The sequence below is a fragment of the Rhinolophus hipposideros genome, assembly GCF_964194185.1.
Source record: "Rhinolophus hipposideros genome assembly, chromosome: 13".
In the NCBI taxonomy this organism is placed as follows: Eukaryota; Metazoa; Chordata; class Mammalia; order Chiroptera; family Rhinolophidae; genus Rhinolophus; species Rhinolophus hipposideros.
Genome location: NC_138059.1, coordinates 3,347,695 through 3,636,052, shown reverse-complemented (window position 1 = coordinate 3,636,052; position 288,358 = coordinate 3,347,695). Strand labels below are relative to the sequence as shown.

The following is a 288,358-nucleotide window of genomic DNA, read 5'->3' as shown; positions in this document are numbered from 1 at the left end:
CACATTCAGGCAGGGCTTAGGTTCAGCATAGTTCACAATCTGTTAAGCACGAGCCCAAATCAAACCACAGAGACTCTAGCCTTAGACCAAGAGAAAGCCCTCAGGTGGGCCGGGTTAATCCTTAGTTGATGGATCCTGGGAAGAGTCAGGCAGCCAGGGCTTAGGGGGCTCAAATAGGGGTCTTTTGAGAGTCGGAGGCAGTGATTATTTACAAAGCAACACAGATGTATTTCCGTACTTTAACAAGTGGTACACCAGTGAAGACTATCTTTATAACTGCCCTACATGTCAGGCTACAGTCCAAATATTTATTTCCTCAAAAAACAAAAAAAATGTGTTCTAAAGTTTCTCTTTTTCCCTGTCTCTGGATGAGTTATGACATTTAACATATGGATTGATTATTCTGGGCTTCCATTCTGAGAATAGCAAGCTTTCATTTGGCATACTCTGGGGACAGAGGTAGTAACATGGATTTACGCCAAAGAAATGTTTGCTCATGCCTCCTCTTTACTCACCCAAGAGGGAAAACAGGTTGATAAGAGAGCCCTACCTTCCATGAGTTCACAGTATGATGTGTTAGAGGGAACATACATGTGAAAATCCACAGTACAGTGTGGTCAGATATGAGAAACAGGGAGTTGGGGAAAATACCTAATCCCATCTATGAGAAGAGTCTTAGTCCAGGAAGAGCATTCTGGAATCAGCGTGTAGCATCATACTAAGCCTAAAAGGATGGCTGCAGACACAGAGAGAAGAGGGTATTCCAGGACCACAGAAAAGGAGCCTGAACAAGCATCCTAGGACTGTATTGTCGCTGGAGTTTGCAGTATATGGGAATAGGGCAAAAATGGCAAGAACTAGCTCGTGTTAATAACAATAATTATAATCATACTTTGTATTGGTTCCCTAGGGCTGCCAAAACCAGTACCACAGGCTGGGTGAGGTAGAACAACAGACACGATTATTTCACAGCTCCGGAGTCTAGAAGTCTAAACCCAAGGTATCAGAATCTCATTAAGCTGCCTATGTATTTAATCTTATTACCCAATGGCAGTTGGTTACATCACTGTCATCGAGTCAGTGGATTCTGACGTCATCAGGCAGGCAGTGAGAACTCATAAAGCAATCGTTGGCTCAAAAGTGGTTATCCTGATGCTCCAGAAGGTCTTTATGTTAAGATGACCAATTAGAATGAAAACTAAAACTCTTTATGTAGGACTTAGGGATCAGGGAGGACACTTCTAAAACCGACAATGATGACCTAAGGTTGAGGAACATTGCTGTACACTTCATCTATGGCAAAGCCATCAGCAAATGTATTCCATTGCATTTGCTGTCCTCACTGCTATGAAAACACCCAACAAATCGGATCCTTTGCCCAAGGACAATGCCAGCTAAGAGAACCAACGACAATCTCTGTATTGGTGAGTCATGTTCAGGTGCGAGTTTCTAACACTGAAACCCCCACAGAAAAATGTAGCAGCCTGATTCATGAGCCTTGTTAAACTCGAGTGGCCATTCAAAAAGACCCCCAATCCTCAAAAAGTTAAACACAGAGCTATCATATGACCCAGAATTTCCACTTCTAACTGTATGCCCAAGAGAATTTCAAGGATATGTCTATACAAACATGTATTCCTGAATGTTCATAGCAGCATTACTCATAAGAGCTCCACACTAGAACTAACCCCAATATCCATCAATGAATAAAATGATAAGCCAGATCTACTATATCCATGCAATGGAATGCCACTTAGCCATAAATATGAAAGAATGAAGTGCTGATGCTACAGCATGAACGAACCTTCAGAACATTTTGTTAAATGAAACCAGACTGGTATGATTCCATTTCTACAAAATGTACAGAATAGGAAAATCCAGAGATAGAAAGCAGATTAGTAACGACCAAAGGATAGAAGAAGGGAGAATGGGAAGTGACTGTTAATGAATAAGGGGTTACTTTCGGGGGGATGATAAAAATGGTTTGAAATTAGATAGTGAAAGGTGCACAATTCTGAAACTACACTAAAAATGAATGAACTATTCACTTTAAAATGGTGAATTGTACCATGTGTGGTTTGTGTCTTAATAAACAAAATATATATTTTCTATAATCGCTCATGGGGTCTTTATTCATATTCCAAAGAATGAACAGGAATTTCCCAGACAAAATATTTATGGACCATCCAGACATACCATGGAAGAATCAGCATGTCTGGGCGTGGTAGGTTGTTTGTAGGGAAGAGCTCCATATGAAGACATGCCAACGGGAAGCAGGTTATGAAGCTCCATTTATACCATTCAAAGGAGTTGGGTCTGGTGGTCTCAAATTCCTGGTAAAAAGGAGGCCAGTCAAACAGGAACAATGACTAATTATCATAATAGCACTTCCAAGAGCAAGAATCAGCTATTTGTGTATGACGTTTTCTCTTGATTTGTTTTCCCTGAGACTTCTTTACCACGTCAAGTGTGCTTCCTTTTTCTGATACGCCAAAATGAAAAACACAGCGAAGGACATATGCAAAGACTCAGGGTAAGTGTGTGAGACTTAAAAGCTTAATGAGGTTGAAAGGGAAAAGGAAGTCTCTCAGCCAACAAATCACGGAAAAATACTTCAACAGATATAGCAGATGAAGCATTTGTCATTCCGTTTAACAATTACCCAATGAGGATGTTTTACTCTTTGTTGTCCGTGTGGTTCAAATTGCTTTGACAGACTGACCGTTTCAATCAAACAAGTGATTCAAGTTGTCTTGGGAAAGAATCTTGGTTGACCGTGTTGTTTGACTAACTTGACCCAAACTGATGGGCTCGTGGGCAGTTGTGTAGACTCTGAACTTTCTGTGATAATTCCATTGCAGATGTCTCCCTAAATCTTCCTGTCTGGATGGATGGAGCTGAGAGAGGGTATCGCTGTCCCGTACAGACCCAGAAATGGCATGTAACTTAGATGAAACAGTTATCCTTCCTAGGTCTTAGTTAAGGGGACAGAAACAAGATCAATTCCCCCCTCCTTTTTTTAGTTCTATGTTTTCTTTCTACTATCAAGTAGCCTTTTGGATAAAGAGTTATTTTTCAGCATCAACTGAGGCCAGTAAGTGACTCTGTGCTGGCACTGACTGCAGGATTCCTCCATTGTCAGCCAGTGGAATGGAAAGTGGAATGTCCCCAAGTCAGCCTGAGATAGGTCCATTACCTATCAGCTTTTTAAGGAAACTCAGCATCATGGATTAACTATTGGGGAAATAAATGATGTTAAAAATTCATTGAGAGGAATAAGCATTGAACTGCTACCTGTGAACATCTGTGACCATGTCAACTTCCTTCCTGTGAGGGAATCCCTCTCTCCTTTTCTTTTTGGAAGAAGTATGGTTTATTGAAATTACGCAAATGGATAGAAAAAACTCTGTTTATGTGTCTCTACAGCCCAGCATTGAGCAGAGTACCTAACACATAGTAGCTGGTCAATAACCATGGGTTCCTGAACCAGCGTTGACACTATAAACACACAGAGATAGAGTCTGGGAAATAAATAATATATACAGTGATATCTGAGGGAAAGGTTATCAAAGAGAATCTGGGAAAGGGATAAAACCAAAACCTGAGTCACGCAAGAGAGTTGCTCACTCCCAGGGTCAAGGAATGGTAATTATCTCTAATTTGCAGAGTACCTGAGAACATCAACAACAAAACACCCACCTGTTTTGGAAATGGACTCTGTTGAAAATTTCGTAGGCATTGGGAAGGGCTGGAACTACTAATTGGTGCCTGGCTAGATGCCAGCTGTTATGCATTTGAATGGAAACACACAAAAAGATAGACATTTGCAGCTGGCTGTTGGAGAAAACTGCTATAAGACAGTGAAAGTCAGTGGACAGGTGCCTGATCTCCTTTCTAACATGCTTCTCTTTTGTGGCTTCGGCCCATCCTGATGGGTGGATGCTCCACCTCCAGGGTTTGGCAGTCCATTTTGTTTCTAATTCCGCCCTATTTTTGTCTATTTGCAGAGGATTCTCCTGAAGATTCTTGACCTTTATAGCCAACCACCAATGACCCAGCGGTCATGGGTCATCCAAAGATCAGTACCACGAGGTCCAAAGGCCTTCTCGAGTTTTGTGAGAATAAGGGCTACCTCCCTAACCTCCTTCTTTTCCCTCCATCCTCTCCTCCCTCTCTCTCTCTTCCTCTCTCTCTCTCTCATAAGCACCATAATGATAGTCCACTTACTCAATAAAAACCATTTTCCTAGGATTCCCAAATGCTCAAAAGCCCCCCACCCCACCCCCCAGCCCCAGGCTCTAGAAACACCATTTGGTTTTGGCCTCTCTCTGACCCTTGGCCGTACTTCCTTCTCCATAGGAACAGATAGCTCCAAACTCCATCTGGGCAGAAATCTGCCAGTCTCTAACACTGCCCACAGCCATCATGTTATTTGTATTTCTTTGTTCTCAAAAGCACAGACTCACTGTAAGAACAATAACCAGCCAGCATTAGCGAGGTGCTTTGCAGTTTACGGTCTGTGAAAATCAGTGTTTCCACCAACCATATTATGTTCGCCTCAAAAGAATTCCATTTCACAACTGGGAAATCATATATGCGATTTATACGATATCATATGGTCAGTAAGTAACAAAAGACACACTCAGGCAAAACTCATCTGCCTTCCAAATTATCATATTCTATATTATCCCAAGCCATCCCATCTGTTGGTCACAACCTCAGCAGAAAGCAATTGGTGAAACCTCCAAATATATAGTTAGAATACAAGCATTCATTTCTGCATTTAGTAATAAAGAGCTGTGAAGTTAAGGGTGGGTATCTCTGTATGGACCACATGGGACAGAAACCCACCAAAGAGCCCAGACCAGACCATCGCTATTTCCTTGGACACAAGATTCTTGGTCAGGTGGACGTATGATTGACACCGAGTGAAACGTGTATTCTTTGAAAAGTTTATAAAGAAGTTTGTGGAGTAGACACAATAAACTTGTCAACATCCTTTCCCTTTATGGCTGGCAGGCAAACGCTTACATTTCTGCTAAAATGAAATGTTCATTTCTCTATGAATCCTCGGCCTCCCCACCAACCCTTCCATCTAAATGCAGAAAAGGTTATCAAAGAGAACCTTTTACTATTTCTTTTACTATTTTTGCCTCCTCACCTCCCACCATTCCCCTTTACACAGATCTTCCTTTAATTAGCACTTGTCCTGTGACACGGAAGGCATTTATTGATTTTCTGACTTCACTTGACATTAAACTTCTTGAAGGTAGGGACCATTCTGACTCATCTTTGTTTTTCTTACTGTAGATCATCAATAACTTTGCAGATGTCTGCTATTGATAATCAGGAGTTTGAATGACTCAGACAAGCAAAACTTTACAATCAGTTCCTCAACCACCATCTCAGTAGATCCCCCACTATCCAAGGTGGAGAAATCAGGCATGGGTGTACATGTGCCTAATCACCTTTCCTTTTATTCTGCCTCCGCGGGTTATTTGAGAGAAACACAGGTACCTCAGCACCTCCTTTGAAATCAGTCCCACTGATGAATACTATTTAAATAGCTTCCTGTGGTTGGCTGAGTAAAGATGCCCCGAGAGGTTCAAGTCTTAACCCCTACAAACAGTGGCTGTGTTGGTTTATGTGGTAAAAGGTACTTGGTAGATGTGATTGACTTAAGAATCTTGGATTGGAGACTCTCCTGGATTATCCTTGTGACCACAATGCCCTGATACAAAAGGAGCAGGAGGGTCAGCGTCAGAGAGAAGATGTGATGATGGAAGCAGATCAGGGTGAGTCACAGAAGAGGCCACAAAGGAGGCGCTTCTAGACGGAGAACAAGTCAAGAGATTCTTCTAGAAACGCCAATAAATAAATAAACAGCCCTGTCCACACTCAGACTGATTTTGGATGGATGGCCTCTGGAATTGTAAGATAACATTTTTATTGTTTTCAGCCACTACGTTTGTAGTAATTTGTTACAAGAGCAATAAGGGTCGAATACACTCACCTTTCAAAGCATGCTGTTGTCTCTAGTGATAGCACTGCAAACCATGGGCTTCCAAAGAAAACGCAACACGTCCTAAATAACACAGAACCCAACCCGGCTCCCTTCCGTATGTGGGCCCCGCCATGGTACTGAGGAAGGAGCAGAGAGTGGGGGACGACCGCTGTGTTAGGATTGGGGACGTTCATTACCTGTCGTGAACTTTCTCTCTAACTCACGTTTGGACAAACACAGCGCTCACTTCCAGTGATGGAGGGTATCACCAGGGGTCAACAAAAATTCCCAGCGTGTGGCTGGCTCCTGTTCTCTTCTAGTTTTAAATTATTTTAGTTCCTCCAAAGGAATAATTAAAATTTAAAAAAAAATGGACGCCATGTCCTGATACCTTAACAGTATTCTCACCAGCTCCTCCAATAGTATCCTTTTACTTTAATTTTTTCTACCTTGATTTCCACCTGCAGCAGGGGTTGTTGCCAGGGCTCTGTCTGCACACACCACTCTTCCAGAGTGGAGAACAAAAGGGCATGGACCAATTCCATGGACTATAAGGGAATCCCTTTCCTTCTCTCCCTCCCGCCCCTGTCCCAGGGGGTGGGAGTTACTCCCTGACAAGCAATTAACATTTCAGACTCATTTTCTGAACTCCATAAAACCTTCCATTTCTGATCTTTTGTCTGGACCATGTTTTACTTTTCATAATACATTTTTCATAATGTAGCATTCATTTACATTTCAATTAAGGACACTGGCTGTTTGTAAAAGCTATCCTGGTGGGGGCGTGTGAAATAAATTATTAAAGTTGCTATAATCTGGACTCCCATTACCACCTCATTTACCCTAATGACACTAAAAAGATTGTCGCCCTCAATATAGCTCATCCCAGTAATAGAGATTCCCCTTGGAGGCCAACACACAGAGGCTGTAGATATTTGCATGTGGCGCTGGATATGTTAATGAGGCCCCTGCTGGCTGGACTTCACCCTGGGAATCTTCATCCAGGAGAGTCTCAAATAGGAATTAAACTGTATCCAAAGCCCCCCAAGAAGATGCCCACGGGCTTGAATAATGAACATTTAACAAGAAAGTCATCTGATTCCCATCACCACAGTTAAAATGCCCTTGTCTTCTTTGGCACCCATTTTGCATATAATATTTGGCTTTCAGCAGGGAGAGAGGGTGGAAGGAAAGATACAAGGCATATTGGGCACCTGCTACATGATAGATATGTTCTGAGGACTTCTGCATATTATCCACCCTGAATTCTTAAGGCATTGGGGTAAAACTGGCATATACCAAATAATTATAATGTAAATTGTAAAGGAGAACAAAGGAAGGAACAAAGTAAGCATTCACTGAGTTCCTGCCACGTTTCATGCAATTGGCAAATGTATTTTCTTCCTAATATTTTCTGCCTAACCTTATCCCTTGTACTTTATTAACAACAGATACAAACAACAACTATTCATTATTGCAAATGTTTCACGGACCAGTAGGCTACGGGTGGCCCTCTCGTCCCCGCCACTTCAGTGCACAAGGACCCAACTTCCAACTGTCAGCATCTGCATGTATTTGCTTAAGGGATATCTTTAGCTGTCAAGGCCTGGTTTGCCTCCCTGATAAGTCAATGGTACCACAGAATGAACGCAGCAATTTCTCAATTGACAGCTCTTAACCCACGGCTGATGGGAGATGGTGCAGAAATACTCCCGCCCTCCTACCTCTCAGCAGGGCTCAGCCTGAGGCATGCTCTGTACATTGGTTTCTCACTCACCTGCAGGTGTTTTGTAGTGTAACCTGTCCAATAAACTATTTTCACTTGAATCTCTTTACACTAGACACTATTAGGTCAGTGCAAAATGTGGTTTAAAAGGTTAAAAATGCAAAAACCACAATTACTTCTGTACCAACCTAATATTTGCACTAGGACTGTGGCTCAGACATGCTTCTCTGAAATTCTTTATAAAGAATTCAGTCCTGCCCCTGAACTCCAACTGGGACCCTGGGTTCATGGTCCCTGGACGTATTCAAACAGACCACCCAGCTACTGCCTGGTTGGATTTCTGGTTGCTTTTGTTTTTAAACTCGGTTTATCCTTTATACTTGTGGAATGTTATGGAGAGTTGAATTGTGGTCCCCAAAAGATATATCCACCCAGAATCTCAGAATGTGATCTTATTCAGAAAAACGATCTTTGCTGATATTCAGGTACAGATCTCAAGATGTATTAGGGTAAGGCCTAAATCCGGTAATGAGTGTCTTTATGTGGAAAAGGAGAAGACACACACACTCAGGCAGGTCCTGTGAAGACAGACACCACCATCAGAGTTATGCCGCCATAACATGGGACTACTAGGACCCAAGATCATAATACATTTTGAGATAAGAATAACAAGTGCTTTGTGTTTGTTGGAATATTTTAGTAGCTACATAGTTAACAAAAACATGTATATTGCTTATTAGGGGCGAGTCACTATTCTGAGCAATGATCTAAAGGTTACCTCATTCATCTCCATAGCGACAGTACTACATATAGGGACTAGTCTCTTCTCAGCTTTACAGATGAGCAGATTGAGGCCAAGCTTTGTTAAGTAAGCTTTCCAGAGCCACAGGTCTCACTGGTAGAGTTCGCTTCACATCCCGGATCTTACCTTCCACAGCCCAGGCATTTCTGTGCTAGACCAGCAGGTCCTCATGGGGTGGCCACAAGACACTATCAGTGTCTCTTGAGGAATTATTACAAAAGCAAAGCCTCAAGCCCAACCCCAGACTGACTGACTCAGAGACTCTGAAGGTGGGAACCAGATACCTGAGTGACACCAAGCTGTCCAGGTGAGTCTGGTGCACACACTAGGCTGCACATAAGAACCATTGGTCTATACACGGTTGTCTTTCCAAACAGAAATAATATTCGGGAAAGCTCTGTTGAAGTCCTGTACAGCCATCAAAGCATGGTACGACCTCCGCTGCCTGTTCGGAAAATGAATTTAATAAACTCTGTCCCACTTAACTGGAATATAGTATGAAGGGACTTACCAGAAAGAGGACCGTTCTAAAAACACAGAGTATAGAAATGAGATAAATCAGTAGGTGCTTTCTATTTTCAAGGAACGAGACATTGAGGTTTTGTGAAACACTATATGACCTTCCCGTCACCAGATACCTAACCCTTTTCAAGGAAGAGAATATCTCAGTTGAATACCCAAGTCAGGCAGGAGAGATTCAATGGGACAAAGCGCAGGAAGGGCATGGCAGGTAGACAGGGCATAACAGAGGAGGTGTGACGGATAAGGCATGGCACCTGAGGGTGAGGTCTGGCGACGAGGTCGGAGGCTTCTGCAAAGCCGGGGTGTCACCCTGTGAGCCTGGGTCTACCTGCACATTTTCTAATAATATCCGATAGTTCTCTTACAATCGAATCTCTCCTTCCTGCCAAGGCACGTGTTTACCTGCCATGACTAAAATCACAGAGTGAGACGCCTCTTTGATCTCCAGATGGCAATTTTCATCCACCCAAAACAAAAACTATTAAAAAAGTAACTTAAATATATGTTCTTATTGCTTTTGCTAAGGAACTTACCCAGACTCATCATAGTAGTTGAATGACAAATTTCCCACATGGTTGGCTCCTGACCGATCTTTGAAATGACGATTCGGAAATCCATCCTCCGTCCTCAGAGCTAGGATTCACCATTGAGAGCAGGCATAATGGCACACCCGCACCTTCAGAGGCTTAGCCCATTGCCCCCATGCTACTGGTTCCCAACACTTGGATGCCCTTGCCTCTTTACACCCTTTCTGCCTCCATTGTGTTTATTACACAAGACTCTCTAACTAGACGTTGGTCCGCGGGGTACCACTTGTCCTGCCTCACCAAACCCCGGCACTCCCCATCCCAACTCTGAGATCACATCCCTGATGGGTCTCTTCACTCTGTTCCCTGCTCTGAGCATTACTGTAGGACAGTAACTCCTTCCTGCATCAGGCACTGCTTCCACAAACCTTGTACAATGTGCCCATTCATTCATTCATTCATTCAAAAATAATTTGGATCCTGTTTACAGATGCTACCAAACCTCAGCTAATCCTTACAGGCCATTCCGTCTCTAACGCTCTAGAGTTATATCAATCTGGGAGACAGAACCCCTGTTCTATTCCTGACTCTGACAAGGATGAGTTGTAGAACTGATTCTGGAAGTTCTACTCAATGAAGAGCATGCATTCAGGAAGAATTGCCATGGACACTAAGAATCCCGCCTCTCAACTTCACAACCACTGGCCCCTAACTACCTGCCTTTGACCTCAAAGTAGGACATGCCACTCTTTACCTGTGATTTGTTTACCTGGCATTTCCAGTGGTGTTCGCTCACCCTCCATCCACATGGCAGCACAGCCTCTTTCACATTAAATAAATCAGAGGAAAAAGAAGAAGACCAGAGACCGTGGGGGCAGATGGCTAAGACTCCTCAGCTGTGTCATTGCTGATCTAGGAGACTAACATTTTTGCACCACAAAATAAGTATCAAATTATATGCAAATGAGGCTTCAGGGCACATAAACCACATCGGAGTCTCAGACATAAAGTGAATTGCTTCCTTTTGGTTGTTCTCCCTTGCTGTGTATGGCTTTGACAGTCAACATGTGACATGTTTTACAAATGATAATCTGCTTAATCAGAGCAGTGACCAAACACAGCTCGGTCAGACCTAACTCTGGAACAAAACGTCAAGGGTTAATGTCTGAAGGTGCCAGACGGCAGAAACAAATAAACAAAAAAAATACCAGATTACAGGTGCTAAAAATTGGGTTCTAGTCCACACTGCAATTATTAATTTTGTACAAAAAGTTTTAGAACGTACAATGGTGCTTCTCCCATGGGTAATACATCTGGGAAATGGAGCTGGCCAGCCTTTTCTATACACAAGATGCCAGTGAGGATAAAATAAATTGATAAATGGAAATATGCAAGAGCCCTTGTTTTTACTAAAGATTCAAAGTGAATTCAGAGAAAATGGCCAGTCCGGCTCATCCCAGGACCCAACGACGGCATTGCTCTAGTTCAGAATTTCTCACCCTTGGCTTTTCAGACCAGATGATTCTTTGTTGGGGTGGGGGTGGGGGAGCTGTCCTGTGCATTGCAGGATGTTTATAGTTTAGCATTATCCCTGGCCTCTATCCACTAGAGGCCAATAGCACCTCCCCAGCGGTGACAACCCCAAATGTCCACAGACATGGCTAGATGTCTCCTGGGAAGGCTCTCTTTCAAAACCACTTCAGCTAGATCCTCCTGATTCTACACTTTTCCCTTTGGCTTTTTGGCTACTTAACCTCAATTTTACAAAACATGCAAAGGTGATCAGTCTCAAAGGAAGTGACTGACAGCGACCAAACTTGTGTGGGGCAGCTGGAGAAATCAGATGTTGATGTCATGGTTACACTGAAAAATAAAAATGGCCGCTGGCCCTCTGGAATGCTCATGCGGGAGGATTAGTACATTTTCTCCTGCCAAGTAGCCGACATGAGAAACATTCTTATCTCAAGGTTGCTTGACGAAGAGTCTGGGTTCAGGGAAAGAGGAGTGAGCTGGATCATCCCAACAGTTATCTTCATGGAGCCAGGGGACGGCTCAGGTAACGTGGACAGAGTAGCAAGCCCCTGTATGGTGCTGAAGCCACACCAACAGATTCTTTTTATGTGGCCTTTCCCTATTTTTCATGAGTCTATGTGGTCCTCACTCCGTCTCATATATTTATGAATATAGATAGATGATAGATAGATAGGATAGATAGATAGAGATAGAAATATATAGATATAGATATATTTATATATTCAGTAAAATACTATTGATTAAGCAGCAGCTTTCTTGATTATAATTACCTTCGGATTGTGGGTTTTCTCTAGTTTATTCTAATTTTGAAAGACATTCTTTGATGTGAGGATTTCTGCTCTTCCAACAGCTCAAAACGGGCATCATAACAAACTTGCCCTAATGTCCTCTCACTTTATATCTGAACTATAGGATGACCAGGTGCCTTTTTAATGAGTGGCCTAACGAAAACGGTGAGGGTGCTGGTGGAGCTGCTAAGGAAGATAAATTTAAAGCACACTGCTATTGTTTCCAGTGAGGACAGAGAAACCATAGGCTCACTGCGCTCCATTTAACACAGCTTCTTACCTTCACCTGAGCAGGGTTGAGTGTGACTGCGTGAGCCCCATGTACCTGGTAACACTCTCCCTTCCTCACCGCCACCCAACATCTGAAGCCTCGTCACCATCGTGTGTCATGAAACCAGCAAGGTTAACTTCAGATGCCCTTTACCACACTTACCTAGGTCTCCACAAGAATCCTGGCCTCCGGGGTCGACCTTTATTCCTTAGCCTCTCATCTCTGTGAGAGGCAGCACCACCCTGGCCCCTGCATTCCCTCCTCTCCTGGTCTGGCTGTATTATTCTCCTCAGCAACCATCAACACCCGCACACTCTGCCTTGTGTGTATTTGATCCCACCCTATCCCATTGTAATCACATCTCCAAGAGGACAGACAGTTTCTACGTTGTTCATCTCTACCTTCCTAGCACCCAGAAGTGCCTGGAGTACAGTGGATATTCACTAAATCTAACAGAATCAAGGAGTGAATGAGCTGAGTTGGTGAATGAAGATGAGTAAGGCAGAAGATTTGGCGAAAGGAGAGGTAAGAGGAATGTGTGTTGGAGAACATCAGAGGAGGCTTCCTGAAGATGGTGGGATGGGGACAGGAGGACCCCAGTGCCATCTCGGAACATTTATACTGCTGACCTCTTCCTCCAACAACCTCACACGGTCCACTCCAGAAAGCATGAAAAAGGAAGAGAAGAAGAAACTTCCTCTCATTCTGTGTATGGACCACGCCCACTCTGTACCCTACCCACTCTCTCCCATGAAGCACCCAGCTTGTCTACTCAGATCCCAAGATGTTGCTCATGGCGTGGTGATGGGATTGGATGACTTGCTGCGCCTTACACATCTTGTTTATCCTGCTCCTGATGTGACTCGAGTCCAGCGACACCCACCACCCCATGGGAAAGCCTTATCACCCCCATCAACTTGGCTGTACAACACCAAGCTTGCCTTACCTGTATCTCACCCCGGACGTCTTGCTGGGAGAGAGAGCTCATGCACATGGCCTCCTCACCACCTAGCTCTCCCTAAACTGGCATCAGGAAGCAGAGCTAGGAGTCAGTCTCCTCGTGCAGCCAGAAACACACCTTGCCCATTTTATTTCATTACTCCTGAAACTAGGTACTTTCCTTCAACTCCCTACCCTGAGCCTGATTCACACAAATATCATCTTTCTGGATTACCATAACTGCCTTCTCACACTGATCTAGTTTCCCAAATAAAGCAAAACAAAAATTTTGTCTACAACCGTTCCATGCTTGAAATCCACAGACTATCCCCAACCTTCTCAGGGGCGTCCTCTCTTCTCCACCCCCATGCTCTGTTACCTCAGTCAGGTGCCCACCCTTCCTCCTGGAGGACTGGTTTTGCATTATAACTAGTTTACCTGCCTCGAGGTTGACTCCCTAATCCAACTGAGACAACCTAAAGCCAATCAATCCTCTTTCTTCTTTAAAATATTTCCACGACTGTCTAATGTTTTCAGGACAGGTCCCAAATCCTTTGCATGACATCTAAGCCTTTGGGTTCTGGCCGTGACACACTTTCTGGGCTCATCTCCCACCACCACCCCTTTCTAGCACTCTCTATATAACTGCTACCGTCTACTTGAAGCTCCCTGGATGGGTCCAGGGAACCCATCCTTTCCTTTCCCACACTCCTTTCCTCCTACCCCAGGGTCTCGTCTGTCTGCAATACCCACCTAGGATTTGTTTTAATGATTTCTAGTCATCCTTCATGACTAGATATTTGCTAACTCCAAAAAAACCACTTTCCCTAAGTTCTCCAGTCTGCCTTATGTTTCTGGCTTTCATAGCATTCTGTTATTACAGGGGATAAGAACAGACTTCAAGCGAGACCATATGGGTGTTAATGCTAGATCTGCCATTTTCTGGCTGTGTGGCCATGGGCCAGTTATTTCACCTCTCTATGCCTCAGATTTCCCATCTGTAAAATGGGAGTAATACTTCATAGGGTAATTGCAAGACTATTGGTTTATATGTGTGCAGTGCGCATATTAGTGTTGCCACTAGTATGTCTAGCTAACAGGAATGCATCATATTCTTGAAGACTTGTATAACTAAACCCAACATATGGTAGGTGTGCTATAAATGATTTTTGAACTTCATGTCTGAACTTCAATAGCGAGAAGGCACTTAGTAAAATAAAGCAGCAGAGATAGTAATATGCATGACCCATTGGAAATAGTAAGGGATGATTAAAAGTTCTCAGTCTTGAAGATATATCCTCATAAGTTCCATCAAGAATGAAACATTCCACCTTATGGTCATTTAGGAAAGAAAACTTAAATGTTAAAAAACAATAATCTTTAAAATAAAAATGTGACTTGTTTAATTCTAATTTTTTTCTCTCAATAATAACTAAATCAATGACTCAAACATATGTAATTTCTGTTGGCTGTGCATTTCAAAAGGCCACGTGATGTAGGGAAAGGAGCAAGGGGAGGGTTTGGGGAAAGAGTCACTGTCCAGATGGCAGTCTCTCAACTTCCTCATGTGTTAGCTTTGGAAATCGTTCTTATCCTACCAATTCCACGGAGTTCTTTAAAGAATAAGGTGAGATCATAGATGTAGAACCACCATGAGAAATAAAAAGGATTATGCAAATGTGAGGGGCTATTATCAGAGAAAAAAACGGAGGGAGGTCAAAGGAATTCTCCCTCAGCTGTGAAAGTCTCTGGTCAAGAAAGCACGAGTCAGGGTTTTGAGCTGATGTAGGAGCAATCCACAGACATGCACCTTCCCCATTGCCTACACTTCTTCCTTTCCTTTCCTCTTCCCACTGAGCCTAAATAAGACAGTGTCCTGCTGACAGGAAAACAATGCTTACCTCATCCCTTCCTCTGGAAACACAGATAGAGGGTTAGAACCTCAGAATGACTTCAGCCCCTGGCAAGATCATTTCACACTGTTCAGAATCCACTCTATCCCTTGCAGGGGAGAGGCAAAATGTAGCTCTTTCTGTTTTTCCCTCAAAGCGAGAAATCATACAGTGAAAATACAGACAGAATAAAACAACTGGAAAAATACAGCCAAGAGCTCAGAGAGTCTCAGGCTGTCAATCTGGCTTTAGAGATGAAGTAGGGAAAGGCTGCTAGGTGTATGGACTATGCTGAGAAGATGGGGAGATGGAGGAGGAGATGAAGGGGTGGCTGTTGACAAAGTGGGGTGCAAGAGGAGCCCTCAAATGTGCAAGTGCCCTTTAGTCTGATTCAGCAAACACACACTGCAGTTTCCACACCTCTGTGACCGAGCATAGGACTTCTGACTATGGAATTAATCATGGTGGGTGGAGCCTGGCAGAAAGTAAGAGCACATTTAGAGATGGCGGTGCAAGTAAAAGCACAATGACCTGGAAGACACAAGCAATGGACTGTTGTATTTTTATGCATTGAGCTGTTATGGGCCAGGCACTGTGGCAGGTTTTGGGGATGCATGAATGAAAATGACTAGATCCATGACCTGACAAAAAGAAAAATCAGAGTCTCTTTGAAAACATATTGTAAAACACACTGTGGGAGCATATCACGGGAGGTATGGTAACAGTTTGGGCAGGTCAGATGATGCACTGGCATAAGAAAGGGCACGCAGGGTAGCCTGGGGGTCGGAGGGTTTGGCAAGGATCGAGGAGTCTTCAGTCAGTATTGTTCAGCATGGACAGACATACCATAGTCCCCTAAAACTTTTTACGCCAATGTCATTCTCCACTGTGTTCCCCACTCTGAGAATAACACTATCATCCACTCAGATCCCCAAGCTGAGTCAGAAACCTGAGTGTCAACCTGGATACCTTCCTTCTCCTTCATCTGACACATCTGGTCACACAGGAGAACCCACACGTGGGGCAGAGTGCAGAGGTGGGGGGTGACCATGCTGAGGATGGTGGCCGACCCGGACAGTTGGAAGGATCAGGCTGGATCAGGAGTGTGAGTCAACACGACCCAAGGGTTTGAGTTTTCTCTTCTGTGTACACAAGGAGACCTCCACTCTTCTATCAGCCTGACCAGACACAGTCTTCATAATGAGGACTCACATTTACACGCAAAGGATGTTTCATGTTTTAACGTCTACTTCTCCGCAGCCTGGGAATGGGAGGTAGGTGATGTTCACATTTCCCCATCACCACTCCCTGTGCTTGGGGGTAGAGGTCACTGACTGTCAAAAGAAGAAACTGAACCTGAAAGTCAGGTTTACGTGATCCCATCACATCTTACAAAATGTCACAGAGTTCTCTGATTGGCACCATTGCCTGCGGGGACATCATGTCATCTGCCATTTGTAAAGACGACACCATGGGAAGAGTTGATTTTTGCCATACAAAAATGCCAGGGCCCCAATACGAGGCTCTTTTGCAAACGAAGCATGGCTGGGACTACAGAGAGGGGAGCAGGATGTGTGATGGCTCCTGAGAAACATGCAGCTGCTTTGGCCCTATGTGCCACTCAGGAATATAATGAATTCTAGGGTTTAGAACGATGAGAGATTAAAGGAGGGCACCATGTATAGAACGATAATCAGACCGTCCCATGTCAATGGTTATGTTACAGTGAATGTGTATCTCCCATGGTTACCATGCCAGCGGAATTCTGACCCCCCAGTACCTCGGGCTGAACGCTGCGAAGAAACAGAGATTAGTGTCAATGTTTGTATTCTTCACCTGCCTTGTCCTTTTTGCCTCCAGTTTTATTCAAATTCACTTTGTAGAATGTTGTCGTTCACTTACTTGTTTTTATTTTTGAGAGACCCTTGAGTGCTTTGAATTTAATTCACATATTTTGAAAATTGTTTTGGGTCAGGTTGATGGAAGATGGAAGGTCATCACTGTGTACCCAGGAGAGAAAACTCAAACCCTTGAGTAGTGTTTACCTACCTTCCCGATCCCGCGTGGTCCTCCCAACTCTCCTAAACAAGCTCTTAGACAAGTCTCTTCATCTTCCAGGACCTCAGTTGTCTGCTATTTGGGAAGCTTGATGACAACCTCACTCCGAAAGTGCTTGTCAGGATTAGTTCAGATGATAATTGTGGTACAAGTGCTCCACCTCAGAAGGGCAGTGTGATCGGACCCTGACTTCAAACCTTAACCGTCACCAACTTCCTGCAGAATGTGTGCCCAGCATCAGACCTTTTTAACCCTCAGCCTCTTTGTGTGTTAGAGCAGACATGCAGTGAACGTTTCCTAGAGTAAGTGTGAAAACATGAGAGTCTGTATATGAACAGCCCAGCACAGTGCATGGACCTCGTAAGTGGTAGCTGTTTTCATAATGAATTCAGCGGCTCTTTATCCACTGACCAGACACTCACAAATGGTAGCCCTCATTAGCATTACTAACAAGGCACAAGCAGGATTAATTACAATTTAGAAGTATTATCCTATTGGCCAATTAAACAACATTAAGTTTTCAACTCATAAAATGTAGTAGGAGTATCAACTATGTACCTCGACTTTTCTGGCACAATATTTAAGATGATTGAAAGAAAAGACTTTGGATCAACTTGGAATGGCTACTTCTTCACCCTGCCTGATGCCGGCGACAAAATTATATCACGAAAATTACAGTTCATACCTGAAAAATAACTTTACAGCATGGGTAGCTCTTTCAAATCTGTTTTCTCACTTGATCCTCACAAGAATCCAACAAAGTGGATGCTGAGATGTGATCTAATAACACAGAACTAAGATCAGTCATATCCCAGCCCAGAGAATCATGCCGAAGGCCCACAGAACTGGACCTTAGTTTTCTGACTTGAAATCATATGCACTCTTTATGAGCACACCCTACCTCCCAGGCCTGCCAGGCACAAGGAGAGAGAGCAAACCATGACAAAGGGGCATAGGGGTGGCCTGCTTCTGCTGAAGGCACATCCTCCATCAGTGAGGTTTCTGTGAGAGGCTGGAGAGTGATGACCAGGGATGTTATCCAAGGAGTCCAGGCATAGGGTTCTGAAGGAAAAGGGGTTATTCAAACTCATTCTCTCAGAGCACCTTTGCTGAATGGGTTCTATATCCCAGGTGCTGGGGATACAGACAAGAATAAGGCGAAATGCTTGCCTCCAAGGAGGCCTGGTCTTCTTGGAGGGGAGACAGAGGCATTAGCAGACAATTGTAAGGCACTGTGAAAACTCAAAGGCTAGGGTCAGAAAGGGCACGCCAATAGTGAGGAGGGCGACCCGACCCTGTCTGCCTCTGAAAGGGTGATTAGGTTTGATGAGATGAACATGGCCCCAAAGACGTTCCAGAAGGAGGGCATTGCATGAGCAGAGCCAGGGCCGTAAGAAACAACATGGTGCCTGAGGAGAAACACAGCTGACTCACAGCGCCGAAAAGCAACATGCACAGCCGAGTCGAGCAAGAAGGCTGACCCAAGGGCAAAAGAAGCCTAAGTGATGTATTCAATTCCAGATTTTTGCTTAGTTTCTTTTCAAGGAGCTCACAATCTTCAGAAAGAAATGAGGAGGGAAAGAGGAAAGGATATCAATTTTTCCTTCTGGTCTACTCCAATAAATCAACTGCCCAGTGCACACAGCAACGTAAACTAACAATAAATGTAGACATGAATTTTATTCTAGCCCTGTCATCACACTCAACCTTCACAACTTCCCCAGAGCCCACACCCTGTGAATTAACGAAAACGGCATCTTTTGCACAGTTATTTCCTCTCTAAAGACAGGTCGCGTTTATTATCTACATTCGGCTCTTACGCATGTCTTCTAACTTATTTTCTAACAAACTCAGAAATTATAAGATATGTTAAAGGAAGGCAGGGCAATCCCTCTCCATTTTTAGTCTCTGAGCTTCAGTTTCCTTATTTTAAATGAATATTATTAAATGAGGAAAACTGCCCTGATATACTAGACATGTACATACAAACATATGTAGAGTAGACACTCAAAAGAGTGGCGATTATTATGAAGCTTAAATTCTAAAATACTGCAAAGTTCCCATCCCAGAAATTTGTGGACTGCAATGAAAATCTGAGGAAGAAGCAACCCCAACTTCCTTACCACTGTCCTCTTCCTGCAGCAAAACTCAGCTGCACAGCCAACTCTATTTTGAAAGAAAGGTGCTTTGATTTTACTCTTCATTTCAGCCATTTTTTTTCTCAGAATCGGTGCCCACATTCATAACTGCCATGTGCATTTCTCACCTCGACATTTGAAAAATAACAGGGAATATTTACTCCCTGTTTCACACATGAAGTTGTTTATGGCAACGAGCACTGCTGTTTCTTGGAACTTGGTTATGATTCACTCTTCTGAAACTTAACCAGAAGTACTGGAAATACAAAAAAAATGTGGTTCAGGGTCTTTTAAAAACATAGGCTCATGGTGGCACCATTTTGTTTTCTCATGATGACAATGGTCAACCAGTCTCTGAGCCCCTTGGTTAGAGAGAGACTTGTGTCTTATTCAGCTCTGTATTTCCTGTATCTAGCTTGGGTTTCAATTGTTATGCATAAAATAAATACCTCTCGAGTGAAATACTTACATATTATGAACCAGATACTCAAAGCAATCCACGAGACAGGTGAAAACCCTGAATATCAAAGAGGTTACATGATTACCTAAATGGTAGAGGTTACATGATCATCTAAGCATTAGACGTGGCTGTTAGCGAGGGAAGCTGAGCCTGGATGAGTTAGGTTTGGCTCAGCTGGGGCTAGTTTCAGGAGCCGGGAAGAGCAACCATGTTTCCCCAAAAATAAGACCTAGCCAGACAATCAGCTCTAATGTGTCTTTTGGGGAAAAAATTAATACAAGACCCGGTCTGATATTATAGTATATTATATAAGACCAAATATATTCTATTCTATTCTATTCTATTCCATTCTATTCTATTCTATTATATCATATGACCCGGTCTTAGAGAAAAATAAGTCTGGATCTTATATTAATTTTTGCTCCAAAAGACACATTAGAGCTGATGGCCTGGCTAGGTCTATTTTCAGGTAAACTAGGTAGAAGTGAAGGCTGAAGCTGTGTAGCAAACAGAATGGAATGGGGAAGGTAGGACAAATGTAGAAGAGAAGGAAGAGGATTCCAACATTCAGAAAGTCCATAAACAAGAGTTGAACACCTTCTGTATTCCAGACAGGGCTGAGGCACTGGGAATTCAGTGTTCAACAAAACAGAGAGGCCCTTGATCTCATCGAGCTCATACCCTCTTTGTTTTCATGGGCCCATGATGAAAGTGTGTGGGCATCATTTCTGAAGATAAAAAGAACACTCCTATTTGTCTAATAAAGATGCACTATTCTCTTTCATCTAAGGGGGCTCCTGGACAAATGCAGACACTGGGCCAGAGTGGCCATGTGTCATTGCTTGGGGTTTCTAACTTCTTGGGTGGGTTTAATTGATGACAATAAGTAAAAATAGTACAAAAAAGGAACTCATGGCTTTTTTCCATTGGGTTGGATTTCTTCCTTTTCCCAAAAACGAGGCCTACAATATTTAAAGGTAAGACAGCTGAGGGAGTTAAAGACAGGAAAATGCTGGGATTGTAAATGTGATTTCTCATTCATTAGGAATCAAAGTCCCCATGAACATGTAATAGCCGCATCATTTCTCCACGTGGAAGAAACATTAAGAAAATTCAAGGAATCCTCACGTTTAACTTTGGACATGTATCACGTGGCCTGACCACCCACTGTGGCTCTTGCTGTCTGATGTCCGTTGGCCCAGCTCTCGCCCCATGCTTTGCTAGTGTCTGATAATGCACAGAGTCAGACCTCAGCCTCCTGAGAACAAGAGTTAAGAGATAGAATGTCTCATACAGAATCCAATAAACACTGTATGGAACAATAAGGGAAAGAATGAATTAGCAGATAAAGGGTCTCAAAAATATCAGCAACCAACAGAGATTTTTCTCCATGAAGAATCTGAAAAAAAGAAACATGTTCAGAAAGTACAGGAGCTGTCAAAAGCATTTTATGTCTGAAAAGAATTACTCAAAATTATATTGATTTATTAGGATCTCTACAACCTAATCTTGCTATAGATGGTTTGATGGGCAATTGATGCTGTAAGGATAACACCAGCTATTTGGAGTTTCATGAATAAGCTCTGAATTCTCCAAGGGCATTAAAAGTGAGTCCAAGAGCCATTAAATGTAGGGGTTAGTTGTTCACCACACTTTCCCATCATCATTTTCTGGCGAGGACTCTTTCTCTCTAAAGAAGGTGGAGGCAGAAAGCCATGCCTCACAAATGGTCTGAGAAACAGGCCACGGCCCGAGCAGAGAGAACAACCTCTGTCCTACCAGGTCCGTGTCATTCATTCTCACACCCTCTTTGCTTTAATGGGTCCATGAAGAAAGTGCTTGGGTATAATTTCTGAAGAAGAAAAAGAAAATTCTAATTGCTGAGTGAGGATGTGTTATTATGTGCTGCCAGGCTGCTGAGGAGCCAGTGGGAGCTCAAAGAAGGCAGGAGTGGAAGAATCTCCAGAGGCAACCAGTCTGCGTAATGGAATTGGTTCCATCACATCCATTTATAAGTAACTCTATTTCCCTTCCTTGGAATGGAGAACCATTGGCAGGGTTGGCCATTTTGGATCATAGATCCTTTTAAAAAATGACAAAAAGCATAAATCCTTTCATTCCCATTGAAAAATCCACACATCCCATTGGGAAAAGAAAAAAACAGCTTTACCGAGGAGATATAATTAATATACGAAACTGCACATATTTCATGTGTACAATTTGGTGAGCTTGGACATATGCACACACCTGAGAAACCATCACCACAAGCAAGGGAGACATATCCATCACCTCCCAAAGTCTCCTCGTGTCCCTTGGTCTTTTGATTTTGTGGTCAGAATTTTGAATATAATTTACTAAATTTTGCATACCGCATGCAGTCCATGTATATCCGAAGATTGGTGGTCTAAAATCTTCAAAGTATGAAATAGAGTGAGAAACATAGTTTCTGGTGTGTGTGTGTGTGTGTGTGTGTGTGTGTGTGTGTGTGTGTGTGTGTTTAATAGGTTTAGAAAATCAGGTCTTGAGCAAATCACAAGACCTGTATGAGTGACAAAATATGTGGGGAAGTGAGAGATACTTGGGAAACAGTTTGGAATTTGTCTTCATTATGACACTAACCACTCTGAGCCAAACTTGGTGCACAAGGAACAGTAATGCCATTCCCAACACAAAGATAACACCTCTCAAGAGCCCAGCAGAGGGCCTGCCAAATAGTTGGCTCTCTATGCACTGTTCAATGGAAATGAAAATTGAACAATTATTGACTGAGCACAGTTTCTTTGCCTACATATATGGCGGTCACAAAAAGAGACACACACCAAGTGCTTGACTTACAAACAACTTGAGATAGAATAAAAGCATGGCAATGCTTGAAGAGGCTGTACGTAGATGTTATTTACAGATGAAAATAATCCTAAACAATCAAAAGTGAATTGAGAATCAGGCCCTGTGTTCAGCAAACAGCAAGTGCAGAGTGACAAAGTGTCTGGAGTTTCAGAAGCAAAGCTGGGTGACAACCAGCTGTGCAGGCAGGCCTCTGTATTCTTCCTACTCCGGCATCAGGGAAAGAAGCCGAGACTTTGGTTTCCATCGGATGAGAAGAAAACGAAAGTTTCACGGAACACACCTCTGACCTTGGACCAGAAGAGGTCCTGCAAGATACTGATGTAAGAGCGAGCTGGAGACAAGAGGTGCCATCAGCAGCCCAAGTCTAAACCCTCTCCTCTGAGAGAATGATTAAACACCAACGAATGGGATGGACAGAAAAGGGTCCACAGCGGTTCACCGCGGATCAGACACTTGCTAGTTCTCAGGTTCATCATGAAACTTGACTAGTGTTACCTTTTGTAACCTTTCAAGAATGCATCCAATCATCATTGGTTAAAGACACAACGGTAGCTCTCTCCCCTACTCAAGGTCATAGTGAGGAGTCAGTGAGATGCCTCGAGAGAATGTGTTGCCCAGTGACGGGCATGGGATAGGGACTTGGAACGTGGTGGTCCATCCATGGCCCAGGCACTCACACCTTTTCCCAGTTCACGGCGTGGTGTTCTCTAGCCCACACTCCGGACGGTGGCACATGCTAGATGATCCCAATGTGCACGGCCCCCAAGAACTGGCAAAGGAACTGTCGTCAACCCAGTGGCTCTCCCTGTGCTGGTTACCTGAGCACAATGGGTCTGACAGCGGGATGGATTATTTATGGGGAGGCAGCAGATGTGAAAAGAGAGAGATGGCACTTCTTTCTCAAGAAGCGGAGGCATAAAGTTTCCTTACTTACTCTAAGGAAATGAACGGGAGGCAACCAGCTTCGAGCTACAGATATGGGCCCTTGTGTAAACAAACATGGAATTAGACCGTAATGTCTACAATTTAAGATGCATACAGGTTAAATCACCGGGAAGGTCTTTGACATTTGTTAATTATATAGGTTGGTGCAAAAGTAATTGAGGTTTAAAAGGTTGATAATTGTAAAAACCTTAATTACTTTTGCACCAACCGAATACTAGTTTTCATTCTGCACCAGTAAGTCTCATAGTTCTAAAGGATATGGTTTTCCCATTTTTCAAAAGCTTTAAAGACTTGAGTACCCTTAATTAATGAGATACAATGTTGTGCACCTCTGGTAGCTTTTTTAAAATGGCATATTTGTTGTTTATACTTTAAAGATTATTTTTATTGAGTTCTTTGAAGAGTTTGGCCAACCCACAAGAGGGAAAAACTCATTTAGGTATATCACCAACACTAGCACCTACTTCCTTTACTAATTCCTCAGTGGGAAGAACGTTGTCTCATTGATCTTTGTACATCGAGCAGCATTCAATTAGTATTTCATAAATACATGAATGACTGAGTGAATAGATCAATGAGCCACTTCCCATGTGTGACTGTCATTATTCTGGTAAGTGGTAATAATAATGCTTCCCTTTACTTCACAGGGTGGTTATAAGGAATAAATAATAATTAATTTTTGGGGGGTGGGGTGGGGTGGGAGAACAACTAGAAAGAGAGAGGGAAATTAACATGTATTGAGCATGTATCCTATAAATGACCCTAAGCTTGTCATCGACACACACTATCTAATGGAATTGTCACAATAAAATTAAGATGCTATTTCCTTCTTTGTTCTACAGACAAGAAAAGGAGGGCCCCAAGAAGATCTATATTTTTCGGAGTCACATATGAGTGATGAGCACCACCCAACTTTGAAAGAAGGCATATTGTCGGTGTTGAAATATGTCGATAATTAATCCTTCCTCCATTCCTCCCTGGAGAAAGGCCAAAAGGACAATTCAACGAGGTGAGCGTTGTCATGGAGGTGTACATATAAAGTTCTCTTTGAACTTGTTGCATAATTTTCCTTCTGGAAAAGTAACTTTTGAACCGGGTCTTGCAGAATGACTTGCAAAGAATCAGGGAAAGGACTTAGAGGCCAAAGGGATGATAGCCCGGTGAAGAGAATGAAGATGGAAGTATATGGATCCTTCAGAGCGCAGAGCCCAGCACAAGGGTTGAGATGATGGAGAGATGAACCGGCTGGGGATCGCAGTGACAGCGAAACATACTGTGTGTCTGCCCCCGTTCCACACACTAGCAGGGATAGACTGATTTCACTCCACTACAACCATCCCCCATTGTTTGCATGTGAGGAAACTGGGGGACAGAAAGGCTCAGAAAATTGACCACAGTGCAGAGGCAGGAAGTGGTGGAGTCAGAATCCAGCACAAGTGAGTGACGAGAAACTACTTACTTCTGATCAGAAAGTGTCTGAGAGAAAAATAATGCGCCTCCCGGAAAGGTCTACACTCTATCTACCTATTATTCCCCCATGGACAGTACAGGATCTGAGAGAGGGCTCAAGAGTAGAAAACACCTCTGCACACCCCCTGGGAAACGCCTAACCCCCTGGCCTTTTGGCAAGTGTGTTCTCTTTCAGCTGGACTTCACTCAAAATTCCACAAGAAGCCACCAGAGCTGGCAGCAGGTGGGTGTCTGCAGTACCAAGAGCTCATTACAGGACCCATGTCTTTACGTGGTGTCCCTGTACTCTCTCTGCCCATGGCACCATCTCTGCTGGCACACTCTGGCTGTAATAAGCCAGCTCCATCGGAAGGGTCTCACATCTTTGCACATCCCACCATAATGAGACATGGAGGGAAGGATGACTCAGGGTCAGAACACAACCTAGTCTGAAATGAACACAGGTACACACAGCACAAAAATGTGACTGTCGTCATCCTCCCCCCAACACACCCCCCTTTGTGATCTTACATCTGTTTCCTTGGAAATGGAAGATTTTTTGCAAATGCCATATAACAATATCTCATTCTAGAGCATTTCACCATGTATATTTATAACCATCTTATTAATCGTCATTATTTTCCATGAGCCCATTTCCCCCCTTTTATCCTTAATATCTTGCTTAATTTAAAGTGTGGCATTAGAGGGGAAATTTAGTAGGAAAAACTATCAGTTCTATCACGACATGGGTACACAGGATGAACAAGTGACCAGGTAATCCAGAAAATGTTCTGTCTTGAATAATTGGTTCAGCCATCTTATTCTTTGGGGGAAACAAAAAATGAACCCCTCCTGTTCGTTCTGGGGGGCTGTTCCCTCTCTGAAACACCGACCCCCTTTTGCCTGCCTTGCCTGTTGCTTCCCATGGAAGTTTCCTCCTTTACCTTCTGTTCCACGGGACCCTGAGTGCCTGAACGTCAGAAACCAGGTCTTGTGTGCTTAAATATGCCTGCACCCAACAGAGGCAGGCACGCGGTAAAAATAAGAGCTACAATTTACAGCACCCTGAGTCACTCCAGAGTCTGGGCGTGGATCATTGAACTCATCCCCACATCTCCCTCCAAAGTGGGTGCTCTTACTCTCCCCACTTTACAGATGGGGAAACAGCGACCGACTACTCAGAAGGACCAGAGCCAGCCAGGGTTAGAGACCAGGCAATCTGGCTCCAGAGGTCACTCTCTTAACCACTGACTTCTATTGGGCTCAAGAAACATTTATTTGATGAATGAAAGCAGATTCATGGCTTTAGCCTAAAGGAAACATATTTTGCTGGTGGGGGCGTGGCTAGAGAGAGCCGCATTTGAAGGGTGATTTTGTAGAGAATGGATGAGTTTTGTAATAAGCTCCACAGGAATAACACAGAGCCAATCAGTCCTTGGGATATAGCTTTTGGCTCAAACTAAAGAAAATCTTCTGAAAATCAGAACTGTCTATCAAAGAAAGGAGTGTCTATGAAATTAACTGAGGAGTGTCAGATTCCACTCTATGGGGCTGTCACCCCATTCTGGAGGACAGCTCTGTCAGGGTTCCTGCAGAGGGCATCTGTGCACCTTGCAGCGGTTGCACGGAGGACCTCTAAGGTGTCCTGTAACTCACTCGGGCATTCCCGGACCCTGCAGTGCCCTGGCAATGACTGTGCAGCTAGCCCCGGGGTAGCGAACCCCAGTGCTACAGGCAGACCAAACCTCCCCATCACTGGGCTCCCAGGGTCCGCATGTCTCCCAGGGAAAGCTTGTCAGTTTCGTGTTGGCCTCCACTGCTAGCGCATGAGTTCTTTAAGGGCAGCAATCATGTAACACACGTACTATGCTCTCCTCATACCCAGTTCACTACCTGTTACATAGTGGACGCTCAGAAATGTTTGCCGAGTCAAAACAAACTTTGCCATTGGTGAAAGGGAGTCCCCAGCAACCAATTTCGGAGATTCAGACCCTGTTACTAAGGTGGGACATGTGTGTTTGCAATGATGTAATGCTAGAGTTAACCCAGTTCCACGGTCCAAGCTCCGAAGTTTGAGCCAAACTCTGCCCAGAGAATAGTTCTCTAAGTGAGCTGTCGCCTTATGTCAGCTCACTGAGCACCTGCAGCCTGCTTCTCATACATGCATCTCCTCTTTTACCATAGAATGGCCCACATATCAACAAAATGCACAGACAAGTAACCTTCCGTGTCTCAGCTTCAAAAATCAGTGAGTAGTACCTGCCCATGTGGAATGGAGAAAACTCCCGGGCACAGGCAGGTGTTAATGTTTATTTCCACTATCACTGAGACCCCCTTGAACTGCTCAGACACTATGGATTCACTCTGGGCAATTTATCCCAAGGGGCACGTGGTCCTACCTCATTTCACTCACCTCCACTTCAAATTTATCTAAAATATTCTACAAAATGGACACTCTGCGAGATGTTCCCGGTCTTTGCAAGAATTATTAATTCATCAATTCATACACTTATTATAAAAATAGCTAACATTTATGGGATATTTACCACCTGTCAGGCATCGTGCTAAATGCCTTACATATGGTAAATTATTTAATCCTCACAAGAGTGCTATTAGTTAGGTACTATTATTATGTTCAGTCATTTCTTTATTTTTTAATTTCCTTCTTTCATATTCTTTTTCTATGTCCTGTTTTTCTCTTACAACTTTTTCTCTTATTCTTACTACTCTTCTTTCTTGTATCTCATCCTTCCTGAACACATGACTCAATATTGGAAATGTGTCCATGTAGGTACATTGCTGGTTACTAAGGTACCACTCTGGTGTGGGGGGTTTTAATAAACATGACTATGTGCATTTGGGATCAGAGGATAAATGAGAAATCTCTGCACCTTCTATTCAATTTTGCTATGAACGCAAAACTGCTCTAGAAAAATTAAGTCTATTTACAAAAAGAATGGGGGTGGGCCGCTGATGCACTGAAAGAATGAGAATTTGTCCAGGTCACATGGCAAATAATAAACTATTGGCCTTGACTTGACTCCAGCCAGTCTGGCCACCGAGACCATGCTCTTGATCACTTTGCAGGAGGCCGCGTCTCTAGCCAACTCTGGTGTCGGCAGGGGTGAACCTGAGCGATCATTCATATGAAGCTCTTGCTAGAGGTAATTGCAGAGAGTTCATTTTAGGAAACAGACCGGGGTACCCTTTTCAACCTGGGTGAATGGCAAGAACAGAGGTGAGCAGACGAGGAAAGCCATCCTTCCCAGGTACGGCCAGGCTAAAGCCAAGTGAAGCTGAGGTTTGGTGAGACAAATGACAAGGGGAAGGGCTCTATAATCAGGAGCTCTGCATGATCATTAGCGCCTTGATGGAAGTTACTCCTGTATCAGTCTCCTAGGGCTGCTGTGACGAATCACCACACACTTTGTGGCTGGATACAACAGAAATGTATTCTTTCACAGATGTAGAGACTGGAAGTCCAATATCAGTGTTTGAGCAGAGCCTGGCTAATGGTCCTAGAAGAGAAACCGCTCATACCTCTTCCTGGCTTCTGGTGACTCTAAGAAATCCCTGGTATCCCTTGGCTTTTAGACACATACCTCTAGTCTTTACCTCCATCTTAAAATGGGCTTCTTCCCTGCATGTGGGTCTCTGTGTGTCCCTCCTCTATTTATCAGAACATGTCATTGGATTTGAGGTACACTCTAATCCAGTATGACTTTACCTTAACTAATCACACTTACAAAGATCCTATTTCCAAATAAGGTCACATTCTCAGGTCCTGATGAAAGGAAAATGCTCAAGGACACTAAACAACCTACTATAGTTCACCATCTCGCCCCCTAAAACCCTTGTCCACTCCACATGCAAAATGCATTCACCTCACGCCAACATCACCAAAACTCTTAACACATTACAGGACTAATGCTAAATCTAAAATCATATCTAAGTATCCCCAAACTCAAAAGGTGTCAAATCTCACCATCTGAATCCCCTAAATAAGATACAGATGAGTCTCTGGCACCCTATTGTACCTCTAGCAAGACATTTATCATGATGTTCTCATTAACGGATCCCTCAAGTTCATCCCTGCCCACACCAGAGTTGCCTAGAGACATGGTATCCTGCAGAGTGATCCATCCATGGGTAAAGTCACCCGCCATCTGTAGACCTGGGAAAATAGGAAACAAGTCATCTGCTTCCAAAACACAATGGTGGAACAGGCAATTCCAAAAAAAGAGAAAATGGAAGGAATAGAGGAGTCACTGCTCCCAAACAAATTTGAAACCCAGCAGGGTGATAATAATGTTATATGTTCCGTAGGAAATCCACAAAGTTGCTAAAGAGAGTCTAGGTACAAACATTGGCAGCTTGCATTAAAGGGACAGATATAGTTCAACATGAAAGGAGGCCCCTAAGTCGACAACTATTTATGGAAAAGAAGCAGGCTGAGGAAGTTCCTAAGCTGTGAAATGGGATATTTCTTATGAAAAAGAAAGAAGATCACAGAGGGAAAAGCCAATTGTCCAGAAGGTAGAACTCAGAGCCCAGAGACTGGAGCCAAGAGTCAAGAATAACAAAGGACTAAAAAGTCACTGCACAATTCCCCAGGGGCAGAACAGGGCCCTAAGCAGGACGATTTCCTGGCCTCAGAGTATGGAGATTCGACAACACGGGCCCATCTGGTCTTCAGAATTGCTATGGACTCGCAATTTCTCGTCCCATCTGTTCCTCCCTTTTTTCGTAAGAGTGTTTCTATTTCATCCTTTGTTGCCATTACATGCAGGGGGTGGGCAGATGCCTTGTATTTTACTTAACAGGTGTCCGGATCACAAAAAGGCTCACCTGAGGAAGAATCGTTGGCGAAGGGGAGGGGACGTGTACACGTTCAGGTGGAGAGTGTCATCCAACCCTGTTCAAAATAAGAGAAGCCCCGTCCTCATCCAGGTCTGATGCACATCGTCAGATACTGGACTTCACGCCTGGAGCTGACCTAACTGGGACGAGAGTTTGGAGGGTCCTGAGACTGAGATAAACTTACATCGACTGTGAGGAAAATATTAATATCTTGTAACCTTAGGGCGGACTCTGGTAGATTGCAAAAAGTGACCACAGATTCCTCTTACTTCAATATATGTCTTCCCCTTTGAAGTGTGACCTGGTGGCTCCTCGATCAAGAGACGGGTTCTATTTCTTCGTCCACGTGAACCTGTTCTGGCTGTGTGATTTGCTTTAATAGAATTACAGCAGAAATGCCATGGTGGGAGTGCTAAGCCTCGGCCTCAATAGGCTGCCAGCCTCGCTGCTTGCTCCTTTGCTGCCCTGAGACTGTCACATAAATAAGTCTGAACCAACCTGCTGGAGGGGCCATGTGGGAGAGAACAGAGGTGCCCAGCCAGCATCCTGCATTGACCCCCAGACATGGACGTGAGGCCATCTTGGATGGCACTGCCTGTTTCGTCACCAGGCAAATGAGCCATCCCAGGTAAGCCAGTAAACATCTGCCCAGGTGCACCTAGCCCAAGTTGCTAAACCGATTTGGGCAAATTAAATGGCAATTATTGTAAGGCAATACACTTTGGGATGGTTTGTTATATGGCATTAAAAAACCAAGACACTAAAGCACATTTTCTTACACAACCGGGATAATTCAAAAAACACTTAGTATCTTTGTTATTTATAGAAATTTAAGTAATTTCTTATATGATGTGTGTATTGATAAGGTTAATAGCAATCACCAGAAATTTTCTGACTCATTTCATATATGGATCTTGTATAAAAGCAATATGTACCTGGATATTAAAACTTCTAAAAATCTTATTTTTACACAATCATTGAGTGTTTCTGTGTTCATTCAATTCAAGAGCACAACTACAAGGTTTAGTTAGGGCCATTTAGAGTCCATTATACATGTGTTGGAGCCACAGCTGCTTGCACAAGGGTAAAAGGTTGCCCATGTATATGAACTATATGTATATGAACTATACATATTCAGTATACATAGTGATGGAAAAAGAGTGGCCATATAATACACATTAGTCACTGCCTATAAGTCCATTAAGACCCCCTGCCATCCTGTCTGTCTGCATTTCCTATCTACCTAGAATTTTAATTTATAATTTTTAAATTAAATTTATTGGGGTGACATTAGTAAAGTTACATATATTTCAGGTGTACAATTCTGTAACACATCATCTATATGTCACATTGTGTGTTCACCACCCAGAGTCAGTTCTCCTTCCATCACCATATATTTGACCCTCTTTTTACCCTCTTTTACCACCCTCCTCCCCCCTTACCCTCTGGTAATCACTAACCTGTTGTCTGTGTCTATGAGCTTTTGTTTCTTTGTTTGTTTGTCTTGTTCCTTTGTTGCTTTCAGTTTTATATCCCACATGTGAATGAAGTCATATGGTTCTCAACATTTTCCGACTAATTTCTTGTTTGACTTTGAATTGAGGCCACGTAGATTTTTCTGCCACCAGTTTTCCTACCTCAGTCTGATTCATTAGTATTAATAGCAGTGATCCCTGCAATGCCCAAGAGTGAACATTAATGGCAATGGGTTTTAATTATAGAAGCCAGGGTTACACTTGTTACTTCTACTGGTAATTTCCATTCTTAAGTTCATTAAACTCTTAAAAGCAAGAAGGTCAATAGTGATTTATCCGGGTGACAGCAAACTCGATAGCATCCCTGTACCAACCATCTTTCTGTCTTGACATATGGCGGGACTAACAGCTAACGCAGCTAACTTCATAAGGCAGTGAGTTGCCTACTTGGGTTCGTGTTTAAAAGCCTGATGTTCCGTAAAAAAAGGACGTGCCCAAGGCCTTCCTCCTGGGTGAGGAAGATGAAAGTGGGAGCAACATGAGGTTAGAGATCTTGCTGCCTTGACCAGGTTCCTGCATCGCAAACACTGCTGGGTTTACGCTCAATGCATGAACACGGGCAGCCTGGGTCTCCTCATGGTGCTATATCACGTTGGCTAAAAATGTAGAACAAAAAAGTAGGCACTTACGTAACCCATGTGGGCAAAGGTGGATGGCAGAACAGACGCAGGCCATCTTATAGGTACAATCTTAGGGGAGCAGGGATTCTGAGATCAAACACATCCAGATTTTGGCACTGGCCTCACACACCGATGGTGGGAGAAAGATGGATGCCATGAGAAAGCTACACTTTGGAGCTAGACTTGACTTCTCCCACCTTGTGTTGTGTGCTATGGCCTCAAATGACCATAGGTAAGGGGAGGGGTCTGTGTAAATAGCCTCGTTTCAAACATAGATGCCCCCTCCTCCTATATGAGCTAAGTAGACAGAATGTAAATCATCTGGAACTCCCTGTCTCACACAGCCAAGCGTCTCCATCTGAAACATCACTGGAGCAAAAACCATTCATCTATTATCTGGCCTGGAAACAAGTCATTCTATCTCTCCTTCCCCATGTGTTTTGACCTATAGGATAGAGGCTCTCTTCCTCCTTTTCTTCCCCCTTTTCTTCTTCACTCTAGTTTCTCCTCCTCTCCCCCCTCCTTCCCTTCCTTCCTTTTCCTCTCTCTATAGAGACAGATAGATATCAAGATCGAGATTCTTTGGTGCCTTGTTCTTACCCTGTTTCCCCGAAATAATACCTAGCAGACAATCAGCTCTAATGCGTCTTTTGGAGCAAAAATTACTATAAGACCCAGTATTTATATTGTATTATATTGTATTGTATTGTATTGTATTATATTATATTATATGACCCAGTCTTATAGTAAAATAAGACCGAGTCTTATATTAATTTTTGCTCCTAAAGACACATTAGAGCTGATTGTCCGCTAGGTCTTATTTTCAGGGAAACACAGTATCAGGGGCTCCAAAAGCCATTGCTAAAGTGACTTACATTTAGGTCTCTCTAAGATGCACATATTTGTTTTTCTCTGAGTACTTCTCTACTTCTCATAGGCCACTATAACCAGAGTATTTTGAGGCCATTTTAAAAGGTTTTGAAAATACCACATAGAATCTAACGGAACACAAATATTATTGCCCATTGCTTACCAACCTGAACTGCAGTAATATGTTCAAGTATTATTTCCTCACCTCATTACCACTTAATTGAATTAAAGCTACATTTGTATTTATACTGTATAATTAGGAATTACAGGTAAGGGACAGGAACATTCTCATTATTGACCATCTGTTTGTAAAGAAGTAGCAACAGCAAAATTCCCAGGAATGCTTGTGGTGAATGGACGCACACATAGAATTTTAGTGCCGAAGAACAGCCCTCATTGTTTGGATGAAGAGATGGGGCTCAGGGATTAGGAAGTCATAGAGCTAATTAGCAAACCAGGACTAGAACCCAACTTCATCAGCCACTTTACTTGAAATTTCTTTTCTGCTTTCTAGAACCATCTTTCCCCAGTGCCCCGGCAGATCTCTGTTCACTGGGCACGTTCAGTGAATGACTGAGGGGTAAGTCAGCATTCAGCTTCCCCAGTAAGTCAACCTAGGATCACAGAAAGCAGGCAGACTGCCAAGTCTTTCTAGAAGCAGCGCCATTGTGACTGAGAATAAAAAACGTTGGAACATCAAGAACGTTTTTCTCTCCCTCTCTTATTTTCCTCTCTTGACATATTTCTAGCACTTTCCATGTCACTGGCATGACATTATCATCAGCATCAACGTTCCCCGGTCAACAGGTAACCATACAGGTGATGCCATATTTTACTGACTAGCAAAATAGAAACCCAAAGGAGTCGTGTGACTTGCCACAAGTAATAAAAGAGCCAGAATCCAACCAAGGGGTATGGTCAACTGGGTCACTCACTCGTCAACAAGAACAGGAAGTCTAGGCAGTGATGAAAACACTGAATGCCAGAAAAATTAATGGTGAGCTGCATCACTGCAGAGGTGAGGAAATCAAGTTTTCATGTGAGACTCCTTCCGTGTCTGCAGGACACTCCATTCATTCCCTAACTGTTTTGTTTTTAACCCTCACGGTGTGAAAGGTTCTGTTCTGGGTCTGAGAAGGTCCTAAGGTCTGGTGAGGATGGAGTTGTGCCTCGGACTCACGTCCCTGCTCTGCTCTTCACTGGCTCTGACCTTGTTCAAGTTTCAGTCTCCTTAACTGGACAACAAAACAAATAGCGCTGATCCCTTAGAGTTGTAGTGATGATACTATCATACGTGACCTGTGAATTCATTGGTATGGCAAATATTCAAATGGACTCCAGGGCAGTCACTGGACTAGGAAAATGTGTACATGGCCACATGGCCGCTCTCACCTCTCAAGAAATATAATTGTGTAGGGGAGTTAGGTAACGATACCCATGCATACAAGGAACTAGCATGACAAGTGCCTTGCATATGACTCAGACTAAACAACATGAGGGCACAGAGAGATTGTTTTTGGCTGGTAAGACTTTAGAGGGCTTCAAGCAGCATGAGGTCTCGGTAAGATCTTGAAGTATTAGGCGATGTTAATTGGCAGAGTGGAGGGCAGGCACAGCAGGCAGCAGGAATGAAATAAATCAAGGCGCAGGGATGAGAAAAGGCAGCTGGCAAGGTACTGACAGATTGGCAAGGCTGATTTCAACAGAATTTGCATCTAAGAAGGTTGTTGCTGAGTGCGGGGAAGAAGGTCAGGGACCAAACCGAGATTCTGAAAGGTAATTGGAGGGAAAAGTCATATCTACTAGGGTTTCGGGGAGTAAAACAGAGCACTGTTCACATACTTCATTCCCACCTCCAGCCCTTCCTTCCAGCGATGGAAGCTGGCTAGAGGTAAATTGTGGGGGGGGGGGCCCTATGTCTCGTTTTTATGATTTATGAGTTCAGTCTTCAGCAGGGCGAGGCTATGCCGTGTGCTGGATGACACATATTCAGGGAATTTATGTGGCATAGCTAACCATCATGTCTGTCTATCTCATCCCCGTAATCTCTGATAATACCCAAATGGGCTTTTTATTTTAAACATCTGGACAGCCTTATGGTGGTTGAGAATTAAGGTGCTGAGTGAAGGAAACAGTACAGTCATAAAGTCTGTTGGATAAACAAAGCTTTCTTTGGAACATTAATTCCTTTGCTGAGAAATCTTCTCTGTTCCTCTAAATGCATTTAGTAACTTTACATCTTCATCTCCAGGTACCACTTTTCTCTTGCAAATACTCTCATGGCATTTAATGGGGCCATTAAGGTAGGAAACTATGAGATATTAGCATAAAAAGCACATTGCCAGAAAGGATATGCACAGGCCTCCCCCCACACAGGTTCCTTCTCCCAACCTTTGGCGTCTGCTTTGTTTTATAACAGCGGAAATTCCCATTGAGGGTGGTGGTAATTTTAGCTAGATAATAACTCTGTCTACACTGTCATAAATTCAAAAAAGGTGTGTAACTCAGGGGAGGGGAGAGACAAGAATGAAGAATAATCAAATCGTTTTTAAAATTCACACATAGCCATTCAATAAATAGAGGCTCCGTCTTTTCTCTTTCTTCTCAGAGGTGTCTAGGGTTTCTTATTGCCCTAACGTGGTAGAGCAGTTGTGATGGTACGTAAGGCCTCTGACAACTCAGAGCCTTATCTGCTGGATGCCCTCCCCATCCTGGACTTTCTGACAAATGACATCTTCTCCATCTCCAAAATGCAGCTCTCGCATTTTCTACAGCCTGAGCCTCCCGAAACCCCACAAAGCCCAGTTGGCAGCTCCCTTCTCTCAGCTACCATAAAACCAGACACTTCTCCATTGCTTTTGCCATTGCATGTACAGGCATAAGGAGCCTGCAGGCTGTGAGCAAACAGTGGAGCTGGGGGTGGTGGGTGGAAATCCTTGAATTCTTTATCCCTAGTTCCTGGCCCCTGGTGCAGCCCTAGCACAGAGGTAGACAGGCACCATATACTTGTGTATCTATTTTCTATTGCTGCCTAACAGGTTACCACACATTTTGCAGATTAAAATAACACACATTATCACCCAGTTTCTGTGGATCAAGGTCCAGGCAGGGCTAGCTGGGTGCTCTACTTTGGGTTTCCCAAAGTATCGTCTAGGGCTGAGTACTAATCAGAGGCTCAACTGGGGAAGGACCTGATTCTAAGGTCCCCTGGGTTGTTGGCAAATTTATTTCCTTGTAGCTGCAGGATCATGGCAGCTTTCTTCCTCAATGCTGGCAAGGAGGACGAGACTCCAGCAAGAGTCTGCTAACAAGTCAGAGTCTTATATGACAACATAATCACAAGAGTGGTGTCTCATCACCTTTGCATGTTGCTTTAGTTAGAAGCAAGTCATGAGTCTCACTTCTCAGAAGGGGATTGCACAAAGGCATGAAGACCAGAAAGCAGGGTCCTGGGGGCCGCTCTAATGTCTTTCCATCATACAATTTGTTTAATAAATCTTTAACCCGAACAAATTGCTTTGTGGTCCCAATCATCTCATCATGAAGCCTGGTGCTGCATCATGCCATGTCTATTAGGTATTTAATGTCCTCTGCTCAGTACCCACCTAGTAATCCATAGGTCCTCACAGGGCAGAGCTCATGGTCATCCTGTTTAACAGTATATCCACAGTACCTAGCCAGAGCTTACCTTATGGTAGGTGCTCAGCATTATGTCTCAAACAAATGGATTAATTAACAGAGAGAGAATGTGAGTGTGCTCAATTCTGGTACATGCCGTGCGTGGACTCACCCTTCTTTATGAAATATTTTCTTTGCATGTTCTGTAAATGCTGGCTTGGGGATGAATAAACACAAGCAGCTATATCCCATGCCTATAATTAACTTCTGTATTTCTCCAGACCTCTCTCATGAAGCACCTCTGCATGAACAAGTCCCCAAAACAGAGGATTTTGCCTCAAACCAGAAAGCTGGGAGTTATTCAAACCATGAAATAGGGGAAAATCAAAGAGAGCAGAAGGAGCATTTAACTGTCCTGCAGGTTTTCCCGTGGGTCCTTGTATTTGCACGCCCCCATGCTTTCATCTCCGCTCCACCCTGCACTCGCCCCATTTGCCACCTGGTGCATGCTTCTGGATTTTTCCTGAGCCTCGGGTCCTTTTTCCCTCCTGGTTCCTTTTGACCCTGTGTAGCCCTGAAACCCTGTCTCTCTAATCCAAGTCAATTTTACATCATTTTTACTTCCAGAAATGCCCACCTGTGAGTCGTTATCTGCCCCAGGTCCGAATGTCATTTCTACGGCTACACGTAACAATGCCTGTCACAACATGCAGGTCCAGAAGCACCAAATTTGGAGGTGCCTCAAAATCCCATTACCTTTTTCAAAGGTTAAGACACGGATATGTTCTCAGTAAATGGATGGAAAATATACACCATGCACAGAGAAAGTATAAGTCTAAAGTAGCATATGGATATTAGATAAATATACTTTAGAATCCTGAGTATTAAGAGATTAAGAAGAAACAGCTCTTTGAGACAGGGAAGGGATGGCATTCTCACCAGACCTTTGTGACAGTTAAAAAAACTCAGACTTATAAAGATGAGTCTTGTTTAGGAGTGTCAGGCTAGAACAGTCTCCCCACAAAATTATAAGCCTCTTAAGGTTAAAGCTTCCACATTATAAGTCTTCGTATCCTCTGTAGCCAGTAACGTTCAGCATGGTTAAGGTATTCCATAAGTGTTTGTTGAATGAATTATCGACTACCAATTATCAGGGCACGAGAACCCACTGACACTCATGCATAATGTATACACGGGCTCTGATATGTCACTTCAGGGGAAAGCTATCGTTTTATCTTCCTAGAACTTTCCTTTTTCTTGGATGACCACACACCACCAGCCATATAGTTCCCGCAGAAGCTACTGTCTGTGAAATGTGACCCAACCCTGGTCACCCTTGATTTACCCGGGGGTGTGCACATGATACAAGGAGGTCCTCTATTTTTCTTTTCTCCATAATTTTGAAACTAAAACTGAGGAGGACCCATTCATTGGGTACCTGAAGCTGTAATGTATGAAACTTAGGTACTGTTTATGATCATGACGATCCAAAATAGATTTGACACTTGGAGAAAACTGCTCAGGGGAAAGACAACAAAGAATGTGCCAAAGAGAAAAAGAAGAAAGAGGAAGAAAGAAGAAGAAAGAGAAAACGTTTGGACAAGTTCAGGTCCGCAATTCCAGCTGATTCCTGAAACCCGTCTGCAGTTCCCTCCTTGGGTCTGATGCAAACAAACCCTGAACACTTTTCCGATGATTCTCTTTTTGGCTTAAGTTGATTCATCCTGTGTCTATCTAAAAATCGAGAGTGTTAACTAATATGCTCACTTACCCCTTACAGTTATTTCCAATCAGCACAATCCCACCCACTTATAATCTTTCTAAAAAAGCAACATAGGACGATCACAAGAGCAGTACGACGGTAGCAGATACATTTTGGGAGAAGGGAAAGGCTTCGTCAGTGTCCCTATCTTCTCATCACTGTGCCCGCTGCCTGCCCTCCACATGTGGCAGACGCATTCGGCTCAGTGTGTATTGAGCCTGCAGCCAGAGTCCCAGCAGGCAAGGATGGCACACAATCCATCCACGGGCTCTCTGGTTTCACTGCACCATGTTGGCCACGTCTGCCCCAGCCCTGCTCTCTCCTACTACTCGCAAGCTTGCCCTCCCTGTGCACTCACCACAATCAGACCCTGTTCTCAGTCGCCCCGGTATCCCATTAGCCTCCATAAACAATGTGCTCCATTTCGACTACACATTTAGAAACAGTGTTCTCAAGTCCAACTGCCCGTTCCAGCCATGATTTTACTGGGAACCTGGAGTGGAATGAGTGAGAGAAGTCGGACCGACACTCATGTATCATGACTGGTGTCTGTCCTCTGCTCTTTGAGGCCCACTGCACACACGCCTGCACCCACGCAACACACACACGCGCCTGCACACACGCGCCTGCACACGCAGCAGGAGAGCCTGGCGCTCAGTCAGAGACTTGGCTAACGTGATACGTTTTCTTGAGCCACGTCACTTTTTCTTTTTGTTGAGTCCATCAAACACTGTCTGAACAATGCTATGAGACATAGACGAGAAACGTACACTTGATGTCTACCTTCAGGAAAACTGACTGTGGCAGGTGAAGAAAAATACACACTATTTCCCGACCGTTAGTGAGAAAGTACAGAACGGGCGAGGCAAACAAAAAGAAATTACATTAGCAAGTTTCATAGAAATACTTTCACATAAGGAGTGTGTTAATTAAGTGTTAAAAGATAGAGACGCAGAGGGAAACACTGAGGTAACAGAGTGGCCGTAACTCTAAAAATTAGCTGCCGTGTCTAGGACGGGGGGAGGGGGGAATGGAGCTCACTCAGGCTCCTAGTGTGAACCTTTTAAACTACACCCCATGCAGGACGTCTCTGAGTCTCTGGCTCCCAAGAGGGTGACGTCCTTGGCCTCTGCTCCACAGGCGTCACTCTGAAACAGCCCCCTCGTGATGGCCACTCCGATTGCAAAATGAGGAGGGCAAAGAAAAGAGTCATGTTGTCCCAAGTGTGAGCAAAACCCATGCAACCTGCGTTAAAGGAAGTCTTCCCAGGATGGACGCACCCGCTACCTGGTTGCTTATCACACTAGGTCACCCCAAGGGGAATGGAGTAGCCATTCAGTTACATGAGGACACGGGAGGGGCAGGTGTGGAAGGGAATCCCAGGAGATTAGTTGGACATGTCAAGAGTGATTTGTACATGTCGAAGAAAGTAATGGGCTATGTGAGTCTGGAATCCAGGGGCGAGATCCTTACTGAGATCCTTACTGTTATTTTTGAGTCATCAGCCACTAGTGTTGGTATTTAAAGCCATGGCATCAGATGAAATCCCCAGTGAAGTGAATGTAGACAACAGGAGAAATAAATGGAGATGTGAATTCTAAGACACGCTGAGGGTTAGTGGTTAAATGAATAAAGATGGTCCAGCAAAAAATATTAAGGTGCAGTGGCTGAGGGAGTAGACCTCTGATGGCCTGGCCGCCAAGCCGGCAAGCTCACTGAGACAGCAGGACTGGTCACATTGTCCAACACTCATATTAGCCAGGATTCGGTGAGGAGACCGAAACCCTCTAAATATTTAAACAGAGCAAATTTAATATAAAGAGTCACTAACTAGCCATTTAAGAACTGAAAAGGAAAAGGGGAAAGAACTACAGTCTAATGGGGGTCAAACCTTCAGGAAGCTTCTATCATCCCGAGGCTGGAGGAACAGAGAGAGATTGGAATTCATCAATTTAGATGCTTAGAGGAGGGGACCCAGGGAGCTGAAACTCGGGTATTCTTGACGGGGGTACTGCTGAACCGATGCCGGCATCTCTAAACTCAGAGAAGGGGTTCTGTGGAGCGGGGTCTGTGACTTCCAAAGAGGTGACAGAGGCCAGCTGCTGCTGGTGTCTCTCGGGAGACGTGATGATGCTGGCAGCTGGACCTGCATGTGCGATTTGGAATGACATGCTGCCTGGATGAACGAGCACTGCTAGGGTCCTGCTGCTAGGAACGGGGTGCAAAAGCAGGAAGAGAGCAAAGAGGCAGGAGAGTGTCCCTGTTCCTTCCTTAGATAGCCTTCCTTCCAGGTTCTGTCAAGCTGGGTGACGGGAGGGGTGGCTCGGGTAAGGTGGAGAGCCAGAGTGCCGAGTGACCGGGGTAGCAGAGGGGCCTTCGCTGGGGATAAGAAGCCACTAAGAATTAGGGAGAGTGAGCCAGGAGCTCTTCTGTAAGGAGTAAGGGGGAGTTCTACTGGGGGTTGCGAGTGGAGGTGGAGCTTCTATGTCTCCAACAAAGAAAGCTTCAACCAAACTACCGAGCACCTCACCTCTGTGCACAGGCAAAATAGTCATTAGACCAAGGGATGACTTTTTCCCGGTAAAGCATCGGGTGGTATATATTTCAGGTACTGGGAGCTGTGTGGTCTCTGCCAGTTATTCAACTCCAACACTGCAGCCATAGACTATAACTTAAATGAACGTACGAGGTCGCATGCCAATAAAACTTTATGCGCTGATGCTGAAATGTGACTGTTATATAATCTCTACCTGCCCTAAAATAGCATGCTTCCTTTGTTTCATTTTTCAACCATGTGCAAGTGTGAAAAGCATTCTTACCTCATGGGCTTTGCCAAACAAACACGCAGCCGGTAGGATTTGGTCTGTGAGGTACAGTTGGCCAGCTCTGGGATTCAGGTCAGGGTCTGCGTTCACAGAACAGGAAAATCTGCAGCAGAAAAGACAAGGACACAATGATTCTGAATTAGAGGTAAAAAATATGAACGTGATTTTGGAAAGATATGCAGTAACAGTTCTGTGCTAGCCCAAGAGGCTAGGAAAACTGGAAGACATAGAATCTAGGAAACCGTGATGACTCGGAAGCTGCTGACCTAGACACGGGGAAAGCCACATGCCCCGCACAGCACTCGGCCTGCGGAGCAGGTGTCTCGTGCAGGTAGAGCGTGCAGTGCCCTTTGCAGTCCCTGCCCGGCCTCCCCGTCTGGGTCTCGCCAACAATGAACCAAACAGGAGGTTGGAAATCATCCTTTTCCTAGAGTTAACACTTTCAAATCGGATGTTCTTTTATGGATCAAGGTGGACATGACACAAAGTTGGGATGACAGAAGGGAAATACCTGAATCCTCACAGAGGAACTACTATTTACCAATGCATGAATGAGTTCCAAAAACAAGCAAACACCAGGGCGACTCAGAAACGATGGGGAAGGAAACTGAGCTGTCCAGAAGAAACGAGCTTTTGGCCACCTGCACCCCTCCAGGGTTGGCTGACGGACAGACGTGCATTACAACCTGAGCCTACAGAGACCACTTTCTCCGTCACTACAATTCACATCAACCTAGGGCCTCAGTGGTGGCTGCAACGTCACACATCATCTCCCCCCTCCCATGTCCTGCTCCCAAAACCAGGTAAAGTAAATGGGATGTTGGCACCAGCAAGAAAAAAGGATACAATGAATGAATGAATACATAAATAAATAAAGATACAGTCATTAAGGGCATATGGGCTCTGGAGTCAGACTCTCAGGGTCCAAATCCTGTTTCTGCCACCTGATACTGTGACATTTTGAATGTGGTGGATTGCTGGATTCTTCTGTACATGAGTGTCTTCAGTTGTAAAGGAGTAGCGATAATAATAGCATCTATTCCATAGGATTGATAGAATGAAATGGGTTATGTTGAGGTACATTGCTTAAATAGTACCTTCTGCGAAGGGAACATTTAAGGACAGTCAATAGGAAAGCATGATATAAAGCCATTGTTAATTTCCTGCAACTCAGAAGATCCACCCTGGGGTCCTTGGCTCGAGCCCCCGCGTCGTCAGCTGCGACCACACATTGGATTTCTATACAGTCTATAAACACTCCAGATCCGTTCCCATTTTATGCTTTTGTACTCACTCTTTTTCTACTTCAAAAATCGATCCCATTCCTGTTTTAAACTCCTAACTCACCCGTTGAGGTCCAGCATGAAAGTTGCTTGATTTTGGACACTTTCCCTGCCCTCAGGAAACATTGAATTCCTCTTCCCATGAGCTTTCCTCAGCATGATTTGGCTCAACTTGCAGAGCATGTGAGGAGTTAAAATGGGCCTTTGGGAACCCCGGCTTTCCGGCACTTCTATTATTATAAAAGACATGGAAATCGTTTTATCTCTGGCAGAGCACAAGTTTTCCTACACATTGTCCCTAACATGAGTTAGCCTTTGTTTTGTACCCAAATCAGAGGCACAGGAGTATTTGCTAGAGAATGCCTTCAGTGCTTTGGCAAAACAAAGGGACGAAGAAGAAAAATGGAAAAGGAGAAAAAAGAAAAGGGAAGGGGAGGTTCAGGAGAGTGAGCAAGTCAGCCAGCCAATTAGGAAGTTTCTCCAGAAACTTGGGTTTGAACAAACAGCCCAGAGACAACACCAGATGAAAGAAAGCAGATCAGTGTTACCGAGGGCCAGTGAGGGATGGGAACTGAGTGCAAATGTTCTAAGAACATTGGGGGTGATGATAGACATGTTCTAAAATTTGATTGTGGTGGTGGTTGGTTAATTTTACTGAAACTCACGTAAGCGTACACTTGAATGGGTGAATTTCATTGTAGGTAAATTATCCCTCAATAAAGTGGCTTTAAAAATCCCAGCACAGCCATTTGGGATTCCACCAAGAGGCAGGGCCAGGTGGGTGGGGCTTGTGCCATCAACCAGGTGGGAAGTGTGGAGAAGCTGCACAAGCGAGCCGCCTTGGGATTCCTCCTGGCTGGAGGGTTAGGAGCAGTACGCTCTTAGGGGAGCCCGCTGAAGCTCCCAAGCCTCTCCCTGGACGAGGCCTTGAGTCTGGAGAAGATGGCAGCACGTCTGGTTTGGGGACTCAGACCCCAGGAAGCCACTTGGGGTGGCTGCGTGGGTAGGTAGGATGCTGAGTTCACATAGTTCCTCAGGATATCAGGGCCGGGACATCAGGGGAGGGCAGTCCTGAGCTCCAGCATCACCTGGGGCGGCGATCAGGTGACTAAGAATCCTGGGTAATCCTCTAGCGTGGATAGAAGAGCCTGGCAGTGATTCCCTGAAGGAAGGTCCTGGTTTCCCAACCATAAATACAGTACGGTGTTATTAAAATAAAAAAACAAAAGGAGACCAGCCTGGAAAATTCCCTGAGCCGACGAAGTCAGTTTAGTCATACAAACAAAGCTCACTTTTGCTTATTTTGCAAGACTAACTTGACCTGGATCATTTCTTGCTTATGTGTCTGGAAATCATAAGCAAAACTTGAACTGTTTCCCAAGGCTGATATGAGGTGGCCACTGACCAATTCTCATATTGTAACCAGTCACTGTGAAGAATAAACTGTCCCTGCTTTCTCACTGCATCGGCTGCTTACTATTATATAACAACGCCCGTCAGCCTCACTCCGTGCTTTGCTTTGAGCGCTCCTGCCTCACACATTAAGTTTTTGGTGTGTGCATAATAAACTTTTACTAATTACTACCTCAGTGACTCATTGGCTTGACCTCCGTTCTTTCTGAATTTTTGACAATGCACAAAGGAACACATGTTTGAACCTTGGTTCTGATATGGAAGTCCCCAGAGTGCTCCAGTGTCCCATCTTTGAAAAGTATGTGCCAGGAGCTGCCTCAAAGGAGCTTGTGTGGATGAAAGGAAAAGAACCCTTGTGCTAGTGTGACCAGCTGTTCCACGTCATCTGGGATGTGGGGACGTTACCTAGACAGGGGACTGTTAAGTGTAGAACAAGAAAAGTAGGGACAGGTCCAGGTGAATTGGTTACATTGTAGTAGAACCCTCTCCCCACCCGTTCCCTAAAGCTCTGGGCGCTCAGATTTTATCTTTCTTCAAAAGGTAACTAAGGCTACTGTGTGGAAAAAGGGCAGGGTGGGTGGGGAGAAGGTAACTTAAGAATATTTGGTTTCTGAGAAAAGGGCAATAATCACCTAAACGTGAGTAGTGAAATGTGCACAAACAGAAACTAAAAGAAAATGCAGCAGAGATGACCCTAGAAAGGCAGGGGCTGAGAGATCTAAGTCATTAGCGAACATGTAAATGTCCACCAAAGGTTTCATACCTACTCTCTGGTGCACCAGAATCACCTATATTTCTAAACAGTGTTTGAGAATACTTGAGAGTTTTCCATTTTGACTGAATTGTTGTCTTAAACCATCTCCTTCTGACCCATTTGCGTTCAGCCAATTTGATTTCCTGGAGCTATGATATTTGGTTTGATTTTAAAACTTGACAATTAAATTTGAGCTTGACTGTTGCTTTCTCAGAGAGGTCTGAGTTTTTGCATGTTTTAATTTATTCATTTATTTAACCCTTCACCCAATCTGGGGAGATAGCTACTTTTATTATACTCGTTCTACAGATGAGGGAAATTGAAGCAGAGGGAGGTTAAAGTAACGGGCCAAAGACCCACAGGAATAAGTAAAGGATTTGAGATTCAAATCCAGGCGACAAGTCTGGTTCAGTCCACACCTATCTTTACGCATCTTGAAACACTAACATTTCTCCTTGATGGTGCAATTGCTACTATGCTTATAGAGGGATCGAGTAATCAGTGTTTAAAGCTTACTAATTATCACCTGATTAGACATTTTATAAGAGCGCATTTTATACACAGTTAACTGTGGAGGGTTTCCGTGGAAATTGATTAGTTAGGCACTGAGTGGTGAGTTCTGAGATCTGTCCAAAAATGAAATTGTAAGAGAAGGTGATCCCTTTAAATAAGAGACAGAATTATGAAATAAAACAGATAATGACTGCCGTCGTGAAGAATGTAGTAAGACAAAGCAAATGACAGATAATTCCAAGGAAGGTATTGGAAAAAAATAATTGGCTACTTAGAGGAAATATATTAATAATTACTCTGGGTCCTCACTTCCCCACATGCACCAAAGTAAATACCCCAACTATCACAGGTAAAAATTTAAACAGTACCCAAAGAAAAACATAAAGAAAATAGAATTAAAAAGTTACCACAGCTTTGGGGAAAGGTTTGGCTTTTGAAATTCTAGAAGATAGGAAAACAAATCGCAATGGAAAAATGGACAGATTTGAATATTTAACAGTTAAAATGATTTCTACAAAAAAAAAAAACAAAACCTGAAATTAAACAGGCCAACACGTTCGTTCGCTATTTTCAGTAATTTCCCAAGGGTCATGAGCTTTATTATACAAGAAGCTCAAGCATTAATAAACAAAATAATATCAAAGTCTTCAGTGGAAAAATGGACAAGAACATGACTAGTTTACAAAAGTGAAATGATATGTATTTAGCAAACGTTTTGAAATCCCCAACTTTAATAATAACACACCAATACATCTAATATAATGAGGAATGGTTTGCATGCCTTAAAATTGAAAAACTTAAAACTATATTTATAGGAATGTCTACTGCATAAATAAAAGCATCTGTCTATCTGCTCCCCATTTGGTCTACCCACAGAGAAAAGGAGCCTTTGTGTCATGCACTGCTATAGCAATGAGATTGAATTAATTCCTACGGAGACCTTCATTATATCCAGCTTTTTGCAATTGAAATGAATATTCATAGTAGCTTTATTTGTAATAGTCAAAACTGGAAACATCCCAAATGTCTATCACCAGCTGAATGGTTAAACAAACCACAGCATATCCGTACAATAGAATTCCAAGAGAGAGAGAGAGAGAGAGAGAGAGAGAGAGAGAGAGAGAGAGAGAGAGAGAGAAATAAATTATTGGTACATGTTACAATAAATATGAATCTCAAAATACTGAGAGTCTCAAAATATGCTGAGTCAAAGAAGCCAGGCTCTCCCCCTAAAAGAGTGCATTCTGTATGATTCCATATATATATATATATATATATATATATATATATATATATATATATATATATATATTCCATATATAAATATGTATACATATATAAAAAATTAAAAAAGAAAACTAACATTTAGTCACAGAAAGAAGATCAGTCATTATCTTCTGACAGAATCTGGGGGTAAGAAGTAGAGATATGAATTAGAAAGAAGCACACAGAAACTTCTGGAAGTGATGGATATATTCACTTTCTTGATAATGGTATTGGTGTTATAGGTATATACACATAACAGAACACATCAAATCCCACGCTTTAAATATATATGATTTATCATATGCTGATTATACCACAAATGATCTATGTAATACAGAATATTTTGAAAACATATGTAGGAATGGGGAGCATAGGTTTAGCAATGTGTACCGAGCAGATTTCTTTCTTTTTCTGTTTTTTTTCTCCTTTTTTACAAACTTGGAGGTAAGATTATTTGCCCAAAGTGTAGATAAAAGTGGAGGGAGTTCAGAAGTTTGACATGAGTTAAGAAGTTTTGAAACAGCAGGGGAGTTAATTGACCGAAAAAACATGGAAATGCTTGCTGACGGGTGGGATCCTAATTATTCAACAAAATTGGGCTCTTACAATGATGAAAATACTTAAAATAAATAAATTAATAAACTACAATTCTAAATGCTTAGCAACCATATGACATAATTAGGTAGATGACATGTAACTCATCAGGACTCATGGCATACAGACCTAGTGCTATCTTGTGTTCAGAAGACAGAACAGTTTGGTAGAGGCTTTTATAGAGCACTGATTCATTTTCAAAGAGATGGGCATCAAAGTGCTGTACATGAGCGAAGCAATATGCATGCTGCTTTTTGTTTCACACTGTATGTGAGCATTTTGCCAGGTTGTGAAGCACTCCTGTAATCCGGGCAATTATTTGGGAAGGATTATCACTCACTGCCCACAGATGGGACGGAGAGCTCGTCCATCAAGAGGGAAGGGTTGCTCTGTGCTTGGTGTCCTCTCAACATTGAAAGGGATGGTCTCAGGGAGCTGGGAACACCTGGTCCATTTGGAACAGCACATCAGCCCCAGGTGCACAGGTGGAGGGACCCCTGCTGTCCATCTGGATGCTCCCACGGGTTCCCCTCAACATAGTCACATCCCATCCACCCTGTCTTCCAACACAGCAGTGTCCTGCTGGACACACCCATCCTACTGCCAGGGCCACCTGAGATCCTGCTAGACAGATGGATCGAGAGAGTGGCCTGAAGGTTAAATGATACCAAATCACGAACATGATACCAAATCACGGGGCCTCAGAAACAAGAAATCACATCCCTGTGTTGGAAGGCCTGTCATATCCCTACACTCACCTCTTACTCAATTCTAAACAACCCACAAGAGTGCTGACCCCAAGATGACTTAAGTACTCCAATGTTATTAGGACACCCATGGTAACGGTCCTATTGAAGAAACTCAACTGTGTGACCTCTCTTCTTAGGACTTCACTTTCCTGGAAACCATAGGGACATTGTCTTGGGTATCTGTCCAGTCTTCTTCCAATATCTCTCTCTCCTCTCTCTCTCTCTCTCTCTCTCTCTCTCTGGAATCCATTCCCCTGCCCCAGGCCTTAGTGTTGTCATTGGTTCCAGAATCTCATCATAACACCTAATATTTTACTCTCCCTTCTTAACCCATCTGCATGTTTTGAAATTAAGTCTGATGGGAAAGTACTGTGATGTCTCCATGTACTAAAGAAAAACTGTCTCCTTTCTTCTAGACAGCAAAGCAGGCTCTTACCTCGACTCGAAATCGCCCCTTCATTCTCCTTGAACTACAAGGTCCCTCCAAACTCCTTGGCCTGGCACTCAGTCTCCCACTGCCTGACCTCAAACAGCCTCATCAATCTGCTCTCCTGAAGATCCACCCATACACCCGTGGATACCTGTCCCTAAAAGGCAACTTCAAAGTATTTTTTATATAAAAAAGGGATTATGTCCCCGCATGTGAACGGTTTGTAATATCATACCTAATTTTAGTGCCTGTGAGCTAGCCATCCAATGTTAATTAACTGAGGTTCCCTTTACAATGGGTCATGTTCATTATGTACTAATAATTTTAGGCCTTGGTGCCCTGTATTTCAATACCAGTAGGGAAAAAAAATCTGCCTTTTGTTTTCAGTGAGATTTTTATTTCTTCCTATTTAAGTTTAATCACATAACCTGTTTTAAGAAGAGCAATAAGAACCATCCCTTGCAGTATACATGATGCACACGTCTGTTTTCAGTCTCTTAAAATATTTGCGGCTCTCACCATTCCCATTTTACAGATTAAAACCAAATTCTAAACAGACAATATTCATTATGAACTGGATGTCAGGAACGATGTTAGACACAGAGATATAAATAAAAATTGATAAATTTATGTAAATATAGTAATTTAGTAGAAGAATCAGGACTAAACCCTGAATAGTCTGAGCATAATTATTTTTAACAAACATCATACCATGTATATATGTATATCTCTATATATGTATATATAGAGATGTATATATAGAGATACACACACACACACACACACACACACCTATTCATGTATTATTAACGAAGCATCAGGAACCATTGTGCCAGGTTTGAGCCATACGACATGCTTTGTGTATGTTATTCTTATGCTAGAATGGAGTCAAGTTATCCTTAATAAAGCCATATCTATGCACTATTGGGTTTACAATGAGGACATTTTAAAGAAATGTTTCAGAAGTTCTGAACTTAATGTTACCTGAAAGAGTAAGGATATTTTCCATAAACAGAATATTAATTTTTGGAGAACAAAAGTGAAAAAGGGAGTGGTAGAAAAAAAGATCAGTGGTGCCATCAGCGAATAACCCATAGCTGAACTGTTTTAAAAGATTTAGAGCTTTGGCAGCAGGAAGCCATCGAACCATTTAGGAAATCGATCCCCCTTGACTCATCCTCACTACGGATGTGAAAGAGAAACGTTGAGTGTGGATGTCCCCAGCTCCCATGAGAACGCACAGGAAGCCAGGGGGTGGAACAATGTCTGGACTTGAAATCAGGGACCACGGGACAAGTCATTTCACTTCTCTAAAGCTCAATCACCACACTTGCAAAACGGAGATACTTTCAGCTAACTTTCAGGGCTATGGTGAGAATCAAATGACAAATGTAATAACTATTTCATAATTTTGTTGTCAAAATTAAATGATATCACATGCATAAATTATTTGCCAAACAGCACTGTGTTTCCCCAAAAATAAGACCTAGCCAGACCATCAGCTCTAATGCGTCTTTAGGAGCAAAAATTAATACAAGACCTGGTCTTATTTTACTATAAGACCCAGTCTTATATAAGACCAGGTATAATATAATATAATATAATATAATATAATATAATATAATATAATATAATATAACATAACATAACATAACATAATATAATATAATAAATATAATATAATAAATATAATATAATACCAGTTATAATATAATATAATATAATATAATATAATATAATATAATATATACCAGTTCTAATATATATAATATAATATAATATAACATAACATAATATAATAATATAATATAATATAATATAATATAATATAATACAATACAATACAATACAATACAATACAATGCTGGGTCTTACATTAATGTTTGCTCCAGAAGACGCACTAGAGCTGATGGCCCGGCTGGGTCTCATTTTCGGAGAAACAGGGTAGATGTGCAGTCACTATCTGTTCTCTTCTGAAGCACCTCTCTGAGGAGCACAGCCACCCTTTTAAAATCACCATTTCTATGTCACATGCATTCGGCTCGACACACCACTTTCACATCACATCAACTGATTTGATTCTTAAACCAGAATAAAGAAGAGTTGAAGTGGCAAATCAAAATCAAGAAGCCTGAGCACATGTTCTGGGAGTTAAAATCTTGTTTGAAACATTAAGCCTTAGAAACACAGCGGGGGACGTTTACTCTTTGGAAATGTACAGGGACAGTTCGATTCATTACAACCTGAGATCTTAGTTGTGTTATCCATAGCATGTCACCCCAATATTTTGGGGCAATAGGTAACGAAGAGCAGATACATTGATTTAGATGGAGAGTAGACTTCATCATGGTTCCCAGGAGCTACAACTCAAGTTAGCTTTGGATAACATTTTTTCCCAGCGTTTTTGAATTGGTAGTTAGTAATTCTTGGCCAGCACAAGCTTAATTAGTAAGGTAAGCAACAATTATCTTTACAATCGTGACTGTAAGTATTTACTAGAAAGAGAAGGAACAAAAAGAAACCCAAAGCCAACTGGTCAAATGGATTGTTTAATTTATCGATTACGATATCCTTCTGAGTTATTTCCATTCTAAAGGGGTTCCCTTAGGGACCTAATGATTCAGGTTCTTTGACAAGTGTTCACAACTGGCAGGTGGGAAAGGACTTGGAGATTGCTACTCCTGATTCTCAGGAGGGACCTGGAGTGTCTTTGTAGTATGCAGCTTTTTGTCTTTACAACTGTCCCTCTGGGTCTGCTGTCTTTAGGGAAAAGGAAGTCTGGGTAACCCAAGATGATTTGGGCTATAATTAATTTGCTTCTGGAAACTTCTAAGATGCTGATGTGTCCCATATATTTTTCACGGAATGGGCCAGGCCACGGCATGTGTATTTCAAATGCTTTACCTTCCTCTATCCTCAGCAAATCTACCACTGCTTAGATATCCATGGTGTCAAGTCTGAACCAAACTCAGACATAACCTTCCCGCTGCCCAGGAAGCAGGAAGGATGCCTAGGCCGAGGCCAGGGGAAGGGAGAAATCACCAGTGACGGTCAGCGGATGTGGACCCTCTGCCCCGTTTTTGCACCCCTTCTCACTCTGCATGAGATGGATGTTCTTGGGGATACGTTTTGTGATTCTTTCTGGTGTATCACTTTGCTGTTGAGAAACACCAGAAACGCAGGTGAAATCCTGGCTTCGCTGAGGTGCAGGAGCTGGTGGACAGACACAGAGAGGCATTAGCTGCCCTGTGTCAGCTGCCCTGTGTGATGTCACACGGATAAACTTTCGAGGCTCTTGGAGGATCCATGGTCACCCAAGCATGATCCCGCAACATGTGCCAGGCACAGAGCAGAGACTGACCCTTCATGCATTTCCGGTGAATCAGTGTATTCAAGGAGAGAACAAAATCACCATTCACAAACCACCTGCATTTTCCCTCCCTTCTCGCCTCTTCTGTTAGTATGAAGCCCTTTGCTTTATTCCATGAGGACAGTTTGACTGTCTCTCTTGTATGAGAGAGTGAACTTGCATGGCTAATGATCTCTGAGCTACTCTAAGGTGCTCTTTGGGGCCCTACTCCCTCTCATACCTGCTTCCACCATCCCCTCACCAGGTGGTTCCTCCTCCTTCAGCTCTCAGTGCTGACCTACAGTTTCCCTGAAGACATCCAGACTCCACCACAGCATCGAAAGTTGGAATTGAAGAGGTCTTTTCATGTCTTATAATCCATTTCCATAATTTACACAACACCCATCAGCTCTAGGGTCAGGAACCTTGTTGAAGCTCTTGGATCAAGGTCAAGGGCTGTCCCTATTCATCACACAGGTCCGCCCCTGAGACAGATGTCTCCTTCCTTGACCGAATAATCTTCTGTGCTGACTTCAGAAGTGGTGAGTGGCATCAAGCTCAATATGTTCCTCCCTCCAGGAGATTTGTACTTAAGAGGGTTCTTGCAGACCTGAGAATGTGTCTCCTGTAAAACTGTAATCAGTTGTGTACGAAGCTGGTGGAAATAGCTGGGGATAGAGGGATAGGTGCTGTCAGGTACTTGTAATAATTTAGGTCTTGTTAATAACTCCCTTCTTTATGTATACATGCATGAATATGAAGACTCAGGACATGAAATGTTCATAATACTGTCAAACCCATCACCGATCCCCATAAGAATCACACAGAAAGCAACTACCACCGACCTAGCACTTTCTGTGGATTCCCAAGTTACTTGATCTCCCCACTTTAACTGTCAGAACAACTGAAATGCATACTATCCCCCAGTTTACAGATGAGGAGATGTGTAAAGATGTTAAATAACTTATTGAAAGTCTCAGTTATAAATGGTGGTGATGAAATGTGAACCCAGAGTTTGAATCCAGATTCTAAAAGAATAGCCATGTCTCTAAAGGAGGGACTTTCAAACCAAAGGGATCCTAGAAGCAATGAGGCTAAGTTTAAAGTTGTGAAATGATATTTTGTCACCCCAGGGTCTCCGAGACAAACCGTGGCAAGGCCAGGATGAGCCCCCAGTGTCCTCTAAGACGTCCTTCAGGGCTGCCACCTCTGCCCCTGTGCCTCCCTCACTGGAGGACCCGTCCCTCATTTAAGTCACTTGCACTCTCCCGCAAGCTGGTCCCACATCAGGCTGCAGGCTCTTCTCTTTGATGTCTGGAGTGCAAAGGCCGCCAAAGCAACTGCTCTGAATCCAGTCCCCACCTCCTTCTGAAAGGGCCCATGTAAGTGCAGCAACTTGAAGCAAGGAGGTCAGGAGACAAACTGTGAGGACATGCTTTAGTGACACTTCAAAAGAGGAGGGACGGCCAGGCAGCCACAGCAGCAGCAGCTGAGAACGCCTCTCCTCGGGATGCGGGTGGGATGGGGGCCAGCCCCCGCCAGAGAATACCGCTGCACTGAAAACAGCGTGGTGTGCCTGTAGAGGGGGGGTGCGGCATCTGTATCCTCCCTCCCCTCCACGGGAGATGCGGTACCGGGTCAAGGCTTCTAACCCTGACTCTGCCATCATCTCAGGTCCTTTCAGCACCCAGGTGGAGCCCTGCCTCTCAGGTCTTCCTCTCCACTGCCCTTTACTCTGCTTAAACCACCTGATCTCATGATCACACCCTGACCTTGACTCCAAAATCATCAAGGAGGACAAATACATTCCATTCTCAAACTTTTCATCATATCCTTCACCCCAGCCCCCACCAATATACACGCTCTTGACTATAATCTTACCTTTATCTCCATAAGATTAATAAAAGGCCTCGTATGGACACTACAGTACCTTCGTGCTATAAATCCAACAAACCAACTGGAATCTGAGGTGGAAAAGTTTTCCCCCTGCCATCCATGGGGTTGGGGGAGGTCCCAGTGCCACCCCTTGTATCTGCTCCTCAGGCAAGGTGGTCCTCAGGCCAGTTGCCTCAGCCGAGGGCAGCCAAGCTCAGAGCACAGCCAGCCAACCTTGCACATGTAGGTAAGCCCCCCAACACCAACAGAGCCTCCCAGACAAGCCCAACTGACCCCAGACATACGAACAAAACACGCCTACTATTGTGTTAGACAACATCATTATGGCAACAGATGACGGGGCAGAGGGTAGATAACCAGCCACCCAGAGCGTAGGGTAGATAACCAGCCACCCAGAACAAAGATTCGCATCAACATGACCTCAGTCGTCTGTAAAATCCACATTAACAAAACCCAGCGTGAGGCTCCTCGGTTAAGTCTAGAGCTTAGCACGTAGGCAGACCGTGCACGTGGGGATTCCAGGGCCCCCCTGGAAAAAGGCTGCTAACATATTTCAAGCATTTACCACGTGCCAAGCACGTGGCCACTTTCCTGTACATTCGCCAGTTTTTCTCAAAGCAACTATATGAATTTAATATTTCTATAACTTTATTATATTATTCCTTTATAATAGATATTGATGCATAGGGAAGGAAACTGAATTCAATAGTGAAAAAAAGATACAGTGAAGAAAAATAAATCGTTCTCACCTAGCATACAAGGTTTTCTTTTTTTCCTTCTGAGACATTAATTTCTATGGGTCACGCCAGAGAGCAGCGAACAAAGCAATTAGCTTCTACTGTAAACTCTCTTCTGCAGTCATGCCTGTGAGTATGTGAAATGACGGACGCCAGCCCGCAACGGTAGTCACCATGTGCGACTACCATCTTGACATCCAAAGCCCAGGCAAGAGTGGTTAAGTGACTTTCACAAGCGTTGCCCAACAAGTCGGCCTCTAAGCCCCACAGCTAAAACACAGCCCCTGGGGACACACAGTCATTTGTACACTATGTTCCTTCTTTCCCTTTTGTCATAGGCACGATATTATCTCACATTAAAAAAAAAAAAAAAAAAAAAACAGCCACACTACTGAGAGTTCAGAGGGCCAGCCTGTAGTGCCTCTGGGAAGAAAGTGTGCCACCCATGTAAGTCGGAAAGAATTTCTGTCACTGTTGGAGCAAACGCATCCTTGCACATGGCAGGGTCATAACTAGATGGCCCCCCCCCCAGGAGAGCCTGGCTTCTTTCACATGTATGATATGTGTGTGCAGTCATGTATTCACTACCCCCCCACACACGCATGCTTCTTGTCAAATTGTTTGATCCATGTTTTTAAAAAACCAATAAATGTCACAGGCCCAGAATGGTGGGACGTAGTCTAGGGAGCACAGGCTTTGTATTCAGGTATCAAACGGCTTGTCTCCTGGCTGTCCATTACCGGCTGCACCATTGAGATCATAGGCTCAAGTTCTCTAGCCCCCAGTGTCTTCATCGACAAAACAGAGCATGATATCCGCTTATCAACTATGTGTTGAGCACTGAAGAGTCCAGGACGCCTGCCTGGGGAAAAAGAGTGAGGGCTGCTCATTCATTCCACCTCTCCCAAGTGACTGACAACAGCAGTGGGAAGTGTAAAAGGACTAGATGGCCCCTGGATGCAGTGAGTTTGCAATCGAGTTAGTTCCATCTCCTTCCATGGCCCCATCTTGACCATCTAGGATGTAGATTTCAAGGCAAGGAGCCAGTCTCTGCAACTAAGAAACCTGTGAGTAAATCCTTCACGAAACCAATACTTCTCGAGCGTGTGTCTGGTCTACCTGGACCAGAGGCTGTGCCTGGAGTCAGAGGGCCTGACACACCGCTGGCCCTTCTCTTCCCAACTCCCCTCAAGAGCCCACCAACTCACAGAGCTTTGAGTGCTGCACAGGAAAAATGAGAATCAAGAACCAAATGTTCAAAATGACAACCAGCTGCAATTGACAGACTGTTTCCTATCCTACAATGACACCCCGGCTCCCTTCATAATCCCCACCTCCACCCCACCATGGTTTTATTTTCTGAACTACCCACCTCCTGGCTGTCCAAATCAATCCCAATTTGGGGGCTTAAAATAGGAACGAGAACTGAGAACTTTTTAAAAATGACTTTTTAATATATAGGTGTCCTCGGAGGTTCCCAAGCATATATTGCAAAACAGAAACTGATAAATGGTGATGAGAACTGGCAGAGACTTTGCATTCGGTGGTGGAATTGAATTTCCCTTGGTCTTTGCACTGGTCCCCAGCCAAGTGTGGAAGAAATGAGGACAATCCCTGTCTTCGAAATGAGAGTCTATTGGACTTTGTAGATAATGTATTTGTCTCTCAGAAGAGAGGTAAACAATTGGAGTCATTACATGGCAATCTTCATTTTAAAACAACCCCCTTATTATGATGAGCACTTTTGGAAAGTCCCCAGATGCAAATGGATACAGCCAAATCATGACATTTTTCATTTTTCATAGAAATAGATGGGACTGAAAAGCTGGACCCACTGCGCCTCAGTTCGGTGGCCACAGCCCCTGTGTCCCTTGTGTAAAGCGCATATTGTCTCTAAATGTTCTGCTAAAGCTATCAACTCCCTTCTCCCAATAATCATGTGCCATTTTTATTTTTAATAATGAAATTCTGTTAGCATTTTGGGGTGTATATGTCCCATGGATACAGGAGAGACAGATAGGTCACTGATACCACACAGAATTCAAAGTGGAAATCAGCACAGTTCACGATTCCTGGCCCGTTAAAGGAATTGAGAGTCAAAACCACCCTCTGCTTGCTGAAATATGCAGCTTCTGGAACCTGTGGGGGCCTGGCATTACACTTGGGGTCCAACTCTCTCTCATCCACCCACCAGTCGCTGAGGAAGCGGCTGTGTCTGGAACTCACGTGTGCATGGCTGAAGAGTCCCAGTTGGGCACAGAGCTGTCACTCGGGGTGGGTGTTGGCGAGGTGGGAGAGGGGAGCAGGCAGCTATCCTCTCTGATGGACACTGCATTTTCCAGGGAATAAACACTTTGACCAGATTCTATCCCCGGAAGTCAATTTCCATCTCATTCGAAGCCAAAGAATCAGAGTATGATTTATCACCCAGGAAAAGTGACATTCTTAAGTTGGGAGAGCTTAAAACAACTCTCTTGCTTTATTTTTTTTTTCTTCTGGGGGATGGTTCGAGTTGGGGATTCATTTGTGTTTTTTCTTTCTTTTGGGAAGTCCCTGATGCAGAAAGATTCTTCATAACTCCAGCTCCTATGTCTTCCTCTGCTCTCTGTTCTAAAAGGGAAACTCCATTTGTCACTTTTCTTCCTTGACACAGCCATGCAAACAGTCCGTTACTGGGGGCACAATGCATCTTTCAACAATGGAGTAAACTGTGAGCACCAAACATGAAAGAGCGGAAGCAGTGAAAAACCAGAGAATTTCCTGCGAGTGACAGACTTTGGGACGTGTCATCTTGGGAGCAGGTTGTGTTTTAATGTCTAATTTTGAAGCTGAGGTCTGACGTTGATGTTGAAATGCAAAGGGTGGGGGTGGAGAGGAAGGAGTTCCGAAAATGTCATCTGTGGGAAGACCACCTTGCTTGCTCATCTCCCAGCCATTTTACAAAATTACTGTCGGCTCTTCTGGGAGACATTTAAAACTGCTTCAATAATCCTTCTGAAATTTCCAAAATTTAGCGCAATTAAATTGTCAGAAGAGGAGACCTATCTGACAAATGTCTAGTGGTGGATGATTGTCTGACAACCTGGCATTTGGCATCTCCACGTGTTCATGGCCTTGAGATGCAGAAGGGAAGGTGGGAGACACCCTCAGTGTTGCCACCAGAGCCCATTGTCTGAAGAGGAGCTAAAAACTTCATTCTTCACCTCATCCCAGGCCATGGCCTGTGAAAACCTGCTGAGTTCTCAGCAGGCTCCTTATTTAACAGGTTGCAGTATGGAAGGGCTCCAATCCGCCCTTACTTCAGCCACTAAATTCATGTGTGACCAGTGAAATGGAAATGGAGGATGAGGATGGTCGTTTCCTTGAGAGCTCTCTGAGGTCATTACATCAGCACTTTGAGTGGACCCTGCCCCTCAGGCCCCCTGCTTTGGAAGGACTGTACAGCCCTGAATGTGGCTGCTCCTGCTCTCTGTTCTTCTGGTGGCCAAGGTGGGAAGCAGGTGGCAGTCTGCCCTGCAGTGGCCGAGGGTCTGACCCTGGACCCATGTGTCTCCACAGGTATGTCCCAAAGTCTAAGCTCACTGAAGGTCGCAAGCGATCTCGTTTCAAACTCCAATAGAAACTCGTCTTTACTAAATTTAACTCTCTTTCTATTTTGAGCGGACTCCTTCTGAGTTAGTCCACATCTGGGATGGAGGGAGACATGACAGAACATGACAGAACATCACCAAACCTCCGACGTACGTATAAGAAGGATGGGGTAGGTGAGCCATCTAACCAGGCCAAAGGGACCCACTCAGATCTCACAGGCCCCTTACAATCACCAGCCCATCGTTCAGTAAGTCAGTCTGCCTTCTCTCCTCCTAAAAAGCCTTTGGTTTCCATTCTACTCCAACAAAACGTCATTTCTTTTCAGCAGACATTTATTTTGCCCCAATCGGGAAGCTACTATGCTACATATACAAAGAGGATTGTGATATGGTCTCTGTCACCAGGAAACATGCTACGAGTAAAGGAGACACGGTGCAAACGGTTGGGACACTACAGTCCATATCAGCAATTACAAGTATGAAGTGAAACCTCCTGGATCCAATACTCACCAGCGACGTGGCCATGTTCAATTCATTAACCTCTTTGGGATTCCACGTTATCAGCGGACACATGGATATAATACCCCTTGGAGGACAGCGTTAGAGACAAGCGGTGTTGTTAATAACATTGATGGCTATGCCACTGGCCTGTGGGATTTGAGAGGTTTTTAAAGGAGGGAATGGAGGGGCCAGTCCACATGCAGTTTAAGCAGCATGTGCTTACACAGCAGGGCTAGGCTTGTGAGATGAGCTGCTGATCCTTAAAAGTATGTCATGAACGCTACTGAAGTGAGGGACCTGTAGGAAATAACTGAGCTCAGGCATAGATACCAAGAAACGGGCTTTGAATGGTTTCAAAATGTAGCTGCCATTTGTCAAGGGAGAGAAATGTCAACAGTAGAGAGGGCGTGGACATCGCAAATCTCTACTACCGTGTTTCCCCGAAAATAAACGCTAGCCGGACCATCAGCTCTAATGCATCTTTTGGAGAAAAAAATTAATATAAGACCCAGTCTTATTTTACTATAAGACCCGATATAATATTATAATCTAATCTAATCTAATCTAATATAATATAATATGATACCAGGTCTTATATAACATAATATAATATGATACAATATAATACCCGGTATAATATAATAATATAATATAATATACTACCAGGTCTTATATTAATTTTTGCTCTAAAAGACGCATTAGAGCTGATTGTCTGGCTAGGTCTTATTTTCGAGGAAACAGGGTATTGCTGTGTAAGAGCTAAAATTAAGGCTCAACAATATGTAATTTAGGCACGTAGTGAAACCAGGAGAGCCTCAAATTGCAAATTCCGCTCTCCACTCTGCTCCACAGGATGGGGTCTCCCACCAAATCACCCTGAAATCAAAGGGACCAGGCACAGCTCCTGCTCACAGCTGAGTAGCAGGTTTCAGTTCCCTGCTGGCCTGCAAAATTATTCAAACAAGCCAAGCACATCCTTCCATGGAAAGAAGGGGACGCCGCACCTCTTCCTACTACAAAGCTGCCTCCCACAGCTCTTGTCATTTCCTTCGTTCTCTGGTGTATAATAACTTTCATGGCGTGTGGTATGTCCCGCACGATATGTGATGCTCTCTGGATTGTGAGCCCGTGTGATAAACTGCTGTTGTTCTCATCTGTCGGGTGTCAGGTGTCACGTGTTCCGCCATCCCCAAAACCCCGGGATGAAAATCCTCCCTCACCAGTGGAACACACAGGAGGCACCTAAAACAAGTGTCCCGGTTTTATTTGCATGCATTTCATATCGTTCCCTGCCTCCAAAAAGAAACTGGAATACAAACTCGATCAAAAACGAAAAACCAAACAAACATAATTTGGAGTCAGCCGGACAAATCGGGAAATAGAAAGGTGGACTGCAAAAATGGAAGTATGGCGACCCCTCATTGCAATTGAAGCTGTTTGCCCAAGTGCATCCAAACAAACGTGTTTGCAAGTGTTTTAGTGTATTGTCAATAAAAGCTCTTTTTCCTACTTAAAAAGCACTCTCCAGGAGTCTCAAATGCTTGGGATTTAATAGAATTTTTATAAAAACATATTTTATACATTAGTTCACGTAGCATGATGCTGACTTCTGGCTCTGATCCTACTCCTGACTACTCTCCGAAGAAAAAAGTCTCTGTATAGATCTGAAGATTTTCTTCCCCAAACATAAGGTGGTGGCGGGCACATCCTTCTCAGTGTAACGTAATGGACACCGACATCTCAATCCTGCCAATGACAAGAAGGCCCATTTTTGCTGCAGGTCTCCTCCAGCCCAAAGACCAATGGATGCTTTTTCAATTGAAAGAAGTCATTTCTACTTCCAATGGCTCCCAAAACAAAACAAAGCAAAACAGGAAACAGGCATCCTGGTCAATCACAGAACTACCCCACGTGTGGGCTCTCTACACCATCAGACACACACAGTTCTGACGTGGCATGGGGAGGCACTCTACCTTCTGCTATGAAGCTGTCCTCCCGAGAGTGCACCATGTTTATCTGGATGTAGGCGCACAACGGCCTCCCCCGCCATCTGTGCTCCAGTGGGGAATGACTCATCATAGAAATAAGCAGAATCACCCCATGTTCTGCTTTTTGGGGAAGATTACCCCTCAGCAGCAGAAGGAGGAGAAAATCCCACCTTTTGGGACATAGGGCCTTCCTTGCTGATGCCCCTGAAATCAGCTTTGTCCACCCCTCACCCACTTGGTGCAATAGTCACCCCTTGGCTTTCCGTGTTCTAGATGAGAACACACATTCCCTTCCACTTGGAAAACATAAACCAACAAATCATCCTAGGAATCTGGACAAGAATAACGGTTGGCCTTGACCTGAAAGCCTTCTGTCTATTATCAGGGACCCTTAGTTTGGCTCTATGGCCATGAAAAAACCCTCCTTCTTCAGATCTCACTCTTGGTGACTATATCTGGAACGTCTGCAGCCCACACAAGAGCACACACATGGACCATGACATCCCTGGGAAGAGAAGATGGCCGCCTTCACAAGGACAAAGCACACGACCTCTCTATGTCCATCCTCCTAACAGTTTCGGACTCAGTCCAACAAGAGCACCTCTCCAGGTGGCATCTGCCTGGCATTTCACAATGGAAACCTGTACTAAAATCTGATCTAATTCACAGAAATTTGCAAGGACCTTTTAAATCCGTAAAATAAAACATGGTATTCTTTTAAATGTATTTCATAGACATTCGATGTGTTCCACTGTGAGATACAGTCTCTGCATTGTCTCTATGTTTTGGCTCCACTTAGATTATAAACTACCGAAAGCCAGAAAGCTCACCGTTTCATTTTCAGCGTTCTTCTCTGTAGAACCTACTATATTAACTGCATTAACCTGGCTGACGTTTGGTAAATATTGATTGGATCAAATTAAATTGAAAGACAGCCTCTTTCTGAGTGTGACTTCAGAATTAAAAACACGGTGTCTAATGGTGAACTTGAAGGCATATAGCCAGCCATATGGGTTGACAATGGTGAATGTTCTCCCTTATGAGTTCAGTAATTGAATATCTTTACTCATTCAGTGCAAATGACGGGATGTAACACACAGGAATGCTGTCGACCAAACGCTGAGCTCTGGAGCAGAGTAAACTGGGGTTCTGAGCTGATGTCATCGTTACCTTTATTCCAGTAAAGCTTGGATGTGCTTGAGATCTGGACATCTCCACATGGAAAGACTATGGCCACATCTACCCCAGTATGTTCAAGACTTAACCTGTCATCTGCCCCCCTCTCATTCTACTCCCTCACTCCATACTCAAATCCCAATGACTGGAAACAGGTCAGTGGCTTCCCATTGTCAACAAGATGGTCAGTATCATGACTTGTAGATGCCCCGTAACCACGGGTCAGTGACCTTCTCAGCCTCAGCTCTGTCCCCTTGCTTACAGGGAAGTCACACGCAACTACAGGACAGTCCTGCAGGGCAGGGGGCCCCTTGAACTCCCCCACAGTTGTGTGTGCTGATTCCTTCAGTGCGGCACATGTGCAGTGATTGCCCATCTGCCAAACCTCGGCTCACCGTTTACAACAACTCAAGCATTACCCTGGGGAAGATGCCTGCCTTCCACTTCCCAGGAGAAGAGGGCTCTGCTCACAAAGCCCCATCTAGATTCCTCTGCCATGTTTTTTTAATGTTTATGCACCGTTCAATGCTCATGCGTGGCTTGGCACTTCCACTGGACATAGCAATTGTTGCCCTCAGTAAACTGTGAGATTTCTGAGGACACCTTCGGTTCCTGTCTATCTTGTGTATTCCCTCCTCAGCTTTCATTCTATCTGAGACTATGTTTTGATCACATTTGCCTCCCCAGCCACTGTGGTCCTCGTCTTGGTCTCTGTCATCTAGTGATAGGGAGGGAAAGTCATTTACCTTTTCTGAATGCCAGTTTCCTCATCTCTGAAAGGAACTTAAAAAAAAAAATCTCAAAATACTACAGTGAAAATACAAAATAAATGACTTTAATAAAGTGTCTTTCTTGTGATTGTAAATGCTTAATAGCTCATTAAATTATTCAACAAATAGTTAAGTGTGTACTCTGAGCCAAGTCACATGAAATATTAAAGAAAATCAAACAGGTCATGACCTCATTGGGTTTACAACTCACTGAAAGAGATATACAATAATTAAATCATATAACTACACACACACACACACACACACACACACACACACACACACCTCATGCTTCATGACTGTTGAGCCCTTGACGTGCAACTGGTGAGACTGAGAAATGGAATTTTTTATTGTTTACCTAATTGAAATGTAAGCTTAAATAGCCACATGTAGCTAGAGGCTACCATCTTGGCCACCACAGCTCTGGACCATATTTCCATATTTAATCTCAGAGTTGGCTTGATTCATGATGGCTATTAATGCACACAAACCCAGGTCTGTTTTGGGTAAACACAATTTTAGAAAGGCATCTCGGCACCTTTTATTCAGAGTGACAGTGACATATACTGACTCAAATCAATCCTAGCTCATTCACTCGTATGGAAGAAGTTGCCACGCCCAAGCGTGGGTTTGTTCTCAGGACAGCTCACCAAGAATCTCTGATATATCACATGGTTTCCCTTAGATTAGCATTAAGGAGGAACCAGTCCATTCCTTTCCTCCTAAGTCACTATGCACAGGAACTCCCTCAGTTAACATTTGATGACTCTTTTTTTATCGGGTTCTAGGATAAATGCTGAGCATGAAAAACGAAGAAGAAGAAGGTGATGTCTCATTCTTCATAGAGCTTGCATATTCTTAGGAGGAACAAAGATGAGCGCTTATACACAGCCTGGGTGGGTGTGCTGAAGAGGACCTCCTGGGGTGACTACAGGAAATGAGCTATGCAGGAGTGGGGTACAACTCCCTCTCCTTCCTGGCCGCTCCCGTGATGACTCTGTACCAGTCATCCCCGCTTCCAGGAGCATTTCTCCCTCTGATCCTAGTGTTTCCAGCTTCTACTTATTAACCAGAACTAAGCTGAAAAGCTGTCTTCTCCATGAGGCCTCCAGGACTTCTTAACTAAAATCATCACCAATTACTTTTTATCTCATCACCCTTGTTTTAATTTTCTTTCCAATGTTCATTGTTCTGTATCTATTATTTTTCATATTGTTTATTTATTTAACTTATTCAATACCTTTATTTCTCCCTGGAACGTAAGCTCCAGCTCAGCAGAGACCCTGACTCCCATTTGCTCTTGGATTCCAAGGAACAGGGCGCCACACAAACAGCTTTGGAATGAAGTAATGAGAATAAGCCTCGATTGCTTCAGCCTGTCTCTCACTTGCCTCACTCCGCCTCTCTGTATCAACAGTTACATGGGTTGGTCTCTTAAGTCCCATCTCCCCAGCTAGTATCCAAGCTTCCTCAGGACAGTGATAACCCTGTGTGCTTACTTGTACCCTGAGGGCATCAGAGTTCCCAAACCCCATCCAGTCCTACAGTCTAGCTACGCACAGCTGGTCACTGGCCAAACCCAGAGATACCTGACTTTCTCATCCTTCTCTGATCTTGGCATGCTTTTCTCCAGCCTTAGGTCCCCAGTCTCCTTCTATTCCACAGGTGGTCCTCCTCCATGTCCTTCAAAACTCATTCCAAACACTAGCAAAACCTCCCTGTGGGCCTGCTGCAAGACAGTGCCGGACAGCTTTGCTTCCAGTGGTACTTTCCACGTCTCCTTATTACTGCCCATCACAGTATCATGTAGTGATGCTCAAAGGCCTATTTCTCTGGCCAGACTGTAAGCGCCGTGAGGGCAGAGACCACGCCTCTCCCACTTCTATAACCCTATCTTCTGAAACTGTTTCTATCCTGTGGTCTCAATTCCTCCTTGTGAAATGTTGTCGTATACTGATGTCCGGGCTTACGGTCTTTTTACAGGTTTTCATAGAAAGAATGACATGTCTTTTTCCTAGAAAAATATATTATTACTGTTTCTCTTAAGAGTCCCTCACCTTTCGAAGTCTATTTTTCAGTGGTTTTCATTTCCTAGATAACTTAATTTTGGCTCATTGCTGAGAGGCTCTATTTCTAGGTTAAAGATAGTGAGCGAGGAGGAAGGAACATAGGTACTTTTCCTTCCTTCCCTTCGTCCTTTCTTCCTCCCTTACTCCCTCCCTCACTCCTTTCCTTCTTTCCATCCTTCCTTCCTTCTTTCCTTCCTTCCTTCCTCTTTCTTTTTCTCCCTTCCTTTTTTCTTTAGCCCTAAAACTCAGAATGAACATTGGTGTGATTTCCTAAGGTACAGAAGAGAAAATGAATCACATATTTTTCACAGAAAAATCATTCCCGACAGGTAGACGTGGAAGTAGAGCCGGGAGCCATCGCTGGCTGAAAAGATACCTGCCGCAAAGAGAGAGCTGCACTCCTGAGGCCGCTCAGCCTCTGCAGGAGTCCTCTTTCCTCCATTCATGAGCAGCACCATTTTTCGGGCTAGAAGGAGATCCCAAAGTCACACTGTCTAGCTCCTGATGAACAGAGGAGGGGCCCCGGAAGCGGGAGAGGACTCCAGCACAGTTGTTTCATGCATTTCATTGGCTCAGCAGATTCATGGTAGATTCTGAACCAGGTCTCAGTCCACTGACCCCTCCACACCCTTCCCATGACAGCATGCGGCTGACCCTACCTCTGACCGCCACGTCTCTCCGTGGCTTCCTGCACGTCCCCTATCGGCAACCTAACTGAACCCCCTTTAGGAGTGGATCACTCCTTCTGTTTCCCTGCTCCCGCTAGACAGTAAGATCTTAAAGAATAGAAAGTTTGTGTATTCTCCTCTATGTCCTACCCTCATGGCCCACTGTCCTATGAAGACGCTCAACCAGGATTTCTTGAACAAATGCAGGAATAATAACTAAGACTTTGTTCTTTCTCTTTCTCTCTTTTGTTTAAATAGAGGACTCAAATGTCCTACCTAAACCCCCACATAGAATGTGCGAGAGCCGTGCTTCCCAGGGACTGTCCAAATCTCTCCAGTGAAACTCTCTCTAGATATGGTCCTGTCACTAGGACCTTTATTTTCATTACTACCTACAGTTTGCCTGAGGACCTAGAAGCAGAGACATACTAGTGGGAAACCAGAAGCCACCTGAGAAAATATCTAACCATTTGATAATTTCTCTCCAAATGTGCCCAGAGGCCTTGGCTCCTGCCATGTGCGGCTTTCTTCTTATGGGAAGAGAGGATGTTAATAGATGAAGGTCACACTTCTTCAGCAAGGCAGACTAATTCATAGTGACATTTCCCATGAAATACCTGCGTATCTGAACGAAGGGAACATGAGCATTGCTCTAATTCTTTAGCTAGTTCAAGTGTTTGAAGGACATATTTTTATACAGTTTAGGAAGAAATCTGTCCCTTTGATTCCAAACAAGGTAAAGGCTATAGAATGGACTTCTCCATGATCCCACAATTCCCATCATGGTACGGGGTGGCATGGGAGGTAGAGAAGTACGGCACCTCAGAGATGGTCCTAATCCCCGGAACCTATGAATATGGCATCTTACATGACAGAGGGACTTCGCAGATGTGATCAAAACAGGACCCTGTGATGGAAAGAGTCTCCAGGATTCCCACGGTGGGCCTGATGTAGTCACAACACCTCTTAAAAGTGAGAACCTTTCTTCGATGTGGTCAGAGGGAGATGCGACCACAAAATAATGGTCAGAGAGATGCAGTATTGCTCGCTTTGAAGATGGAGAAAGGGGACATGAACAAAGGAATGCAGGTGGCCTCGAGAGCCCCCAAAAGGCCAAGAAATGATCCTGCCCAGAGCCTCCAGCAAGGAATACAGTGCTGCTGATAGTATGTCACAGTGAGAACCATGTCAGACTTCTAGATGGCTGTGGGATAATACCTTTGTGTCATTTAAAAATACTAAGCTCACGGCAATGTGTTATAGCAGAAAACAGAAAACTAATACAGGAGAGTAATGAAAAGAGTCTAGGAAAGCCTCTTGAGTGCTGGAGGAACAGGGAAGCCTAAAGGAGGGTGCGGTTCCCGGGCCGCTAGGCTGAGGACCAGCCCTGGTTGTCACCTGCCTCTGGGCACCAAGCTTGGGCTAAGAGCCATTGCACTGTGTCCAGATCCTAATATCTCCACGTATGGGCGGGATGCAAGGAGGGCTGTCTGATTATGCAGCTTGGAGCAGGACCCCATTCATCTCTCCATCCCCACTGCCTGGTTTACTGCCAGCAGGAAAAACACAGAGAAATGTTTTTCAATGACTGAAAGCTATTTGGACACCACAGTTGACCTGTAATAAGAGGAGCATAAAACTCGTAGACTAATCTTTGTCCCATGGTGTTCTAAAATTTTGGTCTACTCTGATTTTAAGAAAAACTAAAGCACAGTCACGTCCAGACAAAGAGAGGTTTCTCTCACTAGCCTAACTTGTCTCAGAAGTCAATAAACTGAAATTCTGGGACAGTTAAGTGACTTGCCTGGGTGGAGTCATATAATAAATTTGGGAAGAAGAGACACGAGAGACATAATCCCTTGACCCTTTACCATCGCATTTACCATCCGGCAGTAAACACTGGAAAATCCAGAAAAGAGGCAGAAGGCAGACCCACTTCCAGGCACAGCACAGGAGATTACTTAGAGCATATGCGAATAATCACCACCACAAGCTACATCATGCAAGTCGTGCGCTGACCGTTTGCGGAACCTTTGGGCAAATTCATGCAGGGCCAGCCCACCAGGTGCCTTTCCATCCCTAACGCCCCACAGGAGCAAGGGGCCCCTTGTGTGGAGGGGGCAGCTACCCTGACATCTGAATGAATGACCCTCCCAAGGTCATGCCATCGGTCTCCAGGAGGTGGGACACTGGGAATGAAAAAGAACACAGGTTTGAAATTTGGAAGGAGCAACATTTGCATCTGGACTTGGCAGCTTATACGAGTACCGTGGGCCAGCCTGGGCCAGGAACTCAACCTCGAATCCTCGGTGGGCTCGTTATCCAGCAGGGATCGGAGTGCACGCTTCACAAAGTGATTGTAAGCACTTGTTCGGTCAGTAAACCATGAAATAAAATTACATACATGCACGGAATGTCACACAGCCGGTGTTCCATAAAAAAACGTTTCTCACCCGGCCTTGTATAAATTTTCCCCTATCGTCTGAAAAGAGAGCTTGGTGAGACACGTGTTGTAGGAGCAGGGGCTTGAATGTGCGCTGCGAATTCCACCGCTCACCCTGAAGAGATGGGCTCGGCCCGTTTGCAGGGGTCAGGGTCTGGCCTTCCTCTCCTGGGAATCCCTGCTCTTTGGGATTGTGGGCCCGCAGCGCCATCTCGTGGGCATCTGTGGACTTTCTTTTTCTTCTTCTAGAAAGCCCAGCAAACTACACCCCTGATCTCCGCTAGACTCGAGGATGCAAAGACCAAAATCACCCTCCCCGACATTAAGAAGCAAATTGCTTATTTGGAGAGTGTCATGCCCACACTAACGGAAAGAAAATGAGAAGCCCACTTAGCTAGGTTATCTGGCTGAAGGTGGTGAGAAGTTGTCAAATTCATTCTGTACTCCCTAGAGCAATTTAGATAGATAGATAGATAGATAGATAGATAGATAGATAGATAGATAGATAGATAGATAAGATGCTCAAAAACACTTTAGATAAAGTAAAACAGAATACTAAAAAAAAAGTGAAGTACCAGAGAATGGCAGGAAAGAGGAAATATTTAAAAAAGGGAAAAAAACAGAAAACCATAAAGTGGCAAATTTAAATCCTAATGCATCCTAATTTATAGGAAAGATTGGTAATATGAATAATAAAAAAAGTGTGGCTCATTTGTATGATCTTTAAAAATTCACTGATATATAATAATGGTTAAGCTAAAATTCGAAATATGAAAAAAATATGCCATGTAAACACTGATCCAAAGAAATCTGGAATGGCTACATTAATATCAGATAAAGTAGACTTCAGAGAAAAACATCTTACAAGCGATAAGAGACAATTACATAATGATTAAATGGCCAACATATGATGAAGGCGTACCAATCCTAAATGTGTATATACCTAAGGTCAGAGCTTCAAACACGCGAAACCAAACGGAACTGAAAAGAGAAACAGAAGAATCTAAATAACATTTAAACCCTCTTATTTTAGTAACTAAAACTTGAGTACACACAAAAATAGCAAGGATATAGAAAAACTCAACAAAACCAACAACCAACTGGATTGAACTAAAATGATTAAAATATCCCAACCAAGAAGAGTGAAACACATTATGTCTTAACAGTTATTAAGTATAATTCAAAAACCGTGCCACTCACCAATGTTAAGTGTATAATAATCACTGTTGTTTAGAATAGTCACAGCATTACAGAACCATCACCATATTTTAATTGTAGAGTATTGTTTTCATTCCAAACAACAATGAGACAATGGGTAGTTACTCCCACCTATCCTCACTCACACCAACCCCAGCTCTAGCCAACTGTAGTTTTGCCAAATCTCTAGTTTTGCCAATTCTAAACATTTCACATAAATGGACTAAACAATACAAAAATTTTTGTTCTGGATTCTTTCACTTAAGATAAAGTTGTCAAGCTCATCCATGTTGCAGCATGTATTTGAATTTTATTCATTTTTATTGCTAAATAATATTCTATTGAATGGATATGGCACATTTTATTTATCTGTTCATCAGCCAACGGACATTCGATTCACTGCCAGTTTTGCCTATTGTGAATAATGATTTTACAAACATGCATGAACAAGTTTTTGTGTGGACCTATGTTGGCATTTCTGTTGCGCATGCACCTAGGGGTAGAATTGATGGGTCACATAGTTTTCATATTTTTAGAAACTTCCAACCTGCTTTTCTAAGTGACTACACCATTTTAATTGATACCACCAATGTACGAAGACTCCAATTTCTCAATGTCCTTGTCAATACTTGGTTTTGATTATAGAGACCCTAATGGGCATGAAATGGTACCTCCTCCTCCAGTGGGCCTGAGAGTCACCTAGCCCATCACTGAGAGACCAGGGGGCAGGAGAGGGGTCCAGCCATAGGTAACGGCCTGGACGAGGGAGCCTCTTTGCACCTGAAGGCCAGGGACTACCTTCCCGGTCCAGCGTCTGCAGGTAGCCTGGGCAGGAGAAGGGACCCAGTGGAAGGGTCCCTCACATTAGTGGCCAGGGTGCCAGGAGCCATCTACATCCTCACAAACAGGTGAATCCCACCTGGACAAGTGCTTGGCCAGGAAACCTCAGCATTCCTGGCATCTCCTCCCCCACCAGGAGACACTGTGGAGAGAGGACAGAACCACCAAAAGGGACCCAGTCCCAGTAAGTGGCCCAGCTGGTCATCATGAGCCTGAAAAATGTCCTCATTCTCTAAGAGGCATCCAGTGTCCAGTAGATAGAACTTCCAAATCCTCCACCACCACCAGAAAGGACCACTGGCAGACCCAGGCGACCAGGTAAATCAAGAAGACCAAAAGATCATGAAAATCTCTGAAAATTAAACTGTCTTTGGAACCACAGATCACCAACGTAGGCCAGAACCTGCTAGCTAAACCTAAACACCATCTCTGCCCATGAATATTTATTTATGGTAATAAATGGCTAACTGTTCAAAAGCCAATCCAAGAATTCCAGTTTAAGACAATATAGAGTAGACCCATTTCTTCTAGGTCTTCCTTTTCACAGGTAAGTCTGGTCATAACACAACAAGCATAGGAAAACTGAGAAGTGGAAAGCGGACTGATTGCCTGGGCACTTGAGACTTTAGAAACACACGGTGGTAAGCTGCCATGTTTCCCCACAGACTCCCTATGTCCAATGTCTGGCACAGAAAAAGCATGGAAACCAGAACCCCCAACAGGCACAGACAATGAAAAGCATTCTCCTCACTAGCCAAAGGGTTGAACAAAAAACAAACAAAAAAAAAACGAAAAACATTTCAGGCAATACCCTCCTTTATCCATCCGAACACATATGGAACAATCAAATACTACACCTGCCCCACCTCCATCTCCACAAAGAGGGTCAGCAAGGCTGGGGAGGTGATAGCAGGTGGGGGCACCCCTATTCCCCCACAAGTAGCCTCAGCAGGTGGAGCAGAGAGCTCACCTCCCATGCCCCACCTTGCAGAAGCAGGCAATGTTCTGATTCCCCCGTGGGACATGTCAGTGAGACTGGGCATGGGGCTTAGCCCCTAACAGCCACCTAGCAAAATCGGGGGGAATCTGACTCCCCTGCATGGTAGGATTGGTGAGGGTGAGGAAGAAAACGTGGAGAGTGATGGTAATAGAACAGTTAAGGGAGATGAGAAAGGACAAGGAAAGCGTAAGCTCTATGGGGAGAAGCTATGAGAAGACAGAAGATGCAGAAAATGGAGGATCGCTTGTTATTCTGCGAGAACCAGCTTCCCCCTAAACCATTACCATGGTTATAAGAGACCTCAACGTCTTTGCAAAAGAAAATGAGGAGGAAGGAGGATATGTTCATCACTCCCATTTCACAGAGGAGAAATTAGGCTCAGAGGTGTTGTTCCTCACAGTTTATCACAGCAGGAAGTCGTAGAGCCGGGATTTGAAGTCGGGTTTCTCCACCTGCAAAGCTTCTACTTTCAGTGCTGTCTAACTATCTTCCTTCCTGTGTCACTCGCAACAATATATTCACCTGAATTTGCAGAAGCCCAGTCTGTTATATAATGAACAGGAAAAACCAACACACAAACACAACCACGTTCCCGTGGAGGAAACAGAAAGCGGTGTGAAGGCTGATAGGTAGAAGGAGACAAAGGAGCCCATGATTCCAGAACCACAGGAGGACGGCCGCAGAATAAGGGCATGGAACCCTGGAGACCCAGCAAGCAGAGGGGTTCATGAAACCACCTTTGCAGTCTATGAAAAGGGTGCTAATGACGGCAGAATTTTCACTCCAAATGAAGGTAATGAGTTGCATACTAAGAGGTCTCCCCCTGTGAGGTTTTAGAAAAGGCAATTTCTAGACACCACGGGAGCTGTCAGTGCCCACCTGTGGGAAATCACGGTCTTATGTGACGTGGTCTACACCTGAGTCTTGGCTGGAATGCCTGCTGTCTGCAGCTGGCCTACTGCCTTCCCGGGAAGCTTTGCAAACGCTGGCTGTGAATACTGGATGTGTGTGGTCACAGCAGGGATACTTGTAATGATGGGAAGTACCAAACAACTGGACACGTTATTTAACATACCAAACTCAGTGCACTTCTCATTAAAATGAGAACTACTTTTTTTTTTTTCTTCCCTAGCCCAAACAAGATGGCTCAGACCCGATTTTCCCTGCTTCTCCCTGGTAATCACAACTACAAACTCTGGAAGTAAAGCACAAAGGAACCATAGTAGAACTGGAAAAGGTGGTAAGAAAAATATGAACAAGTTTGGGAAACAAAAGGGTGGTTCCTCCAAAAATAAATCAAACTGATAGATCTCTATGGAGACTGACAAAAAGAAAAAAAAGGCCCAAATCACCAATGACACAGGCTATTCACTTCAGATCCTCAGCTATTAAAAAAAATAATGGAATGTTAGAGGAGGGCGTTGAATAGTGCCCCCCACCCAAAGATATGTCCAAGTCCTTAGCCCTTGTTCCTGTAAATACAACCTTATTTTGAAATAGGGTAGAAGGAGATGAAATTGGCAGATGTCATTAAGTTAAGGATCTCCAAATGGGATGACCCTGGATTTAGAGAGGGCCTAGTGAGACAAAAGGGAGTGATATTTGAGACACGGAGAAACAGAGGAGGTAAGCTACGTGAAGAGAGAGGCAACCCCTGGGGTTTGTGCTATGGCGCATTGGATGCTAGTGTTACCTGCAGTCACCAGAATATGACAGACAGGCATGGACCAAACATTCCCAGAGGCTCCAGAAGGAACCAGCCCTGCTGGCATCCAGAGTTTGGACTTCTGTCCTTCAGAAGTATCAGAGAATCAATCGCTCCTGTTAAAAGTCAACACATCTATGGTCATTTGTTATGTCAGATCCAGGACACTGATACAGTTATAAGCACACTTATGTTCATAAATCTGACACTTAGAAGAAATGGAATAATTCCTCACAAACCACCAACAACCCAAACTCAACCAAGATGAGATATGCGCCCTTAATAGTCTCATAACCATTAACTTCATTGAATTTTAATTAATGTATCAGTATATAAAAATCATTATAGAGTATCCTTGACTGAAATTTATTCCAGATAAGCAAAGATGGTTTAATATTAAAAAAAAAAAATCAATGTAATCCTCTACATCAGCAAGCTAAAAAAAAAACAAAAACAAAAACAAATCTTATGATGATTTAAATTGACACAAAAAGGCATTTGACAAATCCAACACCCATATAAGATAAAAACCATCAGCAAGTTAAGAAGTGCATCACCTCAACTTAATAAAGAGAATATACAAAAATCTACATTTACTGTAATGCTTAATAGTAAAAAATACTGAATGCTTTCTGCTGATATTAGGAACAGAGCAAGTATATCCACTCTCACAATTTTTATTCAACATACCACTAGGTGTCCTAACGTCTGAAATAAGAAAAAAGAATAGATAGGAAAAGAAGATATAAAATTTTCCCTATTTACAGATGAGTGCAACAAAGTTGCAGGATATAAGACCAACACACCAAAATCCATTTTAACATAGGTACTAACACTGCAAATATAGAAACTGAAACAAAACACAGTAAAATTTACAATTTTTCAGAAAATACTTAGGTATACATTAGCAAACAACGTATACTAGCTATATGGTGAAAATTACACAACGTTGACGAAAAAAAAAAAGACCCAAGTAGACACTGTGCTCATAGATTGGAAGAGTCAAAAAAAAATTTTTCTGCAAACTAATCTACAAATTCAATATAATTCCTACCAAAATCCCAGACAGGTTTTGTTGTAAATACCGAACATTTATTCTAAAATTCATATGCAACTTCCAGTTTCCAGAACCACACGTAAGAAGCCCAGAAGTCAGCACTCTGTTCTCACATCAAGTAAAAAGCTGAACAGAGTGAAAAATCAACAAGTCTTGTATCCTTAAAAGAGGAGAGGACACAGCATAGAGAGCTACCTCTAAAGATGGAGAGACCGGCAAACAAACAGAGGGAGTCACAGCTTACCAGAGTGGAGATTCAAGCAGAAATCGCTGTGGGAATCAGCACCCGGGTAGGTAGGGAAACCTTAACTGTAAATGCCAAACAGCTGGAGGCTCAGCGGGGTCAACACTGAGAGTTAAAAACTCCAAGGGGACCCATCGTGGGGTGGGAAAGGGGGGTAATTATTGTGAGATTTAACCTTCGGGAGGTTGACCAGGTCCCCACAGTAAACATCAGAGGTAAATACCCTAGTTCTTCTCACAGTGGGTAGGGAGAACAACCATCCGAAACAGCAGAGCACTAACGTCTTCTTAAAAAGTTTGCCCTCAGGAGAAACGAATTAGCAGAACCTAACTGGCTGGGGCAAGGGAAACAACCAACCCCAGGCAGCTCTAGCCTTTCATGTGGGAAAGGGACATACCCAATTTCAGGCCTCACTAGACATTCTGTCCCACCTAAGTGGGGAGGAAAAAATAACAAGAAACACTGGTGAAGTTCTCAGTCTAGAGGCACGGGCTCACTGAAAAATGGAGACCTAATCACAGGGCGATAGAATGCATCCCCCCAACACACCACCCCACCATATTATTAAAGGTGTATTTACAGCAGATCCTTTTCAGCCAGTACATCATATCCAGCTATCAAGAAAAAAAAAATTACAAGAGACACTAACAGGCAAAAACACAATTAGAAGAGACGGAGCAAACAGAAGAACCAGACATGGCAAGAATGTTAGAATTATCAGAGCAGAAATTGAGAACAATTATGATTAATCTGCTAAAAGCTCTAATGAATAAAGTAGACAGCAGGCAAGAACAGATGGGCAATGTAAGCAGAAAGATGAAAATCCTAAAACGGAAATAAAAAGAAACGCTAACGATTAAAAAGTCAAACAAACAAAAAATACACTGTAACAGAAACAAAGAATGTCATTGGTGGGCTTATTAGTGGACTGGATGCAGCTGAGGAAAGAATCTCTGAGCTCTAAGATATATCGACATAAACCGCCAAAACTGAACCGCAAAAATAATAATAATGACTGAAAATAACAGAACGCAGTATCCAAGAACTGTGGGACAACCACAAAAGTATAACATGTATAATGGGAATATCAGAAGAAGAAAAAGAAAAGAGAATAAATATTTAAAACAATAATGATTGAGAATTGTCCAAAATTAACATCTGACACAAAACCACAGATCCAGGAAGCTCAGAGAACCCAGAGTATAAATACCAAAAAACAACACGTAGGTACATCGTGTACACTCTACAAAAACAACCAAAACTAAAAAAAGAATCCTGAAAGAAGCTAGAGGGAAGGAAACAAAAACCCCTTATCTTTAGAGAGACAAAGAGAAAAATTACATCCAGCTTCTCCTCAGATATCATGGAAGCAAGAAGACAGTGAAGTGAAATATTTAAAGTGCTGAGAGAAAGAAAACCCATGAACTTAGAGTACTGTATGCTGCAAAATCATCCTCTGAAAGTGAAGGAAAGAATAAAGACTTTCTCATAGGAACAAAAATGAGGGACTCTATTTCTAGTAGATGTGTCTTGCAAGAAATAGCAAAAGAAGTTCTGGGAGAGGGGTGGTAGATGAGGGGAAAGGGGATCAAATATACGGTGATGGAAAGAGAACTGACTCTGGGTGGTGAACACACAATGGGATTTATAGATGATGTCATACAGAATTGTACACCTGAAATCTATGTAACTTCACTAACAACGATCACCCAAAAAAACTTTAATTAAAAAAAAAAGTCTGCTCAGAAAAGAAAAAATAATATAGATCAAAAACTCGGGCCTACATAAAGAAAAAAAAAACATCAAAGAAGAAAGAGTGAAGATACAATAATTTTTATTTTTGTCATTCTCAGTTGTTTTAGCAGCTAAGGTTTTTTTTTTATTTTTCAAAATAATAATAGCAACAGTGTATTTGATTGCACATATATGTAAATATATGTTTATGGATGCTTGTACATACATGAAACGAATGACAGCAACAATACCAGGAATGGGAGGGAGAAACTAAGATTATTATCAGGTATTGACACTACTAATGAAGTGCTCCCATGTTATTTGAAAACGGATTTGGATTAGTTGTAAATGCAATCTCTGAGGCAAAAGCTAAAAAATGTTTTAAAAATGTCTAAGTGATATGCTAAGGAAGGAGAGAAAACAGAATCGTAAGAAATGCTCAGTTAAAACCACAAAAGGAAGGAAATGTGTGGAAGACAAAAATAGGAATGAAGAGCAAGGTCAACAAATAGAAAACTGTAACAAATAGGGTCGGTATAAGTCCAAAAATATCAGTGATCACTTCTAAATGCACCAACTAAATGTACCAACTAAAAGTCAGATATTGTCAGAGTGAATCAAAAAATAAGATCAACTACATGTCATCTATGGGGAACCCACTTTAAATATAAGGGTGTGTAGAGTAAAAGTCAATGGAGAAAATATGCCATGCTAACACTAATAAAAATGGCAATAACTATATTAATTTGAGACACGGCAGACTTCAAAGCAAGGAAACTTATCAGGGATAATGAAGGGCATAATACAATGATAAAGGTGTCTATTCTCCAAGAAGACACAAAAATAGGAATGAAGAGCAAGGTCAACAAATAGAAAATTGTAACAAATAGGTTACGTCCAAAAATATCAATAATCACTTCTAAGTGCACCAACTAAATGTACCAACTTAACGTGTACGCACCTAATAACAGAGCCTCCAATTACAAGCATCAAAAACTAACAGAATGCAAGGAGAAATAAATGAATACACCATCGTAGTTGGAGACGTCAATGTCCCTCTGTCAAACTTGGACAGATCCAGCAGGAAGAAAACCAGTAAGGACACAGCTGAATTCAGCATTACCTTTAACCAAATGGGTATAATTGGCATCTATAGAGGACTTCATCCAACAACAGAATGTATGTTCTTGTCAAGTTCACAGGGAACGTTCACTGAGAGACTACATTCTGAGCCATAATCATCCCTCAACAAATCCAAAACAATGTGTGCTCTTAGACCACTGTGGAATTAAAACTAGAAATTAATAACAGAAAGATAACTGGAAAATCCCAAATACCTGGATATTAAATAGTACACTTCTAAGTAACACATGGGTCAAAGAAGAAATCTCAAGAGAAATTTTAAAATATTAAAATTTAATTATTAATATGACTATATAAATAAATTATATTAATATATTAATAACATTATATTAATATATTATAATTATTAATATATAAATGTTAATTTTAAACTGAAAGAAAATGAAAGCTCTACTTACCAAAATTTGCTGGATACAGTGAAAGCAATGCTGACAGGGAAAATTATAGCATTGAATGCATCTATCAGAAAAGAAGAAAACTCTAATATTAACTATCTATGTTTCCACCTTAGAAAACTAGAAAAAGAAGAGCAAATCAGATCCAAAGTAATAAAATAATAACAAATAAAAATTAGAGCAGAAATCAATGAAATTGAACATAGGAAATCAATAGAGAAAGACCACAAATGGAAAAGGTGGTTCTTTGAAAGGATTAATCAAATTGATAAGTCTCCAGCCAAGCTAATTTAAAGGGGGTTAGGGGATATAAATTACTAATATCAGAAGCAAAATAGGGAACATCACTACATAGCCCCTAGACATTAAAAGATTTATAAAGGAATACTGTGAGCAACTTTATATCCAAAAATTTGGTGAGTTATATAAAATGAACCAATTCCGTGAAAGACAAAGCTGCCAAAACTCACACAAGTAGAGATAATCTGAGTAGGCCTGTATTTATTAAAGAAATTGAATCAATAATAAACTCCCCAAATAGAAAGTACCAGGCACCAATGGATTCACTGGTAAATTCTACCAAACATTTAAGGAAGAAATTATACCAAATCCCACCTTAACCAATGTTTAATGCTATTTTGTCCAAAAGTTTTAAATTCTCCTTGCTGTGGTTGCTTCATTAGTAAAAGGGCCCAATGACGCTTCAGAAACCAGGAAGACAGAATGAGATACAGTGTGCAAGCCACTTAGTAGAGTGCCTGAGGCATGGACAGCAGTCACAAACACACGCCCATGTGTGCTATTTTCACCACACTCACCAGGGCTGAGTCTGGAGTGCTCAGCAAATAATAATAAATGCCAATCAAATTTGAGTGCCTGAATGAAGAAATCTAGAGTCAGAAGAACTGAGTTCACTTCAGCAGCTTACCAAGTACCAGTTAAGCAGCTTCGACAAAATTATCTCGCTGGACCAGGTCCTTCCTTGTAAAGACATAACCATTTCTTCCTCAGAGCTACTGTGCTAGTAAATAAATGCATATGGTTGAAAATTCTTTGTAACTCTATATAAGTGGCCACTGTAAATGTCAGTTACGGATTGCCCCCTGGCGACTGCCAACAGTCTTGGCTGCTATCTCTCAGATCTAGAAGCATTTCCACAGGACCCTGCATTCATTGCCCTCAGTGCATTTCCGATGTAACGTTCTCACTGTGTCATTACCAGCTCATTTCTAGAGATGGCATTCTGCATTTTAAGGAAAAGAGTGCAGCAGAATGGCCATGTATAAGCACTTAATGAGTATGTCAAGCATTTTGCTAAGCACTCTACTTTCATGATGTCATCCAATTCCCACGAAACCCCTGAAACTAGAATTCTGATTCATGTTTTAAATATAAGAACACTGGGGTTCCAAGAGTCCAATATATTTTCCAAAAGTCTTAGACTGATAAATGGCAGGTGGTAGGTCAAAACACAGGTCAGTATAAAGCCAGCCACCTGCCACTTGATTACACAGTCCCTCTGACACAGCCAATAAAAAAAATAATAATAAAATAAAATAAAATAAAATAAAATAAAATAAAATAAAATAAAATAAAGCTGAGTTAGGAATAAGAATCCAGGCAATTTGTTTTGGACCAACTCCATCTTCCAATGCTCTTATTTACATTCTAGGAGGGAAAGGAATAGATCCAAATAAAGAATTAGGCTCCTTTTAAAAATTTTAATTAGCAAATTCTGAGTCTCATCGAGCCAATTCATTTGGGTGTTTATACTAAGAATTATGCTTTCTCTATGCATTTAATTATTCATTATCACAATGCTACAATATGCTTGGTGGCCCCAAGCAACATTTCCCTCCTTGGTATGCATACTTCACACAAAATATGGGCAGGCTTCTTTTTATATATCAGAACAGCAGAGAGCAACAGAACAAAGGTCGTTTAGAAAGGAAGAACCAGATTTGTCTTTTTGCACATTGAAATTCACTCTTATGTCTTTTTCTTCCCAACACACAATAGCATTCCAGGTACTTTTAATCAATAGAACACCCAACACTTTTTTGGAGAGCAGTGATGCCTGCCTTACGACCGCCCCATCCAGCTACAAAACCAAATAGCTTTGATGGGGAAAGCATTTGCTTCTCTCCCCAGCCTCATTACAATTCACAAACCTAAGCAATGACAGTCGTCTGTAAACGTTCCCGGCACGTGGTAGGAACCGGATGAAGGCTACACTGCTTCCTTCCTATTCACACACATAAGGAACAAAGGAGTTTCCATTTGGTGGAAAATATGTTTTGGTCTCACAATCTCAAATGTCTGTATTAAGTACGGTATTTTGCAGGTATCTGTTGCTAACACAATGTGTATATGTAAATAGATAGTATGTCGGTATCCAGGCTTGGAAGAAGACAGATATTGCAAACACTCATGAAAAGCAAGCGGCTGCAGCAACACTAATGAAATACATACGGTAGACTCACAGGACACCCAGCAATGACTCTAGTGTACAGGAATCATTCACCAAAACAGACCATGTTCTGGGGAGATTGGGGGGTGGTGTGGAGAGGGATTAACTGTATATTCTTTGGCTACTTGGGTTTAAACAAGAAACGGATAACAGAAAGTTATCTAGGAGAAAATCCTTCAAATATTTGGATATTAAACAACATACTTATGAATAATTCAAGGATCCAGTACAGAGTCAGAAGGATTTTAAATTGAATGGAAATGAAAATATGACATAGTAAACCAGGTAGATATAACTACAGCAGGGCTTAAAGAGATACTGATAGCATTAAACGTTTATATTACAAAGGAAGAAAGTCCTCATATCCGTGATCTAAGCTTACACCTTAAGAAACTAGAAAAAAAAGCAAATGAAACCAAAACAAGCAAAAGAATGAAAAAAATGAAAAGCAAAAAATCAGTGAAATTGCAAAGAGGAAAAAAAATAGAAAATCAATGGGGGAAAAATGGCTCTTTGAAAAGATCAATAAAAATGATAGATTACTAGCCAGATTGAATAAGGATAAAGGATAGAAGACCCAAATTGCCAATATCGGGAATAAAAGAAGGGACTTTCCCATAGATTCTTTAGACATTGACAGGATAAGAAGAAATATGAACAAAATTCTACCTATACATTAAACAATCTCAGTGAAATCGACAAATTACTTAAAAGACATAAACTACCAAAACTCAATCAAAAAGAAATAGATTAATAAATAGCCCTTTAGGTACTAAAATAATTGAATTCATAGTTAAATGTGTCTATACAAAATGAAAGGAGAACTATTAAAAACCAATAATCTAAATATCTGTTGGCAGAATCTAGGAAAAGAGCAGCAGTTGAAACCCAAAGAAATGGGCAAAAGGAAAGATCAACATAAGACTACAATTTATTGAAACAGAAAACAATGAAAGGTTTGCATATGAATATACACGAGAACGACACTAAAATTTGAAAGACAAACAGGTTTATTGTTGGTCCTGAGGGAGTTATGGCTCCACATCTCCTAGCTTTCTAAAATGCCTGGAGATTGTAGGAGAAACGTAAAAACAGCTTCCTTGCAGTTACCCCTGAAGTGTAGGGCCATATTGATAATAACTAAAAATTGCAATTAGAGGAATTTCCTCACAGTGCTTCTGGGTACCATCACCCCATTTCACTACAAGAGTCTTTAGCCATTTTCCATCTGTGCCTCATTAAATATAGTTAGCAGCATATGCACCCTAGGGAGACATTTGGAAATTAAGCTAGGTGAAAAGGGGTCCTCCTTTTCCCTCCTAACCTTTCCCACTCTGCAAGTGTCTGTTCTACAGATGCTGAGGGTCACCAAAGAGTGCTTTGGGACAGACATGCCACCTCTGAGCCATCCCACAAAATTTCTTTCTCTCAATTTATGCGTGAGCGAAAAAACATGGTAGGCGTTTGCCATTTTATCACATCCTAAATTACTTAGCTCTTATGGAATCCCCTGGATTTCTTGTACCCTGACCAGGAAGTCAGGGGATTCAAGACCTCACTTGCTCCAGTCAAATACAGTCTGTTTACTCCTGGATGGAAGAGACATAAGGGAACCCCACAACTACCCACATTGCCTGAGACAGCCACGTAACCGCTACGTACCTCAGTTGACTTTTCTGGAAAATGGGAAAATAAAAATTATCTGGCTAGTTCTGAGGATTGAGTGAAAGCTAGAGTCACCATCAGCTTTGCATTTCTACTTGTTCATGTTCAGACCCAAGACATTTCCTCAACTAAAACCCTGCCCCCATCCAGCCCCAGCAGGCACTGGGATAATGCCCAATATGAACCCTGCAGGTCTTTGCTCAACAAATGAGCCCTTTAAGATGTGCCCACTGGACCACCTTCAAGTCCAGTGATTCTCAGCTGGGGTCACCCCCTGCCTCTGCTCCAGTGGACGCTTAGCAATACCTGGAGACATGTGGTCGTCACGGCGGGGGGGCATATTATTATGCAGGTAGAGGACAGTCTTTCACTAACATCCTATAATGTGCAGGGCAGTCCCACTCAACAAAGAATGGTCTAGCCCAAAAAGCCAGTGGTGCTGAGGGTGAGAAACCCTGCTGGAACCTGTCAGCCGAGGCTTCGAGCCCTCCCTGTGGCCTCCCCTTTCCAGAGTGGCTTCCTCGTGCACTTTTGTCAGCCATGAGCCGCGAGTCCCCAGAGTTCCCAGAGAAGGGAAGGAGTTCTAAGCTGGAATAACTCAAGTTTTGGTGGTGATGGAAGGCTGGTTGAGTTTGAGTTGCCTACTTTCCAACTGGATTCACCTGCCCAGGTTATTAAGGGAATGAATACTGTGAGGGCCACCAACAGAAAGTTATGGGACGATAAATGGAACAATGAAGCTGATTGGCGTTCACTGACATCAGAGAGAAAACAAGGCCCTACAGAAGGTCCCATCAGTCAGTAATCATACCAGTAAGGGGACCTGAAAGCCATGAGTAATTGTGCACCATTTTAAACACCCACCCTTCAGCCCTTCCGATTGATGTTGTATTTTGTGCTTTTGTGAAGAGAAAGCCCTCATGATGAGTGATTGCTGTGGCTTTCATAGGCCTTGGAAAGCACCGTGATGGAGGTTACGCTTTGAAAGTCCCACGAATGCACCTGCAAAGTGTTTCTGCTTTGCATTTTCCTTCTATTTTCTGTTTCACCTGGGAAACACCATCCAGAGGCAATAAGGGACAATGTCCCCTGACCCAAGCACCAGAATTTGCTGCTTCCACCCTTCCTTTGGGCAGAGGACCGGGGGTTTAGCCAAGGCTCCCACATCCTCTGGCCCAGAACCCCGGGCATATCAACAAAGGAAAAGCAAATACCAGGGAATTCTCCTAAAAAATTGTATTTGTTACTTTTTAAAAATGTATTCCTTAAGAAAAATCTGAAGATCTGGTTACATTGGACTTTCTCTCCCTCAAAGCAACAGTTGCCTGGGTGACTCCCCTCCCAGCCCCCTTCTTGCCCTCCATTATGAATCTTGTGGGGGAGTCTTGAAAACTCTGGCTGCCCCCTCACAGCCTGATCCCTGTTGTGCCCAATTCTCTAATCGATCATTTGGGAGGGCTCTATGCTTGCCTGGAGTCCAGCTTCCCCAAGTCACACTCTTTCAATCATCCCTTGGTCCAATTAAACCCCACCATGGCCCCCACTCACGATCATGCCTAATATAATAGCTCCTGCCCATCAGAAGGGCTCTCCAGACACCAGCAGCTTTGATTATTATCTTAGCCCATAATTAATAGGATCATCAAAAGGTTTGAATGGATCACTCTTCCTCTGTTGTACTCTATGATATTTCTTTTGGGGGGGGCATGATATGCTGTCTTGACATTTGCGAATTTGGGGATTCCAAAAACAGTGGCACATATTCCCTGTGAATGACGGGTCTACTGTAAGCGCAGAACCTAGCACAGAGCCTGACGGCATATATCTTATAGAATCAATAAATAATCGAATACCTACCGTTTACGGAACACATTATTTACCAACTGGGTTTCATACATTATTTCATTTAAGTCTGGCAACAATCTAGCAATATGGTTTTTTTGTTGTTGTTCTCAAAGTATACAAGAGACAACTGAAGCTCAAAGAGGTTAAATCCCCTGTGTGAGTTCTCACAGCTGGATTTTCAAAACTTCCTGTCTGAGTCCAAAGCACTTGAGATGAATAACAGAGTGAACGAATGAATGAATGAATCAGTGATTGAGTGAATGATTATATGAAAAGCCCCGTTATCAGGCTTGCATATCTCCTCAGGATCAAACACAGTAATTCTCCACCTAGGCTGCACATTAGAAAAACATGTTCCATGGTCTCTACTCCAGAGATTTTGGTTGAATGGGGGTGAGAAGTGGCATGAGGATTTTTTTCAAACTCCTAGATAATATTAATGTACATTCAAGCTTGATAACCACTTGATTAGGGAAAAGGAATTTTTTTTTAATTGGGCTCCCTTACTTGATGAAGGAGATAAAGCAATGGGCTGTGTTGGAGACCAAGATGGGGTATTTTTAACAATCATGTTAGGTGGTTCTTACTTTCCAGCGAGTTTCGGCACCAATGTACTACCGGAGAGGAAGCTGGTCAAGGACGTGAGCATGGAGAGGACAACAGGCCTGATTGTGCAAGAGGGGCAGGGGAAAGCAGAGCCTCATGGCCCCACTTAGTGGGGGGCAGGAGAGAGCCAGTTGGCTGAAGTCAAGAAGATACCCCTTTACTCTTTATGTAGACGCCAATAACTTGGTGCTTTTCAAACGGACAGTCTTTAAATATTTGCTTAACATTTATTTAATGGGGTCTTGGAGGGAGTGATTTGCTATTAGGGTGAAATGTGGGTAGAGCAATGTGTTTATTCAGCTTGAACATTTTATTGCTGTGACAGCGTTTTGGAAGAAGAAAAATCGTTAAAACAAGTACACTAGGTTTTATTTTTTATATTTTGCTTTTGTTTTGAATCATTTTCATTTCCAATTTTGGCAGGCATGATGTCAAGTTATATCAAACAATTTATTCAGTGGCTATTGAGAGCCCCTATGTATGATCCCTTATAGGCCCAAAAGCTGCCCTTCTTTTGTTGGGTACTGGGCCAGGCCCTTTGAAAGGCAAATAAAAATAAGCAGTAAACTCTGCCCTCTAGTGGAGCACATTCTAGTTGCTAGAAACTCACAAAAATATTAGAAACCACAGATTCGCGGTGTTCAGGGCCACTTCCTTCAATGAGAAAATGAGCAGGGCGCCTGGTCTCACCTCAGGGCACCTGCAAGGGCTTACTGTGAGTGTGTGGTGCCCGTGTGCTGTATGTCCTGTCCTAAATGCCTTGGATAGAGACGAACAACACAGGCACAATCCTGGCCTTCAGGAAATGTATACTTTCGTTGGACCAGAAACAGTGAACAAATTAAAAAATAAATAAATAAGAAAAAGAAAAATCCATGTTAAAAAAAAGAGCAAAGGACCAGAATAGACATTTTCCCAGAGAAGACATATAAATGACCGAATACAGGAAAAGGTGCTGGGCATCACTGATGACCAGGGGAACGCAAATGAAAACCAAAAGGAGATACCACCTCACACTTGTTAGAATGGCTCTGGGGACCCCAGGAAGACAGACCCCCGGGGAAAACCTTACCTGCGGAGAGGCACTTCCCAGGGACATCCGAAGGCCCAGACTTTACAGCGCAGCCTGAGCTCTCGGCTTCCCGCGCTCCGCCCCGCAGCTCCTGATTTCTCCTTTCAGCCAATAGAGTGAGACCTGCTGCGTCCAATCAGAGCTGCCGCATAGCAACCAATTAATACTGGCCAATCAGAATTGTGGGAATTTGGTTATTCATTTACATAAAACATGCCTCATTAGGCACCTGAGCGGCAATTTTCTGTATAAGAAAAGGTCCTCCCCTTTGTTTCAGAGGCGCACGTTTTTGGGGGATTTTTGCAGGAGGATGCCTCTCCCTGGTGTGCAAACTGTTTTCCTGAATAAAGTCTCTCCTTTTCTGCTACAATGCCTTTTGGCTTTGTTTCCAGCTATGATCAAAAAGACGAGATAACAAGTGTCAGCGAGGATGTGGAGAAAAGGGAACCCTGGTACACTGTTGGCGGGACAGGAAACGGGTGCAGGCGCTATGGAGAAAACAGTATGGCGGTTCCTCAAAAAATTAAAAATACAACTTATGAAATTAAAAGTACAGCTACCATATGATCCAGTAAGTTCACTTCTAGATATATATCCAAAGGAAACAAAATTATTATCTCGAAGAGAGATCTGCACTCCCACATTCATTGCAGCATTGTTCACAATAGCTAAGGTATGGAAGCAACCTGAGTGTCCCTCGGGGATGAATGAATAAAGAAAATGTGATTTTGTAAATAGATGATAGATAGATAGATAGATAGATAGATGATAAGATTGATGAAGAAATATTGTTCAACTTTTAAAAAGAAGAAAATCCTGTTATTTGCAACAACACGAGTGAACCTGGGGGGCATTATGCTATTATGCTAAATTCTAAATGAAATAAGCCAGACAGAGAGACAAATATTGCATGGTATCACTTATATGAGGAATCTAAAAAAAAAAAAGAAAAAAGTTTTTTACTCACAAGTCCTGGAAAGCACATTGCACACCTTGGGCCACACAGCCAGGCCGTGGGTAGGAAGAGAACAAGAGCTTCGGCTGGCTTCTACTTTTACTGGGGTTGTGGGTGGGGGGGTGAGGCTTTCTAGGTCTCACTCTTCATTGGTGAATTTAAACATAAGAGCCGGAATTTAAAGCTCAGAGAGAGGAACAAAAACAAATTGTCCAAATGGTCAGTGATGGAAATCAACCAAGATCTCTAAAACAAAGCAGCCTGGGAGTTGGGGGATGGGAAGCTGGCTGGCAACTGTGTTTATTCCGGATAGCCATCTTGGAAGTGGACACCTTAACAATCAAAGCTTCAATTGATTGGCACTTGCATTACACAAAAGAGAAAACCAACTGTCAGGATGGCCATCGCAGCATGCCAGGATGTAACTGACTTTGCTTTGGGAAAATAGCTGATAGGAGCTCCAAAGAATTGTGGCAGGGGAGAGCGCGCTGGGCGATGATTTGAACCTAGCTATGTTGCTTTGGACAAGTGCCTAGCCTCTCCCGGCCTGATTGCCTCCCACTATTAATTGGCAGTGGCCCCCCAGACTCCACAACTCTTACAGACTCCACTGTAAGACAAGTCCACAAGTAGCAGAAGAAGGCACCAGACTGTGAGACAGCTTGGTAAAGCAGGAAGTCCCTACACTGAAGGAAAAGAAACACTCAGCCCCACCATCCTGGTGGCCCTTCTGTGAGCTGCAGGACTTCCCAGCTTTCCTCTGTGAGTCACAGCAGAGCCCTGTAAAATAAAAGAATGGTCACTCCCACCTCCAAGGATCCCTTTTCCCTGCAGGCTGTAAGAGAGTTCCTTTGAAAGGAAACTAGCCAATACCATCCTCCAGAGAGGGATCTGGGCAGCCTTTCTGAAAACACAACTTTCCAGCTGATGACTGAATAATAAGTTGGCCTCAGGTGAGGGCAGCAGCGCTTCCTTGCATGAATTCCTTTTCTTAGCCCTGTGGCCTGCACACAGCACGCCTGGCTCAGGGCTTGTGAATAGAACAGGCACAAATTCGTTCAACTTAATCCTAGCTAAAAATCCTACAAAGTCATGCTGCCCCTCCCTAATTCCACCCTTTTGACTTCTGTGCTCCCCTCTTGTTTCCAAAAACCAATTCCATCTTTCAGCTTCTCTGCTCAGACTCCAAGCAAACTTTTGGAGCCAGGGACTGAATGAATGAAGCTCTGGGGATCAGTGAGAGCTCTGCTGTTTGCCCGGCTTTGGGTGCCCTCTGCAGGCCTCGGGAAGCTCCTTCTCTGCCACTGGAATGGCCCCAGGTGTGCGTCCCAGGGAGGGGTTTCCCCACAGCGCATTCCCTCATCCACAAGCGGGGGCCTTTTACCCACAGAGAGGACCCCTGTCCTTGGGCAGAGCTAGTTAAAGACGCCCCAGGGAGACAGCCTGCTGTCTCAGAAAAGACTCCAGCTTAGGCGTTTCTTAGCCAATATCCATTTGGCACCTGCTGTGAGTCAAATACCCATTCAGTTATTCAATTCATTCACTGGCTCCTCACATTCTTATCAAAGGCCTACGTGCGCCAGGGCACAGAAGTTCAGGAGTAGAACAAGTCAAAACACGTGCCTTCACGAAGCTGGCATTCTAGTGAGGAAAGACAGTGACCAAGGAAAACAAGGAAAACAGGTACTAAGTTAGAGAATGGTTAGGGATGGTTACCTGCTGCGGAGAAAATACACAGCAGGAGAGGGGCGAGGAAATTTGTTTTCCGGGGTCAGGGTGGGGAGCAGAGAGATTTCAGATTAGGTGTCCCCGCTGAGGAGGCGACTTTGCAATAAAGACCAGAAGGAAGGGAAGAAGGGAGCCTTGCATCTACTGAAGGGGGCGGGGACCCGGAAGAGGGGACAGCCAGTGCAAAGACCTCAGGCAGCAGTGTGCAGTGTGTTTAAGGAACAGCAGAAGCCCGTGTGTGGGGGCAGGTGAGAACCAGCAGGCAAGTGGAGGGTGTTTGGGGCGAGAAGCCAATTAAGTGGGAGGTGTTACAAGGGGCCAGATAATGAGAAGTCTTGTAGGTGTTTTTTAGGAGAAGGAGAAGTCTTGTAGGTGTTTTTTAGGAGGAGAAGAGGAGCCCCAAAGACCAATCCAAGATCCAGTGTGACTCCAGCACGTTGCTTAACCATTCTCCTCAACCCTAAGATGTGGATAATAACGCTGGCTTGTAGGGTGGAGACAGTGCCTGGCCCGCCGTCTGACAAGGTCGGGTGCCACTAAAAGCTGCTGACCCTAGTGATCGCCCACAGCCCTGACATGTCGCATTTGTTCAGTGACTTAGGCTAGGTGAAATGCAAGCCTCAGGCAAGTGGCGTGATGGGCTCACATTGCCCCCCACCTCAGCCCTCCATCCCTCCGGAGCCTGGGCGTGCTCTGGCTTCCACATCCAGGCCTGCTGGCCCTCCCTGGGGCCCTGCTCCTGGACGCCAGCCTCCATAATACCTTCAGCTGCATCTCCACTACCGTTTTCACGGAGGGGGTTGGCTGGGGATGGAGGGCTGCTTTTTGCCGGTTATTAGAGACGTCACTTTGTTCAAACATGTAAACACTCTGTGCCTTAGATTCCTCACCCATCAGACAGCCCTGCCTTACAGAGCGTGGTAATGGGCTGGGGCGCCGTGACACACCGAGAACTGCCACGGCCCTTTCCCCACTTTGAACATCAATGGCAGGATCCAGAGACCCAAAACGTGTAAAAGTCGAGCGGGGCTGAAGTTTTAGGTTGCCCACCAATCATCTTGGAAATAGGGTGCTCATTTCTTAAGCCTCCCAGACTCTCAATTTCTTTCTGTCTGGATTGGGGGAAATACTGTCTGCTTCCCCTATTTCACAGACTTGATAGGAACAATGAAGACCTTTAAAAAAAAAAACAGGCTACAAAACCAGGAAGAAAATGTGTCCGAGCTGACAGTTTAAGCTAACACTTTGTACTCTATGCCACGTAATTTGCACTCCCCATTTTCTAGGGCCCTGAACATCACTCAGATACAGAATCCTCGATGACACGTGACAGGCCCAGGGCTGTGGTTTCTGATGACCCCACAGAGACTGCACTTAGGAATCCCAGGCAGCTCCAGGGGCTGGCCACCTCATTGTCAGCAATATGATCAAAGCCACCTCTCCTTCGTGCCCCCCTTTACGATGATTCAGCCACATGCTTTGGCTGTCCCTGTCTTTCCGCTTCTCCCATTGCATTCTCCAGTTTAGATTCCAGAGCTAGCTTTGTCGGTTTGACTAATTTCCCCCACCCCTATTCTGTCTGCCTGTCTATCTGTCTATCACAGGTCACTGGCCCAACAGCAGCTCTGTCCTTGGCTCAGGTGTCCATCCCTGGTCCTGGGAGAAGAGTCACGTGGTGTAGACAGCACCCCACACCAGCTGCAGAACTCCCTGGGGGCTCCTTTCCCAGCAGGCATACGGTCATGGGCAGTTTCTACTGGAAATGGGCCGAGGTCATCACCCTTGTGACCAGCCTTTCCCTGTAGCAGGAAACCACGGGCCCACCCTCCCACACTGCCGTTTCTGCTCCTCTGGACCTGCTCAGCCAAGCCACCGTCCGGGCACTAAGAACACATCCCTCCATTCATCTGAAGGAGCAGCTCCGATTGTTAAAAAGGCCCAGTGATCAGGCTGCATTGAACATGGGGATGAAGACCTGGGTCTCCTGTTCACGGAATGACCCGTCCCGTTCCCTGACCTGACCGGTCCAGTTTGGAGTTCCCGCACTTCTCTGCTCAGTCACCTAGGACACCCTTGGGCCCTTCCCACCGTGTGTGTCCCAGAAATATCCACACATTCCAGATGTCCTCTGAGCAAATGCAGAAGGAATTCCTTCAGCCCTGTGTGCCTCCCTCAAGAGTGTGTACTGTGCATTCCATAAACACAAAGTCCTGGAAAAAGAAAGTCAAAGGATTTTATTGTTGTTGTTTATCATTTGTACATACCACGAGCTACACAAAATGCCAACCAAAGAGCCAATGTAGAAAAATAGTAGAATTATATCAGCACTCATAACTTCGTTATGACTGTTGTTTTACAGACAGTTTGCAAGGGTGTGCGGGAGACGGTAATTATTGTATACAGATATTGTCACCACAATAAAGACATGTTAGGAATTCACAGTGGCGTCAAGCTCTACATTCAGGTTCTTTTTCAGAGAACGGGGCCATGCAAAAGACCCTGCCTCTCTTCCATGATGCAGCTAGCTGCTCACACTTGAAAACAACTAAACGAACATAAAGTAATAAAATAAAATAAACGAACATAAAACAAGACAAAATAAAATACATCCCAGAGCCCTGCCCTGTATGCTGAACAACATAAGCCACGGGCCAGGTGTCCTGGTACGTCTGAGTGTGGTGATACTTATGGGCAATATCAGTGCGTCTTATTTGATAACCTACTTGTGTCTGTGAATTGGAAAAGAAGTAGAAAGATGAGTCACAGCGCATCAGAGACATGTCCTACCAACAGGGGATATGCATCTCAGAGGGATGGGCTTCTTGACAGACAGGCTGCATGACGCACTCTTCAGCTTCTCGTTTTGCCAATTTCCTAACTTGACACTGGCCTGGGGATGGCAGCCCCAGAGAAGCTTTGCACCTACCTGAGTGACATGGTTGATTTCACTGTGACATCTGATCTGGGCAGGTTTTCTGCTTTCAAACCATCATGGGACCCCAAAACCTTGATACCAGGAGTATGACTTGTTTGAAAGAGTGCTGAGATGATGATTCTCCATGTTCCCCGTCTTTTTCTCTTGCCTCATTAGTCTCCGTATGTGGACATTCTTCTATTTATGTGGGCCTCCGTTCCCCTCACTAGATAATAAATTCTGGAAGGATGGGCAGCGTCCTAGTTAATTTCTGTAGCCACTGATCCTGAGCACAGAACCAGGCAGAGCCTAAATAATCACTGTTTAAAAAGAGATACCAGGAAGTGTAAGTCATGAGGGCATTGTCAAGGTAAAATTCATACCTTTCGTATTAACTTACATACAGACAAGACAGTATGTGGGACAGAAGGAGGTGTTCTCTTTAAAGGAAAAATAAAATACAAGCTAAGACGTATGCATAGGTTATCAGACCTACTTGAATTATACTCAATTTCCCCAGAGCAAGAAGGATAAAGCAGGGTTTCTGCCATATGCAATGGTTTAACCTTGGGCTACATGTCTTTTTTCTAGCGTGCAGCAATAAAAAGATGCTGAGTGACACTTACAGAATTCAAACTTCCAAACACCTTCAATTAGAGGTAATATCGTCTGGCTCCAGTCTGTCCCCAAGTCTCAACAATGGCTTACACTGCACCCTGAGCAGGGAAATAGTTTTACTTTGTACATCACCCAGTCAAGCACTGAAGTGAGCTAGAAAACACCAGTTTGGAGGCTCCTGGAATCACAATAAAATGGTGTGAGTGCTGGAAGCTTAAGCCTAAAGTTTCAGAAAGGTGACCTCTCTCCAGCCATCAAGTATGAATCACTTTGAGGCCATGTAAAATTTTCTTATTTTATCATCAGGAAAATTCCCTAGAGCTAACCTTTGGTTATAAAATATTCCTATGGTACCTCCCCAAACTTTAAAACACCTAATCTCCGCAGGCACTGTCCCAGACACTTGGCTCTTCCCTACTCACTTATACCCCCAACTACCTTTCAAAGTAGATATTTTCAAATCTGTTATATAGACGAGGAAACTTGATCCACTCCCCTGACCCCCCCTTGGAAGCATGCCCCAGAGATATAGCTGGCTTTTCCCATTACAGAAAACTACCACTATGAGGTCTTATCTCTTGAAAGTACTTTCCTCTTGCAAGTTCAGAAGCTTAGTGGGTCAACAAGAGTCAAAACCAAACTCTTTCTGCAACAGAGTCTGTGGCTGTCGGTTGGCTGGGGGCCGGAGAAGACAACACGAGCTTTCAAGGACAAACCAGCCCTCCTCAGCAATACGTACTGAACCCCAACTCTATGTCAGGCAATGGGTGGAACAAGGGTACAGTGATAACTTAGATGTGGTTCCTGCTCTCAAGGACACAGAAGAAGACACTGTGATAAGGAAGGAGAAAGGAGCGACACCCTCTACCTTCTCCCAGGGTTCCAGCACTCCAGCTGCTTTCCACCTGTCTTTGAGGTATTTAGTCTGCCTCAAGGTAACTTAAGGTTCACATCTGCTTCTCTGCACGACAAATTCCAATTAATCTCAGTATTGGTAACTTTTACTTCTAACTAGTGCTGAGGAACTTAGCAAATCATAAAAACAAAAAACAAAAATGATGCTGAGAATGAAGACATACTAGGTCATTATCTTGGCAGGCATTTTGTTTATAATTTGCATCATCAATAATAGAATGTCTCTGTTTCGTAATATAGATATATATATTAGATATCTATATGTCAATAAAAAGAGACATAAAAAGCTTTTTCAAATGAGGCATGATAATACAACACCTGACACTCTTATTTACAATACAGAGATGTCCTTTCTACACAATTATAATAGAAGCTCAGAGCCAGAGAGGGTTACAAAGACAGCAGCACACCCCTATAAAAACAAGAGTGGCCCCATGCAGCTGGACGTTTATTGCCATGAGTTCTCACTATGTCCAGACAGCATATTGAAGTTAAAAATGGCATCTGGCTTTTGGAAAAGACAATGGTCATCAGACTCACCCTGGCTCCATAACCGCTGGCTACATGGTTTCTCCAATGACCAGGGAATGACAAACTTTGCTGATGGGAAGTAGAAACACAAAACAAAACACACTCATCAGAGGGGCAGGGCTCCTCACTGGACCAGGAAGGAGAAGTCGCTACAAACTCCAGCATGGGCACTGAGCCTGGCCACTTGCCAGGAAACACACATCGCAGGTTGCACCGCAGGGACCAAATTCCTCCTGGGTTCCACAGCGGATTGGCGCTGTTCATGAGTGACATAGTCTATGCCCACTGGGGACTGGGAAAAATACCCAGTGGGAACATGGCCAGAGGGCTTCCTGATTCCCCACATGCTAAGAGTAGGGTGCAATGAAAGTGCAAGGAAGACTCACAGAGAAATCCTAAACCGTTGTGTGGAAGTATGCCGTTGCAGAATGTCCAGCCCCCCTGCCCCCTTTTTCTGTCTTAAGAAATCCACAGGTGTGTTCTTCTGCAAAGGTGCCGATCTGGACATGTTTCTCATGACCTGATTTGTTTTCCAAAGCCACATCGTTCATAGGCAAAGAACTGAACTTCTCAGATAAGCCAGGATTTACTTGGTTTTGTTACCATGGTGTCGGCGGCCTAGGGTCCTGGTCCAGGTGCCGGGACCAGGATTCTGGTCCCAGAGGAGTTTCCACACTTTGGAAGGGATTTTTGCAGAAGCAGGAGCTTTCACATCCCCATATTATCACCCCTACCGTCCTGGTTGATGGGTCCCTTCAACACAACTAAGAGAATCTCTAGGCTTCTTTTAACTCATAGAGCGCGCTCGTCTCTGGAACCACATTCAAAATCCTGGTAAGTTTCCAAACTTCCCCTGAAGCCGCAAACCAACAACATTTGAGTCTTCCATTTGGCTGTTGTTCTCCTCTCTGACCTCACCCTTCATTTTTATCAATGGTGGCCTTTCCTAGCCCTTTATTTTCCTAAGGCAAGAAGACATTTCTATTGAAAGATAACCAGCACCCTTCTTAGAGCTCCCCTGAGGTTTTTAATCCAGCACGCCTCCACTGAGATGTTTTTCTCCTTCCACAGAGAGGAGCAGCAGCTGGCCACGCTAATGGTTTTAATTTTTTGCAATTGCGTCAAATGCTAACACAGCATTTCTTTGGAAGTATACCAGCAGGAGCTTCACACACGTGTGCATTAATCTCAGGGCCACCTTCTGCTAGCTTTAGTCTAACTCAGCTTTCCCTACCACAGACAGAGATGTAAGCAATCCCCAAAATAAATGATGGACCAAGGTTATGCATAGGAAGAGTCTGGAGAAGTAGGTGGCCCAACTGATTCTCCATGTTCTTCTTCTAGTTATTTGTTTTTCGTAACAAACATGCACCAACAGCATCACCTCTAGGCCCCGATATCCCTTACATCACCCCACCCCCTGCTGTTATGAAATAAAAGTGGAGTTTACAAAGTATCCCTTTGCCCCTTGTCCAGAAAACAGGAGGAGAGAGTGAGAGCAAGGGCATCATATTTTCTTGAACAAGTGGCACATTGAATCTATTAAGGGTTATATTTACACAAATGTGTTCACTCTGCACAGAGGTTAACCTGAGTTCTGAAATGCTTATGTGCACTTAATTTAATTGAAACTGATAAAGCTATGAGCTAGTAGCGTTCCATTTCTTTATTTTCGCCTAGTTTCCCTACAAAGCATCTTGAATGAGACTCCAGGTGGCTAGACAGGTTCGTGCAAAGGCTGTTGTGTGTAACACGATGGGTTCAGCTTTCCCAAGTCTCCGAAATGGAAGCACCTCGAATGTCTGGTCCCACCCCACCCTCCATCCCTCTGGGCTCCAGCCGGGCGTGGCAGACGTCTACCAAAGGATGGCTCAGCTCGAAGGCTCCTGGGTCGCCAGTGTTCCGCGCGAGCGTCCCATCGCCGGCTCCCTCCAGGCCATTACTTGAAGTAGTTGAGTCCCGCCACCAGGAAGAACTTCTCCAGGAAGAGTTCCGAGTCCAGCACGGCGATGTGAGCGGCCCGGCCAATGAGGGTGTTGGCGGTGTTGGGCAGCGCGTGGAACACGTTGTGTCGGATCAGAGAGCAGCCCTTGGCTTCCACCAGGGGGCTGAGAAGGTTGTTGATCATCTCGGCGTAGACGGGCCCTGTGAGGAGGGAAGGATGGGAGGGTGGTCGGGCCGCACGCGGCGGAGCAATCGAGAGACAGCCACTGGGCGTGTGTGGGGTTCCCATTCCTGGGAAGAACCCCTGAGGTGCCCTGCTGGGCCGCAGCCCGACTTCGTGAATGGACTTTGCTGGTTAAATCATACAAATGCAATGCGGCTTACCCGTGTGTCTGTCTTTGAGGGCAGTTCTGCACATTTCGATCCTGGCTGAATGAAATGGTACATAGCGGTCTTGGGGAGAAGCCACCAGCACGACGTTTTTAAAATACTGCAGACCTGCAATGAGCCAGGCGGGGGTCTTTCACTCGGGGAGGTTCACCGCACACCCTCCGATGGCACACGCTGTGCAAACCTGCCCCAGGCAGCCAAAGCGAGCAGATTCCTGACACCCTGCTTGTGCGGTTGCGGAAGGACCTTCTGGTGGGTGAGATGGAGAGAATTTGCTACACGGTAGCTTTGTACCTTAGGAGGAAGGGGAGGGCTTTGTTCCCATCACGCATGGGAACTAAGCTCCTCTGAACAGTGAGACAAGCAACGTGTCAGTGACAAGAAAGCCCTCCTGCGCTAGCAACACTCAGGAACCCGTAAGGAAACCCAACTAGTATTTTGCCCCCCACTCGCAGTCCCGACAGCCCCCCTTAATGCCAGCCCTTGTCATGTCACCTGCTTTAGGAAGACAGACTCTGAACCCACCTCTGCCTGCAGCGATGGAGGGATCGTCCAAACTGAAGAACAGAGCATATTCCTTCTGTTCTCAGAGCCCATCACGATCACCAGGGGCTACGCGTGCCACCCAGGACCCACCTGGGAACACCCCCCCGGACTGCAATCAGCCCAGGGTCCCTTCAGGGGACTCCTCCACTGAAGTGGGCCCTCTCATCCAAAATCACATCCCAAACACTGGCTGGGTGTCAGGCCGCCTCCATGACAGGCTGGTCCAGGGCAGCGGTGTAAAGACCAGCCCTTGCCCTGCACTAAGATCCGCCTCAGCTCCACCCTCCGGTGAGTGGGGCTCACTGAGACCTCTGTGGGGGTCGCACTGCCACCCCACGTCCCCTCTGCCTGATCCTGCATCCCGTACTTCTTCTCCAGGGGGCATCACCCTGGCAGGTCACCTAACACACAGGTGGCTAAAGAACTTGCCGGAGCTCACACAGCAGCGTGTGGTGATGCCAGGGATGTGACCAGAATCAGTGTTCAGACACTGAAGGATGACTGTGGACCAGAGGACAGCCCCGGGCCAGGCCCAGTGCTCCCTCGGGGGGACACTGGTGTCCTCTGGAGTGATCCCAGTGCTGGGAGTGATCCCAGCACAGCTGGGGGCTTCCACACCTATGTGTGCGGTCGCGCCTGGCTGGGATAAACAGCATTTATCCTCCCGTTTTGTGGTGGATCTGTACCTGGGTGAGGGAGCTGTGAGTTGGCCCACAGACCTTGAACCTGTGTGACTAGAAAGTTAAAAGGTTAGAAGGAATGTGAGGCTGTGCTGTACTGTAGAGGTGACCCCCGCATACGCCTGGGCCCATACCTGTGAAACATCTCACGTCATGGGGCAGACGGGCCAGGAGTGGCTGACTTCTCGGGGTCTCCTGATGAGCTAAGAGCCTGTGCATGCCGGGCGTCATGAGGGAATCAACGGAGTGTGGAAGCCACTTGGGGCCACAGGGGTGGCTCCCCAGATCACACTTGGGGTCACACTGGGGTGCTGCCCAGAGAGCCACTCACCTGTCTTTTGGCTGAGCTGGTAGAGGAAACACTTGCGCAGATCGGCGTTATCCCTGAAGGTCAGCTGCAGGAGGGACCCTGACTTCTTCAGTTTTTGCATGAGCCACAAGCCTAGGAAAACAAAACAAAAATCAAACACAGAAACAGAGACAGCAGAAAATAACTAGGGACAGGTCAACATTCAACGGGGATTTTTAGCTAACTTAAACATTAGAGCGTAGCAGGCATTCTAGCAAATGCCTGGAAGTTAGAGGGACACCTGTATTCTTATGCTCTGGGGGGCGGGGCTATGAAATCATCCTGACAAACGACATGGTGACAGGCTTCAGGAGTCACAAAACTGTCTGCACCCTGCGATCTACTCATCCCCCTCCATAACTCGAGACTAAGGAAACAATCCTAAATACAAAAAAAAAAAAAAAGAAAAGAAAAGAAAAAAGAAAGGATGTAAAGGACGTAAGAACGTTCCTCACAGATCCATTTAGGAAATAGAAAAATTAACATTGACTTTTCTCCCATTCCCCTATGGTGATGCTGACAGTAAGACTGCTGCTGAATGTGACTCTTGTGTCACAGTCACACACACAAAAATAAATCTGACAAAAATGCAAGGAAATAGACAAGACACAATGTGTGCAGATATTGTTATTATTTCTGCCGTAAATGTGGATACAGATAGTGATAAGCACAGTGAGCTGTACAAAATTACTCTGCATATGCTAGATTGGAAGAATTTTTGGTAATCTCTCCTTTTAAAACTTTTCATAATGTTTCATGATTACTTTATAATTGTAGTAATAATAATAATAATAATAATAATGGTTTAAATCATTTGTTTCTGTCAAAAGAGGGCTTCCCTGATTTGTGAGGAAAGACATAGTGATAGAGGAAAGACCTTCCAAATAACTCACAATAACTGTCCTTAAAATAGCATAAGAGCAAACACACAACCCCAACCCCAGCTTTCTCTGAGTGAGGGTGCCGTGGCAGAGGGCTGGGAGATGGGCACAAAGCGGGGACGTCGTGAGAGGTAACCCGAGACGCCACATAAGGAATGGGGGCACTCGGGACTACGAAAGTCTTCACCAGGAATATGATTGAATACACTGTTTATTATTATACAAAGCCAACGATCTAGGTGGGCGGCCATACACCAAATCACTTCCACCGTCCCCACGTGTTAGTAGCACCCATGTGGTCTGCGGGTTAGTCTAACACCCCATCATGTCACATGAGGCCCTTTATCCCCAGGCTCCTCCCGAGGGCCTTGCTGCCATCTCCTGGCCCTCAGGTCACCCTGCAGGATCCCTGTCACAAAGAACCACTTGCACGTGGCTGATAACACCAGGCTTCTGTGTTCTTACATGCACGATTCCTTCTGCACGGAAAACGTGTCCTACCATGTGCTGTTCTGGAAGGTTCTGCTCACCTTCGAAGATTCATTGAGCCTTCCTTCCTTATCCACTATGATCTGGCCCCCTCAGAGCACAGAGGGAATGGTGAGAGCCTCGGAGCCGAGCGGGGGCTGTGTTGTTACATTCCAGCCAGAAGCACAGAATTTGGCTACGGTTGACCTTCCAGACATGTCAGTCCCCTTTTCCCCCCTTCTCCTGTTTAATTCTTAACAATTCTATCATCCACACAAACACATGTGCAAACACACACTGTGTGTGTATGTGTGTGTGTATATACGCATGTGTGTTTATAGAGATACATATATGCACACATACATACATCTATATATCATAAATGTATCTATTCATATACATAAGCGTACACACACACACACACACATTAACTCCACTTGAAACATAAGGAAACTAAGTAGCCCAGAGGCGAAACTTCTTGGCCAGAGGGTCTGGGTTGCCCTCAACCACAGTCTCGTGGGAAGTGACACGACACTCTAGACCCTGACCCCACACAGCCGTCCAGCTGAGTGCTAAAGACTGAATGTTTATTCCCCCAAATTCGTATGTTGATAACTAACCTCCAGTGCCATGGGAGGTGCTTAGGTCATGAGGGTGGAGCCCCCAGGAGTGGCATTAGTGCCCTTATCAGAGGAGACCCCGCAGAGCCCCCTCACCCCTTCCGCCACCCAAGGATACAACAGAAACCCGCGACCCAGAAGAGGACCCTCACAGGACCAGACTGGCACCCTGATCTCAGACTGCCAGCCTCAGAACTGGCAGAAATCAATATCTGAGGTTTATAAGCCCCCTGTCTGTGTAATTTCTTACAGCAGCGCAGCTGGGCTGACACAACCAAGCTCTCTCCTCCACGCCTTTTACAGCCAAGACCCCAGGGACCTCACCGGTCCGTTCACAGACAGCTAAAAACAGAAGAGACCTTGGGAAACACCCAGTCTAACCTCGCGTAGCGCCCAAACGAAAGGGCGTCTTTCTCAGCCCAGGTCCCTTTCCATCGTCCCACACTTTGAAGAAGCTCTGACGTCACAAGGTTCCATCCAGGAGGACGTCTGCCTCTGGCTTCTTTGCCCCTCGGCTCTGAATGAATCCTGAGACATGACGAGGCTTGGGAAAGCCTTACCTGTGCTAACCAGGGTGCTGTTGTTGTACAGGGTCCCCAGGTGAGGCCCCGACAGCGACAGGAACGTGTGCAGTTTGTTGAGGTAATACCGGAACCGGGGCCGCGTCAGGACCGAGCGGATGATGATGTTGCCGAGGGAATGGCCAATAAAGCTGTTTGGAGAGAAACGGTGCAAGTGGGTGTGACATCAGTCAGCCGCATGCCGGGCTGTGATGGGCTGGGCGTGCCAGCGGGTACTGGCCAGGGGGGTGGGGGCCACGACTTCCTGCCCGTTAGGCTTCCAAACTCTGGCCACGTGAAGCCTGAGACAGCATCTTTGTGAGTGGACGTTGCGATGCCCAGTGTGGTCAGAAGAGAGTGTGGGCATCGTGCCCACCTTTACACCGTTAGAGCAGCCCCACCCCATCTGGTGTCCATGTCCCCTCTCAGGCCACCCGGGGTCCTTTCTGAAACACACACCTGAGCATTGAACCTTGTTAGTCATTCACAGGATACAACCCCAACTTCTCCGCCTGGCTTCTGCGGCCATTCAGGACCTGGCTTCTGATCACCTGTCTGGTTTCCTTCATCACTCTTTCCACCATGAATCTGTCGAGTTGCCCGCTCTCAGCCCACACCGGTGGACACCCTCCTGCATGCTCTGTGCAGTCCTGTGAGTTCTCTACTCACAGATGTAAGGATCCAACACATCAGTGTTTCCAAACTAAGTAACTGCGTGTGGAAACACTGTGATAGGAAAGGAATGCCGCCCTACCTCTTCCCACGGCGCCCTCTGAGTTTTCCCTAACCTCTGTAAGCCTCTGAACACTCATTTGTGAAATAAGGAGGTGACAGTTTATCTCTGAGGCCTAAATGGGGGAATGCCCTTTTGGACTCACTACTGTACCCACCCATTGCAAGTGCAAGCTATTTACTATCACCTTAATCCTCTCAACGTTTAATCCGCATTATCTGTTACAGTGGAAGGATGCACTTAGCACCGACCGAAACCCTCTTCTCGGGCAGGAATCCATTCCGCCACACAGCATGTCAGCTCAGGGCTGGCCCCACTCCGTAGAAACACAGACCCCCGGATTTAGGAAGCTTGCAAAACGCTGCATGGCAGGTTGGGATTCAGACTTGTGAGTGTTAGGGGAACAACAATTCAAACCTAGGAATATTGGATTGGGTCCAAGTCTCTTTCTATGAGTTAGAAAAGGTGTATTCCCCTGTGCACACACTATGACAGATATGGGGGTGCCAAGCAGCCCCGCTAGTCACTGCTGCTCTGAGAAGAATCTACCCCATGAAACGTCACACATCACCGTACCAGGAAGTACGCAGAGGGCACCATGTTGACCTGTACACAGCAGACACTCAAACACATCAGCCCCTCCAGCCCCTCCAGCATGAATTCCTGTGCCCTCCTGTTACCTGATTCGGGATATAGACAGGTTGTACAGCTGGATGTGCTGAATGATTTCATCCAATAACCGATCCGTCATAGTGTCAAAGTCTGCGAACGTGTCCATCTGGAAGAGGACAGAGGAAACAGGGGGTCAGGGGGATCAGAGCAAGGCCAGGCCCCCCCATTAAACACCACAACACATTCTGGGAGTGTGCTGAAGCCTGACGTTGGGGTTACAGATTGGGGGTCAGCGTCAGGAAACGGCCCACACATCGGGCTCTCGTGAAGAAACTTGGGGACACTGAAGAATCCTCAGATAGGAGGGCGAGTGACAACAGACGGGAGAAATGGAATTGATGGAGAGCAGCCCACATGGTCCAGAGCCATGTGGCCATGGTGCTGCTGTGCCCACGTCACAGAGGCCCTGACAGGTGACACAGGGCACGAACCGGGACTCACAGCCATGCCCGCCTGACGCCAAACCCCCACCCTTTCGCCAGCACAGCCTTTAGACCACGTTGCCAGGCCATGTCCCAGGGCAGACGTCGGCTTTGAGAAGGACCCCAAAGCCATCTGTCTGAGGAAATGTCACCCATGTCTGAATACGTAAAAGGGCAGACATGGAGAGACAGGCTAGATTGGCTTATCTAACTTCAAGGACTAACTTTTGCAAATACAGATGGAAACCGCAGGGGGGACATTTGGGGTCAACATAAAAAAAAATAGTAATTTCTCATTAAGTGGAGCTGTCCTACAATGCCGTGGGCTGTTTGGAGCTGAGCTGAGCTCCAAGCTACGGAAGGGGAACAAGAGGTTTCATGAGAATTCATCAGGGTTGAAGACAAGGGGCAGTGAAGTGAAGGCCGTTAGGGTTCATTGTCACCTGCCATCAATGAACCTTGCGGCAGTAGAAGGATAAAGCACACGGGTCAATTTCTTAGTGTCCGTGGACTAAGAAAGAACCGTGTCCGCAGGCTTGCTCCCCTGCTTGGGGGATCTGTGCCTTGGATCTGCTCCCCAATCTGAACCTCAGTCTCCTAAGTCTGGAAGGGGGGTCCATATAGTGTCAGTTTAAAAATTAGGTAAAATACTGGCAACACACCTAAGACAGATGCCACTCTGTTCATTCCCCTCTAGCCTTTCACACCGTTTCCTCATCTGTATATTATTAATTTAACATGAATTATGAAATAAACGGTAGCAATTATGACGCCTGAGTTAACCATATTGCTCTGGGAATCACAGTAGGCTTAGAAAACAGTATTTCAGGAGCTTCCCCACCAGGATGTTTTTAAAGGGATGTGCTGCAAACCTATGTGCTTAAAAGAACAAGAAGCCGTAACACGCTGTGGGACGTGACCCTTCCTGAGTGACCACTCCGCCCCCCCACCCAGTTAACTGACTTCTCATGGACCCAACTCTAGGGTCCCTGCAGTGCCCAGCTCCGATCCCTCTGCCACGGGGTACATTAGAGAGGCTGTATCCCCGAGGCTGCTCTCCTGAGATGTCTCTTGCTAACAGCACCCATGTTCCCTGCAAAGGAAACGTCACGAGCACAAATCACAGACAATCGTACAGGTGCTGCGCCTGCCCCTCAGGATAACCAGGCGTCCCGTGTCTCCACCTCCTTTAGGACACGGACCACACCGGGCACGTATTCCAGTTGGGTTTGCCCAGGCTTATCTCCCTGGGCAGCACGGATGGCGTCTTCCTGTGCAGGTCACACTGACTGTGGAACCCTGGGTAACTCTTGGAGCCCCCGTGCTCTCGTCAGTAAGGAGGAGCTGACGGTATCAAGGCTTCATAGAACGGTTGTGAAGATTACATGGAGAAAGGGGTGGAGGGTGCTGAGCACACAGAAGGAGCTTGCAATGGCTCTCTTCCCTCTCGTCACACCTGTCTCTTTGCCCTGCATGTCCATGGCCTTGTGCACAGCAGGGGTCACAGAAAGGCCGCAGACCTGAGCCCTAGCGATGGGGGGAGGAGACTCTGGCTTGTTGGCTGTGCTGCACAATTCCCATTGCCAGGGGTCGTGGGACCCTTTCCTGATAGGCAGTTCTGTGCCTCCCAAGAATACTTGGCATTGATCCGTCTCAAGTCGCTTGGGGTGAGAATCGACAGCCACCCCCTCCCCAGCCTCACCTCTGTATCAGGGAATCTCTAAATCCTCATCTACGCTGACTCCTTATGAGAGCTCCAAACCCCACTTACCTGGACATGGCAAAGGCCACACAGGTGACCTCTGACTCTAACAGGATCGTAACCCAGCTCCACGGGGGGCATGGATACCAGTGACAGCCCCCCAGTGCAGGCCCCCAGGTACCCAAATCACAGATGCTCTGAGCTGTCCCCCAGCCCAATGCCCTGTGCAAGGGCCCAGTCACCTGACTCATCTGTTCCCACTTTTTACTCTGTCCTCATCTCCCCTAAGGAAAACAATGAGTCCTTTGTCTCCAGGCCATCTGAGTGCCTGGCCAGTGTTCCCTGGGAAGTCCTCTCCATTGTGCGTGCCCACAAACTACCCTAGTGACTTTAGGAGGCTCCTGTAAGACATGACTCAGGAACTCTCAGTTCTGACGTTCCGGCCGTCATACCTGGTTCTTTTCCGACATCAGGAAGTCCAGTTTGCCTCCAGGAAGCCCCAGTTCTATGAAAGTCTTTACCAGCCGGAGGTCTGCACTGTTCCCTGTAAATGACAAACAGCCCAGCGCAGACCCCAGTTAACCATGTAAAAGCTGACACCCCAGGATTTCTTTCTCCTTCTTCTCCCATCCCCCATTTCCCATTTTTTCCTTAAGCGGATGATAAAAACAAGTAAAACAAGTCCAATCCTCTGGTCCCAGGCAGCTCCCCGCCCCCACCCCTGTTTCAAGGCCTTTCGAGGAAGTCCTACCTCAGTGGAATTATTCCGGGATCTACAAACACGTGGCTAGTGAGCACAGGCACACCACCCCACCCCCTTCTACCACAGCCAATTCTGTTTACTCGGGACATTAGTGGTGGTGCCACTTCACGGCAGACACGGAACAATATGACACCCACAGTCCCCTCTCACATTTCTTGTTTAATACAGAGGCTATCTAGCTGGGCCACTTCCAGGTAGTCAGTGAGTCCCCCAGACAGGCCAGCCTGGGCGCAGTTGTCTACAACAGAATCAGAGTTACCCTCGGGGACAGGAGCCATGGACGTGTGAGCCCCATAGGTGCCACCTGCCCCACAGTGACCGTCAGGGACAGAGGGCTGCTGCTAATAGCAGAGGCACAAAGAACACATCCCAAGTCTTCCTTCCTTCATTCCATCTACCTATTGCTTTATTCCATCCATTCTTTCTTTCCATTAATTCATTCATCTATGCCTTTCATCGATGTCTTTCATTTTCTCAACAGATTCTTGTGCCAGAGAGATCTTTTCTTTGGGAGCAAGGCCATGCCAGTTCCCCAGACCCGGCACATGTGTGTCATTCCACAGTTGCTAACGGGATGTTTGCTGAAGGAATCCTGATCCAGATTCCTTCCTAAATGCAACACATTGTTCACAGCACAGGAGTTTGAGGAGGAGACCTTCTGGGGACTCACCATCCAGGCCATGAACACAGACTACCAGGTGAATCCCATCTTCCAAATTTTCCTCCTCTTCCTCTGGTGGGAAATATGGGATATCAGAAGCTAGTACGGACAAGTCACTGTACAGAAATCCATCAATCTTCAGGTCTTTTTTAAATTTTTCTTTGGCCTGATGAAAACTGGAGAATACACTAATTAATCACAAGCCACGCTGTGCATGCCATGCTGAACAGGAGATGAGTTGAACGATGGACATGAGACCTCAGGGGAGATGCTAGGGAGGGAAGCTTTGTTCTAAATAAGGAGATGGGAAGACACCCCAGGAAAACCCAAGGCTGTATTGGTTTGGGTCCTGTAGATTTCCATGAGGTGCCCGCATTGAACGAGACTTCCAAGATTCTATCCAGCTGCAAAGATCCACAGTGTTTAAAAAGACCTTCCCAGAGTGAAAGCTTCTCCACCTAGCCTACCAGGCCACCACGGCTTGGCTTCTACCTGCTTCCCCAACATCCTCTCCAAGCCTCCAGAAAGAACACATTTCGCATCCTTCCTGGCGTGAATCATGTTGTTTGGCTTCCGTGCCTTTGTGCATTTGGGTCTATTCTGCCAGAAATGCCTTTCCCACCTGGTTACCATGTTCTTTGTCTGGTTATCTGACAAGATGGTGCTTAAGAGCCTGGGCTCAGGAGTCAGACTGCCAAGGTCAGAATCTCAGCGTTGACTCGTACTAGCTGGGGGCCAACAACTTCACCTCTCTTCATTCCATGTCTTCATTTATCAAAGGGGAATGGCATTATCTAATTAATAAAGTCGTTTTGTGTATTAAGCGATATAATCTATGCAAAATGCTTAGAACAGTACTTGAAATAGATTAAGTAGTAAAAAACAATGTTATCTGTCACGAGCCAAATCATCACTATCATGTCTCCTATCTTTTCTTTTCAGTTGAGGTGTCATCTTCACAAATCTTCTGGCCACCATCTCTATTCATACTCACTGTCCCCAGCCAGATGAGGTCTCTCTCCTCCTGGCTCAGCTATGCACACAGGAACCATCCCTTTAAGCCCACTGCCCTCATTTACTCCTCTCATCCTCTGTCTCCCTGATAGACTGTGAGCACAATAAGTGAAAGGACACTGATTGGCCAGGCACCGGAAAATGCCTGCTAAGTATGTTACATTGATAACACGGGCTCATCCGAGGTATTTCATAGTCTGTAAAACAGTGAGCCACAGCGGGCCTGCCTGTGCGATTTCTTTTGCCAGTATCATTAATTCTTTAGCATTTTGCCGAAGAGTAAGTAAGACGGGATTCTTCAATAAAGTGATTCTACACCACACTTAATCAGATATGCAGTTTACAGGTGAGGGAGCCATATGAATACAAACCCAACAAAAGGCTGAGGGGTGATTTCTGCCATTGCAAAAGGAATGATAAACTTAAGGGGCACACCAAGAGAGGCTCAGGAAGCCGTCCTATTCCCCAAAGACCCTCCCAAAGGGGCAAACGTAGAGGTACAGTGATACTCAGGAAAGAGGTGTTTATCATAGTAAAAACTGAAAACAAACTTCAGTGTGCATCTCTAAAGGACCCTCAGTACATCATGGTACAGCTGTACAACGGAATATTGTTTACACATCAACAAGATAACGCCAAATCAGAGTTTTGAACATAGGTGTTTCCAATATAGTAAGTTGAAAACACTTAGTTTGCACAGAATTATCCTGTTTGCCGTAAAAGAATACACAGATAGAAATGCAGGTAGAAAGAAGTGTGGAAGAACTTACACAGTGGCTGCATTTGAGAGATGGGCTTACTGATAACGTGTACGTCTTTGTACTAGTCTACGTTTCTGACCTGTACGATGTGAATGCGTTATTTAGATGAGAAAAGAGCTGATTATCTCCATTTTGAAACAGTCTGCCTGACATGGAGAAATAGGTGCGAACATCTCGCAGAACATCCCGCCAGCAAGCTTACCTAAACATCCTCTCGCCGACGCCGTCCTGCGAGTTCCTGGAATGAGTAGACACAACCCCAAAGGAACCCAAAGGCTGATGAGTGATGGGAAAAGAGGTCTGTTTGGAAGAGAACGCGGCCCTGGCAGGGGTCTCCTTGGGCACAGACGAGAAAGGGAGACAGGTGGCAGTGCAAGACACAGATAAGTTGACGACCTCCACGGCCTTCAGGCTGTCCAGAGTGAAGGTCTCTGCGGGGCTCAGGTGGGACACCAGGATGGAAGCGCCTGCCCTTGGCTCTGGGTCTCCCTGAACTTGGGAGTGAGTGGCGTGAGTCACAGCGCCCGCCTCGTGCCCAGCCTGCAGGGAGGGGCTTGCTCTTCCACTCAACACTCTGTCATCACTGGTGCAAGGTGAGCTGCTTTGCTCGCCTGCTGAAGCCAGGTCCGTGGCATCAATAGTGGATGGACAACTCAGTCCAGACACCGTATGACAAGGGGGACTCTCACCATCTGAGTCACTGCTGTTGGGAAGCGCTCCTTTCCCCACCTTCAGGTCTGCAGACGTGTCCTTTGGGGGCTCCATGCGTGCTCTAGGAAAAGATCTGTCCTTCGGGTTTCCAAGGGCTGTGATACATGGCATTTTTAAATTAAGACCTTTGGTTTCAACCCCGGGGGGGTTCTCGGTCCTGCCATCAAGACAGCAGGGTCCGTGGGGGTCAAATGGGCTCTCGTTCCCTTTGGGGATGTCCATGTAACCAGGGCCCTGCTCGGTGTCAGCATCTGACGCCCTCTCCACGAGAGGATGAGCCACCCCAGCATCCTGGGTGCTGGGGCCCCCGCGTCCCGAGGGCTCTACACTCTGCACGTGCACAGTGGGAGCTTCCGCCAGACGCCCCCCTTGCCGTCCGGCATCCGTGTCTGCTGCAGACTCCTCTGGGCTGCTGATCTGGGGTGCAGATACGGACTTGGTCAGTTTGGTGAGTGCCAGCTCCCGCTCCTCCTCCTCGTAAGGCAAAGAACTAATGGAGGTCAGGGACGCCTGGATCCCGCTTGGCCAACTCGTGTTGCTCTCCGTGTGTCCGCCCTCCAAGGAGTTCCGGTGCAGAGTTTGTCTTCGCACCAGCTGGTGCAAGGCTTCCCGGTCACTGGGTAATTCCAGGGCCCTGCTTCGGGCCTCGGACCAGGCCACGGAGCTGGGCTCACTCTCGATGCCGGAATCAGAGACGAGGGAAGAGGACCGCTTGATTTCTGCAGAGACCACCGACACTGCCTCCTGCTCCTCTGTGGGGGGGTCCTTGGAGGAAGCCCTGCCGTCCAGGGGGTCTTTCCATGCAGAGTTTAGTGCATCGCTGGGCTCACGGGGGAGGAGCTTGAGACTCAGGAGCAGTACCTTGCCCTCCTGATCGGCTCCCTTTCCTCCAGTCCTTAACTCATGGGGCGCTGTTTTCTCTGAAGAGATGGCATTTGGACGACTTCCGCCTGCCACCCCTTCACTTAGCAGAGTTCTGTCTAAATCACAGTTGTCCCGAAAGTGCCGACTCCCGTGCTGAGCTCGACGGTTCACTGTGGGTTCAGCTCTGCAGGGGCTCTCATTGCTGGACTTCACATCCATGTAGGTGAGTGCTGGGCCCTGGCCATCCCCTGGGTCCGGACTCCTGGGAAGCTCCTCAGCTGCTAGGGAATGCGTGCTGACATCAGACCTTTGGCCAGGCCAACATTCCTCTTCAGGCAAACCTTCTTTGTTCTGGAATTCGCCAATTGTCAGATACACCTGAGATTCAGAACACACGTCCGCGTAATTTGGTGTGGTTACGTTCTCATCTGGCTCCGCACACCTCATCACCTCTTCGTCAGAGTCCACTTGTGGTGGTTTCATGGTGGGCAAGACAAGGTGTTCCCGTAAAGGTGATTTTCTATTTACAATACGGTTCTCTTCTCTGGTTTTTAGACTCATTTTTGTGGGACTTGTTGCTGGGACATCAAAATTAGAGTAAACTCTCAAATTAGGTCCTACAAAAAGAAAGCAAAAAGTGCATTAGAATTTAAGCATCTATATTCACAAACTATTAAAATGCCTGATGGTAGCATGAAGAATTTGGCAGGACTTTGTTCTTGAGAAATAACCTCTGAATTCTTGGAATTGCCCAAGTGCTAGGAATGCGTTTGTATTCACGATAGCCTGACAGCTTATGCTAACTAGGTGACTCAGGATGAGTCCTCTGACAGTTTCTGCTCAGGAGATGACTCAGGATGGGGGCTGGCCATGCCAGAAAGACCCACCCTACAATCAGTTGGTCAGGTGACACCAGTACAACCTCTGATGAGGGGCAGTGGGCTGGGGATTGAGTTCAGTCATGTGGTCAGTGATTCAATCAACAATCCCTACATAATGGAACCCCAATAAAAACTCTGGACACCAAGGCATCAATTTCCATATTCACCAAACAAAAGAAGGTGGACTGGTGTTTTATTTTCTTTAAATCCTCCATATGGTTTAATAGAAGTAAAATAATTATAATTACTATTGAATGTTATCATGAAGTAAACCATTTAGACACTTACAAACTGCACGGGACTTTAAGACATCATCATCTCATTCCTTTGAGTGACTTTTATGATTGGATCAAGGATTAGAACAAAGAATGTAAAAGAATGGATCTCTTCATCACCTGGACACATTCTTTGCATCTTGAAAGACTAAGCAAATGTCCCTCCCTGTGGTGGAATGTCCCCATACTCTACAGTGAGTTAGACATTCTCTGTTGCAAATTCCCAGGGTCACCCCTGCACACAGTTAATGGGACACATCTACCACCATACTAAGACCCATTGTGCATTTCTTGTTCCCCCTGGAGAGGAGGGTTTGTTTTATGAGTACCTATATCCCCAAGGTTAGCATCATGGCTGGTACGTAGTCAACGAATTGTGTTCGTAAAATGAATTGAGACGAGAGCAGCAATGCAGCAAAACAAAGCCTATTACCCTCGTTAACTATTGTGTTGGCTTGGAAAAAAACACAAGTTCAGTGTCATTTAGTGTCCCCAGGTTAAGAAGAGGAGAGCTGAGAATGAGTTATAATCATCTACCCATTTCTGCCTCTAAGGAATTAAAAATATTGAGAAACATATGCAGATACAGTAGAGTTGGCTCACCTACCAAAAGAATGTGACTGTGCCCTGGAGAATAGGAATTAATCTTCTTCCAAGAAGGAGGTCACGAGTCCAACGAGGAGTGGGAGCAAGGTGGACAAAGGCTGCAGAGTCTGGGGTGCACGGCCTGCTCCAGCCTTGGTTAGCTCCCATGTGGATGGGGCAAGAGTAGGCAGAGGAAGGGGGCGCGGTTAGACAGGTAGAGAGAAGCCACAATGTGGATGAACTTGAATGGCCCTGTATGAATGAGGAGTCTGGTGTTTATATTATGGTAACAGGTGGATTGGTGGATTCTTGGAACAGAAATAAAAGATGCATCAGATTTATCGTCGACAGTTAAGACAGGACTCAGAGAGTCCAGTGAAGAAGTGGATGGTCAAAATAGCAAGTTTACTTCCACTACTACAACTAAGGAAAAATGAGCGGAGCAAAGGATCTCATTCAAAGAGAATAGATTTGGAGTCAGATACGAACTAATGGTATTAGTTGCCAAGCATTCATAACTTCCTTTGTGCTAGTCACTCTTAAGTGTTCTATGGATGGACCTATCCACTGCTCGCAGTAGCCCTACAGAATGGAAATTGCAACTCTTTGGCCCAATTTCACACAGTTACTAATTGTTGGAAAAAGAGATTCAAATGCAGGCAGTCTGGCCAACTGCTGAAACCTTAGGTGAAACCCTGTTCAATCCCTTTGGAACAGGGGAGTGAGGGGTGGGTGGAGAAGGGATTACAGGTAACATACACAGAATTTGCGAGTGCCTGGCACACAGTAAGTACTCTAGCCAAGGTACTATAGTACACCATGGATAAATGTTATTATTTTAACATGGAAAGGCATCTCTTTGATTTCCCTTTTCCGCTACACTAAAAGAATGGAAGGCAAATCTGAGAACCTCCTTGTAAGTTATAAGTGTGAAGGTCACCAAGCCCTTCAGGAAAAAGGAAATGGTTCTTTCTTTGCTAATGCTTTTGCCCTGGGATTAAAGAATCATCAAAGTACATTGCAAAAGAACAAGGGGGCCAAGGGAAGCTTTGGGTGTTGAGTGGGGACACAGATAACTCTGCAAAAGTAGTTTTGGGGGTAGCGATGGGTCAGGTGAAAGGTCTGTGGAGAGAAGACTTGGGGAGATAGCCAGGCCTCCAAGAGCCACTGCCGTGGGGTCTTCTGGGAAGATGGGATCAGAAGTGCTTAGGCCTCCGCCTCAGCTGGGGTCCACAGCCCAAGCACAACACAGAGGCCGCAGAGAGAGGCTGATCCTAAAATTCCATGCAGATTTGGACAGCGCATGGCTTTGAGGAACCTGCATGGACAGATGTGTAGGACTCTCGGGCACCGAATGACAGACAGTGGGAAGAGCTGGGCAGGAAAGCCCCACAAAGACTGGGGCTGACTGCAGCCAATGCTGCGTGAGTGCCGTTCAGCTGATGTGAAACTGATTTACAAAAAGTAAAGACAGGCAATGTAAGTGCACTCAGAGTTGAGCAACTGAGATTTCTAATTTGGCTGTCATACACAGTGCTGACACTAGGTGTCAGGGTACAACTGAGAACCAAATAACATCATTTGTTTGCAAGGTTGCTTTGTCCTTGGAAGTCATCTAGACTTTGAAAACACCCTACAAATCTCACATTGCAGATACTCTGATTTATAAGTGGCCCATCATTTAAATGATGGGTACCCAAGCATACTGTTTTAAAACACCTCACAAAGATGATGGCAAGGCAGGACCATGGGCTTTGCAGGTGGAGTGACTTGGCTTTGAATGTTAGCTTTTATAAGCGGCATGAGCTTTAATACGTACTTCTACTCCTGCCTCTTTCTCTGTGAAATAGTGTTTGTAAGGTTTTGGTGATAGGATTAAAAAGATAAAACATAGACTTCCAGCAAAGGGGCTGGCGTTTTCTGGTCCTTTAAGGGATCAAGGGTGTATTTCAACTTTGTCATCTGTAATAGTTTGTTGGTTTCCAACAAGCTGTGGGAGGGGACAGAGAACTGACATTCAGTGCATGTCCAGTTTGCATGCTCTCTCCAGGTGACCTATTAACAAACAATGCGACACCAGCCAAACACATACATACACACACACAAATACTGGGTTTCCCCGAAAATAAGACCTAAGTGGAAAATAAGCCCTAGCATGATTTTTCAGGATGACACCCCCTGAACATAAGCCCTCATGCATCTTTTGGAGCAAAAAATTAATATAAAACTGGTCTTATTTTCGGGTTAACACGATATACACAAATGTTATCTTCTCTTTCTAAAAGGAATCGTCCATCCACTAATGCGTATAGTCCACTTTCTCGAACACCTTGCTTGGCTCCTGGCACGAAGCAAGCATTCCACAGTCATCTGACTGGACGCTATTCCAGTTTAACTAAGAATGACTTCATCATATATTTGAATTGCACATTCGAGGTAAGAAAGGATCTCCCTCCACTGCTCATGGCACTCTGAGGAGGGAGGGGGAGAACGTGGCTCCCGTTTCGTAGGTGGAGACACTGAGGCACTGGGTACAATTCTGCCCCCCTGAAGCAGTCGGCAAGTTGCTATTTACTATAATAGTCCTTTGCCAATTTCACTGAAGCAAAGTCATTTCAGACAACTAGCTCAACCTTAGTTTTTGCATCTCCTCCAGGAACTAACGAAGTCCTTTAGTAATTTGGTCCCCCGGCTGTTGGCACATGAACAGGACGACTGACCCCTGTTCTTGAGTCTGCCCAGAACAGAGAAGGCTCACCTGTCGCTGGGCAGTCCACGTATCTGTCCTCAAAGATAACGGGCAGCGTGCTCCAGTTGCCGTCGATGTCCAGGCACTCTGCGGGCAGCGGGGGCATGGTGGTGAGGTACTCCGAGCCCCGGACGTCCAGAGAAAGCTGGCTGTGGGTCTCTATCCTGGGGAACGCACAGGTGAGTGTCCGAGGAAGATTTCAATGCTTTAAATGGCCACCCTACCCCTCCCCAGCCTGACCCCAAGAAAACATTCAGAAAACGGTCGGCAAACCTTGTAGAGGCAACAGAGTCGACTGTGGAGTATGTGTTTTTGCTCTTCTGAGAGCTAGTTATTCAGCATCGATGTGGAATCTGGCCGTACCCCTTCTCATTTTCTAGGTCCTTGCTTTGATTTGTTTATCTTTACTTGTCACTACGTAAAATGATATAACTTACATCCTGCCTGTTTCTCCACTAAAATGAGTGACCCATGAGGACAAAATCATTACTTTGTTCCCTGCCGTATCCTCTATGCCTGCGTGTGCAACAAAAATTTGTGTAACTCTCTGGGCATCACCTAATGTTTTCTGAGCAATCTGTGGCTTACACTGTGTGTTCATGGGTGTGGGTGTTCTCATTTGGTTCCCCTATTTTAAGGAAAATAAGACCATGTAACGTGCAGGAACAAAATAATAAAGACAATAAAAAACACAAGAGTGACATAAAAATAACTTTCTCAAGCACCCACGGAAAGTAAATGGAGGAATAGGATTTTGAACTTCAGTTGGCTGAGATGAAGGGGAGAAGGGACTGTGAACAAGACTGCTTTGGCTGCCTACTTTTAGGGTGTGACATGGGTAAGCCGTGGGTCACTTACAGATTTTCCTGAAAGCTCAGGACTGCAAGTTTTTGGTGCTCCATGTAAAAGAAGGCCTCGGAAAACCTTCGGACCTGAGGAATAAAATCATGTAGACAGTTGAATTCATTCGGTAGATATTACCTTGATTTTTCTGTTTTTGTAAGGAAATTGAGTCCAAGGAGGTAAGTGGCAGATACTAATAGGAGGAGAGCTGAGCCCACCACCCACAAGTGTTGAAGCATCAGGTTTTCTCCTCTCCCACAGCAGCCGGCCCGCTCTCACTCACAGCTCTAGCCCAAGCCTGGTTTACGGGCACAGTTTAATGCCTGTTTGAATGGTCTTGCATTGTTTTCTGTCATTTTTATATTTAGGTCTTATTTCTTCTACTTCTGAAAACAGGGAGCATAAACAAATGCAGATGAAACAGAATTTGCCCAGCCAGCCATGCACGTGTGTCCCCTAAGCTTTTGGTCCTCTTGCTGTAAATGAGGAGACCATCATCTTTTATCATGCATTGGTACCTGCCCTTATACATCCCAGCTGCAGGCAAAGAAACACACCTGGAGAGATGTCCTCCATCAGAAAACACTTTTCCAAAACACTTTCAGAGCCCCTGTAATATCCCTTGAGATGGGATCTGCTGTCATCTGATCGCCAAGGGAGGTATTTTACGAATGGGAGAGCCAGGGTTTGAGAGGCGAAGGAAGCTCATAAAGTCTCAGTTGCACATTCATGGCGGAGTCAGGTCTATAGCCGCCAACCCCAGTTTGTATTCTGCCCAGGGAACTAACAACCGCTGAGAAGCTTCCTCGAGAGCCCACTGGCTTGTGATTAGAGCATTCACACCCCGGGACGCCTTACCCGCAAAGTGTGGTGCTCGTGTGTGAGGTAAGAGGTCACTTGGGAGTGCAGAGTCACCGTGTCCAGGAACTGGGTCCACAGAGCCATGAGGTGGGAGGCGAGCCAGGCGAGGTCCTTACTTATCTGCTCGGCTATCTTCTCTGGATGGTTCAGCATCTGGGGAGGCAGAACGGTGGCAGTCAAGGCCCCCCACTCCATGAAGCTACTGCGGCCATCTTCCTGACTTCTTAACTGACTCCTCTGTTTTGAATGATGGTCTCTGTCCTTTGTCTGGACTCGACTGTCTATGCCATTACTTCCTGAAGTTGGTACTCGGTAACCATTATAGCTTCCACCATTCCTATTTACTATCAGGTATGTTATAGATGCTCCCTATCGAATCCCTATAATTACCAACTGTGGTAGAGTTATTGTAATCATTTCACAGACCAATTCCATGAGAGTCGAGGGATTCAATAGCAGGGCCCCGCTGACACAGAGCTAGGACTCAACCACAGGACGGTCTAACCACAAAGCCACAGCACCACACAGCCTCCTCATAATAGACATTGTCAGAACATCTCCTGGGAAAAGAATCTTTAAAGCTCACAGAACCGAAGTGCTTAGTGATTTCCACAGGGTAGTGCTGACAGCACCACCACCCTCTTCCCCCATCATTCCAAATTTCTTACGGAGGATCCCAGGTTGCCTTAACTAATACTTGAAGGAGCCAGCGTAGCGAGAGCCAGAAGCCTTAGCGAGAACCTTGGGGTAGCTTCAGTTGAACTAGGAGAGCCATCTGCTTGGCGGTAACGTTACTTCTGGAGAAATGAGAAAAGAAATCACGTCTTTGAGGAGAGGCAGGGAGCCAGCTGCCGAGGCCTGACACGGACTCCTTCACTATTTATTATGGGAACAAAAGCTTCACTATTTATCCAACAAGTGTTTGGTGTGTGTTTTCCACGACCCAGGCACATGTTTAGAATAAATGGGAACAGAGAGATGAAGAGGGGAGGGTTTCTGCCTTCAGGGAGCCTCCTTCAGTGGAGGAGACAGGATGGTGGGTTAACAAGTCTGAGCGGTGGGACCTCTCTGCCATGGGTGCTACAGCAGGACCACACACCCATAGTCATTTCAAACCCTGTCTCTGCCCCCTTCTCTGTACCGTGCCTCAATTTCTTCATAAGCAAAATGAGTATGCAAAGCAAATAAACGCTTAAGGGGTATAATCACATATAGGGAGATTAAGTCCAATGCCCATTGAAACATTACAAGTCTATGTGGCTATTCTTGGACTAAAGGCTGATGCTGGATGAAGACATACTAGGTGGAGTGAGGCCTCTAAAAGCAAGACAAGGAAGGAAGGAGGAAGTTAGCACACAGTAGGGCTCTTTAATTGCTGGGTATTGTCACTTTAGAGTTAATGACTAGCTTCCAGACACATCATTCAGCTCTAGCGTCTCTGAGCTGCTTCTCCCAAGAAGGAAGATCAGTGTCTGATGGCTATACAAGCTACAAGACCCCAAAACGAGAGGACCGCCCTTACTTCCTTCTGATAGAAATGTTACTTCTAGCACTGGCTCTGCCGGGAGGCAGCGATCAAACAGGGACTGTCCTCTCTCGGTGCAGTCCTATAATCCATAGCTAAGGGTGTTTAGATGTAGAAAAGATGTGACTGACGGTGGGGGCGGGGGTCACGGTCAGTCACTGGACAACCTCCAGGCTTGAGTGAGGCGTTCAGATGGACGAGCAGTAGCCTGCCTTTAAGATTCACCCACCAGTTATCCACACTAATGAGCGTCAAGTTCTGTCATCAACACTCGGCACCACTGTGCCCCTGACGCTGTTCCCTGCCTGCCCTCTGGCTACCTTCTCTCTGGCCGGTGCACACCCATTGCCCAGCCTCACTAACCTGCCTCCCGTGCTGGAACACCCAGCTGGTTCCATGCAGCAGGCCCCTGATTGGGCTACACGTGCTCCTTGGCACGCCTTCTCCTCTCATCTTCCCATCTCCTTTCTCCCTGTCTTCACCACTTTGGACTTGTCTCTTCTCCACCAGGTAACTATTTCAGGGGACAATACAGTCCCCCTTGTTTCTGATGATCCCTTTGAAACTTCTACTGTGCCCCCTGCTACGTGTTTACACACATCTAAGACTAACCTCGCTGACCTTGTACAGTCTGCTTGACCTTGTGCAGACCACACTCATGGCACCACTAACCATACGTAGCTTGCTTCACTTCCAACATCCCTCCTTTGCTTGCATTTTGAGCTTTAGCCTTCTCCGTAGTCCTACCACCTGCACAGTAGTTGATGGATAGTGGAATTCGATAACTCCAGTGAATAAATTGGTGACTGTGCATCAATGAGAGGAACCCCGTGTTTCTATAACTGGACTTTTCCTTACTAGGCTTCTTCTTCTGTCACCCACAGCAGTCCCCCTCCCACATCACATGACTTCTGAGCTCAGCCACCAGAGTGAAAAGGAGGAAAAGAAAAAGCAACGCATTACATGTGTCTCTGTGAGAACTATTCTCCCCCCGAACCCCACCGCCAGTTGATTATAAAAATAGCTCCAGATAAGGTTAAGGAAGCTTCTCGTTAAATGCCAAGAAGACTTTCCAACTCTCATGGATGTCTGAGCCGGTGCCATTACAGAGGATGGGAGTGCAGGGGTTTCTCTGGCAAGACCAAGTAGGGGCCCTCCATGCTGACAAGGGGATTTGGGCCCAATGCCGACTGGAAGGGCGCTCTCTTGTGGATTTCCCGAGTGTAGCTACTCTTCCACCTGGGGTCCAGAAGTACCAGGTGTACCACTTCTCCTGGGAACGTGTTAGAAATGCAGAATCTCCTGACCCATCCCACGCCAAATCAGAAGGTACATCTCTTCCAGGTCCCCAGGTGATTCATATGCACATTGAAGTTTGAGCAATTCTAAAAGGAGAGCGAGAAATGGATGCTTCTCAAAGGGGCTGCCTCCAGCAGAGTTCTGTTGCTTGCTCCCTGGGGACCTGGGAGGGCTCTCTATCTAATCAAAGCTGTGACTCGCCCTCTAGACTTCATGGTGAAAAGTGACAGTGCCAGGCACTGCAGCTGGCCAGGGAGGAAGAGGTCTCAGCGATCACAGGGCCAGTCAGTGTCTAAAGCTTTCGCTTCCTCGACTAGGAAACAGGGCCAATGAAACCTACATCTTCAGATCAAAACAAGGATTTGGTGAGAAGGCATGTGACATCCTTATCAATGCGATCATTCTCTTGAACCACCTCAAAATGATGCTTTCGGGCTTAAATAAAATAGTTTTACAAAACCCTCTGGCAAGGAGATTAGCAAAAAGGTAAACAAGAGAAGCAAAAACCAGGCTGCCCCAATTGGTAGCCAGTGACTTATTTATAGCATTTCCTGCCAGGACGGTGTGGCTCCAGGAAAGACCATCCAACAATGTGGATCTCCCAGAAATCTAAGGGGGCAAACAGGAGAGAATTTTCTGCATGATAGGAAGTCCTATATTTCTATATTTTTAAAGAAAATGGTCCACTGCTTTCTGGTAGATACTCAGCATGTGTTGAAGCTGTTTGCTGTGTGAATGGACGTGGTTGAGTGTATTAAAATGTTTCCTTCCACTGTGGAGAACACACCTGGCCATTTCCTGATCAGGCCCCGCGGCAGCAGGGATCCCATCTCCTGTTCCAACACACCATTCCAGCCTGCTCCCCACAACCGGCTTCACAGGCTCTGAGCTGCAGCCATAGTGGACCAGGAACGCCCCTGGTGCCGTCACCACATCCGTCCATGCTTGTCCCAGGCTCTGCACGGCTGCCCCCTCCCTGCGTCCGGCACTCCCACTCTGTCATGTCCCTGTCCCCTACAGCCCTGTCTTACGCTCCTTGGCCTAGCCCTTTCCCCACTGGCAGCTTCTGCCTGCTGTGTGAACAATCTGTTTCACCGGCGGCTTCTGGTCCTGGAAAGGTCTCTGCCATCATTGCATTACCAACAAAACACAGTGGCTGGCACATAGTACGTGCTTAATAAACGTTTATAAGATTCACATGGAGTAAAGATAGATACACATTGGTGCATTACTGTAGAGCTCTACGTTTGCAAATTGTCTTAAGTCACCTGAAACCCTTTCCACCCCCATCCCATCCATCGCTGAGATGGACGTGTTCGCAGCCCTTTGTGTGTGTGTGTGGTTGGCCACTGGGTGGTGATGGCCCACCTCTAAGAGCTCCTTGGGCTGTGAGCGCACCTTCTAGGGGTGTTGGGAAGGGAGCTGTTTCTTCCACTCCAAGCACCAGGCCAGCCTTTCGGCAAACCATGGAGTAGGCTGATGCCCATCCCACTCTCCTTTCTCTCCCTGTCACCCAACCACATCCCTGCAGCACTCAGCTCATTTGGTTGCTTTGGGCCAAATGAAGCCTGGGCATCACTATCACTGCAAACCGGGGGCGGTGTCCCTGCAGCTGGGGGCCCGGAGCCAAAGGAGGAAGTTCACCTGTTGGCCCCTCATGAGGTGTATCTGACAGACCCACTGGCTGCCTGAGTTCTCACCTGGATGAGTGCGGGGACCAGATACAGCCACACTGCAATGGCTCCCTGGTGGCCTCGGGCCCGCAGCTCAGTGGTTCAGGGGCTGTCAGGAAGCCACATTCCTTCGTGTCTACTTGTGGCTAAATGAGTGGGAACATGTCCGTGCCTCCCCTGCACGTGCAGGGCTGCTGGGAGGACAGTGATGGCGAGTGGGGGCAGGGAGCCCGATCCAGGCAGCGGAAGGTGGCATTGTCATTGCTTTACTGTCAATGTCATTAGCTGCATTGCCTGCCTACAGACACGCTCTCTTTCCCTCATTTTCCCACACAGCCGCCACTGAGCCTCTCACCCTCCTTCTTCATGGCCCCCTGTGACCTGGGTGTCAGTCCAAGGTTTGTGGGGTATGCAGGTCTCTTCACCGTGAGCTCAGGCTCGCCCCAGAGCCTCAGTCCCCCCACTGCCCCCTTTTCAGGAGCCCTGCACCCGCGCCTCTGCCTCCAGCTCCACGCCTGGATGCCCTGGCACAAGAGACAGGTTCCTTCATTCCCCCCAGGCTTAACGCCAATGCAGCCTCCTCTCTGGGGTCCACCAGCAACTGTCACCTCACACAGAGTCAGCGACACGTGCTGCTGGGGTCCCACGCCCACCAGTGACTGTGCCCAGATCTGCAGCCCCACCTCCTGTGAGGCCCATCGGGGTGGGGCTGTGTGCCGGGCGCAGGGCTCATAAGGGCCTCTGTTCACCTAGGAAACCAGCCAGCATGATAGGGTGTGAAAGTGCCCCAGAGACTGTCGGTGACGGCAAGATGCACTTGCCCAGCACTTACTAAGCGTGCATTCCTAATACACGCTTGATGAATTTGGGACAAACGCTCAGTTCTGTTTTCACCTCAGCACTGTCGTTGAAGCCAGGCTCCTGCCATGTCACTCATCTGAGCACAAGTTCAAGGCCTGTGTCACCCCCAGTGAGAAGCACACAGTTGGCAGGCGATCAAAGCCTGGTCAATGGATGTGTGATGGGCAAACAAGCAAATGGGGCGTGAGCTCCAGGGCACAGAGGCCTGTTACCCTGGTTAGGTTTTCCAAAATATCTAGCACAGAGCTGGCACACAATGGGCGTCCAGGAGACACACAATGACTTAGGGAAAAGCCATAGAAGAGCATTGCTTCAACCTAGAGTAAGGGTACAAGTCTTGTCTTTCCCCTGTGATTTCTGTATCAAGCAGGTGGCCACACTGGGCCTGTATGACTACTGCCATTCCGACTTCAGGAGCCGGTTCTCTGATTACCTGGAGCTCTGAGCACAGCTGAGACAGCGTTTCTTCAACAGCAAGGGACTCTAGGGGGAAAAAAACACAACAACATGCCATTAAATGGACACACACTGAAACGCAGCAGTTGCTTGCTGATGGCATGAGAAAAGCATGGGTGCCAAGCTGGCCCTGAAATCACAGAAAGAAACACAAGTCCTGAGAATGCCCCTTCTCTCTGTCCTAACTGCCCATGGGGGTCGGGCTATAGGAGGAGATGCCCGATTTGGAGCCACGTGACTTCACACTCCATAAATATCACTAAAGACTCTGGGTGCAGTCCCAAGTGATTCCACATTCTTTTGTGCCTTTGCACACACAGATGCACTCACACACACGTGTGTGCGCATGACCCATGTGTGAGTGACATGGATTTGTATCCCCATCGCACAGATGAATGGACGGCAGTCCAGAGAAGAAGAGTGGCAGAGCTCAGCCTACTGCCCAGCCCTGCAGACTCTGATATTAATGATTATCAGAACCTTCCATACCATCTACCGAAAGGGGACCCTGCGAGCCCACCGTCTCACCAGCAGGAACCAGTGGACTCTCGCCATTTGGGATTTAATAGTCACTGTTTTGCCTGTGTTTGAACCCTGCTCTAGCTGTGTGGGCCCATGGTCCGTGGTGTGCACTTGGCTAAGGCGTGGGTTCTAATTAAAGCAGCATTGTGCAGGTGAGTGGGGGGCAATCCTTGATGAGCACACACCTATCCTCCCGGCAGCTGTCCTCAGGTCTGTGAACCCCACCAGGCATAACGGACTTTTGTCATACTTGTCCCAGCTGTGTCCCTGGTGTCTGGCACAGGGGAGGTGCGCAGTAAAAATATGATAGTGAATGAATGAACCAAAGCAACTCAGTTCCTTTGGATAAAAAGCAGTTAAAACAGAAGTCACTTGCGACTGCACAATCTCCACTTTCCCTGTGAGCTGTGTGAACTGGCTCTGGTTCTGTGTGTGTCTTTACTGTATGCAGAGCATTTGAATCTGCAAAAGAAATCAACCCTATGACTGTGTGATTCAAAGGGTAGCGCCTGCCTTCACGAGGATGTTAGAGCTGACAAAGCTAATTGGCAAGATGGCACCAGAATTCAATTCATCAACAACCAGCACCTACCCCTTTACCTACCCGCCGGGCACTAGGGATGAGGACCTAAGGGGCTCTGCTCTCAAAGACCCCAAGTCTAGTGGGGAAGAGAAACATGCAAATGAATCTTTGCTACCTGATGTGTTCCATGTAATAATGGACAATGGACAAGGTCATGGGCACTGCCAGGGCCAAGTGAGGACTCTGCTTCAGCAGGTGAGGTCTAGGGGTACAGGAAGAGAAGCTAAGGTACCCAGCAAGATTCTGTTGTTAACCTTGAATGCCAGGCTAAGGACCTGGCCTCTGTTCGAGAGTGCAAAGGGGCCTCATTAGAGGACTTGGAGCAGAACTTTGACCCATCACCTGCCATAAACGAGGGTGGCATGAAATAGAGACCCTGCCCTGGGTGTCCATGCAGGACCTCTGCACTCCTGTCATGGTTCTGGACACATTGCTGTGTGCCCCTGAGCAGTCATTCCACCTCTCTGAGCTTCAGTCCCACCATGTGCCAATCAGGAGGGATTCGGGTCCAAGGGTCTCCATGATGTGTGATGATGTACAAGAAACCATTCATCCCCGAAAAACCAAATGCGATGGCTAGTAAGAGGTCTCTATAATCATCCAGGTTACAAAGTATACACGTACTGATTTCTTACGATTGCTTTATACTCTTGTAAGTTGCAGTCCTGTAACTGCAGCCGAATTAAGATAAGGCTATAAACTAGCATCTTCCCTTAGGAAGCAACTTAACATTATGTTCCAGTAGTACCAGGTATGCAGCAGGTGTTCAGTAAATGCTTGGTAGATGAATGAATGAATGAATGAATGCTCCTTGAGTTGCTTCTGTGCTTTCTTCTGGCATTTTCACGTCTAAGATTCTCTCCTGCTCAAATGATGTCGGGTACAGGAAAACCGACCGGAAACGGGGCTTGTCACTGTGATGTTTACAAAATCACGCCTACGGCTCGTGAGCCAGCCCAAAAGAGGCAGGTGGGCTGTGGGATGAGCGCGTCCCCCGCCGGCCTCTTACCCAGCTCCATGTGTGGCAGCTCCGGGACGTCCCTCATGATGAGCAGGAAGTAGGCGCGGAGTCCCCGGTAGGCGTGTAGCAGCAGGAAGCACAGCTCCCGGTGACACTTGTAAGCATGCTGCATGCAGTGCTCCGAGGGCGCATAGAAACTCCCCTGCTGGGGACAGAAAGGAAAAGCTGAGGGTGTCACACGTGGGTCCTGAGGAAGAGCAGGAAGTGGCTCGTGATTCCAGGGAGAGACAGAGCGTGAGGCTCTTCCCTGGCCCTCTGCACAGAAAAACACTAAAATCTGCCAAGCCTTTGCCTATCGTGTGCAAATTAAAATAATAGCAGCAGTAACAATAAGAGCAATAATAACAAGAGTCATGGTAATAATAGGTGATGAGGAAGTCACTGGCATTAATGTCCTATGGGAGCAGACTGCCTCAGAAGTGTCACATGGCCCAGGGTGCTCAGCACCAAGGGGCAAACAAGGAGGGTCGGTCAGTGTTGGGTAGCGGGTGAGAACAGACCACTGGATTTCAATTAGCATTTTGGAAAGTCATGGGCGTATCAGCAGCAAGAGAGGTTTCCACTCCTCAGAGATTTTCTGCTCATAGCAGTTTTGTATGATGGGTTCTAAATAGGAATTAAAAAAAAAATTCTTGGTTGAAAAAATAAAATTTGAAAACCACTGGACTGAACTAATGCGCCTTGAGTGTTCAACAATCGTGGTCCAGAAGACAGGCACACATTGTGTGGCTGAAAACCAGACCCCAACAATCCTGGGGTGTGTTTTCATCCCTGGTTCCTAAATAGTCATTCGTGATTCCTAAATACGATCTTGTTTCTTCCCTGTTAATAAGCCTGTATTAACAGCAATTTTTAAAAGATGCTTTTTTGATTCAGCTTGCTCCAGAATCACTGCACGGTAAATTTTACGGACTTCCGTTCTGTGGGGCAAAACAACAGAATGCCCTGAAAATCCAGTGGACTTGCAATTATAGGACTAGCATGGGGTCAAGTCCAGCCTTTGCTCCTCACCACATCCAGCACCTTGGACAGAGACTGACCTGCCCTCATGGGGCCGCGGTGAGGATAACACTTTCCAGAATGCCCAACACACACAACTCATTAGTCTTAGGATTACTATCAGTAGGAATGCCACGTGACTTCTTCCACTGATGTGCTTAGGTGACGGCGTTTTCTTTAGTCCACTGGTCGATGCCTCCATCACCAAGAGATTCTGACCTACTTAGACCTTTTCAAGAGTAATAACTCATTAATAATTAGATAAGTGGATATATTAACTCTGAAACATTCATGATCTTCCTCTACGTTACCTAATGCCTATAATGCATTTTGGGTAAATACGTATATTGTTGCTACTGATCTATTTGGCTTGACAGAACTATATTTTCATTTTAGAAGTATTATGACCGGGAGTCCTGTTGGATTTCTTTCCAACAAGAATTCCAGCAAGTCATAGGGTCGGTCTAATCCATGCATCATCTTGGTTCTAATTGCTCTATATTTGGTACTTCTTGTGTGCTAAACACTTGAGCTCTAGAGATTAACATACTCTGCCCTCCTCTCCCCCACACAGAGGAAAATATTCTTTACTTGGAGGAACGATGGACACAAGCCCATCATTGGAGGAAAATGTGGTGTCATGTTAGAAGAAACCTTAGGATGCTATGGATGTGTGATGGCGTGTGGGGAGAGAAGGCTTCCTGGAAGCGGTGATGTGGCACTTGAATGGTCAGGAAGGGATGAAGGGAGGGCATGCTGAGCACAGAAACCATTGTAAACAAGACACAAAGTGAAAAGTGAATAAAGTGCAGGGAAGTATAATCAGTGGGATGAAGCTAAGGTGAATGAGTCCAGGGGACAAAGGCAGGCGATGACACTAGACAGACAGACACACGTCTCATCGTGGATGGTCTGACATATCATACTCATCACGAATCAATTCCCGGGCACCCAGATACACACAGGAAATGTACAAAGCATGTGCCAGTGAGTCTGTAAAAGACGGGTGGGAAGGCACGCGTTGAGCTCTCCTCTGATTCCAGCAGCTCACTAGTCCTCACATCTGGTCCTCCAATCCTTCAGAGAAGTTGAACTCTGTGATGGAAACTTACAAAGAGGATTGAGCCCTGAGAGGTTGAGTAAATCGTTCTTGGTCCCATAATTACTCAGAGACAAGTCCAGAATTCCAGAACAGCAGTCTTGCTCTCTTGCCCAACAAGATACGGTTCTGAATTCACCAGCACCAAAGTTTCCTCAACAGAGGGCAGGGCAGTGACCATAGGGATAGTGAAAACAGAGGGAGTACAGTGAAATGGCCATCAGGTAAAACGGATTAATTATGCAGTTGTGTGAAGGGTCATGCAATTATCACTCTCATCCCAAGAGGCCAGCTCCAAGGTCACAAATGCAGACGTAGAAGTGAGCTGTCACTCTCAGTGCCATGGGACGCCGTGACTGTTGTCACTGGCCTTCCTTTGGAAACTGGAGAGGTTCGCTATGGTATCTGCAAGGTGTAAAATTCTATGCTTTTGTGATTTTAATTATGAAAGGTATTGAATCCTTTCAGCTGACACTGGGGCAGGCATAGAGTCAGCGTCCATAATTACTCTCCAAGAGTGTGCGTTCTGAAGTCTCGTGAATTTGGTCCTTGTCTCTCCCCCTAGAATGGCTGGTGGACTTTCAATACACAGCCCATTCTGCAGGGCACCTGGAAAGGAGACCAGTGCAGACCAGCATTGAAAACAGAGTCTGTGTTCTCCTAACATACTAAGACCCATGTGACTCGTCGCGAATCTCTTTATCTGGGATTCACAGAGCACCCCAAATCACGTCCAGGTGTGAGGCAGAGGAGAAAGAGTGCTTTTCTTGTCTGAGTCATATGATCAGTATAGGGCACAGTTGGGACGTAAGTGAGCTGTGCCTGATCCCAGAGCCCACATTCCTAATCGCGACCAATTCTGCCCCTGGCAGAGGATACTCAGGGCTCTCTCTTGGCCCCACAGAAAACAGAGTAGACTATTCTAAGAGATAATTAAGGAAGTGGGAGGTCACTGCATTGAAACTGTCATATTGGAATGTTTAGTTCTATATGAAACCAGCTCAGAGTACGCCTGGTATTTATTGGCATCATAGCAATGGCAGAACCAAAGTAAGAGTATTCACATACTAAATCCTCATTCACTAGAGCTCTTAATTCCACTCTCTGACGTATATGTCATTCTTAACCTCATTTTTTTTTTTATGGGCGAAGAGAGAAAAAGAGTGGTGACTCTCTTAGACTGAGTATCAAGAAGGGAGCCTTTCCTACAAATAATACTTTTCAAAATTAATAGACCAAAAATCATGTGAACACATTTTAAGTAAAAATGGGATTATGTTGATGACCGTTTTGCAATCGAATACTGCTGTGCAGTTTTAGTAGCTGCATTTGCCTTAGGGTTCAAGACGAACATGGTAAACATATGACCAGCAAAGTGCTCATATTCATATTTGTAACTGAGGCCGGACCATCAGTCTTATTTTGAATGCTGGCCTGCATTCCCTGGCTGCTTATTGTTCGGTAAGATACACCGAGTGTCTTCTGTCGTATGCCTGTGATCATTTATTACCTCACCTCTAGAATAGGAATCATCATAACAATTACCTCCAAGCACTCTGGTGGCAAATAACTACACAGGTAAGGGAAGAAAGGTGCTTAGAAAAGTATCTGGGAAAGAATGGGCACCTGACAAAGACTTGATGTTTGTATTACGGGAACAGAGAAGAGGGGCGTGTAAGGCAGATGGCAGGTGTGGGAGAAGAGATGACAGAGTCCAAAAATGCACAGGACAGGTCACAGGGCCCAGCAGGGAGACAGATGACCCTGGCCACCAGGCTGGCAGCCGCCCTGTACAAACACTGCCTTCCTTTCCTCGGAGCTGAAGAGATGGAGGCAGAGAAACAGGAAGGAAGGGAGAACCGTGTTGCAATCAAATACTGCTGTGCAGTTTCAGCAGCTGCATTTGCCTTAGGATTCAAGACGAACATGGTAAAAGTATGACCAGCAAAGTGCTTGTATTTATATTTGTAATTGAGGCCGGTCCATAAGTCTTGTTTTGAATGCTGGCCTGCATTCACTGACTACCATGTCTCTGCAGTTTTCCAAGCGCAGGTGTCCCCCTGGCCTTGCGCTTGCCAGTCTTGTAGAAGAGCATTCAAACGCACAAACAGGCCATTTCACAGTTGTGTCTGGTAACAAGAACTCTGCAGATGGTGGATTCTTTAACTCCGGTGACGGGATACAATACCTCTGCCCAGTGCAGAAAAGATTTGACACTCCACGTTTGAAAATGCTGAATCTATCTATTCAAACATTTAGCGTGTCGGCACTTTCATTTTCTAGTATTTTTACTTCCATTTGTTCTTCATTAAACGGCAGTCCCCAAACTGTATGCACTGCGCAGCAATTCTGTGAGCAGTTGGCAAATTGGATTCTTAATATTTAATTTAATTGAGAACATTACACAACTCAAACCGAACAAGCAATTTACTTGTCAGATCATCATAAAACCCTAAACACTTTGTTGGTGAACGTCTTTATTTTCCCAGCGTAATGTGAAGGAAAGCTCTAGTTTAAAGAAAAACATTACTACTCTCCAATTCAATCAGATGTACATATGCTTCTTAAAATTTACCAAGGAGCTGCTACGTCAGATATTTTAAAAACAGGAGAAATTGTGTATTGTGTGAAACAGGCATTCACTCCACTGTCAGGGTATTTTTAGATTCAAACACTGCTTTGCAAATCACAAACTCTGATATGATAGGCAGGAAACGTGACTTTGCAGGGCGCCCTCCACACAGGAAAACACTGAGTCTATTTATTAAAAATAATTTTGAAATAAGATACCACCTACCCTGTAAGGTTAGTGACAGGAGTGAATTACATAATAAATCCTGTAGGAATTAAGTGAGTCATATGGTCACTCCATAAATAGTGGCGACGCTGAATAAAGTGATACTAATTATTACACTCATTACTAGAGTTCATTCTGTAATTTTTATCGATAGCAGTACAGTGTTCCTAGAATACCGCCTCCTTTCTCCTCACCATAGATCCCACTCGCTGAGTTATAGGGAGGCAGGTAGATGGAGGAACAGGAGAGGACAGTTAGATTCTGTGCGTCATTTTCAATCGGACGGAATTCCTTTTTGCTTTACTTGATGTCTTTAATTCCTTACGAGTCGGCTCTCTAATCCGACAGAAACGTCTTTGGGGGGGTAGGAATTTAGCTTGTTGAGATTCAAATATTGAGGAAGTTTCATCTCCCTGGCAAAATGCTGTTTGTAGGTTTAAGCAAGAGAAGGGTGAATGCAAGAGGTGGAGAGCAATGGAGTGGACTGCGAGGCCGTGGAAAGGGGAGAAGGTCCGATAAAGTGACTTAGAGAGAAGCAATACGTTCCCCTGGGCTGCAAGCCACTTAGAAGTCAGCACTGAGCAGGTACCACAAAGAACAGGGGATGGTGGGCGTGAGCACCTCGGGAGCCCCGCACGTCATGGCTGGAAGTCTGCTCTCAACCTGCACGTCACAGCAGCTTTCCTTGTGCACCCATGGCTTACTCACGGAAGCCTCTCTGCTCCAGAGAGCGAAGCCTGGCCACCCTCCCCGTGCTTTCTACTCGCCCTGGCTCATCTCCCCAATACCAGCTTTCTCTGTCCCTGAAAGCAGCCTCGCATCCTCACCTGTTTGCCCCTGTACTCTGCTGTCACCTTACTACATCCTGTCACAGAAGGCCAGGACATTGCCCCATGCTGTTCCTCAGCAGAGACCCTCGTACATGAGAGTTTTTCTTCCCTTGGGAACTGCTCTAGCATCCCCTCTACTCAAATGTCCCGTTTAGTAAGACGTCTCCACTGAGGCAAGAGGAACTTCTTTCAAGAGGAGTTTTGGATATTTTTAACCGTAATTACGATTAGTAGTATTACAAAGAGCCATGTTTTAGGATCAAAGAGAATACACTTATATAAAATGCTTAGCACGGTGTCTATCTAAGTCATTAAGGCATACATTTATTCAAGAATCATTTATTGGGTTTTGTTTCTGGGCTGGGCACTAAGCAGAGTGCTGTTAGTTAATACAAAAGGCTTATTGGTACATGATTGCGGGATTCAGCGCCTTGGTGGTCTAGCGTGTGAAGCAGCCCACAGATGAACGGTTTTGGTTCAGGGAAGAGCTATGATCAGAGCTGCTGCAGCACAAAGAAAAGCATCTGTATAGTTCTTGGGCCAGTCAAGACACATACCTGGTGAAAAATGGCCCTGTTATTTAAAAGAAATCGCCCAACGGAAACAGGAGGAAGAAAATTCCAGGCCCATCTGAGAAGGCACAAGAAAAGGAACACCTTTCGCAGAAGTCAAAAATAAAATAGATGTGATTTGGGCATAGCGCTCACGAGGGAAGAAGTTGAGGACGACTTTAGATTTAGAGGCAGGAGGCAGGAAGACGACCTCTCTTGACTGTCATGACAATGAATTTAAGGGTCGTCATCTCGAACTAACCTAGGTGACACAGATGGGAGAAGACAGCGTCAGAAGACAAGAGGTAAGCTTTGAAACTGTGCATTGTCCAGGGAAGACAGAAGGAGAACCGACTCCAGGTGGTGAGCACACAATGCAATATACAGATGACGTGTTAGAGAATTGTACACCTAAAACCTATATAATTTTATTAACCAATGCCACCCCAACAAATGCAATTTAAAAAAAGAGAAGCAATTAAGCAGCAGAAGAGGGAGGAGAGGCATAAACACAACGATATTTAAATAGAGTTTGAAGGAATCGGTCAATGGATGGTGAGGGAAGCGAAGAGAGAGGTCACGAGACGCCCAGACATCCCTCTCGCTCAAATAAGCAGAAAAAAGGTTTGGGGCCCAGGAAGGGGGACCCCAGCTGATTAGATCTGATGGAGTCCAATAGCTTGGATTAAAATCCCAGCACCATTATTCACAAGCCACCAGATTATGGATAGGACTTATCTCTCTATGCCTCCATTTTCTTATCTACAAAATGAGGGAACTACTCAGCTTCTTCCCAGGATGCTAGTGAAAAGCAAATCAGATAATGTGTGCAACGACTGCAGACAGGGGCTGGAAAAGAGTAAAGGCTCAATATGTTTCAGCCAATGATTTTATGTTAATCAAGTATGGCGTCTGATGTGAAATTTTGCCACGGGACCACACCCCTGTGCGTCTCTGCGAATCCACAGCCATGACCAGTGGACACATGCTATGTAGCAAACGGGACTCTAAACTTGGAGTCTTAAATCCGGCATCCGACATTTACCAGGTGGACAAGCCTGGGCAAGTCACTTCTGCTCTCTGGGCCTCGGGCTCCTCATCTATGTATGACAGGGGAGTTACACATATTAAATGATAGAACTGGGCAAAGGGGCTTTGGGACCGAGAGAGCACAATGGAACTCAAGGGTCAGGTCGCCGTTACTCAAACACCAGTGGTGACTCTCAAAAAGGGCAACTAAGGCACCTTAGGCTCTCTGCTCCCCTCACCCTGCCCCTCACCCACAAAAGGCTCAGATCCAAGGTTAGCGTTTTCCCCGAAGCCTCCAGCAGACATTCTGGCAGCCATGGGAAAGCATCAGTTCCGCTGAGAATTCTCTTGGGAAAGAGAATGAGATCAATACGGAACAGGATTCTCTGTGCTACCCAGAGAAGATGGTGAAGGTCAGTGAGGAATGAGGTTCATTTCCAATTATAAATACTGGAGCAGTTGACGTGAAAGATTCTGCAGACGAGAAGCCTGTCGGTACCTGGAGCAGTCTGAAGACGAGATGCCAAGACGGTTTCATTGGCCTACTTCAGGAACAAGCAGTCCAGTAGAGTGGGGACAGAGCGTTGCTTTTTCCAATAAAAATATAAATGACCACAACAAAACCGTCTATGCAGTTATCCGCAATGTGCTAACTGGGTTGGTGAAAGAAACAAGGATGTATCTAATCAATTCAGGGATAGGATCTTCCAGAATCCCTTTGAGTAACATATTGAGTGCCCACTGCTCACACACATGCAAGGATCTCAGCATGAAGGAAGACATGTCTGCTTCCAAGGTCCTGTCATTCTAGGAGGGAAGATGGACATTTCCCTAGCAGAATGGACAACCATTTCCAGCGAGATGGGAATTGCACAAAGGGGGAAAGTGAGAACAGCGAGGGTTCATAACCAGTCTGGGTTGTCAGATAAAGCCTCCTTGGTTAAGTGACATGTATTGTGGACCCTGAAAGATGGACCAGGAGAAAACTAAAAAAAAAAAAACAAAAAATATCTCTCTGATGAGCTGCTTTTCTCACTCAGTTGACACGTAAACACTCAGTTGCCTGGTGTATGTGTGAACAAGACAGCACCGGAAAAACACAGCTGTTTCTATGCTGAGCTAAACAGCCAGTGATGGAGCAGACGCTGGCAACTGAGGACCAGCTCCTAAATTCTGATTCACTCACGGGAACCTTTGACTGTCGGATGCTACAATAAGCACTTTCCCACAACAGAAGTCATGTCTTTGGAAGAGAGCAGCAGTGCTGAACATTTTATAATTGGGGGACACGGAGGCATGAGACCACACAACTCACAGGCTGCAGAGCTTACTTAGGCCCTTGCCGATGGCGTCTACCAGCCTCTTCCGTCCCAGCTGTGCGAACTTCGACAGAGAACACCACCTCTCTGTGCCTCAGTTTCCTGATGCTACCGAGGTTACAATAAGGGTGGCGTCACAGTCGATGTGCTGAGATGGCCTGTGAGCTTTGATTATTATCAACATCGTTATCAACACCATCACCAGCTCGCAGCCCCTGACAAACATGCCCCTTGAGGTCAAGAATCTGGAACATGTATCCTCAGTCTACATTTATAGAAATGGGAACTGGATGGGAAAACGTGCTTTATGGCTACAATTAGCTGTCTACTGCCAGACACTCTTGTCTCACAACAAAATGGTAAAGTTGAAAGAGCTCGTAGCTTAAGAGTTGGAAGCACGGATTTTAGAATTCCAACATTCTCCTCCATAAAAGGGGGACGCACGCTTCGCCTCCGGCCTACCCCACGAGGTTCCCCATTTGTCCCCTCATCATACCTTTACACGGTGGTGGGCAGGTCCACCCACAGCCAAGAGACTGGGTCCGGCAGTGTCCAGGGAAGACACGGCCTCGTGCAGGGTGTGTGTAGTGATGGGGATAAAACAGAAAAGGTAAGAGGTAGAACGTCGCTATGGAAGAGCCATGGGGCAAAGACAAGAAAATCAAGGGGCTCTGCTACACGGGCTTTTACATTCCGGGGATTCTCGTTTCTAGAACACAAATGGTCTCTCTCTTCCAAACAGCAGCAAGGCTATCCTTAGAGACATACTTAGCCTCCATGCCTTCCCACTAAGTACAGCTCACAGACTCCAACGGGTGCACATTGAGTGTTTGCAGGAACGTGATAACTGAGATTACTTCCAAGTATGAGAGCAATGAGGTTCTGGGGGAAAACAAAACTGGATCCGGGCGAATGCAGTTCTTGAGTTAACCAAACTTTTTTCTTGGTGCACATGCGCAAAAATAATAATGATTCTACTTCTCTTACTTCTAATTGTAACTGTACAAAAAAGTAACGGGACAAATAAGCACAGCAGAAGGAAAAGAGAAGAGAGCTACCATTAATTCAGTACTGACCGTGGGCCCGTCACACTAAATACATCAACCAGGAGAACAACCCATGGGGCTGTCCTTATGTTCTTCTCAGAGCCTTAGTTTCCTCATCTGTGGAATGGGTCTCATACTTAGAAAGGCTCATAGACGTTAGCAGACTCAGACGAGACCATGTTAGTAAAAACCTGAACTCTGTGTACAATGCAGAGTAGTTGCTCAGTAAATACCTGCCTCCTTTCTTTTTTCTGGGCACTGGATTTCTAGCCTGCTAAGATCCCGTTCACTGACCTGCATCCTACGTGCGTGTGCATACACGAACACACACACACACGCACACACACACACACACATACACAATGCCCGTTCAGACTCAGCAACACAGCCAAGACACGGATTACCAGACACTGGCAATATGCCCTTCGAAAAATTAAGTTGAACCAAAGCAGAACATGAAACCATTTCTAAACCCCCAACAACAAACATAAGTTGCAATGCGCCGAACACATTGCCGGCGATGACAAATATCACCTGCGTAGGTACCGAGCTACCCCGACGTGCGTTCCACGGGGCAACGCCATTAATAATCACCCAGCTGAACAGGAGGTATTTGGTCTCCATGGAAACAGAAGGCGATATTACACCACTGTTCTTTGATGGATCTTTCATTATTTCAATATTTGTACAGTGCTTTTTCAAGACGATAGAAACTATCAAATATGTCCAATTACGCATAACATTGGGGGCAGAAAGCATGGGGCTTGGAAGATTCCTTTGGTCCTGCTCATTATTTAGGGAGAAAAGAAGGGGACACCGATCAGGAGAATGGCTTATATTTAGGGGGAAGAATCACCATATTAGCTCTCCTGCAATTTCTAGAACCGCTAACCTGCCCCTGGCGGCTTCATCACAAAGGTGACACAGTGTCCTGCTTGTACGATGGCGAGTATCGCTGTGACTTTACTGACCAGGGGAAGGAAACCGAGTCTCACACGTTCACTGACTTATACTCAAGGACAAAAGCTAGTAAATGGCAGAGTCCAACTTAAACATGAGTTTCTTGACTCCAAGGCCAGGGAGATGCTAAGAGCCAGGAAATAAACGTGTTCTCTTCAGTGACTCACACGAACTCTTTAATGACTCAGTGAATAGTTACACTCAAATTATGGTTTGTATTTTCTCAGTTGGGGCAATTATGAGGGAGCATTTCTGCCATATTTAGCAGAAAGGGACATTCTGTACAAGGTCCAGGTGACGGGGAGGCAGTGGGCTGGACAGGGCCTGGCAGTGTGGGGGATTGCTGTTGGGAACAAGTGGTCCTGCCATGTGCAGATGGCAAGGTGAGGCACACAGCGGGCAGACAGAGCCCAACGACGCTCTACCCACGAGGTCCTCTGCAGCTTACCACTGGTGTGAGTGGGGGCAAGTCAGTTCACCTGCCCGAGACTCAGTTTCCTTGTGTCCAAAATACAGGTGATGATGGTAAGCTCAGAAGGTTACCGTGGCCACTAAACACAATAAAGCAGAGACAGCATCAGGGGCCACAGGGCGACAGCTATTTACCTGGGGCCCACCCCTGGGCACCTGTTGGTCTGGAACTGCACAGTGAGGAATAGTTCCTGCCCCCCCACACTTGCAGTCTAGGACCCCCAAGTCTAGTAAGAGACTGGCTAGCAAACAAGCAAGGATGAGGAAATACAAAGGTTCAATGATAGGAGTGAATGAAGAGCTATTTGGGGCCCGAGCCTGGGGTCAGAGGAGGAGGTGGGGGCTGGAAGGCTTTGGGAGGAAAGAATGCAGAAGGGACGAAACCTAGTAGGCTATGCAGAAGCACACGTACCAGAGCTTCTGCTGTCTTCCCATAGCCGGGATGCTGCTGAGCTGGGACTCGATGTCACGTACTTTATGCACGTGTCATCTCCAGCTCAGAGAGGTGACGAGCGCAGGGACTCAGGGGACAGATCCTGGCTTTGAACCCACGTGTGTCTAACTCCAAAGTCTGTACCTTTGGCTCCCTTCCAGGAGTCGTCAACCAGAGGATATATCAGAATCCCCTGGGGGAGATTTCTAGAATAACGTTGTCTAAACCTCATTCTGGCTCGGCAGAATCAGAATGTCCAGGAGCAGGGCTCAGATATGCATGATATTAAAAAAAAAAAAAAAAAATCTCCCCGGGAGAGTCTGATGTACACTCCTGGCTAATGGCGATTGCACTGTCCCAAACTGCAGGGGCAGCCCGGGAAAGGCTCTCCCTGCCCGTGGCCTACCTAATGTCCAAAGGTAGAGATGGGAGAGGGCACCTGACATGGCCCCATTAGGAAGGGAAAACCCTGGGAGACGCAGAGCAGACCCAAGGCTACAGAGACCCAGAAGTTCCTCTGGGCAGACAGAGAGAAGGCCCTCCAGCTGGGAGTGGGCAAGGCTTCGGGACTGGGCCCAAGTCTGCCACTCGTCAGAACTCCTGAGTCCACCGACTTGGGTCCTTGCATCAAATGGCCTCTGGGTCTGCCTTCTGGGAGGCTGAGGTGGGCAGTGGGCAGCAGGGTCGTTGGGGACCCACAGCAGCCAAAGCCTGTTTCTTGCTCTGTAGAACAGAAGGCCCATGCGCTGAGATTCGTCTCAAACCATCAAACAGTTTTGTACTCCAAGCTTGCGGCTTCTTCTGTGTACTTTTCTTTAAAACTTAGTAGGTGATTGATCTCCTTGTTTCTGGAATGGGCTCTTAAATCTGTTTCATTTCTTTGATTTTCTGCCTCTGGGTCTCTCTACGTAAAGACTAGTATAAACTAGATGGAAGCTGAGTTGGAACTTTCTGCATTGATATACACGGGAGAGTCGGGACATTAATCTGACTTTTGCCCAGAATTACTCTCACTTTATCTGACTCAGAAGTTTCCCTGGGCTCTGACACTCAAAGTTTTTTTGTTGTGTTTTGTTCTATCAGTAATCTTAATGTTTGTGTTCAAAAAGAAATAGGCTTTTCCAACTCTGCCAGTCCCCCATTCCTGCACAGACTTTGTCCCTCCGTCCCTTTGCCTGTCTGAAAGCTTTATTTTTCTGAGGCCACCTGTTTCTTGTGACACCTCACCTAACACAGCCACGAGTGCAGACACAGCGTTACTGCTGCATTTCCCAACCACTTCCCCAGAGCAATGGTTCTCTCTGGGGCAATCTGGCCTCCCAGGGGACATCTGGCAATGTCTGGAGACATTTCTGATTGTCACAGCGGAGCAGGAGGTGCTACTGGCATCTAATGGCATCTAATGGGCAGAGGCCAGGGACGCAGCTAAAGGTCCTGCAATGCACGGGCCAGTGCCCCCCGCAAAGAATGACCCAGCCCCAAATGCCAGAAGTGCTGAGGCTAAGTGCCCTGCCCAGAGGCACAGCAGGCCTGTGACCTGCCTTCCAAGTTCTCAGAGGTGGCGCTTTCCCAAAGGTGCAGCCACTGTAACGTGGATCCTCAGATGCCCCTCTGTCGGTACCAAAGTCCCCATTTCTAGATGCCTGACCTAAAATGCAAGGTCAGTGCTATGCATTTTAGGGTTTTGTGGCGTTGGCCCGTTGAAAAGCACTATTTTCTCTTAATTAATACTAAGTGCTGTAACAAACAACCCCTAACCCTCCGTTACTGAACATGATTATTCTCTTTTTGTTTTGTTTTTGCAACGTCTGATACAGGCCCGCGGACCCGTTGTGTGGGTCTCCTGCAAAAAGTACCTCGAGATACAGGCTCTTTTGTTTGGAGCGCCTGCCATGCGAAACACACAGCTTCTCAGACCACCACGGAAAGGAAAGGGACATCTATGGGCTGGAACGCTGGCCTCTCGCTAACTTGACAACCAGCATTTGCGCTGGTCAAAGCGCTCGAGAAACCATGTCCCAGAGGCTTCCTCTCCCCTCACGTGTGTTAGGAACATGCGGCGGACCCAGTCCCATCACAGTTACAGCCACAATCAGTCCTACACTCTATCTCCGACCCCCCAAAACACCTAACCCACCGCATTCTCAGGCTGCCTCCTTCTCTGCACCGGTCACTGGCACGTGACTTTCCTTATGAGGCCACTTTTCGTGAATAACAAATTATCGCCCTAGAACGACTGACTGCACGTGGGATTGGAGACCAGCCACGCGGCGTGGAGATGTGGATGAAGGAGATTCGTGTGACAATGGCAGCACCAGCTTTGGTTTCCGGAGCCCCAGCTCCCTGCCAGGCACTGTCGGAGTGCCGGGGACTCTTCCCAGGCTGGCTAGTCCCTGAGACTCAGCCTGTCACCCTCCACACAGTCTGCGGGGACCTGCAGGGCTGGGCTCCCACCGACCTGAGCAGCCTCCCTCACCCTCTTGCTCACTAGTTCCAGCCCTACCGGCTGCAGCACCCTCTACACTCCAGTTTTTCCCACCTCAGGGGCTTGACCAAAGCAGCCCCTTAGCGCAAACGCTGCTCCTCCTCCAGGGCCGCTGTGGGGTGCCTTTGTGCTATTGAGAAGGAGGTTTCCCTCCTAAGCAGCTGAACTGGGGGAAAGGAGCCCTCTTCTCGGTGGACACAACCCTATGAATGCACAGCTTGGCAAGTGGGGAGTGGGCAGGACTCCAGCCCCAAGTCACGGGCTCCACCAGGCATCTTCATGTAGCACACGACATACACAACCATCCACGGCACCTCTATTTCCCCCTCCCCCTGCCTGGCTACCTCTCAGCCTTCACGTCACACCTTGAATTCCCCTTGCTCAGGCACGCTCCCCTGTACCGCGGACCAGGTCCGTTTCCCCATGCTAGCAACTTCTCTGCAGTCATGACAATATTATTAAGCAAGCACTCGTGTGTTTTCTCTCTCCTTTCCTCCCCAACAACAAGAAACACGGACGTCTTGCTACTAGCGAAAATCCCAGCGTCTAGGAGGCCGAGCAGGTTAGATATACTATGAATGTCTGTCCAATGCAGAGTCAAACAGAGACGAGGAATGCACTTCCAGCTTAAGCACTGACATCTGGCTCTCAAGCTGATGCATTCTGTCCCCGGCCACACTCCTTCTCTTGGCAACATTACCCACTGCTGGCTCCTGAGCGAGTGAGAGAGACGCATCTCATCACAGGTACTGTGGCAGGCCGGCGGGGTGTTAGACAACATGGAACCCTGACAAGACCCGTGCAGGCAACAAGAGATGACTAGATGAAGCTCTGATCTGTTTCAGCATCCTCATGACACGTCATGCCATCCATAAGGAGAGCAGAGGCAGGTAAATGGCACGGAGCTCTGGACTCGGTCAGCTCACTCCCAGGGTCCCTCAATCCTTTTTCTGCTTAAAACTCGGCCTCAGCCTCCCCACATGACATCTCCCATTATGTCTTGAAAATTTGACTGGGAGCAAGGTTCTGGAGGCAGGTAGGGGGAATAAAGGCAACTTTCACGAATGAAAAGGGTGGTGCGTCAGTAAACACTACTGTGGACTTCTGCATGACAAGCCCCTGGTTCACTGACTTCTACTCTGATTTAGAAATGACCTTCAATGGAATTCAAAAGCAGACTGAGGGGTGCTTCATCTCCCCAAAGCCCATCAGAGCCTGCACACCATATAGCGACTTGTTTTATTTTGCAGGAATTTTGTACATCAGATAATCATGTAAACGAGAACATCTTTATTTAATTTAATGGAGCAAGAGAACACTGCTCGTCTTAATTCTCGAAATACTGGAAGTCATTCCATATATATGTATATATATTCTTTTTATTACAAAATATGTTTTTCTTTAAATAACTACTGTTTTTCTGGTAACTTCTGATACTTCCTAGTTAATCTTAAAGCATATCATTCACAGATTTCAAGTAGCTGTTCTCCTGTGAGCAGCTATCTCATCCACATACAAATGGGTGTGTTGCACACTCTGTGTGCAGGTGTCGGGTGGATGAAGTGAGTTGGGACAAAGCATAGGGACCAGATAGCTAATTCTAAATTTGCACCTGCCCACCATGGGGAAGTTATCCGGGTTCTCTGGGTTCTGATTTCTCACATCTATAATCAGGAAACAACAACGAGAAGTAATCAGGATTGTTCCCAGAGCCAAATTATGATTTGTGTGGGTCCCTGGCAGTTTTTAGCCATTAACAAAAACAAAGACTTAATATTCTATCCGTATGATTACACTGATAAGAAGATGAATCCAGATTGGATTATATCCCATATTAGTTCTGATTTTAAAAGAAATTAAAACATTCTGTTGGCTTCTAAAAGTACCGCGATCTCTAGGTACTGGACCTCATACGTCTGATGGCTAAGTCAGCTGTGGTCAGTAAATAAATGAACGACACACTGACGCCCCTGCCCAAGGAGGCAGAGCTGTGAAGACGAGACGAGTGCTAAAGGCTGCATCTCTCCACCAGGCGGCCATCTCCACCCCCGAACGGTGGAGCAACCCCACTTATTCCAGTGAGAAGAAAGGGGGTGTGCAGTGTCGCTGGAGGGAGATGGGGCTTCTCCTGATTGTGAGTAACTTGATTCCTGACATTCAGTGAAAGTCTTGTCAGACCCTGGGCATTTATTTAGTGTGATGGTTAATTTTACGGATCAATTTGGCCAGGCCGTGGTACCCAGATATTTAGTCAACCATTATTCTAGACATTTCTGCGAAGGTATGTTTTAGAGGAGATTAACACTCAAGTCATTAGACTTTGAGGCAAGCAGGTTGCCCTCCATAATATGGGTGGGCCTCATCCAATCAGTTGAAGGCCTGGATAGAAAAAGACTGACCATCCCCCATTCCCCCAAGAAAGAGAAATTTGATCATTCAGGAGGAAGACTGTTTTTGGACTCAAACTGTAACTCTTTTTTGGGTCTCCAGTCTGCTGGCCTAACGTGTAGATTTTGAATTTGCCAGCTTCCACCATCATGAGACAATGCCTTAAAATAAATCACTCTCTCTGCTATGTGTGTGTACACATGCTATTGATTCTGTTTCTCTGGAGAATCTGGACTAACACATCAAGCATGATGCTTCAAGTGTCCCTATTGTACCAGGCACTGTCAAGGATGTCACAGTCAAAACAGCAGAGAAAGGGCTCAAAGAGGCCTCCGGGATGATCTCATCCAATCCTCTTTCTCCACTGTGGTTGACTGAGACCCAGAGAGGGCAAGTGTCTGACTCCAGGTCACACAGCAGGTCGATGCTGAAACCGAGAACAGCACCACAGACCCTTCATTTGGTGTCCTGCCCACAGGGCTGCACTGGGGCTCTTGGAGTAACATTATGTGGATAAACTGAAAGAAACATAATACCAGCAGAGGGTTTTATTGAGCACTTTATGCTAGGCTATACGCTCAAAGCTTTTATATGCTTATTTCATTTAATCTCCTCGGCCACCAGGAAGGCAGGCATTAGTATCCCTTGTGATAGATAAGCCAGGAGTCAGAGAGGAAAAATAGCTCCCCCAGGGTGAAGCCGCTGGCTTGTGATGGGGACGCACAGCTTGCTCCCACTCTGAATCTGAAGCGCTAGCTGCCTGGGGTGCAGCAGGGCAGAGAGGGCGACAGGGTGAGAGGGGCCTGGCTAATGGCAAAGGGACAAGGCATGCCATGTCCACCCTCTCCTCCCCATGATTTGCCGTGCCAGTCAGCTCACGTTGCTATGAAACTCTAGTTCTGCAAATGCCTCTCATTCTGAAGGGAACACCTGTTCTGTAATCCGCCAGCCAAGGCTGTGCTCTGTGTGGCTCCAATGTCATTTGCTAATGCAGCAGGCTTCTCGGGGGTTTGGATGGACAGCCCCAGGGGAGGCAGGGGAAGGGGGTTCCGTTTTCTGCTTGGCAGCCCTGGCCTGGTGGGCAGGTGGGGGCGGGAGCACAGCACGGAGCTGCAGAATTGGATGGGGCCCAGATGCGAGATGCACAGGACAGAATCAGGTCCCCAAAATAACCCAGTGGGCTGAGCTCTGCGAGCAGGTTCACTGCTGAGCACCCACAAATAAGCTCCTTCATCTGACTCTTGTAAAAGACAAGGATGTCTTCTTTGACACACATCTCCAAAAATAGCCAAGGGGAAAAAAAACACTGTACTGTTATCACATGCCTGCTATGTGTCTATTTCTGGCCTGTTTTTACGCATATTAACTCCTGAAAGCCTCTCTAAAACACAGGTGCGATCCCATTTTCGAGTTGAGGAACCTGAGCTTCCACAGGGGTGAATAAGTTCCCAGAGTCACATAGTATCGAGCATAGCAGGTGCCTAAGACCAGAATTTTCTCCCTCCCCCATCACAACAGTCTCCCAGGTGGAATTCTGCCGGGTTCCTGCTCAGCCTGCACAGGAGATAGCAGAATCAGATGAGCGACAGGATCTACAATGGGTCCTGTCGCACCCCCTCCCACCCCACCCCAGGCCTAGGGTTTCTGAACAGTCCCCAAGGGCAGCCCCCTGGGCACGCACGTGCCCCTGGAGGGCCCACCGGTCTCCTGCTCCCTCCCAGCTTTCTGTGTGCTGGGACAGAACCAAACCTCTGTGTGGCTCGGCTCTCTCTCCACTCAGCGTTCCACAATACACAGTTTGTGCACTTGTGCCAATCATTAGTCTGACGCATTTCTGGAGCACTCATTATGCATTGCAGGCTCGCTGCTGGCCCCTGGGGACGTGGAGCTGCAGGACATGGTCTGTGGCCCCAGCTACGCGGCGCCCAGGGCAGGAGAGACAGAGATGCCCAGAGTAGACTGGAAGAAGCATTTGGGAGACAGAATTTCTTTCTAAGCAATCAGAGAGTGCTTCCCAGAGGTGGTGGCGTTTGTACGAGGCGTTCCCGGTGTAGGGAGTCGAGCATCAGAGTTCCTGCGTGGCAGTCACCATATCCTCCTCCCCCTTCTCTGCCCCTGTGGTACCGGCACAGGCTTCTTTCTCGGGAAGTAAGTGCTGAACATGCTTTGAGCTGATCTGACCTTTGCCATTCCCTAACATCCCATGCCACCTTCCCTGGAAAGCAGAGTCTGAGCTGGAGATTTTCAGGTAGGAAATCTACTGGGGAGGCTCTGGGGTCAGCAGGTGCTGTGTGGGGAGTGAGCCGCAGACCTGGGCAGAGGGAGGGCTGGGCTGTGAAGTGCTCACAACAGGCCTAGGAGGACCCACAGGGGGCCGAGAGCAGGAAGAGGTCTGCAGCGGGGAGTCGCCAGTGATCCTGGGGACACACAGGCGTGCACTCGCCAGGAAGGATCTGTGCATGGCCCCAGGGATGCAGGCTGACAGCGAGTCCCCGCTTTCTATCACTTTACAGTCCCCTGCTGGAGCCCTGACGCCGACCGCGCACAGGAAGTAATACAGAAATGCCCACGCATGCTGGCGGTCACTTGCCTCCCACCCTGTCACTACCTGCCAGGTCTTGTGTCCATGGGCAGGCCACTGATTCCTAGGGCCTCGGTGGTTGCTTGAGGTCCTGCCTCTACAAGTGACTGGAGTCCACTTTCAAAGCAGTCCCATTGGGCTGTAAAAGCTGCCTTTTCCTCGGCACAGAGCCCTTTCCTGGGTTCAGGTCCTCTGGCCCTCAGGAGGGTCACAACTGCTCTCCTCTTAGCTCCTCTCGTGACACATGTGACACAAAGGCCTGACCCAAATGGAGACATGACTTGGGCACCTTTTGCTGCCAGACCTCCTGGCTGGGACTCAGAGCTGGGAAAGGTGACATCACAGGAGAGCCAGCCGAGTGCAGGACCCTCTGAGTGTGGAGCTCGGCTGCCCAGGAAGACGGAGCGCCTTCTGGGGGCCTGGCTGAGCGTGGAGAGCCTTTTACGCTTACACCGGGGATATAGGACGGTTCCCTGTGTGCTCAACCTGACTGGGCCCCAGGGCGCCCAGACATTTGGTTAAACGTTATTCTGAATGTGCCTGTCTGGGTGTTTCTGGATAAACTTAACCTTTGATTCAGTAGACTGAGTACAGCAGACGACCCTCCCCACCGTGGAGGGGCCTCTTCGATCTAACAAAGGTCTGAGTAGAATAAAAAGACTGCGAGATAATTTTCTTCTCTCTGCCTGCCTTCAAGCTGGGTCATCAGTTTTCTCCTGCCTTAAAATTCAGACTCAGACTGGAACTTACACCACTGGCTCTCTCAGGTCTACAGTTTGTAAATGGTGGGACTTCTCAGCATCCATAATCGCATGAGCCAATTCCTAACAATAAATCTCTTAATATATGTGTATATCATATATAGCTCCGCTATCTATCCACCCACCCACCCATCCATCCATCCATCCGTCTGTCCATCTACCTCTCTTATCTATCATCTATGTACCCAGCTCTTGTTCTTCTGAAGAATGCAGACTACTACAGGCCAGTCATTTCTGAGCAGTTCCCTAAAAAAAACAATCTCTGACTGGCCCAGGAGGATGATGGACCGAGTAGTGCTGGGTGGGCCAACACGCTGTGCTCAGAGAATAACAGCAGGTGTGTACTAGGAAGAGGGAACAGCGGGGCGGGGGGGGGGGGACAGGATATGTGTAGTTATTGCGCACCTGCTAAGTGCCAGGTAGCAGGTTTGAAACTTTACATTCATGACAGCACTGGATACACATTCTACCCCGTGACATTAGAAAGTATGAATGACCCCATTCTACAGGCGGGAAAACTGAGGTTCAGAGAAGCAAGCAAATGAGATATTAGCCAGGTTTTGAAACCAGCTCAATTCCAACCTGCTTTCAAGGTTTCCACATGGTCCAGGGGAAGCCCTCACAACCGGCCCTGTGACCTCCACAAAACCATATTCTTCAAGGGACCACGCTGAGGTGCCAGATGAAGGTCCTGTCCCCTGCATCTGCCCCAGGACATGGCACTAGGAATATGGTTGATAAATTCAGTAGTAGAAAAAGAAGAGATGGATGGATAGATGAGATGAAGAGACACACAGAGCAAAAGAAATCTCTAAATGGGACGTTTGAAAGTGGGGATCTCCCAGGACATACATCCAGCCAAGCAAAGTTTGCAGTTGTTAGGCCACTGGCTTCCCTCATGCAGACATTACCTCCGAGGAAGTCGGCTTGCAGTATCCAGCTCCAAAGACCAGGTTTTCCAGAGAAAGGCTTGACTGTTCTGATCCCGTATCTGAGCCACCCTTCCCGAGCCAGGAGCCTCTTCCTGGACGAGTAAAACTGAAAAGAAGAGAATTGAAGAGGGGTAAAAAGAATGTAAAGAAAGGGATGGTACCACGAACTCAGTCCCTTTAGGGGTGTTGGGGGTTGGAGCCTCCAAAATAAGCCATTTAGAAGGAAGGGGCCATTCGTCCCGTGGGGGTGTTTGGAAGGGAGATTTTTGGACGCCGCCATGACGAGGGGATGCAACTGGCTCCAAGTCAGCTCAGGAGCCAAGGATGACACACATCCTACTACGTGTACAAAGAAATGCTCCCAGAAGGCCAACCACACGCCTGCTGAGAGACACAGAGGCAGAGCCTCAGGTTACAGAACCCAAGGGGCAGGTGGAGTGGGCTCCTGGACAGAAGGACGAGGGGACACTTGGCCTGGCACGGTCGGAGTCCTGCCTCCACTCCCTCTGGTGGCACTACCTGGAGTGAGCTCCTGCAAGCCCGTCCCCTTCCTGAACCTTGAGAAACATAAGCCAGCCTGTACTTCCATGTGCGCACAAGAGGCTCACAGATTCATGGACATCAGAGCTTGTCACGACCGATAAGGCACGCTCTATGTCACTGCTACTAGCTGGGAATGCTTCAGTGTGCCCCACAGACACGCAAACAGACACTGGCCAGCTGTGCGAATCATCACAAAGATCAGAGGCCACAGAGTGATGGCAGCCATCGGCTGAAGGGTCGAGAGGGTGAGGGAAGCCGGTGGGACTAGTTGAATTTGCGTCAGTTGGGTTTACGATCATCTCCCTCTTTCTTTACCTTTTTTGATTTTCATCAATCGACATTTTGGCAAAGTCTGCTTGTACTCATTTCCCCTTCCTTTCAGATCTCTTCTATTCAATATCCTAACGGTCGATTGTCCTGTCACATCGTGAACACTATTTTATAGGCATGCCTTAGGCCCCCAGGGAGATTCCACGTCACTGATGGCAAACGGGGTCTTGACAACAAACAGCCTCCGCTGGCACCATCTGCAGCACAGGTGCTCAAGAAATACGTGTGGAAGGATTTAATCCAAGAGGCCCACATCCCTGCTGAAAACAGCGAAAGGGAAAGAAAGCTGACATTATATTGGTATGTTCGTCATTTGTTTAACTATTCTGTGGGCTCGTGCCACTCGCCAGGCAGTGTGTGAGGGGCTAGGGTGACAAGATAATTAAGACATAGTTTACCTCACCGTAAGGACATTTTGGTCTAGAGAGGGAGGCAGATGTAACACGAGGAAGGCAGACTCAGCCCAATGGGCACAGAAGAGCAGTTTACCAGCCCAACTGGGTGCAAAGAATGAATAGGTAGAGATATCACTAAGTGGATTATAGCCAAGTGCGGTAAGAGGCAGCCAGCGAACCCAGTGGGCCAGGCTTCAGAGCCCAGAAGCAGCACCTGTAAGCTCTATGACCTGGGGAAAGTTTCCCACTGTCCCAGGGCGTCTGGTCCCTCATCCATTGATACCAGCACTTTAACCGTGAGGCTATGTGAGGACTATTAGAGCAATACAGTCATTGCTGATAATACCGCAAACGTAACCACGTACAATACAAGCCTGACTCTGATTGGTTGTGCAGTGAGTCTCCCGCTTAGCTCGAAGACAGATCGAATGAACAGCGCAGCAGAAATGTGGAGTGCATGTGGGCGGCAACGCTCACGGCACATTCAGGGGACAGCCTGCACACGAGTAACTAAAATGACTCGTCATTTGACTCAAGCAAGGTCCTGATTAGCTTGTCCAGAGGATCTGAATCCCTCTTGTGAAATCCAACTGTACCCATCTGAGGGTTAATAATTGGATTCTTTTCTTCAACCTGTTTCAGGAAAGATAAAGGGTCTTTTGAGGTTAAGTGTTCATTTCACACCTACTTCCTTCTGCCTGGGTTTAACCGATGCCTTGGAAACGGCTTTTCTGGAAAAAGTAGAGCTTGACCTATTTAATTGGTAGTTCCCATAACTGTCGAGGGTTCCTTTTGTTCCCAGGTCCTTTGAGCTAATAGAAATCCTTCCTGCAAAATCCAGAGACCAGAAGACAGTTCTATTTTTACGCCCATCCCTGGAGAAACCCGAGCCCCTCTGATGAGTTTCTGCCCGTACTCCTCTCCGCCAAGACTGCAAAGGAACAAGCTCCAACCACGTGCCTGGCCACTGTCCCCATTTGAGAGTCACCAAAACCTCATTAGCATTCCTGTTTTAGAGATAACGATTCCGTGTCTCGGGACTTCAGGTGACTTCCCCAACTGACTTCTAAGGCAGTTAGAAAAGAGCCACATCAGGTATAGGGACCGTTTTCAGGTGTGATCCAACTCTGGCAGTCCGGGGTCCCTGCCTGTGGTCCTGTGGCTCTTGGTGCCCTCTCCACAGCCCCCACCCACCTCTCCCCTGCCCCGCTGTGACCGCCCGCCTCTCCCCTGCCCCGCCGTGACCGCCCGCCTCTCCCCTGCCCCTTCAGTGAGGCCGAGAGCCTGACCCATCAGCCTGGGAGAAGCTCCTCGGTCTGTGCTGATCAAGCCTGGCCCCACCGTGCTTCTCAGCCTCACCGAGACGGAAGTCTGCCCTGAAGGCCACGCGCTCCTCCCCCATACACCGCAGGGCTCATCACTTCGTACCTGATCAGGGGCTGCTGCAGAGCCACCAAGGACGCGTGGACGGTCAGCGAGATCACCGACAGGTGGAAATAGTCGAACATGACCGGGACGTGGTGGTGCAGGCCTCTGCGTGGGTGGAAGTGCAGGCCCAGCGTGCGGCTGCTGACCATGGGGGCCCCCGCCACGTCCCTCAGCCTGGAAGGCAAGCGAGTGACCGCTCATGAGTGGTGGCCAGTTATCGGCTGTCATCCAGGCAGGTGTACATGATGGCCTCGCCCTGCCTACCCCCCGCCCCGCACACCGTACGTACAGCATCTTATCCAACCCCAGCAAATACCAGTAGGAATCATTTTCCCCACGTTGGGCAGATGAAGAAACTGAGGCTCAGAGACGGAAGAGAGACATCATACAGCCACTTCTAGGCATATCTGGGACTCGTGCTCTGCTGTCTGACTCCTATCTCACCCGTCAAGGACAGAGGGAGAGCCAAGCTTTTCACAAGGCTCATAGCACGCCTGGCCTGCCTGCCCACTTCCTTTCTTATTTCCCTACAGACGGCCAGCACTGCACTTCCTGGGCAGGTCTGTGTTTTCTGCTACGTTTCTACCTCATAAGGACAGTAAACGTGACAAGTTCATCCTCATATCCCCAACACCTACCATAGTTTCTGGCAAACGATGAGCGACACAGAAGTTGGTCAAATGTTTGCCTATTAAAAGGGAAGTTGACTGACTGACTGACTCCCAAAGCACAATGGTTAAGTAGTTTCATGAAGGACTGCCCCACCTTTGCTCTGGCATTTTGTAATTAGTGTCTGGTTCCTAAGAGACCAGCCAACCAGTAGGCAAGGTTCAACAGTCTTTAGTTATAAAAATGGGATTGAGTCTTCCCTAAATAAAATCCACCCAGTGCTAATCTCAACGCTGGAAACCAACCCCCCAGGCTCTCCAAGTTTCTCCCAACAGAGCCCTGAGGACAGCCGGTTGGAGCATCACCCATGAGAGGAGCAGAGGGTTCAGAATACTCAGAGGCCGAGCCCCTTCTCCCTCCACAGAGGAAATGCGACACAGAGAGAGGAAGACGTGGCGGAAAACTCGTAGACCCAGCCCCAAGGATTCTGCTTCTCGAAATCCTTGATTGGAGCTTGTGTACACAATCAATGCCATAAAAGGGCCAACTAACTCACTGGAGGCCAGTGAGAGTCCATAACTCGACCACAAGTGATGGCCTCCTCCCACCAGGGAGAAGCCTGATGGGGGGGGCTACACCCCGAGTCTCAGAAAGTCATTCACACTAAGATTGCCTTTAATTCTGACAACAGAGTATCGAGGCCTCACGATGAAGTGAACGTGGTGGTTTTTCCTTCTATCCATGTGACAATCGTATGAGGTATTTACTATTATTCTATTTCTAGAGGAAGAAGGAAAACCCACATGAGTCAATTGACTTGTTCAAAGTCACAAGGCAAAACTGAAATGTGAGACCCATGTCTACCTGACTCTATAGTCTGTTCTATGTTACTGCACATTATTGCTTGGAATCTATTCAGATGCAGGCTTGTATGAATTCTAGAAATATGCTTAGGGGTTGAACAACAGGAGGGGGAAATATGCGTCAAGGTAGCAAAGATGTCAAAAATGTTAACAAGACTGTAAGCCACATCAATAGGGGTAAAGAATTCAGAAAGAGGGAGGTGATAGCTCTTCTGTGCTCTGGATAGAGAGCCACTTAATAGAGATGAAACTCGGTTTCGTGGTGGGGGTCTCAACATAGAAAAGACAGAGACCACTGAGAGGAGAATGCCTGGGTTCTTATAAAGGAACTAAAAAAATAGCAAACGAACAAAAAACACAAAGCAGAGAGAAAGATGCTTAATTGGAGATGAAGAGATGTCTTGTTTATGTAAACTGCCATCCAGGCATTCGCGGCACAAAATGATGGCTTGTTCCTGGAAGTAAAGAAGCATTTCCTGATAGGCAGAAGGGTCCAGGGACGGGATGAGACAGGGTGGGAAGGAGCGAACTCCCCATCCCTAGGCAAGCGTATGCTCAGAGCCCTCTGCAGAGTAACAAGTACAAATGTGAGGTTAGACGAGAGCAGGCTCTCTGACCCTCAGTAAAACTGACTTTGGGGCCTGGATCATGCTTTGTTGGGGAGAAGGGTTCTGTCCTGTGCATTGTAGGATGCTTAGCAGAGTTCCTGGACTCTGCCCACGAAATGCCAGCAGCACCCATCCCACCGGTGCAACAATCAACAATGTCCGCAGACATGGAGACACGTCCCTGGGGGACGGACTCATCCCACCTGCAGTGAGATCCACTGGATGAGACAGAGGGCAAGAGCTCCTCCACCCTGGTGTTAAATGTCACACCTCTATGTTTCGTTCCCACGCAGGCCTCCATCGTTCTAAGGCGTCCGTCTGCCTGGGTCATGTTTCAAAGCCTAGCGTCTACCGCCAGGAAGTGGTACAGACGCCTCATTATCCTTAAACCCAATTTATGAAAAAAATATAGCATTCTCAGTTCTTCCACAGCCTCTGTCTTCCTGTTCCGTTTGACTAATCTCATACTCCACGGAAACCCCTGCTCTAATTGTTATTAAGTATTTTGTATTGTAGAGAGGAGGTGACACATGGAGGTCTGGCCTCACTGTGGCTAGGAAGCCACCAGAAGGAAGACACTGACTCAGCAACCATGCACTCAGGCTGTTCACACATCGTCGGTCGTCATCTTCACAACAGGCCTGTGAGGGAGGGTTCTAGAATGATGCCCACTTTATAAATGAGGTGACTGAGATTTATAGAAAGGCAGGGACTTACCCAGTGTCTCACGGATAATGAGCTCAGAGCCTAGGCTGCTGATCTGACACATTTTGTTTGGGTCCATCTCCTATTAACTACTGCTTTCACGGCGGGAAGATCTCATTTCCTGTGTCTACCGTGACTGCTCATTAATGCTGCCTGGAGGGCTGGGTGGACAGTGGTTTCTAGGCTGACTCTGGAATCAATGGCAGGGTTCTGCGATCCATGGGAAATGTCTACCCTGGAGCTATGGCTGGATGTCTCTGAAGGATGTGGGCCTAAGGAGATAGGGCAGGGGTGGGCTAGTGAAATGAGTGAACGATAGAAACCTCAGAGAGGCGAAGGGGAAGATGAGAGCAATGGCGGCATGGGCTTTACTTCCGAGTTTACCAGTTAGGAAGAAGGCTAGCCTCTTCTACGGCCTCTGAGTTCCAGATGGTGTCCGAATAGGAAGTCCTAGGCATGGTGCAGGGAAGACAAGATTGCTCAAGCATCCACCATCCCACAAAGGGAAACATGGAAGTGATGGGGGAAGCAGGTGGCCAGAGGGGCCTGGGGCCAGACACGAGTGAGGAGTCCGTAATGTGCGGCCCAGACACCGTGTGACTAGACATGGCCGTGTACATGTCAGCACACGTCAGGCCTCCACGCGCAGGCGGCGAGGCCGCCGTCCTCTCAGCAGCAGTCCACCATGACAATGAAAGGAAGTTATACATTGGATGAGAGTTTAGAGCCTTGGTAATATATTTGACTGGGCTTTTCAATACCTGAAAAAGGGTTATTTATGTACTACCCAGAAAAACCTAGAGTGGCTCTGACATGACAGTTCACCCCAGAGTAGGAAAAAGAGGCCACAGAACAGCTTCAAGGAGGCAGTTTACACAAAAATGGCTGTCCAATTTCCAGAGAGTTGCAACCCCAGAGCAGGTATAAGCCAAGAGATGTGGAATCCTGGAAGAACCGCCTTTGATTCATGAGGGGTCTTGGGGTTTGCCACCTCATAGGGTCATTAATCTGAATTAATACTGCATTGAACATAAGTGGAGGTGTCAGGTAGTAGAGCCCGGGATTCAGGACTCTTCTGTGCAGGCCTTTGAGCCGCCGCCTGAAATGCTTGTGGTGTGAAATGACTGCATGGACATGCTCAGCCCGCATTCCTGGGTAAGCTGTGACAGTGAAGGGACACTGCAGCTGACCCCAGCCGGTGGCAGGAAATTCCGTACCACGCTCAAGGGTTTCAGGGACACTCACTGCTGTTTACTGTCCGTAAAATGCAGGTCCACCTTGAGCTGAAAATCGACTTCACTTAGAGCCTCTTCCACCTACAAGAAAGAGAAACGAAGTTCAAGGCAACTCTGAGGGTCAGGGCTGGTCCGAATGGAAAATTCACTGGTCTCTTTCCCAAAGCTTAGAAAAGGACTCTCAGCACAGAGTTAATGGCATTTATGCTTAAAGCAGAATTCCCACACATGCCCCATGGAATTCTAGTTGAACAGGATATCTGTGGGTATTACATGGAAAAGAGAAGGAGGGGATTTATGCAGTCACATTTGGGGAAAAAGCCCATTTGGGGAAAAAAATGCCAGTAGAGCAAGTTTTCTGTGTTGCAGGGCTCTTGGAAACCCCATTCCCCAATTGGATCTGGAGGCCTCCTAAGCAGGAGTGATGTGTGTGTGTGGGGAAGGGTGGGGCAGAGGGGACCCTGCTGGGCTAGTGATGGGATGACTTTGGAGGTGACATCATCTCTGCCCTCAGGTACCTTCCCCTTCGGGTACCACTGTCCAGGGGCACAGAGCAAGCTGATGCTCAGAAAAAGTGAAGTTATATCCCAAGGTGGCTCAGCTTCCCAGGAAAGCAGATCCTTCATTTCTGTCTTGAGATCCATTACATGTCACCATTTATACTTTAAGACGCTTTAGCATTTCATGTCCTATCTGCAATGGCTTCTATTCTTAGCTTAAAAAAAAAAAAAAAAAAAAAACCACCCCACTTTCATTAATTAGCACAGGAATCTATTTGCTTCAGGTTTATAACCTGGAAGTCTGTAAGCCCAATGTCACTTGCAGCCATATCTTGTTCAGTCCTCATACAGGTGCAAGTTGCAACTTACACGTTACATTTAAAAATCAGGTAATTTCACATTTCTATCGCAGGTTTCAGCTTGTAAGGAAAACAACAAACAAAAAGAATGCCCGGGGGTTTGGCAATGCTGGGCTAGCTCTTGGAAGAACCATGTGAGCCAGGCTTATAACAGTTACTGATGGACACGCCCCCCTGGCCATTTTCTTGCCAGTGTCCCCAGTCATCTGGTGCCATTCAGGGAGAGATTCGTCTTAATTCCTTCTGGATCTCCAGCTCCAGGAATAGTGCCTGCCACACAGAAATATTAATGTAGTTTGAGGAATAAATAAAGCTCTTCTCCATCCCCACCACTCTTGGTTCTGTTTCTTTGCCAGAATGTTCTCATCCTGCAGGGAGGGAAATCTCTTACCCAATGGCCTCTTGGGAAATAAGTCCCTGGTTACGCATAACTTAGGCAGAGACATATGGGTAGAATTTATCTTTAGGTCCTGCGGTTTTCAAATTTGTTGTTAAAAAAAGCATTTAAAAGTTAACATTTTGCTGGATCCGAGTGCTAGTATGAATAACTGCATCTTCTAGCTTTGTTTTGCATAATCACGCACCTTGTCTTGTACACACAAGCCGAGCACCACAGCGCCCTGCCTGCAGTTCCTGGGAAGTGGCACAGGCAAAGCAAGCCCTCTGCACCAGCCTCTCAGCATGCACTCTCCTGGATAATGAAAATTCGCTGTAAACTCCAGTCCTAAACTTGCTGCAATTCCGTTGGAGCCACGAGAGAAATCCTGGGCCAGCAGGAGCTGGGGCTAGACTGAGCCTGGCTGTGATTTCACCACTGTCTTGATAAACCTTCAATTGCAAGATTGCTCCAGAACAAAGTCACTGGCTTTTCTAACCATTCATGTTATCTTTGGCTGTTGGCTTTCTGCCCCTCCATCCAAATGCACACCCTCACACATACACACACTCACACATATGCACACACACCAAAAAAAACACACACGCACACAGGTTCACACATCCTCAGAATTTTGGTCATAAACTGACAAATATTCAGCTTATGAAAATAAGCTGACAATTATTAAGCTGACTAGAAAAAAGCTAATGGATCTATTTCAGATATCCAGTTTTTATGGGCATATCCAATTAACTTTAATTGCCACTGATTTCTATATAATGATTGAGTCTAACATTATTTACTGCTGTGTGGATTACCCCAAACATAGTAATAAGTTATTAGCTGTGGAGATAAGTGATTTAGTATGCAGAGGGAGACAGTATGCACTGTCAAAGAGACTCTCTGTTCAACCTCAGAACTAAGGCTGTTCCAACCGCATATGAACTAACCTTGAGTGTTGGGGAAATTAAACTTGAAAGGCTTTAAACTGTTGCGGCAGGAGCGAGACCGTGATAGAATTAAGATGGAATAAGGACTAAGTTGTCAGAGGAGTACTCACTCACTCCCACCTCCCATCAAACAACTCTGCCACCAAGGTCTTTGAGGTCAACCTGCCAAATGACGACGGCTCATGAGAGATAAAGTGACGTTCTCTCAGTAGAATTTGAAAAAGCTGCGCTTGTGCACACAGCCGAACAGAGCTCCTTTATACTCCAAACACACTCAAGGTATCTCTTCCTAAACAAAGTGTATCAACCAGGGTCCGCGAAGGAAGCAGATGGCACAGTCAGAATGAGGACTCCAAGGACAGTTCATTAAAGGGATGGTTTGCACACATGTGGGAGCAGTTAGGGAAAGCAACAGATGACGGCTCAGGATCTCAGGGCCCCGTAACCACCTGAGGACGTAAGGGTCAGGGAGAGGGAGTGCTTATCAGAGCCGAAAAGAGAGCTACACGAGTGGCCCCCAACCCGAGCTGAGGCCTTTGGTAGAAGGACACAGCCAGTGATGGGCTGGGAAACATTCAACAACCAGCTCTCTGAAGGAAAATAAAACGCCTGAGCTGTAGCACTGCCGATTCCTGAGGTGTAAACTTTTCCATCACTATTGATCTCAAGCTAAATGTGGAGCTAGAAAGAGATGTGTACCTTCACCTCTGGAGAGCTAGTGTGAGTAGGCCCCAGTATTGCCCTGGACAGACCCCCGAGCCCCCAGGACCCAGCGCGGAAGGAGGCAGGGAAGTGAATACCCTGGTCCCATCCCTTCCCTGCCTCCAATCACCTGTTATAGGCTGAATCTAAATGGAAACCAAAACGCAAGGATACTAGTGGGCAGTGTATGTACCTAGTCACCTCCAGGGTCCACAGCAGGTGGGGAAGGCACAGAGGGAAGGCAGAAGAGCAGTCGAAAGAGCCAGCGCAGCTAAGAGGAGTTCATTCTGGTCTTGTCGATTTCCATTACAGGTGAAGTACCACGTCATTCACAGTGAAAGCATAAGGAAGACAGAGGGCAGGGGAACGGGAGGCTACCAGGGCACGATGGGAACAGTCCTTACGTTAGTCCTACGCAGATACTGGAGACGCAAACAGAGACAGGAGACTGTCCCCGAGGAGCTAGCAGATGGGTGGGAGGGTGGCAACAGTCTAAAATGCGTATCACGCCATTCCACCTTTCTGACAATTCCAACAGCTGGCCGTCGCCTGAGGATACGCCTTCCCAGGGCCTAGTGCTCGGGGTGTCTGGCCCACCTACCTCCCCAGCGTCATCTCCTGCTCCTTTCCCCTCGCTCACTGTGCAAGTGTCTTTGGCTCTTTGCTTTTCCTGGAACACACCAACCTCGCTGCCACTTCAGGGACTTTGTCCTTGCTGTGCCCTCCTCCATGAATGTCGCTGTCCCAGGCTCTTAGCGTGCCCGGCTCCTCCTCAGCATTTGGGTCTCAGCTCGGTGCTGGCTTCTCAGGGAGGAAGCACCTCCTGTCTGTCCCTTGTCCTCCAGGGAATAATGTCCACGTTGTGTGAAGCTTGTGCTAAAGCTGGGGTCCTAGTAATCTCCTGACCCGAGTACCCACCTGGGTAGCAGCAAGGCGTTCAGAGGGGGCCCTGCCAGGAGTTCTCCTCCACTGTGGGTGGGTCCAATGGGAGCATCACGGGACCACCAACAGGGGGGCAAATCCTACTCTCAGTGTCCTTGTGAGCGGAGCACACTGTGCGAAGGCTCAGTGATACAATCAATACAACAGGTTTATTGGATTACATTGTGATGTATCGATCTCACATTCAAATATAAACCCCAAGACACTGGATGTTTTCTTGTTCGTTAGTTTATCTTTAGCCCACCTTGGATGGATGGATGGATGGATGAACGAAGACTCAGTGAGAGCTTTTCACGTCTAACCGTACAGAGGAACCAGGTCACTGCCTAGCCCATGACAGATGAGGACAAAAAGCCCCGGGGGCATGAGAGGAGGACGTGAGGTGGCCAGGAGGCCTCTTCACGCACACCGCGTGCGTGGGGGACTTGCCTCTGCTCGGGCCTTCCCAAATAGGAATACACATCCATATCATCAAAGGTGTTATAACAGGAAATATCAGCTAGAGCGCAGCAACAGGGATCTGAGATGGGACTACCCTCCCTCCTCAGGGAGGGAGACCACTGGTTTAGACTTCAGATACTCCTTTGACAGGTTAACCGAACAAATAGGGCATTTTCGACCAAACGGTCCAGCAACTGGAAGGAGGTTTCTGAGGCCTCTGGGCTTCTACTCATGCTGTTCCCCCTGCTGGGATGCCCTTCCTCTTTCTCTTGATGTGACGGATGCTGAGTACATGCATCTGTTGTGAAACCACCGGCAGTCTTCCGCAGAGCTCGTCTCTGCCTCCTGGGCACACCTCTGCTCATCTGTATGCACAGCTAGGACGGGGCATATCACCTCTCAGGATGCTTGCTCTGTGTCTGTGTTCCTTGTACATTTTCAGTCCCTGAGGGTGGAGGACCTACTGCCTTCGTCAGCGCCGTCCCTCACCCAGAGCCTGACACAAAGCACGTGCTCACAGACTGACTCACAAAGTGCCCCAGTAAACGAACAAATGGGCCCATGAGGAGCAGATAAGCAAGGCAGGAAGTCGTCTGTGGAAACTGCTTGGAGTAGGAAGTGAGCACGTGGATGAAGGAAAGCATGCGTATGTGCGGGAATGCCTTAAAATCGCGAGTCCCCATCTGTCAGGTTGCAGAGCAAATCTACAGGTTCTGCTTCACTTACCATTTACCTAGCAACGGAGACAAAAGGCACCAGGCGGGGACAGCAACCACGGCCGCTGGGAGACGCCATGACTTACCCTTTCGCCATCTAAGAGCAAATGTGCCTGGAAGATGGCGGCATCCCTGACGGGTACCTCTTCATTCCTGTATAAGATCTGCAAAGTCCGGCTGTGCACGGTGCTGTCGTGGACGCAGGCCGAATGCAGGCTGCTGCTGTCTGCAAGACAAGAACAAGTGGGAGCCCATGAACCCCACCACCTCCCCCCCATAGGCTCCCACCTATGTCTGTCCAGCTCAGGGAAAGCAATGGTGCCAAACCACTTTCCAACGTCCAAAGATTAACATCACAGAAGAATGAGGCCGGCATCTCAGAATGAACCTCATTTAATTTCTTAAAAACCGTATGATCTTGGCCAAATCACTTGTCATACTATATGAGCAGTGCTCCTTGGCTGGAAATTAGTACCTGCTAAATTCCTGACCTGCTCACATGCCTCCCCACCCCTGCCCCCCGTGAAGTCTTCCAAGACTCCATACCCCGGAAACAATGAGGAGAAGAACAGGGAACTGAGGACAGAAACTGCCCTTCCTTCCACAAGGAGTTCCCAGGGCTCAGGGACTGGCTCTCTCCTGAAAGTGGCATTTGCATACAGAACCCCCTGTCTTGAGTTTTAGCCAATGTACTCATTCTAATTGCATTAGATACCGAGTTCTTTTTTTCTAAAGGAACTTGTTCATCTCTGTGTTCTCCAGTGCATTCTACTTCCACCCCAATCCCTCAACACCATTGCAAAGGTGAACTTCAGGAAGACAAATCTACCTGATGGGGTTAAGAAACCTCAGTACATCCACTGACCAGGGTCAAGAAGGAGAACAAATGGGTGAATCCCTTCAGGTCACTTAACACATGAACTGCACAATGGGACACATAGAAGTATTGTAAACCAAATACCGCTAATGCTTATACAAAGCAGTGAGTACCTACTCAGAATAATGACCGAGTATGTGAGCTTCACAGCTTCCAGAGTGTTTTTCGAATGTCACTTTCGTTACTCGTCATAGAAAATTGCTGGGACAAGCTTGACCACAGATGGAAAGACCCAGGATCAAAGGAGAGACAGGCGTCTTGCTAGATAATAAGGCACTGTGGAATTCATCCTCACATCTATTTAGCAACTGAGAATTATACCTCAAATAAATAAATAAATAAAATAAAAAACAAAATGTACCCATGCTTAGCAGAAGGTGGGTACTCAGTAATGCAATACCAAAAGAATGAAATAGGATGGTTGCAAAGGAAGCCAAGAAAATAACAAGGAAATTTCAGCCAACCAGCCAAGAAAAGCTGCTCGAGAACCTATGCACTGTGCCTAGATGGCTTAGAGAGTCCGTTGGGAACAGGAACAAAAAGGGTCCTTTCTGCTTTTAATTGCTGTACCAGCCCTTTCTCTATCACTGTCAAGACCTTGTTGATCTATCAGCCAGACCAACTATGTGACAGAGGATGGATGGGGTAAATATTCTGAAGGTCAAAGCAACAGGAGTCGTCTAGGACCAGAAGGCACAGCCAGCAAAACAGTTCAATCACTTGCCTTCTTGGGCAAATGACATCACCTCTTGTAATGGCAGCTTTCCATGTGAAAAACGGGCCTATCCACATTGACCTCCTGGGATCAGTGTAGACAGAAAGAGGATAAAATAAATCAAGATCCTAAGACCAGGCACGCACTGGGCATGCAGCATGCAGTAGGATGACTTTTTAATTGAGTTTAGAGAAAGGTCTGAGCACTTCCTGTAGAAAACATTTCCACGGACCCCATTTTTTATGGAAGATTAACCCCGTCCGATTTTGAGCAGATGGATAAAGTAGACCACAGGACTCAACGGTATTTGCAGTCACCAAACCCCACGGTGCCCCAGTTAGCCCAGGGGCACTATTTACGCCCTATGGAACTTTCTGTGTCATTTTCTCATCACTATTAAGTAGGGCATGCAACAGGTGTCCTCTTACAAGAGGAGGCTCACTGATCATGAGGTGCCCTCTGGGCGCCTGCCCACTCTGTTCCCACAGGAATTCTCCCTTTTTCAATGACGACCCACACTTGGACCCGCTGCCTGTTATCCTGGCTCTCTCTTCCTGACATTCTGAAGGAAATGCTACCATCTTCTCCTTGGCAAGGCCCCTTCCTGAAATGTCTACAACTGACTCTCCTGCTCCTTTTGCTGAGCCTTCCTTGGCAGACAGAGGGCGCTCGTCACATCATGTGCAGCGTACCCTCCTTTTATGCCCAGGCACCGACACCCAGGGGTGAGGAAGGTACAGACTCCCTCTGCCCTTTTAGCCTTTGTTCATACTCGGGGATGCTGCCCTTTTCTAGCTATGGTGTAAACAGCCACTTTTCTCTCTAGAGTAATTTTACTTATTGCTTGGTAACCAGACTTCTACTCAAGGGATTCGATGAGAACGTGTATGAGAGTCTCCCCAAATATGTCTTGTTCTTGTGTGTGTGCCATGGTTAGTACCACACGTAAATACCTCAAAGGAGGATTGGAACTTTGAGGGGAAAAGACAGATGGAAAGGAGATGGGAAAAGGAATAGAAGGGGATTGAAAGAAAAAGGAGAGGAAGGGAGTAGACAAAAGAGAATGGGGCAGAGGAGAAAGAGGGACTTGCCAATGGCCCCCACTGTCCCAAAAGTACATTATTTCAAGCAGGTCAATCTGAAATTTCAGGCCAGAAGGCAAGAGTAAAATGACTTTCAGTTCTACTGTTACTTTTCACAAAAAAATGAGTGGCATCAGTTTGTCACAGATCTATGTGTCTCTAAATGTTTGCAACTTGAACGATGACCTTCCTTCTGCTGAGCTCCCCACTCGCCCCAGAGGGCTCTGTGAGTGTGGATTGCAAGGGTAGGTGCTATTCACCTGGCGTGAACCCTCTGCCCCCGAGACCAAGCCTCCAGCACTCTCATGGGCATTTACATGTGACCTGAAGTCTGCTCCCTCTCCAAGGCCACGGCCGTGGCTCTGCCTACACATAGGAGCTTCCCAAAGAATCAGGTTGGTGCTAAATGGTCCAAACTCTGCAGACTCCCCCTCCAACCCTCCAGGCTTGAGGACAGCTGGGTGAGGTCTGGGCTATTCCAACAGAAGATGCTGAGAAGATATCACTGAACTTCTTCAGGCCACATTCATATGTGAGAATCCTCCAACACTTCAGAGCTCATAGAAGTGGAAGGAGCACCTCAAGGTCAGGACCTTGGCTTTCTGATGGTTTAAAGCAGGACCTCCTTCAGAAAGACAAGCGTACATTCTAGACTTGGCCCCCACCACTTTCTCGCTGTGTGGCCTTGGATGGCGCATGAAATCTGTGTGGCCTTGGATGGGCGTAAAGGAGACAAGCACCATGCCCTGCCTGACCCCCATTCTGAAGGTGAGGCTCAGAGGAGATGAGGAGTCAAATGCATGTGCTTAACTGTATAATTCTCAAAACTCAGGCAGATTTCCTGGTAAGCTGAAAATGGTAATGATTATGGTTCTTTCCACAAGATCATTTTCTGATTAGTTCTAGGAACAGGAGGGACAGAAATTCACCTTGAAGCTAAGCGTTATTGTTTTTTCTAACCATTTCAGAGAACAGGCAGAAGAGAAAGCTGCCTTGAAGCAGATGTTCACTGTTAGAAGATGAAATTCTAGAGAATGACCAGACTGAATTTCCCTAGCATGTAAGAGTTCTCCGACTGGTAGGGCCAATGCATACTCATTGCCAGGGGACAGAGGCATGACATGACTTTCTGTGACTCCGCCAAGCCTGCTACTTTTCCCAGAGACCTTGTCACCAAAGTACAAGTGGGACAATCTGCATAGGGACAGCGGAAACACCTGGCAGTGAAGGGACAAGCTCTTGATTACTTTTTCTGGAGTTTGGAAGTTAGGGAGGTCTGTCGGACTGGGGCAGACTTTTCCCAACCCAGTAGGTATTAACAGACTGTGCATCAGTCAAGGACCACCTGTTCCTGGAAAAAGTTGGAGCCCAAGATGATGACTCTGGATGATCACCAAGGCCCTAGGTTGGTTTGGTGATACTTTGAGCTGGACAGCTCTGTGGGCCCATCTAATCTGGCACAAAGGTTCTGCTCTGAAGAGCAATGGCAGTGCTTACCTGAAGAGTTACCACCTGGGGTCCCAAGGTATGGGCCCTCAATGCCCATCTGGACAACTGGTCCAGCAAGGAGTTTCACCAGGAAGGGCGCAGTAGCCCCCCTTATCTGCAGGGGATATGTCTCAAGACCCCCAAGATTCTTGAAAGCGCAGATAGTACTGAACCCTATATATACTACACTTCTTTCCTACACATATATACCTATGATAAAGTTTAATTTATAAACTAGGCACAGTAAGAGATTAACAGCAATAACCCACAGTAAAATAGAACAATTATAATGATATACTGTAATAAGAGTTATGTGATTCTGGCATTGTTAAAATCAGGGTGATTTGAACACAAGCGCTGCGATACTAGGATAGATGATCTGATAACCCAGACTGTTACTAAGTGACTAACGGGCAGATACACTGGACAAAGGGATGAACCACGTCCTGGGCTGAGCTTGGTCAAGATTCCATAACACTACTCAGAACAGTGTGCTATTTAGAACCCATGAATTGTTTATTTCTGGAATTTTCCATTCAATATATTTGGACCGTTGTTGACAGTGGGTAACTGAAACCATGGAAAGCAAAACCGTGAATAAAGGGGGAGCTACGTACAAGTTTCTTGGAACTCTAGAGAACCACCTTCTCAACAAAGACCCTGTGTGGCCATGAGAAGCCCCCACAAAAAGGGGCTGATCAGAGCCAGTTGTCTCCTAAGCTGGCATTTTATTGAGTCATCACGGAGCTTGGGGAACATGCAATGGGGAAAGTGGGCTGGCATTTCTGCTAACAGAGCACTTACCTACACAAGCACTGGTGCGGAATATCTGAAAGGATGTGAATGTACTTGTACCTTCAATTTTCAAAGCACATGATGTTGGTGACAAATCATAAAGGGCTGCGTTTCGGTTGTCATTTTTATTGCCTTTCGAAAGAAAATCAAACGTTTTTCTTGCTTTCTACTCAAAATGTACTGCTGTACATGGAATACTGAATTCTTGGCTTTAATGTGCATGGATCTGAGTTTATGCCTTACCCATAAGCCCATATTCATCTGTTTCTGTGATTTTTGCCATAAAATGTATTCATTCACTCATTAAATTCTTATAATCACCTTACACATCAGATTCTGGGAAAACAGTGGGATTCAGCGATGAATAGTCACAGGGTCCCTTGCAAGGCATACCTTTTTCCCACATCTGTCCCTGATGTAGTCTGTTTGCTTATCTCCTCGTGTGGATGAGTTCCTCATCTCTCCAGATACATTGCATTATTTGCAACATCTTCTGTGGCCTACTTTATCAATTTTAATGGAGGTAGCAAATTATGTACCACAGAGTAAGTCTGGGGTGCTATTTATTAACTCTGTTATTTGGGAAAGTTACGATTCTGGGATAATCCATACAAAACGGTTTTGCTGATTTCTAAGTGCTCTACAGAAACTAGCCTGGGATTGGTGGGTCTGCGTTCCAGGCCTTTCACACTCCTTATCTCACATGACCTTGGTTCGAGAGTCTTCATGTCACTCCCGGGGAAACTCAGGATCTGCTAAGGTGAAGTGACTTTCATGTCAAATATAAGAAATGGCAGATTGGAGACTTTACACCTTGTGCCTTTTTTTTCATTCTTTCATCCGGTAGTTTGTTTATTCGCACAAGTGATACATTACACCTCATGCTAGTCACTGGGGATGACACAATAAACAAGAATATTCTTCAATATTTAGTCCAATATTGCCCAACTCGGTTCCCTCCTCATGGCACTCACACAGCTCCTTCACTTCTGTTTCATAGAAAAAAGACTTTAAGTTCTGGAATGACGAATCAGCAGGTTTTACATAGTATAGTCTCTCAAATGTCACTGGATCAATCCATCAATTAATTATCACTGAACGCAGGGAAGAAGGGGGAAGTTCCCCGACATCAGTGGTCATTTGAGGACTCAGGTTGTTTGACTCCTCTCCCAGGCCACAAGAAAACCCAAGTCACAAAGCAGATACCAGGGCCTGGCAGAAATTCATATTTACAGAAACCAAAGCAAGGAACGAGGGACAAACTACCTACAATTTAACCTGCTGGAAATGAACAAGGGCTGCCACTACAATTTCCCAGGGAGCATTTTCCCACCGACACCGAGTGGGCTGAATTACTTAATTATAAACCAGTGTGATCTGCCTATTAAAGGCCAAGGGAAGGCCAGCGCGTGAGAATGCTTTATTAGCCAATCACATGTGTGGCGATATACTCTCACCAGCCAAAGGCCAGCAGGCCACCACTAACGTCCTCCAGTCTCCCACCACTTCCCCCGCGGGGCTTCTCTCGGGTCCTAAGCCACTCAGCCATCTCAGGTGTTTCAACAGCAATCCAAGGGCAGAGTCCAGTCCATGCCTTGTACCTTAGGATTTTGCAAAAAGAATGGATCTGAGTTACAAGATGCGGATTTGCTCTGGGCTCTGCCATCTGTACACTGAGCACCTGTGGACAGGAACTTCTCAGATGTGAGCTTCAGTTTCCTCACCTGTGGACTGGGGATGGGAATACCTGCTCAAGGATCGACCGGGAGGATTGGAGGTGACCTAGGAGAGAGCCTGGTGCAGGGTCTGATGTTTGACAAGTGCCTGGAGGAATGGCAGTGGAATAATATGCTGCTGGAAGGACAGGTGCGTGGAGCGGATGTGACCACCAGCTCCTGGCGGAACTCTCAGGGAAAGCAGGAAGGGAACCCTCAATTGCCCTTCAAAGTTTGGCAGGGCAGGTGTGGGCCAGGGCAGCGGGCACTGCTGGGAAAGACAGAACATGAAGAATCTCTCTACTTACTAGCCGAGAGGCTGGGTGAGATGGGAACTCTGCTGGCCCTGGGTCTTTCTCAGGCAAAAATGGCAGTACCACCATGACACCATGGGGTAGCAAGGACTCTGTATCCCCCCTTGCCTGCTGATGGAAAGTGAGTTCCTGACTTGCTTCTCGCCTCACTGCTCCCCCCGAACTCCTGGGGCTGGCACCCAGGCATCTCCCCATCTCCGTATTGTAGACCTCCATCCAGGTCCTGGCGCCAGGTCTTTTGTCTCTTCTAGGCATTTCTCTCTCCCTATGGGATCCTACCGTCCCCAAGGCTTTATACACCATTTATAGGCTGAGAAGTCTAGCCCCATCTATCTCCTGAGAGGGCCCGATCCTTCAGCCACTGGACATTATCCCTTGGATGTCAAGTACACACCCTAAACTTGCATCCCCGAGATAGAACCTTTTATTATGTTTCCCAAATGTATTCCTCCTGCAGTCTCTTACCCATAATAGTAAGATACTTCCTGGTCAACTCTGATTCACTTTCCCCTTCACCCCTTTATTGAATCATCAGCAAATCCTGTGGATTTACATTCAAAATATGGTTCTGATTCATCTAATCCTGTCTGGATCCTTGTATGGTTTTCTCTCAATATTGGACACTGAAAACATTGTTTTCAGCTTCTACTATGACCACCCTCTAGCAGTCATCAATATATATAAAATATATATATTTTAAAATATAAAATATAAGCCGGATCTCATCACCCACCCCCCATGACACTTAGAATAAAATCGAAATTCTATACTACGGTTTATTGGCTCTAAATCATCAGTGTGGGCGCTGCAGACAGGGAAGCGCTTAGCACAGAGCTGGCACTGTGTGCGGTGTCCACGCTGGGCAGATATTTATAGAACGGACGGCTGACCACAGCCCCCAGTGACCTGGCCTGAGCATTTGGCAGAGGTGTGTCCTAAGCAGTGGAAGTGACCTGCACCGTGGCACAGGGAGCAAGGTCGCCGAGGCTGGCTCTGCTTCCCACTGTCTTCACGAGGACCTGTGCTTCCACACCCGTCCGGGTTCTTTCGCAAAGAGCCGGCAGCAAGTACACCTGAAACACACGACGGGGTCCTTCTGAGAAGACTAACACCCAGGCTGCATCTTCTCATTCTGAAACCCATTCTGTTCGTAAGTCATCAGCAGACACAGCAAATGGGAACCTGTGCATGTGACGCAGATGCTCCTGAGCCATCTGCCTCAGCCATATGCTTCCCAAGGAGAAGTAAGTGCAGCCCCGATTGCAGCTAATGAAATACGTGGAACGATCCCCGGATATTCCAAGGAGCACAGAGCCGCTCGCCCTCCAGCCTGCAGCGACCTTGGCTGTGGTGGGAGAACACAGAATGTAGGGGACAGCTGTGACTTGCTACAAAAATAGCATGGAGTCCTGGAGTCACTGCTGAGTAGGTGACACCAGGTGGTCGCCAGCCTCTGTCTTCCACGGAGACAGAAGGTCCATCGGAGGGCCAACCCCATGGCTCGGGGCTGAGCTAGGACTGACCAGCCCAGAAAGAGATCAGCAGCCTTAGCCCTCAGCTCCCTCCAGGGGCTGCACCCACCCAGGCCCCCTCCCTGAGCCACGAATGAGGGCAGAGCTCCCCATTCACAGGGCATTCTCAGCGGGACTCTCCCCTCCTAGGCCTCACCTTTCCTCCATTGGACTCCTCCCTCCTGTCCATTGGGGCATATACCTGGGCCATACCTGTAGTTGGGAGAAGGGGCAGGATATTCCATGTTGCTTAGCACAGGAACCAACCAATCAGAAAGCATGCCAGGCACAGGGATGAGCAGCATCCCACAGGCCACCAGCTACGCCAGGCATAAATCCTTGATTTATGGGCTGCAGGAATTGGGAGGGTCTCGGGGAGGGGCCGGGATAACTGGCAGTGGAGGGGATGCTTGAAAAGTTCAGGGCAGAGGCTACAGTGACAACTGCTCATACCAGAGGCAATGGTTGACCACTGCCCCTGGTTGAAATGAACAAGGCATCTCCATACCACGTGTGGGTCAGCCCAGCCCGCCTTACTGAGACCTGCCCCGACAGCTACAGTTTGCTTCTCAGCCTTCAGTTCAGCGTGACCTGAGCTCTTGTGTTCCTGGACATGGATAGCGTTGCAGCTGACACTTTCCTCTTCCCTCCATCCACTCCTTTTCCTTCTGCTGCACATCTGTGCCAAATGCCCCAGCTGCACAGTCCGTCTGTGCATGGACGGGAATGACACCAGAGCCAGCTCTCTTCTTTCCAACTCAAGCCGCCTCCATCACTCCACACCCCCAGGCTCATGCCGGAGAGTGAGCCTGCATGCTGGAGCGTCCCAGCTCAGTCAGTGACCTGAATGGGTCACCCTGACTCTGACCTGGCACCAGGTGAGCCTAGAAACTGGCCTTGGACCCCACACACAGAAAATGCAGGACAGAGGTACCACACACCAAGCTCTGGGAAACTTCTTCACCTGAACTTCTGCATTTATCACCTTAGCTGCAGCCTACAACTGGACCAGTCTTGGGCACAGCTGGAGGGTATAGTAGCCGCCCACTTACATGGTGCTGACACTTCCGGGAGTGGGACCTTCAGGAATGGATGCAGGATCTGTTCCCCTCCCCCATTGCTGGCCTATTTCAAACACTCCCCCTGTCAGCAAGCTTCCTCTGACCACCCCAGCTTAGGGTGAACGTCCTAACACCTGGGTCCCACACATTTACTCCTCGATACCAGTTAGCATTCGGAAGACGCTGTCCAATCACCCACTATACCCCCAAAACACGCTCACACTCCATTCATCAACAATATTGATAATTCCGGAGCCTGTAAAGGACTGCAGACTCGAGAGAATCCCTGCTCTTGAAAAAGGCTCATTCTAATGCTGTTCCCATGAATAAATGTTATGATTTCCTTCATAGCATCACCTATTGAATTTCCACTTGTCACCCATCGTACGTGATCAATTACAGAGTTTTGGCAAGATGACGTGAGGAATTGAGATAGCTTCTTTCGGCCACTGGGACATCAGGGGGCACTGAGAGGCATGGGTTAGCGTCTTCATTTTTCCCTATTACAAGGAAATGATGTTCTTTCAATCATTTTACTTCCTGTAAAATGGAACCCTAATCCCTAATTAGAGGGTTGTCGTGAGTATCCAATCAGACAATGCAAATGAACATCTACGGTTCACTATAAATGAACATTAGGGTTCAATGTTCTAATTACTTTCTGAATTATTTTTTGCCGGGGTATTGGCGCACAGTGACTTCCGCCACGCCAAATATAATACAAGTTTCTTTCTGATGAGACCTAGTTATTTATCAGTAATTTTCAAAGGTCCCAACATAGAGCTTGCTCATAGTGACTCATCTGTAAATAGTTTTTGATTTTTTTTCCCCCTGACCATTTCCCCCCAACTAAAGCTTTCTTCGTTTCCTTCCTCAAGACTCTGCTTGTTCGGTCCCTTCTTCGGAAGTTGTCTCCCTGCCCCAGGCAGGAACAATCTCTCCTCCTCGGTCCCCAGAGCGGTCACAGTCCTGTGTTTCTCTCTCTAACTAGACCAAAGGCTCCTCTAAGCTTGGAGAATACACCACCCGCCAGCGTGCTCTGGGCTTCTAGAAAGAAGCCTGGCATAGGAGACCTATAATTAATCTTTTTTTTAATGAAACGGACAGGCTCATCCTCATCTCAAAATCCTGCCTGTGCCTCCTGGCCTCTCAGTCACCTCTTCCTGGAGATTTTCTCATTTAGTGACGATGGAAGCAGCACAGACACTAATCAGATCTGTTTTCAAGTTCAGACTCTCCATTCACTTGCAAGTTACATCCTTCTTGAGCCTAGTGTTTTTTATAGATATAAACGAGTCGTGAGACATTCTTCTTCTGAAGGGTCTTATAAAAGTCAGCTAAGACAATGGCTGATGCCATTATTTTTATGGAAAATGTGTATCTGCTCCCACTGCATCCCTCTCCTTTACACCTTTCTTGTTTCATGTAGCCCACCTTCTGTTTTCTTCATCTTGGAAGCACTTCATCCTTACCCTCACACCCCACCCTCTCCGCTGTCATTCTACACGCTATTTGAGGGCACAGACAACAGGACAGTCATTTGGGTCTCTTCCCTGTGACCTAGGCGAGTACTTTGAATACACTAGGAATCTGACAAAATGAGAGCCAGAGTATGAGCCTTGGGACCATGACTATCCCCACAGGAAGGCTGACTCTTCATTTCCTCTCTGAGCCACCATCCTAAATCGGAGAATCCACGCATCTAATGTGGGGACTGACAGCTAAAGAAAAGCACCCAGTTCTGTGAACCCATTTCACACATGGGAACTGGCTGGCTCAGGTCCCACCCAGAGAGGAACCAGCAGTGGAAGCCAGAATCCAACCTCCAAGTCCAGGCCCCTTCCTCCTGCCCCACACTGCCCTCCCTGATGCTCATTGGGACACAGAATGACAAAGTCCAAGGATCTCTCAATGGCTCTGTGTCTGAGCAAATTCTAGGAGCGATAAGCGGCCTCTGGGAGCCGCAGCAACACCTGCCTGGGTGTCAGCCAGTGCTTAGCCAGTCGGCTCCAAAATCGATGGTCGCCTAGCTCTCTGTCCTCAGAATCAATTATTGCAGCTTTAGATTCAATTACCAGATGGCCTGTTCTCGCAGGCTCATTTTTCTTCACATCTCCACCTCGGTGCAGGGGCCATCACGCACGCTCACTGTGTCTGCACAATGGCCACCATCCGCTGGCGGCGGGAAGCTGCTGGGTCAGAGAGGGGGCGGGTGACCTCCAGGTCATTGGCGCCGCGTGGGCCCAACCCGATGCCAGGCTCCCCTAGCTCCGTGCGCTGCATCCCTCGGGATCATGCGTCCCCTTGTAATTCTTACTTTCCTATGAATTCCTCAGGGTCCAGTCATGCGACAATTCCTCTCAGCACACCTGGGACTTGGCACTGGGCCTGAGAAAAAGCCCACGTTTAATGACTGGGGTGTTTCGAAGATTTTGCCGTCTTTGTTTTACATCGTCAACTTCTTTCCAGTGGCTTTTCAATGCAGACAACTTTCCCTCCTTAGAAACAAAACACATGGAGAAGCTGCAACTCACAGCCCTTCCAGCCACTGCTCTAGCTCCCTTTTTGTCTTAACAACGAAACTCACCCAAAGTGCGTCTCTACTGGCCACCGTTTCTTCACTGGCCTCTTCATTCTTCAACCCCTCCCCCCCAAATTCTGGTTTCTGGCCCCTTACCGCCACCAAAAGGGCTCCTGGAAGGTCATTCCTGCAGGCATGTTGCTAAGCTTTCCAGGACAGTGCCAGGCCCTTCGCGCATGTAATTCTCACTGGCATTCTGCCATGTGGGTCAACCTCTTCCCTCGGCCTATGGGAAATAAAGCTCCCGCGTTGCCCTCCTGACCCTGGGGTAGCTTTCTCGCTCTCCTACTCCATCCCCTCTCCGAAAGATGCCTGCACACGCTGGTGCCACTCACGGCGGCTCAGTTTACTTCATGGCACATATTTCCCCTGGCACAGCGATCATCTTCTCTTCCAACCAGAATATAAACCCTCCCTCCGAGAGCAATGAATGTGCCTGGCTTGGTGCATTCTCCAAGCCCTGTGCCTAAAACAGAACGGAGCTCAGAGCCACTCAATGCAATTTATGCTTCCAACACAGATTTGTCCTCTAACTTCAAGACCTTAAATCGACTCTTAAAATGTCCTACTTGGCTTTTTCAAAGGTGCCACACGTGGCACGTGTTGAAAAGTACATGTTCCGTACTGCCACTAGGAAAAGATAAAAGCCACGGCAGCTTCTCTTCCTACATCCTGTGACTCAGGGAGTGGTTCCGTGATCCAGCCTCTTGTGTAAACAAGAATGAGTCGCCGTGGTACAGTCTTGCCCTCGCCGCGATGTGTCACCCCTGCAGGCACTCCCACTTCCATCCCCACCACTAACACACGTGCCCATGCTCTTCTTGCCCTCCTACACCCTCAACCTGTCTGTCGCTCAGACTCCCTCTCCACACTATTTCCAGAGACAAGCTTTGCACCACAAATGGGACCCAGCTGCTCTTCTGAGCAAAATCCTTTAGTATCTTTCAATTCTGTTTAGGACAGAACTACAAAAAATGTCCTAAGAGAGTCCTCAAAGCCAGGTTGCCCCCGCCCCGGCCCACTTCAAGCTCCCTTGCTCACGGCTCTGGAGCCACACAAGCCGGCCCATCCATCCCTGTCACCACATCTCCTCGCCCATGTGGCTCCCTCTGCCTGAAGCACTGCTTCCCTTCCCGGGGGCCCCAGCTGACCTTGGCTGACCCCCAGCTCTCAGTTCAGGCATCTCCTCCCCCAGGAAAGAGTCTCTGATCTCCCTAACTTGTCAAACCCGTGACTGCCCTGCATCTCTCTGAGCATTGTGACGTTAGCTGGTGGAAACACGACTTAGTGTCATTATCTGAATAATAACTGCCTCTTGTATTAGACTAAGTCCTCTGTGAAATCTAGTTTCTTTTTGCTCAAACAGACTCAGTGTATCAGCTAGCATGTAGATAGATATTTGTTGAGTGTAGAATTTAAAAATATATCCATTATTAGTTTGGGGGGAAAGCATAAAGCCATTAACCCACTGACCTTTAAATTTGGGGGAAAAAAATCATTTCCTTTTCACTTGACCATTGCAAAAAAATAAAATCATAAAAATGTGAAGAAGTTAAGTTATCCACTCGATGAAACAAAATTACAAACCACACTACAGCAATGATCCAAAAATACCAAACTCACTTATAAACTCTCTGAGATTCAGGTTCCTCCTTCAAAAAGAGGAGCAGAGATACTTTGCTCCAAAGAGGGTTATGAGAATTTGTAAAATAACATTTACAAAGTATCCAGCATCGTGCTTGGTGTATTCCATTGCACAATCAATAGATATCTACCAGTACTATTGCTAAGGATCCATGAAAATATGGGTCGGCCAATAACACGTGTCTCAGACAGCTGAGCCAAAGTACATTTACTTCAAGGAAGATACACAGGAGTATTCATTTTCAGGAGTCATGCCTTGTGTTGTGCTTTAAACTTGAACAATATCGACCTGAACTGCTTTAAACTAAAGCGATCAATGCTGGAGACCGTGGGCTGAGGCGAAGCTTTCACACAGGATTTAGGTGGAAGGGAAGGAAGGGTTGTTAAATGAGGTCTGGAAGTGAAGTGAAATTCTTGTCACCCATCTGTTCATCCCTTCATCCATCCATCCATCAGTCCCCTGACTCAAGACATGAGTCCTGAGCGACGAAGGCGTCGTACCAGGCAGCTGAGCTGGAAAGACTTTCTGTGACTTGTCTAAGATCCTGCTAACCTTTGTTCTTATGAAGTCCAAAATCAAGGCTGTGGGTGGGGGCAGGGGGAGCCTATGTGCACAGCCCCTGGGGTTGTTGCCTCCATTCCCGTTGCTCATTATGCAATGCTGCCTGGAAGAGGTGGCAGGTGACTCAGGGGGTTCGGGGACCTGCCAGCTGGACTCTGTACCACCTCCATACCCTGCTATAGGTTCTCCCGATCTGCAAAACGCATCAGCTATCAGCTGTTGACTATTTGGCACGTTTCATAAAATGCCACACACATCTGAGCCTGCTGATTATGAGCCAAAGTCTGAACAAACAAGTTAGCTGCAAAGTGTCCGGATCAAGGTGGCTATATTTAGACTCGGAGAACAGCACGTCTTAGTGAAAGATTGGGACTTCGAAAGGGCATCTATATGCATATCATTAACTAGGCATTTGTTTATTGTAAGATTTCTAAGGCAGCAGAGATACTGACGGGACCTAGGCACAAAATGCTCACCACATCATCATTTACAGAAAATGGTATTCAGCGCAATGGAAACGGTTACATAAACCGCACTATATTCATGAAATAGAAACTTATGAGGGAATTCACTCTGAACAGAATGCATTAAATAGCAACATATTTATAGTAAACAAAAATAAAAGATATGAAGTTGTCAAATTATCTTAATTGTGTTTACACGCATACAGAGAGAAATTGGAAAGAGGTGTTTAGAATGAAAAATGGAAAAAGAGGGAGGGACGAAGGGAGGGAGGGGAAGAGAGAGAGAGAGAGAGAGAGAGAGAGAGAGAGAGAGAGAGAGAGAGAGAGAGAGAAGAAGGGGTGAAAAAAGAGAAGGAAAGAAAACAATTTGAAAAAAGATCATGCACCAAAGTGTTTGTATGTTACCTAGATGGTGGCGTTTTGTGATCATGTTCATTCCTGTACTTTTAGTGTTAAATGTATGCCCAGTAAACATGAGTGCATTTTGCAATGAGAAGAAACCCACCCATAGAATCTACCTGCCTAATGACAGAAACAGCAGCAGAGATGCAGAAAGCCCAACAGACTTGCTGTATTTCCCATTTAAATTGATTTCTTCTGGCTCCTATTTCAAAGACTTCAAGACAATGACCTTCAGAGTCTTTCCCCAACGAAACTTAACCAGCAAAGGGAGCTGGATCACAATGGTAGTTCTTCCCATGCTCCTGCCTGAACTCCAAACTGCTACCACTGATGGTGTCTTCCTTCGCTCAGGGTCTAATTGCCCAGGACTTCCTAAGGCACACGCCCAAGGAGGGCTGATGTCCAACATCGGAAAGGATGAGCCGTCAAGCCTGGTAGGAAGGGCACTGGTCTGGAATCCCACATGCAGGTTCCACGGCAGCCTTGATGTTGACTCTTTTGAGCTACAACATTGTAGGGAGACAAAATCTCTGTATCTATAGAATGTGGCTGCTGGCCCTGATGGATGCCAGGCAGTGGGCACTGTGCTGAGAATAAAGTAAAAACAACACAGTCCTTGCCTTCACTGAGCCCTAAGCTGCGGAAACCAAGGGAGAAATCGGGTGGCTTTGACACACATACATACACACAGTGATAAATGACACAAAGCACGGCACCCCAAGCACTCAGCCAGGCTGGGGAGACTTCCTGGAGGAAGCAGCCCATGACCAAAGTTCTGAAGAAGGCGTACGAGTAAAGAGGCAAAGGGAGAGGCATGCAAACGTCACATCTTCTAGGTGCCTGCCCACAGAGGGGACGCTAACTCACACGTGACACTAATGCATCTTAATAAGCAGTAAGAATCATAAGGGATGTTCAGATAGACCATTATGGAGAGATTATGAGAAGCAGGATTAGTCCTCCATGGAGGGTAAAAGGCTTTGTATACTCATAAGTGGGAAGGGAAAGTGGAGCTGGGGGAAGTGATGACGGGGTAGGATGAGGACTTAAACAAGGAAACCAGACGGGGATTAGCACAGTCTGTGGGGGTCTCAGAATAAGCAAAGGCGGTTACTTCCTGAGGGAAACAGGAAGTCATCAGTACTCTAGGCTGAGGCAGGGCCTGTGTCGAGGGAAAACATGAAAAGCTTTATTTCAAAGACCGTGAAGACACAGCTTAGCAAGGTGCTGTGCTAAGGCTTTCTGCGCCATATCAAATACTTCTCTCTCTAACTTGGGTGCCAGCCCCGAGACTTCCTCTTTGAAATGCAATCCCATCCTTGTCTTTTCCTGTCAGTTCTCTCGCTGTTCCAGCCTCCTCATGAGCTGCTTTTCGTCTACCCGCCCTGGTTGTTCACCCAGCCCGGCAGTTCCTGGCTGCCTTCTCATCGGAACCCACAGAATCTCCAGGTGTAAGGTGTCCTTAGTGTTGCCTTTGAGCTCTGGGTGCTTTCTGGGGACTGCATGAATTAACCTTAGCTCAGGTCCTCCCTGGAACCAACTCCAACTTCCCAATGCTGGGCCGTTTACACCTTGAATCATACTGCATGATTTTTAGGGAGTGGCGCCCCTTCTCCTCCCCATTAACTCAGTCTCATGTGGAAGTCAAGTCTATAAAACATGGAAACGTGATTTTATTAGGTCGTTTCGTTTATGTATTCCAAATGTATAACATTTGCTAACGGCAATCCATGAAACCAGGAGGCTATTCTGATTGACGTGCAGGCTTGAAATCAGGAGCTAAGAAGCCTTAGATAAATGTTGGTTGTTTTCTGACTGCATAAGACATATTTACCATTTACAATAATCATTGTTTGTGTTTCTGTGATAAACACCTGATGGTTCCCAGCCACCCCCCATCCACCCACACACACATCGATTTGGGTTCTGTTTTTCATTTTAACCCCCCATGATCACTGTTTGCTTTGATGTTATTCAAGAATTCTAAAATTGATTCAAAAAGGAAACTTTAGGATCGATTTTAGTTTCTAAGCTGTATCTCTAATTAGATCTAACAAATACTCACACTCGTCTGCATGAGTATTACAGTCAAACAGGAAGCATGGGGAGTAACTGATGAAATCACACATCACACAGTATCACCAGGACCTGGGACGCCATCTGTCCTCAGGTCATTGTGTTGAGCGATGTCCCAGCCTGGCCTGGCACCCAGGCCCCTCACACAGGCGTGCTACCAAGGGTGTGCCTGCTTGTACAATGTCCGGTGGTCAGATCTGTGCATGCAGGATTAAAGATGGGTGTACCTGCTGTGTCACTCCCACAGTGACGGACCGGTGAACTGCACACAGAGAACAGAAAACGCCCAGACAAGCTGACGATGGTGAGGAGGAGGAGGGGAGCAGGTGACTTTGAATGCCACTGCTGCTCTGGGGACGTGAATTATTCAACTGCATCTTCAACGTGACCCTCTGGGAGGGAGAGGTTTCGCTCTGGCCCTCAGGTTCCTATGTAGAAACTAAGGCACTAGGCACTTCTTTCACTGTTTCAAGGAGGTGGGACCAGGATTTGAACCCAGATAGACTGCAGAAGTCCTGCTCTGAAACGGGTCCTCGGTGTGTAAACAAACATCCATTCAAATAATAGTTTAAATGCTTCATTCATTGACTCTGTTTTAAAAGTTTAAAATATTTAGCCAGTAACAATGGAATGGCATGTGTGCAGTGACCTAAGAACAGGTCCATGGAACGCTGGCTGGGCAGCCCCTGAGGGTTTAAGATTGTTGCCACTGTGACAGCATCAGTATGAATGACCGATGAGGGTGGGATGCCTGAAGGGAGAGTGGGTTAGAAGGCTGGTCCAGGAAAGAAGAATGAGAGATCTGAGGAGGAAGAGAAAGCCCCAATGGCTAAGACTCGAAATTTGATTCCACATGGAGGGGAGGGTGGGGAAGGGGTTCAAGGTGGCCCTTGAGTCCATCTTGCTGGACCAGCCGGGTGACAAAACCATTTCTCAACATAGCTATTCATTCCTTCAGCTGATGCTTCCAACGGGTCATGTTCTCAGCACTGCAGGTACAGCAGGGGACACACAAGACCAGCCAAGACTCTGGAGCCAGACGCTCCATGACGTACTCTCTGGGGGACCTTGAACAAGTCCATGAGTTTCTCCCTTCCAAATGTTCCTGCTGTGTAAAAAGAGACCTATTCATAAAACTTATCACCCAGGGAAGGTGTGCTGACCTAAGTACATTCATACACATCACATATTGAAAATTACTTTGGCACATAAAAAGCAATGAAGAACTGAAAGCAGTATTATTTTTACATTTTAGAGAAGACAAAGACAGTAAATAAATATGTAACAAAATTAACTGAAGTAGTGTGAAGAAAAATAAAGCACAGTAAGGAACTAAGTAATAATAGGAAAGCTATTTTTTTTTAATGGGCAAAATGCCTCTCTGAGGGGGAGACATTTGAGCAGAGATATAAACGAATTGTGGGGGCAGGCTAGCTGCAAATTGGGAGAGGAACTACCAAGTTCCAGGAGGAGGGATCCCCAAGTTCAGAAGCTCTGAGTTGAGGATGAGCTTGGGGTATTCTAGGAAGAGGAAGAGTGACGGGAGAGAGGGGTAGAAGACGCATCTGAGGGGCCAGTCAAGTATCTGATCATCCGGGACCAACCAAGACCTGCTAAGGAGTTTATATTTTATATGTTTCAAGATGCAAGGAGCAATGTAAGGTAATAATTAAGAACCAAACTGCTGGTTAGAATTTGACCCCACCCCTTCCCAGGTGTGTACATCTGTATCTTCATCTATAAAATGGAGATGAGTGTACCTACCCCATGGGATTCTGTGAGAAGTGAGAAGAGTCAATATAGGCAGAGAGCTTAGAACAGTGCCTAGTATCATCTCAGCATTAGCAGCTGCTCCTGCTATCATCACCACCACCACCATCATCATCATCATCACCACCATCATCACCACCATCACCACCATCACCATCATCACCATCATCACCATCATCACCACCATCACCACCACCATCACCATCATTACCACCATCACCACCACCATCACCATCATCACCATCACCATCACCATCATCACCATCACCATCACCACCACCACCACCATCACCACCATCATCATCACCATCACCACCATCATCACCATCACCACCATCATCATCACCATCATCATCACCACCATCATCACCACCACCATCACCATCATCATCATCACCATCACCACCACCACTATTACCATCACCACCATCATCACCACCATCATCACCACCGTCATTACCACCGTCATCACCATCATCATCATCATCGTCACCATCATGACATCATCATCATCATCATCATCATCACAGGATTTTGAGTAGGGGTCCAATGGAACCTGAATTATCTGTAAAAAACATGCGTCTGGCTTCTGTGTGGATATGCTCAGTGCCTGTCAGCCCTTGGCCATGGTAAGAACTACAAGGAGTTGACTCCAGAGACAGGTGGGGAGAGATCATTGCATTGGATGTAGAGTGAAGAAGCTGACTTCTCAGGCTGGATGGCCCCGTGCACCTCGGTTCCAAAGTTTCCCTGAGACTATGTGTGTCGTGGGCCGTGCTAAGTAAAGACTTGAACACAAAGGCTGTCTAAAGCGGATGTAATATTCCCCCCCAAAAAAAGCATGGAAGAAGGACAAACAAAACTCTTCCTTCAAGAGCATCTGAGTGAAAGCCTCTTCTTCCAAGATAACATGTTCCTCAAAGCCTCTCTTGGAGAGACCCCCAATGAGCTAACCAGACAAAAGAGGAGTCACTGTTTCTGTAACTTCCAAAGGCAATACAGATATGAAAAAGTCAGATGGGCATTTTTGGTTCATTTTCCTGCATGAGACTGCTTACCATTAATCCATCCTCTCATCTCTAGCTGCCGTTGGAAAGAAAGGGTCATTGCACAGACACCCTGAAAGCCACCTTGTGGGAAATCCTGACATGGTAACTCCACTCCCCATGACAAGCCCACTCTGGTTTTAAATGTATCTCGTTCAAATTGTTGGGCCTCGGGGAGAATTTTGCTCTGTGCGTTGCCTCAAGTACTAGTTCCTAATTTTTTACTGGCCACACATAAAGAGGATAATGAATCAAAGACACTCTAAAAAAACCAAAAGTGTCTTTGATTCTTACATTTCAGGAAATAAAAATGGCTAGAAGTATAGTGGGACCTGCTCAGACACTGAGCTGGAAGCTTTACGTCTATTAGTGGATTGAATGCAGTCATTTCCCCAATTTCAGTATTTACGTAGAACTCTCACGAGGTTTTACTACATCCTCTTATTACCCCTTCCAGCATTACTTAATGTTTCTTTTTGAAATAATTTGTGTTGTTTTAAAATTTGTTTGAAAGGGAACTATGACACATTCTCTTAAATTAAAATGAACCAATGCAGTGTCACGTCCCACCCATAGGAAATATTGGTGAAAACAAATCAACATTATGAAAGTCTAGACTGATAAAGTCTTCAAAGCAAAAGTAATTGAATGTGTGCCTACTCTCTGCCGAAAAGATGAGCCAACGTTAAATGATAAAGATTCATTAACCTCAAACACATTTTCCCTTGAATGAAACAGAAGTCTTGAAAGAAAATGGAAGCAGATGGAACTTTTCCATGTGAATTAATATTCAGAAGCATCACCTCTCAGGTCACCCAAATTCATCTTCATTATTTGCAGTAGCACAAAAGCAAAGGCAGCCAGTTGGGACAGTGTCAAAAGCTCTTCTTTCCTACAGATAATTCTAGAGCTGTGCCCAGTCCAAGGGCTGCTTTACTCAGTGCCCCTCTTTCCCAGGCATGAACATATAAATAAATGTTAGCAAATGAGGTGCAAGAACAGCTGTGGGGACCCTGAGGAAGACCTTTACAAAAGGAAGGAGCTGTGTGCCCCTGGTTCTGCTCACCTCCCCCTCTGGCCTGTGGCTCAGACGCCATGGCTGAAGATTCAGAAGTCCTCCTAGACCCTGAGCACCCAAGCCCGCCATTTCTCCTGAGCCCTGTCACATGCACTGTGATTGCCACTTGGTCCCTGGGTTCTCCTCCCCAGTCTTTGGGTCCCGCCATCAAGCTCTGTGCCAGCTAAGCCTCAGATGGCCAACTTCAGGAACTGGAGTTTGGTGCTGAGGATATGTCTCCACAGAGAGCATAGTACATGCAGGGTGGAGCCAAAGAGTATTCCTGCCAAACATGGTAGAAAGGATGTCCCGGGGTGTGTGTGGGGGTGTGTGTAATGCAGGGTCTCAGCTCCCACTTCCCACACAAGAACGCAGGATATGGCGAGGCCAAAAAGGAACACCCACAGAGCCATAGAAGTCATATCTGTATATTCTCAATGGCAGCTGGTCGAGACACAAAATCAAACATCTGCCAGTACCCCGAGGGGTCTTCCTGCACCCCAGTCTCGCTGGCAGCCGGGGAGACACAGGAAGTAGGATCCACACGATCTGCAATGTAATCCACTTGCTAACCCCACTTGCTAGCCACAATCCACCGTCCACTTCTCTGCCAACCCACAAACCAACCAACCCTCTAGCTCAGCCACGGCAGTTATATTAATGGCTAATGGCTAACCGGTTACAGCTGACAGCCAACTAGTCACAGCTGATGGCCATCTACTACCTGAGCCAGCACCTTTCCACGTGAGGCCGAGAGCCTAGAAACTGCTCTCTGGGACTCTGTCCCCACACAGGGTCACTGGCCCAGCTGGCAGAGCAGATTCCTGGCCTGCTCCGTGTCAAAGGTGAGGGGCCCTGGGCTTCAGTGTTTCAGAGCTGGCTGCAGCCAGATGGCTAGAAGCCCAGCTGGTGGGAGAGAACATCCCTATGTCTGGCCCTCCTGGCAGCCCTGAGCCCCTCTCTCCTCGGCCGCAGCTGGGTACTCAGAGCCTGGCAGCTGGAGGGTGTCACCTGCTTCATATTCTCCATGAAAACAGGCATTTTTGATATGTAGGTGCACTTTAATGAACCCTGAAAAGAAATTAGATTGATTCATTTGAAGGGTAAATGTCTCTCCCCGCCCCCTACACACTGAAACTCATAAATGCTTCCACTTAATGGAAATGGAAATTACCTCTCAAAACATTACTCAAGCTAATCACGGTAATTTTTCTACATTTCCACAATTGACCACGCTGTCTGTTCTCTTGCTTTGATGAGTAGGAACTAACGGGTGCCAGTTTTCTGCCTAATCATTTAACACAGTCTCAATAAGCTTGAACAGTTGCCCTCCCCCAGTCTATCTTCATTGACCATCCCCCTAGGGCAACATGCTATTTTATTATTTTTTTTAACGGGTCCAGGTAGAGACTGCAAAATCTATTAAACAGCACCATTTTGGTGGAAGAAAATAGCCAAGGCTGAGTACACTTAACCTTTATTGACAGACACGGGCATACTTATAACCCTGAACTCAAAAGAAAAATAGAAACATTTGTGGGACCCACACAATGTGAGCAAGTCTTTGAGGCAAGAGGAATCACATTTACAAATGTCTTACTTCAGGTTTCTCTTCCTGGAATACTGTAACCCTCCCATTTTAATTGGCTATCACTCATCTCTGTATCTCAGGGCATAGGTGACACTGTGACTTGTAATAAGGAGCACATATTGGTTTTTGTTCCAGTTCCTGGCACACAGCTCCTAACACCCTTGGAATGTCTTAAGTGATAAGAGAGGAAAAGGTATCTTTTTGTTCCGTTAATGAGATGCCCCTTTTGAAATATCCCTAGGTCACCCTAGGTTGAGGTCTGGTCACCAGGGGAACCAACCCTGTGATTGGAGGGTCAGTTCCACCCCTGGACCTCAGGAAGGGCGAGGGGCTGGAGGTTGGTAAATAGGTAGAGACTGGGGAACGTGGCATGCTCTGACAGGACATGTAGGCTCTGTGCCCTTTCCCCACACCTTGCTCTATGCACCTGTTCCATCTGTCCATTCCTGAGTTACACCCTTCTGTAACAAACTGGTATCCAGTAAATCAAACGTTGCTCTGAGTTCTGTGAGTCGCTCTGAGTTAGTCGGACCCCAGGAGCAGGTTTTGGGAACCGTGGACCTATAGCAAGTTGGACAGAAGCCCAGGTGATGTGGAATTTCATTGGCATCTGAAGGCGACTGGGGTGGGGCAGTCTTGTAGGAAGGAGCCCTTCACCTGTGGGATCTGATTCTGTCTCCAGGTGAGGTGGACTGTATCAACTTGAGTTGTATCGTGGGACACCCAGCTGGTGCTGGAGAACTGCTTGGTGGTGCCGGGGAAAAACGCACACGGCAATTAGTGTCAGAATTGTGGCTTTGTGCTTTGGCTTGCAGGAGGCGTCTGTCAAGTTTGTTGAACTGAGAAAAATCTGGCTTCAATCAAATGTCATACATTTGACTGACAAGTATAAGTACAGTGTATGGTTTAGGAATAGGACCATTTACAGTCAACGACACACATACATACATGTATTTATATGTATATGCATTCATATGTATAAATATTGATGCGTGCAGATAGACCATTTGAAACCAATTATATGCATCTATGAGCATACATATTATACTTTCATACATGTATATAATAAAATTATATATGCATATGTGTATATATATATATATATGCCGTGTGTGTATATATGTCATGTCTTACGATGTCTACTAAGAATAATGAAAATAGTGTTCAATTTGAGTACTGAGGCACAACATGAAGTTTCTGAGTCCCCACAGCCTTTGAGAAGGGAGAGCGTCCCCCGTTTCTGCCCGTCCCATCTCCCTGTGGGCAAGCCGCGTCCCATTGACAGGCCTCATTTCTGCCACTGTCCCATGAACGTGAGCCACCTGGCTCTGACGTGCACGTTCAGACCCTGTCTCTAGACGGTGCCCAGATGTGGCCGCAGCATGGAGAGCCTCTCACAGCCTGTGCCATCCCTCGAGGACAGGTACTCACACAGCGCTGCGTAAACCAGGGATCCCTACGTCACGTCATGTCACAGGCGGGGTGGGGACCCGATGCCTCGGCCACGCCTCCATCCCACTCCCCAGCCTCCGAAGGGTCCCTGCTGCCCTCTGGCCCTCAGACTTCATGTGCAGCCTCTGTTCTCCTGCACCCGTGGCTCTGGGCTCCCCGTCACAGCGACGGCCAACCACCCTGTTTACAAGCCCCTCTGGTCGCCTTCGTCTCGGGAACACCTCGGCTGGCTCCTTCTCCAAGCCGTCCAAGTACTGTGCTAGTGGCTGTGCCATCATGCTCTCCAGCCCCTCCCACCCCAGCAGCTCCAGAAAAATCCCTATTAGCCTCATTAGAGCACAAGGAAACGTGAGGCTCAGCGGGAAGAGCTGTTCCTGGCTCCGAAGTGTGGTTCTCCCGCTGATGAAGGGGGCGTTCACGTGCCTCTCGGTCTAGGTCCTTTCTGTTGCAGGACCTGTGTCCCTCGTCATCAGCTTCCTCAACCTAACGTGTTCTCAATGTCACTGAAGTTAAAGGAGACCAACAGGAAGGCATCACAAAGGCTTGTTCCTTTCATGTGTTGGAAGAGCCAAGGGACACCCTGGCCCCCGGGGCTCCTTAGAGGGTCACCTGTAATTTATACTTTTCTATTTCTGGGAATGGCCCTGAGATGTACACAGAACACGAGCGTGGGACCTCCCCACTGTTTCCACATCCACGTGGAAGTGCTTCCCTCTGGACCCTTCCCCCGGGTCCCATGAGCAGATCTGACGCTGCTGGTTGCCTATCCCTGTAACGCTGGGATCTTTCTAGAATACCAAAGAGGGGGAAATCTCTTAACTGGTGGGAGCTCAGAGCCTGTCAGAGTCTCCCCTACGAGATACGCAGCTCACTCAGACCAGAACAAACCACCAGTTTTCCAGAAACCTTCCCCTAAATCACCTTTTTAAAAAACAGTCGGTGGGGAGAATACAATGGCATGTAGTGTATGGATACATTTCACATATGATTCCTACTCATAGAATCTAATCATAAACGTCCAGCTTGGAAAATTAAATGAGAAATTGTTTTACATCTAGAGAAGCCATGCCTGTACCGCCTACATAATTCAAGTGTCTTTCCATATCATGTGGCCACCAGAGAACAGATATATTTAAGAGGAGAACCCAAATGAACTACTCTGCCCCGTGATGTATGAGACGACACCTTGTGTTTGAGCAGGGCTGGGTTTATGTTGTCAAAGTGCTTTTATTGCATCTGGCTCTGCCTTTGAAAATAAGTCAGTCTGCTCAGTGTGGCACACGTGCCCCATGCCCCTCCCCAGCCACGCTTATCCCCACGTGCCCGCTGCCCCTGAGACAGCGTTTCCTTCAGCCAGGTTCCCCTCGCAACAATGTACACATACGGCCACACCAACAGTGGGTCTCCATTTCCAAAATGCATTCATCCAACATTCACTGACTCACTGACTGTCTCTCTGTACCTTGCAGCCAGCTACGCCCGCCCGGCAGACAGCGATCAATGAAGGTTCACCAGCGGGGGAGACTTACCAGTGGGGTAACCAGCCCCTCACTGACATTCTCCTGCTTACCTGTCTGCCCAACAACAGAGGCGCTCAGTCTGTGGGGGACCCTTGAGGACACGTTCAAGGTCACTCGGATCTGGTAATACCTAAGGAAAGAGCAGAGGACAGGCTGCTGAAGAGCACACTCTTCTTGTTGGCTTCTTCTAAAAATACCTAGACTTAATCCTAAAGGTCATAGACAACCATGGACGTTTCCAGGCAGCGTGCACAATCAGCTGGCGTTAGAGAGAGGTTCGTTCTGTCGGCCCAGTGGGAGAGGGATGGATGGGGCCAAGCTGGAGACAGAGAGTTGAGATCACTTGGGATCACGTGAGACACATGATACAAGGTGGATGGTGATAGGAATAGGAGAAAGAAATAGGTCATATGGCACAGGGACACTGAGGGCTGAGAGTTTTCTTTCGTCAGGAAAGCCCTTTTTTTTTTTTTTTTTGCATGAAGCTTGAATGCCTGGTGGAAAATTCATATAGAAATTGAGTGGTTACCATATTGCAACCCAAATAAACATTCCTGTAGAAACGAAACAGCTGAGCTGCTACTCTGGCGGTAGACCCAAACACTGTCACCAGTGTATTTCTGTGCCCTTATTTTCAATGTGTCACTTCCATTTCCAAATTCCGTCACATGACATCATCATGCAGGTTCCAATGTTGTCAGCAGACCCTCTGCCCTGCCCTGCTTGGGCACAGGTACAGAAGCATCTTTTGAAGTTCTGTGCCTCGTGACTCATGACCATTTTCATTGCAAGCACTTGGGAACATGCCTGGCATTGCAATTGTTCTCCCCTTCCACTGATTTCAAACCCACGATGAAATGGAATGTGAATAAAACCAAGTGAAATCGAGGTAAAACGGACCGTGAAGACACATCAGTCTGCCATGGTCCACTGAGACCACAGCTGGGGCTCTTCTGCTATCGACTCCACTGTACCGTGAATATTTGTGTACACATAGAATGCGTAGGTTGACATTCTCGTGTTTATGTGCACATGGAACTGAGGAGATATAGGGCAAAGAGCACTGGCATTGGATTCATGTAACGGGTGATATCATTTGCGAGCTGTGTGACTCTGAGTACATCACACAACTTCTCTGAACTTGTTTTTTACCTGTAAAATGAGAATTTAAAAAAAGAAAAAGATAACTGTCATAACATTTGCTTCCAGGAAAGATGGAGTAGACATATTTTTCCCTATTCTTGAGTACAACTAAAACCTCCAGACAGTATATATAAAACAAACAAATGAAGCTTCTTAAAGATGGAAAAGAAAGTGAACAGTCTAGGGACTTCAGGATCCAAGGAAACACATGTTGGTGAGTTCTGGCGTCAAATATGCCAGAGAGAAGTCAACCCCCCAGCAATGCTAATACCTGTGAACAAAGCACCTTCCCCCACTTGGCAAGAGAAGGTCTCGAGTATGGGAACAGATTTTCACTACTAATGGAGAGTGATGAGAATCTGACCTCCCCTTGTTTAAGTGGAGGCCATGTGGGAAGCCTGGATATCTACGCCCATCCAGGAGTAACAAGAGCACAAACATGCCCAAGTGATTCTTAACAAAGTTTGAAAAGCAATTCAATGGGGGAAAGGCAGCCTTTTTAGTAAATGCTCCTGAAGGAACTAGATAAACCAAAACCAAACAGAACAGAACGCTCAACTTCAATCTCACTCCTTGTACAAAAATTAACTCAAAGAGGATGACAGGCTTAAATGCAAAACGTAAAACTTTTAGGGGAAAAAAAATGAAAGAAAGCTTCGAAATTTAGAGCTAAGCAGAGTTTTTCTTAAACTTGGCATCAAAGGCATGAGCCATGAATTTTAAAATTTGATAAATTCAACATCATCAAACTTAAAAACTTTTGTTCTGAAAACTCCTCTATTACGAGGATTAAAAGACCAGCCCCAGGGGGAGAGAAAATAGTCACAAAGCCCATGAGGTGATCCTTATTAGTTACGGTTCCGTCTTTGTGAATTTTCCTCTTTGCTACTCACAGTACCTTTTGTGGTCATTCACAGACCTGCTCACAGCTCAACCTCAAGTTTAAATCCTGAGGTTGAGCAAGACAGCTGTCTCTTGCAGTCTGTTTAGTGCCACATTTTTCCTTTAATTTTTGTTGATGACTGTTTATTACAGTGCTGAGGACCACAGGTTCAGTGGTAATGAATATATAGTATGCAGTGCTTTTACACAGAAATACACCTAAACCAAGGCCAAGTACTGACCAGTTGACAAAATGCTGTGACCAGGGGCTCCCAGGAACCCGACTCTGTATCTCCCCTGGGAGATACAATGGCTCTCCTAGGAGAGAGCAATGGCTCATGATACAGAGACAGTTTTTTGTCATCATGAAATCCACAGGGAAGTGCAGTAACTCGTAACTACAAACACCATCACCTGTATGAGGGAAGGTTCCTGCCCTGTCTGCAGGAGTCAGCGGCTTCTCAGCAGTAACTAATTACCACGTCCAGAAATGATGGCTGTGTATTGCTAGATCTTTCCGTTTGGGGAAAGACAGAAATTTGGACTTTTTTATAAAACAGCTTTAAAACTTTCAACGTTGGTTCCTAAATCAATGACAATGACAACAGCAAAAACAGCCACAGCAAAAACAATTACCAGCAGCAACGATGGCCCCACAGCTAACAGTAGGGCACTGTGTGGACAGAATGAAACGCACGTGCAGACTAGATTCCTGTAAGCCAACAACTGCCAAACTCTGATTTATATGAATGTAAGCCATCAGTTGGAGTGTCTCTTTACTAAGAGACCTAGGCATATCAAGAATTTCATCATCAAGGAAAGACACAAATCCCACCACCACCACCAGTTGTAATATTCTAATGGCTTCTTCTCTGAACATAAAAGGGGACAACCACAGCCAGAGTCACATTTTGTTACATAAATGATCACATTTTCATTTATGTAACAAAATGTGATCACTAATATATTTCCCTCTGTTTTCTCAAAACCATTGTTAGAATAGCAATGCTAACTTTTGTATTCCTTAGAGCTCTTACCACCATACTCAAGACAGAAAGAAACATACCGAATAAACATTTGTTCTCAGTTGATTATGGAAATCTCCATTATCACCAGCTGCTGGAGGAGACAAGCCATGACCTGTTCATCTCTGTATTTCCAGCAACTAATATGGTTCTGGCACATGCTGGCACCCAATCAGTGCCAGAGGAAGGAATGAATGAATGAATGAATGTTCATTCATAACAGAGATTCCCTCAATAAACCACAGGTTATTCGATCCAATCCCAAAATCTACAACTCTGTGAGTGACTCAGATGCCACTTTTTTATAAATCTAATAAAACCAGACATAATATTTCATAATGGGAATACAGAGATCCATGACATTTTGTCATAATCACTTTCGTATCAGGTATATTATGAAACAGACACTCTGACCCAGCGACGCTTGACATGACCTAAACTACAAATCACTGTGTTTGTTAAAAGGTCAAAACTGAGACTCTGAAGTCAGAACGCCTAGGTCTCAAAGCCAAGTAGGCAAACTTAAGGTAATAACTCTCCTTCTCTGAACCTCTTTCCTCGTGGGTGACAATGTTTGTACTAGCTTCACAGAATTGTGACAAGGCATGAACATAAAGGACAGTTCACATAAACCCCTTGCCTTGATGCTCAACCCCTATATTTCAATAAAGAGAAAATATAATTACTATTCCCTAAGACGTGTGTGAAACAGACACCCTCCCCCATCCATACTCCTGATCTTTCCTCCATCCTCACTAGTGGGGTGAAGCCGGGGGAGGGTGATGGTCTGGGTGGGACGAGGTTCAGACATGCTTGTGGCACATAGTACTTGATGATACAAAATGGCGCACGCGAGATGATATGGCTATGCCCACTGCCTGGGGGAAAATGCCCTCTCTTTGAGTCTTAACCAGCAGAGTGGTTAAGACCGTGAACTCTGAAACTTTGCCTGTGACTGGCCGTATGACCCAACTTGGCAGTGGAAGACCAACTGACCCTGGGGTGAAACTCTCTGGACACGCAGGGAAGCCCAGGATGTCCTGCCAGTCAGAGAGCTCCTGATATTGCCAAAAAGTCAGAGAAAAAAGGACCCAGAAAATGGCCTATATATTTTTTACTAGATACTCAAAGGCTGATTCATCTATTCTGACAGTACCCACCCACCACAGCAGGACGACAGAACACTTTGCTGGATTTTATTGGCCTTGATAGCAAATAATGAGATACTTTTTCAAGAGAAGGTCACTCTAATATTTCAATAAAACTTGTCTGGATACCCGTGGCTCTGGTCAGAACATCAGAATTATAATAATTCATTCAGATTCCACTGCTGGTCACTGTGACAATCCTCCTCATTCTTCTACCCCCATCTCTCTGCTGACCCGGACAGGTCTGGGTGGTTCCTACTGTGAACTGTCTGCTCAAAACCCATAATCCCCTCCTTCCTTACAAAGAAAAAATGGACTTTTTTCAAGGAAAGTAATGTGCCTACCTAAAATACCCATCTCTCTCTCTCTCTCTCCTTTCTTTCCTCCCTCTTTCCCTCCTTCGTTCCCCCCCTACCTCTTTCCCTCCCTTCCTTCCTCCCTCTCTGGCAGAACTGAGATTTATCATGTCCTAACGGTATATAATGACCCATGCACAGTCACTGCATTTTTAAGTGACATTTCGCCTGCCATGTGGTGGTATGTCACTAGTTCACAACTTTGTGTTCTTTGACTACAAGTTGGTATCTTGAAATTGGCCATGGTCGGGGTATTTACACCATAAAAAATCAACAAAGGTTACAAGTCCTTTTCTTTTTCCCTTTGAGTCAGTTTTCAGACATCCATCAGCAGCACCCCACGGCTCCTCTCTCTTCTCATTTCTACAGCCATTCCATTCTTTTAACCAAAAGAAATATGAAACCCAAGCAGAGTAAACAAGTGGGAATTTTGGAACAACTCTAAGAAGGTCATTGTTGGCTGAGACTCAAACTGTTGGGCCTTCAGGAAAAATCTATTTTATTTCTCAGAGACACTTCATTGCATAACGCTACTCTAATTAGGCTCCTGGGATAATTTTCCTCCGAATTGATGGGAAGGTTGACCTTTACAAGACATGTGCCCTTTTACCATAGCCTCAAAAGTCTGAACAAAATATCTATAGTCTTGCCCCATTTTCCCGTCTTCTCATTCACATTAAAAACCAAAACCAAACGACAGCAGCAATAACAACAGCAATGCTTTGTGTGACAATTTAACATTATGTTCAGAAAACTCGCTGAATTTCTGTTTCCTCAATGGCAATATTAGTTACGTTCTGGAGTTGATGTAAACAGAAATAAATGGGCTTCAATAAATGAAGGGTATTGTAACTGCTGCTGTTCTTCTTACCTATTGAACCCAAACTGTACATAGACAAAGGTCCCTATTCCGAAGAGCAGCCCCTTGAGGGAGTCAAATCAGCAACCCAAGTAACCTCGTGGGAGAAGCTGTATATCAAAACAGGTTGCTGAGCTGCTGGACTAGTGGGAAGTACTTCCCATGGCCGCGTCCCGCTCTGTGGTTCTCATTTACACTGCCTGGTGGACCTGTCGTGCCTGCCTAATGAGTCCACCAGATGGGCTTCTAAGCTGCACAGGAGGCCATGTGTCAATGCTGCTCTCAGAAATGGTGCTGGCGCCCATCTCTGCATCACGCAGAAAACGTTCCCTGTGCAGGTAAGAGGATGGCTTCTTCCCGAGAGCCGGTATGAAATGGGACTCATCACAAGCTGCCTGGCACCGAGTGCAGGCTCAACAGGTGTCAGCTGGCTTCCCTTCGGATCTGAGGTGGCGTTTGATTTTCTTTGCATGCGTGTTGCTTGATTAAATGAGGTTGCGTGGCAGCAGGCTTTTGAGCTTCTCGCACAGCTTGAAATGACACGGGTAATTTAAAGCCTCCGACCAGAAAATCTGCTGTGCAATATCACACTGTGACAGGGGTCTCTGTAGAGAGAATGCTTCTAATTGGCAACGCTGGATCCAGGCACCCGTTCCCAGCAGTCAGAGCGTGAGGCCAGGGCCGGGCAGCAAAAAACCAGAAACACCTCACAGGTCTTTCATGCAGAGGGAACAAAGGCCTGCCTGGCTGTCTTTCACCTCTGGCAGACCAGGTGTTAAATACGGGCTCTGCCACCTACGGGGGTGCGTGAGCTTGAGCAGTTCCTTTGACCTCTCGGAGCACTGCTTTTCTCATCTTAAACATCAATCGTTGTGATGAGTAAATGGGATACTACACATAGGACACCTGGCACAGTGCATGAGCCGCTGTGAGCACCAAGTCCTTTTAAGTCTATTACTGTCCTTACTGTCATAGTTACGACTGATCCAGATGTTGCCAATGGGAAGTTGACATAGAAAGGGGAAGGTTCCAGAGGCGCCAAGAAAGCTTGCAGAGTCCATGCTGAAACACAGGACTGCTCGTTTGGGTCCATCCAATCCACTGTCGCAATACATTTGGACATAATTGAACTCTTGGATATATATCGCTCTTAAGTGAGAAGAGAAGACCTTCTACCAATAGATGGATAAGTTATGTTACCATCACTTTCAGATACTTCATAATGATTAATGATCACAACCACAATATCAGAGTAAGAACAAAGCGAGTCACCAGTTCTTACAAGTCAACCTGGAGTCGGGCATCGTGCTGGATGTTGTACATGCTTTGTCACATTCGACCTGGAGAATATTCATAAAGGATGGCTATCATCTCGCCCGTGATTCCTAGAAGCTGCAATTCCAAAAAAGGTATCTTACTCACAGACTTGTAGCTTCGTAAAAATTGGGATGGAAGTTCATAGCTACGAAAGTCCAAAGACACAACAATAGCACTCAAATTGGGGGTCACCTCAGACATATTAGCCAGGAGCACATGTAACTGGGGTACGGTGATGACTCCTCATAGCATGAAGAGCACGTATTGTGCCTGGGACCAGGAAAAGCCACTGCGAGCTTTCTGTCCATTTCATCCATATTCTTGCCACTTTGTTATGACGAACTCTACATTGACCAGTGTTGGGTACAAGGCACCGAGACGGGACGAGGACACAGAGGTGAATAATACAGCAGGCCCTACCCTCAAGGAGCTTGCCGTCTGGCAGAGAAGAAAGTCAAGGTCACAACCAGTAATTATAATCCTAAGGAAGATCTCAGAATTTCCGAGAGAATGAGATAAAGGGCAAGTTGAGCTCAGAGTGGGAAGGTATGGCTTTCACGAGGAGGCAGGGCTCCAGCTGAGGCAGAAGTGAATGAAAACCGGTCCCTCCAAGAGAGTAGAGACTGCAGGAGAAACCCCACGTGTCCAGTAACAGGGGCGTGAACCGAGAGATGAAGGCTAGTGAAGACAGCCGAGTGGCTGGAGCAGAACGTGATACCACTGATGTCACACTGCCAGCACAGCTGTGTTATCATGCCGGCCTCAGGGGCAGCAGGCTGGAACTGTGTTGAGCAGATCCAGAGTCCCTGGAGGGTCACAGGGTGCTTCTCCAGGATCAGAGGGCAGGGTCTGAGTCAGAGCATGATGGAGGGCCCGGCACTCAGAAATGCTCTGTCACGAAACTTGGTGTGTGCTGCATGTTGCTACGCATGAGTTCACCTGATTCATTCAGGTTTGACCCACTCTACAAACACCAGTTTGTTAGTGCTGCTGAAGCTCACATGCCGTCTTGGTTCATCCTGAAAGAACAGGCAGGTCTGGGCCATGCTGGGGAAGAAGGAACAGCAGGTAAGGTGAAAAGACAGCTGGAGGAAATGCAGAGGGTGGTTCCTGGAGAGCGACAGTATGTGGGGTCAGGGGGAAACTGAGTTTGGCTGGAGGACAGGATGGAGCACGAGGAACTATAACTAGACATTTCTTTCCCAAATACGTATGCTATTATCTGCTACAAATGAACAGGTGGTCCCAGCTTCTCTCCACCAAAGGGGCTCAGTGCACTTGTTAAAGACACCACCTATGAAATCCAGCAAAACTTATTTTAAGTCTCAGATTCATTACCTCCCAGCTGTGTGACCCTAGTGTGTTACTTAACCTCTCTGAGCTACCATTTCCTCTTTTGTAACGTGCAGATAAACAATTAGACCCAACTCACAGGGTTGAGTGAAAGTGACACACACAAAAAAATGTCTAACACAGCACAGAATAAGTCTTCAATGATCATTAGCTGGATAAATATAATTATTACCATTATTATTCTAATAAATAAAGTCTTCGTGGAAGGCACTGTTGTATGTTGCAAAGCTATGATCTTTGGAGTCAAACCTGGGTTGGAATTCTGGCTCTGCCACCTACCAGGTATGTGACATTAGGAAAATCATTCCACCTTCCTGAGCCTCAGTTTCTTCATTTGTCAGAGAAAGATAACAGCCCCCATCGGGTAGGTCTGTTGTAAGAAATCAGTGAGATGCTATAGGGAAGGTGCCTGCACACTGAATGTACTCAGAAAATACAAGACGCTTCAAGCGCCATTTTGGATGATGCCACCTTCTACTCTGCCTCGTTTTGGGACAAAAAACAAAACAAAGAAACAAACACAATCTAGTATGAGTCATACTTCACGCATGGGCTACGATGATAGGTGAAGTAGAGCATTAACCCTACATAAAAAAAACCATCTAGATGGATGACGGATGTATAGACAGAGATTGATAGATAGATAGATGACAGGTATAGATAGACAGGTACCAATAGATGATAAACACTCGCCAACTCTCCTCTCAGAGGAAAAATCCCTGACCAGTTTCCAGCCCCTTCCATCAGAATGTATCTCTTTTGAGAAGAAACTGCCATCACCATAGTTAATTTCCGTCCCTTGGCCCTCGGTGTCTCTTAATTGCCCTTTGATATGAAAACTACCGGAAGCCTGAAGCCATGCTGGAGAGCCCTTGTCTGTGTACAAATTCCCATTCCCTCATCAATCACATCTTTCTTTTTGCAGAACTGTTCAGACAGAACCGCAGCACAGAAGTCTCCCGGCTCCACCTCACCGAGAAATGTGTCTGTAACCACGAGGGAGGCCCTTTTAAACCAAAAGACCATCATACGAGGCAAACGGCTGTCGCAGAGCTCAGGCCGCACAGGCTGCAGCGAGGACCACGGCAAGGCCCCTGGCGGCGGCTGCACTTGGACAAGCAGCAGTCCCCTCACAGGTCGGCCGTGAGGACCACGAGGCAGCAGCGATGAAGAACTTGGCATCCCGCCCGCCACTCACAGCTGTGAATTTTAGTACAGACATTGCTGTGGTGCCTGAAAAAGCCCTGGGAAGAGAAGACCTGAGTCAGGCAGTTTAATAGACAGATGACACCATCGAAATGGGAAATGATTTGAAGAGCAGGAAGAGAGGGAAAGGATCCCCAAATGTTTCCGAGAAGAACGCAGAGGCTGTTTGATAAAGCAATGGGACTGAAGCCAGGATGCCAGCTGGGGTGTGAGTGTGCCCCTTCCCCGGCCGGGCACCCAGCCTGCCCTGAGATGCCCTGCTTGCTCAGTCTGTCCAGCCTGCCTCTCTCTCTCTCTCCCTGGCTGATGTGGTTTGGGCAATGCCAGTCTCTGGTGGACAGCACCCACCCTTTCCCTGGTTCCTCTGTGTTCCTGAGAACCAGGTGAAGCAAACCCCCAGCCAACATGCGCAGTGGCAGAGGCTGGGGGGCTCCAGGCGACTCTGCGTCCGCGGTCCACGGCAGGAGCAGAAGACACACCACAACAGCAAGGTCGTCGGCACTTGCCCTTCTCAAAGGCAGTGCCCTTTACAAGTAAAGGTGGCACCACTCCCAGCTGCCAAGCAGTGAATCCCGCCATGAACCACTGCTCAGCCCAGGGGACCCCTTTTCTCCAGGCTTCCGTGAACCACCTAAGTATGGTGCTCTTCATTCTGTCAGCGAAGGAAATAGGCTCACAGAGGTTAAGTGCCTTCCCCAAGGCTCTGCGGCTCCTAATTACCCGAGCGGGAGTTCAGCACTGCTCGCTCCATCCTCCGGGCCTGTATTTCATCACCTCCCACCCCACTGTTTCTTAGCAGAACTTATATTCTCAACATGGCCCAGTTTCAGGCAATCGATCACCTCCAGAGTGAGCTGTCAGCCGGTCTCAATAAATCCGTCATTTTTATCTTGGCACGCCATGCACAGCAGGTGCGAGGAAAAGTTTTCTGACTTCACACAGGGCCTCACAAACAAAAAGTGCTGAATAACGAGGGACTCCAATCAGTAAAGCATTATTTCAAAAAAGAAATATACTTTGCCTCCTTTGGCGTGCATTTTGTCATCGGACTCAGGCATACGAGCTACTAACTGAAGGTCTTTGGGGCAGTCAAATCAATAATGTGTAAACTCCAAATAGTTTATTTTATTCAGTTTTCAAGAACTAAAACATCTCTACTATTTTCAAGATGACAGAAAAGAGCTTCATTTCTTTTTAAAAGCTGGTCTAGAAGTCGGCATCATCCCAGGAGACAGAGGAGGAAAGAGGCTCAGAGAGGTTGACAGACTTGCCCAAGGTCACACAGCAAAGAAGCAGTGGAGCTGGGATTTCAAACCATGATTGTGAGACTCTTTGAACCACAAAACCCTGCACTACAGAAAGGTCTCCCCACGCCAAGCACAACACAGCCAGTCCTCAGTAACCTGACAGTGATAACCAATCATTGGAGATATGAAGACAAGTCTTTACTCCAGAGTGACCTGCTCTATTCCCAAAGCCCTGGGTTGGGTTTGGCTTGGCCTCCATTGCTCTTCCAGCAGACTGAGTTGAAGTTGGGATAACAGACATCCGGCAGAACTTGGGCAGGGCCCTCCGAGAACTCTGAGATGGGTTCCCGTAGGAAGAAGCTCCCTGGTATGCCGTCCTGGGCTGTAGCTCCTGGAGAGGAAAGCAGTAGCTCACCTTCCGGCAGTGACAGGGGCCTCACATCATTGTCTGAGCTAAGACACTCCTGCCTGGGGCCTCATTCCTTCCACGAGACCCCAGCTATTTCTTAATTAACTTCTTCTCCTCTTGAATGTTACTTCTTCCAAGAGCCCTCTCCTGAGCCCTCAATCTAAATGAGGTATCTCCTGTCACACTTCCTACGGCCACCTGCTCTTCACATCACAGCATGGATTTCAAACTGAATTAGTTACTTGGCAAGGGGAGGTTTGAATGAGATTTCTCACTGGACGCGAGTGGCCTGAGAGCTGGGACTTTTCTGCTTGGGTCAGAACCATGAAAGTGGCATTCAGAACTGTGTCACCTACACAGTAGACATTCAATAAATACTGTTTTATTGTTCCATACATGAGGAGGGTCACAAATATTTCAACCCGAATCATCCATTTACCAAAAAGCTCTAAATGAGCTCCACTCCGTGCCAGCTCTGAATGGCAAGCTTGGGAAATGGGAATTGATGGGACTTAGCTGCTAGGTCCTTGCTGTACAATGCGGGGGTGATTAGCATAAGTGTTAGAACAACAGAAAGCCTGGGGGAGGGTCCGGAGACAGCCTAAGCCATCGGAAAGTCTCCTGAGCTAGGTGACATCTGAAAAGCGACAATAAGCTAAATGGTGAGCAGGAGATAGCAGGGACACCACTGCAGACGGAAAGCTTGCTCTCAGCAGTGCAGGGGCAGGTACAAAGCTTGGAGGCCACAGGACGCCAAGATCCTGGCTAAGTCCTACTGGCCAGGGGGTGGGAGGCTGACTGCTGCCAGCTGCCAGTATCACAAGGGAATCCTTGGTCGGATAATAACTTGCCCCTCATTCATTCATCCAAACACCTTTGGCTTTTCAGGACTTGGTGATACTAACCCAGCCTCTCGACCAGTTCTATCTGGAGCCACACTCTATCCCGAACCACCCAATCTTCCAGCTAAAACATCTGACACCCCCAAACTGGAAGAGAACCCCAACCTCTGACTCTCGGTGTTTCTTGAATTCTCTAAAGACAAACTTGCCTCTGCCTCGGGGGAACTCTCGGATCAACTCAGTTTCCCCATCCGAGAAGGCGGGTGTAGAGAGGACTTGCCTCAGCTTCTGTGAAGATTAAGTCAGGCCCTGCCAGTGCTCGGCGAAGGGCCGGGCACGAAGCAAGAGCTCACAATGTGCCTCAGAGTCCCACCGGCCAACAAGGTGTTAGGAGCTCAACAGAAAGGTCTTGCGTGCGGTACTTCTAGGTCCCTGACACTTAGCACCCTGACCGGCACCTAGGTAGTGATTAGAGCTTGATGAGTGAAGAAAAGCAAATGAGCCAAAGAAAGAATGGGCGGAGGGAGGTGAAGTTAGGTCTGTGGCAGAAAGCTGTCTTCTCCAAGAGGAGCGGACTGCTCACTCGGGAGGCAGGGTCCCCTTAACATGGTGTCCCAATGCACACCAAGGTCATGGGTGCTTTCTAGACAGAACACAAACCATCACTCCCTGGGCCATCGACAATCCACAGGCCCGTGAATGACTTAGTCACAAAGTGAGGGAACAAAAGTGAAGGACCCACCCCAGTCAGACACCTTGGCTGGCACTGTCCAGTCATGGCACCAGGGAGAAAGAGGAGATGTCGCCTATCCTTCTCTGTTCCAGTCAGACCTCTGGGGCTCTGAATTCCCCTCCATCTGTCAAATCTGGGACACCTGGCAGTGTGCAGACAAACCTGAACACTCTAAGCCTGGCAAATTAAGCCTCAACGATGGGCCACAGGAGACAGACACTGGAGAGTTTCAGAGGACCATCCGGCTTCTGTGTCGTGAGGGGACTAGACAGCGACAAGGGAAGATGGCGGGGCAGATCCTGTGGCTTAAACCAGAGTACAGCAGAAGTGAGAAATGGCATAGTCGGGATACATTTTGAAGGTAGAGCCAATAGGATTTCCGGCTGAAGAAGCTATGACGTGTGAGACAGAGAGCTGTCAAGAAGAGCCCTAAGGTGTGACCCCAACCACCAGACGGGTGGAGCTGCCATCAACTGACATGGGCTGTGCATGGGAGAGGTTTGGGAGGGCGCAGACCAGGTTTTCAGTGTGGCTGGAACGAGGGGAAGGAAGCCTTTTAGAGAGCAAAAAGACTGAGTGTGGTCCAATGCCTTCTGGAGAAGTCTGAAGAGAGGCTGAGGTGATTACATAAATCTGGAAGCCGGTGGTACATAGCCGGTATTTAAACCCAGGATTAGGTGACCAGGCAGTAAATATACACAGAGACGCGTTGCCAATTTTATTGGCTAAAGCCAGAGAGATTGAATGGGATGTACTTTAATAAAAGCCCGGGTTACTTTGCCTTAAATATCCAGAATCGTGCAATCTTCTATCTACAGCCTATTCCCTGTATTTAGTAAGTACAGCTCTGCCGATGGACCCTGAGCCCCTCCTGGGACCCACGCATCCATTTATCTTTGCTCTTTCCCATCTCCCTCTCCCTCTGTCTCTAAACAGTTGTCTAAAGATTTATCTCAGTTGGGGTAAAGAGAGGCAGGAAGAAATCCCATCTCGGCCTTCACGGCTATGCCTAATCCTGATAGTTCAATATGTTTTCTCAACACCCTGCCCTAAAATAAGTATTAGGATCTTTCCCAGCTATGAATAAAGTGATTCATGGCATACTGGTTCCATGGGAAGGGAGAAATCGGTGGTGGGATATGAGCTTTACACCGGCCTCAGAACTACTAATCCATAGGATTTGGAGTTCGATGAGAAACCTTTTTGTCACACTGTTTGGTAAATGTCTCCTTCGTCACCGCTACCCAGCTCAGGTACGTCACCTCACCCAGTAACGATGGGCTCAAATAGGGGAGTGCTGACTATGTTCTAACCCGAATGTCATCATTCCCCTACTTAAAGCAGCCCATGCTCGCCCCTCCTGCATTGGCCCTAGAGGGAAGAGTTCACGTTCCTTCCTGTGCTCTCCCTTTCCCCTCCCCCAGGAGCCTTCTCTGCCGCCCTCCCCTGTCCCAGCAGCATCAGCTAGGACAGTGTATCAGGTGGCCAATGACCAAGCCATTTGCCCATTAGCTCTCCTCTGCTTCACCTAGTTTACGGGTCAGCTGCCCCCAGTATGGCTGACACTTTCCTCTGCTAGACCAGTTCCCATCCAGATTAGCTTACAGGCTCTCCAGCAAGCTGCTCTCTCACCACACAGACAATGGGCTCTGACAAAGGGTGCTGTTGATTGCCTGAGGCCACATTAAAAATACTTTTGGGTCCTCACACATAGGATCCCTTTGCAACATCTGACCCTGCCGGAAGCCCCCTCATTTAGGCTCTCACATTTCTTCTCTTCTGTGATTTCTGCTCTCTTCCCATGGTTTGGGCTCGAGCTAAAACACTTTCGCATGTTTCTCCACCTTCAAATGTACTTACACTGCAATTTTTCTCTTGGAGCCTAGTCTCACCAACAGAATAAAGAACAGTGTTGACAATACTGAGTTTGAAAACAAACAGCCTTCAATTCAAGCCCTGACTCTGCTATGGGATAGCCAGCCCGGTATCCTTGGGCCTCAGTTTACCCATCTATAAAATGGAAGTAATAATATCTAGCTCATAGGGCTGTCAATCACATCAGGTGAGTGGTCCAGTGAAGGTCCTGGCACATGGTCTGAACTCACTGAGTGTCATAATGCACGAAGGATTTCAGCCAGGCTCACGGGCACCCCTGAGTAGATTCCTACCTGGCTTCTGGACTCAGACACCCCATTGCGTCCAGACCTATGGACTCTCATCACCTCTTCTGGCTGCCTGGTCCTCCTTCTCGGCGTAATCTATACATTCACCCAAGGGTACAGCTGACTATCTCTGCCACTCCTCTCTCTGCATCAACATGAGGTAACATTACTGAATTTTCCCCGATTCCACAGCCCCAACATTTCTCAGCCGTTCTCCCTCTGACTATCCCCACCATTTTCAGCATTTTCCTTACTCTGCCCACTTATCATCCTCTTTGCTTCCAAAGTGTCCTCATTTCTTCAACACACACAATCAAATCACTTCCTTACCTACTAGGGTCATAGCCCTCCTTCCTCTACAAGCTGTGACGCCAGGTCCTGGACACAATAAATCTGCCCTTTGTGATTCTATCCTGCAGCACCGCTGGTCCTATCGCCCCCTGCACCCAGATACCACCTGCATGCGGCCCTGCTGGCCAGCCCCTGGCATTGCCCAGAAGATGCCTGAGTTTTTCCATTCTAGGCCTTTGCCCCTGTTGTTCTTTCCCAGCCTTTCTCTGACTAGTGAAGCGCCTCTTCCAGGTAACCTGTCCAGATGCCTCCCAGGTGAGGGGAGGCCCTCCCTCAGCACCCTGCCCATGCTTTGCCTTTTTCCATTCCTGACATCACTTTCTGGACTTACATCTCCACCTCCCATGGTATGCTGTGAGCAACGCGGGTTGATGGCTCTCATTGTTCTGCCCAGAATTCCTAGGACAGAGCCTACGAGAGCACGAGCTCAGTGTCTCCTGAATGAGAAAAGCAACAACAGTTTATAAATACATAAAGAACCCTGGTCTATCTCACCTGCGGCGAAGTGAATGGGAACTCCTTGGAGGGACGTACACCTACCCGCTAGAGGAGGTTAATGTGAGAGAAAGCTTTAATGGGTGAGGAAAATGGGGAACAATTGCTCATCTCTGAGTGTTCTATGTAGCGAAAGAACTTTTGTCAAGGGGGTGTGAATAGATTAAGTCTAGAAACATCTGAACACCCAAGTCTGAACCCAAGGGAAATAACACATGCCTGGTGGGGTAGTGAGAGTACACAGATTCTGGGTCCAGGCACCCCCAAAAAACCCCTCCATCTGGCCACTCGAAGAAATGTCCAAACCCGAGCCAGACATTGAGCCCACATTCTCCTCTGCCTCCTCTATGATTTAGGGATAACATATTCCTTGCAGAATTTACAAGAGGTTATCTGTAATAATACACGTTTTTAACATTTTTCTTCTCCAGTGAAATTCTGGCTGATTCTCATGGGCTGAGACCTAGCACTTAGGAGATGGTTTCACCCAACGAAACTAAAGAGATTTCTTTTTTTTTTTTTTTTCCAAATAAAGTGTAGAATTTCACCCGTTTGGGAGAACACAAAGCACGCTGGTGAAAGCAAAGATCTGCCTCGTTTTAGGAAGAGCAGCAGAGGGCCAGACTTCCGATGGCATCTTCCATTTTCCCAAAAGTCCCGGAACAGTAACTTCATCTACCTGCATGTAAATTTCTGGGATGTATGGAGTCATGGAGACGAAGCATCAGCTAGATGGGAGATTTTCAGAATTTTTGCTGTCCATAAAAGCTCCTCTCACTCAAGAAAATGAGACCTACTGCCTGATGCCTTGCTGATTCTTAATCGGTGGGACATGGAAAATTTGGGGGTAAGCACGGACTGTTAGGCTGAAGACCATTTCCTCCCTCACCTGTCGGTGAGAAAAGCGCTCGATCAAACAGTACTAATCTTCATCAACATTACCAGGAACTTAGAAGCAAGACAAACAGCTAAATTTGTTCATTTTCAGGGCATTTTGTTTATATTATCAGGAGTGAAATGTTCCCCAATTAATCCAGAATAAAACATGTCATGACAAGTTTTAAATAATGAAATGCATTTTGGTTGGTTTTTTTTTATATATATAAAACAAGTGAAATGTCCAAAAATAGAGCACTGACTAAATATATTATGATGGAGCCCTATGATGGAAATCTTTGCAACTATTAAACATGTTGTAAAGGAATATATAAGGTAATGGAAAATGTGAACATGGAAAGAGAAAAAAATAGAGAACCAGTTTATTTTTTCTAAAGGAAAACACATGTGCATATAAAATAGTGTTTGCTTAGTGAAAAGACAAAGAGAGACAGAGAGAGGGAACACTGATTACAAAAGTAAATATATAGTGTGGAAAACGAGGAAAATTTATAAATGTGTGGTGCAACTGGAAGTTTACAATGAGGAAATTTGATTAAAAAAACATTTAAAATTGCTGTTGAACAATAGTTGGCAAATAATGGCGACAAAATAAGAATAGTTAAGGACCTCACTCTCTTACACCTTGTACTCTGACTCCAGTCAAAGAACCTTCTAGAAAAGAAGCATATGTGGTTTAGTATATCTCTATTGACTATATTTCACTAGTGTCCCTAAAGCTATTTCTTTATTTCTTTATTTCTGTATTGTGTGCTTCAAAATTGCTTAGAGAATAGATCCTAAATGTTCTCACCATTCACACACACACGCACATACAGACAAAATGGTAACAGGTGAGGTGATGGATGTTAACTAACCTTATTATAACCCTTTCATAATATAGACGTATATCAAATCACATTGTACACCTTAAACTTTCACAATGTTATATGTCAGTTATATTTCAATAAAGCTGGGGGGAAAACCCAGGATGTCTCCCATTAAGGCCAATGAGATTCAGCGTGGAGTCCATTAAGTGTCCCACTGGCAAGGAGACTCCTTCCTGGGGAACCCCAGGTGAGTATAAAGCACCTGCTTCAACTATGGGGAAAACACCCAGTGCCGAGTCTGACCAGCTCAGCCTCTGTTCCAGCCCCGGCACCAAACAGCTGAGGACTTCTGGTCCAGTTTCAGTTGTCAACAGTGCTTACAGAGGCTATAGTAGGCTTAGGCCATCGTGGCAGCACTGCAAGACCTGGACCTCCATTTAACTAGGAGCTTTGTAAATATTACCCTGTTGACTGATAACAAGAATCCTGCAAAACAGGTGAGGAAAGTGAGAGCAGAGAAGGTTAGGAACTGGCCCATGGCACCTGGCTAGTAACAGAAGTGGAATTAGAGCCCAGGTCTGTCTCAGGGCGCAGACCCGAGTCTGCGCCTCTCACTGTACTACCATCTTGAGCACTGGTGCTTTCACTCTCCTTGACAGGCCCAGTGGGGCAAGAAGCACTTTGAGGAGCAAACTAGAAAGGACCACATTACCCACCACGGGCACCCCCCTCTCTGCCTTTGATTCCACCGGGAGGTAATTGGCCCCTGTGGGTGGTTCTGAGACCATCAGAGGCTTTTCATCTCTGCAGGGCTACATTCTGCCCCCTGGAAGGCTCTCTGCTTTGTAGACCTGCTGAGCGTGTCCTCAGAGGATAAAAGGCTTAAAGCAGCAGTGGCTCGGAAGTCACGGATTCAAAGGTAAAGAGGCAAAAATGGGGCAGGGGAATTGTTAACAGGAATGTGGATTTGTTAGAAGAACCACCCAGTGGCCTCCATCTATACAGGCACTCAGGTAACCTCTTTTCTCTCTCCATAGAAATCATTCTCATAATGCCGTTTTATGAGGAGGTCAAGAGCAAGTGTTTATGGAAGTAATAATTATGGAATTTGACGAGAAAGACTCTCAGAGACCACTGAGTCTACCTATGCAAATTGTGCTACATGGAACATAAAAATCCTAAACCAAACAGACTTGAACAAAAATAAGGGCTGATTTGGTTTGCACAGAGGAGATTCATGGAAATGAAATGGTGAATTAGATCCATGGCTTCTGGAATGGGAAAATCATACCCACCGACCATTTGTCCGGGGGACACTCTGTCTTGACAAGCACACCCCTGTCAAAGGCCTGGTAATGCTGACTTTGTAAGTTCACCTCCACCCAGACCTCCCAGCTCCTTCACTGTGCAAAACTCACCAATCAGTGGGGCTCTCAACCATCTAACACCATGTTCCCCCGAAAATAAGACCTAGCTAGACAATCAGCTCTAATGAGTCTTTTGGAGCAAAATTAATATAAGACTCTGTATTGTATTATATTATATTATATTATATTATATTATATTATATTATATTATATTATATTATATATTATATATTATATATTATATTATATTGTATTATATTACCCAGTCTTATAGTAAAATAAGACCAGGTCTTATATTAATTTTTGCTCCAAAAGACGCATTAGAGTTGATTGTCCAGGTAGGTCTTATTTTCGGGGAAACACGGTAATCCCCAACTCCTTTCAAAAGTGTGGGGATAGATGAAAAGCATCTCAACAAATTTCAATAACAGAAGTGAAAATAAAAAGGATTGTTTCTAATAGAACCAGACAAATCAATTAATTGATCTTGGGCAAGCAAAGATAATTGTATTTCTGAGTCTATTACGGCACATCAGGGCTCGCTGGCTGATTTCACAAGGAGCTGCCTCTCCCTGGACACTCGGCTGTGACGGGGAACGTCAGGGCATAAACACAAGCTGGCATTTTCTTTCAGGCATCACTTGACTTAGGACTCAACCAGTTTCCCCCTGGTAGAGAAAAAGCAAGTGAGTCTGTTCAAAGAGGATTTCCATCCTAACATTTTTATGATCATCCGATCTTTTCCATCAGGTCTGATCATGCTGGTTGTAGGTCATTTTTGCACAACTATTCTGTGGGCAGGACAGAATTTATCCATGAAATCATCTAACACCTCTGGGCAGAAAATCTCCTAAATGATATTGTAGAAAAGGCATGGAGTGAAGACAGGAGATGAATTTGAACCTCAAATAATGAAAAACTTCACTCAGAAAGAAAATCAGTTTGATGTAGATCTTGTCTGAATTAAGATTTACAAGTAAAATGAAATTTCACTTCCCAGGGCAAACCGTAGCTTCCATTCAGCTAACAACATTAGAAATGAGGGTTCATATTCTCATGAAGAGGTATAACTGAGTTATGAATATACTGATGACTCACAAATAGGCACATCATGAGTTTTAGGATTAGTTGCTCGCTTAAGTATTTATTTCCTCATGAGAAAATGATTGTAAACGAAATAAGATCTTCCCTCTGCTTTCTGACTCCCAGAACCCATGCTGGAAAGCGCAGAGTGTTCAGAAGTTCTTGAGCAGAAGGAACGTGCAAAAGAAGTGAAGGTCCGTCTCCCATTGGGGAAGAGGAGACGTCACAATCCCATGATGAAAGAAGAGGTCTGGGTCATTAACATCCGTATAATCACAAGTCTACCGAAGCCAGGCTGGGACAACTTCTATAATCCTCTTAGCCCCCTCCACTCCCCCCTTCTCTCTCTTCACCTCACTTTGGTCTTTCAGGTGGGCTCTGCTTCCTGACACCACTGAGCCATTCTGCTCCTGCCTTTCCAGCTCCTCTGCACGGCCAACTCCCACCCACCAGGTGACAGCTCTGTTGTGATCTCCTCCCAGGACACTTCTCTGACTCCCCACAGACTGCATGCCCCTGTTTCATAACTGTCTTTGTTACAGCACGTCCTTTTCTCTGTATGTATCTGTGTCCTTATTACTGGTAAACCTTTGAGGTCAGAGTCTCTCTCGTCTGTCTTCTTGTTTATAGAGCCCAATATAAAAGCACATGCTTCCATGTGTTTATAGCGATGGATGTGTGAGTGGATGACAGAATGAAACACTGAAGATAGGCTTGAGGAATAGGGAAAACAGGGACTCATAGAAACCAGGTTGGATACAGTAGGTAAGTGTCAATACACAGATGTGGTTTGGGAGAGTTTATGTTGGAGCTGGACTTGGCGGGGGTAGAAGTTTTACAGGAGCTGTTAGGAGCAGGAGGAGGGACGTGCACGGTCTGAGCACAGACAACAAATGGAAGCAGTTTAAGGTCAAACCGCACAGGCTTTGAGCACCAGGCTGAAGTGAGAGCCGATGGAAGCTGGGGGATTTTAAACAGGAAAGCAAGGTGGTCCCATTAGCCCTTTTGGGTAATAACTCCATCAGCAGTGTCACTGCTAACAGTAGGGACAATTTAGATGGCATACAGTAGATCCAGGCACCAGGCTAGCTGCTCGGTATATATTAATTACTGCCATTAACACTGTAACCCGTCAGGTGACCCCATGAGACAGACTCTGTCATCACCATCTTACAGGTGATAAGACGGTGACTCAGAATGTTTTAAAGAGACGTCTTCACATTCTCAGAGCTTCTAAGTGGCACAGCCTGGTTTCAAATTCAGGTCTGACCCCCACGCCAGGCTCCCTGCTTTCTTGTCAGGATGAGTCGGGATGCGAGGCCCAGGGGTGACGATTCATGATGTGTGCTGACTGGTGCAAAGAGGTGTTTTCCCTTTGAGAACCCACCTCTGTCAATATAGACTTTGGATTAAATGCAGGTTGACTGTTTACTCGGAGCAAACATCACCAAAAAGCACTATGTAATCTGGGACTAGAAAGACCATCCACAAATATAAATGTGCCAGAGGCAAGTAACTCTCGGGTCAGGGCAAATTCCGGTGCAGAAGTCTGAGTTCTGAATCCACGTGTTTCCAACACAGTTTTACAGCCAATCAAGAGAAGGCGTCTATGTGGCCAGACTGGGTAACAGTGCCCTGGGACACCTGGAGGGAGGAGGTACAAGGGGGCCTTTCCCATCAACTGAAGAAACCATGTGACACTTGGATGACCACAGTCAAACTCAGTCTGAGGAAGGGAACTCCCCTTCTTTTGCAACCCCACGCCTGATTTCTACTATGCCAAGGACCTACGGAGAACACATGTAATGATACATCCTCACACCCCAAATGGGCCAGCTTCCCCAAGTCCTACCTTCTTTCTCTCTAGTGCCGTCAGGAGATCATGCTCTTTCTTTCCCCACCCTGACCACGAGGCTTGGATTGAAGCCACCAGTTTCCCAGGGAGTGCCTGCTATATGCGGTTGTCACATGGCACCGTCAGCATGGCTCCGGAGGGACTCAGAGCAGACAAATGCTTGAGCATCAGAGAGCACGCCTGTCAGGAACTCCCCTGGCAGATGCAGAACACTGGCTGGCATCACACCCAGTCTGTAGACAGGACCCAGGGCGCTGGGGACTGCTACCCTCAAGGTCTTCCTGTGGATGGGATCTTAGAGAGCCTAGAACTCTCTCCAGACCTGAGAGGCCTAACTGCCTTCACCTAAATGATGGCCTGGCCCGCTTCAGGACGTAGGTGCCACGAGTCTGACCGTCAGGCATGTTTGATCATAAGACTATGTCCTCACCCACATCAAAATATGTCCCTAAGTGTCCTCTCTCCTCGACAACAGGAAATGCTAGCCCTAAGAATTGTATAGAGAGAGGGTACCAAAAAACTGTATACACATCTTAAGAAAGGAAATAACTGTATTAAAATTACACAGATGGCAACCACTTTGAGCACCTTTTGTAATTGCAGAAGGTAAACGTGACTTGTATTCATGTTTTGTTATCGGTATATATTGAGTAAGACAATTCTGGTCCATGTGTAGACGCTGTACGTAACCATCCCACTCCATTATCTGCGATGGCCCTGGGAGTCTGTCACGAGGACGTACTGAGATCCCATGGGGGATGTGCCCAATTCAGAGTGTATCCTCAACAACTGGAAGCAACGATATTTTCACGATGTATTTACCCAGGACATTGGAAATTCTCCGTTTCTGAGAGATCTAGGCATAGGTTTTACAATGTGTGGTTTGGAAAGATGGCCCCTACAAGTACGGAGCATACAAACACCATGTTATCAGAACTACACCAGCGTCATTTCCAGTGAGTTCACTTTCCTTTAACACTGACAGACAGGTTTAGTGCAAAGATCAAGTGGGAAGAGAGGAGGTAGAAGAAAGGGCAGGAGGAGGAGAAAATGAGCATCGTCTAGTCTCTGTCAACATATGGTTTATTTTTAAATGTGCTAAGGGTTTGGATCTTCCATTTGGCAGGAAAACTAATGGAAATCCCCTCCTGGGTAATCTGAAATTTCCCAGAGCCCGTGCTCATCCCCTCCCCGCCGCCAAGAGAAAAAAACATATACACATGCACACAATACACAAAGAGTGAAGCGTACTCACCCTCTCTGAAAGAGATCCACATTATAAAATTTATGTAGTTCTACAGAAAACTCAACTGTTCCTTGTACTTCAGACATGATCTTTTTGGTTCATTACCTGAAAAACAAGAGAGAAATGAACAGCTTGAGACCACATCAGCCAAACACAGAGCCTCTGAGCTTCTACAAGGGGAAATCAAACAGCGCTAATGTAGATGGACGAGGGTATCTGACAAACGGGACCATGACGTGTTCCCTGGATGTCGTCATTCATCACTCCTTTTATAGGAAGAGACACAGAGAGATGAAGTTACTTGCTTAATGTCACACAGCTCACGCCTAGAAGGACCCAGATGTCTTCATTCTACAGCTGCCTCGTCTACTGCCCTTTCCTATCTGTCAGTATCATGGAGGGGACAGCACCGCAGCTACGAGTCGGGCCAACAGATCCAGGGGAGCTCTCCCACTTTCTACCTGTGTGACCTTGAGCAAGTCACTTCGCTTCTCCCACCCTCAGCTCCCTCATCTGTAACAGGAAGGCTGGGAATCGCATATGACTCTGATAGACGATGGGAAGAGGAAATGAATTTGTCACACAGAGCACTTGGCACAGTTCCAGACAGACAGTAAATACTCAAAAAATGGTAGACACCATTAATAATGATTAATAACAATTGAAAATACGTTTTATCATTGTTACTATAAATACAGTCTATAGAGAGCTAAGGCGCCTAGGGGGTAAGGACATGAGGTTTTATACGTGGGAAGCAGGGGGACCAGGTACCATCGCAGGTCGACAGGAACCCCACTCAGCAGGTGCTAACTTTCCAAGCCAGGAGACCCTGGGGCCACTAACAACAGGGCTGGGTGGGGAAGCTGGGAGGGAACAAAATGAAAGTAGTCAAAAAAGCCTAGGACGAGAAACAAACCAAAAGGGAGATTCAAGACTGGATTTTCTGAGGATATGAAATCATCTAGATACCAGGGGTTTGGAGGAAGGGAAAGACACTAACTTTTATTAAGCACCTGCTATATTCCTGGTGCTGCATCAAGTATTTTATATAAGTTGCACGCTTTTGTCCAAGAAATTTTTTTTTGTGATAAAGGTTCTTGCCCCATATTGCAGGTAAGGAAAAAGATCAGAAACGCTCTCACCTGGAGCCACTTTCTGGCTCTAGAATGTTCTAGTGGAATGTACTTTGGTAAGTCTCCTCACTATTTCCAAGCCTCAGTTTACCACCATGTGCAATGGGGATGATACAAGCTCCCTAGGAAGATTCCCATGGGAATGGGACAGGAGGTAATGAAGCAGGTTCTTACGGAACCAGGAGGTTCTCAATAGGTGGTATAGCTGCAGCTAATGGGGTGACGCTGGGCCAGCTTCCAAGAAGAAAGCACAAGGGATTAACTGGGCCTTCACTGCATCTCAGCCCTGGCATGGATACCATCCAGGAAAACCTTCCGGAAGGTGCAGAAGTCCGCACACCAAATCAAAAGGCAGCAGACCCTAGGACCCAATCTCCATAAATCCTGCAACAGGGAATTTCAAGCTGTGGAGCCTGGCTCACAAAATGTGTTGAAAACCCACTTTCCCTAATGGGCCAGCCATCGAGGCGCACCCTGGGCCTGCCCTGCACATGGGAGCCAGTCAGTCGGACCTCCCACTAAATTTCAATTTCCAGCCTTTTCCAGTAAAAGCCAGAGGGAGGGGCCACAACATAAAGCCACTCTGTGCTTTGCTTTGTTACCCTATTCAAGAGCGAAGACTGCATGTTCCCCACTATCTCAGCACCGTACTTGGTCTCAGTTCTCGACAAACTGCAGAGCCTACAAAGCTACCTGACTCCGTGCTTGGGGCGATCAGCCTCCGTGGTCCCCAGACCCTCTGTGACCTCTGACCCTGGGGAAAGGTCATAGAAAGAGGGACAGAGGGAGAGAGCACCCACCCTGATGTCCCAGCCTACTGTATGTGCAGCTCTGCCGGGGGATTTCCACACATCATTCCACATACTCCTCAAAATCTTGCAGAGGTGGCTGGTATGGACCCCGATGCATCCAGGGGGGCACAGAAGCCACAGGGGGGAAGAACGCTGACCCAGGCACCCAGAGACGTTGGTTTGCAGCTCTGGCCCTTTCTGGCAGACTGGCTGAGACAGTGCTTTTCTGAGGAATTAATATTTAGAAGAAAAAGGATTTAATGCATGCAGAATATCGTTTTCTCCTGGCAAGATACACCCTACCCTCCTATCGTTCAGGGCCAATAGGACAGAGTCCTGAAACTTGGAGATGCAAACACCCTTTCCTCTTAAACACCACGGGATTCATTATAACCAACACCCGGGGAGTCAGTGAGAAAGATGAGCACGCATTGAAAATATCAAACACACATTGATGTTGCTTTCCTGGGGGGTAGGAGGGAAAACCTCGCTGTCTCTACAGCACTCCACACACAAAATCTAGAAGCACACGGCTTGTCCCACTCACGTTGGGTGACCATGACTCGTCACTAACCTCCCTGAGACACATCAGCCTTCTCTGTAAAATGGGAACCATAATTCCTTTTTCTTGGGTTGTTGTGAGAATCAAAAATGTTAGCACATGTAGAGGAGAGCCAGGCATATAATGAACCCCAATAAATGCTGGCTATTTTTAGTTTTATTACAGAGGCAGAACCAGGAGAAAGAATGGAATATCACACAGGGAAATTACAGCCTCTCTGGCTTTCATTCATTCAAAAAAATCTTTATTGAGAACCCCAAGACCTTCTCCACCCCAAGAGCCTTCCCTGTTCTGGGAGCTTTCTCACCAGCACAGCTGCTGGCTGGAGATAGGTTCATCTCATGAAGCAATGAACTTCCCATCATTGGGGTTGTCCAGGCAAAGAATGGGGTCCGACTTTTCTGGGATCTGGACCCCTGCCTTGTGTTTAAGTCACAATCAAATTCCCTTTCAGCCACAATGTTCTAAGATCCTATAATTGCCAGACGGGCCATGTTTATCTTTGATTGAAAAGGAAGGATTCTAAGATTCTGAGAGCCGAGGAGAGAACCAGCTTAGGACGTCACAGACCCCAACACAGATCCGATTGGAACCATGTAGTAAGTTACCTAATAAGTGACTTCGCCTCACTGAGACTATATTTCCACATCTGTACGTCAAGAGAAAACCTACCTAAGAGAATGCTATGTAATAGTGACTAATGAAAGAGATTGGTATACACTATGAAAATGTTCTTATTGTCAAGTGGGTCTTCTTAAAGTAATGAAGAGCAATTATCTGGAAAAGGTATGCATATGACGTATTCTTCCCTGAGGGAGGAAATGACTAGGAGATGTGTAAGGCCCTTGAAAACAGGGGCCGTGTCTATTTAGGGGTTCCTGAGCACTCCACAGCTGATACTGAGGCTGGTGCATGGCAGAGGTTCACAAACACGTGTGCAATTGATGAATAAAGGGGAATGGCACAAAGCACAGCTGGAGCCAGAGTGTGAAAGTGGGCGGGGGCAGATCCAACACAAAACACAACCTGAACTACTAAGCAGTCTGAAGAGCGGTGTGGGTTTGCTGGGAGGGGGCATGTGCTTTGTCATTGGAGACGTGCACAGACAGGCTGGCCAGGTGAGCCCTTATGGAACGCGTCCAGCCCTGAATTCTGGCACCAGGCTCTGAGAACAAGCTGTGACAAGAGCAGGCTGAGGTGTAGGGGACAGCACGGCCAGGATGTTAAACTAATCTCTCCACCCATGGCATGGGGGGACCACTCCCTGGGCAATCCAGCTTTCGTCAGTGTCTGGGGCCCTGGCCCGGCACATAAACAAACAGATCCCCGGGTCCGACACCCACACCTCCTAATGACACTCAGTGTGGGATCTAGGAATACTCACGCTGATGTGGGAACCCCTGAGGTACCCGCTTCTGATGCCACCTCTGGTGGGAAAACCACCCACGTAGCTAATACCCAGACCAGAGATCAGAGAAGTCCATCGGCCTCCCATTTTTGTGGCCCAAGGAGAACAAGAAATAGCGAGTGCTTCTTTTTCAGGAATCAAAGCCCTTTTCTTACAGAGCTACACAAAGTGCCCTGGATTTCTAAACTGCTATGTGGAAGGCAGCAATCTGAGTGGCATCTGGAATGGGGCCTCCACGGCAGTGCATGTGTGTGTGTGTGTGTGTGTGTGTGTGTGTGTGTGTGTAAGATAAACTGGCCAGGAGCTAGACACCTGCTTGACAATTTACTGCGAGTTATAAAACTCCCCAAGCCTAAGTTACCTCCTCTGCAAATCCAACTCAATAATTATTTACCCCCAGCGGGTAACAGAGAAGGTTGATGACAGATGTCAGTCCCAGGCCTCCCGTGACACCAAGAATAGTCATCAAGAATAACTGTGAATGTGTTTTAGTTGGTTGTCTGAATGCTTCATTCTGAATTTTCTTTTTATTTTCGTCACCAGAGTTCGTGGAACCTTTCCTTCTGCTTGCATGTGTCTTTCTCCAGCTTTAAGTGACTACTATGCAGAATTATGTATTCAGACACTCAAAACTGGGCAACATGGTGGAGGTGGGAGAGAATCCTGCTGTCCCTTCCAGAACCGTGGCCTGCCGCTCTCCGCCCCAGTACATAGATGACTCTCCACTCCTTACCCTGGGGACATCCACAGTGACATCAGAGCTGCAGCACATGCCACCATCTACCCATGTATCTGGGTGCCAACTGGCATCAGCTTTTATTCCTCCCTTCCCTTCACCACTGCTATGGTCTGAATATGTCCCCCAAGCTCCATATGTTAAAACTTTAACCGCCAAAGTAAAGTTATCAGAAGGTGGGGCCTTTGGGAAATTATTAAGCCAGGAGGGTTGAGCCCTCACGAGTGGGATTAGTGCCCTGATAAAAGAGAGCCCGGAGTGCAACCTAGACCCTTCTGCCACGTGAGGACACAACGAGAAGTCTGCGCCCCAGAAAACAACCCTCACCCAACCAGGCTGGCACCCTGATCGCAGCCTTCCTGCCTCCTGAAGTGTGAATAGAAAAAGCCTGGTGTACAAGCCACCCAGTGTGTGGTGGTCTGTGATAGCAGCTCCAACAGACTGAGACACCCCCAAAGACAGTCAGTCATTGATTCTCACCATCTTTAGCTCCTCAAGTCCAACACCTTCGCCCCATCTCCTGAGCCGCCACCCTGGTTGTCCTGGTCACCACCTTCTTCCCTAGACTGTCCTCCCACCTCCAGGCACCAGGTTTCATCCCTCCTCCCGTCACAGCGAAGCCTGAGCCCACCTCCCTTTGTTCTTACGACGTGATCTCTCCAGAATTCCACCTCTCCATGGGAATGGGGAGAACGTCGGTACATTAAGGGAGCCCCAAGGATTGAAGGTGAGCACGTACATAAACAACTTCAGACATGTCCTGGCAAACTAGCAATCGCCCTGATTAGTTTTATGTCCGCCTTCGACCCAGTTGGCAGGAATTCAAAAGGCCCCTCATGGGTTCCAGACCCAAAGCACCAGGCCTTCCGCCCTTCATTTTGGAGGTCCTGGGGTTCTGGAGGCCTGGGCTCCATGTGCATACCTGTCTGTACTGTTCACTGCCATAGTTCTAAAATGTGCAATTTGTTATCAACATCTTCTAAAATGTTTCAGAGCATTCTCAGTTGCCTCTGAGCAAATTCGTTAAAAATGTTAAGACGATTTTGGAGAAATACCACGATGCCAGTATCTTCGTTAGATACTGCTTGCAATCCAATCCTTTTACAAACATGTTTTCCTTTCAAATGAAATGTTTCTTTGAAAACATCAATCTTCAACGTGTGTGGCCTTGGAAAGATTACATGCGAAATCAAAGCGTGTCGATCTTAACACGCATCAGCATTTCCTTATGAAAAAGGCATGCAGAGTTAATGTGCTCAAGAGAGTATAAATCAAAGAATTCCAACATGGTGAGTGGGAAGGTTCTGGAAAGGACCGTCTCAAGCTACAGAGAAGAACAGAGAGGACAGAGAAGGGCTGCCAGAGCCTAACCCAGCAAGTTCATACTTGATCCCAGAACACCTGTCAGAATGCCCCATGTTCCCTGGGGTCTGAGAGAAGCAGCAAACGTCCTTAGAGGATGGCCTTAGCTCCATTCAGCAGTCACCTTCTGCCTGCACGCCACCCCCAGGCCACACCCCTCCAGAAAGCCAGTGTAATGAGGGAGATAACTGCAGTTTTCTGCCTGAGCACTGCAGGAGAATCTGCTCTGTATTCATGGAAAAAGATCTCATTAGGGATGAAAACTAGTATTTCTTCTTTGAGATGGGAGGATCGCCTCAGAGGCCAGCTTCTGTCGTGTGGTGAGAGCATCTCACCCACATCAGAATTTCCACCCTGGGGCTCACCTCTGTGTGGAGCCTTGGACAAGCCACGTGGCATCTCTGAGCCTCAGTGTTCACCTCTGGAATATGGGCTGACACTGTCCCTTCAGGGCAGTCGCTGAGGATCAAATGTGGGGCATCTCATGGAGGAGTTCCCTGTTTCAGCACACTGGGATCAGGCCCACGGAATGGCTCCAAGTGCCAGGGGCACACAGACAACCCAGCCACAGTCCTCTCACCACCAGGAGACAGATCAGAAAGGATGCAGTCAGGTCACAACGGGGGTCCCTGGGGACAAGTGCCGTGATATACAGATGCTCGGGGAAGACCAAAATACCCAGCGGTGAAGGCTATGACCACAAGGGCAGCCTGCCGGACACTGGCCAGCCCCTCGGTAGCTAAACAGCCTTGGGCAAGACCTTAGCCCCTCTGTGCCTCAGTTTCCCTCACAGGAAACTGCTTTGGAGCCTGGCACACGATAAATGTTTCATAGGTACACGCCGTTACAATAAGGAAGAAAACCTAAAACCAATTCTGTGGACACAGCAGGAAAGAAGCGACGACCAACCGCTGGCAGGCTGTGAGTTGCCCCAGGGTCTCCAGCTGTCAGGGGGCAGAGGGAAGGCAGAACTCAGGTTTCTGACTCTCATCCATCACAGCAAATGCAGGCCCAGACACTTGGCCCCCTGACATTTAAAAGCACTTTCTCTCCTTTGGTGTAGAATTCAACACTGGCTGTGTATGTGGGTTTGTTTTTTTCATAGCTGAAGACAATGCATGCAGAAGTGCCCCCACAACCCTTTTTCCTTTGGGGTTCTATGCCCCTCTTAGGAAGCATCTTAAAATGCAGATGTGAAGGCACATAAGGTTTCACAACCTCATAAAAGGATAACGGGTAATATCTATAAAGTTTCTTCCTATATTTTCTTCTAGGAGTTTTATGGTTTCAGATCTTACATTTCAGTCTTTAATCCATTTTGAATTTATTCTTGTATATGGTGTAAGGAGGTGGTCCAGCTTCATTTTCTTGCATGTGTCTGTCCAGGTTTCCCAGCACCATTTATTGAATAGACTGTCTTTTCCCCACCATAAATTATTGCTTCCATTGTCGTAGATTAGATGGGCATATAGACATGGATTTATTTCTGGACTCTCTATTCTGTTCCATTGATCGATGTATCTGTTTTTATGCCAGTACCATGCTGTTTTGATTACTGTAGCCTTGTAGTATAATTTGATGTCAGGTATCGTTATACCTCCCACTTTGTTCTTCTTTCTCAAGGTTGCCGAGGCGATCGGGGGTCTTTTTTGGTTCCATATAAATTTTAGGATTATATGTTCTATTTATGTGAAAAATGTCCTTGGTAGATAGCTAGGAATTGTGTTGAATCTGTATATTGCCTTAGAAACTGTGGTACATTTATACAATGGAGTATTACGCAGCCATAAAGAAGAGTGAAATCTTACCATTTGCAGCAACATGGATGGACCTAGAGAACATTATGCTAAGTGAAATAAGTCCGACAGAGAAAGACAAATATCATATGGTCTCACTTATATGTGGAATCTAAAGAAAAGAATAAATGAATGAACTAATCAGAAACAGTCTGAGAGACACAGAGGAAAAACTGAGGGTTGCTGGATGGGAAGGGGGATAGGGATGAGGGAGAAGGTGAGGGGACTAGAAAACAGTCGGTAACCACAAGATTGCCACGGGGTTATGAAAGTTAATTTGGGCAATGAAATCAATAATGTTGTAAAGATTTTGTAGGGTATCCGATGGACACTTGTCTCATTAGGGAAACCACCTCAGGTATGATGTAGATGCCTGATCACTGCACTGTACACCTGAAGCTGAAGCTGAACAATAGTGAATGTCAACTACAAGTTTATATATATGTTTATATATATATATAGTTACGAGATGCAGATGTCAGAGAAATAGTGGGTGAGGGGAGGGGGACTGTCACTGTGTGAGGGATAGAAATGAGAAACGTCTAGCCGTTACATTGTTTTGTACACCTGAAACTAATAAAAAAATGTTAAACAATAAAAAATAAAAGGATAACGGACTCGTGAACTTGGGCAGAGACAAGGAAACCAATGCCCCCTGCGGTTCTCAGCCGGAAGCCTTGCCTTTCCCCCAAAGCTGGAAGCTGGTGGCAGAACTCCAAACTCCGAAGTGAAGCCTGCAGCCAGACTGGGTGGCAATTCATCTCCCTTGCACACACTGAAACGCACACCCACACAAATAGACGCCTAAGTGCGCACAGACCCACGCTGTGAGCTGACCTCTTGAGAGAAGGCATGGAATCACGGGAGGGCGGGAGGGGCGGTGGCTTTGACTCTGCCAGACAAGGGTCACAACCTGCCAATTTTAGAGACTAGCTGGCTTATGTTAAACAAGCTGCAGCCCTCCCAGCCTCCCCTTCTGCAACCTTACAGTAGTAGCAGCCACTTTGCTGTGATTTTCTTTTTTCCTGATGGCCACTAATGCATATAGTTTTCAGCAACACTATGGGTGCTCAATAAACAACGGATAATGCCCATATTGGAATAACAAATACTAACAGTAAATTATATAGGAGAAGAGATAGATACACGTTGCAAAGAAGAGCGTAAATACCTGAAGACGTCCCCCTGAAGACGTCGGAGTGTTGGGGAAGCAGCAGGAGAGCCTGGGCTGAGCAGGCAGACAAAGGCACTGCGTTGTCAGGGAATGAGCTGGGCACTTTCCAGGGCCCAGTGTCAGGACGCAGGGCCGGGGGAGGCACTGGGTGAAGAGGGAGCTGGATGTAGAGTCAGGTCCCCGACTGGTCCCGGGGGACACAGAAGCCTAATTCAGTGCTGTCACTATGTCCCAGTCACTGAGGCGGGGGAGGTTTCTATGCTGTGACAGAAGTAACTCCCGTCGGAGGTAAGGGACGGACCTGCCCCTAAAGGCACTGGCTCCCTGCGCTGGGAAGAGCCCCCACGGGCCCCAGGTGCTCCCCAGAAACTGAGGGGAGCAAGCCTGGGGTAGACGTCCCTATGCGCCCTGCCAATCTCCAGCCTGGGACACCACACCATCTCATCTTAAGGTGCTGCTCCATTCAGATGTCTCAGGAGCATGTTGTTTGCACAGTGGCGTCCACCCAGTTCACGTGGAGTCCCAGGAAGACGTCAGTGGGTCCAGCATCAGCAGCTTCCTTCTTTAACCAGGTAATAACACCTCCTACATCGAAGCGTAGCAATTCACAGGGCCCTGTGACAGCCGCAGCCACTCTCATCACAGACACAGACATGTGAGGCCCAAAGAGGGCAGTGGCCTGCCCGCTGTCACAGAGAGAGTGCCCTCAGGACCCCCTCACCCCACCTCCACTCCAGTGATCTCTGCATTGCCGGTGGTCAAATTTTCACATCATGGTTCCATCTGATCACTGAAGGGGCCCCAAGCGGTAAGAAACAAAAGAAAACAAACAAACACATGAACAAACGGGGAATGACATCAGCGGTGTCTGTACAGGGAGTGGGAATGGAAGCGGACGCAGCCAAGAGTCGTCAGGACTCGTGTGGAGCTCACAGGAAGCTCAGGGATCACACAGCTCAGGCCCCTCCTATTGGGGCTGAGGAAACAGGACGTGCAGGTGGCTTTGGGGCTGTCTCGAGGTCACGGAGCCATCTGACAGAACAGAGAGAAGAGCCCCGACGAGAGCTCAGGTGCCTCGGTCCTTAGAGTGTGACGCTGTCAGACTTGGCACAAACAGCGCCGCCCCTGCTGCAGGGGCAGCCAGCTGTCAGACTCCGCGCCCTCTTCTCGCACGGTGTCAGCCACCGCTCCAGCAGAACCTCCGCGCACAGCCTCATCAGAGCGTCCCGCTCCTCTGAACACGGCCGAGCTTTGCTCAAGCTGTACCTTCGCTGGGATGGCCCACCTTTCACCTCCCCACCCGATGTGCCCCCAAGCTTGAATGTCCAGTGCAGCTCCTCCAGGAAGCTCTTCCGGATAGGCCACCCTCCCACACAAGCCTCCGCCCTGCTGGGTGTGCCCCAAAACTGCCCCGCGCATGGTATGTTCTGGAAGCACATCTCTCTCTCAGGTTAGGCTGTGAGGTCCTTAAAGGAAGGACAGCCACCAAGGTCCGCAGAAAACACGACAGAGAACAGTATGCAGTCACACGTGTGGGATGAGCAAGAGAAAGAATGAACAAACACCGGAGAAAAGCAGGCGTGAATGAACGGATGAGCTCTGCCTCCAGGCAAATACGAAGTTGGCCTGAGAGCGTGGAGCCTGCCCGTGCGTAGGCCTTTGAGACCGAAATGACTACACCGCTCGTGTTTTCACTGCAAGCCTGAGCTCACTGTGTCCTCTGTGTGTGTGTCTACAGAGGGGAAAGCACGCGGGCACCACGCATCATGGCTGCGGGGATCCCGCGGGGACGCCAGCATGCGGGGGAGGGGTGCCGTCACTGATGGCGTCCCCACCACAGAGGGACACTCTATTTATCCTTCCTGAAGCCACAGCATAAACAGGGGAGGAGGTGAAAGCAAGCTGCGAGGCCGCCACAGAATGAGTCAAGCTGGCATTTCAGACGTGTTATCTGTCGGTGCCTTGGCCACGCAGCGATAAGGTTCGGTGTCGCATGCATCTGTCACTAGCTTCCCAAGTGTGACAGTGACTCAGTCTTCATCTGCGTTCCCACGCTGACAACCCACACGTTCTCCAAGCCCCACCGTCCACCTCCCCCCACACGCGTGGGCAGCTGTCCTCCCAGGGCCCCTCTCGGCTGAAACAGAAAGCCCAGTCTGGACAAGATGGGGGGCAACTGTCACCACCTGCACTGGGCATGAGGGAGACCTGGATGCGTAAGACAGGAGCTGAGGAAAGGGAAACGAGACAGCAGGTCATTATCATACACCCTTGCAAGTGCGCAATGGGCGACTCAGGCAGCCTGTCACAGGACCCGGGGGCGGCCTGCTCGTCTCCTCATCCGTGTTAGCGGTGGAGGGAGAGGAGATCGCCCGACAGCACCCGCCCCTCTGCAGGCTGAGCCCGTGGAAAACGCGATCCCCAAGCAGACCTATCACCCTTCACCTGTCGGACTTAACCGTATGCAAAGTGTTATGTGACACTGAGGGATGAGAGTGGAGAACAGTCCACATAAACACTGCAGTACAGACAGGACGAGCATTACGGAGCTGGCTGGGGCGGGCGGGCGTGCATGGAGCAGCACCAGACTTTCTAAGGGGCCACACCTGAGCTGGACCCAGGCCTCACAGGGTCTGTACCTCTGCACCTCCCTCCAGCCTCCCAGAGCCCCCCGACTCCCAGCACTGCTCAGGCCCCCTCGTGCTCTGTGGGTCAGGGAGAAGGGGGTCTGTGCAGGAAGCTGGAGAGAGATGATGGATGGATGGATGGACGGACGGACGGATGGATGACAGAGAGAGATGCAGTCGTAAATGTGTCCACTCTCCACCCACCGCCCTCTCTCGTCTCTTTGGCTGCTCTCCCCCCGGCCCCACAGATGGCAGACAGAGATGAAGTGGGTGAAGCTGCCAAGAGACCAGCTCCTCCAAGGCCCATTAGACTTGGACCAGGTCAGGCCCGCAAGCTGCTGCCACAGAGTGGGCTCCCAGCTCTCAGAGCGCCCACCACGTGCCAGCCAGACCCAGGGTGGGCTCTCCAAACCGTGTGTGTGTGTGTGTGTGTGTGTGTGTGTATTCAAGTGTTGGGACAACTGTGATACAGGATACATCATCATTTTATTTCATATAATCTTCAAAATCTAACCTAACACATCATATATATGTATACATCTCCAACTATACATACACGTATCACTCAGTACATACATATATGTATATATACATTGTGTGTGTGTGTGAGAGAGAGAGAGAGGTATAACTATACGTCCGCTGTTCAGACTCGGTGACGGGACCAGGGAGGGCGTGGGGAGGTGGCCTTTCCCTCTGTCCCCTTGCACAGCACTGCAGCGCAGTACACAAGCAGAGCCGAGCACTGGGAGTGTCACACATGGAAGGGGAACCGCTGCCCTTCCGAGACACGCTCTGTGGAACACCAGGGCACCCACCAGCGCTACCGAGAAGCAGAGCCCTGGACACACAGAGGAAGGGTCACCCCAGAGCGACTTTCCACAGAGCGGGGCTCTCCAACAGGGGTCTGGATGGATAAGACGGGGTGCAGGGTAGTGGGGGCGGCAGAGCCACCCCAACCAGAGGGCCACCCGCTCCCAAGCTGCAGGATCTCCCTCCCGGCTCCTCCCTACCACACACCTGGTCAGCCCCCATCTCCTGCTGACCTCCTTTCTGCTCTTGGACCCACAGGGGTTGGTGAGATGCTGGCTGACCCACTTTACAGATGAGGACCTAGAGCCCCAAACTCCCCAAGACTGGCCCCTCCCTCAACCCACCTCCAGCTCCCTCCCCCCACCCCACCCACCTCATTCTACCTGCCAGCACCACAGCAATCCCACTGGCTTCCAGAACCTTCAAGCAATTTCCTAGTTCTCACCTCCCTAGCTCTCTGCACAGACTCCTCCTGGCCCTTGACTCGAGGAGTTCACATGCCAGCTGCCCTCTGAAACCAAGAAGGCCAGCAGCTTGACCCGTGTCATCTCTTAGTCACAGCCACTGGGCTGTAACGATCACATTAGCTAGTATTTACTGGGTGCTCCCCATGTGCCGGGCCCCCTCCTAAGATTTTTATATAAATAGTTAAATCCTCACCACAACCCCACCATTACCATCCCCATTTTACAGATACGGCACAGACAGGTTAAGCAACTTGGCTGAAGGTCACACAGCTCAGGAAGCAGCTAAACCCTGATTCTACCCACGGCAGTCTGGCTGTGGTCTCAGCTTCTCCCCTCTAAGCTCTGTGCCTCCAGCAGGCACTGCCCAGGGCGGGAGGACGCCCATCTGTCTCACTGGCCCCAGCACCTGGCTCAGACGGCAGCACAGGGGACTGGTGAGCAGGGCTGACTACTAATTGCTAATGCATTCATGGATTGGAATTGGTTAGCACATACAAAACCCTCTCACACCGAATGTCACACACTCAGATGAGGCTTGGAATTTAACCATCTCGTTTGAATAAATGTTTGCCTTTCCAGTCTTTGCAAATGTCTCTGCAAACTGTTCTTCCATCTTCTGGCCCCAGGCCCAGGAGTCCCTCCCGCCCAAAGGGAGCTGGCACGGACCTCGGACCCTCGTACCTCGTACCTCGGCCTGCTCCAGGGAACTCACTAGGCCAGAAGACTAAGTGGCACTTCTCTGTGTGTTTGGACACTAACTAATTAGAGTAATTCACACTAAAGTGTGAATGAAGCCAACGGCTGGAGGGGAGCCAGAAGGAATGCATTTTAAAGCAGGAGCTGAGGAAATGCTGTGTCTGTTACATGCGCCCAAGCTTTCTGAAACTCAGGCCCACCGTCCAGCCCTCACCCTCTCCTTGAACTCATAGAGCCAAGTCTGTCTGCTGTCCGCTCACATGGGATTTTTCGGAGCCAACATGGGAACAGAATAGTTCTTTGGATGGACCTAAGTGAGAATCCTGCCATCTTCATGTTCTGTGACCTCACTTAGCTTCTCACCTCTAAAACGGGTCTGTGGGGGATGATATCACCCCAACACAGTCCTGGCACAAACAGAGCTCGGTGTGCTCTGTGTTGGTTTCTCTTCCCCATGTCAACCTCTCTACCCGTCTTTTCCAACCCTCCCAGGCTTCTGGGAAGGAATGAGAAATAACTTCCCAGACTGTTCTGAATAGGTGCTTCTTCCCCAAAGAATCTCAGGGTCAACTGAGTTTGGGAGTCACCAGACAAACAAGGTCAATTCTTGACCTTGCAGGACTTCTCAGAGGCTTCAATATGCTGGTATTTGGTGTAAGTCTCCAAGGTGGGAGTACAAGCTACGGCACTGACTTAGCCCCCCTAGGCCCCCATTTCAGGAGTGTGCTTTGTGGCATGAGCCGTGCGATCCTTCAACAGTAAATGGACTTCCTGAAACTCAGCTTACAGCCTGGAGGGGCAGATGTACTAGCAGAAAATCCCTTTCCCTGAAACAAGCATTGTTATTTACGTGTGGGGAACGTCCTCATGGAAGTGGAACCTCAGTGGCCCCAGGCTGGAACCCTCAGGCAGCTGGCTTTCCAGCCTCTGCTGAGCACATGACTAGCACCCAGCTCCCAGCTGCTGTTCTTCGCATTATCTCTGATGCCCAGAGAGCAGAGTGGTATGTACCACAAAATAAGCATGCACGTAATACTGCTGCTGAACGGACGGAGGGATCAGTGGACGGACGGATGGACCGACGGGGGGAATGACGTAAGTGCCAAAGTTCTGTGCAAGGATTTCTAACACCCGGATCCCCCATGAGCACACCACGTAGTGACCCAGCCACCTACCCTCTGGGCCTCAGTCCCCTCATTTATGAAGTGGGGAGTTGGCCACCACGGGCCCAGCAGGTGACATGGTGGAGACGGATGGCCGTGTGACAGACCAAACACCAGTATCCCTGAGTCCCCTGGACTGTAACGCTTCAGCAAAGGGGCCTGGGGCTGCCCCATCTTTTTCCCAACAGAAGACAGACGTCTTACTTTCTAGGGGAAATCTGATATTGATTGTTGGAAATTAATTTAGTAATTTTCAAAACCCTCTCCAATCCAAACAAAGCCCATCTGTGGGGTGTGTTTGTCCCAAGGGCCAGCCGCTCATGAGCTATGGCCCAGATAATAACGAGCCAGGGTTTAGGCAGCAGCTGCCACGTGCCAGGAGTTGGGCTACGTGCTTTCCGGCGTCATCTCACTCAAGCTCCCACCCGTTCCGTGACTGGTTCCTAATATTATCCCCATCTTACAGATGAGGAAATAGAGACTCAGGGAAGCTAAGTAACCCCCATCCTCAGAGAATACAGGTGGAGGAGGGTGAGCTGGAGACCCTCCTTCTGTGAATGGCACACACTCATGGGGCCCCTGCCATGTTCTGTCCTTGGCACCTGTTCTCGCCCACTCAGCGCCACAGCAGCCCTGCGAGGGTCAGAGTTCCTATCTAAGGGGTGACCTCACTCAGGTTCAGACTGGCCACGATGCCCCAGGCCCCAGCACCACAGACTGGTGGAGACAGTGCCCAGCTCAGATCTGTGCCACTGAAACCATCAGCGCTAGAGTTAGGCTGCCAGCGGTTTGTTTACATGCAAGGAAATGGTGCTTCATGCAAGCTCCTGAGAGCTGGGGTGGGGTGGCACGCACCGCCATTGAAGGCAAATCATTTAACTAATGGGGATGGGGACGATTAGGTCACGCGTGTCCTTTTCCAAGACCTTCATTGCGCTGATTTCTCTGCCTTTCTCCACCCCACCCTTTTAAGCCACCCCCCGCTGACCCTGTGGGACATTAATGACTTTGCCCATCTCCAGCTGCCCCTGCCTGCGAGGGAAGCAGGCCCTGCATCCCAAGTGCTAATTATCCAATAAGACTGCAGTTACATTAATTATATTTAAATGTCTCCACTTGTACAATAAATGTGCCTGCGCAGCCCTGCCATTATATTTGCCCTCTCGCCCCCCTCATGGTTTCGGGGTCCTCTGAGAATTCCCCTGCAGAACCGCCAGCCCCAAAATAGAAGGAGCCCGGCAGGAGAGGCTGCACCTGCTGGGTTAGCAGGGAAGGTCTCCTACTTTGCATTGCAGATGTGCTCCACTCAGAGGCAGGCAGAGAGCCTGGAAAACCAAAGGAGCTCTGGGGGATGGGGAAAAACTGATGGTCCCAGACACCTGGCTGCATCCAGGCTCTGCCACTCCCCACCTGCATGCTGCCACCTCACCTCTCCTGTTAGAGATTCAGTCCTGTTCGTAATAGATTCCAGGGTTTACATGTGAGCTGCCTGAGGGTGACGCTCACCTTCCTAGGTCCCAGTGGGTTTCCTCGGATGCAGGTCTCACACAGCACTTACTGAGCATGTATTATGGGCCAAATACTATGCTTGGCACTGGGCACGGGAACATGAAAGACAACTGTTAACTCGGTACTTTGGGGGCAGAAAGCAGAACCAGTCTGGACTCAAAAATGACCTTGCTTTAACTGTCTCCTGCTGAACAAAGAAATTGGGCGGATGATTTAACTTTGCAGGGCCTCGTTTTCGTTATCTGCAAAATGAGACTCATAGTTCGTTTCTTCATATGCCCGTGATGATTAAAATAATGACGCAAAATCCCCGCCATCACCTGGGTCACAGCCTGTCCTCCTGCCGATACCCTGTAAACGGGGCTCAGGGCTTCAGGATCTCAACCTCAGCCTCTCTGGAGTGAATTCATGCCATTCATGTCCTGTTCATGGACCTCAGTTTACCCATCTGCTCAATGAAAGGGCCGCTCTGATCCCTGGAAAGACTGTGGGCTTTGGGGTCAGACTGGACTCACTTTCCATCTGGCCTTGGGCCGCGGACCCTCTTCGGGCCCCTTTCACGACTGTCCCCCCACCCCAGAACCATATGCCCTTGACCGTGAGTCTCTAATGGAAACACAGTGGCCTGCACGTGACAGGCTCTGCAAACATTTAGTGAATAAAGGAAGGAAAGGGATGCAATGAGAAGACCGCTAGCCAGTTCACAGCTTTGCTGTAAAGACCACATGAAACAGTGTAAATTCCTTCTTGATGCTGTTCAGGCTCCATGGGATCTACTGAGCTCCCAGGACACAGGGACGGGGTGGGGAGAAGAGGGGCGTGGGGCATGAGGGAGCAGTGCACTGCGTCCTTTCTCCCCTGCAGCCAAGGCCAGCCTGACACACTGTTAGAGAACGTTCGGAAATAAGCAAGTATGGGCGCATTCATTTCTGTACTTAAAGTTCACAGCTACTTTGCATGTGATAGCCATTAATGGAGGAGAAACCGAAGCACATGGGGGAGCACCGATCTCCCCCAAGCCTCCGCCCTGGTCGCCTGACCACATCCACAGCTGCAGAGCCACTGGCTCTGCCCTTCCCATTCCCTGTCCTGAAAACACATGCAGCTGCAGAGCAGGGCCCATCGTGTGGCCCTCTGCTTGGGTTGTCCCCAGGTCCCACCTGCTTCTGCTCCAAGGGACACGCATGCCCCTCACTTTTACCCATAGACCAGGTGTGCTCCTTCAGTCACATGACCAGAGGATCCAAGGAAACAGATGAAACATGTATAACACGCGGTGTTCTTGGCTGGCTGTCCCACGTCCTGGCTAACCTGTGCCGAGCGGTGGTGTGCAGGCCCCCTTGGTGAAGAGCAGACCAGTCCTGTTAACCACCCAACCCGGGCAACCACCCCGTCCGGAGCTGCCCAAGGACTAAATGACCTGCCTCAGTAGATTCAGACTCCACGGGGCCCAGCTTTGTGACAGATGGAATGTTTCCAAGAATTCTGGAGCCAGACGGCCAGTGCACAAAATCTACCCAACAGCGCGGATGGACCTCGAAAACGTTCTGCTACACAAAAGAAGCCAGCCGCCAAAGGCCATGCATTGTATACGCCTGCTCTTAGGAAATGTTCAACACAGGGAAATCCAGAGAGCCAGGTGTCCGTGGTTTCCAGGGACCCTGGGGAGAGGTACCAGTGAGCGACTGCTACATGGGCTCAGGGTATCCTTTAGGGGCAGTGTGAACGTCTGGAAGGAGATCAAGGTGGTGGTAACACACCACTCTGAACTGTACACCGCCGATTGTCCATTTTATGTGACGTGAGTTTCACCTCCATTAAAACATATGCAATCTCCAATATCACACATGCTTTTATGAGGTGACTCACAACGTCTCAGGAGATCAGGAAAACCACATGAAACTACTTCATTCTGAAAAAGAAAGGAGCTATTATGATTTCATTTTAGGTCTTAGCTCTCACTTCCAGGCTGCCTGCCGCTCCTTGAGTTCTAATTCTTGGCTTCAGCTCTCCAGATTAAGTCTCCATCTCTCACAAGACACAGCTCCAGGAGAGACGCCGAGTTCACGTCCCTGGAAGCTTTTCCTCTGAAGGCCACACACCCTGGGGTCTTTCAGCCTCAGAGAATAAGGTGTTGCCACCCCTGTTCATCACGGCCCCGACACACCTGGAAGGAAGGCTCACTGTCCCTGGAGGTCGCCTCCCCTGGACACTGCACCTGTCCTTACAGCCTAAGGAAGTGCACACACACCAGCCTCTGATGTGTTTGCAGGTCTTTGGCCAGGGAGGTAGAGCTTCTCCTGCACAGAAACCTCAGTCAGCTCCCTGAGCGTAGACTCAGGGAGGCCCGGGTTCTGCATCTCCGCTCTCCCAGGACTGCGACGAGGGGTGAGCTGCTTCACACCTCTGTGACATGGGGGCCTTGCCACCACGCAGCACCCACCAGGGCTGAGGGCAGTCACAGCACAGACCCTCCCCGGCGGGGGCGCCTTGGGTCCACAGAGGTGAAAGGGCCTAGAGCAGAGAGGAGGTGCTGAAGAGATTTCCAAGGGTATCAGGGTGCATTTCTAACCAAAAGGATGCTGCTAAAAATAGCAGTTCTTCTAGGGATGCTTTCAGATTAAATCTGCTCAATTTACATGTCAAAACCTTACTACCTTCCTTCTGCAGCCCTGCAGACCTCAGGCCACCTGGAACAGAGGCTCACACAGCGTGGATGACAGAGCCCTAGGGTTTAATAGAAACCACCCAAGTTCAGAGACCTCAGACCGCGGGTCCGGCGGGTCGACCTGCAGACCCAACTGCAGGGCTGGAGTGGAGCCCTGATGTGGGGATAATGCTGCAGACATTAGAGGTTCCTGCTGGAAGCGCTGGGTGGGGGAGGGGTGGTGCAGGGAAAGGACAGACGGTGGAGGACAGTCCCTCACAGTGGGGGTCTCTCATCACTTTTAAGGCAGCATGTTGATGTAATGCTTGTAAACCCATGATTTAAAGATGTTCAAAGCAGCTAGAGAAAATACGCTATCCGGATGTCAGTGGCCAGACCCCAAGACAAAGGAGTGAAAATGCCTGTTCTTTCATGGGAGCTTAGTCCCTCCCCGAGCTGGTCCTGCCTCCAGCCTCTATTTCTCCTAACTCAGAATCTGGTAAATTCTCAGCAGACTCTTGCTCAAAGATTTACTAGGCGACTAGCAGACAGCTGGTTAGCAGACAGCTGGTTAGCAAACAGCTGGTTAGCAGCACTTGAACCCAGGCCTCGGGACCTTTAGACTCAGTCTCCTCATTAATAAAAGGATCATAGGAGTAATAGTGATAATTTTTTTTAAATACCAGTTTGGGACTCTCATTGCATGGCAGCACCTTAATTAATCCTGTGCCCTTATTTTCCGGGGACCGTTCCCGGGAACAACTGGTGTCCCAGCAGAATTAGTGACGGGGGACAACAGTGCCCCCATTCACTCTCAGTGTGGCCAGTGGTGAACAGCACAGCATACGACCACCCTGTCCATAGCAGCGCTTGCTGATGTACCTTGTTACTTCTGCCCTTTTGCTCATGGAGCGACGGAGGCTCAGACGGATGAATTATTTTAGCTAAGTGGCAGAGCGAGTTCAAATCTAGTTCATCTAAAATAGAGGCTGAGCTCTAATCTCTCCCCAACCATTTCCTCAATGAGGCATTTGCAGATGGTGTCAGGGGAGGGGAGAGGCATTCCTTAGCATCCCTGAAGAAGGGACTCAGGGGGACTACATGGGTGGGGCTCAGGGGCTCTACCACCCCCACTGTGAACAGACCAAGCCCCTTCTATTGATTTTATAGAGGACTCACTCGGGCGCACAAAATGATTTCATTTATTTCTGTATCACCAGTGCCTAAAACAAGGATGAGTACACTGGCCCCCATCAACGCTTATCGAATGAAGGAATGAATGAATGAATGAACTATAGTCACTACCTGATAACTTCCCAGGCTGACAGCTACTTTGAAGGTGACTGATACAGAATTGGTGGTGACCGATGATATTCACATCAAAATTCACTACCAACATATTCATGTCAGAACCATCCAACCCCACCTTCAGAGAGCACAACTTACACATACAACAAAAAGCCCTCATTACAGACGGAGTCCAGAGCTCACCTGGCCTCGCAGGTCAAAAGTGTATCCTTCACAAGGTTATAAATGATGGGTAATTTCAGTGGACGGTTTTCTCCTTAAAGTTGGCCTTTAACTGGCACGTATCCTCTCTGACCCCCACCCCCCAGCGCCTGCTTGTGTATCCCTTTTGCACGTCCAAGGCACAGATAACTGACGCCTCATTCACTTACTTGTCTTCGCCTTTACACCAGAAGCCTCAGGAAGGAGGTTTCATTCCTAGCTATTCCCCAGGGGCCTGCAGAATACTTGGCACCATGTAAAGTTTTAATACATGTCAGATGGGTGAACGGGTGATCGGGGTGAAGGAGTCCCCTGTGCTGGATCTCTCTGGAACCTGGGCTGTACGTTTTCTGGAAGCATGGCACTGCTCGGCTGGGCTTCCACCCAAGGCCAAAAGGAAGCCCAGCTCAGATGGGGTAGAAGTCAAACGTCCCAGACCAGGAGACATGAAGGAAACCCCTCAGCCACTGCCCCAGGGCCTTGTCTGGAAGGGCAGACTGCCGGCTCTCAGGTCTGGAATGGCTGGGGAGGAGTATGCAGAGCCAGGGAGCGGGGACTGGGTGGCAGGCCAGAGTCCGGTCATTCCCGTAGGTTAATGCCCCCCTGTCTCCCCTGGTTTATCCCAGTCTCACCCTCCACCCACCATCTTTGGATCGAAGTGGGAGGAAGGAAGAGTGTGAGGAGGAGGACGGGGAGAGATGAGTCAGGAAAAAAATAGGTCAGCCGCCTCCTCTTCTGCAAAACCCCAAACGTGGAAGGAGCTGCCTGGTGCAACCTGAGGAATCCCCTCTAACCCCTCAGTACACTGTTGCTCAGCCTGGTTGAAACCCACCCAAGACAGGGATGACCGTTTTACCCTTGGGCTACCCATAGACTCACCCCACACTCACGGGAGAAAACTCCCCCTAATTGTAGGCGACTCCAGATCCCAGGCTCTAATATGCCCCGTACATGGGGTCGTGTTCCAGGAAACCGGAAAGTATGACCAACACACTGCTTTCGACGAAGAGGTGAAACACTGGCAGACTATTTATAGTTTATTGTCTAAAGTTTGGTGACTTCACAGAAACCAAACCACCAGCCATTTCAATGCTTTTGGTAGCATACAGTGCAGTATGCTTAACGAGCAACTTAGAAATTCAGAAAACTCACAGAATGTGTGGGGTCCAAAAGTAGCACCCACAGCGATGAAACTGAGCATTTACGTACAATAGTATGAACCTGGACACTCTTTGATATGAAATGTTAGTTGGCGTTGTATCAAAAGAGGTTTCCATGTTCAACCAAACTGTGGCAGAACTGGGTTAAGCAGATGGCAAGACCGCAGGACTTCTCAGAGCCTTTGATGTGATTCTCGTAATTCCTTCTGTGACACTCCAAGCAGATCTAATGCAGAATCGCTCTCCGCCTTCCCTGATGAAAAGTTTCTGAACCTTGGTTGTCTCTTTAGCAATCCCTACCCTGCAGCTAAAGACAGCAGTGGCAGAACCAGGAAAACTCAAGCAAGCCCACAGGGGGCATGTGGCACTCATGCGGCCTTGCTTCCCTGACTAGTGACAGCCACAAGCTTGAAAGGATCCCATCTGCATACCAGTCCAGGATCTGAGCCACATGCCGGCCCCAGGGATGTTTTCTCATCTATTTCCCCAGACTTCAGCAAAAAGAAAGAAAAATGGCCTGTAAGACCAGCTGACACAGCAGTAGGACCCGGAAAGCCAGAGCTGAGTCTTTCTAGCTAATGCAGTATTTTCCTGTAGAGAGAGTGACTGATGGCATTTCCTTTCTCAAGAGCCTGGTGATGAAGTGACTGATGGGCAGGAACATTATCTCTGGGTAACACATTGTAGGGTGAAGTGATGGGAGCAAGAAGGTCTTCACGGAAAGTATCAGCACTCTGGGGGCAGGCATGATTTCCTGGGAAAGCACAGTCAGCTGGCTTACAGAGGGTTACTGAGTGCCTACTATGTGCCTGTCCTGGTTTTTGTGTACAAGAAAGAGGGAGGGGGGAGGAGGAGGGGGAGGGGAGAGAGAAGGGAGAGAGGGAAGGGGGAGGAGCGGGAGAGGGAGGGAGAGGCGACGGGGAGAGAGGTGTTCCCCATTGAAGGGATTCAGCTCCAGAAAAAAAGCTACGTTTCCTATAAATATGAGCTGGTGAGCTATGTCACTAAGAGCAATGGGCCTCACCCAGGAGCTGGCCCAGAGCAGCTGTCCCCTAAGTAGCAGTTCCTTTCCATGATGTTGCACTCACCCTGACCTTCCTACAATGCTCCACAGATCGTCATTTAGCTATCTGCAGTGACAATGACAAAGGATTTAATCATAGAGTCTTTTCCCAGCAGGGAACTTGCCAGGCCAGCTCCCTCATATAGACTTTGGGAACTGAAACCCAGGGAGGTGAAGACACAGCGAGGCAGCAGCAGAGGCAGGGCTGGGACCCGAGTCTCTCAAATCCAAGCCTGACTTCCTTCCATTCCCCACACAGTTTCCCGAGGAACAGGGCTAACGATGACTTTGCAGGCGGTCATCGGTGATTCAAGTGGCTGAAGACAGAAGGACAAGAATCAGCTAATTAGTACAAAGAGCTAATTAAGAGGACACGGCCCCAAGGGGAATCCTATTACTCTCCAGAGTCCAAGATGAGTGACAGTGACATAGTAACTATTTTTCCTGCAATCCCTCAGCTCCCCTTGGGCCCATCTCCTGAAACACGGCTTCACCCACTTCCTCCTTTATCAAATATCTCCCCAGCCCTCACTGTCTGGAAACTGGTCTACCTCAGTCACACTCTGACTTGCTTTGATCCACTTTCTTAGTTTCATCTCCCACTCTAGCCGTCCAGGCCACCTCCTCTCCTTCCCTTGGCCCAACCACATTCGGCCCAACCATGGCCGAGACTGTAATGCTTTCTCCCTTCCTCCTCCCCAGGTGTCAAAATTCAACTCAGCAAGTGAGACCCAATTGACACGGGGCTTTCTATCTCCCAGGACAAAATCAACCTCCTTTCTCTCTACCACCAGAGTACACAACCAAGAGAAGAGTGTGGCAGAGCACTGGAGAGGTTAGAGACCCACTGCCCACTAGTCACCAGACCCTGAGCGAGTCTTCTAACCTCCCTGAGACTTCAATTCGTGAAATGTCACCTTCTGAGGGTGAGTGACCAATGTATCACGTAATGCCTGGAGCACACTTAGGACAGTCTGACATTTCATGTATACACTCTAATATAGCTGGAATATAATATAATAAATTGCATAATTATATTTTAGTGTCTCACTTTTTATCTTGTAACATCATTTTTGACTTCCCCCTTTCTCTGCAGTATGTAAGTTCCAGAAGGATTAGATCTATACCTTGTTCATTCATTCATTCATTCATTCAATAATCAGTTATTAAGCATTAATATGCATCAGACATTCTCCTAATCACTGGAGTTACTCAGCCAAAAAACAAATAAGCAAAAACCCACACGTGTCTCTGGTTCTCAAAGACTGCATGGCTTGGGGAGAAAGACATGTAAATGTGTTTATCTTTGATACCCTTTAAAACTAACACAATGGTCAGTAAAAACCGGGTATTTAACTGAAAAAAGTCTCCCGTTGATGGAGTACTTTCTTCCTCAGTGTTAAGCATTAGACAAAGTAGTTTCTATGCATTATCTCAGTGAATTTTGACAACTCCCCAGTATTCTCCCTGTTTCTAGGTTAGAAAATTATGGATGAAATGGTTTGTTCCAGGCAGTTATGAAGCAGTAGCACTAGGTTTTAAGTTCAGGTCACCCTGACCCAACTCCGCTCATTTCCACTAGATTTTATGTCTCTATTTACTGGACAGTTGGCCATTGGATCAATAAATAAACTGATGGGTGAAATAATATTAGAAAGGGGAGAAAACCTTTCAGGACCACATCTGGGCTTCTCCTTCTAAAACTGGGGTCCACCACGTTTTCTGAACTGTAATAACATTGCCCTTTATGAATATTATTCCTCAGGTGGCATTTCAAAATATACTTAACACGCATTGCTACCATGTAACCTTTCCAATGCTCAATTAGTCATAGTCAACTCCACTGATTTGTCTCTTACTTCAAAACGCGTCATGCATGTGTCCCAAAGCCCACCCCTTGGCTTAACTGAGCACCCCATTAGGAATGGCTCTGGCTCAGGGGAGAAGGAAGAATGCACCACGACTTCTGCACCTTCTTTATAGTGGAAAGAATGCAGGCTTAGTTAACATCAGCCAGACTTGGCTTCTTTCCTGGCTTCACCTCTTAATGTAGACTCTGAACTCTGGTCAACAGTTTGGCAGGCGCTGTCCCAGGTGCTGAAGCCACACAAAGAACAGAGTTCACAGGAACTGAAGAATTTGAGAGCAATATGGTAAGCACAGCAAGAAAGGAACCTATGCCTCAACCCACACATCAAAAGAGGGCATCCCAAGACCAACCATCATATGAAAAGATGCCTAAATGTATTTATAGTCTAATAAATGGAAATTACAATCAAAATAGGATACCACTTCACACTGACCAGAATGGCCAAAATAAAAAAGCAGACGATGCCAAGTGTGTGTGAGAATGTGGAATAACTTTTATGCACGGCTGGAGTAAAGATAGACTGGTACGCCCACTGTGGAAAACTATGTAGCAATAGCCACTAAAACAAAACACGCACATACCACAGAGCACAGCTATGCGATTCTTAGCAATATACTCAACAACAGTACATACAATATGCATTGAAAGACAGCATAAGAATATTCTTATCATTTCTTGTGATACTCCAATACAGGAAATGATACAAATCTAAACATATGGGGTCAATGAATCATGGTATAGTGATTCATTCCCTTATCGAATGGATAAGGGAAAAGCATGAAATATTACTGTACACTCCACCATAGATGGATTGCATAATCATGTTTGAGTAAAGAACCCAACCACAAAAGAATATGTGATTCCATTTACATGAAATTCAAAAATAGTCAAAACTAACCTATGGTGTCAGCAGTCAGGAAAGTAATGACCCTTAATGACCGGGGTGGGTAGTGGCTGGAAAAAGCATGCAGGGGTTTTTAGGAGCATGGATGACATTCTGGGTGCTGGTTAAACTGGATTTTTGAGTTTGGAACAAATCTATTGGACTATACAAATGTGTATTTCAATTAAAAATTGTTCAAAAGTTTCTTCCATGGCCCTGATATGTTGAGATATTCCTTTCAACCTGATGTTTCCACAAGTGCTATGTTTTATCCTGAAATGAAATCTTCCCAACCAGATGTGTTCTCTTCCTTATTCAAGCCTGCTTCCCCAACCAGTCTTGGGCCTTTTCTCATCCTCCTTGGCAGAGACATAGGTGTGGATCAGTTCTGCCTTCTCCTCTCCTGTTAGGATGGGAACTCCTTAAGGTCCGTGATAGCTACACAGATCTGTAACTACCATGACAAGTATCTAACACAGTGTGAACGCACTGTGATCTCAGTGGATATCCTGGTTTAGACATAGCAGTATAGACCGTGGCGTTGTTTGCTTCAGTTGAGGCAGAGGGGCGAGAGGGGCCCCAAAAGACCTTGATTTTCTCGCAACAGTCCAGACACCCAATCAAAAGAAACGTGGGAAGGAAGGTCAATGGAAGGAACAACAGTGGTATCATCCACGCACCAGTCCCTAACGGACTAAGGGGAAAGTGAAAAGTCCGATGGGGAAGGGCTGTGCTGCGTCTGGATATCACCATCCATGGTGGAGGACACACATGGGGGCCCTCGAGTGCCAGGACAAACTGAGTTCTGAGTTTTCAGCAGTGAAGAGCCACTGGAGCGCCAACAAAATTACTGACCGCCTGCTGCATTTCAGGAACCGTGTAGAGCTATTTTATATACATCTAATCCGCATAAAACAGACTGTCAAATGGACATAATCTCTCTCTTTCAAACATGATGAAATTCGTGCTCAGCCACGTTAGATGGCCGTGGGTCCCATGGTGAGAAAACGGCAAATATCCACGTCTGTGGCCTCCCTTCTCAGGTACACAGTTGGCCAATGCATTAAGTATTCACTTCAGTAAGAAGGTCGAGAACAGGTTTGCTGCAGGGGGGAGGTGGTGTAGGTGGGACAGCCATTCTTTCAGAGCTGCTGCAATAGCGCATAAGAGAGGAGGACGCCTGGCTCTCAGCCCCACTACCGGAAACCAGTCATACTCGGAAAGTAGGTGGGTGAGGGAAAGGAGCCAGGGCAGATGGTACAAAAGCACCCGCCTTGGGCAGGTGGGCTATGGGAAAGAACCGTCTGCTTGGGTCCTCGCTGCTGAATGAGGCAGCCACAGAACTGCCCTTGGGAGTCTCTGCGCTAACTCTGGGTAACACACTCTAAGCTTAGACAAGCCTTAGTCACAAGGACAAAGTATTATTAGTTTAGCTGTGTTTTAGCTCCAGCTTTCTCTCTGAATCATGTCTGCATGAATCATAATTACCACTCTTTATATTTCAGAAGCAATTTCTTACCCAAGGAAAGAAATCAATTGCTGCCTAAATATGAATCGAACATTGTTTCTGAAGCTCTTGGGTTTATTCAGTTCTGAGCCCGCAACTTTTTGGGGGGAGTGAGAATAATCAGAAAAGCAAGAAAAGAAAAAGTCACATGTATTGAGCATGTCCCCTGCCCGTGACTCGGCTCTACTGTTTCAAAGTCAAGGTAGATGCAATCTTTCCCGTTGTATGCATGAGGAACCTGAAGCTTATAAGAGCAATGATTGGGCCAGGATCACACCGTTAGTAAGAAGCAGAACTTAGGATTCCAGTGAAGGTGTGTTAGGCATCAAGTCCCATGCTTCCGATATTTCTGCCCCAGCTCACCTGGTTACAGTGTAAGAACTGGTGTCAGACTGACTCCACATTATGGTTCCTTTGGGAAATAACATTCAAAGCTCTCCCAAACGTGGCTGTGACATCTGCTGTCTATTATCCTCTTAGGACACGGCATTAGCAGTTGGGAAGCTAATTATCTCTGAACCTGTTAACCGTGTATGAAAAGGGGATCCCCACCAAGCCTGGTTCTTAGAGTTGGTGTGAAATGTATGTACGGTTCCAGCAGGGGATGTCTATGCCGGGTACTGCATGACTACTACACGGTGTGCCAATCACTGGCGACCTCTGAGCCCCAGGACATGCCCTGGGCAGTCCTACCCACCTGCCACTGACCACACGCCTCCCCCGGCACAATCCCTGCTCTTCCTCTCAGACGACGAGGAGCTTTCAATCTTCCAAGACTGGCTGAAGCCACGTGCCAGGCTCCATGTTTGGCATCTCACTGAACCCCTGACCCACATGGGCAGCTCTGGGTGCTATCCTTCTTTTCCAGGTGCGCTGCTTGCCGATGCAGCACCACTATTGTATTCAGAGAAATGACAATATCCGGTCAACTATTAAAATGCAAGAATAGCGTTATAATAGTAAGCATCATTCACCAAATGCAATAACAGCATGCATAAGTAGTTTAGATACAGAGTTTGGGAAGGTTTCAAGTACTGGCAATATTATTTCACCAGGTCTGGATTCCCTCTCAGAATTAGGTCCACAGCAAACGCTTCTAAATAATCCAAACAAATGAATCGAAACTTGCAGCTGAAGATCAGATTGCCCTCTGGTCTGCTCTCAAAGAGATCTTTCTGAGTCACAGTTCTGATCGCGTCAGCCCTTGGTTTGATAACTGTGTGGGAGATGTCAAGTCTGATGCCCAGCGAGGAAGCTACGTCTATCACCTGGGGGAGGACTGGGGTCTGCATTCCACAGCTCCTTCAAACCCCTGTACTCTCACTGCTGTGCTGACCATTTCAGCTTTCTAACCTCCTATGTCGCCTGACCTTCAGGCTACACCGTCCACAATAGCCCGCGTGCCCTGCTGTACTAGAAGGGGGCGGCGGGGATTGTCCCACTTTGCAATGACAGTGTCCTTAAGGAGAAGGAGTTGGGGTCCTTCGCTTCTGCCAGTGTGACATGGAGCATTTAACTTAGCTCTCATCTCTGGTGTGACAGTAGGAGACTGGAGAGAGCAAACATGGAATTAAGCCCCTGGTGACAAAATGAGGAGAGAACCTGAATTCACAAGCAGACAAATTTGTTGGGCAGAATTTGGAGGGACTCGTGTATCTGGCTTGGTGAAAAGACCACATGTCCACGGTCACTTCTCCCATTTTCCTGGAAAACAACCCTGCTCTGCCTTTTGTCAGATATGCTTTGTTACTGGGATGTGAGGGGGTGATGGTAACGCAACTGAAGAAGTGGCTTCCTCAGAAATAAGTCAGAATGTATTCTCCTGAGTTGGACAGCAGGAGTCAGAGTGAGTGACGTGCCAGAGAACGGCTTTCTATGAAATGGTCATAGCAGACTGGTCCGTGTTCCCACCATATCCACCTGCTTCTCAAGAAATCAAAGACTGGGGCGCAGGAGGGAATCCCGGCTTCATAAACACTTCTCTGAACAAAATGGAAATTAAAACAGCAAGGGAACACCATTGGGTTTATCTCTGGACAAAGCTGTCCATATACACACATAAGCATGCAGCAGCTACCAGTGGTACAATGGAAAGGACACTCCAGTATGACCAGGTTGGAAAATCACAATAGTCTCCAAGTGAAAACTTGGCAGCTATGTGTCTACCTTGAATAGAAAATCTTCCCATGGCATGTTGACATACACGAACGTATTCAATTCAGAGCGGTCTGGCCATCGGAGCTGATTACAATGTGATTTTTTTAAACAGTGTGAGAATGGCAGGAACAGGTGTTAGAGTTAAACACGCTGGCGACATTTTTAAAGGGCTGCCCAGCCTTGGGAAAATCCTTTAATCTTTCCAAGTCTTAGTGTCTTGCTCTGTAAAATGGAGTCGAGAACCTGCCACGTGGGGTTTTTGTGACAATAACATTTGGTAACATTTTGCTACAGTGTCTGCCCACCGTATATGCTGGGGACAAAAGGAAGGTTCCCCTTTGCTTCCCGGACCACTGAGTGCTGAAGAGTGACACTGGGACGGGATGCCATGTAAGGCAGAATACCTCGGAATGCCTTGGCTAGCTCTGCAAGATGTCCTGGGCTCTGGCTTACACCAAGAGTCTCCCTTCACCTCCTCTAACTGCCACCAGGTCAGCGGGTCTGTGATGAGCTTCTATTTCTGACAAAAATGTGTTTAATTCCTCGTGAGTTTAGGGATGGGGGGAAGGAATAACGTTTGGTAATGACCATGGTAGAGAAGAAAGATCTAAGCATGAGAATCAGATAAACTTGAGTGAAAAGCCCAGCTCTGCTACCTCCTAGCTGGACGACTGGTGGCAAGGTGCTTACCTGCTTTGAGCCTCGGTTTCCTGGGCTGCCAAGTAAAGATCAGAGCCACCCTGCAGCAGTATAGAGGAAAGGGAAGACCTACCTGACAGAGATACTGGGAAAAGACACTGCACTGCTGCAAAGAGGTGCCACGTACAACACCTGACTTCCTGCAGCCATTCGGTAAATGGTAGCACTAATAACCCTCACGTGCACACCTGTATTCATCAATCACCGATACTGCCCTGACTATTCTGAAGCAATTTGTCAGTGTGGCCGGGGTGTGCATGCTAAATTCACCTGACTAGTTAAAGAACTTATTTGTGCTTCAAGTTCTCTCACCTGTGAAAAACACCCAAAAGTTCAAAAATAGTCACTTTAGCTTTCAGGGGATTTGGTTCCTATTAATGAGCCCAAAAGGCTCCCAGCAATTCGTGTTTGTGAAGCACGTTGACATGCAAGAATAAGAGGCCATTTAAAGGCGAAGTTTTATTGTAACTTCTTTTTATGATTGTTACTCAAGGGGCTCTCGAGTGAGGAGTTCCTAGAATTCCACACCTGTCCTCTAGGAGATGGCGCTGTATCGTACGGTCTAGTTGATGGCCAGGACCTGAGAACTCTCCAGCAGTTCTCGGAACTCTGCTTCCATGGCCAAAATGTGGCATCCAGTTGGAAAATATGGTAAAAGATAGTAAAAGGAAGGGGGATTTGAGTGCTTTCGAATACCAGCTAAATTCTGATTCCTCCCAAACTTCTAAATCAAGTTCAGATTCCATTCCTGTTTTCTGTTTAGATGGCTTTCACATGAGGGCAGGGCATCACACCTTCAAAAGACGATAGTATTTTGGGCCCCAAAAGCCAGAGGACAGAATACAGGACAACTTCAACCTCTGTTAAGTGAGAGAGAAACCTAGAAAGGAAAGAAGCAGAGAGGCAACCTGCATACTCCATGTACACATTCTTCTGGGTCACCCCCAAACCTCTGGCTGAACCCCAAGTCATACATGTGTGGGGCAGCTCTATGTAACATGAAATAACTGAACTGAGCTTTGAGCTGCTGACCAAAGGCAGAGGTTGCAGTTTAAATTCAAGTTAACTGTCCACTACGACAAACAATGCAATAAATAACAAGAACATCAAAGAAAAAAAAACACACTCATTGGAAGAATATTATAGAATCCTAAGTCTCTACAACACAACATTCACAACATCTAAGATAGAGTCTAAAACTGTTCAACGTGAGAGGAAATATGAAAATGTGACCCATTCTTAAAAGAAAAGACAATCAACAGAGACTGATTCCAAGATGGTCCAGATGTAGGAATTAGCCGACATTATAACTATGCTCGATGACATAATGGAAAATATGCTCATAATCACTTGAAAACTAGCTAGAAAGCTTGCATATCCCTTAGACTTCCAATGGAAAATAAGTGAAGAATCCTATAGGCTTGGAAAGTTTTTAAGATATTAGTTTTAGAAAGTTCACATCTTTCTGAGAACAAAATGTGTGCACAGACCAGCTATAGGAGACTGGGAAACACGATATAATCATTAATTAAAAAAGTTCACATCTTTAGAAAGTTCACATCTTTCTGAGAACAAAATGTGTGCACAGACCAGCTATAGGAGACTGGGAAACACGATATAATCATTAATTAATTAGCTCAACAGATAATTATTGAACACATACTGCCTTTCAGACATAGTTCTGGAATCAATATAAACATGTCACCAGCTTTCTTGGACCTTCTGTTATGTATTCACCATACATTATCATCGCTTTGTGTGAGATAATTAGTTGTCATATAATTGATAATTGAGTGTGTGTGTGTAGATAGAATAGATAGAATAGATAGAAAATAGGTAATGTGATTTTGAATCCTGATAAGTGATATGAAATCAATTAAGAAAGCAGAAGCAAGCATGCCTGAGGTAAGCAGTGAGTGATTTTCTTGTTTCCTTCTATAATTCTGTGCTACACGATGGGCCGTCCTCACCCACGTGTACATTATGTGGCGCTGTAACGTACACAGACATTTTGGTTTCGGATCTTCCGCTCACCCCTCTGAGCATGGAGGACCCCGCTTCTTTTCTTTGAGACTCTGCCTAGCCTGCTTCCTGGCACAGAGCGACCCTAAGGCAATACTGTCCCAGCTGCTCAATGAAATGTAGCAATGACTAACATCAAGCTTCCTGGGAGATGCATTTCACTCATTAGCATCCCATGTCTTTTAATGGGATGATATCCTTCCCCTATAATTGCCATAGAGACTTTGTGGGTGGGGCAGGAGGGGTCACTGTGCAAACACGTTAATAGTGACAGATGTGATTTCTGTCCAGTAATTGGTACCTGAAAAAAACAAGTGGGTGGTTACATTAGCTTAACTCAGGACATCTCTCACCAGACCATTAGCCCTTAGAAAACACAGATCTCAATTAACTTTCATGGAAATTAGATTATTTCCTGGCCATTTGAAGGCCTTCATTTATTTATCCATGGGGATCTTTACCAGGCAAAGTTTCCAGCGTGTGTATCCATGGAAATCTTTGTTGAGAGCCAACACAAAGATAGTATTGTTCTAGGTTACAAAGTACCTTCACATGAATCATTCATTGCCATTTCATAATGGCCCTGTGTGGTCTGTATAAGAGAAATCCACAGCACACAGAACAGTAAATGAGGTTGAGGGTTAAAGAACTAATCACATTGTGGTGCCATTGGGGGTGAGCCCAGGTCTGCCTGACCCCAAACCACAGGCTCATTTCACCACCCTGTGTGTCCTCCCTGCACAAGTCTCATCTTCATCCTGAAGGGGAATGCTTCACCCACAAAGCCACCTAACAGGAGAGGGGAACATGGCCTTGGGGGAGGGAACACTTGGGGCTTCCCTATGACTGGAAGTCATCATGAGAATCTTCAGATCCTGTGAATGGGGTGCTACATGTTAACAACAGGGAGAGGACTTGCTTTCGTTCATGCTCTCTGTGCACCGGAGACTATCCTAAATGCTTCACAGCCACTCTCTAATTTAACACCAGCTCCTCTGGTAGGTGGGTCTTCTTGTGTTCCAGCTACACTGCCTCACAAGGAACGGCATGGGCCACAGAGCACATCAATTACAGGGAAGGCAGGACCACTCCTGAGACTATGGGAATGCGTTCATTTGCTGCGCCATGCCAGACATGGTTCTAGGATCCATGACAATATGCAGGCCATGAATTTGCCCCTGACTTCAAGAAGCTTAGAGACCAGTGGGAATGACTGCACATGAGTCAAAGAAAAGAACTGCCAACTGTTAAAAAGTCCACTGTGTGCTAAGCATTGTGGTAGGAAAGTAATGATGTGATATCATTCATTTATCTGGCAACTCCATGAGGTGGGCAGCAGAGCCCCACTGGTTAGTATCTCAGCTGAGATTCAAAGAAGTTAATTAAGTCACTTGGACAAATTCACCAAACATTTAAGTGTCAGACCTTCCATCCAACCTCAAGACGGTCCAGCCTCAAATCCTATGTCCTTTCTCTTCCACTATGCCTAAAATGTAATGATAATAAAATAAGTACAGTAGGGATACAAATAGCTTTCTGAAGAAGCACACACACATTGACTTGAAAACACATGAGATAAGAAGGGATTCAGAGAGGAGGTGACAACAAAAGGAAACCTTGATGTATAAGGAGATTATGTGCAGAAGGACAAGGGACAGAAGGGTAATCACAGATAGAGATGAGAGCATGAATAGTAGCAAGGAGGTACAAAGGCATGTGACATGTAAGAATAAACTAAGCTGGACCCTCAGGGGCCTTGTCAGCTGACGTGTAGGGGATTGGGTCTACCCTGTGAGCCATGGTGAGCCATCGAAGACGTTTAGCTGGAGGAATTACATATATATATATATATATATATATATATATTTTAACTTGGAAGAAAGATTATCTGACAGTAATATGAAGGAAGGGTTAGAGGAATGCAAAGGGAAGGAAAAATCATACAGTAATGGAAGCAGAAAAACAGCGCCAACCTCAAACCATGTTGTATTTGAAGGAACAAAGGAGGAGAAATGGGTTGTAAAATCACTTAGGAGGTAAAAATTAGCAAGACTTGATAAGATCTACCGAAGATGGAGAATGAAGGAGATGGACTCAAAGAAATAACACTACGCAAATGGCATTGGGTGGGTAAGTACCTGCACGTGAGAACCTTCAATAGAAGGAATTACCACTACCAACTCTCATCATGATCATTATTACTATGGAATGGAATGGATCTACCTCACTCCCAGGACTCAGGAGAGATCCCGAATGGCCATGTGATTTTGGCCTGTCCACAGCTCTGTTGGGTTATTTACCTTTTCTTTCGCAGTTCCAAGCCCACCTCTTTGTATTCTGTGATTCTGGAGCTGGGAATCTGCAAATCACATTACCCAGATTCCTAGCAGGCTGACTTCCTGTAGATGCTCCTAATGGGACGTACGAGAAGGAGAATAGGAAGCCACAAAGAGGGCAAATGGACTTCTTTTGTCTTTTTCAGTTCCTGTCTGTACAATAGAAGCAACAGAGCACAGCTCCACTTCAGACATCAGTTTCCTTTGGCGTTTCTAGCATCATCCATTCAAAGCTACTAGCAACAAAAATGAATTATTTCCATCAATCACAATAGCCCGTGCAGAGTCCTCTCCAGAGAGCCGAGCTATTGCTTCACTGCAGGTGCCTCCGAGAGGTCCAAGCACTGGCTACATGAACCTTTCCCTAAAGGTCTCAGCTCTAAAATTCTGGTGACTCTCATTCCTCTTTTCAGTTCCCCAGCCCTAGCAATCAGTACCTCTTCTTGCAATATTACCGATTACTAATAATCTTTAATCAATTAATTAAACAAGAATCACATCATTAATCACAATTATTATTAGTCATTGAGTCATCTCAATGTCCCCTCCTTGCTCTGTCAACCTTCCAACACTTATATAATCAATCCCCTATATTCAATACCCTCTGTCTGAAATAACTACTGATGATTCTAGTTTTCCAATCAGCCTTTGAGGACTACTTTGCTTGGTATCAGAAGTATGTCAAGGACACACACCCTCAAAGATTGGATTCAAAGCCTGGTTTGCTTATGTCTTTGAGGTGAACACAGGGCTGAGCTCCTTCTTAGTGAAAAATGAGCTGCTAATAGTCCACGGCAAGAAGTAGTAGAGCAATTCATTCACTTATTGCCTATGGATTCTAGGGAGAAGTGCCTATTCCAGGAAGCGCCTTGAGGACCAAGTGGCTGCAGGACTTGGTTACAATTTAGCGGTGACTCCAAGGACACCAAGGGGGATGGATACTCGTCACTGCGTTGCAGAGACAACAGGAAGGAAAGAACAAAATCTGGGCTTCATCATCAACTCAACTCTGAACAAGGAACAAGACTGCCTCTGTGGTAGCTTTAAAATAAGCTCTTATTTCTTGTAGCCACAGGGCAGAAGAGGCTAAAATCAGAACCAAACCTTATTTATGCAGGTTGCAGAATTACAAGAAAAGCTGAAGTCACACACTGACCCAGTCTCTTATGTGAACTTAGAGCACTGATTGGGAAGGAGTGTGACACTGTCACTTTGGGGACATTTGGTTGGATTCAAACCAAACTGGGAATCTTCAATTATCATCCATCATCATTACCAGCATAAAGAACTTAACACATTGTATTTAACACAAACTGACACACTCTTTGCTTACTGTTGTTTTTTCTTTTATTTATTCTTTGCTCCCACAGCAAATATAACTCCATGAGAACAAGGATTTGTCTGTTGTGTGTTGCTTTATTCATACCTAAAACAGTGCCTTTGCAGAGTAGACACTGAATAAATACTGAGCAACCAACAGACGAAGTTTGGGAGGGAGAAGGGAGTAAGAAATAGACAAGGGAGAATGCTGAGGAATTATATGCATTTATAGAGAGAGATAATTAGATGAAGATTTGATATACTAGATTGGATAAATAAACCTTTATGCAGTAGGCAAAAAAATGTAAAAGATTGTTTAGTTACTTCCACCCTCCCATTCTACAGATGAGAAAGTAGAGGTCTCAAAATATTATATGACCTGTCCAACGTGTGCTGCACTAGATTAGATCATTAGAAGATTAGAAGATTAGAAGATTAGATCCCAGCTTTTCTTAGTCTCATTCTAGTGCCTTCGATTTAAAAATATGTGAAGATGGGAATTATGATAAATCTTGACAGTTGAACATCTTTTTATAGGGCATAATGTGTGTATGTTCACATGTGTTTCTGTAAGTAAATAGCTCTTTGCTTAGCACATACTATGTGCAAGACACGTACAACATCCCTCCTATAGAAGCTACTTAACATTCCCTTCCAACAAGTTTTAAAATGCCAAATGATTGCATATAGCTGGGACTCAGGGTCTACCTTTCAGATGTAGAATTGATATATTTATCCACTACATTATCTCCACCTAACCTCCACCACCAAAGACAAAGCAAAATAAAACAGAGAGAGAGAGAGAGAGAGAGAGAGAGAGAGAGAGAGAGAGAGAGAGAGAATCAGCATGATTCTGGAGGGTAGCCAGGACATTCTGACAGGCACGCCACAGCCTGCAGAATATAAAAAGTAATAGATCTTCAATTCCCTAACTCCCCTGAGTAATGAATCCCCAGCAAATCCCCATACTGTATCAAAAAGCCTTGCAGTGTGAGGGAGTTCCCACTCCCGGAGGGAAAGGCTGATGCACTGTCACGGGGCCTGTAATTCGATAAGAAAAGAACAGCAATGGAGTTTTGGAAATGGATCGATTTTAATGCAATGCACTGACAAATCAGAAAGGACTAGACAACCGTTCTCTGGAGAACATGCCTATGTCACCTCACGATTTATCTTCCGGATGGGTTACCTTTAATTAAGTTAGTGGGTTACAGCCCGATGGCAGCTTCTTCTTCTGATGAGTCTGGACTCATCTGGAGCTTGCATTCAGTGGACTAGAGCAACCCCACCAGGTCCCCACCTGCAGACAGAATTGTGTATTTGTGCAGTTGTGTGAGGTGGAGAAATACAGCTCATGGTCCATCGGAATGTCAGGGAGTAAAAGCCTCGTGTCTCCTCACATCTTGTCAACCCCAAGTCATAGAACAGGAAACGACTGTGCCAGAAGTAGTAAGTGATGAAGATGAAATGTAGAATTTAGTCTACCTGACTCAGATAACCTTTTTATATGTCTACTAGTCATACTGGTCCCAAAGGAGTTCCCCACAAAGGAGCTAGGGAACAGGAACTCATTAACTCTGTACTGCATGGGGTACACCTACGTGTCTGCGTCTCTTACTATAAACATCAAAATTAGGAAATAAAAAGCAAACAAAAGAGACATTGTGTGATTTTTCTAAAATCTTACATCAAACCTGGAAGGCAGAATTCACACAAATAATATATTAATAGCTAACTAATCAATTCAAGACATCTTTATTTTCAAAGTTGTCACCCATGAAACTAATGCACTAAGTATTCAGTTCACACTGTCTGTGGGACAAGCACTGCTGAAGGCAATGAGAACAGAGTGGGGGACACAGCTGTCACCTGGGGCACAAAACCCTCTTGTTGGGAAGAGACAGCAACAATAACCAAAGCACCCAAAGAAGGGTACTACAGGTCAGGTAACACCCAGGTGACAGGAGGACAGGAGGGGCAGAGGACAGTGTGCTGGGGGGCCATGCTAATCATTAGCAGCCACGCCCCCGTCTAGGTTGAGTGACTGGTCTCGGTGTCTCCCGCCTGCTGCTTCCTGTACCTGCTGAGGGTGAAGGAGCCTCGCTTGCTGAGTCCTCACCTGTGATATAATTTCTTGAGCTGAATCAGGGTGCTGAGCTTATCGAAGGAGGAAATACGAAAGCAGAAACGCTAAGTAACCAAGGCCAGAGGCTGCGGGGGGAGGTCAGAGGACAACTGCGTGGGTGGATGTCAGGGCGGTGTGGGAAGAGACCTAGGAATCAGAGAGCGAGCTTGTGGGAGACAGTCACAGTCCATGGGAAGATGACTCAGACGAGCTGAGACAGGAAGCAAGACGTGTAGAGATGATTTTTCCGACAGAGCGCCCTTTCCACACAGCCATCTCTGTTTGGGGAGCTTTTCTCCTATTTCAGTTTCTTCCATTTGGTTGTTGGTGTTGCCCCACTGCCATTTCTTGTCAACAATAACCAATGTACAGTAAAGCAACTGAGGACACGTGAGGCCCCAGTTTACTTACAGGATAAGATTATGACCCCTGTATCTGGTCACGTACCAAGCACTAAGGACACAGGAGGAGCAAGCACTTACAGTGTAATAGGTGAGAAAGACATTCACTGCTTCTCACATAAATAAGTCAGCAACGCAGCTGTGTTCTGTGGAATAAAAGACCAGTGCAGGCCACTGAGGACGCCCACAATGGGGAAAATGACCTGATCCCAAGTGCCACTGAGGGACCGTGGCTGGCCCGGGTTAAGTCTGGGACAGAAATGCATTGAAACAAGAAACACAGTGCTATTTTACAAAGGAATGACCACTTTGTAGGCATAAAAACCATATGAACCCACAACTTCTTATTTCATCCCCCCAATCTATCTTTTAAAGTAGGGATGACCAGAGTCTATAAATGAAAGAGGCACAGTGAGAAGCCCAGGAAGGTTCAATGTGATACAAGAGGTGACATCATCCCTCATCTTAAACAGAAATCCTTTAGTCTCTTTTCCATGTCACCAGAGCGACAAGGACTGTGCTAATTATCAACATGGTATAACAAATTACCTCAAGATTGAGCATTTTAAGAACCATAAACACGGATTATCTCAGTTTCTGTGGACCTGGGATTGAAGAAGAGCTTAGCTCGATTGTTCTGGCTCAGAATCTCTCAGGAGCTTGCTTGCAGTGAAGGTGCCATCAGGGCCGAGGTCACCTCAAGGCTCACCCGGGGCTGGAGGACCCACATCCATGTGGCTTACTCATCTGCCTGGAAAGTCCTGTCAGTTACCGGTAGGGCCCTCGTTTCTCCCCACGTGCCTCTCCCCAGGACTGTTTGAGTGTCCTCACGACATGGGGGTTGGTGTTTCCCAGAGCACACAATCCAAGAGAGCAAGGAGGAAGCTACGAGGTCTGTCATGACAAACCCTTACAAGGTAAGCTCCACTGTTTCTGCCACATCCTGTTGGCTCCATGGGTCAGTGTGGGAGAAGACCACATAAGCACATGAACAGAACATCAGGTGGTGGCGACCACAGGGGGTCATCTTGGAAGCTGGCTACCCCAGGACCCCATTCAGAGCTCAAAACTGAGATGGGGGACAAATGCAAGTCCTCAAGACAGGAAGCCGAGCAACTCCCAGCCTGATGTCATTATCTCCATCACATCACCACCCACCAGAGGGGCATGGCTACCTTTTGTCCATAGCTAGAGCCCTGCATGTGAAAAGGCCACGGGAAGCTCAGACGCTCGTTCGGGGATGTGCTGGGAGGTTATCCCCAAATACCCACTCCACAAATACCTATCGTTGATGTAGGAATCTTAACTGCAGGAACTCTCATTAATTCTTGCCCCCACCCCCTTCTTCTCCCACTTAGGTGCACGTGAAAAATAAAGAAGATAAAAATGGAACAGGCAAAGTGATGCTCTTCATTTGTCCCTCAGTCTCAGTGTCCCAGGCCTCCCTGCAGTTTGGGATTTACTCAGTTAACTGGATGGGGACGATAAGTGCAGAAAACGAGAAGCCAGGGGACCACCTGAAACTAGTGGCAGGGTCCCGTCAAGCGACTCGGTGGGATGACCAGGTCCCTGGCCAGCTTTCTGAGAAGCACTGGGGTGTAGTAGTTCTGACCACAGGGTCTGGAGCCAGACTGCCTTGGGCACGACTGCCCGCCCTCAGCACACTTATCACCTCGGTGACATCTGCCCAGTGACTTAAACTCCATGGGCCTCAGTTGTCATATCTGTCCAGTGGAGACAGCAGATAGTTCTGACTCCATCCGGTGAGGTAAAAATGAAATTCGATAAGCCACAGAAAGTACGGGGATCTTCACTGCACTCCTGACAACCTTACATGGTCCCCGTGTCACTAAAGAAAGATCTGATTGGCTTGGCGGTTTTTCCCAAGGTAATGCAGGTGCTAGAGTCATGCCCGGAATGCATGTGTCCGAGCTCCAGGGCCTGGCATGGGGGCTGAATTAGTCCAGACAGGGAGCAGAAGACACTAATTCGCTCAGGCAGGACAAAGGGAAAGTAAGCGCACACCACTCCTTTTAAGTCCGCTGCTTTTAACACAGGACCAGAATCATTTTGCAGCAAGCTGCCTGAGCGTGGAAGCCATTGTGTTGGCCATGGTTCTCTTCAAAGGCCAATTTTCTGGGCCGAGCAATGGGCTCAGCTGGAGGTAAAGTGGATTACTGGAATGCAGCCATGTGTCGGCGTCCCGTTTTTTTCTTTTATTCGTCAAATGGAAAATAACTATGCTCAACACCTCCCTGAAATGATGGCTTTTGAGGGATTTATAGTCCTAGTGCTTCTGATGGGTTACAAGATGGCTGTCAGATTCCAGCACCTTCCCCTGGAAGGAACCAGGTCTATTTGAACCACCTCATTAAACAGGGGAAGGAAGTGAAGCCAAATATAGACAATTATAAAACTGTCTTGATATCACCAAGCAAACAGGGCAGACATGGAACAAGTACTAGGGCGTAACCCTGCCTGCTTTCTTCCTCTTTTGCTCGACACTTACCCACAGTAACAACAAAAATCCTTGTAGCTATAGGTTTAGTTGAAGTCCGTTGGAGAAGGCTCACGCCGATGCTGCTGGGCCTGACAGACAGCACCACTGAATTTGGAGTCAGTAAGGTGGGAACAAGTCCTTCCTGTGGACCTACTATGTGCCGGGTTCTCTGCTACGTGTCCCACGTATAGCCTGTGTTCCCCACAAGACTGCAGACTCCATGGGAACAAGGTTCTGCCCATGTTTCTCACTTTCGTATTACTGGCTCTCAGCGGAAAGGCTGGCATGTAGTAGGCATTCAATAAACTAGTGGACTAAATGAACGAGATCACTTAAATAGGAGGAAACCGGAGGCGTACTGAGTTATAAATGCGAGAACTGAGACTCAGCTTCCTCGAATGATTCGCCCGATCCATTCAGGGTGTACATATGGAAACCAGCGGTAACTGTGTGACCTTCAGAAAGAGGAAGTCCTTGGGGGGTTCTATTTCAATGTAGAGGTAAGATTGCTTTGAATCCAGCAAATACAGTGCTAGTGACCCATAGACCCTTTCAAAGTGCTTTGGGGTTGAGATGTCCCTAAGAAGTTATGTTGGTTCTCCCTTGTTTGCTCAGCAAATTCTTTGACCATGGATTGGAGAACTGGAAACTGCAGCGGGCCGTGGGCCACGTACACGTCACACATTTCAAAGTAACCAGAGGCTCCTAGTCTATAAATTCCTGACAGCATCTCATACGTTTTAGCCACTTAGCAAATTACGCATAATACAGTTGAAATAACAGTACATAATTATGATAAAATACGAACTACAAATTGACAGAGCTTTACCTGTTCTAAGAGCTTTAAGTGTCTCATCCCTCACAACAAACCTAAGTGGGTTATTATTATTGCTGTAAAAATCGCCATTTTACAGATGAGCCAACTGAGGAACAGAGAAATATGGAAGCCCAATGGACCGATTACTTCTAAATTTTGACTTAGCTTCTCCTGCCTGGCATTACACTCCTTGTGAATGGATGCATAGATGGGTAGGTGGGTGGGAGGGTGGACGGATGGACAGACGGACGGATGGACGAATGGCTGAATGAAAGAATGGAGACAGGCTACAATGACGGAAGTGTCACTGCTGTGGATTATACAGAGTCTAAGTATCCAACTGAACCCGTAATTCAGAATGTGGGTAACGGCGGTGCAGGCTGAGGCACGCTGGAATGGTGGGGGAGGCCATGAACGGTGATGTGTGCAGGCTCCCTATGCCGGCTCCACAACTTCCAAGCTGCTTGGCCTGTGTGTGACTTCTCTGAGCCTCCATTTCTCTCTCTATAAAACGGGGGAAATAACGTTCCACTCAGAAGAGTGCAGCAGGATCAAATATTATGCTGGTATCTAGGGGGTGCTCAGTCAGCATATGTTGAAGAAACGAGTCCATGAGTCAACCATAATGGCATCCCACATACGAAAGGATCTGAACGAAAGCCAGGATTCAGTGGGTCTCCCTTATGCTGTGGTTTGAGCTCCAAATTCCCCCATATGCTCCAGTCCCTTGAACATCTCCAGATTTATGTTTTAAACTCTCATGCATATCAGTGGACATGTAATGGAAACGCTCTGACTTCACTCACATCTTCAGCCATCAGAAAGAACTAACTGCTAACTGTGGCCCACAAAGCCAGATAACCTTCCTAATCCCCTGTGTCTGTGAGCTGCAGCCGCGTATGTCCCCCCAAACAAGTACATTTCTGAAGAGGGTAAAAGCAGTCTGGAGAAAGCATTTGCTTTCTCCACGTCTCACGCCAGAGAGACGTGGCGCCATGGCTAGGACAGGGGTTAGCTTCTCTGGGTTCACCACTTCTGCTTGATCCATGCGCCCCGCCCGGGGAGAAGGCGTCTCCAGCACTGACTGACATGGGCAGTCACCAACCTCAGGCTCGGGGGCTGGTGAGGGCTGGGTTTATCTGAGCGTCCTATGAGCCGATCCACCAACTCCTAGGTAAGAACTAAGCACCCAGCTGGAAAAACAGGATCCTCTTAAAGTCTCTACAGCCTTCATCTTCACTAGAATACACACCAAAGCGGCTTTCCAGTACATATTCCTCTGAAATTTGAGAAGCACATTTTTCGACATCAAAGACAAGATGTAAGAACAAAAGGAAAAGATAGAGTTATGCTCTGCCTAGATCAGTACTTTGTCAGATGAAGGGGATACTGGATGGTGTAGACCTGGTCCCCCTCCCTTCCCTGGACCATCCCCAATCTCTCCTCTCCGACACGGAAAGATGAAACAGATGAAGGGCCAGGAAAACCATTCTGGGAAGCTTTGGAGAGAATAAAACTGGGACACAATAAAGAGGTAAAAAGAAGACTAAAAGGAACCAAAGAAAGCTTTCATCTAGAATTTAAAATCCAGAGGAATAAAAGAAGAGCCAAACTGCCTCTGGAAAACAAAAGGGGACTGCAAAAAAGGCTGCATCCATGCTAGAGCTCCGGAGGTCACGGAGAGGTAGATAAAAGGGGGAAGGGCACGGGGTATGAGCGTATGTGTAAAACCAAGGAGGGAGGCAGGGGCTTGGAGTAGTGGGGATGGAGGGACGTGAGAAGCCCCAAGCTGCAGAATCCGGGCAGACACGGAAGGTGCTGAGTATCATACGACAGTAGCCCTCCCATATTGTCCAGGCAAGAGCTTCTCAAAGTATGATGCTCAGACCCACTGCTTCAATGTCACCCAGAGACAGTCATTAAAAATTCAGATCCTGAGCCCTTCCCAAGGTTATGGGCTAAATTGTCACCCTGCTATGGTATGGACTAAATGTTTGGGTCCCCCAACATTCATATGCTGAACCCTAATCCCCAGTGTGATGGCATTTGGAAATGGGGGTCTTTGGGAGGTGATGAGGTTTGGATGAGATCATGGGGGTGGAGCCCCCGCAATGAAGTTAGTGTCTTTATAAGGAGAATCTTATAGAATAAACATGAGAGGATTATGGCCTGAAATATAATGCTCAAGATCACGAAGGGGAGGAAGGAACAGAATCAGAAAGGATTTCCTGGATGTAGGAGGGAGTAGACAGGCCCAGGGAATTTCATGCTTCCTTCCTGGCAGCAACCCTAGGACAAACCTGGCCCCCAGCCTATCTGTGTAAATAAAGCTTTATTGGGACACACTCACAGCCATGTGTTTACATGTCATCTATGGCTGCTTTCTCACTATAAGACCACAGTTGAGTGGTTGTGACAGAGACCATATGGCATGAAAACCCCAAAATATTTACTAGCTATTCAGCCCTTTCCAGAAAATGTTTGCTGACCCCCGATTTGGGAGTTCATTTAATTCTCTGCTGTTTTAGGAGTTACACAGAGTTCAGAGACAGTAGCACGTGACGAGTTTTCTGCCAGCACACAGCTAATTTAAGCAGAGGAAAAGCGAGATGTGGGATCCCTGACTTATCAAATCGCCAGCCTGTACTGCGGCCACGCAGAGCATGGGTGTGCAAATCCGTGAGAAGCCCAGGCAAATACAATGGAGCATTAGTTCCTGAATCCACACAACCACCCCCCACCAAAAAAAAAAAAAAACGAAACAAAACAAAAAAACACCTGCCTGGGGAAAGTTCTGACCACAGTGGCTCTGACATTTCGTGATGAAGAATGACAGGGATTCAGCAGAAATAGTCAGCAATGCAACAATCACACCAAGAAAGACTTCCCGGCACTCCAGGTGTTTTTGTCACTGACGTCAGCAGCCCCCAAAAGCACCAGTTCCCGGGTGTTCAGGGAGTGTGTGGATACCGTTCCAGAACCACTCCTCACAACTGCCAAGATGCCATCAGGAGCAAAAGCCAGAAAAGGAAGGCAGAGAAAGCTGTGGGGAGCTGGCAGGAAGACACACAGGGGGCTGGGATGTCCGGGGCAGACATAAAGCTCACAGCGACATAGTGACGTAAGAAAGTTGGAGACTCTTCAAGAAACCCTCCGATTTCCTGCCCAGTGTGCAGCCAGACAGGGCTGCCCTCAGATTACCAACAACCGCGAAGGTCCTTAGTATCTGATCAACCATCTCCTTAACGACCAGGCGATCCTGATTGGCACCCACTGCGTGGAGACAACACTCAAATCTGAGCAATGGTGGTGCACAGTCAGCCTCACCCTACCCCACCCCTTCAAGGATAATTCACCTTGAACCTCAGCTCTGCCCTGACTCAGATTCAGACCCCCACGGAGTAGGAATCAGGCCCCCGCAGAGGGTCCCTGGCCTCCTACAGCCAAAGCTCTTATATTCACAGAGCTCAGGTTTTCTGTCTGCTGTTCCAACCCAGGGGAAAGGGAAGTGGAGACACAATAACCAGGCTCCCCTCGGAGGGTCTGTAAGAGTCACTTTAACATGGTGCCTGGGACATGAAGGGAGAGAGGGGCTGCCTCGGTTGGACCCCAGATAACCAGAGGTACTTACTTCATATCCCTGGGCTCCGTTCCTTCAGCTAGAAAATGAATATAATCATAGAACCTTCCTCCCTAGTTTGTTATGAAGATGAAGCGATTTAATATATGCAAACACACTTTTGGATGTGGAGCTGGGTTCCTAGCAATCATCCTATCCGTACTAATTGTTGTGGCTTTGTGTCCCCGGGCGGCTGAAGCAGTCACTGTGAGTGGAGACTGCAGCTGAGCACGCCCATGCATTATCCGGAGTATTCCTCACAACCACCTACGAGGCAGAGACATCGCCTCAAATTCGCAGGTGGGGACACTGAGGCACAGATAAGAGACATCATTTGTTCAGAGGCACACAGCTCGCAAGCCGTGGAGCCGGGACTGGAAGATTCCATGTATGGTCTGTCCGGCTTTGAAGCCCGTGAGGTGACAACCCAGGGCCATACCGCTAAGCCCAAGGTACCCTCAGTCCGGGGAGCTGAATGAAGCCTTCCTTCTAAGTCCAAAATACAAGCCTAGAGGGTGAAACACCCTCTGCCCCACACTGCCTGCAGAGGTGGGGGAGGGGAGGACGTAGTAAAAGTCCTGAAATGAATTCACACCAAGAAGGTACTAACCGAGCACAGCAGGTACTGCTGGCTGGGTCAGCCGAGAGCTACTCATTCCCAGTTTCCTCCCGCACCTGCCTCTAAGTACAAAGGCTGGAGGAAGACACAGGTATTCACCTCCCCAGAATTCCCTATAGTGAAAATAGCCATGGACCCTGTTTTGGCTGAGGGAAGAAGAAGGGAACTACTCCGGGAAGCTTCTGGAAAGACTTTTGTTGTTGTTGTTGTTATAAAGGGACAGAAATGGGAGATGCAAGGCTGGGGCTGCACTCCCCTTTCTTCTTCCCTGAACAGAGATGTGATGTTCGGAGCAGTGGCCGTCATAGTGCAACCATGAGGCAACAAGACCAGAGTTAAGGATGGCAAAGAACTTGATTTAAAGAGCCAGAGTTGATCCCTTTTGATAAGTAGAAAGAAAAAGAAGGTCAGGAACTAATTCTCCCCAGGCTTGTTAAGTAACCCGCTGAGGCCACCACTAGTCCAGTCCACTGTCACTTAGAGTGGGCAGTCGTCCTGGCTGACACTCCCCGGCAGCTCAGACCTGCAGGGTGTCCAGTACTTACCCAGGAACCAGAAAGTGGGCCAGGCACAGAGGACGGACCCACTCACCCTTGGGACAGCAATGCTCATTTGTAAAAAGGGAAATACAATGAGATTTCAGGAATTTCCATTTCAGTTCAGAGACTTTATGAGGAACTCATAAAAGGGATTTGCGCAGCCACATGACATGAGAAAGGCAGCGTATCCACAAGAAATTACCCGAGAATTCCGGGAAAGACGGTCTCAGGATTAACAGGTGACTCACTCTGGCTTTTTGAATTCGTGTTAAGGGATGTAAATGAAACGTGAACAAATACTCCATTTCGGCAGGGCCACCATATTTAGGGCCCTTACAGGTTTCCAGGTCTCATTAACCCTCACGAGAAGCCTAGGGCACGAGTCGGATTATGTGTTTAAGAAAAGATAACGCTCAGACCTCAAAAGGCAAAGTCCCTCCAGGACCTCGCCAGCCAACGCTGACCATCTGATCCCAGCCCAGACCTGGCTCCCTGTGCAAGCCAGGTCACGATGACACTGCCCCAACTGTCCTCAACAGCAGCACATGCTCATAAAAGAGGTGGGAGAGAGCTGCGAATCACCAGCCACCTGCCACGGCATGGCTCACACGGCCGTCACCCTGTTCAGGTGACACAGGCCATGATGGAGCTGCTGGTCTCCTCTCACGAGCCTGAGTCAACCTCATGGCCAATTACCCAAGGCTGGCTTGAAAGAAATAATTAGGAATAATAATAATAATAATAACAGCCATCCAATGGAAATACTTTCGGAAACAAACAAAAACACGATATATTTACTAATTCAATTATTTTCCATTGATTTCTACTTTTTCAAATACCAAAGCTTGTTTGGGGACAAGACATCTTGTTCTATGGCTCTTTGCACTTATTTGTGCTTGGGAGATTTACAGAATGCTTTCTGATTTAGTGGAGCAAGTCCCATCTAAGTTCTCTCAAGGATTTGAGGGGCTGGGGGGTCAGGGAATACGGCCCCAGTGTTCTGCTATAAAGCAAGGCATCTCCAAGAGAGGCCATTTTACCGCTGAGCACCTTTGCAAAGGAAGTCAGGAAAGCACTACAAAGCTGTGGGTCACTAAGCCTGCTCCTAGAGCTGGGGTGGGGGTAGGGGACGCCCAGGGGACAGGTGGGCAGTGTGAAGCCAGTGCAAACAAGGGAGGCTCTGGACCCCCAACCCGTGATTCAACCCAAGTAGCTCTCTTCTCTGCCCATTTTCTCCATGGGGAATTTTTCTTTAACTCCATTTGCAAGAGGGAGTCAGTGCCTTTGCGTAAGTATTAAAAAAAGAAAATGCTAGGGAGTTATCCATCTAGCAGGGACCAGCAGGACATTCAAGAAGCGAGGTGGGTCGAGGTGCAGAAACCAGAGGAGGGTGCAGGGCACGGGTGGGTGAGGGGCCTGCTTAGCCAAGCTCACTGCCCAGCCCGAGCTGTCTGGGAGTCTCACCCGCAGCCTCTCCGGTGGTTCCGGGGGGTGCCAATCTACAGCTCGCACTGGGCACGCATCCAAAAACTGACTCCTGCAGGCCATTTACGTGACATTAAAAAAAAAAAAGGCTGAGAGAGTAAGAATAATACATTATTTGCAAAATAAAATAACTCCCAAGTCTTCTGCCAATTCGCTCTGTGTGAAAAAACAAAGTTGAAGATTGCAGAGACCCAAGCCGCAAGAGGACGCCTCAGTTCCTTCGTTTTTGGTCAAAACAGCACACATTTAGTACATGCTTCGTGAGGTTCTGTTGCTAAGTAGGCAGGAGGGAAGGTATAGAAAAGAGATGGTCACACTTTCAAATTCCTTAATATCTCACGGGCCCGAAGAGGCCAAGTAACAGACGATCGCAACGTGAGGCAGAACACACATGGTAAGAGCGATGAGAGTAGGAGAGACAGGTGCAGCCAGGAGTTAGGGAAGACAGAAACGAGAAGCGCTGAGGTCCAGGAGGGGACAGGAGAAGCTCACAGGCAGGAGGGGAGTGGGCTTCTCACAGAGCAAAAACCCCTCATGCTGCACACCTGACACTAACAGAAAACAATACCAAAGGGCACCTGTAATTGGAAACGGTTTTAAAAATCACTAGAAAAATGAAAAAGTAGAATCTGAAAAAATAATGCAGTTATGAAGCCACAGTGCAGCGTGCCCGGGCCCAGCTCCCCTGCCTCCTGGCCGCTGGTCTGGCCTCGGCTCCTCCGTGTACGATGGTGGTGATGACCCTGGCCTCTCAGGACACTGAGAGGGTCCAGCAGCGACACAGCTCACCCGACACGATCCCCAGAGCCTCGCAGGGGTCCTCTAAACCCACTGTGACTCTGGACGAGCGTGAGGAGAAGGAGGAGGCAGCAGGTGCAGGCAGCTCGTTCAGGAAGGGAGTTAATAATGAGAAGGGGAAACAAGCGACAATCCAAGGGGTGGGGGTGGAATGGAGGCAAATCTCAGGCGGAGGAGCCTGGAGCGTGGCTCTGAAGCAAACCTGAGGAGAGGGGCCCAGCAGGAAGAGATCTGAGCAGGGAAAGGAGGGCCTATTGGTTGGGAAACTCTTTCAGGGGCAATAATAATCATTAACAGTAACAATGACAGTAAGAACCAGCATTGACGGGGCCCTGAAAAGCAGCAGGTTTTGTACCACGCCCGTAAGTCAGAGGAGTTCATCTAATCCGCTCTACAATGACGTGAGGTAAACACTCACCCCCGGTGTTACAGAGAAGGAGACTGAGGCTCCGAGAGCTTAAAGAGCCGCATTCACTCATCTTTTCACCAGATATTATCTGACTGTCAAAACCATGTTCCAGGCACTACGAGATCATGGAAAAGTGACGTGATACCCACCAGGGAATACTACTCGGCCGTGAGAAAGATGAAACCTTGCCATCTGCAACAACACGGGCAGATCCTGAGGGTAATATGCGAAGTGAAATAACTCAGATGGAGAAACACAAATGGCATATGATCTCACTTATATGTGGAAGCTAAAGAAACAAACCAACCAACATAAAAACGCACAGAGGCAGAAACCAGCCCAGTGATTAGCAGAGGAAGGGGGACTAGAGGAAGGGCAAAATGGCTAAAGCTGTATGCTGACGGACGGAAAGCAGACCTTTAGTGGTGAGCGCTCTGTCACTGTAGAATGACAATGCCGTATACGTGAAACTTATCTAATGTCATTAACCAATGTTACGTCAATAAAAAAACGAAAGAAAGAATAAAGGCAGACACCACCCGTGACCTCAAAAAGCTGCGGTCTAGCCTGGAGGACAGTCAGGTGGCTGAGATGTCCCTGAGCAAAGGGCAATCATGGGTTCAGAGGAGGTGGACATGGTGCCAGGAAGGGCTCAGAGGGAGGCAGGAGTAGGCGTTTCCTTGGTCTGCTCTGTCCAGTTCCCTGGGAGGGTCTCATCAAATAGCCCCCCCCTCACATCCAGGCCTCCTGAGAAGGACGTCTCAGAAGCCTGCCCCACAGGCACACGATGCCAAGAAAAACCTCCTTAGAAGCAAGCGTTTCATTTCCATCTCTCAGCCCTCTGGCCTTGGGGACAACCACAGATGGGGGCCCCTTCCAGTGTTTTCCAAACACATGAAGACTGAGCCTTAGAATTCAGGATGAGGGAAATGTTCTAAGGAAGGAGGGAAGAGAGGCAGCAGGCTTACTGAAGCTGCAATGCGAATCTGACACGGAAAAAAACAGCATGGAAGGATTTCAGGATAGTCTGCCATCATTGCCGCAGAGATGCTTGGAGCTGGGTGGCAACGGGCCTGCTGCCCAGGACGCTAGATAAACAAGCGTCATGGAAAATGCACCCAAACACGCTGTAACTGTGCATTAAGTGCCCGGGCAGCTTCACACCCTTCTAGGCCCTGGACCGAGGCAGTTAACGTGATGGAAACCATCTCCTTCTGTACCTCGGTACTTAGAATTTACCTGGCTGTGTAGGATGGCAGAAGAATACATTGAGAGGTTGGGAAAAACTACCAGCTGTACTCATTGTTTAAAGAACAATTAATGAGGAAACAGTAACAAGCTGGAATCATAGGCTTGAGGGCAATTATGCAATTAGGAAAATTAGAGGGTGCAGTTCCAGGAGGCAATCTGTCAGCTTGAAAGCTGGGAGAGAAAAGGATACACCGTCAGGGGCAGGCTCTTAGGGCATCCAAGGAAATGTGGGGACACGGACTAGGGAGCCCTCAAGTGGGGGGAGGGAGCGGCATCTATTGAAGTTGGATGTGTCAGAGCTTTGCACCCCAAATGCCATCTGCCCATCACCCTCCACAATCCCTTCCTAGTGCCAGCTCTGTGCCTGGCCTCCCACTGAGCTCCTTCAGGTTCATCACAACACGAAATCTTCACCTTCCTGTGAGGGCATCATTGTCCCCCAATCAATGATTGGGAAGTGTATGCCTCTGCCATAAGCTCCCAAGGTGACAGGCAGTGTTAGAAGAAGAAGCCGGGGCTGCCCAAGTCAGTTGCTTTCTTCTCCTCGCTCTGGGACCGCCTCTCTGGTCTCCGGTTTCATGCTCACGGTCCTTTCTCACCACCAACAATCGCGGTCTCCATTCCTAGGCCTATCTGGGTGCTGTCTGCAGTGCCCTGTGCCTCTGCCCAACCCCTCTCCACTCGAGGAAGCCACATGCGGCCAGTGGGGGCTCCAGGAGCCCAGCTCTGCAAACAGCCAAGCTCTCCTCTCACCTGAGTCTGCCTTGACCTAGCGTCCTGCTCAGCCCATGTTCACCTGCCTCACAGGCAGGAAAGCCCCACTGAGGCAAGGAGAAGGCAGACTGTGCCTGCTCTGGACACCTCTTGTCCAGCACTGAAACTAAGACGGCTCATGACAAATAAGACGACTGCTCTGTGACCCAATTAAAGAGAGTGGGTCAGAATCTCGGTCAGGAGAGAGAAACAGGTCAGTGTCAGGCTGAGCATGAAGGAAGCTGAACGTGAGATGAGAAAAGGCCTGGGAGTGGGAACGGACGCACAGGAAAGGAAATTACGATCAGATGGGCGGGTGAGTGTAGGGTTTGTGTGACACTCCAGAGTGGACGGAGCCCCCAGACTGCCCCCAAACGATGCTACGTTCACGAATGTTTGCTCGAGAAATGAATGCGTGAACAACTGAATTAAGAAACTAAAACAAAGAATGATGTTGTGTCTCATAGGACGAGAGGTAATGCTTATTGAGATACAGAAGCCAATGCAACTAGAGTGGCTTGTCAGAAATCTCTCCATGTTTAAAGCTCCCACATAAAGTTAACTACATGCCAGGCCGCTTGTTTCATTTACGTCTAGTTCAGGCGATAAGAGCGTCCCTGCTGCACCATGTCTGTTGGGAAATTATTTCCTTCCCTTAGCAAGGTGTGTGGCAAATTTATAAACGCCTTGCTCTGCTGATCCCGGACCAGGCAGTTGTGTCATCACTGAAACGCTCTCTATTCTCACATGGAAGTATGTCCAAGGAGGGGTGACCACGCGGGGATCCCAGCCAGTTAAGTCCTTGGTCATCCAAGTTCTATGTAATCCCTGTCTTCCCCCAAATACTGATCAGAAGACTGCATTTGGCCTGTGCTCTGAACCTGCAGAAGCTGAAAAACGCCGTCTGGAATTCATCACATGCGACTCTCTACCGGTGGCTAATTAATTTAACCCTGCGATGCCCTAAGGGTGACTAGACCTAAAATCTTTAAAATTGCAAAACAAATTTAAAGCATCCCAGAGGCATGCTTTATATTCCTCTTACAGAAATATTCACCCTGAATTTATTCAGGCCCCAAGATCTATGCTGTCCAGTCGCGGATCTGCGAGACACGTGTGATTACTTAAGTTTAAATTAACTAAATAAAAGGGAGAGCCCATTTCCTTAGACGTACTAGCAAAGGTCAAGGGCTCAGTAACCACACGTGCGAACGGTTACTGTATTAAGCGATGCACATAGAACATTTTCTTCATCACTGAAGTCCTATTGGATAGCATTGCCTTAGATCTAACTGTTAGTGTTACTGAAATACAGGAGCCAAGAATGAAGGTAAGTGATGAGAACGCCACCAGAAAACTCCAGTACATGGGAAGTTGTGTAAGACAACTGGCTATATTCTCAAACAGTCAATGTTCTGGGCGGAGAACTGGGAAGAGGAATTTCAGGGACCAGGCCTGGTCATGTCATACAGCTATGCAAAATTCAGAAGCAAAGTACTTGGTGTTGCTTGTTAATCTCCACCGAGAGATGTCACTCTCTGAATTGAGACTCAATTCTTTCACTAAGTAATGTGAGTGAGTGAGTGTGTGTGTGTGTGTGTGTGTGTGTGATTTTTTTCATTTTCAACTGCCAGACTGTTTAAGTCTTCACTCTTTAACCAAACAGCCAGGCATACTATTTCTAGCACATACCTGTGCTTTTACTCTGCTACCCTTCAACCACTTATCTTATTCCTTATTTAGAATTTCATCCAGCAATTATCAAGCATTGCCATTCATCTCTGCCTACCAATTTGTTCACTTTCCATAAAACAGTAGGACCCGAAAAGTTAAATACTTAGGTACAAATCTAACATATGTACAACATCTATATGAGGAAAATTGCAATACTCTTGATGAAAGAAATAAAAGGAGAACTAAATTGAGAGCTATTCCATGTTCATGAATAGTAAGACTCAACATTGTCACAATGTGGATTCTCCCCCCCCCCCTTGATCTACAGATTCAACGCAATTCCAACCCAAATCCTAGTAAATTACTTTATAAACATTGGCAAGCTGATCCTAAAGCTTACGTGGATAGGCAAAAAATACAGAACAGCTCACACGATATCATAGAAGAGCAAAGTTGCAGAGCTACCAAGCCATAAGATGACATGGTGGCACCTTAAATGCACATACAAAGTGAAAGAAGTCAACTACAAAAGGCTACATCTAGTATGATTCCAGTTGTAGGGTACTGCATGACACGACATTCTGGAAAAGGCAAAACTATAGAGACAGCAAAAAGATCAGTGGTTGTCAGGGATTCGATGGGAAGAAGGGATGAACAGGTGGGACACAGAAGACTTGTAGGGCAGTGAAAGGATTCTGTATGATGCTCTAATAGTGGATATAGGTCATTACAAATTTGTCCAAACCCATAGAACGTACAACGCCAAGAGCAAACCATAATGCAAAGTTTGGATTCTGGGTGATAAGGGCATGCCAAGGTAGGTTCATCAGCGGTCACAAATGTACCACTCGGGTGGGGATGTTGTTACTTGGGAAGGCTAAGCACGTAAGGGACGGGAGGCTTATGGGAAATCTCTGTACTTTCTCTTGATTTTGCTGACAATCTTAAACTGCTCTTTAAAAAAAAATGAAGTCTATTAAATGTTTTTAAAGATGTGCATACACTTTGGATTCTGTTTTTAGAAAAATAGCCATAAGCAACCTTCTTGAACAATTGGAGAAATACGAATGTGGACTATTCATGGAAGGGCACTACGGGAGATTATTCATTTTCTTACTGTGATGATGTCATTGGAGTCACATATAATAATATGGTTTCTTATGTGAAGCATGCTGAAGTATTTGGGTTGTACGGTCTTGAACTCTGCAATTTGTTTTCAAAAGATCTAGAAAAATATGCATATCTTCATATGTGGATAAAGCAAACATGCGAAAATGTTAACAACTGTTAAATCTCGGTGTAGGAAATGTATGCATTCATCACACCTTTTTTCAACTTTTCTGGATGGTTGGAAATTTTCACAATACAATGTATGTGCACCCCTCTGGGATGTATAGAACCTGACAGGTGTCAGAACTAAGGCAGCTTGTATCTGAAAGCCCTTTTTGCTTTCCTTGCCTAGTAAGGGAAGAGTTCCATTCCTCTAACACTGTTTTATTTACATGTGTCGAGGAGCTAAAGTGAGAGGAATAACTTTATCGTGCCTTCTGACTCAGCTTTTAGCTTTTCATGACTCATTATCCACGGACAGAAGAAAGGGTGCGCATTTTACTAATGACATTTTCGAACTACTTCTCCCAATCCCAAAGGAATCCACATCATTCTGATCCCCCCTCTATTACTTTCTTTGTTCTCCCCCTTTCACACTTTTTTCTTTTTGAATACTGTGTTGAAATTTACCTGCAATATTTAAGTTGCCCATTAAATACCAGGGTCCTCGTTTTTCCTGCTTCTATTAGAACTTGCTTTTGACTCAGCCAGAGCTAACAGGAAAGCCTCCTCTTAAACTCCAAAACTTAAAATAAAAAAGAAAAGAAAAATAAGAAAATGTTTTAAGTGAAAATTAGAATAGTTTCTTCATGTCTGGAAGAGCAGAGGGAAACAAAAAGGAATCAAGCTCCTGAAACTACGAACGTAAATGACAGAGGGTCAAAAGGGAACTGTCAGGATTAGACGTAGGAAAAGGAAGACAGGAATTCTTTACAGTAACAAGGCATTTCTCTAAACAGACCCAAGTAACTTAGGTGGCAGCTAATTTAATACAAAGTCCCCATGTGGGGACTCTGAAAAGGGGGCATGCAGGAAAACAAGAAAGCAGTAAGTCTACCATTACAAGGGGACAATGGACTTATCTTGATATCAAGGGATGAATACAGAGATCCCCAAAACTTCAAGCCTCAGAGATTCCTCAATTAATCACATAATTTCATGTTCTGAGGCAAGGTGGGAGGGCAGGACAGATACAGGGCTGGAATAAGCAGATGCAATGTCTTTGCATCATCACTTCAAGGCTACCTAATGTCACTGGGGGAAGGAGGGGTGGGAATTCTATTCATTGGCTTTTTAACAGCCTTGGGGGACATAGAGCTCCAAGCGTATTCTACAAGTGACAGCATTAATTGGGAAAATAAAATATTAACTGCAGTGCAACACCTGTCATGTATGCAGTGATCCATTCATTCAGTAGTTATTAAATCAACACCTAGGATGGGGGTTCCAGCACACGAGGTGGGGCAGAGCTTAGCAAAAGCAGACATGTTCTCTACTGCATGGAGCAGGCAGGCTAATGAAGGAGGTAATACAATGACTACAGAAATAAATGGGAGATTTAAGATAAGGATAATTGCTGGGAAGGATATAAAATTGCAGCTGAAATCTTAAAGACGTAAGTGGGAAGATGCCAGCTGTATCTCAGGCAGAAGCGCTAGGACAGGAGACTATGTACAGCTTTAGTACAGTGTTTTACACACACACACGTCATACTCCATGTATGTTTTATATTTATACATTCAACCATAACTTAAGTCTCAGTATATTTAGAGTCCAGTAGATGTAGGTCAGTGTAAATCTCTCCATCAAATGGTCTTCTCGATAGCATTTTTTAACATTTATTATTATATTATTCAATTAGATCAACTGTGTTTTTCAACTTGTAATGTGGCTGGAAAAAGCGTCTACTCGATTTTCACTCATAGTTTAATTACCAGCGTTGTCTTCAATGTGTGGTTTCCTTGACGGAACATTTGAATGTCACGTGTTCCTTTTGTGAGGGCTCTTTGATTGAAACTAAATATTATAACCTACACATGTACATAACTGGACCCTGTAAATGATGTACTGTCAGACAAAGTGAATATGAAAGGACATTCAGGACACCCCTCCAACCTGGCTCGTTAGGAGTTGCCCCTTCCCTCCGACACCTGTCAGGCTGCCTGTGACCAGCTGTCAGGTGAACAGGTGAGGGCACCGATATCATGCGGAATATTAAGTCATAAAAAGCCCAATTTCTTACTTTAAAATTACAAAAACAATATAAATAAAAGTTCTAATGTTTTCTGTCTGTTCCAATAAAGTCTCTTAAGCATTCCTGGAAGGTGAGCCTCTCGCGGGAAACCACTGCTTTGGGAAGCTGAAGAGCAAAGAGTCAGGGAGAAGGAGGGATTGGGAGGTGGAAAGAGCGTCACAAACACGGGAAATGCTGAAGCACCTGCTCTAGAGCTCAGTGGCACCTGAAAGTCCTCAAAGGATTCCTAGAGGGAGATGGGAAGTACAGGGTCACATCTGTATTTTGAGAACCTCAATGGGACACACACGGGGTGTGGGGTGTGGCTGGTGTACGTAGGGAAATCAGTTAGGAGACCAAGACTGCAACTTGGCTGAGAGATGATGGTGGCCTTGCCAGGGGCATGACGGGGAAGGTGAAGACGGAGGAAGCTTAGGAGGAAAGCGATGGGCTTTCAATGGGATGATGAGAGGAATCCATGGGAAGGCAGAGTCTGCTTCTGGCTCGGGAACATGAGTGGACGGAGGTACCATTTACCCACTGAACTACGAACATCGATTGTCAGAAGGGAGGGTGAAAACCAAGAGTAAGTTGGGTTTAAGGTGCTCTAAAATGTGTTTCTAGAGAAGTCTAGCAGGAGACACAGGTTTGCCGAAAGTGAGCAAGCAAAATTTGAGAGTCAGAAACCTACAGGGAGTAACTGAACACCCTAGATGAGAACCCCCAGGATTAATGTTTTCCGTAAAAACACTGAAGGAGCAAAGCTTATACCAGAGAGACACGTGGCCTTTAGGAAGTAAGCAAAGAAACAGAGGTGACATACAACACAAGGAAAAGAGAATCCTTGCATAACAGGTGAGAAGAAATCAAGGGAAGCATGAAGTCAGGATGAAAAGGTGAAGAGAAGTGGTTCATGGAAGGAAGACATGGCCAGCTTGGTCACTCAAATAGACACCCTTCCAAGGACCTCAAGAGTGAAGTGTTTCCAATGAATGTGGCCATTAGAAGACTACTTGGTGAGTGGCACTGGGACATGTGCAATGTGAAAAGAGTAAATCAGAAGTAAGAAAATGGTGACAATGGGGTTAAGACTGGCTGTGAAGGATGGCAGAAAGAAGAGAGCAGTAAGGTCACGGGGTGTGTGTGTGTGTGTGTGTGTGTGTGTGTGTTCCTATAGCAGCCCAGACAGCTTGAGTGTGGCCCGTGTAAGTCATACACTATGAAAGCTTCAGGCCTGGGCGCTACTGGGTGTGGGGTTATGGTTTCTGTCTGCTCCTTGGTCTGTTGAAGTAGGTGTATTGGTCCATGCCATGTGGTGTCTTCCCTGAAGACAAAGGGATGGAGCACATTTTACGACGGGTCTACTGATTCTGTGCGCCCACGACAGAGCATGGGGTATCAGCACAGTGGTTAATACGAAGTGCTACCATTTAGAAAAATAAGAATGGATGGAAATGAATTAAATTCTTCCTAGCTTGAAATGTTTTCACCGTTTGTTTCACGTAAGACTGATTGTATGATCACCTTTTCTCATAACTGCTTACAGAAGAACCCAGTAGGAGAATCTGAAACTAAGCCTCAAACTACAAAGTCCTGATCTCACTTCCAGCCTGATGAAACCCAAAGCCTCACCTTCACGGCCACAGAACAATCCCTCAGAAAATCTCAGATCTCGTCACGTCATTCCCTTGCTTCCAACTCTCCTTTGGATCCACAGCAGCTACACAATAAGGCATGGCATCCTAGGTACAACCGTCTGGATCAAGTTTTCCGGGCTCTTGTGTGGCTCCTTCCACCACTGCTCCCACATTCTACGTGGAACTACATACCAGAGAGTTCTACATTCTGATAACCACTTCCTAGCCTAGCTGCTTCCTGAAATGGGGACATTTGACTCTAAAGAGTCAAAGCCATTGCTTGAACCATTTTCAAGCAATCTGTCTATTAAATGCCAGTGGTCTGTTAAACCAATTAAAGCAATTTCCTAAAGACTCGGGTACGGGAGCAGTTATTTGAGCCCATGAGAACAGCACACTGGTCATTCACTAGCATACAGCCGGGAGACCAGACATCATCTGCGCCATTAAAACCAACAGAGAAAACAAACAAGAAAAGAATTGTTCTTGACCAATTGGTAGTTATTTTTGGAGTATTTCTTTTTCTATCTACAATAACAGGGGGCGGGGGAGAGAGAGAGAGAGAGAACTTTTCTATTCAATTGTAACTTTATTGTTTTAATTCAGTCTCAGCATTGTGTAAACGTGCATAAAACTATAAACAGAAAACGTGAGCCAGCCCTGGAGATGGCAGAACTACACAAGGTGTCTTGGGACGGATTTCTCACGCACATTTCATAAAGATGAGTATTACGTGTTTATTTGACTTTATCAACTTGTCTCAGGCAACACTTGAGACAGACGTAGTGATTCTATCTGAGGAACGCAAACTGTGAGCCCGTCAATGGAGAACAAATCCAAAGCCCTGGTTCCCTCCTTCCAGTGAAGATGAGTTGACATTTGTCCCATGGGACACACGATGGCCAGTGTTGCCAGGGCCACCGGTGGTGTAAATGGCAGAGCCAAGTGAGGACTCAGAAGCCAGCCAGCCTCCAGTCACGTTCCAGCTATGTCACTCACTGACTGCCACCTTGGGAAAATCATTTATTCACAGAGCCTCAGCTCCTCTCCTGCAAAATGAGAATAAGAACACAACCTCTCTCACGTGGCTCCAGCGACAAAAGAGAAAAGGCCAAGTGGAGAGTACAGAGACCAGAACACAGTGGGGCCCTAATCACAGCTCCCTCTGTTTATGCGAGTTCTTTCTATGTGGTTCCAGCTATGAAGGAGGCAAGCTCTGAGGGCCTGGTGAGGACAGCACATGGCGTCTCAATCATCGTTTGTCTCCATTCCTTCGACCGGATCGTCCTTCCCACAGACAGCCGGTCACACCTAACTTTATTCAGGTCTTTGTCCCTGACCACTCTATCGAAAACAATGCTTTTCTACACCCCTCACCCTGTTGTATTTTGCTTCATCACTTCCTTTTTTAATTCTTCTCTTGACTCCCTCCCTAGATCTGAGCTCTGTGAGAGAGAGGATTTGGTCTGGTTTCTTCACTCTTTGTCTGTCCCCACTGTGTTGAGCAGTATCTGTCATTCACGTGATGGAAACCACGGAGGAAACTGCCATGCATGTCAGTCATTAAAAGAAGCCAGTCTCAGAAGCGTCCGTACTGTATGCCCCCAGCTACATGACATTCTGGAAACGGCCAACGACAGAGACAGTATAAACAGCACTGGGTCCAGGGCCTTGGTGGGTGAGGAAGGGTGAATAGTCGGAGCACAGAGGAATTGTGGGGCAGTGAAAACTCTCTGTATAACCCTCTGATGGTGGATCCACGGCATCAGACGTGTGTCCAAACCCATAGAATGACCACCCCCGAGAGGGAGGCCTGGTGCTGACTACAGACTTCCGGGTAAGGATGGGTTCGTGCAGGCTCACCGACTGGAACACACACACCACCCACCACAGTGGTACTGGGTGGGGACTCTGCACGTTCTGCTCACTTTTGCTGTGAACCTCAAACCACTCGAAAAATAAAGCATTAAAAATGAACAAAATGCCACCTCGTTACACGGGCCCACCACAGTCTATCTAACCAATCCACCACAGAGCCGAGGAGTTATTTCCAAATAAAAGCCCCCATCTAGGTACCCCACTACCAACAAAACCCACCCGCGTTTTTCAGTAGCCTGCAAATTAAAAGGCTCTGGGCAGAGGGTTAGCAAATGTCTGTGGTCTTCTGCATCGGCAATCTGGCCACTGGGTCAGCTTTCCAGGTCAGGCATTCAGCGTGCTTAGGGTTAAATCTGCTACCTCTACCTGCTGAAGCTGGCACCTGGATCCTCTCTAACTTATTTACCTGGAAAACAGACAGAGCCTGAGGGCCGCCACCTGACACACCCCAAGGGGCAGCGTGCTGGGGTAACAAGGGCCCCACCCTCAGGTGTGTGAGCAACTAAGTGAAAATGGGATTCCCAGAGGTGGGCATCTTGCAGATTAAGTGTGATCGTGCGGACAGAGTCTGCTACAAAAGTTCAGTGCACATCAGCTACTGGGATGCTGGTGGCGATGATGACGATGACAATTAGATCTTTGTATCATCAGAACTGGCTTTGACCCAACGTAGGTGCTCAGTAACATCTTCTGCATGAATAAATGAAACAAAATCCAGGTGTTTTATTCTTGGGGCTACATTATAAAGCACTGTGACGTCCCAGGCCCAAATCACACAGAATTAAACAGTAGCGTGGGTACCTGATTTTCCCACCATCATCACTCCCGAAGTTAATCCCCTGGAGCTCACCCTGTTAGGCAGGCTCAGTGCTGCCTGCTGGAGATGGTCGGTTTCTGAGCAGGCGGCGCTCAGTGGGACTAACTGTGCTGTGAGAACTGGGTGAATATTAACAAGGCTACACCATGGGCTGTTAGTTGGAAAGCTGGATGCCCATGGGCCTCTGGGAGTTTCGCTGTGGATTCACCATTCTGGAACATTTATCTTCCTGTGGCACTTCCAGGGGGGCTGTCTGGGACGGGTGAGGGCTGGGGAGAAAACCACCTCACTGCCCCAAGAAAGAGACAGAGAAGGGCCTAAATCAGTGCTTAACGTGCAGGAGGCGATGCATGCTGAGTCTTGCTAAGTGCCAAACCCATTTTAATCAGTTCACTTGCTTTTGTTCTTTAATCCCCACAATAACCTGAGGAGGTCCTATCTTTTTAATCCCATTTTTATAAATGAAGAAGTTGCACTGAAGCGAGTTGAATGGCCCGGCACACCATTACCCAGCAGCAGCGCTAGGCTTTGACAGACCACAACCTTCACACTCAGCAGCCTCTTGTGCTTTACGCTGTGGTCAAGCTAAGCCCCGCCCCCGTGGGAGGCCAGAGGAAGACAAACAATTTGACTGTCAGAGGGGTGGGGAATGGCTTTGCCAAAGAGATGACAACTGGGCTGTGTGTGTGTGTCTGTGTGTGTGTGTGTGTGAGGGCCAACAGCACATTGTGCTAAAATCACAAATGGACCAACCAGCCCCCTCTTTGGGGACCCCTCACCCTCAAGCTCCCTGCAAAGGAAACGTCCAGCCTGACTCACATTCTTCATTCCTGCTGTCAGTCTAGATGAGCCCCACATTACACGCCACTGGGTGCCAGCTCAGCCTCAGTTATAACTTAAAATGAGATGCATCTTGAAGTAACATATTGATTTTAAGTTTAGATCCATATGATACATTACATTAACATCCCAGAAATTCTGACACATCCATTAGTCACTGAATTTTGAATAACACATCCAGGGAGACACTCATTAAACCACACAGAGAAGAAAAGATGGATCTGCAATTTTAGTAAGTGTGCTTTCTTTCATTTTGGTTCAAGATCATCAATAAATATAAAGTGGAAAGATAAACATCTAAAATTTTGATTAGCAGTAGGGAGGGCATGGATTGCCCTGGATTTCTTTTCTTTTTAACCTATGCAGGCTCCTAATTCTATAAAGTGTCTTTACGTGCTTGCAGCTTTTCATGCATATTTCAGAATCAAAAGATGTTGGAAGCAGATGAGACATTAAAAATCATCAAATAAGCCCCTCACCCTTTTCATATTCCAAGTCAAACAGAAGCTCAATCACTTTCCCAAATCCACACACATGAGTGGTCAAAAGCCACATCTTTTGCCTGAATAGTTTCTGAGTTTTGTTTGGTTTTGGTTTTATGACCTATAGCTGAATTTTGAAAGCCCTTCACAAGGGACACTTCCAGGGAGGCTGAGAAGGGATACTCTCTGGGATCGGACCAATTTGGGGGTCCCGTTCGGGCTCCCCTCTTGCCAGCTGTGGGATTGTGAGCAAATTCTTTCCTGTGCCTCGGTCCCCTCAGCTTTAAACAGGGCCAGTGAGAACTCCTACATGAACATAAGCAAAAGTGTCACCAGCGAAATATTTCCTACAGTCACTGGCACGTAGTAGGTGCTTACAAAGAGCTTGCTTTCCCTTCTCATTGGCACTCCCACATAATTCAACCCCAACCTGTCACTTAAACATAATTGATGATCTTTTTTTTTGGCTCCAGTATCCACATGTCTTTGAAAAGAAGAGGGGGAAGAAAAAGGAAATCTCATTCTATTATTCAGAAGCAATTATATTAATATACATTTTACTCTCCCAAAGGGCCAACACAAGCCAACCCGTTAAAATACTGAGCTTGCTATTCTAGCTTGGGCACAACATGCCAAGGATAATCTTATCTTTAAAGACTTCCTTTAAACAAACTAAGAAGAGGCAATTTATTCTTCAGTGCATTGTATATTCTGATTTAAAATCAACAAGATTTCACAAAACCACCAGTTCTGTCAGCTACACTTTCCTTGCTATGATGATGTGCCAGAAATCAATTTTCCAGAAAACTGATACCAAATCCTTAAAACACCAAATATTTTAATTTTAGCAATTTCTATTTTTTTTAATTTTTTTCCTTTTTATTAGTTTCAGGTGCACAAGACAAGGTAATACTTAGACGTTCATCATTTATATCCCTCACACTGTGGACCCCCCTCCCCCCACCCCCCATCCACTATCCCTCCGACATCGCACCGAGCCATCACATTATATATATAAAATTATACTTGGCATTCATTATTGTTCAGCTTCAGGTGTGCAGTGCCGTGATCAGGCATCTACAACTTCCCTGAGGTGGTCTCCCAAATGGGACACCTGTCCATCGGATGCCCTACAAAATCTTTACAACATTATTGATTACGTTCCACAAATTATTTTTCAAAAACCCTGAGGCCATTTTGTGGTTACCGACTGTTTTCTAATCCCCTCATCTTCCCCCTTATCCCCACCTCCCCGCCCATCTAACAACCCTCAGTTTTTCCTCTTTGTCCCCAAAACTGTTTCTGATTAATTCATTCACTTATTCTTTTCTTTAGATTCCGCATATAAGTGAGATCATATGGTATTTGTCTTTCTCTTTCTGCCTTATTTCACTTAACATAATGTGCTCTAGATCCATCCATGTTGTTGCAAATGGTAAGATTTCTTTTTTCTTTATGGCTGCGTAATACTCCGTTGTATAAATGTACCACAGTTTCTTAATCCAGTCATCTACCGATGGGCATTTCGGTTGTTTCCATGTCTTGGCTATTGTGTATAGTGCTGCAATAAACATAGGAGTGCATACAGATTTTTGAATTGGAGTTTTGGATTTCTCCGGATAGATACCTAGGAGTGGAATTACTGGATCATAGGGTAGTTCCATTTTCAGATTTCTGAGATACCTCCATACTGTTTTCCATAGAGGCTGCACCAATCTGCAATCCCACCAACAGTGCACTAGCGTTCCCTTTTCTCCACATCCGTGCCAGCATTTGTTGTTTGTTGATTTATTGATGATAGCCATTTTGACTGGGGTGAGGTGGTATCTCATTGTGGTTTTTATTGCATTTCTCTGATGGTTAGTGAGGTTGAGCATTTCTTCATATGTCTGTTTGCCATCTGTATGTCCTTTTTAGAAAAATGTCTCTTCTTGTCCTCTGCCCATTTTTTAATTGGGTTGTTTGTTTTTTTGGAGTTGAGTTTTTTATAGATTTGTGATATTAATCCTTTATCAGATATATCATTGGCAAATATCCTTTTCCATTCAGTAGGATCCCTTTTTGTTTTATTGATGGTTTCCTTTGCTGTGAAAAAACTTTTTAGTTTGATGTAATCCCACGTGTTTATTTTTTCTCTTACTTCCCTCGCGCGAGGGGATATATCAGTAAAAATTTTACTCCAGGTAATGTCTGAGAAGTTTCTTCCTATATTTTCTTCTAGATATTTTATGGTTTCAGATCTTACATTTAAGTCTTTAAGCCATTTTGAATTTATTTTTGTATATGGTGTAAGGAGGTGGTCCAGCTTCATTTTCTTGCATGTGTCTGTCCAGGTTTCCCAGCACCACTTATTGAACAGACTGTCTTTACTCCATCGTACATTCTTGCTTCCATTGTTGTAGATTAAATGGGCATATAGGCATGGATTTATTTCTGGACTCTCTATTCTGTTCCATTGATCTATGTGTCTGTTTTTATGCCAGTACCATGCTGTTTTGATTACTGTAGCCTTGTAGTATAATTTGATGTCAGGTATCGTTATACCTCCCACTTTGCTCTTATTTCTCAAGATTGCTGAGGCTATCCGGAGTCTTTTATGGTTCCACATAAATTTTAGGATTATATGTTCTATTTCTGTGAAAAAAGCCATAGGTAGTTTGATATGAATTGCGTTGAATATGTATATTGCCTTAGGCAGTATGAACATTTTAACTATATTAATTCTTCCTATCCATGAACATGGAATGTGTTTCCATCTATTTATGTCTTCTCTCATTTCTTTCTTCAGTGTCTTATAATTTTCTGAGTACATATCTTTTACTGCTTTGGTTAAATTTATTCCCAGGTATTTTATAGTCTTCGGAGCAATTGTAAATGGGATTGCTTTTTAAATTTCTCCTTCTGATGTTTTATCATTGGTATATACAAATGCAACTGATTTCTGAATATTAATTTTGTATCCTGTTAGTTTACTAAATTCATCTATCAGCTCTAATAGTTTCTTGGTGGAGTCCTTAGGGTTCTCTATATATAGTATCATATCATCTGCATATAATGATAATTTTACTTCCTCCTTACCGATTTAGATGCCTTTTATTTCTTTCTCTTGTCTGATTGCTGTGGCTAGAACTTCCAGCACTATGTTGAATAGAAGTAGAGATAGTGGGCAACCTTGCCTTGTTCCTGATCTTAAGGGGAATGGTTTTAGCTTTTCCCCATTGAGTATGATGTTAGTTGTGGGTTTGTCATATATGGTCTTTATTATGTTGAGATATAATCCCTCTATTCCCACTTTCTTAAGGGTTTTTATCATAAATCATTGCTGGATTTTATCAAATGCTTTTTCTGCATCTATTGATATGATCATGTGATTTTTATTTTTCATTTTGTTAATGTGGTGTATCACATTAATTGATTTGCGGATGTTGAACCACCCTTGCATACCAGGGATGAATCCCACTTGATCATAGTGTATGATCTTTTTAATGTATTGCTGAATTCTGTTTGCTAATATTTTGTTGAGAATTTTTGCATCTATGTTCATTAGAGATATTGGCCTGTAGTTTTCTTTTTTTGTGGTGTCTTTGTCTCCTTTTGGGATCAGGGTGATAGTGGCTTCGTAAAAAGTGTTTGGGAGTCTTCCGTCCTTCTGGATTTTTTGGAAGAGCTTGAGGAGAATAGGTGATAATTCTTTTTTAAAATGTTTTGAAAAATTCACCTGTAAAGCCATCTGGTCCAGGGGTTTTTTTTGTTGGGAGATTGTTGATTACTGATTCAATTTCCCTGATGGTAATCAGTCTATTCAGGTTCTCTGTTTCTTCTTGAGTTAGCCTTGGACGGTTGTACGCCTGTAGAAAATTGTCCATTTCTTCCAGATTGTCAAATTTGTTGGCATATAGTTGCTCATAGTAGTTTCTTAATTTTTTTTTTTTTGTATTTCTGCGGTGTTTGTTGTCACTTCTCCTCTTTCATTTCTGATTTTATTAATTTGGGTCCTCTCTCTCCTTTTTTTAACGAGTCTGGCTAAAGGTTTGTCAATTTTGTTTATCTTCTCTAAGAACCAACTCTTGGATTCATTGATCTTTTGTATTGTTTTTCTGGTTTCTATTTCATTTATTTCTACTCTGATCTTTATTATCTCCTTCCTTGTGCTCCCTTTGGGCTTATTTTGCTGTTCTTTCTCCAGATCCCCTAAGTGTGAAGATAAACTGTCAATTAGTGATGTTTCTTGTTTCTTTCGGTAGGCCTGCAATGCTATGAATTTCCCTCTTAGGACTGCTTTTGCGGCATCCCATAGATTTTGGGTCATCGTGTTCTCATTCTCATTAGTCTCGAGATATCTTTTGATTTCTTCCTTGATCTCCTGCTTGACCCATTCCTTATTTAGTAATAAGTTATTCAGCCTCCATGAATTGGTGTGTCTTCCAGTTTTTTCCCTGTAGTTCATTTCTAATTTCATAGCACTGTGGTCAGAGAAGACAATTGGTATGATTTCAATTTTCTTAAATTTATCAAGACTTGTTTTGTGGCCTAACATATGATCTATCTTGGAAAATGTTCCATGTGCGCTTGAGAAGAATGTGTATTCTGCAGCACTGGGGTGAAATGCTCTGAAAATATCGATTAAATCCAAGTGGTCCAATGTATCATTTAAGGCTGTTGTTTCCATATTGATTTCCTGTCTGGAAGACCAGTCCCTTGTTGTCAGAGGTGTGTTGAAGTCCCCTACTATGATAGTGTTACTGTTGATCTCTGTCATTATGTCAGTCAGTATCTGTTTTATATATTTAGGAGCTCCTATGGTGGGTGCATAGATGTTTACTAGGGTTATGTCCTCTTGTCAGATCGATCCCTTTATTATTATATTGTCTTTTAATATGTTCTTCATTTTAAAGTCTATTTTGTCAGATATAAGTATAGCAACTCCAGCTTTTTTCTTGCTTCCATTTGCATGAAATACCTTACTCCAACCCTTCACTTTCAGCCTGTGTATGTCTTTTGATCTGAGGTGAGTCTCTTGTATACAGCATATACAAGGGTCTTGCTTCCTTATCCACTCAGCCACCCTGTGTCTCTTGATTGGAGCATTTAATCCATTTACATTTAAAGTGATTATTGATAGGTACATAGTATTTGCCATTTTTTAAATTTGTAGTTAGATTGTTTTCATCTTTCTTCTATTTACAGAAGTCCTTTTAGTATTTCTTGCAATGCTGGCTTGGTGCTAATAAATTCCTTCAGTTTATTCTTTTCTGGGAAGCTTTTTATCTCTCCATCAACTTTAAATGATAGCCTTGCTGGATAAAGCAATCTGGGTTGTAGGCCTTTGTTTTCCATCACTTTGAGTATCTCCTGCCACTCCCTCCTGGCCTTCAATGTTTCTGTAGAAAAGTCATTTGATAGTCTTATGGGAGTTCCCTTGTATGTAACCCTCTGTCTTTCTCTTGCTGCTTTTAAGATTCTCTCTTTGTCTTTAAGCTTTGCCATTTTAACTATAATGTGTCTTGGTGTGGACCTATTTGGGTTTATCCTGGTTGGAACACTCTGCGCTTCCTGGGCTTGTATGTTGGTTTCCTTCATCAGGTTAGGGGAAGTTTTCGGACATTATTACTTCAAATATATTCTCAATCCCTTGCTTCCTCTCTTCACCTTCTGGTATTCCTATGATGCGAATGTTGTTGCGCTTGATGTTATCCCAGAGGTCTCTTAAACCATCTTCATTGTTTTTTATTCTTTTTTCTTTCTGTTGTTCTGTTTGGGTGATCTCTGCTAACTTGTCATCTAAGTCGCTGATTTGATCCTCTGCTTCATCTAACCTGCTGGTAATTCCTTCAAGTGAGTTCTTAATTTCGGTAATTGTGTTCTTTAGTTCTAACTGGTTGTTCGTTATGATTTCTACATCCTTCTTTATGTCTTCTCTAAGCTCCTTAAACATTCTTATCACCAGTTTTCTGAACTCTGTCTCTGACAGGTTGGTTACCTCTGCTTCATTTGGTTCCAGTTGCAGAGGTTTCTTCTGTTCTTTTATTTGGGACATGTTTCTTTGTCTCCCCCTTCTGACTGACTCTCTGTGTTTGCTTCGATGTGTTAGGTAGACCCCCTAGAGTTCTCAGTTCTTGCTGGGTTATCTTATGCAGTATGTGTCCTTTATATTTGACTTGCACTACTTCGTTCTTCTCCTCTGCATGTGCTCCAAAGGTGACTCTTGTGTTGTGTATATTGTCCTGTTCAAGAAGAACTTTAATTGCTTTTTGCTTGTGAGTAGGTGGGTTTAACTCCTAGGCTGACTAGTTGTGAGACTTGGCTCTGCCCACCGCAGGGTGTTCTGCTGGGTGAGGGTTGACTACTTGAATGAGGTTTGGCCTCTATGGGCTCTTGTGTCTGCAGAGAATTCCCTCTGGGTGTGTGACAAACCCAGTAGTACTCTGGTTTGGTCTGGAGTTGGTTTCTGGATATGCTGAATCTTGTGCCTCTTAAGCTGGGCCCTGGTAGGGCAGTTTCAGAACAAAGCAAATCACCAAGCACAACAACAACGAATAAAAAAAAATCAAGTACATTCACATGTAAAAACTACCGACAAGCCCCACTCAACACAGGCAAATATATCAAAGAAATAAAGACAAAACAAAACAAAACAAAACAAACAAACAAAAAAACAAGAAAAACAAAAAAAACAAAAAGAAACAAAAAAATCAACAAAACAAAAAGCAACAAAAACAGCAACAAAACAAAACAAAACAAAAAGAAAAAGAAAAAAAAGAGAAACAAAAAAGATACAAAGCAAAGCAAAACAAGAAGCAGCAACAGTCTTGGCTTAAGCCCACCAAGTAATCTCCAGGTTGTCCTCTGTGGTGCCAAATAGTCCCCTGCCTATTTCACAGGCAGCGCCGGTCACCTGGTGCCCAGAGTGAAATTGGGACTGTAGATTTAAATGTGAGGGGCTGAGGGGTCTGGATGACAGTTTTTAGAGAGTCAGTGCAGTTTCTGCCCTTGCCTGCACATATGCACGCTGAGAGTGGCACCACCAGCCCTGTGTCTAGTACTCCTGAGCCTTAGGACACGTCGTCCGTGTGTGGGGGGGAGGAGGCAGGCAGGAGATTTTTCAGCTGCTGAAAGCCAGAAGCTGCCTCTGCTGTTTCTCCCTGCTGATCTCAGGGAGTGCCTCCGCAGTTGCCCTTGCCCCGCCCCAGGCCAGCCAGAAAGGGTGGGGAATGGGGATGGAGACAGTGGGGACTGTACTTCTACCTCATAATTATTAGTCTCAGGCAGGGCTGTTTCCCAGTAAAGTGGCACCCCCCCAGTTGTGCATTCACCAGAGCATGGTGGGTGGACATTGTCTACTGCGGACCTCAGGGTGTCCTCGTCCGAATGCTGGGAGGGAAGTGTCCCTCATTTCATTGGAAGACATTTGTCAGGGTTGGCTTAGGGGACAAGATGGACAGCAAGGGAGCAGCGTGCCCCTGAACAGGAAGCCCACCCTTCGACCAGCAGCTGCAGAGGGACTTACCCCGGGCTGAGGTCATTTTGTTCATTTGAAACAGTGTTATTCCATTATTGAAGACTTCTGGTATTAACGCTTCTATGTGCTTGGAGAAACTTTGTCTGCATGCTTACTGAGTACCAGGAATTCCGCAAAGCGTTTGGGGCTATAAATGTGGCACAGCCCCTGTATCATGGGACTTACCATCTTGCAGACGAGACAACCAAAAAAATATAAAAAACAGTAAACAAGCACTTCTGTCATAATATTTCCAACAGTGATAAAGGAAGTCAAGTGTCCTGGGTCTGGGTCCCCTTAAAACCAGGATTCAGATCTAGGTTTGCTTAACCCAATCTACCTGCTTTCCCACTATACTGGAAGCTGAAATCAAGCAAAGGAATTAAAGGAAGAAAAGTACATTTTAAGTTTAAAATATTCCATCAGATGTTTTCAGCAAATGTTACATGAAGGCCATTCAACACAGATTAGTTATTCTAAAGTACCCAACTTGAAAAATTAAAGAGAGAGAGAGAGACTTTTAAGGCAAAGTATGTATTTCAGTTCTCCACTCTGCATCAGTGGATTGGTCCTAACAACACCTGAGAGCGCAGGGAGCACCTTCCGGCTGTGCACACAGTCTGAGACACAGGCAGGCAGCCAGGTCAGCCCTTGGGCAAGCCGGGCCCGGTGTGGGTAAGGCTCTTTCACTCATTCAACCACCACTCATGTGGCAGTCGCTGTACCAGGTGCTGGGGCCACAGCCATGGTGGGACAGGCCTAGGTGCCTGCCCTCATAAAACATGAACTCTAAAGAGGGGACAGGCACATGTGCAAGCAACGTCCACATGACACAGCACAGGCTGTCACAGAACAGGTCCAAAGTGCTACGGAAGCAGAGAATGGGGGGCCCAGGAAGGCTTCCCAGAGGAAGGGGCATTTGAGTTGGGTCATAAAGGAAAGTGGGAAGTGACTTTACGTCACTCTTTATGTGGACTCTCGGCAGAGATCCACGGGAGCACAAGCAGGGGTACAAAAGAGCAGGGCATAGTGGAAGCCCAGAAACTGTGGGCCCCCCTGGCAATGACATCAAGCTGCAAGCATTCAGTCAAACCGGGCAAACATTAAGCAAACCCCTGGCATTACGGAGCAGCGTTGGATGAAGTTGAATCTTGCCTACAAGGAGCTCACAGTGTACCCAACATATAAGTCCCCACTATGTGCAAACCCCGTTTACACTATTAAATGCTTAGCCCAACCCCATGGTGAGCAGACCTCAATGTTCCCAAACTAGATGAGTGCTGCCTCTGATGGCAAAGCCCTTGACCTTCACTATTTGTAAGAGAGGACGGTGACATGCTGTGTTTTCCTCTTTAAAGACCTCTTTAGATTTCCCTGAGTGTATCTTGGTCTAGATTACAGTGTTTCAACTGTGAGTCACGGACCAATATTTTTACTCCCGTTTCATAGCTGATGTCTGTTTAAGGATTTGCTGATCTGAGGAAAGGAGCTTCTTTAGAAACGAACGATAATTCCTTTTATTAGCACAGCATGTTAGGTTTTGACAAGCCCTTCCCTACCCAACCTCTCCATCATCCCACTCAATTGTCACCGGAATCTGGTAGGCTGCAAGAACTGCTAACATCCCCATTCCACAGATGAAAGGAGTCTTGGTGAGGTAACACCAGTCAAGGTCACACAGCAAGTATACAAGGAGATCAGAACTCAAATCCATGTTTGCTGACTCCCAAGTCCTATCCTTTCTCTACACCTTACCATCTGCTGGAATACAACAACATCATCCTCATTTTGCCACGAATCTCAGATGAAATGCTGGTCAAATCACATTCCCTCAGGCAACGTAACTACAGCATAAATTAAAAGCCCAATTAAAGAACACAACCTTTTAACTGGACTTATTGTTGTCCCTTGAGGCCAGGGTATAAAGAGAAAGCCCTAGAAAAGTCAATGGCTGCCCATCCTGGAAATTACCCAGAGACCCACTTCCCTGTATGCAAGAGCCTTTAGACCCAAATCCTTCACCTAACTTTATCTCCCTTCTCTATGTTCTTCTGGGGCCCGGGCACCTGCTGAGCTGGGTCTGGAATGATGCCCAAACCTCTGCCCCTTTCTCTGGCCTGCAGGCGAGGTTAACCATTCATCATTCTGTGTGGACAGCCCAGGTACCTCCTGGCGCTGACACATCTCTAATGTCAAGCACATCAAAACCTGATGGAGAGCAATGCCTCCCTAGTTCAAACAGAGAACTGAAGCGGAATTCTCTGGCTGTCTGAAAGTGGGGTAGTTTGCCAATGGCTGGAGCCCTGGGGGTGGCCAAGGGGACGAAGGGTGTTATTATACTCCCTGCAGTCTTGTTGTGCTGGCAATAGTGGGGGTGGAGAGAGCTAGAAATGAGGTGAGGAGAAAGGCAGGGGGCATCGGATTGCTAGTGTATACTGTTATTTCTATTCCCACCCCACCCCCAATAGTCAAATACAATTAGGAAAAGCTCCCGGCATTGCCCTGGGTCCCACAACGGCAAGAGTTACTCCTTCCCTTGTCTATGTAGCCCTTCCATCTGCTGGGTTTGAAGCTGACCTTACAGATCAAAGGCTGGTGTGCGCTCTGGTCCCTTTCCATGTCATATCTGAACTGCAGCACACACACACACACCTCCACTGTCCCCAGCCAAGCCACAGCAAGAATAGGTCTCTGGATCAGCCTGGTTCACCCAGAATTGCTCCTACTGTCCCCTTCACCCCGACATGGTCTTTTCGGGAACCTGGCCGTGGTTCAGGGGCTCAGAGGACCGGCTTGGTCTGGTTGTGCTCCCTCAGCCTCCACGGGGGGCGATTCTGCGGGGACCACCTCATTCACCCAGCGTCTCCCCACCTGTCACATCGGATTTCCCCTCTTGCCCTCTCAAGACCTGCCCAGGTGTGCCGGGAGACTAAAGAATAGAGAGGTTGGGGGACACAGGAGGAGATTAACCACATTTCGCGGCGGAATCCCTGTTAAGTAATAGAAAGCCATCCAACTAGCAACCAGGCTTCCAGAAACGTCACTGCCACAGAGGAGAGAGTTTGGCAGCTGCCGACCCCGGAGCGCTCTCACCTACCTGTCTCCCACTGCAGGGCTCCCCTCTGTCACTCCTCAGGCCACTGCTCCCGGGTCCCTCTTGCTCGTCTGGTCACCTTCTCCAGCCGCCGACACTTGCAGCGGCGGCGGGCGGACCGCGGAGCCCGGGCCCCTGAGAGCTGGGTCTCACTCCGGTCCCGGGGGGCGGCGAGGCTGCCTGGAGGAGGAGCGAGAGGATGCGAGGATGCTGCCTTCGCCGCCGCCGCCGCCGCGGTGCTGATGCGGTTGCTATGGTTATGGAACTCCGCCGCTGCCCCCTCTCAGCGCAACAGCTGCCCGGCCGCGGCCCCCGGGCAGCCCCCGCCAACCCGGCCGAGAGGCAGGGTGGTAAATAGGGCGACGGGCGTTCGCACAAGGGACACGACCGGCCGGCTGCGCGCGCCTGCCTGCGGGCTCCGCTCAGCTCGCGGCCGCGCTGCCCCCCCCCCCAGCCCCGCCGGGACCCCGCGCAGCGCACAGCGCGCCCTCGCGGCCTGCAGAGCCCCCGGCCGCTGCCCGAGCCCCGCGGGCCGGCAGCTCCCGCCTCCCAGCTGGGCCTGGCGCGGCCAGTCACGACGGAGGCCTGGGGGGCGGGGGGGGGGGCGGGGGGGCGGGCTGCCCGGAGGCCAAACCCCGCGCGCTCGCCCGCCCGGCCTGTCGGGGGCGCCAGCGGCCCGGCCCGACGCCCAGGGGCCCGGCCAACCCCCCCCCCCGGCCAGCCCCCCCCCCACCCCCCCTCACCACCCCCCCCTCCCCCCCGGGCCGTGAGCATGCTCACACGCTGCCTCGGGGGCCGGACGTGCCCTCCGGAGTTGGAGATGGGGATGCGGGGGAAAGCAAAGGGTCCTTTCCGGACGCCCGGGGGAGGCGAGGTCACCCTCCCCCCCCGTGGGGGAGGGACGGGAAACTTTTAAGAGGGGCCCAGAGGCAACCCCGTAGGTGTCTGAGAAAGAGTTCAAGCCCTAAACTATCTATGCCTCCAATACAGTCAGCAGTGCCCCGTCGACCAACGAACCCGTCTTTTGCTGGTCACCTACTTCGTGCTGGACTTTGGGGGTTCAGAGACGTGTAAGCTTCGGTCCATAGCGAAGAGCAGATGGAGGAGGGTTAGCAGGACCCCCATCTAGCGAGCATCCTTCACCAGGCACAGGGAGCCTTCCCCAGTTCTCCCCTCACCGTCACGAGGTCTCCTGGCACTCCTGTTCCCATGAGCAAACAGCCTCAGTGGGGAGGGGGGTTGGGGACCAGTGCTCCATGCAGGGGACGGGGCTGTACCAACTCACAGCCCAATAAGTACGCAGATTACAATCAAGCAAATTGGCAATTGGTGTGACCAGCAGCTGAACTCATTGGGGGTGGGGTGGGGGAAGTAGTCAGGGAAAAACACCTGAAAGAAGGGATAAGAACAAGAAAGGGGGCAGGTGGAGGGTGAGGGAGGATATTCCTTCCAGGAGAGGACATGATTTGTGTGTCAGGACCCAGGGGTCTTCCCCACCTTGGCAATCACCAGTCCATGATGGCCACCGTGACACCCATCAATCATCCAGCTGGGGCAATGCCCTCTGGACCCAGATTCCCTCTCCCCTCCTGGTGGGCTGGCTCCATGCAATGCCCAGCTCCAAACTGGTACATTCTCAGCCCCACAAGGTGAGGCTCTGAAAAGCTGGGGGCTGCAGGAGGTCTGGAAGGCAAGGCCCCTGCCACTTCCCAGGGTGGGCGGAACCTATTGAAAAGCAGAAATAACCTTCCACTGTTACCTCCCTTCACAGAAAATGCCCCACCATCCATAGAATCACACGAGTCAGAAACCTAAATATCATCTGAGGCTTTGGGTCCCTCTGCCTCATCCTCTCTACCACTCTCTGCTCCCAATCACCTAATTAAATGCCAGCTTCTGCCAATTCCACACACAAACAGCTTTGGCCAGTCGGCTATCACAGGGGCCCCACAAGAGAGGCAGTGAGCCACGGTGTTTAGAGAAACAGGTGGGATCTTACCTTTATGTTTTGAAGGGAGCAGCAAGGACAGGGGGACACTGGATCTGACACAGGTGCAGAGCCTGACTGAGCCAGGGTTCTGGTATAGCTGGAAGGTGACACCCCATCTAAAGGAGCTGAGCACTGGGCGGTCCAGCTCAGCAGGGTTTGTCCCTGGCCCAGTTTAGTTCTGGGGGAACGAGGGTGCCCTCCCTCTCTGGGCCACAGGGACAAAGTCTGTTCATGTCGGACACAGAATCAGCAAAGTGGGCCAGCATTTCCGTGCATCTTTGTAGCAGGCAGGTTTTCAATGGTGACATCCTGTGGCAACAAGAAGCAACTGTCATGAAATGCTTATGTGCCTCTGCCTGCTCCAGGAGATGGGTGTCCCCTTGGGACTGGGTAAGCCCCCATTGTTTCAGGACAACTGGGAGGCGTGAGGTTCCCCCTGAGAGAGACTTCACTTCCTGCTGATGGAAGAACACAGACGGGGCAGCATGCCTGGCCTTGAAATCTGGCTTTGCTACTCTCTTACTATGTGCCCTTTAAGATACAACTTGACCTGATTGTATCTCAAATTCCCCTTCTGTAAACTGGGGATGATAATAAAACACCTCATGGGTTTGTGGTGAAGATTAAATGGATTAAAACTTAGAACCCTGCCTCATGTAGAGAAGGGCTATGTATGTGTGAGCTATTATTATTTTTTAAATATTGGAATGAATTGGAGAAATAGAAAAGGTGCTTGCGGTGCCATGCTTATCAGTTGTCGTTTCTATCCAAGTTGGCTCTGAAACTTCTAACCGTGACCCACAGCAACCTGTGATGGCGGCAATAAAATAAAACAAAATAGGTTCTTATTGATGTCACTGGATTTCAGAGTTTATGTTGACATAGCCTCGGGAAGCAGATTATGACTAATGTAAGTGGAGACACAGATTTCCCAGCCACTAGATAATCACCCTCAGGACCATACTGACCGTTTAGATGGTCGCACCCAGAGACAGGAGCTGTTATTGTCTGATTTTTTTTCCCAGATGAGGAAACTGAGGCATAGCAAGCTAATAGGACAGGACTTCTCAAGCTAGAAAGGGGCAGAGCCAGGCTTCAACCTGAAGCAGTGGTCCCGGGGTCTGCACACATGGCTTCTACTCTGTTGGTTCGCAGACTCGGGAGCTTCCTGGGTGAAATCTGAAACTGGCCCCAGATATGGGGGGCAGGGACAGACGGAAGAGAGCTGCAGGCCACTCCAGATCCAGACGGTGAGGGTGGTGGTGGCAGGTTATATAAGCAAGGGCACTTGCGTGCAAAGCTTGTCATGGGCGGTCACAAGACGAGTAGATCTCTGAACTTGCCCGCCAAAATCTTAAAGTTAATACAGAGGCCAAAACAGGGTTCAGCCACGTACGCCGTCCAGATGGTCTCCTCACCACATCAGTCTCTAAAGGCTGCATTCTGGGAAACTGATCCCACTGTGGAGACGGACGGCAGGGCATACATTCCAAGGACAGGGGTGAGGGGGTGGGGAGGTGGGGACCTCCCTTTGCCGGGGTCTAGCTCAAGGATCACCCAGTGATCACATCCTCTCAATGACCTAAGAAGTATCACGAAAGGCCTGTTTGAGGAATGACTGATGGAATTCCAGGCGGAGGATTTATGTTTACTTCTCACACTTGATGATGTTCTTACTTTAGTGCTGGGAAAAGCTAGATTCGCTACTGAAAAAAAAAAGAAGTGAGTTGGTAACAAATAAATCATTTGTGTCTTTGAGAATGTCAGCAACTTTGGGGGAAAAAAGGAGGGGCCTACTGAGTTGACAGTATGATGACATTAACAAATAAACGCCCTTTACTAAGTTGTAAAATAATGATACCATTTTTCAACTCAAAAAAGGAGATAGATTTTATATATACATACATATATATATATATAATTTATCTCCATCATTTTAAGTTGGTGAATCATTAAATGAAATGACTACAGTAGCACCACTTTGGGGACAGATTCTTCCTTTTATAAAGGACGCTGTCTTGGGAGTGGGCCAGGGTATTCTCACTTCTCCTAATCGAAGTGTTTGGGACTTCAATATCATTCCTGTCTGCAGAAATTCCAGGCTCCATGCCAAGGCCTTCCCTTGGTGAATTATAAATAGGAAGAATTTATCTTGAGCATGTTCCATGCCCCTTTTCTCTGAGCCTCGTTTCCTCCTCTGCATAATAAGATAGGAACACTGCCCCTTGTGGGGTGGTCTGGGGAATTAAATGTCCCCAGAGTATGCAGGGGCACAGCATGGTCTGGCACCGATCAGGGACCACCCCTCCCAGATTCCTGCAGTCTTGCATTGTCTCCTCGGACACAAGTACCAGACAGCTCATCTTCATCCTCAGGGTCCCTGGAGGGATGGAAAAGGCTCAGTGACCAGGTGGTAGCCTCCTGAGAATAATAAAGTCAGGGAACCACGAGCCTTGCTTGGAGGTCTGCATCTGCCAGGAGTGAGCTCACTGACTTTGGGAACATCTCCCTGACCCTTTGAGCCTCAGTTTCCTCTTCTCTACAACGGACAGGTCTTACAAGAAGAGCACAAAGGTCCCTTCTAATTTTGACACCTTCTGAGTCACCAGACCTGCACTCCATTCCTTCCATACCTTTGTGTCTTGCATGAAAAAGTGCAAGTTCAATGCAAAACTCAGCTCAGATACATTTTTTATTTGGTATCAGTGCTTTCTGCCTTCATTGAATGTACTTTCTACAGAGTAAGCATACGTATTCATAAAAATAATAGTAATCACACAAAACTAAACTGGGCACACCCAACCCAGTTTAAGGAAAAGAATGGTACCCACCCCTCTGAGGTATCCAGTGTGTCTTTTCCTGGTCCTGACTCCCTTGCTTGCCCCCACGGGTTGGCATTACTCTGAATTCTGTGTTATGAAGTCCCACACTTTCTTTGTGTCTTACCACATATGTGTATCTCTTAAAATGCGTTCGTTATTTTAGTAATAGGAATTAAATTATATGTATTCTTCTGAGACCTGTGTTTTATTCTCATATTTTTGAGAGTCAGTCATGTTGATGCTATAAATTCATTCATTTTCACTGCTGTATACCATCACTTAAGGATAAAGTAGAACTCGTTTAAGGAATTCTATTGAGGGATATGAGGGCCGTTTCCTCTGTGTGTGTGTTTGTACATGACTGCCAAGAAGGACATTATGAATATTCATGAACTCATGAATAATTATAACTAGCCATGTATGCACCTCCTGGTACACCTGTGCCAGTTTTTCTCTATTCAGGAGGACGGTTGCTGAGTTACAGGGTACGTACACGGTCCAATTTACTGGGTAGAAGCCTATTATTTTTCAAAATGATTGCATCATCTTACATTCATACGGTATCGGCAGAAGACACAAGTTCCCAAGTTCTAACAGCTGGTAAGTTCAGACTCCGATTTTGCCAACCTGATGGGTTACAAATGGGTTCTCATTCAGAACTGGACTGAGTTTGCACTTTTCTGATTACTGATCATATTCAGATCTCTGTGTTTACTGGTCATTCGTGTTTCCTGGTCTCCGAAATGCTTGCAATTTCGCAGATTGTTATTATTGGCTCATTTACCTTTTCCTTATCGGTTTATACAAATCCTTTATATAGTTGCAGCATCTCTTCAGTTTTGTCTGTCCACATTTCTATGGTGTCTCCTGATGAGATCTTTTTTGTACTGATGTCAAGTTTACATATTTTGTCTTTATCGTTGCTCTTTTTTCCATGTGCTTTAGGACACTTCTCTATCTTGAGGCCACTGAGATCCTCTCTTACATTGTTATTGCTTAAACTGTAAGTCTTCGCTTTTTACCTTTGAGTCTTCCACCCAATTCCCTGACCGTATTCATTGTCCCAACCATTGTCCCGGAAATCTGCCATGCCCACTCTGCTGTCCGTCAAGTGACATCCACGCAGGGTACTGGCTCCTGGCTCCCTACTTGCTCCATTGATATAGTTTTTCCCTCTTATCAACAATATGCTGCTGCTTATAATTCTGTAGTTTGACAATAAACTTTGCCATCTCGTAGGCTAATGCCACACACATCGTTCTTCTTCAGTTTGGCAGCTGTTCTTGACAACACAAGATTCTAGGTGTCTGAAAAGAATGGGACGAAGATTCCTTTCATTATTTCAACTTTAGAGTAGGCTTTGTTAAGTTCCATGACAACAGCACTTAAGAGTTTTTAATTGGACTTGCACTGAATTCATAGAACAGCTTGGAAGTAATTGACCTATTTAGGGAAATGGCTGTACATTTATTTCGGTCTTCTAATGCAATAAAATTTTATAATTTTTTTATTTAAGCTAAAACTACTTGCAAATAGTATGTTAGATTTAGACCTAGGTACCATTTATATCTCTCTTACTAGTTTGAATGTATCCCTTTGTAAAACACATTTTCTAACCGTTGAAAATAGTTAGAAATGCAACTGATCTTAGCATTGGTTTTCATTGGCCAAATCCCTATAATCTATTACTAATTCAAATGTTTTGTTGATTGAGTCTTTTTGTTTCTTACGTACAAACCAAATGTTGAGTTATCTGTGAATAATGGTAGTTGCAATTCTTCCATTTCATATTTTATAAAAATGATTTCCCTTTCATGTCATAGTTTTCTGGTTGAGCCCTCCTGCAGAACATTGGATAGAGGAAATGATACTTAGCAGTCTTGACTTAATTTTTATTTTGAAGAGAATGCTTTTAAACAATTCAATATTGTATACACCATACCATTATTTTATCTGTGGATATTTATTAATTACCAATATAAGGGAGTTTTCTTTTACACGTATATTAGTCAAGGTTTTGAATAATAAATGGTTACTGAAATTTTATCAATTTTTTTTCTATGTCTATTAGGATAAGGGAGAGACTTTTCTCTTCGCTTCTGTTCATAGAATAAGTTACATTAGTGCATTCCATAATGTAGATGTAAATTTGCATTCCTGGAATAAACTCCAGTTGGTCACAATGTACCACCTTTTTATATGCTGTTCTCTTCAGAATGCCAATGTTTTATTCAGAATTATTTCATTATGTTCATTAACGAGATCTGAATATAAATTTCCTTTACCAGCCTATTTTGGTCATAGAATCAAGGTTATTCCACTCTCTGAAAGTAAGTTGTGCCATCTCCCATTTTTCATTTCTTTGAAATATTTTGTATAATATTAACAATATCTGGTTTTGTTTTGTTTTTTTTTTTTTGTGTGTGTGTGTGTGTGTGTGTGTTTTGTTTTGTTTTTGTTTTTGTTTTAGTATTTAACTGTAAAATCATTAGGGGGCTAACATCTTCTCTGTGGGAGGTGTTTATGGGAAGAATTTAATTATTGATTCAGTTGCTAAATGGCAGAGTTATTGGGCGAAACCCCAGGGATGGAGGAGGAATGTTTTTTTCAAGATGGAGCCTGTTTATAAACTGAAAGCACCTTAAAGGGTGAGACTGAAGATAAAGGAGAGAAAGAGAAGGGAGTAGAGGGGGGGTTGCCGAAGGGCAAGAGGAGGTGAATGCAATGCCTAGTGGGGGGTTAGACAGACCCATGGAGCTGGCTCTGTTCCTCAGAGACAGGATGAGAAATAAGGGAAGACTGGGGACATTTAAAAGTGATAGAGGGCTGAAAGCAGAAGGCGCTCTTGCCTGCTGAGCTTTATTTGCTCTGGGAAGTCCGAGGTAGGCTAGCCAGCCTAGAGAGGAAGAGCTGGAAATAGGCCTAGGAAAATAGGATGATTGATGGAGGACAAGGAGAATAGGTGTTGGCTTCATGGGACAGGTCACTGAGCAGGGGTCTGGATTCCAGAGGGGCCATAGCAGGACTGGAAGGAAAGGAGCTCAGAGGTCATTGAATTCAGGGCAATTACAGAAAGTTGGTTGAAGAGATGGATCATGATAGACCGGAAGAGAGTGAGAGAACTGGGCAATGGAGAGATCTGTGCAGTTAAAAAAGGAAGTGTAGTCAGAGTGGGAGGGAAAGAGGAATCTGAAAGACGTGCTGTGATCAGAAAGAACAGGTCTGCTTTCTGCTCATCAGGGCAGAGTGTCCCAGGTTTGGGGTTGGGTTAAGGTTAGAGTCAATCCTGGTGACATCAAGGGACTTCACGGTGAGAGGAGTGGGGCGAGGGCCTTCAGGAACCAACGGCCCTGACAGAGGGTTAAGGCCTTGCCCCTACCTTTGCCCTGAAGAGGGTTAAGGAATTGCATACATGATGTGATTTACCGCTCCCAGGGGATAATGAGGTGGGTCATAACAATATCTCCAATTTACAGATGGCAAGCGGGTGCTCAGAGCGGTGAGGCACCATCTCATCCTGGACATTTCTCAGATGGCATTTGAATCCAGGTCTTTGTGACCCCAGAGTCTTTACACTTAACCTGCAGGAATTTGGGTGAGTCCTCCCCGGGACATCGACTCTCCCAGAGTAACAGCGGACTAGTAGAGAGAGAGACTCTGAGCCAGCAAATGCCTGAGTGAGTAGTGGCGGGTGAGCCAAACACTTGCCGAGGATTTGGGGAACCCCAGGTCTATGCCTTCTCCTGGATCCAACTCAGGTGGGTTCTTTAACAATGAGTAAAGCTGGGGATCTTCAATCTCTGTGGACTCTGCATCAGAGCAGCATGTGTGGTCTTCGAAGGCGGTTGTGTCTTGCACATTTGCACACATACATTGTAAGAGTCTCCCTTTCTCTTTCCTATTCACCCTCCCTCTAAAAAACAAAGCAAAACACCAGGTCTCCTGTTCTTGGTTCTGGATGCCGTCAGTTCCCAGTATTGGTAAGAGAACTGAGTGGGGCATCACATTTTGTGTCTTTCCTCATCCGCCTCGCTACCCTGTGACTCAGATGTGTCCCCATTTGACACTCAACAAAACTCGAGCACAGAGATGAAGAGATTTCACTAGCACAAAAATCCCTGGCAAGTGTGGAGCTTTTTGAAACAAGAAATCCTTCAGTGCATGATTTTGTAGCCATGATCTCCTCTTGATTTATTCTCACCCAGGTCTCCTGGACAAGACAAGTCCTGCTATCTGCATTGGCAGAGAAATGGGGCTCCTGGATGTCAGCCTTATAACCAGTCAACGCTGCAGCTGGCACTAAGCCCCCCTCTTTTGTCCTGCTTTCTTGTGATCTTTTCACGAGGACCATGGTACGTCTTCTAGAACTGGAGACAAAGAGCCAAGCTCCAGGCTTGAAAGTCAGGTGGCACCTGGTGAATTTCATCAGTTTGGCACAGGGATCCTGGAGACATTGCTGAGCTTGGCATTCACAGGGGCTCCCTGTGTCCTGAAACACCTTCTCTACAAGGGACAACTGAGGGACACCAGTGGGTGCTGCAGAAGGCAGGCCATGGTCAGGGGACACTGATCTGCTAACCCAGCCTGTGTGAAATGGCCTGGGCTCCATTCCAGTTGCCTGCTTTCCAGCTGCATGCTCGTGAGTAGGACCTGGACCTCTCTGTGCCTCAGTGTCTCCAATATTCGCAGCAATATTCCTACTGTACAGGGTTGTTGTGACTAATGTTCCTCAAACATAAGCATTCTGTCATCGTCACAATAACAATGATTGGTATCTTTGTTGTTATTTAAACACATGTGAAAAGTGAGGGCCAGAGACATCAAGAGAACTTCCAGCTTCCTCCACTGAAGTCACAGTCACGATTCTGGTTTGTTGGTTTGTTTGGTTTCCTTTTTTGTGTGTGTTCACCTGGCATCCCCTCTCTCCTGTGAGGATAAATTGTGGCTATATGAGTAAAGCACTGTTTTCGTCTGCTAGGGTTGACGTAACAAAGTACCTCAGCTTTGGTAGTGTAACCAGCAAAAATTTATTTCCTCTCAGTTCCGGAGGCCGGAAGTTCTCAATGCAGGTGTCGGCAGAGTTGGCTTCTTCAGAGGCCTCACTCCTTGACTTGTAGGCGGCCACCTTCTCCCGATGTCCTCATGTGCTCTCCCCTCTTTCCGTGACTGTGTCCTTCTATCTCCTGACCTATGGAGACCACTCAGGCTGGACTAGGGCCCACCCCTGTGATCTCATTGTCACCTGATCATCTCTTTCGAGACCTTACCTCCCAATACAGTTCCATTCTGAGGCACTGGGAGTTGGGATTTCAACATAAGAATTTTGGAGGAGAGGGCATAATTCAACCCACAATGGGTACCTACCAGATTCTGACACAGAGAAGATGCTCAGAAAATACTGTTATCTCTAGAGTGTGATGAAATTCCAAGATTGAAAATGTGTAATGTCCACTGCAGAAGTCCCTCATCCTTGGCGCTTTGCAGACCTCCTCTGTAGAGAGGAAGTCACACGGTTCTAGCAGCCTGCTGTGCCCACAGGACACTTCTGGGGAAGAGAACCCAGTGGCTTCACCTGCACAGAGCTGCTGTGGCTCCAGCCATGAGCACAGACTGTGGCCAGTCGTCAGAATAGAGAAAAATGTGAACTAGGGATGGGCATGTGGGCACCGAACCCCACATCGTTCCATCCATCCTTCCGTCCATCCATCCATCCTTCCTTCCATCCTTCCATCCATCCACCCGTCCATCCGTCCATCCATCCATCCATCCATCCTTCCTTCCATCCTTCCATCCACCCGTCCATCCGTCCATCCATCCATCCATCCTTCCTTCCATCCTTCCATCCATCCACCCATCTACCCATCCGTCCATCCATCCATCCATCCATCCTTCCTTCCATCCCTCCATCCATCCACCCGTCCATCCGTCCATCCATCCATCCTTCCTTCCATCCTTCCATCCATCCACCCATCCACCCATCTGTCCATCCACCCACTCTAGGGCAAACAATTTACCTCCCCTATGTTGGCTTCCTCCCTAAGACACTTGGGTTCCACCAGAAGCTGGGGGGAGGGTTGGAAACTTGCCAATGCAGAGGGAGGGGGTGCTGGGACTGAGGAGCAGCACTTTCTTCACAGCCAGCTCTGCTTTACACTGAGACCTGCGAGCATGTCTCAGAACAAGTAGGGAGCAGTGACTGCTGCATTGCAGCAGGTTGGGGAACAGCAGCCCAGAGCAGCAGCAGGATTAGAACCAATGCGCCATGCTGGGCAATGCCAGGTGACTTCTGAGTCAGACTCTGTGCTGGCGTTCAGAAGACAGTGGCTCAATGATGAGGGTCTCGGAAGCAGGGGTGGTGTGACAGTGAGAACGGACCTGTGTCAAGCCCTGTACAAGTCTCGGACCCCTGCTTCACTGGTCCTGTGCAACCTTCTCATTTATCCTGAGGAAAGAGCTGCATCTTGGGGAGACCATGCGCCCAGGACACCGGGAGGCTGAGCCCTGACCAGGACGCCCATTCCCACCTCTCTCCCCAGGACCTCACTGCTGTGCCACTCACTGGCTTTGTGGCCTCCAGGCAATTGCTCAACCCCTGTCCTCAGTTACAGCATCTGCGCATTATCTGTCTTTCAGGGTCTTTTAAGCAACAAAAGAACCAACAGATGTGGAACCACTTGAGCAAGTGTCCACTCCCCGCTCGCGTGACCTGTGATTTCCCTTCTCCAAGCAGGGATCCCACTTGCCCGCTTCATTTGGCAGAAACCCAAACCATCCCACAAGCAACAGCTTTCACATAAACGTGTCTTTGGAAGCCATAAAGACTCTAATGAAGAGTTTGATGTCTAACAGAAAATGCACACCATCTCTTCCGATGTAAAAGTAATTTACTAACTTCCCACATAAAGGATGCTTTTCATTTCAATGGAGAAGAAATCTTAATAATAGATGATTGCTTTATGAATATGAACATTATATATGCGTTGCATAACCAACCATTTAATTGACACATCATGGCATCCCCCGTGGAGTGTGTGGAACAGATTTAAAACCAGTGACCGATTATTCCAGAACTTCTTTTGGAAAACAACAGACCTGCTACGCAGCTGAGGGTGTTACGGAAATTTCAAATTCAAATCCTCCATCACTTATTAAGCACCTGCTGTATGCAAAGAGAGATTGTTGCAGAGTTTACAATCTCCGGGGAGATACTCCCCAGCCCCACTACGAAGGTCAATATTCATGAGATTCATGCACAGTTATTATAATACAATCAGCATTAAAATCAATAGGGGAAGAGGCTGTTTACAGGGATGAGAAAATTACAAAAAACAAAAACAGGTTTTAAGACTCAACGTGAGAAGCACTGTAAACACGTGTTCTCATCTACGTCTCAGCCCAGTACTGACGGGATCATCAGCTCCATCTTACATGAGAAACCAACTAGGTGGGCTCACCGCCCCTCCACAGACGTTCGAGAACCAAGAACGGACTCACCTGGATCCCTTATTGCTTCATAGCACGCAGCCTCTGAGGTGAGGTGCCGAAAAGAAATGTTCAAAGGTCCCATGTAGGAACAACCTGGGGGGTGGGGGGCATGGCAGGAGGTGCTCCAGGGCGACCCTGAGGACAGCAGGCTTCCGGCTGGGAGCAGCGGGACGGGAGCGAAGTGGCCCCTATGGAGGCGGCCAGTGAGGGGCAGGTCCCTGCAGTGTCAGGCGGGCGGCTGTACCTGTGTGTGCCGGAAAGGTGGATGGCAAGGCCAGCGCACCACAGAGCGCTTCCAGGAACACCTCTTTTCTGGCAGGGGGCGCTGAGCCCAGGAGTGAGACGCTCTGAGCCCACACATACCCTTAGGACCGCGTAGGAGACAAAGCACAGCAGACCCCGCAGCAGGAGGCCCCTTAGCCGGCTGTTTCACTCACACCCGGAGTGAGGGCAGGAGGGCAAAGGGGCCGGGCTTATTAACTCAGGAGAAATGACCGGGCGCCGCCATGGGCTGCATGGGGGCATGGCAGTTAAAGCCAAGGAGGAGTGAAAGGGACTCTGACAAACCAGGACCTGCCTTCTGGCCACAGTGAGGCTGCCAGGTGCAGCAAACAGACAAGGACGCTGTTTGAATTTCAGGTAAACAAAAAGTCATGTTTTAGTATAAGTATGCCTCCAAGAGTCATAAAAGCACGGGAAACACCGAGACAAACACGTGTCTGAAATTCAAATTGAACTGGGTGGCCTCATCAGGTGACCCTACACAGAGGGACACAAACCCTAGTGTCCCAGTGATTTCCCTACAGAAGGGGCTCCAAGCACTGTGGAACCACGGCCCCCACCACCCCCAGCAGGCTTGGCTGCAGGGGAGCTGCACAGACCCCAAAACAGAGCTACTAACACCCAGTCTGCACAATCAGTACTGGCTTGGCCCTGAACCTGAGCGGCGGCCATGGACCCAGCAGGAATACCGAGGGCAGGGCAGGAGTGGACAGCAGGGTTCAAGGAAGGGACACCAACTCCATGTCATTGCTTGAACTGTATTCAGCAAAGGGCGCAGACACGAGAAGACTCTGGGAAGGGAAAGCCAGCAGCCTTTTCTCCCTGGTATTGTCTTCCCTTCCTCCCATTCAGTATATACGGACTGACTTCCTAGGGTGTACAGGGCACTGTGACCTGCAGTTATAAAGATGAAAACGCTACGGCCCCAGGAGGCAGCCTCATGTACTGGGCTCCGTATGCCGGCTTTGCGTTTACAAGTTGTCTGATCTTTCATGGGCCCTCAGTTTCTTCATCTGGAAAATGGGTAGACTAGTGCCTCCCTGCAAAATGGTTGAAGGATTCATTTAAATGAAGTAAGTATAAAATACTTACCAAAAGCTAGTTGCTCCCCGCCTCTGACCCCATCCATATTTTCTATTCATGGGGAACAACTGATGGTCTCAGAATCAGAGTGAGCGGGTGATACAAGGTTTGAGGGGCCCAGAGGAAGGAGCAAGTTCTTAGCAGGAGAGGGCATTCAGCTGTGTCTTGAAGAAGGAATAAGGCGTGCTAGACATGGGCTTGAAAAATTGTAACCTGCCCAGATGACTCCTAAAGCCACACTCTCCACCCTCAATAACCCCATTCAGTGCAGGACATCTGCTTGAGTTCTCGAACCCCCAGGAAGGCACCAGCCTGAAGCTTCAGGGAGCATTCTGCAGCCACCCAGAGAAATCACACCTGAGACTGAAGGGAGACGTAGTGACATCGCTCAACCCCTTGCACTATGTCTGAAGCCAGAGCCACCCCTGGACGTACCCATTCCATCACCCAGTAAAGGCTGCTTTTTGCTTAAGCTAGTCTGGTTCAAGGCTTTGTCACTAGCAATTACACAGCTCCCACACTAAAGGACAGTTCACATTAATTTCTCACACACTGGGTGTTGCCTCTGCTACCTGATAAATAAAAGATACAGGTTAGTGAAAAGCCTCAATCAATCCCTATTAAAATTTAAGTGGTCCTTTCCTCAAGAAGTTGTTAGCTGTCTACTGGGACCTGCATCTCAAATGAGGCACTTCCATTTGAGATTGATTTTGAAAGTGGAAACTTCTGCCGATATTAGAATGTGATAAAACAACAAATATCGTGGTTACGATACTAGTCAATTTCCTTTAAAAACTGCTGACATTCCTGCAGATCACCAATGAGTTCTAGACTGTAGCAAAATCATATGGATATGACGCCCTTACCTGCATAAATATTTGGAGATTCCAACTGAACTCAAAATGCAGATTGCAATTTTTGATAAGCTGCCTCTTCCTTTGTATTCTTGAAACATTTCTGAGTTAGCATCAGTAAGACTTTTCTTCACATCTAGGACACAAAAACATTAGTTCAACTCCCTTATTGTCTAAGGATTGTAGGAATATACAATATTTGTATTTACATAAGTACCTTTTTATCTCGATAAACTAATCAGAATAGAGTGGCTTTAATTCAAGAGACTTTACAAT

At 46.5% G+C, this 288,358-nt stretch overlaps 1 protein-coding gene across 4 annotated transcripts; it reads right to left on the bottom strand.

Moving 5' to 3' along the window:
• Window positions 1-89,047: 89,047 nt before the first annotated feature.
• On the bottom strand, window positions 89,048-273,986 carry FAM135B (family with sequence similarity 135 member B). Of its 4 annotated transcripts, none has more exons than XM_081071184.1 (20): window positions 273,570-273,986; window positions 201,590-201,685; window positions 178,846-178,925; window positions 153,159-153,298; window positions 148,097-148,167; window positions 144,067-144,240; window positions 141,350-141,476; window positions 120,678-120,834; window positions 118,541-118,590; window positions 112,747-112,902; window positions 111,904-111,977; window positions 111,055-111,209; window positions 105,183-107,172; window positions 103,215-103,381; window positions 102,234-102,325; window positions 99,666-99,763; window positions 98,253-98,404; window positions 95,706-95,816; window positions 94,143-94,256; window positions 89,048-93,959 (listed from the first exon to the last, which is right to left on the bottom strand). In XM_081071184.1, exons 2-20 carry the CDS (start codon window positions 201,664-201,666, stop codon window positions 93,754-93,756), a joined length of 4,191 nt encoding a protein of 1,396 aa, XP_080927310.1. In that variant the 5' UTR covers window positions 201,667-201,685; window positions 273,570-273,986; the 3' UTR covers window positions 89,048-93,753. The 4 variants fall into 4 exon arrangements, with proteins under 4 accessions (XP_080927310.1, XP_080927311.1, XP_080927312.1 ...); XM_081071185.1 differs by having other exon boundaries at window positions 120,678-120,831; XM_081071186.1 differs by lacking the exons at window positions 153,159-153,298; window positions 178,846-178,925; window positions 201,590-201,685; window positions 273,570-273,986 and adding an exon at window positions 151,167-152,462.
• Between the last annotated feature and the right edge of the window lie 14,372 nt (window positions 273,987-288,358).

Excerpts from the sequence above, each read along its gene's own strand:
- FAM135B (XM_081071184.1), bottom strand. The coding sequence starts at position 201,666 with ATGTCTGAAGTACAAGGAACAGTTGAGTTTTCTGTAGAACTACATAAA. Across the intron at positions 178,926-201,589 it reads GTGGATCTCTTTCAGAGAGG|GTATTACCAGATCCGAGTGA; the intron begins GTGAGTACGCTT and ends CTCTTTCCTTAG. Across the intron at positions 94,257-95,705 it reads CCAGCTCAGCCAAAAGACAG|GTCTGCAGTATTTTAAAAAC; the intron begins GTGAGTGGCTCT and ends GGCTCATTGCAG.